Here is a 288,358-nt window from a genome sequence, read left to right on the forward strand (position 1 = left end):
GCATTTTGCTGTACAGGAGTCTGCGTTGTTGCGTTATCACTTGGCCATACGCTGCCCGTCTTCTGACATCATTTCATGTCGGCTGGTGCGGTTCGCGATGCCCATGAATCCCAGCCCCGCAGTGTCTTTACATTGTTAAAACACTGCGGGGCTGGGATTCATGGCCTGGCGCAGTACATATGTTCGCCTCTCACACTCGCGTCCTTACACCCGCTTCAGACTGTGCGGCGTCAGCTGATCCCTTATCGCATGCCACGGCCATGAAGCCGCACAGTCTGAAGAAGGCGGAAGGAGATGAGGGACAGGCGAACTTATGCACTGCTTATGCCCATCAATCACACCCTCGCAGTCCAAATAAATAAGACACCGAGGGGCGTTGTGTGGGTCAGGGCGGCCGCAGAGGCTCAGGCAGCCAAACAATGATGCCAGAAGACGGGCAGCGCTACCAAGGGGGTTGCAGCGTGTCATTACAAAGGAAAGTCACACCTCTAGGATGGTTAAATGGTCACACAGAGGACACATTTTAGACGTGTTTTCAGTTCCACATGTGCGAGGAGAATAAGTTTATGAGCCACCTTGCACACATGCAGCATTACTGCTGTACAAGGTGGCTGGAAAACATACAAACTCCTGGGGGAGGGGGGACAGGTTCCCTTCAATTTCAGTTCTTGTGTCTGCGTGGCTGTTGCAGGACACGTTGCCGGCTACACAGCAGGGGAACAGCTGGCGGTGCTGAACCCCACTGACACATTGGCTGGTGTTTTTCTCTGTGCAGCTAGCACATCTGGGCCCCAACTGGCGGTGTTAGAGCCCAGGGTCAGCAGGAGGAGGAGAGGGAGCAGAGTGTAGGCCGAAGCCTGCACTGGCGGCAGCTTTGGGTCTGTTGTGCCTGCGTGGCTGTTGCAGGACACGTTGCCGGCTGCACAGCAGGGGAACAGCTGGCGTTGCTGAACCCCATTGACACTTTGGCTGGTGTTTTTCTCTGTGCAGCTAGCACATCTGGGCCCCAACTGGCGGTGTTAGAGCCCAGGGTCAGCAGGAGGAGGAGAGGGAGCAGAGTGTAGGCCGAAGCCTGCACTGGAGCAAGTTGAAAGGGAACCTTTAACTCCCCCCCCCAGGCGTTTGTAGCTGAAAGAGCCATCGTGTACAGCACTAATGCTGGAAAAGGTAAACTTAGCTCTTTTAATTATGGTCCTTGCACATGCTGAACCTAACACTTATGAAAAGTGTCCCCTCCTACCGTGATACCGTCCGGTTGGTGGAACTTTCCTTTGTGATGTGACGCAGCACAGCTGTCATTCTTACCCCCTTGGCGCCGTGCGCCGCCTCCTCAGCGTTGTTTGAATCAGTCCCGGAGCCTGCGCTGTTAGGTTAGCCCTTGGCCATGCACACATTTTGCGCTGCCCGTCTTCTGACATCATTTGGTGTCAGACTGGCTGCGCCTGTGCGGCTGCCCTGGCCGAGATCCCGCCTCGCAGTGTCGTCTAATGTAATCCCACCGCGGGCCTGGGATCCATGGCCATGCACAGCGCATATCCTCGCCTCTCACTCCCCTCCCTACGGCTTCTTCAGACTGTGCGGTGTCACGGCCGTGGCATGCTATTAGGGATCAGCTGACACCGCACAGTCTGAAGAAGCCATAGGGAGATGAGTGAGAGGTGGAGGTTCAGATATGCTCTGCGCATGTCCATGGATCTCAGGCCCCCAGTGGGATTAAATCAGAAGACACTACGAGGCGGGATCTCGTCCAGCGCGGCCGCACAGGCGCAGCCAGCCTGACACCAAATGATGTCAGAAGACGGGCAGAGCAAAATGTGTGCATGGCCAAGGGCTAACCTAACAGCGCAGGCTCCGGGACTGATTCAAACAACGCTGAGGAGGCGGCGCACGGCGCCAAGGGGGTAAGAATGACGGCTGTGCTGCGTCACATCACAAAGGAAATTTCCATCTACCGGACGGTATCACGGTAGGAGGGGACACATTTCATAAGTGTTAGGTTCAGCATGTGCAAGGAGCACCACGAAAAGAGGCACTTTTTCCCTTTGCATCATTACTGCTGCACAAGGTGGCTCCTTCAGTAACAAATGCCTGGGGGGGGGGACAGGTTCCCTTAAATTTAACTTGTTGTGCCTGCGTGGCGGTCGCAGTACACGTTGCCGTATACACAGCAGGGGAACAGCTGGCGGTGCTGAACCCCACTAACACATTGGCGAGGTGTTTGGCTCTGTGCGGACAGCACTTCTGGACAGCAACTAGCGGTGTTGGAGCCCAGGGACAGGAGGATGAGGAGGAGGTGGAGGAGATAGGAGGGATTGCCACACACACAGCTGGGGAACAGCTGACGTTACTGAACCCCAATAACAGAGGAGGGACTGTTGGGACTGTGCGTACAGCACTACCAGGCAACAACTAGCGGTGTTGGAGCCCAGGGACAGGAGGAGGAGGAGGAGGTGGTGGAGGAGATAGGAGGGATTGCCACAGACACAGCAGGGGAACAGCTGACGTTACTAAACCCCAATAACAGAGGAGGGACTGTTGGGACTGTGCGTACAGCACTACCAGGCAACAACTAGCGGTGTTGGAGCCCAGGGACAGGAGGAGGAGGAGGAGGTGGTGGAGGAGATAGGAGGGATTGCCACACACACAGCAGGGGAACAGCTGACGTTACTGAACCCCAATAACAGAGGAGGGACTGTTGACTGTGCGTACAGCACTTCTGGACAGCAACTAGCGGTGTTGGAGCCCAGGGACAGGAGGAGGAGGAGGAGGTGGAGGAGATAGGAGGGATTGCCACACACACAGCAGGGGAACAGCTGACGTTACTGAACCCCAATAACAGAGGAGGGACTGTTGGGACTGTGCGTACAGCACTACCAGGCAACAACTAGCGGTGTTGGAGCCCAGGGACAGGAGGAGGAGGAGGAGGTGGTGGAGGAGATAGGAGGGATTGCCACACACACAGCTGGGGAACAGCTGACGTTACTGAACCCCAATAACAGAGGAGGGACTGTTGGGACTGTGCGTACAGCACTTCTGGACAGCAACTAGCGGTGTTGGAGCCCAGGGACAGGTGGAGGAGGAGGAGGTGGTGGAGGAGATAGGAGGGATTGCCACACACACAGCTGGGGAACAGCTGACATTACTGAACCCCAATAACAGAGGAGGGACTGTTGGGACTGTGCGTACAGCACTACCAGGCAACAACTAGCGGTGTTGGAGCCCAGGGACAGGAGGAGGAGGAGGAGGTGGTGGAGGAGATAGGAGGGATTGCCACACACACAGCAGGGGAACAGCTGACGTTACTGAACCCCAATAACAGAGGAGGGACTGTTGACTGTGCGTACAGCACTTCTGGACAGCAACTAGCGGTGTTGGAGCCCAGGGACAGGAGGAGGAGGAGGAGGTGGAGGAGATAGGAGGGATTGCCACACACACAGCAGGGGAACAGCTGACGTTACTGAACCCCAATAACAGAGGAGGGACTGTTGGGACTGTGCGTACAGCACTACCAGGCAACAACTAGCGGTGTTGGAGCCCAGGGACAGGAGGAGGAGGAGGAGGTGGTGGAGGAGATAGGAGGGATTGCCACACACACAGCTGGGGAACAGCTGACGTTACTGAACCCCAATAACAGAGGAGGGACTGTTGGGACTGTGCGTACAGCACTTCTCGACAGCAACTAGCGGTGTTGGAGCCCAGGGACAGGAGGAGGAGGAGGAGGTGGTGGAGGAGATAGGAGGGATTGCCACACACACAGCTGGGGAACAGCTGACGTTACTGAACCCCAATAACAGAGGAGGGACTTTTGGGACTGTGCGTACAGCACTACCAGGCAACAACTAGCGGTGTTGGAGCCCAGGGACAGGAGGAGGAGGAGGTGGTGGAGGAGATAGGAGGGATTGCCACACACACAGCAGGGGAACAGCTGACGTTACTGAACCCCAATAACAGAGGAGGGACTGTTGGGACTGTGCGTACAGCACTACCAGGCAACAACTAGCGGTGTTGGAGCCCAGGGACAGGAGGAGGAGGAGGAGGTGGTGGAGGAGATAGGAGGGATTGCCACACACACAGCTGGGGAACAGCTGACGTTACTGAACCCCAATAACAGAGGAGGGACTTTTGGGACTGTGCGTACAGCACTACCAGGCAACAACTAGCGGTGTTGGAGCCCAGGGACAGGAGGAGGAGGAGGAGGTGGTGGAGGAGATAGGAGGGATTGCCACACACACAGCAGGGGAACAGCTGACGTTACTGAACCCTAATAACAGAGGAGGGACTGTTGGGACTGTGCGTACAGCACTACCAGGCAACAACTAGCGGTGTTGGAGCCCAGGGACAGGAGGAGGAGGAGGAGGTGGTGGAGGAGATAGGAGGGATTGCCACACACACAGCAGGGGAACAGCTGACGTTACTGAACCCCAATAACAGAGGAGTGACTGTTGACTGTGCGTACAGCACTTCTGGACAGCAACTAGCGGTGTTGGAGCCCAGGGACAGGAGGAGGAGGAGGAGGTGGTGGTGGAGGAGATAGGAGGGATTGCCACACACACAGCTGGGGAACAGCTGACATTACTGAACCCCAATAACAGAGGAGTGACTGTTGACTGTGCGTACAGCACTTCTGGACAGCAACTAGCGGTGTTGGAGCCCAGGGACAGGAGGAGGAGGAGGAGGTGGAGGAGATAGGAGGGATTGCCACACACACAGCAGGGGAACAGCTGACGTTACTGAACCCCAATAACAGAGGAGGGACTGTTGACTGTGCGTACAGCACTTCTGGACAGCAACTAGCGGTGTTGGAGCCCAGGGACAGGAGGAGGAGGAGGAGGTGGTGGAGGAGATAGGAGGGATTGCCACACACACAGCTAGGGAACAGCTGACATTACTGAACCCCAATAACAGAGGAGTGACTGTTGACTGTGCGTACAGCACTTCTGGACAGCAACTAGCGGTGTTGGAGCCCAGGGACAGGAGGAGGAGGAGGAGGTGGAGGAGATAGGAGGGATTGCCACACACACAGCAGGGGAACAGCTGACGTTACTGAACCCCAATAACAGAGGAGGGACTGTTGGGACTGTGCGTACAGCACTACCAGGCAACAACTAGCGGTGTTGTAGCCCAGGGACAGCAGGAGAAGCAGAGGAACACAATGTAGGCCGAAGCCTGATTTGAGAAAGTCGAAAGGGAACCTTTAACCCCCCCCCCCCAAGGCGTTTGTAGCTGAAAGAGCCAGCTTGTGCAGCACAAAAGATGCAAAAGGAAAAGGTGGCTCTTTTCTTTATGCTCCTTGCAAACACAGAACTAAACACTTATAAAATGTGTCCCCTGAAACCGTGAGACCGTCCCGGAGGTGGGACTTTCCTTCGTAATATGACGCAGCACAGCTGTCATTCCTACCCCCTTGGCGCCGTGCCCCGGCTCCTCAGCGTTGTTTGAATCTGTCCCGGAGCCTGCGCTGTTATGTTATCCCTTGGCCAGGCACACTTACTGCTGCCCATCTTCTGACATCATTTGGTGTCAGGCTGGCTGCGCCTGTGCGGCCGCGCTGGACGAGATCCCGCCTCGCAGTGTCGTCTAATGTAATCCCACCGCGGGCCTGGGATTCGTGGCCATGCGCAGTGCATATCCTCACCTCTCACTCCCCTCCCTACGGCTTCTTCAGACTGTGCGGCGTCACGGCCGTGGCATGCTATTAGGGATCAGCTGACGGCGCACAGTCTGAAGAGGGCGTAGGGAGATGAGTGAGAGGCGGAGGTTCAGATATGCACTGCGCATGTCCATGGATCTCAGGCCCCCAGTGGGATGAAATCAGAAGACAATGCGAGGCGGGCTCTCGGCCAGCGCGGCCGCACAGGCGCAGCCAGCCTGACACCAATTGATGTCAGAAGATGGGCAGCGCTAAGTGTGCCTGGCCAAGGGATAACATAACAGCGCAGGCTCCGGGACAGATTCAAACAACGCTGAGGAGCCGGGGCACGGCGCCAAGGGGGTAGGAATGACAGCTGTGCTGCGTCATATTACGAAGGAAAGTCCCACCTCCGGGACGGTTTTACGGTATCAGTGGACACATTTTATAAGTGTTAAGTTCTGCGTGTGCAAGGAGCTAAACAAAAATAGCTACCTTTTCCTTGTGCACAAGGTGGCTCTTTCAGTAACAAACGCCTTGGGGGGGGGGACAGGTTCCCTTACATTTCAGTTGTTGTGTCAGCGTGGCGGTCGCAGGACACATTGCCGGCTACACAGCTGGGGATCAGCTGACGTTACTGAAACCCAATAACACTGGGTCGTATGTTTTGACTGTGCAGACGGCACTTCTGAGCCTCAACTGGCGGTGTTGGAGCCCAGGAATTTAAGTTCAGGTGGTAGAAAGATGAACACAACAGGAGACCTGGATAACATAGACAGTCACCTAATTATTTAATCAGGAAGAGGAGTGGCAAATTCCTGCGAGATCCAGGCCTTGTTCATTTTCAGGAAAGTAAGCCGGTCAACGTTATCGGAGGATAGTCGCATGCGACGGTCAGTTAGTACACCACCTGCAGCACTAAAGACGCATTCCGATAATACACTAGCCGCAGGGCAAGCCAGCACCTCCAATGCATACTGGCTTAGCTCTGGCCATGTATCCAGCTTTGAGACCCAAAACTTGAAAGGGCAAGAGCCGTCTGGGAGTACAGCAAGAGGGCAAGACATGTAGTCTGTCACCATCTGACGGAACCGTTGCCTCCTGCTGACTGGAGCCGTCTGTGATGGTGTTGACTTTTGTGGCGGGCACAGAAAACTGTGCCACAGTTGGGCCATACTGCTCTTGCCTTGGGCAGAGGCACTGCTTCTGCTCCCTCTTTGTGCAGAGCCTCCACCACTGCCTGGATGCACTGAGCTGCTTTGTAATGCACTAGCAGCACTTCTCTCACTTGGAATGGAGAAGATGATGGAATTCACCAGTGTGTCTTGGTACTCCCGCATTTTTCGCTCCCGGTTCAATGGTGTGATGAGGCTTTCTACGTTGTCCCGGTAGCGAGGATCGAGGAGGGTGAACACCCAATATTCAGACATGTTAAGAATGTGGGCGATGCGGCGGTCGTTTCTCAGGCACTGCAGCATGTAATCCACCATGTGCTGCAGACTGCCAACTGCCCAAGAAACGCTGTCCCCTGCTGGAGGCGTGATCTCTGCCCGCTTGTCATCACCCCACCCTCGCTGTACACACTGAGTACTGGACAATTGTGTAACTCCCTCCTCTGGACGGATGTCTTCCTCCTCCATTGACTCCTCATCCTCCTCACAAACTGTCCCCTGCCTACGCATTTGTGAGGAACCACGTGGCGCTGACTGTCCAGAAGATGATGGAAATGGTGAATCCTCATCCTCCACCTCTTCCACAACATCATCCCTTAGCGCTTGCAGTGATTTTTCAAGCAGGCAGATAAGGGGGACAGTCATGCTGACTAGTGCGTCATCTGCACTCGCCATCCGCGTGGAATAATCGAAGGGACGCAAAACCTGGCAGACGTCATTCATAGTGGCCCACTCTGTGGTTGTGAAGTCTGAACGGCGCGGAGTGCGACTTCTTTGCGCCTGATGCAGCTGGTACTCCATTACAGCTTGCTGCTGCTCACACAACCGCTCCAACATATGTAACATGGAATTCCACCTGGTAGGTAGGTCACATATGATGCGATGTTCCGGCAGGTGGTGTCGGCGCTGCAGAGCCGCAATGAGCGCTTTTGCCATGCTGGAACGCCGCAAGTGAGCACACTCTAGGCGGACCTTGTGCAGCAGTGCATCAAGATCCGGATAGTCCCTCAAAAAACTCTGCACAACCAAATTGAGCACATGTGCCAGACATGGGATGTGAGTGAGGTTGCCGAGGCCCAGAGCTGCCACCAGATTTCGGCCATTATCACACACTACCATGCCTGGCTGGAGATTCGCTGGCACAAACCACACATCGCTCTCCTGCTTGATGGCATTCCAGAGCTCCTGCGCTGTGTGGCTTCGATTCCCCAAAGAAATTAATTTCAAGACGGCCTGTTGACGTTTGGCCACGGCTGTGCTCATGTCGGTCGTAACAGGTAAACGTTCATCACGGGTCCATGTGGAGGTGGACTGTGACGGCTCCTGTAGCGATGATTCTGAGGAACTGGTGTAAGAGGAGGAGTCAATGCGTACAGAATGGATTCCTGCAATCCTTGGAGTGGGCAGGACACGTCCTGCGCCACTCGCACGATCTGTACCCGGCTCAACGACATTAACCCTATGGGCAGTGAGGGAAAGGTATCGCCCCTGTCCATGTTGACTGGTCCACGCATCGGTGGTGAGGTGGACCTTGCTACTGACGGCATTCAGTAGCGCGTGTTTTATGTGTCCCTCCACATGCTTGTGCAGGGCAGGGACGGCTTGCCTGCTGAAGTAAAAGCAGCTGGGCACATTGTACTGTGGGACTGCCAATGACATCAAGTCACGGAAGCTGTCAGTCTCCACCAGCCTGAATGACAGCATTTCCAGTGACAGAAGTTTGGCAATGCCTGCAGTCAGAGCCTGTGCTCGTGGGTGGTTTGACGAGAAAGGCCGCCTTTTCTCCCATGCCTGTACTACCGATGGCTGTACACTGGGCTGGGAGTGTGTGGATGACTGGGAACGTGGTGCTGCGGGTGGAATTACAGCGGGTCTCTGGATAACAGGGCCAGAGGTTCTTCCACGGCGATCCTGGGAGGAAGCCGAACCAGCTGCGTGTGAGCTGGAGGAAGAGGCAACACGAGCTGAAGAGGTGGTAGCTGCCGCTGTTGTTTGGCCTAGCTCTTCAGTGTGTTTTTCTAACTCCGCCGCGTGCCTGTTGCGCACATGTTTCCACATGTTGGAGGTATTGAGGTTGCTGACATTTCGACCTCTTTTTACTTTGTGATGACACACCTTGCATTTGACATAGCAAATGTCATCTGCAACTGTGTCAAAAAAGGACCAGGCACTGCAAGTCTTGGGAGCGCCCTTTTTGGCTTTTGGAAGAGACATACTCCTAATGGGTGCCAAAGCGGAGGCTGCAGGATCCGCAGTCTTCCCCCTCCCTCTCCCTCTTTGGGCCGTACGGGGAATCTCTTCCTCAGAGCTGCTCCCACCACCTTCCTGTCCCTCACGCCAAGATGGGTCAAGGACCTCATCATCTACACTACCCTCTGCCCCCAACTGCTCCTCCTGGGTAGTCTCAGCAGCAGAGCACGCACCAGAAAGTGGCACCTGAGTGTCATCATCAGCGGATGCGGCCTGCGATGTGGTGACTGGAAGCACTGGCCCACCCGCCTCTTCAGAGGAAGAGAGAAAAAGCTGTTGGGCATCACTGCACCCTGACTCTTCTTCCATTTCTCCAATGCTGCTTGGCTGGCCCCCTGTTTCCAAGCCAAGAGATTCAGAGAACAGAAGTAGAGACAGCTCCTGTCCTGGGCTCTCTGTCTGCCTGGGCAATTTGGCAGGTGGTGAAGAGACAGATGGCTGCTCTCCAGTGCTCTGTGTCTGAGAGGATGTGGCACTAATTGAAGTTGATGCATTAGCTGCCATCCATCCGACAACGGCTTCAATTTGTTCTTCACGCAGCAGCGGTGTACGGCGCTCTGCGACAAAGCTGCGCATGAAGGACTGTTCCCTGGTGAAAGTGGGTGCTGATGAGTCACCGGTGCCCGCAGTAGGCACAGAATCCCCACGTCCTCTCCCTGCTCCGCGCCCACGCCCACGTCCCTTACTCATTGCCTTCTTCATCTTGGTTGACTGATAAAGATAAGCAGAAAAGTACTAACGGCTTTGTGTGCTTATTCCTGAACAATTCCTAACAGGTATAAGAAACACTAATTTTCTAAAGTGTGGACTAGACTTTAATATGAGCTAATGTGGCCTACACAAATGTTAAGTGGTGTCACTGGTGTGTTTGGTGAACTTTATTATTTATTTATTTTTTGGGGACTGAACTGACAACAGAGAGAGCTGCAGTCACACGGAGACCGTGCAGACAGCCGTAAACGGCGCTGCAAGGCCCAAAAACCCTCCTCTACGTTATCCTATGTAGTGTTTTTCCACAAGTTAGCTGGAGACGGGTGGAAAGACACTAATAGGAATTTTTTGAAAGAATGTGCAGCAGCCTGCACTACTTAAAACAAAAGGAAAATTGATTTTACGGTATGACGCAGTGAAGAACCCTGAGCTGGAGACAACCAGGCTATGGCTGCTCACAGACTACAGGGCGAGCTGCAGTCACACGGAGACTGTGCAGACAGCCGTAAACGGCGCTGCAAGGCCCAAAAACCCTCCTCTACGTTATCCTATGTAGTGTTTTTCCACAAGTTAGCTGGAGACGGGTGGAAAGACACTAATAGGAATTTTTTGAAAAAATGTGCAGCAGCCTGCACTACTTAAAACAAAAGGAAAATTGATTTTACGGTATGACGCAGTGAAGAACCCTGAGCTGGAGACAACCAGGCTATGGCTGCTCACAGACTACAGGGCGAGCTGCAGTCACACGGAGACCGTGCAGACAGCCGTAAACGGCGCTGCAAGGCCCAAAAACCCTCCTCTACGTTATCCTATGTAGTGTTTTTCCACAAGTTAGCTGGAGACGGGTGGAAAGACACTAATAGGATTTTTTTGAAAAAATTAGCAGCAGACTACACTACTTGGAAAAAAAAAAAAAAAAGAACAGTATGAGGCAATGAACCACCCTCCCTGAACTGAATACAACCAGCTATGGATGGCCTATGTGGCTGCACTCAGACTAGAGAGTGGGCTGCACTCACACACACACACACACAGACCTTGCAGATCGCTGTGAAAACAGCGCTACAAGGCAAAAGCAAGGTGATTAGTAGGTGAACACAGCGGTTGCTAAATTAGCCTTGGAAAAGCACAAAGAAGCAAATCGCTATCTCTAAACTGGCCCTCAGTCAGCAAACAGCGTCCTGTCACTAACTGAATTCACAGCAGAGTGAGCGCAAAATGGCGCCAGCGACTTTTAAACTGCATCATGACATCATTTCAGCAGCCAATCACAGCCTTGCCAGTAGTTTCAGGCCCTCCATGCTGAACAGGATGTGCCCACACTTGGAATCAGTCTCATTGGCTGATTTCGTACAAAGTTGTGCAGTTTGAATCCTGGGAACTTCCGATTCCGGTATCCGATACGCGGCAAGTATCGGATCTCGGTATCGGAATTCCGATACCGCTAAGTATCGGCCGATACCCGATACTTGCGGTATCGGAATGCTCAACACTAGTGTTAACTAATAGCCATATTTTATTTACATCTGCTAAACTAGTTGCCAGAAAAATTCAATTTGAAAAAGAGAATATCCCCGTCTCAACGAGTTCGAACAATGCGATGCCCGTTAAACCAGGAGCTGCAGAGGTGCAATTCCCGGTTCATTCTTGTAAGTGTATATCTGGTCTGCTCTATACCGGATTTATGCAAATATTGTCACAGTGATTTCATGGATAACTGTCAGTTTACTTTTCAAATATAACGCAGGATCATGGATAACCTCCGTCGTGTAGCTTTTCCAATTTTACACCGGTTTCGCGGGTAACAGACACTTGTGTCTTTTCTTTTAGATACGCCGGATCTTCAACCACGAGTTTTGCAGCGGCGTAATTACGGATCGGCACAGAATCAACCGCAAAGAGCTGATGTGGCTGTGAGAACAACGCCTCTTTCGCCCATCTGTGTTGTGGATCGAGAGGAAAGCTACGCGGCACTCAAACACACCGGGTATCCATGCCCCAAGATCCCACATCAAAAATATAAGAATGTTTCAAGAGAGAGATCTGCGTCGCAGAACGTTAGCCCCTGCATAACTCAGGAAGTCAATAGCATAGTCAGCAGTCCACAAGTTACTCCTGAAACCAGAGAAATTACGCAGCTCGTCGCTGGTAAGAAGAGTAATAACCGTGGTAATATACGTGTGTGTCAAACTGTACAACCTGCAGATACTGCTCTTGCAGGATCTTCTAGCGCTTCTGGCACTGTATTACCTCTAAAGAAGCGATCAGTATCCCGCCGCCGTGTAAGTAAAAAACAGAAAGTTGCTGAACATTCGTCTTACACAGGTAGGCCTGTGTGGAATGATGAACATGTCAAAATGTTTATTGGCATGTCTTCTCAGTACGTCCATACCAAACTCGCACAGATCGAACTAAAATCTTTCTGTGACACGTATGAAAGGCTGATAAATGCATGTCCAACACCTGACATTATCGCCGAGCTATATGATTTTAAACTAAATCATGCCTGTGTACATACACCACCTGTGAATCTAAATAAATCTAAATCCACCTGACTAAGCTTGGTTGGCCATGGTTTGAAAAAATCCAGAAGATCGCAAGCAGCTAGAAGTGAGCGAAAATACAGTTTACAGCGCTATAACTACACAGTACCCCCAGAGGCTGTTACATGGTTCAGCTGCAGTTTTACACACCCAAGACAACCCTGGAAGTGTCAACACCAGTGCTGATCCAGATGCTCAGAGCAGTGGGCATCTTGAAACACATACTGAAAATGCACATGATGCAGACTGTAGGTAATGGTGTTTATGATAATGAAATGGCCGTAGATCGTTCAGACGTTTTACAGCATTTTTATCATCATCAAAGGACTCTCCGCAATTTCAACGGTCATATACATACGGATCATTTTAGATTTGTAAATTTGGAGCGTGTACAATCATTTGTAGAGGCCGTGAATATTGTTCATGACGGCATTCAGTCATTACTGGATAGAATCATCAGGGACATTGAACCTGGTGACTTTGTACAGTTAAGGCTTGAATGTGGCGATACTTTAGACCCTATTTTCGCTACAAAACAAACCCGGGAAGATTTTAATTCCGAATCTTTTTTAAATGCTGTTGCCCGCACACTTCAAAGTAACGTTGAATGTCTAGCATCCAATTCGTTAAAGCTAGTCGTCACCATCATTAAAAATAGCGGTGGTGTAAAAAAGGTGCATGAAATCTATAGCGACCAGTCGGATCATTAAACAAAAGAGGCGGTGGTTGTATGATTTTAACACATCAAAAACACAAACATTTTTATAGCGTGTTTTACAACAGCGTATGCTCGGTTAGGCTGGTTTCAAACTTGCGTTTTGATCTGCAGCGTTTTTAAAAAAAACGCATGTGGTGAAAAAACACATGTAAACGCATGCAAACGCTGCGTTATTTAGACGCATGCGTTTTTGCGCCAAAAAAAAAAAATGCGGGAAAACGCGGCGTTTTCCCGCGTTTACATGCATTTTTTCCCGCGTTTGCGTTTTTGAAACGCATGCTGAGAAGTGTGTGACAGCTGCCAATCATCAAAATCAACTAGAAAACACACTATTAATAGAATTAGCTAGGGTTAGGGTTAGGGATAGGGTTAGGATCCCTAGGGTTAGGGGTAGCTTTTTATTAGAATGTCCTGGTCACCAGGTCACTGATAAGCCACCCCCCACCATCAAGGTGATAAAGGGATCCAAACCCTAACCCTAACCCTACCCCTAACCCTAGGGATCCAAACCCTAACCCTAACCCTAACCCTACCCCTACCCCTAACCTTAGGGATCCAAACCCTAACCCTAACCCTACCCCTAACCCTAGGGATCCAAACCCTAACCCTACCCCTTACCCTAACCCTAGGGATCCAAACCCTAACCCTAACCCTACTCCTACCCCTAACCCTAACCCTAGGGATCCAAACCCTAACCCTAACCCTAACCCTAGGGATCCAAACCCTAACCCTAACCCTACCCCTACCCCTAACCCTAGGGATCCAAACCCTAACCCTAACCCTAACCCTACCCCTACCCCTAACCGTAGGGATCCAAACCCTAACCCTAACCCTACCCCTAACCCTAGGGATCCAAACCCTAACCCTACCCCTAACCCTAACCCTAGGGATCCAAACCCTAACCCTAACCCTACTCCTACCCCTAACCCTAACCGTAGGGATCCAAACCCTAACCCTAACCCTACCCCTAACCCTACCCCTAACCATAACCCTTGGGATCCTAACCCTAACCCTAGGGATCCAAACCCTAACCCTAACCCTACCCCTAACCCTACCCCTAACCCTAACCTTAACCATAACCCTTGGGATCCTAACCCTAACCCTAACCCTAGGGATCCTAACCCTAACCCTAAGGTTAACCCTAATAGGGTTAGGGTTAGGATCCCTAGGGTTAGGGTTAGGATCCCTAGGGTTACTAGGGATCCTAACCTTAGGGTTAGGGTTAGGTTTAGGGTTAGGATCCCTAGTAACCCTAGGGTTAGGGTTTTCTTGTTTTTTCTTGTGTTTAAGGTTAGGGTTAGGATTTTCTTGTTTTTTCTTGTGTTTAGGGTTAGGGTTAGGGTTTTCTTGATTTTTCTTGTGTTTTCTTGTGTTTTTCGGTAAAAACGCATGCGTTTTTAACGCAAGCAAACGCATGTGCTTAAAAACGCATGTGTTTACATAGACAGCAATGCATTTTTTTGCCACGAATAAACGCATGCGTTTTTTTTGCGGCAAAAAAACGCCACTAGAAATTACTACATGTTGCATTTCTGCAAATGAACGCACGCGTCAAAAAACGCATGCGTTGCCGAAAACGCGTCAAAACGCACGCTAAAAAACACATGCGTTTTTTAATGTTAAGTATAGGAAAAAAACGCATGCGTTTTTTAGCGCTAAAACGCTGCAGATCAAAACGCAAGTGTGAAACCAGCCTTAGAGCTCTATTTGCTGCTGGAGCGCCTGTAGGTGCTGTGGTTTTATCACGACACAGATTTAGTTATTTTTGTACAGAGAGATGGTGAGTAGCAGCCGCCTTTGGGCAATTACCTGGGGGAACTGATCAGTGAAATACCCGATGGTACACACATCACAGAATTTGTATCCGCGGGCCCCAAAACTTACGGATACAAACTCAACACCGGTAAAACTGTCTTAAAAGTTAAGGGGATAACACTAAATGTCGGTAACTCTCAATCTATTAATTTCAACAGCCTAAAAGATCTAGTTCTGGACTACCCGTGCAATTCTGACACAGATACACAGAAACGTATTGTCGTACAGCAGCCGTCCATTGTGAGAAATAAAAAGTACTGGGAGATTGAAACGGGGCCGTTACGCAAAACACAAAAGTGCGTTTATACAAAGCGGCGCCTAATTGACGCTTTCACAACCCTGCCTTTTGGGTATTAGCCGAGTATTGTGGTGGTGGATACACGCCTGCAACACCCATTCTCATGCATTCTAGCAGGGCCGTCTAATTCTGGAAAGAGCTATTTTGTAAAACAACTGCTGTACAATATTGAAACTAATTTTTCTCAGAAACCTGATAATATTGTTTGGTTTTATTCGTGTTGGCAAAAACTATATGATGGAATCTCTCTCTCTTTTCCCCACGCCAGATTTGTGGAGGGTCTGCCGAATACATTCGTAGATGACGAATTATTCCCGCCGGAGAAGGTGAATTTGGCTATTGTTGATGATCTCATGGAGAGTGCTAGTGAAAATTGTGAGATAGAAAAAGCCTTTACCAAGTATGTGCACCACAGAAATCTCAGCATTTTCTACCTGGTACAAAACATATTTTGTCAGGGTAAGAAAAGTCGTACGATAAATTTAAACACAAAGTACATGGTGCTTTTTAATAACCCCCGAGATAAATTGAAAATTTTAACTCTAGCTCGTCAGATGAACCCCAGAAAAACACGTTTTTTCCTACAAGCTTTTGAGGATGCCACGCGGGAGCCTTATGGGTATTTGCTTGTAGATTTGAGAGCTAATACCTCTGAGGATCTTCGCTTAAGGACCGGATTGTTTCCACCAGCGTTGCCTGCTGTCTATGTTCAAAAGAAAAACACTTCTAAAAAGTGAATTTTACCCAGGTATCAGACATTCTACGCTGTGTGCATTGTGCTGTAAAGATGTCTGAGAGACTACGGCGTAACTGGGCTCTCTTAAAAACTCTGGTGAAAGCAACCCCCGCTGTCCGAAAGTCTATTTTGCGCAATGCAAGCAATGATTTAATTACAGCCATAGGTGCGATTGCTTTAAACATCTTAAAAGGCAGGATTCCGCTGAAAGAGCGTCAAAAAGGCATATTAAAGAAGTGGCGTAAAGTTATAAGAACGCTGAGCGACAGATCTCAGCCCATAAAGAAAAAGAAGCGGCTACTAAAGCAGGCCGGCGGGTTTATCGGCCCTCTTTTAGGCTACTTTCACACTAGCGTTAACTGCAATACGTCGCAAATGCGTCGTTTTGCCGAAAATACGCATCCAGCAAAAGTTCTTGCTGGATACGTTTTTTCGTCATAGACTAACATTAGCGACGCATTTGCGACGCATTGCCAAACGTCGCATCCGTTTTGCGACGCTTGGGCGTGTGTTAGCGGACCGTCGGGAGAAAAAAACCTTACATGTAACGTTTTTTGCTCACGACGGTCCGCTTTTTCCGACCGCGCATGCGCGGCCGGAACTCCGCCCCCACCTCCCCGCACTTCCCCGCACCTCACAATGGGGTAGCGGATGCGTTGGAAAAATACATCCGCTGCCCCCGTTGTGCGGCGGAGACCACGCTAGCGTCGGGAACGTCGGCCCGACGCACAGCGATGGGTCTTTCCCGACGCTAGTGTGAAAGTAGCCTTAGCTTTTGCAATCCCTATAATAACAAGTCTGCTCGCAGGAAGATAATGGAGCATACAGAGAAAATGTATCTAGTCCCCAAACAGGAGCTAGACAAACTAAGACCCGCTGCTACAGTTAACATACGCGACAGCATTATTCGACGCCTTGATGGTGAAATTAGCGACATTTTACAACGTTGCGACATTCCCGATGATGTGAAAATTAAAATGTATAGCTCTGTGCTACAGCGCTACTTGGTACATACAAGGCACAGCTCAAAAGAAGTAACGGCTTTAAATCTCGTTAGCACTCCTTATCCTGGTCAGCAACAATTGGCAAATACCGACTCTGATAAAAATCAAGAGATCGCTGATATTGTCAGCCATATAAACCAAAGATATAAAAAGAATGCTGAATTTTTACTAAACAGGTTACTGCAGAATAGAAATGTTACAGCCTGGAATAATAAAGCTGAATTTATTTTCAAAGGATCCGTAATACCAGGGTCTAACTTACTGGATTTAGTACGTAGTACAACGCAGAGTCATGCTCTGACCGGCAGAAATTTACCGCCGGGTTGGGATTCATTTATGCAGGCTATGGCCGAACTAAATATACCGTCTACAGTTGTTGGTAACCCTATTACTAGGAAGCTTTTAGATGAGTTAAAAATTTCCAGCAGTGAGACACACGCTGTATCTACGCCGCAGAAGCTAGCTCCGACGCCACGTACAATTCAATCTTTACATTCCCCGTCATTAGGTATCACACGCGGAACTCTGCTACCTAAAAAAAGGTCTCTACCGATGCTACAAACCATGTGGCTCACGATGTAAAGAATGTACTGGATAAATGCTGTACATGGCTTGTAACACTATATTATTTATTTTGTAAAAAGTGTAATGATGTATGTTCATTGTACTTGTGATACTATTTATTTTGTAAGAAGTGAGTTGATGTATGATCATTGTACTATTTAATGTTTTTGCTTTTATACTCTGTAAGAATTTTTATAGTATTGAAATGTCTTTGAGATGTGTTTATTTTACAATAAAATCTTTCAAACTTTTACAATATCGTGTCTTTGTTTTTTTTATAATCGTATAAAACACACCGCTACACACTTGCGGGTGTTGTAATATGGTCACATACATAATGTGCCCAGTACTTGTCTTTGTTGATCTAAATGTCTGACCTGGACAGTTAGCTAGTTAAAAGATATTCAGGGCGACATCTGCTAGCAATTAGCTCTGTTGTGCTTTAGTATAGCTCTTGTCCCTGGCTTTCACATAACCGTCTGCACTATTCACTATATGTGTTCATTGATAATGAAACACATCTTACAGAATAATCCCAAACCAACTACATATAAAACGAAAAATCTAATATAAAATAAAACACAATGCCCTGATTACAGAGTAATCTCACAGCAGTTACATATAAAAATGAAAAATCTAATTAAAAACCAATACTGGGATAATAATCACTGTATCAAATTAGCATTAGCAAACTATATCAAAAGGGGAGAGCAGACACCCAGGGAACAGATGCTGACAGCTGGCAGCCAGGGAGGGGAGGGGTTACACACTCTTGATACACTTTGATAGGGGCGGGTCCACCTGTCAAATTGAGTTTGACGAAACCTCCCTATGCTCTACTACTCCTGTGTCTTTTTTTTGTGTTCAGTAATTTGGGGTTAATAATGGATAGGCGTCTTATAGACGCCTCTCCATTATTAACTGGGGTTAATGTCACCTTACAATGTCAAGGTGATGTTAACCCCTTATTACCCCATATCCCACCGCTACACGGGAGTGGGAAGAGAGAGGCTAAGCGCCAGATTTGGCGCATCTTAGAGATGCACCATTTCTGGGGCGGCTGCGGGCTGGCAGTTGTAGCCGGGGGGGGGGGGCAATATCCATGGCCCCTCTCTAGGCCATGAATATCAGCCCGCAGCTGTCTGCATAGCCTTTTCTGGCTATAAAATATAGGGGGACCCCACAACCTTTTTTTTCTGGGGTCCTCCTATTTTAATAGCCAGTAAGGCCACGCAGACAGCTGTGGGCTGATATTCATAGCCTGGGAAGATTAACCCCTTCCCTGGCTACAAATTAGCAGCCTGCAGTCGCTGGCTTTCCCTTTCTGGACATGAAAATTGGGCGGGAGCCTACGCCAATTTTTTTTGAGGGGTTAATAATGAATAGGCGTCTTTAAAGACGCCTCTCCATTATTAACTGGGGTTAACGTCACCTTAGGCTTCATATTTGCGTTGTTGGGCGCAGCGTCGGCGACGCATACCGACGCATGCGTCATGCGCCCCTATCTTTAACATTGGGGGCGCATGGACATGCGCCGGTATGCGTTGTACTGCGTTTTACGACGCATGCGTCATATAGACGCACAAGACAGGGCGCAGGGGATGCTACTTGTAGCGTTTTGCCTGCGCCGAAATTCCCGATCTGTAGGATCTTATGACAACGCATGTGTTGCAAAACGCTGCGTTGTGTACATGCGTTGTTGGTTGCGTCACGTCGCCGACGCTGTGCCCAACAACGCAAATGTGAACGTAGCCTTACAATGTCAAGGTGACGTTAACCCCTTATCGCGTAAATATTATTATTTTTTTTTTTAAAACTTTATCTCTTTATTTAGCTTTAAAAAAGCTGACAAATCAGCATAAAAACCGCATAAAAAACGCACTAAAAATGCACTAAAACCGCACTAAAACCGCACTAAAAAACTGCACCAAAACCACTGCAAAAAACGCATAAAAAACGCTTAAAAAACGCAGGAATTGTCAGCTGCGTTTTCTGCCAGAAGATGCAGATTTTGTGCAGATTTTGTGCAGAAAATTTTGCACCAAATCTGCATCGTGTGCACATACCCTTACACTCAGGTCACACTCAGCTCGTTCACACTCGCTAAGCTGAAGATTTAAAGATTTTTTTTTTCTTTTTTCCCTCAGCAGCAATCCACCTTGCTGTTCAATGCACTTCCAAAAAGGACTTGAGTCCCAAACAGCTGCCCCTTATAACCCCTTAATTATGAGCCCCCATCCTAAGTTAACCCCTTGTGAATATAGCTACTCCCAATTCAGCAACTCACACCAATTCACATAGGTATTTGTTAAAGGCTTTCCAAATACCTCTTCACTGAATCACAAGTCACACTTACCGCCGTTCACACTTACGCTCAGGTCACACTCAGCTCGTTCACACTCGCTAAGCTGAAGATTTAAAGATTTTTTTTTCCTTTTCCCCTCAGCAGCAATCCACCTTGCTGTTCAATGCACTTCCAAAAAAGGTGTATTTACAATAATGGTCCAGCCATCTTCAGGGGGTGTGGGATAGATGGAAGTAGTGAATAAGCTACACACACGCACTTACACATAAAATGACTTTGATTAGGGAACGTGATAGGCCGCTCTGAACAAATGTGTTTTGAGGGAGCGCCTAAAACTATGCAAATTGTGGATGGTCCTAATATCTTGGGGTAGAGCATTCCAGAGGATTGGCGCAGCACAGGAGAAGTCTTGGAATCGGGAGTGGGAGGTACGGATTAGTGCAGAGGTTAATCAAAAATAGTTTGCAGAGCTTGGAGATGGGCAAGCTTGAATGAGACAGTATAGCGAGGGGCAGCTTGTGGGGGACAGTATCGAGAAGAGGCAACTTGTGCAGGACAGAATGGAGAGGGGCAGCTTTTCAGGGACAGTATAAGGAAGGGTGGCTTATGAGGGACAGTATGGAAAGGGGGCAGCTTGCGAGAAACTGTATGGAGGCAGGCAGCTTGTGTGTGACAGTAAGTAGAGGATGCAGCTTCTGGGGCAGTTTGTAGAGAGGGTAGCTTGTGGAGGAAAGTATAAAGATGGTTGGCTTGTGGCGGACCATATGAATGGCAGCTTATGGGTGTCAGTATGGACAGGGGACAAGAGGTGGGAAACAGCATGGATGGATACCGAGAATGGGGGAAGTATGGAGATTGGTACAGCATGAGGGGAAAGCATGAAGTGAAATGGTGTGGTGATCACAGTTCATAAGGCAGTTTGAAGGTTATTGTTCATAAGAGGGACTGTGTGGCATTTAAAGTTCATAAGGGTAGAAAGTATGGAGGTTATAGTTCAGAGATGGGTATAGCTAATAAATGCACGCCATCTGAAAGTGTAACACCCCAGGTTCCTGGTTGTTACAGTTACATTTCCTCACAGGAAGAGTGATGTCATGCTTGGAAGCGAGGGAAGATCTTCTCTAGCAGGTACACACAAGCATACATGTTCACACTCCAGGCCAGAAGGGGGAGCTCTGATCCAGCTTATGGGTGGCTCCTCTATATATATATTGTGGTCTGGAGGGAAAGTCAGCCAGTCTGAGAGTTCCTGTCAGAGAAAGAGGAGAAGGAAGCAGAGGGGCCGTGCAGCAACGAGAAGTGCTGAAGCTCCTAGGGAAAGAGAAAGACGAACGTATTTGTAGAGAGCGTGTAAGAGAAGTGGAGCACAGGAGTAAGAACTGGGGAGGATGACTGTGACTGGGCTACCTCCCTATAGAGCGCAGACACCGGTAGCCAGAAGACCGAGGTTGTGAGGGACTCCAAGACTCACAGCAGAAACCGGCAGGACAGCTGGAATACACATCACTAGTGATGAGCCAGTGTACTCGTTGCTGGGGTTTTCCAGAGCACGCTCCGGTGACCTCCGAGTATTTTTGACTGCTCGGAGATTTAGTTTTCATTGTGGCAGCTGAATGATTTACAGCTACTAGCCAGGCTGAGTACATGTGGGGGTTTTCCTGGCTGCTGGGGAATCCCCACATGTAATCAAGCAGGCTAGTAGCTGTAAATCATTCAGCTGCCACGATGAAAACTAAATCTCCAAACAGTCATAAATACTCGGAGGTCACCCGAGCGTGCTCGGGAAAACCCGAGCAACGAGTACACTCGCTCATCACTACACATCACCTGTCCGCCCTGACACCTGGAGACACAGTGGTGCATAGAGCCCTGGTTGAGATAGAGACCCTATAAAAAGGCTCCAGCCACCTGTCATATGGGTTAGTGTCCCACCTTTAAAGAGGACAGAGAGAACAGTGAGGACCTTGCCAGAAGCCATAGGCAACAAGGGACTACACCACAGCGCTAGTAGGAAGGCTCCTAACTCCACCTGGTAGAGGAGACTCTGAACTCGCTTCCAAGCCGGCCAGATCTTGCCAGTACATGTTATCTGGTGCCCTGAACTGTGGCTGCCTGACATCTTCAGTAAACCAGGTACAAAGACTGCAAACCGGTGTCTTCTGTTTATTCTGGCACTACACCACTCTCGCCAATCACACCGGTAGCCCTGGGGACCTCGCTTCACCTGTGGGAAGTGTCACCATCTTTGCTGCAGTAACATCACCCCAGAGGACCCCTTTAAGCAGCGTTGGTCACAAATGACAAAGCACCACAGCTGGCATCACGAACTTTCACCACCTTACATATCCCATTAAAGACTGTTCCCCTTTTACTTGGGCGCCCAGGGCCACGGACCGGGTCGCCACCACCGTGACATCCCCTTTAAGCACCGGACCCGGTACCGAGTACCCCTAGGCCCTGGCGGGCGACTCAAAACCTATAGCTAGTAAAGTTGAACAGTCTTGCAGTTATAGATCTTAAGGGCAGACTGTGTTGTGGTTACATTTCACAAAGGGGCAGTCTGATAGTCATAGCTCTTAAGTGAGGATTGTGTGGAGGCCATAGTTCCTAAATGAGGACAGTATGGTGGTTATATAGGCCCCCTGGTGTTATTCCATCTGCAAGCTTTATCCATCCCAGTGGCTGATCAGCTGGCCGCGCAAGCGCAGTTCCTGTCATTATAAAAAAAAATGAGTTCCTCTACCCCTCAGCGTGCGCAAGGTATGTGAGACACTCCCTGCTCTCACAGAATGCTGGGAAGTGTGTGCAGTGATAGCAAGCACACTTCCCGTACTCACATATAGGTCTGACAGCTGGGTGAGATCATACTGCTTCACCTGCATGTTCTGTCAGAGCTGTGTGAGGGTGATTGTGTGGCTGAAGAAAAATATTATTTAAAAAAATGTATTTTAATACAGTGGATTTTTGATTGTTTCTAAAAATATGTTTATAGTTACACACATGGACAGAATCATTGGTACCCTTCTGTTAAACCCACAATGGTCACTGAAATAACTTGCAACTGACAAAAGTAATTTTAAATTTACTGAATATCAACTACCGTATTTTCCGGCGTATAAGACGACTGGGCGTATAAGACGACCCCCCAACTTTACCAGTTAAAATATAAAATCTTCTTAAAAGTCGGGGGTCTTCTTATACACCCTATGTCGTCTTATAGGGCCGGTGAATATGTGCCTTTTGGGGGGGGGAGGGAGTGATCCTGATGACGAGGGGGCGTCTCACAGGAAAGTGAGTATCCCCCATTACCTTATCGTAGCGGTGCAGCGTGGGGGTCTCAGTGCTGGGAGTGGCGGCGGCTGCTGTGTTCTGGTGCGGCGGCTGCTGTGCTCTGGTGCGGCGGCTCCTCTTCTGTGTGGGGCCTCTGTGCTGTGCGGTGGCGGTGGCGGTGGCGGTGGCGGCGGCATATCTTTATCCAGTTGGGGCTCCTCCGGCATCTCCTTAGCCCTGGAGGCCCCGCCGCAACTCCATGAGTGCAATGCAGCGGCCATTTTCCCGGAGGCAGCTCAATAGGTGCGATGCGGTGGCCTCCGGGAAAATGGCCGCTGCTCAGATTCAGATCTCGTCCCGAAATCTCGGGACACGAGATCTGAATCTGAGCAGCGGCCATTTTCCCGGAGGCCACCACATTGCACCGATGGAGTTGCGGCGGGGCCTCCAGGGCTAAGAAGATGCCGGAGGAGCCCCAACTGGATAAAGATACGCCGCTGCCGCCGCCACCTCACAGCACAGAGGCCCCACACAGAAGAGGAGCCGCCGCACCAGAACACAGCAGCTGCCGCCGCTCCCAGCACTGACACCCCCACGCTGCACCGCTAGGATAAGGTAATGGGGATTACTCACTTTCCTGTGAGACGCCCCCTCGTCATCAGGATCACTCCCCCTCCCCACCCACCATATACACCGGCGTACAAGTCGATTCCCGGCGTATAAGACGACCCCCGACTTTTAAGAAGATTTTCGGGGGTTAAAAAGTCGTCTTATACGCCGGAAAATACGGTAATGAAAATCAGACATTGCTTTTGAATTGTTGTTCAAAAGAAATAATACATTAAAAATACGTACGTCTGAGTATTTCTGCGTGTGGTTCTCATACTCGATAAATCTAGATGTTTTGATGAGTACGTATGGGTGTCCCCTAAAACATCAGGTGGAAGTACGCATGTGGGACTCAGAGTTCTAGGGTGATTGGTCCATATAGGGTGGTGGCCATTCTCAGCCCTATGACCTTCCAGTTGGGAGTTTCCCCCAGTGATGCATATCCATAACATTTCCACAGGTCATACTCAGAATTGTCGCTCCTCCGGAGCCTACATTATTGCCATCACTGTCGGTTGGTGTTTGACCTTGAGGACCATGTGACTACGGAGGTGAATGCTAGTGCTTTGATGTGTCCCAGCCGTATGTCATTTCCGGACACGTCCGGTCTTAAGGGTCCTGAGGCCCCTCGTAGAAAAGGAGGTACTGTCATGAATCAATAAGGGATTTGTAACAAATAGGAGCCAAATGTGGTTTATCCGTACTGCTGGTAGGCAATGAAGATCCAGATGGAAGTATAATAATAAAGGATTTTTTATTCCAGGTTTTTCAGTCAACACGTTTCAAAGTCATTTCAGACTTCTTCCTCAGGACACAAAACGTATATACAGACAGTGGAAGGTGAAAATATTTACACACATGGTTCAGCAAAAAAAGAGGTGCCAAAGAGAAACCTGACATGTCAAAGTTCTTTTTTATTATTTAAAAGACATGAAGAGAAAAAAGGTAAAGAAAGAATTTTTCCTTGATCAGACACTTCGACAGGTCCAGGTATGGAAGGAAGTGGATAGGCAGTCCCTATTATATAAACAACGCCTTCTTCACCACCCCTCTGTAACAATTAAAAGCAAGTAATTTTTAATTAAAACCAACAATCAAGAAAAAAATTTTTTTACAAAAAAATTGATGCCGATCTTATCATTAAAGCCACATGGACCTTGTGCATTTGTGCGTATTATCCATCAGGCCTCCATACGTAAAAGGGGCTTTTTTTAAATCCCCACCATGGTCTGGTGAAGACGCCAATTCTAACCCAAAAATGTGGGGTTTGACCCAAATTTTTCATTTTCACAAGGGTAACAGGAGCAAAAATGGACCATACAATTTGTTGCGGATTTTCTCCTGAGTACACAGATACCGCATATGTGGTTGAAAACTACTTTTGAGGCACAGTGAAAAGCTCAGAAAAGAAGCGCCATATTATAGGTCACACTTTGCTGGAATGGTTTGAGGATGCCATCTCACATTGACAGAGCCCCCTGAGCTGCCAAAACAGCAGAAACTCCCCATAAGTGAGATTTTACGATATTGGCGTACCTGTTATTATCTTTGGGTTTTCGGATGGATCGGGAGGTTTTTGCAGTACTTGATTGGGAGCGTTCCAAGAACCTGAAAGCATTACAGCGCTTTCTGGGTTTACTAATTTTCACCGGAAGTGTATTCAAAATTATTCAGTAATGGTGAAACCCCTTAGGCTGGGGTCACACATGCGTGTTTTACGGACGTAAGAGCGCAGAAACTACGTCCGTAAAACTCGCATTACATACGGCACAATTATTCTCAATGGGGCTGCTCCTATCAGCCGTATATTACGGATCTGTAATATACGGCTTTCTACGGCCGTACAAAATCGCAGCATGCTGCATTTGTCAGCGTATTGCGCAAAAAAATCGCCAATGAAAGTCTATGGGGGCGAGAAAAATACGGATTCCACACGGTCCAGCAGTGTGACTTGCGAGAAACACGCAGCGGTGTTAGTGAAAAGTCGGTAATTCAATTGCCGGCTTTTCATTTCTCCTGCACAAACCCGAAATGATATGAGACATGGTTTACATATAGTAAACCATCTCATATCCCCATTTTTTTGGCATATTCCACACTACTAATGTTAGTAGTGTGTATGTGCAAAATTTCAGCGCTGTAGCTGCTAAAATAAAGGGTTAAATGGCGGAAAAAATTGGCGTGGGCTCCCGCGCAATTTTCTCCGCCAGAGTGGTAAAGCCAGTGACTGACGGCAGATATTAATAGCCAGGAGAGGGTCCATGGTTATTGGCCCCCCGTGGCTAAAAACATCTGCCCCCAGCCACCCCAGAAAAGGCACATCTGGAAGATGCGCCTATTCTGGCACTTGGCCACTCTCTTCCCACTCCCTGTAGCGGTGGGATATGGGGTAATGAAGGGTTAATGCCACCTTGCTATTGTAAGGTGACATTAAGCCAGATTAATAATGGAGAGGCGTCTTCAATAATGTCACTCCCGTACTCCAAGGGAGGTCTGGGAGTTCCTAAAATTCATTTGTACCACGCAGCCGCTCTCTTAGAACCTCTTAAAATTTGGTGGGAGGGGAATTCCTCTCTCCAATGGTTTAATATTGAATCACAATTTGCACCTAAGGGCTCCCTCAGATTCCTTCTTGAACTCTGCCTGCTCCGTCCACCCAATTGGCCCCCCCTTCTTAAAACAATCGTTTCGGCTTCTAAAATTTGGGCAAAGTCGTGCCCTGTGCATTTCCCATTTTTATTTAATTATGTTTCTATTCGGGCTCTGGAGGGGGTGGTGGAAGGCCTGTCTCTTTCCACTTGGAAGGATTGCGGGATTGTCCGTATTATCGACCTTTATGATGGAGCTGATCTAAGGTCTTTCATAGACCTTTCGGCCCGGTATAATCTCCCTCCTAAGACCTTTTTTCAATATTTTCAGATTCGGAGTTTCTTGCTGCGCCCAAACTTGTTTAGAATACCCGCTTCTCCTCTGGGAGAGGAAACTCCGGTCCAGAGGTTTTTTAGACCTAATACTTGGGTATCCCATGGTATCTCAATTATTTACAAAGCGCTTCTTTCCCATGGCTTCTCAAATAGGCTCCCTTTTATGTACACTTGGGAGGCTGCTCTCTCGTTCGCTGCCCCTTGTGAGGACTGGAATTTGGCCATGCAGCACCCCTCCAATTTCTCTTCATGTCTTGGGCACCTTGAACAATCTAAAAAAATTCAACTCCTGTGGTACCTCACTCCTGCCAAATTAGCAAAATTTTACCCTACAACTTCCCCCCTGTGCTGGAGAAACTGTAATTTTAATGGCTCGCTTGCTCATGTGTGGTGGAGTTGCCCCCGTGTACAACCTTTTTGGGGCCAGGTTGAAGCTATTCTTTCGGAAGTAATCCGAAATCCTGTTTCCCTAACCGGTCCTTTGGCGCTACTAGGTATTTCACTGATAGACTTCCCTTCTCCCCTGCAACCCATTATATCCAACATCCTGGTTGCTGCTAGACTATGTATTGCAAAACACTGGAAATCCTCATCTGTCCCCTCCAAATCTGAGCTACTCGCTAAAATCAACCTTCACTTTAGCTATGAGTCAATTACCGCTGACAACCTCCCCAAAAGGAATAAAGTCCTTACATGGTGGGACCCTTGGGTCTCTTCCCCTTTTTTTTCATCCCCAGAACACCCTGCATCTACTGTCTCGCATTGATGGTGTTGCTGACTATGATACTCAGTATATTGCTCTTCTATGTTTTGATCTAATTTCATGTATAGATGACTTCTCATATGGTCGTGATATCTGTGTTGCAATCTCATCTCCCCCTTTTATTTTCCCTCCCCTGTTACCTGTATTTGTATTCTGCTTTTATTACTCAATAAAAATTTGAATGGTTAAAAAAAAAAAAATAATGGAGAGGCGTCAATTATGACACCTATCCATTATTAATCCAATTGTATGAAAGGGTTAAAAAACACACACACATGATTTAAAAGTATTTTAATGAAATAAACACAGCGGTTGTTTTAATAATTTATTGCTCTCTCAATCCATTTGCAGGCCCTCGCTTGGCAAAATAATAAACGCACAAGATACATACCTTCTGATGTCCGATCACGTCCCACGATGTAATCCATCTGAAGGGGTTAACTAATATTACAGGCACGAGCTGCAATAAACCACTCGCTCGTGATCGGACATCAGAAGGTATGTATCTTGTGCGTTTATTATTTTGCCAAGCGAGGGTGTTGCTGATGGATTGAGAGAGCAATAAATTATTAAAACAACCGCTGTTTATTTCATTAAAATACTTTTAAATCGTGTGTGTGTGTGTTTTTTAACCCTTTCATACAATTGGATTAATAATGGATAGGTGTCATAATTGACGCCTCTCCATTATTAATCTGGCTTAATGTCACCTTACAATAGCAAGGTGGCATTAACCCTTCATTACCCCATATCCCACCGCTACAGGGAGTGGGAAGAGAGTGGCCAAGTACCAGAATAGGCGCATCTTCCAGATGTGCCTTTTCTGGGGTGGCTGGGGCAGATGTTTTTAGCCACGGGGGGCCAATAACCATGGACCCTCTCCTGGCTATTAATATCTGCCCTCAGTCACTGGCTTTACCATTCTGGCGGAGAAAATTGCGCGGGAGCCCACGCCAATTTTTTCCGCCATTTAACCCTTTATTTTAGCAGCTACAGCGCCCACATTTTGCACATACACACTACTAACATTAGTAGTGTGAAATATGCAAAAAAAAGGGGATATGAGATGGTTTACTGTATGTAAACCATGTCTCATATCCTGTCGGGTTTGTGCAGGAGAAATGAAAAGCCGGCAATTGAATTACCGACTTTTCACAGATATCGCGCTGAATGAAATCTAAATACAGAATATATATATATATATGTGTCTCAATGACATATATATATATATATATATATATATATATATATATATATACTGTATATATGTTTTCCCGAACATTTGAGCACATAAATCCATTAGATGTCGGTTTTGCAAGCCTGCGAGAAAATCTCGCAGTACGGATGCCATACGGATTACATACGGAGGATGCCATGCGCAAAATACGCTGACACACCCTGACTACGGATCACTATTTTGGGAACATTTCTCCGTATTACGGCCGTAGTACGGACGTATAATACGTGGCGTATTGTCTTACGCCAAGTGTGACCCCAGCCTTACTGACATGACAAGGGATCTGATTTTTGTAAATGGTCAAATGCTGCTCTGCAGGCTTTTTTCCTTCTTAAAGAGTTGTTTTGCCACTGCACCTATACAACCCGATGTTTCTCAACCTTTTATAGTAGAAGTGGATGTGTCGGAGTTGGGGTTGCGTTGTCTCAGGGTCCATCCCCTGGTAAATTGCGTCCATGCGCCTTCTTTTCCAAAAAATTATCCTCAGCAGAAATTATAACGTGGGTAATAGGGAGCACACGGACCACAAGAACCTGTCATATCTTCAATCTGCTAAATGTCTCGACCCTAGACAAGTTAAGTGGTCTCTGTTCTTTACTAGGCTCAATTTTGTGATCACTTTCTGTCCAGGAGTTAAAAACACCAAGGCTGATGCATTGTCCTGGAGCTTCCCTGGTGGTGATGACCAGGAGAACCCTGCCCCAATTTTGCAAAAGGGGGTAGTCCTTTCGGCCTTGAACCCTGACCTGGAGAGAGGTGTTGGAGGCTCAGGCGGACGCTCCTGCCCTTCAGGCAGATTATTTGTACAATATAATTTGCACCATAAAGTTATTAGTTAACATCATAACTCGGTGCTTGCTGGTCATCCAGGTGGTAAGGCAACCGCGGACCTCCACTCTCGTTTTTGGTGGCCAGGGTTGTATCAGGTTGTGGTTATACAGGTGTCTGCTTGCAGTGTTTGCACATGTTCTAAAGGACTGCAAACTCATCCATCTGTTCCTCTTCTTTCACTACCCATTCCTAATAGACCATGGACACACCTGTTCATGGATTTTATTACTGACCTACCAGTATAGACAGGCAAGACACCGATTCTGGTGGTCATACATAGGTTCAGTAAAATGGTGCATTTCATCACATTATCGGCACTTGCTAAGACTATTGCTAAGGTTTTTATTAATAAGATGGTGAAGTTTCACAGGGTTCCCTACAATGTGGTCTCAGATCGTTTAAAAAAATTCATATTTAAAAAAAGAAAAAGTGTAAATGAAACTCACCTCTCCAAAACTTGAGAAAAATACTATTAAAAAAAAGCCATTTCTTTGGAATAGAAAGCTACTGCTCGCCTCGCGAAAAGTAAAAGTCAAGCCCTCACACAACTCCATTGACAGAAAAAAGTTATACCAGTCAAAATATGGTGACAAAATCCAAATTTGTGTACATTGAAGGTTCACCTAGTATATAAACATATATATGTTGCACCTTACATGTTTAATAGTTGTTTAATAGTAAGGAGTTAAGTATGAGGGCTTGTGTTTTGCAGAACTGTATATAAATTAATTACACACATATTATATATATATATATATATATATATATATATATATACACACACACATTTCTATATTTATTACACAAACACATGTATATGTAATTTATTTATACAGTTTGTCCTGCAGAAAACAGGCCCTCATACTTAACTCCTTATTATACATGTATGGTGCAAGTAAGTAGCGGGTGTATGGAGCAGACTCAAGGGGTGAACTTGCCCCATACCCGGCAGGAAATAGCTGTGTATCACAGCCAGGGCCTGCTTAATTGCTGTGGGCGGAGCTCCACCAGTGACTATTAACCTAAAAAATGTGAGTGTCGAACTCTGACTGCTGCAGTAACAGCATGCCGGCTTAGGGGCCCATCATTCAATGTGCCCATTGGAGCTCCAGTGACGCAAACTCAGCGTACTAATGGGATGACGCCAGTCTGTTGGAAGACCTCCGTGCCCGTCATTGTGAAGCTTCCTTGAAACCCAGCCTACAGTCGGCCTTCAAAACGAGACAGTGATTTTTACTATATACAGAAATACTGTGGCATTGCATTATATACTACAAGCGATCAGACGACTGCAAATTCAAGTCCCCAAAGAGAACTAATAAATACAGTAAAAAAAAAAATTAAAAAAAAAGTTTTAAAAAATGTGAAAAAAATATCCAGGTAAAAAATAAAAGCGAGCATTTTCATTGTCCTAGGATATAGACAGTATCCCACTTGACTATTGGAACATTTTATAAAAGCTCCTTTGATATAGTATTTTGGATACCTCTCAAAAAAAAAAAAAAAAAAAAAAAGTTGTTAAAGAGTACCTATCTGGTTTTTTGACTATCAATTCAATATTGTCAGGAAGGCCGACATCAATTTCAGTAAAACTTAAATTTCCCTTTCATCAACGAATCTAGATCAGTTTTTAGAACATTTTGCAAATTCTTTTTGTTCTTTCTTTGTGAAATATATGAATAAATTGACAACTGAATGCTATCAATACCCCTGACAATGGGGTGTTTCCCTTCACAGTCTGATACGGTTATCAGATGAACATGTCCCAGTTGGTGACACCCAGTTCTCAATTTATTCATACATTTTTAGAAAGTGTACTAGAGAATTAGCACAACGCTGAATTATAAGAAAGATGATCTCGACTTGTTTATTATTGTGAATATCTGTACTGTCCATGAAATAACATGTCAGGAGAGCCTTTTTTAAAGGGAACCTGTTAAAAACAATATTAACCTGCAGATATTTTGTTAATCTGCAGATTAATAGTGTTCTGAAGTCACTTGGCCGATGCACTGAAAGCCGGTCTACGGGGAGAAAATTAACTTTATTCCTCCTGGCAGCCTCTGGCTTTCAGTGATTGAGGCGTGGCTTCAGTCACCACTCAGTACATAGTGAATAGCGGCTGTAACCCCACCCCCAAGCACTGACTGACAGCTGGCTCTGTACTAATGCACTGCTGAACTAGCTGTTAGTCAGTGCTAGGGATGCGATTACAGCCGTCTCTCACTATGTACTGAGCTGTGACTGACGTCGAATGTCTATGACTGAAAGCCGGAAGCTGTCGGGAGGAATAAAGTTAATTTAGTTCCTGTTGCCAGGTTTCTAGTGTGGTGGTCAAATGGAATCAGAACACTATTAACCTGCAGATTAACCCCATATCTGCAGATTAATACGTTTTTTTTCACCATTGTCTAGCAATGTATCTTTATTATTAATATAAAAACCAAAAGACTGAAAAAAAACAAACAAACAAATCTTTAGACAGACTACAAAAGCACACAGTATATGAACTTTTAGATTTTATTTTTCTGTTTCCTTTTTTTTCATGGTATAAAATAAAATATGCTTTTTAATACATATATGCATCACACAATTTCAGAATTGCTGTTAGATATTCTGCTATACTTTACAACAGTGTTCATATTATTTTCAGTATCTTTCAAAAATATCCACTCAGCAGCCCATATGTGCCTACACAGGTACACATATACAAATCGCAACATTTAGTTGTGAGCAGGACGTTCCTGAAACACTATACAGAGTTTGTGCTGGTTGATGATCAGTGCAAGCTGCTTTATGGCACAATTCGACATACAAAATTATCTACCGATTGACCTATACTCACATGACTATTATAAAGAATGCACACCAGACAAGAGAGACTTTAGGCAAACTTAAGTCAGTGTGCTCATCATTTGACAGATTGCATCCGATGACAATGCTTATTGTAAAAAAAAAATAAAATAAAAAAAAGTGGGGAAGAGCTTTAGTTCGTGTTTATATGCTGTACAAGGGGGTGCGCTGCTTCTAATAAAATCTTGTAAAAAATGTATAAAAAAAAAAATAGATGTAAAGGACAGATACATGCAGTTTATACCAGATCTATCTGGTTAGGCCCTGTTCTATCGTGTTTTTCTCCCTTTGGATAGAATGTGTGCCAGGAAAACTCTAAGGCCGGGGTCACACTTGCGTGTATAATGCGAGAAACACACGCGAGTCTCTCGCATCAATTCCCGGCGGCACTCGGGACCAGAGTGTGCGGCTCCATGTATTTCTATGCAGCTGAATGCTCCGGTCCGAACCGCCAGTGCCAGGAATTGAGTTTCTCGCATTACACACGCAAGTGTGACCCCGGCCTAAATATACTAATGCTAAATGTGTCATTAGGCCACGAGCATAATGTTACAAAAAAAGAATAAAAAATGGGGAGAAGGGGAATATTCTTGGGCTACGCTATTCTATCCAGCAAGGTCGGGCAAAAAAAATATAAAAATGTTCTATGGGTAAGAGATGTTACTGTATGACATCTGTCAAAGGCCGAGACATTAGTTTTTTTTCCTTCTCGCCTTCCAAAAGCAATAACTTATTTTTCTATCACGGCGGTATGAGCTCTTTTTTTTTTTTTTTTTTCTGTGGGTGTTTTAGTTTTGAATGATAATTCATTTTGCCATATAAGATATTTAAAAACAATTCAAAATTGGGTGAAAGGAAGGAAAAAACAAAACCATAAACCACAATACCATTGTTTCTTTTTTAGGGTTGGGTTTTGTCTTTACAGCATTTACTTTGCGGCATAAGTGACATGGTACCTTTGTACTACAAGTCATCTGTTCCTTGTTACACTACTTCATAAAAACAAACAAACAAAAAAAAAACACTACCACCCTCCCACCTTGCTTCAGTTGCAAAATTTGTAGAGCCGTAACTATCACTTGGTTGATACACTAGTATTAGGGTATTTTCTTTGTGGGTTAAGCTGTATTTTAAATTGGCATTATTATGGGGTTCATGCAATTTTTTTTCTTTTTAAAAAGGTGACCTAAAAAAAAAAATAATTCTGCCATTTAGAATTTTTTATTTTCAATTTTAGCAGTCAGTCACTGTATGGATTAAAAGTAGAAATATTCTATTGGTGATGATTGCCACAGTTGGGCATCTGTCATATCTTCCATTTAATATGTCAGAGTTTTAACTGGCGTGTGTTCAACAACGGCAAAAAAAAAATGCATTGTGAACCTAACCTTACAAGTTTTGTTAAGAAAAAAGCTTAAACTTTTATTTCATTTTTTTTTTCACCAGTGTAAGCATCAGAATATGATAATTTTTTTTTTAAAAGCAGAAAAAAAAGCAGCAAGACGTACCAAGTAAATTTCTATGATGAGAAGAATAAAATGATAGCAGCATTCTAACATTTATACCAAGTTGCCGATATAAACTATGATAAAGGAAGACATCTCCAAAATGATAAAAATGGCAGCATGGATAAACCTTGCTTAAACAGAACATTTAAAGAACTGCCAGTGAGAGAGTCGCTTCCACATCGGAAAGTGAGTGCTGCCAAGTACATCGCATCTGCACATACCTACCTGGACATATGTATGATCAGAAGTAATCGTGCACACTTTTTGGCAGACGGGCACAGAAGGAACGTAAAAGTGAGCAGTGCTGGAGATACCCCCTTGAAGTGCTACATAACATTCTACAGAGACTATCCATTATTTCAACCACCCTCCCCTTGAAATGTTTTAGATATGTGAATTACGAAAAATTATTTGAGAAAGATTTTTTTAGGCACACAAAGGATGCTGTATGTATAGAAATGGAGTATAAAAATTGTCAGGGATGCAATCTTTAGAGACAGAACAACTGATATGCAACAACAAAACACATTGCTTTTATAGAAATTACACGTTTTTATTTTGCTTCTTTTAGCCGAGCAAATAAAAGATCAGCTAGCACGGAGCCTACTGCTGTACAGATTTCCTCTCCAATCACAATGGAAGGCTAAAAGAGGACGAGATGCAGAACACGGAAGGGCTAAAGCTTGAGTGTTGTGTGAATATTTCACTTGCAGTCTACTGGGGAGATATATGCTCCACATATAAACTCAGTGGCAAGAATTTTTAAATCAATGATGTCTATACTTTTAGTACTGGCCTTTCTCGCGGTCTCACATCTTTTAGGTTTCTGACTTCACCATCTCAAAGCGCTTCCAATATTGGCTCAAGGTCGTTATGGGCCCTATTCATTATTGCATTTGTTCTAGTTTTTTTCTTTATTTGCACCATATTCTTTCCATTTGCACTTTTTCCAAAAGCAATTTTTTGTTCGGCTGTTTTTGTTTTTTTTTAAGTTTTCCACTGTGTTTTAGTCTGGTTCCTCATTTGAGACTTTTTTGAAAAGTCACAAAAGTTGTCATAAATGTACTTTGGTTACTCCTGGAGTGATGTACACCAGATATATTGGTGCATTTATGTATGTATTCGTTATTTCAGCACTAAAAAGTAGTAAAAAAAGGTAAGAGACAAAAATGAATGTCATTTTTCAACTTTGAGCAAAATTTCTAAACAGCCTGCACAATTTTGAAGAATTTGGTGCAAAAGATGGCAGCAAAAACAAGACAATTAAATGAATTGGGGCCTAAGTGTTTAATTGCAAGATAGTTCCAAGACTGGATTCATGTGCGGAGCAGTAGTGTGTCATGTAGCCAAGAACGGAGCAGCAAAACCTTTATATTTATTGCGCTTCTTCGAGAAGTACAGCTAATGCACATAAAAATTTGCTTCACCTGCACTTGCTGTGGATCTGTGGCATTTTGCGATACACTACATGCACAATTTTATGACAAAGCACACTGCCGCAACATTGAACCCAACCGAATATAACCAGTTGACCCTTTTCTAAGGCTTTAAAGATGGTTTACATTTAAGATATTTATTTTATCTTGTAAAGTAGTAGCCTCACTGTTATAGCCTCTTACATATTCTCCATTATGGCAAACGGACATAATAAGGTGGTCCACTTGCTAAAGCAAAGTTCCAATGGCTCCTACTGTCTCAGGCGTAGTCCTATCAATATTCCAAGTACAATTTGTACTTTCTCTGTGAAGAGGCAATTTGCATATTCCAAGTACAGCAATTTATTAGAATAGTTGTAATAAGTTGCCACAGGGTAAAGGTAACTTAGTCCTGTGATACCAGTTATCTGAAACCAAACCTCCGTTGATCAACTGATTGTCTCTTTGCGCTGCAGCTGACCGGCTTTGTGAAATGAGACCACCCCTTGAAAGAAACCCAAACTTATAAGTGGCTTCACATCCATAAGATAATAATTAACTTGGGCAAAAAAATAGGAGCTTTAGCAAATTACTGGAAAAGCAAGCGCTATGTAAAGTACATAAACAGAATCTGGGTCCAAAGCTAAAAGTTTGCATAATTGTTTTACTAAGAATATTTAGACTGACAACGCAAAATATTAAGCAATCCACTACAGGCATAGATGGTAATCACTTCAGTATTTCTCAACTCCAGTCCTCAAGTTCCACCACTACTACCATACTAGAATTCTCTTTAAGGTGCTTAGGGTACTGGGAGTTATTAATGGTGGGAGGGGGTCGCCTGTCCTGGATCTGCATTGGAAAAACTTTTTGACAGTGAGGGTTATCAATGAGTGGAACAGGCTGCCACGAGAGGTGGTGACTTCTTCTTCAATGGAAGTCTTCAAACAGAGGCTGGACAGTCAGATGGTTTAATGAATCCTGCATGGAGCAGGGGGTTGGACACGATGACCCTGGCTGTCCCTTCCAACTGTAACATTCTATGATCTCCTGCACAAAGTAAAAAGCATCTGCAAAGTTGTCTTTTGCTCTAAAAGACCTGTACTTACTTCCAACCAATTGTATGGATGACTACGGTGTATGCAGGAACATGGAACATAGATTATAGCTCATCTCCACCCATTGTCAAGGATACCTAACAACAAGTAGGACTTTCTCCATTTTTTCCAAACACAAAACCTCTTCAAATAAAAACTAAAACTACTTTGAAAAAATATAGGCTTACCTACACCAATTACCGTAGATGTGCACGTTCCTAAAGAAAGTCTTGTAGAAAGTCAAGGAGATTACTATTCATTTAATGAGCACATGACTAAAGGAAACCGGTCACTAGCAAAAACACTGTGGGGCTGAAAATTATTTTTACTATTTTGCTTCACTAAAAATTTTTGCACCGTTTGGCTTTACAGACTCTTTGATGCCTTACACATTCTACTATGATGTGTTCTGTGGTCATCCATCACTGGAAAGTCAGAACGACCTTACTGATGGACTCTGAATAAAACATTCCGCCCTCACCAAACTGTGCACATTTTTTTTTTTTTAGGAAATCCAAATGCAGAACTGATTTCTAGCCAAAAAATACATGCATTTACGTAGTGGGGAAAAAAATTGTCTCCAAAAGGTGAAAACAGGGGCATGGCATAGAACAGGGAAGACGAAGCAGATTAGATGAAATTTTGGTTAAATAATTAAAGAGAACTTGACAGCTTCCCCCATGCCAGAAATTGTGGTTTAAATACCCTGCCTAACAGTCCTTCTATTATGACTGACAAACAAATATTTAGAAATCCTTTTTCTAAAGTCCAATTATAATATGCTAGGCCTTAGGCTAGTCAATGGGGCGCTAGTTTCTCTCTGCAGGTTATCAAGCCCTGTGGGAGTGATAACATGATTTGGAAGAGTCAGTGTCGTCGCCAGCTCCCTGCAAATATCTGGCATGCGGATTTTTTCACTCACATCAATGGGCCTTTTGTTCGTTGGCTCCTCTGTGTGCGTGAGTCGTCATCTGCTCTTCCGGCTATGTGCAGTGCACCTCTGAAGCCTAAAAATGTACACCCGCCTTCAGAGACGCAAAACAAGGCAGAAGAAAACTGGATGTACACGCAAGATTTATACAGAGCTGGCGATGACGCCCACAGGGGCGTGACAACATGTACAGGGAGAATACTAGTCTGTCTAAAGTAACGCCCCTATTTACTAGTCACAAGATTCATTTGTATAGGATAAATACTATTTCTAAAAATCTTGTATGTGTACAAAGTAATAAAGGGACTGCTAGACAGTGAATTTAAAAAGGAACATAGAACTGCTGGTGGTTTGGGGGGCATGCAGGACCTGTCAGGTTCCCTTTATGTTTAACTTGTAACTTATCAATGAAAATCATTGCCTTGCTATTCTTAGGAGTCACTGGGCAATTTGACGCAAAAATTAACAACCATCTCTGTACATATGCTTATACAGTAAAGGCTGTCAATCACAGATTAGGCCCACCCACTGGACTACTAGCCATACAAATAAGGATTTCATTTGAAAGCAGGGTGTACTGAGCATTTTATCACAAAACGTATCGCTCTGTTCAGCATATTCGGTTTTAAACTTGTTGTTGGCTAATCATATTTAAAGTGACAGGTTCCTCTTCAAGGAACAAATCATTAATCTATAATCCAGGCTCCTCCAGAAGAAGGACCAATGTGGCAAACTGCTTTCTTTAGATAATGCAGGGGAAAGTCCTAAAGCAAAAACTGAAAGAACAAAAACTACAAGGGGTCAATTATCAAAGTGCTTATAGAAGCACCTAACTAAAATATTATTTGTTACTGTATATATGTTAATTAGTGATGAGCGAATATACTCGTTACTCGTGATTTCTCGAGCACGCTCGGGGGTCCTCCGAGTATTTTTAGTGCCCGGAGATTTAGTTTTTCTTGCCGCAGCTGAATGATTTACATCTGCTAGCCAGCATAAGATAAGTACATGTAGGGATTCCCTAGCAACCAGGCAACCCCCACATGTACTTATGCTGGCTAACAGTTGTAAATCATTCAGCTGCGGCAAGAAAAACTAAATCTCCGAGCACTAAAAAATACTTGGAGGAACCTAGAGCGTGCTCGGGAAATCTCGAGTAACGAGTATATTCGCTCATCACTAGTGTTAATGTTCACACAGACCCTGGCTCCAATAACCAGCAAAAAAAAAAATGAAAGTAGATCTGGGGCAGCAGGCTGATAATCCCATATGCAGAGCACCACAAAAGTCTGGGTCTTCTCCCATTATAGCAGGGTAACTTATGGATGAGACGCTGTTAAGCAGGTGCACGATTTTGCTACTACTAGAGTGCTAACCTCCGTGACCAGGAAGGGCTATTAGGTGGTGTGAAATTGGGAGCAATTTCGGACTACTTTAATTGCAATAACCATTTCCTGAACTATACATGTTAATCCTTAGACCATTTTGTGTTGAGACGACTATTCAGCTCTTATATTTCCACATAACCCTAGATCTAGGCACGCAATTCTTTTCGATGATCACTCACGGATTTGTTTGTTGAACCAGTGTTTTGTGGTGTACAACCACCCCCAGGGGCAAGTCTTATGTTGCTGCTTCTTGGTTATTGGTGAATATTTTTAATACATGTCCAATACAGTGTAATGGTTTTAATATGATAGTTCTTTGGGAAAGTCCTTATCAGGCAACTCTGGTGTATTAATTATGCACAATTTGACATATAAAGACTGATATGTAAAAGCAGATCATTATCTTAAAGGTCATGTTATATTTCTGGTATATGTAATGTATCAACTATTACTTTTTACCAATAGGAGTGGGGGGGGGGGGGGCCTTAGTTGTGTGTAGCTGCAAATAGCGTATGGAGAGGTATGAAACAAATGGATGACTATTCCCGGTCTGGAAAAATCCCTGTGGACATAACAGGTGTTTGATGGTACAATGGAGAAAATACACACAACATAAGTCTTCTGTTCAATAGTAACACTATACAATTCCATTTTTATTTTATTTTTTTAATTTTTGACCAAAATGTTCCTCCATTTAGAGACCAGTAATCTATGTCACCGGTGTCTCGTTCATGGCAGATCCAATAACGACTTTTTGGGCACTTTTGAGAACTGGAGTTGAGAAAAAAAAAAAAGACACTTCTGAGAATGGATATGTGCATAACTAGTGAACTGCAGCAGTTTCATACGTATTCATAGAGCTTCATTAAAGCACAAAATGCAATGGTTTCTGAAGGCTTGGTGGCCAAGTAGCAGATTGACACACAAGTGTGACTACACTCGCCAGGAACAACCTCCCTTCTTTGGTACTCTACTACACTTTTTAATTAAACACAATAGGGAAATTAGCCAATGAAAATATGCTAATATATTTACAAATGTAAATTATAATACATAAAAAGCTACTTTTATTGGGTGTGAACTTTTCTCCTTAAAGTATTATGCACATCTTTATGTATATTTTTGCCAGACTTCTTTATACTCATTCAGAACCCTGCTTATTACAAAAATGTAGAATTCCACTCCCCTACCTCGCTTATCACTTACACTATACATATCAAGTAGACGTGGGTATATTTGATAATTTATACTAATTTTTTGAATATTAAAAAAAGCAACCTCACAAAAATAATACATTATGTACAGCTTTTATCTAGATATAAAAGGCTATGCAATTACTCCCATCCCAAATTATAATGCTCTGGTAGTGTAACCTACTATACGCATATATATATATATATATTTATTTAAATATAAGTAATAAGCCACATCTCACCATATCACCAATTTGACATACATTATATACAGCAAAATTATTACATCAAGATGATGATGCATTGATAAGTAGAAGGGCTTGTTATTTTCCACATTGTTGGTAAAGCGGGCGGCTTGTAATATTGCTGTAGCTTTGTGTGGTTTCCAGTAAGGTTATTTCTATAGGATTTCGCCTTAGTCAGAGGTTATATGATCAAACATAGGGTAGGATGCCGTATTGAAGGATGGCCATCACTCCAGCGCTAAAGAGACCAGCCACAGGTACCGTCACAAACCAGGCCAGGAAGATGTTCCTAAACAAGCGCCAGTCTACGGCTTTGCGTGATCGGATCCAGCCCACCGACACCACCGATCCAACCTTTTGTTTTATAGGACGTGGAAAGAAAAGAAAAGAAAATACTTACGATAATGATGTTAAGAACACAACAGATCTGCAAAGTTAATGTTGGTAGTACAATTACACTTTTTCTCAATGGATAGTTAAATAATTGCAGTTTGTTCTACAGCTTTATTACCAATGGGTATGCAAATAAAAATCAAATTCTGAAATAAGGTCATGTTCAGAGTCGATTAGGCTAATGATTTCGTGGGATGTTGAGAGCAGTGGTACTAACTAATAAATAGACTACAAGAAACATTTAAGAGTCATACTAAGCAAAGGTTAGATATTAGTAATGGAAAGGAGAAGAAGCAGTTATGGAATTAATTAGTGACCAGTGTGAAGCATCAATACAGCGATCTGAGGAGAACTACACATTTGATCACTGACTTCAGTAATATATTACATGACATGTAATAAGCATGCTCAGGAATTAAAGTGCTGGATTTCTGTAAAATGACTGTCGCTTGAGCAAAAAGAAAATAGACCATATGAAAAATCTGACTCTTTTCTAAGTGTTGCGTATGGCACATCATCTCTGCAGCCCAGTATTCCAAAACCAGTGGGATGAACATAACTGGGGGCTCAGAGAGAAAGAAAACTATGTGACAGTTCGACATGCTAAACAATAACAAAATACAATTTCCTAAAAGGTCAGGAAATGCCTTGAAATTGGCATGTTCTCCCAAATAACTATTAACTGTGTATAACCTCAAGGTCCTTGATACTAAAGCTTTATCATTCATAAAAAATGTTACTTCATGTTCTTCACTTGCCAACAGGATTTTAGGAATCTAAATAAAAAGTAAATATAACAGTCATTGTAAAGATTTTATTAAAGCTGGTCAGATCCATTTATTTCCTAGAGTAAGTCACAGAGTGCCTGGTTATCCCAAGTCAGGTGCAAAGGCTCGTTAAAAGGGGCAATACTGACTTTTAGGATTGCTACATCTAATAGGTGGCCCTAGAGTTCTAGTTCTTCTTTTCTAAAGAGGATACTTGCATATTTAAATTCCCAGAAAAGCATTGCATGGCCTATAAGTCTCCTTATACTGGCTTGACACTTCATAAAAGAGAAATGTTTCCCATGTTTAACCCATTTGAGGGCTGTCACAAAGGCAAATCAGATCTCCTGCTTTGCACTGATGAGGAGCAAACACCACGAAACATGTGTCTGAAAATGGAGTGTCTGGGTTGGCTTCTTGACCCAAGTCATGTGGCAAGGCTTGTTAATAGTCTATATTGACTTTCAGGATTGCTTTATGTAATAGCTGGCGCTAGAGTTCAAATCCTCTTCCACTTGGAAGAGGATATTTGCATAGGTTAATTTATGAAACAAACCCTTTTTAACAGTTATGCGGAATAATTCTAAATATTAATTTGGTATGTATTTTAGTGTCTATGTATAATGCAGTGTGGGTGAAATTTTACATATTATATTCCAGGTTTGAGCAAGCAACATCAATGTAACAAAACTGAAGTCAAAGACAATGTGACTATTGTACCATATTCGGATTGTGGCACATAAAGACATTTTCTATTGTACCACTGCAAACCCAATACCTTGCAATGAGTAGAGCTTATGGGTATACCAACATTAGAGGCTAATAATACAGTTAGCCCAGACATTACTTCAACGCAAAATCCACTGTGGGGAAAAAAAAACAACAGAAGACAGTTTGAAGGGTGAAAAACTTGCATGCAACCACGAGCCGTGCACAGAGGAGAGTGGATGGTAGACGGCGGGATAGGATGAGGCTTTGTGAGTGACTTGCTTTAGATCAATTTTTAGTGGCACCAGTGGATCTATCTTTAGAAGGCATAAGGCACCAAGAATTATTCAGACCTGTTATTTTTATATACTGTATATCAACAACTGTAAAATATAGCGGCTCACAAGGTTCTCGGATCGGAGTTTTCCTAATGGGAACTATGGGAAAAGAATAATTTCCCATGTATAGTAGTAATGTCTTTAATAGACACATAACGTATTCTCTGTGCCAGTAAACATTGATCTTAACCAAAAAGGTAAAGCAAATGGATAGCCTTGACTACCCCAAATGCAGTCACATGCAAAGGGCATACCTTGCAGTGTGTGGTACTGATAGGGAGTCCAATATTGGAAGCTACCACAACTGTGAACGCCGAAGCCAACTCAATAGTGAATCCACTGCGGGAAGTATAAGAAAACACTTGATAATCACAATTGTTATACGGTCGCCCAACGTGCAGGGCAACGCGGAAATTCTTACCAGAAAGCCTTCATTGTCTGCTTCACTTAGATGACAGCATGCAATCATATGATTCATGAAAGATAAGACTTAGACACATCTACTGTATGCTCCTCACTTACAAGGGAAAAAACAATGGAAGGTTACATTCACACACGAGTGTGACACGTCCTGATGAGATCCAGTTTTAAAGTTTAAAAAAGGGATCAGTGTCTCCACTCTGACATTCAACGCAGATTCTCATCTGTTTTGTGGATCAAACTACACCATTTAAGTCTATGGAGATCCGTATTAAATCGGATGAAACATTTAACACAGACTTTGTACTTAAAGGTTTCCATTTGTGTTTCAACCATCCATTGTTAAGAGTCAACGGATAAAAAACAGAAGCAATATGGAAGACACGTAAAAAAAAAAAAGGCTGTTTTACACAAATGTGTTAATGTAGCCCAAGACTGTCAAATAAGTCTTGAAATCTCAGCTCAGTCAAATTCTTAGGACTAAAATCTTAAATATGGCATACTCTGGAAAAAAATCTAAAGAAAATCTTTCATAACAACTTACTTCAATATTGAGTTCTATGAGAAAATGTTGTTTTACTTTTTAGTTCAAATTATACTTGTGCATGTAGAAAGTATGAAAATAGTTTGGGAAATCTCTGACAGCAAGTTACCGTAATATATCTAAAGGGGAGGAGGAAGGAAGGGATCCGTCATGACCATCCGATGTTAAAATCCAATTGATTCACAAGCCATTAAACACAAGGATCTAAGTAAACATATTAAAACCTACGTTTGCTTCGATCCTTGTTTTAATGACTTAATGAATAAATTGATTTCAACGTTGAAGGATTATGCTGGATCCCTCCCTTCCTCCTCTCTTCGGCTGCACCTCCACTACAGAAGCGATGCCCTCCACGTGTATCTCCATTTAAAATAACTAAAGTGACCATGTAGTGGAGACACTTAAGTTTCATCTAGAAATCTGAAGGTTTTCATAGTAATATGGTATGTATAAATGGGCCTCCACTCTTCCATATGTTCTTCTTGTTAACCTACATATAAGCTTAGTTTCATTTTTATGTTTTTACAATTTTATAGAAGCACTAAAGCAATATAGACAATTGGTTGCAAAGTGCGCATAGCCTTTAATAGTGACAGTCGGTGCCCCCCTTACGGAGTCCGATAAATCAGTTTTCCACTTTGCATAGGACTGTAATCCTCCAAGCCACTATACTCCTACACTGGGCAGTAAGAAATCAGTTATCTGTGATCCCAAACAGAAGTGATTAGAACTTGGGGCCAAATCAAAACCAAACAGTTTGCACCTGATTTCAGCAAACATTGTATAACTTTTGTCATTGCATTTTTTAAAGGGATTATCCTGCACCTTTTCATTTTTTTACTCATGGGCCTAAGAACTTACAAGCAAGGAAGCGGCTAACTATCTGCCTGTTGTGCCTGATGCTGCTTTCTGCTGACACAGAGTGGTCACATGCTACTCCTGCTGGTGATTCAGCAGCTTCCAGTGAGGTCACTTCAACAGAGCAGCTGCTTCTCTTTCGCTCTGCTCATGGAACATGACTACTGATGTCATGCTGATTGACAGCCTGCTCCGCATTGCATTATTGCTGAGAGCCGGTTGTCAATCAGCATGTCGATGGTCATGCTCCGTCGATAGAGCAATCAGGAAGAGGAAGAGCTGTTCTGTAGGCATGAAGCAGCTGAATCACTGGCCACAGCAGTCTGTGATAGATCTGAACTGGCACTAGGCAAAACAGGCAGATAGTTAGTAACTACCTACCTGTCCATTCTTAACCCCATGAGAAAATTTTTTTAAATCAATCATGGATAACCCCCTTTAATTGTGGCACGGCAGACGATAGATGATTCAAAGTCATTAAGAAGCTCCTGGTTCTTAATGTATTCAGTTCAATTTCAATCAGTGGATTCTTCTTCAAGACTGGCATACAAAACCCCAGTCATGATGAACTGGCCCCTTAATGTTTTTGGAGGCTCAAGGTTTCACTTGTGTTATGGCTTTTATCAAAGGTTAGAGGTGGCCCAGATGTAGGCAAAATTCTACAGTATTGAAATATCTGACACTACCAGATTATTGTTGATACAACTTTGTGGTATTGGGGCTATAACAGTTTGGGGTCTGCTTCTATGGGACATTTGCCCGAATCCAGTCCTGAAAATAAACCACTGCATGTGGTTTCCAATACGGTTGAGTTATTCCCATTTCTCAGGAGATAACGCATACTGGTGATTTACATTTCTGCACCATATCCTAAACCCAGTACACATCTTTGCCATAGCATCCCAATGGATGGTGAAAAACCCCTACAACTTTAATTTATCTTGGAGTGCGGAGAAAAGTCTGATACAATCAAGCCTCCTTACTTGTTCTCTTCACCTTGCTCATTGGCAACTCTGCCTTTATATTTGTAGCCGTGACTAATTTGAATCCGGCTACTACAGACAAGCATCCTGACAACCCCACTTAGGCTAGTTGCTTTGGATAGTCTGGGAAAAGACAACATCTGAAAAATGAAAGCTGGATTGTCCCTGTGCTGTGATAACAGAAGGAGAAGAAAGCTTTGACAGTAGTCACATCCTGCCATTTCTCATGTTTTGTAGGGTTAGTTAGATCTTTCTAAAAAAATAAAACTATGGTTAAGTACCTCTTTAAAGGGGTTTTCCTTATAATGAACATTAATTAGATGGGCAGTAAATGTTGGTGCTGGTCTGACCAGCAGACCCCTCACCGATTTACAGATGGGACAAGGTTTCTGATCCCAGTGTATAGTTGGCCGTGAGTTAGATGGCTCATCAGTGAATTCTACGAAAGCTTTGAACTGGGGTCTAGGCCATTTTCTGAATCTAATTGATATGACATACGGTAAATGTTCAATGTGGAAAAACCTCTTTAACGTGCAGCTACGTGAAATGTGAACTGCTAGAAATGGAAGGAGGAAAAATTAGCCACTACTAAATTTTAGTGCAAAAACTATAGATCACACTTTGAATGTATTCTTTCCACAAACGTTATAGCCAAATGACATTCTAAATATTTACTATATACATTCTTAATTCATTAAAAAGGGGTTTTGCAAGATTGACATTTTTTTTCTCCTTCAAAATCACTCACTGGGTTTAAATAAACTAAGCATTACTTACCCTCCCCTGCTCCAGCTCTCCACCACAGCCTCCAGTGATATTTTTACAGGCTGCAGCGGTGATGTCATGACTATAGTGCACATCACCACTGCAGCCAGTCCCTGGGCTCAGCAGGGAGAAGAGTCGGCGTGGAAAAGGGGAGAAGTAATGCTCAGTTTATTCAGTGAGATCTTTTGGATGAAAAAACATATAATTGGAAAACCCCCTTAAATATAAATTTAGTTAATTTATTTTTACAAATCTAACATCTTGATTACAATATGGGTTAGTACTAATCAATGTGATTCAAGAATACTTATCAATCACATTACCTGGATGGGGTAATTGGGGTCAGGTCTTTTCCCATTGTCTGGATCACTCGTCGACCCCACACCCAGAGGCCAGCACAGATACCCACACCTCCATACAAAAGCAACCACACTGGCGTCGAAGCATCTTGCATTACTCCTCCTTGCTGGTAAATCAACCACAGAGCAACCAGAGGACCAATGGCATTGCTGCGAGAGGGAAAGAAATCAATGTAGAAGAATGCAGACTGACACACAGGGAACATGTCACTATAGTCATCCTGCCCAAACCACAAGCAGCACAAATTAGAGCTCGGCTGGCGATTGCAGACACGTTAATCTGAATGCAGAGAAAACTATTTGAAAAGCCAACCGGGGACTATAGGGAGAGACCGGACTAGATCGGGCACAGTCCCCAAGCCAGTTCCTTTTCAACACTGTTGATTAACAGGTCTCTCCCTATGCAGACACATAGGGAGATACTGGCCAATCAACTGGAGTGGGGCAGGCAAAGGGGGCTGGCTTTTTAAATGGTTTTCTCTGATTTGAAGGCTCCGATTTGTGCCCAAAATGGTTCGGGCTGCATAAATCTAATGACAGGTTCCCTTTAAAATAATAAAAAAAATAATTAAAAAAAACACAGGAAATTACATGGGAACCATTAAAAAGGAAATGTCTGGAATTTGTAACCTTTTTGTACAGAATGTATAAAATCTACAGCCCTCCAGGCCATTCCGTGCAGCCCTCAGAAGGAGGAATAGTTATTGTGCACTGTCAAGGGAAAATTCCAGTTTTATCTACTCCCCACAAACAAAAACCAAAAAAAAACAAAAAAAAAAAAACCCGCTTAATCACTATATAATGAGATTTCTAATATACTTTGTGTATTAATCCTACACCGTTTTCAAAATCTGTTTGCGTCATTCAAAGTTTAAACCAAGAGGCTGAAAACCTATGCACAGCGACTGCACACATTCCTGTCCTGATAGGATGTATCTATAAAGCTATATTGTAACAAGGTGTTAGTCTAGACTCCAGGTCGGATTGCCTAGATTAGATACAGTACTATTATATACACTACTCAGCTGTGAGCAGAAGTGGGAGCACAGCTCTGGAGGCGTGCACACAGCCCTGGATGTAACAGGAGCCCTCATTAACGGACAGCATTTTTGTAGATAAATGATAATCAGTATGGATCTGATTTGTTATACACAACCTAGGAACATCCTTTGCAAACTTTCTCTCTGCAGCCAATTGGCAAAAGTCTAATGGGCAAGAGAGGACTAGGACAAACTATCTGGTCATGAAAAATGATTATAAAACAGTGAAGAATGGTGTAGAATAACTAAAGAAATTAGGTTCCCCCTTACTGATGTCCCACTGCTTATCTGTTTGGCTGCAGCGGTCACAGGCCTGGGTCAGAGACATTAGTGCTTGGGCAGGGAGTAGAGGCTGGAGCAGCAGGGGATGGTCTATGGTTTCTTTTCACCATTGTAAATGGTTTTTACATTTTTTTCCTGGTTGGATAACCTAATGTTCCAGTTGTTATTCTATATAGGATATATAAATAGAGTGACGGGTATGGCATGTGGGCTTCGTGACAGTAATATTCACTTTGTAAACCTGACCTACATATAATAGTGTAAGAAAATGAAAAAGGATACATAGCCTGCCCATTATAGTTAAAACGTTGATCATGTGGCATCCCTGATAAAGCTGGGCCTATTGGAGACAAAGTGCTGCGCTGCCACTGTCTGGGACAAACCAATAAACAAATGATGTATTCTTTACTGGCCAGATTCCCACATCAGTGTTTCGTGTCTCGAGGACAGACAGCCCCGTACAACAACTCAATGTGCCTAAGAGGTTGTCTAGTGCAGGACAGGAGGAGACCACAAAGTCCGTACTTGGACCTCAAATGTATGAAATAGGCCTGTCACAACACAACATCATGGTACACCCTGATCAAAGAAATGGGAACCCAATATTAATCAGAAATATAAGCGAGACACCTGACATCAACCCTTTTAACTTGCTCAAATATCTCTTACGTACTTGTGGCCTCCATTGGCTCATTTACCTGACATCATTCCCTCCGTGAGCAAATGATCCAAAGCATGCAGTCAAAATCTGGAGAAAGTGGAAAAGTAAGTGGACTTCGGACTTGTCTTTCTCTTCTTTGTCCTCTTCCATAGAGTCATCCTGCGGGGGACTGGGATCCGCTAGCTCGGTGGCAAGCTTCATCTCTACGCCACCCTCTTCTGCCTCAATCTCCGCTTCTGCCACCGCATTGCAGTAGCTGGAGTAGCTGTCGTACCGTATGCGTTTCTTGGAGTAGGCCACGGTATCGCCCACTAACTTTTCGCTGTCCTCTGGAGTTGCGGTGTCGGCGGCTTTGAACATGGTGTGCACCGGCATGCCGCAGATAGCAGCGGTATAGCACGTGTAGCTGTTATTGCGTCTCAGCACCCTGTAGTTGTTTTCATGTGGGCGATCATCGGTCACTCTATCTAGGTGGATTTTGTGCAACAAGTCCTTGTACAGCCCAGAGTCCTTGTGTACTGTATGATACACATGAACATCACTTTTCATGTTGTGGCCCTCGAAGCTAAATGTACCATTTGAAAGTGGAGATCTAATGGAGCCATTTGTCATTGACGCAGCTCTTCCTATAAAAACAATCCACAAAAGCTGTAAGTCAAAGCTTCCAAAAAAAGCAAAAAAAAAAATACATACAGAATTTTTTTTTTTTTTTTTTTTTAAGGGAATCTGTCAGCAGGTTTTTTCCACCTAATCTGAGGGCAGTATAATGTAGAGGCTGAGACCTTGATTCCAGTGATGTGTGCCTTCTGTGGTTTTGATAAAATCACTGTTTTAGAAGAAGAATATCACAAGATGACTAGTAAACCTGCTGCCATGTTCATGAGCTCTGGATAACCCCGCCCACACCACTAACGACTTTCTTTGTAAACTGTGCATAGGCAGAAAGCTGCTAGTCAGTATTGTGGGCGGAGTTATACAGAGCTCAGCAAGCATAATAAAGCTACAGCAAGCAGTCCAGAAAGTGATACACCACTGGAATCAGGGACTGCTCCCAGATGGGGAAACAAAAACCCGATGAGAGTCCCTTTAACAATTTAATGTTAAAGCACATTGGTATATAAAGAATTAAACTGATCAGAGTGATTTATATCATTTTAATCTTTAAGATGATTTAGGGGGACTTTAAGACATGTTCAAACATATCTATGTGGCTGCAGATTGATTAAGCAACATGGAGAAAAGTCAGCTTTGAGTAAATGAGCTGGCAGGCACCCATACTGACTGACAGGCACGGTACGTCAGCGAGCCTGTTGTCACCGCATGCGTGTCGGAAGGGAAATTACACAAAACATCAGTCCAGAACAGCGACCTGTCAAACAGTGCAGCTGGCAATCAGGCCAAGGAGAAGGTGCTAATCGGGGTTTAGTTAGGAGAGCGGAGTACTTTCAAGGACCGGTAGCGCACTTTGGTCAATTTTGTAAATGACCAAATAAGCCGGCAAGATTCCAAAGCGGATTATCTCTGCCTACTATATCAATCTGTGCCCAGTCTGTAGATGGCTTAGTAGGTATAAATAATCTTTCAGGCTCCCACTGATATAAAGAAAGGTGAAAAATAAAAATGGGTAGAGAAGGAGGCGTTTAAATTTGGATGCATAATATATGTGTTACCTGTTTTCTAAGGTACTTTCCAAGCAGTATGGTAACAATTGAGGGGGATGTCCAGTCCAAATTGATAGGTCGGCAGTCACTCTGTGCGACTGCAGTGTCATGAATCCCCCCAGAGCATGCACTGCGGGGATTCACAGATATCTGAGCGGGGATCAGAGGGTATGTATGAGCTATACATACTCCCGGCCAGGGAAGTCTAGTGGGCGTGGCCTCGCTCCATACACTTGTATAGAGGCCGCTCCCCATCTAGTGACGCGGCTTCAAGTGGGCGTGGCCTCACTCCATACAAGTGTATGAAAGAGGCCACGCCCACCGGCCAGGAGTATGTATAACTCATACATATGCTCCGGTCCCGGGTCAGAAACCAGTGAATCCCCGCAGAGCACAGCGAGTCTACATCACACAGAGTGACTGCAGACTTATCGCTTGGACCGGACAACCCTTTCCAAAGAATAGTGTTGAAATATTAAATGCTGATTGTTAATTAAAAAAAGGCCTAGTCATTCCACAAATATTGGCTTCTCAGATCAACGGATTTTGATAATGACAATGTCTGCTTGTTGCTGTACTGTCTCTGTACTTTACTACATGAGCAGAATTAACTCAGGATGGATTACATCTTTACAAATTCATTCAATCTATTCATTAGCACATTTTGCTGCTCAATTAAAATAAAATGTGCCTTTATAAAACGTAAAGAGTGAATGAATCCGTTCGATTAAATTGTATATAAGCAGTATGGAGAAAAACCCTACCAAAATAAAAGCTATACTTGTACCCATTTTTCTATTTTTAAATAGAGTAATAATCAAGAAGAAGAATAACCATATACCATATGGTATCCTTGTGCTTCCATTTGCTACAGACTCCGATCCAACTGCAGCTTCAGTAGTAGCGCTCGTTAGAGGCACCTCGCTTTCATCATTCCCCTTAGCACCAGGCAACTCTTTAAAGACAGCATTATCCTCATCTTGAATTTTATCAAGGCTTTCCTCCGATATCCGAGACATTGCTTCTTTCTTTAATCGACCTACAAAAACATCAAAAAGGAAAAGCCTTCATCTTGCGGAAACTTTCGTACATACCAATGACACTAGTCATAAATTTTGCTTATAAGGATAGGGACAGAAAAATCCACCATTACGAATATGCTATGTAATATGGCTGGGTTAATAAAATCGGCACCAGATTTGGGGATACACATGCTCCTCCTCGTGATCATATTGCTAAATCAGTCCATACACATTAAATGCCTGTCGTTCGGTCTGGGAACCATTCATGGCCGGTTCTCCCATATACAGGAGCACTCATTTGGCTGTGCGCTACTGTGTCCTCGATGAGAGAGCCGTCACCAAACATGTCTAGTGGCTCATCTCTGGGAGAACCAAGCGATCAGCAGTTAGAAATTAGACATGCACAATTAACATCTCCCCCAACAATCAGTTGCCCAGGGCCTCCATACACATTAGATCTTTGGCTGAGCCCAACAAAATCGGGGGTGCAGCCAACATTAGTTTAAGGGGTATGGGGGTCTTAAAAATAGTTTGACAACACCTTGCAATGGAAGTGTGCACTATGAGTCAGACAAGCTTCCTGAGCAGATGTCATATGTACATAGGAACATAGGACACTAGTTATCTGATGGTGGCCAAGAGTGTCTTTTTGGTCTGAGTCACGCCAATATACAGTTGAAGCCAGAAGTTTACATACACTATATAAAAAGACACTCATGCATATTTTTCTCAATATCTGACATGACATCAGATATAAACCTTTCCCGTTTTAGGTCAATTAGGATTACCATAATTCTTAACATTTGCCAAATGCCAGAATAATGAGAGACAATGTTTTAAGCATTTTTATTACTTACTGCAAAGTCGAAAATTTATATACACTAATATTACTATGCCTTTAAACAATTCTGGACTGTCCATATGATGATGTCATCTGTTTGGAAGCTTCTGATAGTTTTTTGGCAACATCTGAGTTAATTAGAGACACACCTGTGGAGGTATTTTAATGTACACCTGAAACACACTGCTTATTTGTGTAGCATTATGGGAAAGTCTAAAGAAATTAGCCTCATTCATCTATACAAACAATTATATGCAAGTACAAACAAGATGAGAATGTCCAGCCATCATACTGCTCAGGACGGAGATGGGTTTTGTGTCCCAGAAATTAATGTGCTTTGGTCCGACATGTGCAACCCAAGGACAAAAGCAAAAGACCTTGTGAAGATGATGGTGGATGCTGGTATGATTGTGTCAAAATCCACAGTGAAACGAGTACTGTATCAACATGGGCTGAAAGGCCGCTCTGCCAGGAAGAAGCCATTACTCCAAAAGAAACATAGAAAAGCCAGATTAATGTTTGCAATGCACACAGGAGCAAAGTCTTTACATTTTTGGAGACAAGTTCTGTGGTCTGATGAAACTCAAATTGAACTTTTTGGGCATAATGACCATTGTTATGTTTGGAGGAAAACGGGAGAAGCTTGGAAGCCTAAGAGCAACATCCCAAATGTGAAACTGTGATGGCAGCATCAGGTTGTGGGGTTTTTCTGCAGGAGGGACTGGTGCACTTCACAAAATAGATGGCATCATGAAAAAAGAAGATTATGTGGCAATACTGAAGCAACATAAGACATCAGCCAGGAAGTTAAAGCTTGGGCAAAAATGGGTCTTCGAAATGGACAATGACCGAAAGTATACTGCCAAAATCGTAAAGTGGCTTAAGGATAAGTCAAAGTCAATGTTTTGGAGTGGCCATCACAAAGCCCTGATCTCAATCCATGTGGAAATTTATTGGTAAAGCTGAAAAGTTACACCAGTTTTGTCAGGACGAATGGGCCCAAATTTCGACCAAATATTGTGAGAAGCGTGTGGCAGGATATCCCATATGTTTGACTCCAGTCATTCAGTTTAAGGGCAATGGTACCAAATACCAATGAAATGTATGCAAACTTTTGACTTTGCAGTAAGGTTTAAAAATGTCTTAAACCATTCTCTCTAATTATTCTGGCATTTGGCAAATAAGAATTATGGTATTCCTAATTGACCTAAAATGGGAAAGGTTTACCGTATATACACTTGAGTATAAGTTGACCCGAGTATAAGCAGAGGCACCTAGTTTTGCCACGAAAACTGGGAAAAAATATTGACTCAAGTATAAGCCAGGTATGCATTATCCCCTCATCCCCATCCTGGTATGCATGGCTCCTTATCCTATCCTTGTATGCATGGTTCTTATAATAAAAAAAATTCTACTTACCTTCCCTGCGCGCCCTCGCTGAATCTCGTTCCGGCACCTCTTCCAACCGATCACATGTCCCCGCTCATTAACGTAATGAATATTCATTCCACACCTAAGGGAGTGGAGAGGGTTGAATAGTCATTGCCTTAATGAGCGGGGGACACGTGATCGTTCGGCTGGAAGTCTGGCACCGGAAGGAAATGCAGCGAGGGAGCACAGGGAAGGTAAGTAGGATGTGTGCTGGAAGCCAGCGGCTGCAACTGTGCCCGCTGCTAAAAAGAAATGCCAGCACAGTAAATATTAATTTCTCTTTAGCAGCGGGCACAGTTACAGCCGCAGCCACCGGCTCCTTCCTCTGTGACCCGCTGCTCCCCCTCCGTCTTTCAGGGACAATGACTCATGTATAAGCCGAATGTGCTGAAAAACTATCCTTATACATGAGTATATACGGTATTCCGATTTCATGTCAGATATTGAGAAAAACATGCATATGTGTCTTTTTATATAGTGTATGTAAACATCTGATTTCAACTGTACATTAGCATACCTCACTGGTACACCATAACATGTTCGGGTCTTCAAGAAAATATAGTGCATGGATAATTTTTTTTAAAATAGGAACCTATGGGTATAATGCAGGGTCATCCTTTGGAGGTATACATAGGGAAATCCTAAAGTATACCTAATTGACAATGCAAAATGCAGCATGGAAGCAACTTGGTTTTCTTAAGATGTGGGATTTGCTAAAGTAAAATATACAGTGTTTTTTCAGAGCTTATTTAAGTACTTATGCTCACAATGGATACCGAGGAATTCTGGAATTTGAGGTGTAGACATTTATATACAGAAATAATATTTCTAATATTTTCTGTAAAAACACAACCAAGAAAAAAGAAAAACATACTTGCTATTTTCTTTCTCATCCATGGGCAAACAAAAAACCACACTAACAAAGCAAATAAAATGGCAACGCCTATTGATAATAATGCGGTGGCCCACACAGGAAAGGTCTGAAGTCCTAGCACTGAAGATGGAGAAAAAGAAAATGTAAATATTAAAATGATTGCGGCCAGATTGATTGAACACAGTGTACCTTCTGCATACATTTCTATACACATTAGAAGTAGACAGAACAAAAAAAACAAAACATTTGTTAATTATAGTAAGGCGATAAGACTATGAGAACTTCAAATCTTCTAGAAAAAAAAAAATATAATATGAATTAAAAAATAAGCCTATGGATTAGAATGCTTTATCGAATATGTCCTCTGATTCAAGGCTGGACAAAACCTGGTGGGTAGGATCATTCAGCCTCTGCCAAATATATGGAGCTAGAGGCTGGAAGTAGTCTTACTGTCCTAATCAGACAGTGTCATGATACTTAATAGCATTACTTAAATGTGCAGCCGGTACTTACATGGGGCACCAGTGTATAAAATGGAAAATACATTAATGGCAATGGTAGCAGCATAAAATATTGGTAGTGCCCGTAGTCCATTGGGAACTGGATCCTCCTGCAAGACCAAAAACAGAATTTTCTTACTGTGTGATATAATTACGGTAATCAAGGGCACACAAAGTAAATAGGAGTAGGAAGTGAAACATTGGGTGAACCTTATCATACACGTCCAATTAAATGGCAGTTATATTTTATATGACACACTACAACACCAAAAGGTGCCCATACATAATGTTACATTATGGCAGTAAGGTGCCGCCAAGCCGAAATGGTGCAGCAAGGCACAGATGAATTAATACGGCTTTGTACAGGGAAAGCATAAAGTTTCAATGTGTATAATGGTATACGTTGTGAGGCTGAAAACAGTGTTTTGCTTGACTAAGGAACACACTATCACCTGACTACCTATGAGCTCCCTAATATTAGATATTTGTAGATTGCTACAAGGCTGATGGAAATAAAAGCCCGTGCCCTAAAAGCCCGTGCCCTAAAAGCCCGTGCCCTAAAAGCCCGTGCCCTAAAAGCCCGTGCCCTAAAAGCCCGTGCCCTAAAAGCCCGTGCCCTAAAAGCCCGTGCCCTCATTTTGATTACAATATGGCAGAATAAGGTCCTATTACAGACTATGGTCCTGATTCATCATTGCCATTTTCCCTGTTTTCTGGAGTAATTAGCTCCTTTTTAGCGGCTTTAGTATGTGCGCCATGTGCTCCAAGTTTTGTGCCACTTTTTAAGTTGTCTTTATTTCAGTATTTATGATTTGTATAAAATAACTCTTAACCCAGATGTTTTAGGCAAATTCATGAAATGCAACTTGACAAATGCCAAACCTTTTAGTTGCATCTTACTCCAGTCCTTACCTGGAGAAAGGAGTCATGCAAAATTTCCAATTTGCTATATTTTCAAACAAACCTGCAAGTTTTTAAAAGATTTGCAACTTTTGGGTGCTGAAAAGTCCCAAAACCGATTAAAGACCAAAATTAAGAGCATATTTTATTTTGCACGAAGTTTATGAAGCACGTGGTACCATGTTGAAGAAATTTGGGCAAAAAAGGTCAGTGTATAAAGAAAGAAAAAAAACAAAAACAAAAAACAGAAAAAAGACTCAAGAAATGGCAAACAATGAGTCGGATCCATTGAGTATGACTGGCATAATTTTGGCTGATATATTCAAAATGTTGCAGAATATACAATGCTGTAAAGATTGGAAATTTCACCATGCACCATGTAAACCATTCCCGTTTTGTAACTTTGCCACAGCTTAGATTTACGTTTGGCCACAGTGTAAGAACTCCAGACTATCGCACATGTGTGGGCTAGTAGGGTAGGACATCCCATATAATCACCACAGATATGGAGTTCGCTTTGGACGGCCTCTACAAACGACCCCACATAGACAGACGCACACAATTATCTGAAATGACTGCATTCTGCCACCATTTCAGATGCCGCATGTTTAATGGTCACCATGCCAGAACCCAACGGATTTCAAGTCAAAAAGACACAGGGGATCTTGCAATGTTTTATGGCTACTGATCAGGCGACAAAGCAAGTGTGAACACAGTCTGTATTCATGTGCAGTCAGTAAAGAAACAGTAACCCTAGAAATGAATGAACGAAAACATGACCACATGGTTCATCATTCTGCAGGATCTTCTGCATGATCCTGGGACAATCAATCTTGTAGGACATGGATGTTAATCTCCTGCTCAGCTCTCCCATTTGTGAACAGTAAACTGATGAAATGTCAGAAACCAGCAAAACTGTAAATGCAGTTGTGTGCTCCAATTTAGGCTGTAACAAAATCAGTACGCAACTTTTTATGGAGATTAATTCTATTTATAAAGTGTAAAATGCATCAACATCCATTTGAAGGGCAAAAAATTAGATCTGGGTGGTCAAAAATGTAAATTACTTTATTTCTGGAGGCCAATAGATTCAGCCCGCACAATAAAGCACAAATATGGAACAATGAAATAGTTTACATGACATTACAAAATGGGGCAAACCGCAGAAACAAAAAATATTTAGTATTTCTACCATAACCTACATTGAAAAAAAATGGGATTTATATATGTCATTGTTTGATATTTTAAATATAATCCTGACAAAATACAAAATATACCAACACATTAAAAATGCAATATGGTATTCTGTACAACACAACCTAGTAACAATTATGTAAATGGATCAATCACCAGATTTTACAATGCAAAGTTCATACCTTATTATATAGATTTTAGATCTGATGAGACTGAAGTATACCTTTGAAAATATTTACCAGAATAGTAGAATTATTCCTACTGAAAGGTTTCCTGCAAGATAAGATGAGCTAGACTCATCCAATGACCACTTTAATATCAGCCATGAAAAAGCTTTCATTGCTATTGAGGCATGGATGCTCAATGTAAGTAAATCAAACACATCAGGTCTAAGACACCTATTTAACAGCATATGCAGGTTATACTGCAAAATACAGTGACAGATGAATTTACTGTCTGTTACACCCCTCCTGCATTTGCTGCCAGAGCAAAGGAAAAATCTAAGCCCTCTATTTTATTTTTCAATCCTATACAATCCCCTGCTGCCCAACATACCTTTACGAAATAAACAACAACAACAACAACAACAACAAAAAAACGCCTGCAATTGCCCCATATGGTATGGTCATGGGCAACAATCTGGCCATCCGGTGGGTATTTCCAGACCATGCTTGGTGCCCAGTCTCTGACATCACCTGTGTCATCCATGCCTCCTCTGAAATGTTGTGAGAAGCTCCAAAGACTACCTGGGCCAAATAAACTACAGTACGGCACTTAATTCCTTCCAACATGTGCTGGATACAGACTACAGTGCAAAACATTTAAGGTACCTTCACACGAAGCGACGCTGCAGCGATAGCGACAACGATGCCGATCGCTGCAGCGTCGCTGTTTGGTCGCTGGAGAGCTGTCACACAGACCGCTCTCCAGCGACCAACGATGCCGAGGTCCCCGGGTAACCAGGGTAAACATCGGGTTGCTAAGCGCAGGGCCGCGCTTAGTAACCCGATGTTTACCCTGGTTACCAGCGTAAAATTAAAAATAAACACTACATGCTCACCTGCGCGTCCCCCGGCGTCCGCTTCCTGTACTGTGTGAGCGCCGGCCCTAACAGCTGTGCTGTACTTTCACTTTACGGCGCTCAGTCAGAGCAGGAAGCGGACGGCAGGGGACGCGCAGGTGAGTGTTGTAGTGTTTGTTATTTTTACTTTTACGCTGGTAACCAGGGTAAACATCGGGTTACTAAGCGCGGCCCTGCGCTTAGTAACCAGATATTTACCCTGGTTACCAGCGTAAAACATCGCTGGTATCGTTGCTTTTGGTGTCAAACCTGACGATACACGCCGGTCTGACGACCAAATAAAGTTCTGAACTTTATTCAACGACCAGCGAATATCACAGCAGGATCCAGATCGCTGCTGCGTGTCAAACACAACGATATCGCTAGCGAGGACGCTGCAACGTCACGGATCGTTGTCGTTCTCGTTGTAAAGTCGTTTCGTGTGAAGGTACCTTAAGTCTCCACAAAAGACCACCACAGTGCATTACATAGTACCTCTCTAAAAGGGCCAAGTAAACACCAAAGAGCAGCAAAACTTACCCTCTTAAAAGCTCTAAATATCACAACATTTCATATGGGAAGCAGCAAAACATCACAGTGCAGCACAAAATACCTACAAAAAAGCACTAAAATATCACACTGAAGCACAAAATGCCTCCTAACAAGAACTCAAGTGTTAATTACTAGAATTGAGAGAACATTTGTTTGTTAAGCAATCCCCGGAAACGTTGTGGATGTCTGAAAGCCACAAATCATGGAGCCGCAGGCACTCGAACATATTATTCAAGCACGCCCAAGATTCTTGGATAACACGTTATCTGATATTGACGAGAGAGTGAGCTCAAGTACCTAACTAGAATCAACAAAAAACAAAGTGTAGCACAACATACCTCCACAAAAGCATTACACATATACCTCAGTGCAGTATAAAACCCTACCCAGAAGTGCCAAATACCAAGTTGTAGCACTAAATGCCTCCCCATAAGCCTTAAACACCTACAATGCAGCACCACAAGCATCAGCATTATCCCTCTTCCCACCCAAAAGCAGCAGTGTCAGACTCTCCACTTCCAACTCTGCTCCTCTGGCGGCAGCATTATCCCCCTTTCTCTAGCAACAGCATTGGCCCACTTTCTACCCTTCTGCAACTGGCAACAAATTGTGGTAAAATTTCCAACCCTCCGCGGCAGCAACTGGCCCCTTCCCACACCTGCGGCGGCACGGTCCCCATTCCCGCCCCTGCGCCGGCACTGTCCCCCTTCCCACATTAGCGGTGGCACTGTCCCCCTTCCCACACCTGCCGCGGCACTGACCCCCTTCCCACAGCTGCGGCGGCACTGTCCCCCTTCCCACACCTGCCGCGGCACTGTCCCCCTTCCCACACCTGCCGCGGCACTGACCCCCTTCCCACACCTGCGGCGGCACGGTCCCCCTTCCCACACCTGCGGCGGCACGGTCCCCCTTCCCACACCTGCGGCGGCACGGTCCCCCTTCCCACACCTGCGGCGGCACGGTCCCCCTTCCCACACCTGCGGCGGCACGGTCCCCCTTCCCACACCTGCGGCGGCACGGTCCCCCTTCCCACACCTGCGGCGGCACGGTCCCCCTTCCCACACCTGCGGCGGCACGGTCCCCCTTCCCACACCTGCGGCGGCACGGTCCCCCTTCCCACACCTGCGGCGGCACGGTCCCCCTTCCCACACCTGCCGCGGCACTGACCCCCTTCCCACACCTGCGGCGGCACGGTCCCCCTTCCCACACCTGCGGCGGCACGGTCCCCCTTCCCACACCTGCGGCGGCACGGTCCCCCTTCCCACACCTGCGGCGGCACGGTCCCCCTTCCCACACCTGCGGCGGCACGGTCCCCCTTCCCACACCTGCGGCGGCACGGTCCCCCTTCCCACACCTGCGGCGGCACGGTCCCCCTTCCCACACCTGCGATTCATCGTATTTCAGGTGATCTCTTGCATTAGAATTTTAAGTCCAAAATGAACCAAACGGGATTAGAGAAAACATACAAGGGAAAGAGCTACAACTTCATCCATGTTTTGTGTGTCTCACTTTTTTTGTCACGAGAATTAAATTAGTAAATATTCTGTGCCACTGCATTGTGTTGGTTAGAAAAATTACGCACTGCAGTGGTTTGGGGACATTTTTATACTAGTCTTAGTATGTTCCTTACACTGTCTCACCATCACATAAATACAATGATGGTCAGAAACCTTCTGCTGGAGCCTAGGTACTCCATTTTAGTCAATATTCATTAGCACATTGCATTTCTTTTATGTCAACATCCTACTCTTTATTTACTACATCTGCAGGGATGCGACCTGTTGATTTACCTTATTCAAGATGAAAAATTTAATCAACATAAAGAGACCACCAGACATCAGACCGGAGAGCAGTGGTGAAATGAACCAAGAGGCAACTGCAATGAAGAAATAAAAGCAGGGAGATTAGAAGAGGTTTTCTACCAAAATACATGAGACACAATATAAAGACACCTTGGAAAATAAAATCACTAAAAGCATCCGCCGGATATTCTCAAGGGTAAGCCGTTCACTCACGTCGATATGGTTAGCTAGATGCACACATGCATTCTAATGAATATTGCTATGCAGCTCACACCACCCTGTGCTTTACTGCATGCGCTGAAAGACCTTGTAGACAAAGCTCAGAAATGCACCTTTAAATGGAAAGATCATTATCATTGTGAAATATCGGCAAAAGATATATGTTTTACGTGTTAATAGATACAGGCTCCTCTGCACATTATGCCTTGCTATGATCACAGCATTAAAAGGGAATCTCTCACCAGCTTTTACTAACCCATCTGAGGGCAGATTAGTGTAGAGAGACACCCCTCAACTCCAGCAAAATATTACTTACCTGGCTGCTTGCTGTCATTTTTATGAAGTCAGAGTTTTTTGGTGGAGTCGGTATATAATGGACCGACTCCTAAAATATATAATACATTGGGTACAGTAGCACAATACAGGATGTGTTGTAAAAGTTTTCCTAAGAATTTGGGAAAGCTATGAAATGTCCTATAAGTGTCTGTTCTGTTCCTGATCTAAGGATCTTGGCTTTTAGTTGAGATGAATCTGTGCTGAACTTTATGCACATGCTCAGTAGTGACCAGTGCTGGGGGGTCCGGAGTAGGGGAAATTGAGGAATCGGAGGTTTGGCTTACCAACTACACAGCCCTGTCTGTAAGTTAATGAAACCTAAACTTGTTCTAGGTAAATAATTTTACAACATTTTAAATTTTTTTTTAGAATTTTCAGATTTCCTTTATGCTTCAAATTCCTACCACTTTCAGGACACTAGTTTGATGACAGTGTCTAGTATCACTTCTGTTTACATACTAAGGGCGGGTGCAGACTGACAGTAAACAGATACCCTCTATATAGCAAAGAATAGAAACAAAAGATATTAGACAGCGTTACAACTTTTCATTGTTTCTGCGATCACTGACTACAGCATGCAATTTGTGTCAAATGAGAGCGAGTTGGTCTAAACTGCACTTCATCTCATGCTTAGATAGCTAATCTGCCTTGCCCCTAATGTGTCAGTAGCATATATATGCATATATATATATATATATATATATATATATATATATATATATACATACATACATATATACATACACATATATATATATATATATACATATATACATATATATATATATATATATATATATATATATATATATATACACACATATACATACACATATACATACACACATATATATTATATATGTATAGATATAGATATAGAGAGAGAGAGAGATATTCATAAAAGCTCGACCTGCACAACATATCATTTTCTGATGTATCGCTTCCCTTTAGAAATACATTTAGTAATGGGCACAATTCAGTTATGACAACCCCTATAACAAGTCACAAGGTGGGTGACAGGCCAAAATCAATCAAGCACGGGTTGTGAAGGAGTTACTGTTGGCGGAAATCTTTCTCAGAAGTGTTCTTCACATAGGTTCACCCTACAAAGTCCCATCCAAGTTACTACATCTCATTTTTGCAAATAGAAGAGTACAACAGGAATCTGGACCAAAAACGATTGTTGAGAGCAAAACTATAAAAAAAAAAAAAAAAAAAAAAAAAAAAAGTGGGGCCAACTGATTAAACCTACCCACGTAAATCAGGACTTGCAAGGAACAGAAAGGACTCATGCAAAATCGTTCATTTTATCAAAAATGGAAGATTGCTCTGCCAAATCTCTTAACTTTCAAGTAGAATGGATTCCAAGATAGTTTGGAACCTTAATGAACTTATTAAATAGGAAATGAACATTCCCAACCGAACAGTCCAGAAATAAGGCAGGTAATACAATCCTCCTTAAAGGGAACCTGTCACCTGAATTTGGCGGGACCAGTTTTGGGTCATATGGGCGGGGTTTTTGAGTGTTTGATTCACCCTTTCCTTACCCGCTGGCTGCATGCTGGCCGCAATATTGAATTGAAGTTCATTCTCTGTCCTCTGCAATCTTGCCTTACACAGGCGTGTACTCCGGAGGACAGAGAATGAACTTCAATTCAATATTGCGGCCAGCATGCAGCCAGCGGGTAAGGAAAGGGTGAATCAAACACCCGAAAACCCCGCCCATATGACCCAAAACTGGTCCCGCCAAATTCAGGTGACAGGTTCCCTTTAAGAGCTCTGAAAGCCTTCAAAGTTTATTTCATTATAGAGGAAAGCTAGAGAAATCAGAGAACTCAAAAACGGCTGCATTTTTACATCAATTAACATTTAGAATGGGACATGAAAAAGAAATTGAACTTTAACTAGCGGTCCCACGATTACATTAGACATAAAACACAGGAAGAATTAGTGAGGAACATATTCAGTATTAGACAAGAAACACGGAAATGCTGAATCCATAAAAGTCTATTTCTGCCAGCATTCTGTAAAACAGAAATACCACAGATTAGGTTTTGAAAAAAATCTTACTTCTTTAAGTAATGGAATTCACTAGTGACTAATCTCACAAAATAGACAAAAGTAAAGGGTGCAAATAAAACGCTAAGAATTAAGTGCAATAAAATGAGCTGCCCATAGATGGTCACTTTAAAGCCATATATAGCAGCAAGGTAAATGTATGGTTCAATAGTTATAAGGATTTATTAAAGGTTAAATTTTAAAACACCGTAGGGTATCTCGACCCCATCGGTCCACAAAAAGGACAAAAACAAAAAAATAACAACACACCAAAAGTGAATTACACCATAAAAGTTCCAAACACAATTCCTTCTTTTAAAAAAAATTGAAGGAATAGGTAATACGTACCACAATACCACACGTTTGTACACTATATAGATGACCTCTAGGTTCAATCACCTCACAGTTTGAAGGTCATAAACGATACCTAAATTAGTAGTTATTGAGTGAATAATAGAACGATCTCACCCAGCGTTGCTGTTTTCATAAGGAGTTCGTAGGGCACCAGATGTCTGAATCCCAGGGGAGGATTATTCATATCCATACAATACCCTGCTTAAGACAGACTCGGACCCTGATTAGTTCATCCCCAAAGATGTGGCTCCCGACGCGTTTCCTCGGCTCTATTCATCAGGGGAGGCAAGCCTTTAGTATGAGGAAGTGGGCCGTTAGAGGAGTAATGGACACCGCACATTTATTCCCCGTAGCATTTAAAAAAAAAGGCTTGCCTCCCCTGATGAATAGAGCCGAGGAAACGCGTCAGGAGCCACATCTTTGGGGATGAACTAATCAGGGTCCGAGTCTGTCTTAAGCAGGGTATTGTATGGATATGAATAATCCTCCCCTGGGATTCACAGACATCTGGTGCCCTACGAACTCCTTATGAAAACAAAAATGTATATCTATATAAAAACCAGTAGCGCTTGTACCTTCATACACCTGCAGCAAATAGTGTCACGGTCACACCCATCCGTTGCTTAAAATAATAAAATATAAAAAGGAAAAAGACTATCTGCGCTGGATTGGAATGTCCCCTACAATATAAGAAAAGATCCTAAGGACTGATACTGAAACAATATATAAAACCTCCTGATAGGAAATACGAAGAACTGCATGCACATTAAAACTAATCAGTCATATAAAATATGAAAATGTATATTGGTATATAAAAAAAAAAGTGTGTCTATATCTACCTGCTGGGATTTCTTATGAGGATAAAGTGATCCGTGGTTGAATGGAAAGCCAATGGAATCACAGCTGCATGTAATCTTTCTGTGTTCACAAATCAGTTGCCGCTAGTAATACAGACTCCTATTGGGAGCCAGGCACTTACTTCTCCCGCGGGCAAAGAACTCCAAAGAGTGCCGTGTTTTGTCTCCGAAGTAGCGTATTGCAGGAACTGCCCCGGCCGGTGGCAGAGAAAAATCCTGTGCTCGTACTTCCTTGGAGACCGGTCAGTGTTGCTCCGGCTTAGCCGCCCGGTACTCTGCCGCAGCAGGACCTAGTGTGACGTCACAGTCACGTGAAATCTCACGTGACGGGCTACAGAAAGAGAATAGGACCAAATCCTACGCGTTTCGGAGCAAAAAACGAGCTCCTTCATCAGGGATGGTCCTTCCCAAGTTGTATGGATCTATATAGCCTACCGCAATCACATGACCGTAATTTAAGAGTTAAAGGCAAAGAGTTCTGTATCGCTATTGAGGCCCTTCGGGATTAAGGAATCAAACATAAAAATCATCTTTGTTTCTTCTCTAGACATTTTCTTGATAAAATCTCCACCTCTTCGACCTTTATGTACCAATTTAAGACCAGTAATAACGGTACCAGATATTGACCCTCCATGATGCGTCAGAAAATGTTTAGAAAGGGGATGCCCTTCAAATTTTTTATTTATATTGCTGATATGTTCACTAATTCTGATCTTCAGGGCCCGTTTAGTTCTACCAATGTAGATTTTGTCACACGGGCATCTAATAGAATAGATGATGCCCGTGGTGTTACAGGATATAAAGTTCTCAATCTTCCAATCAGTATTTCCCTTTTTGCATGTAAATTGTTTTTTCGTTTTGAGTAGTTTGCAAGACTTACATTTTTGACAGGGAAAGAAACCTTGAGGTTTTTGAGAACACCGTCTATCAGTGGAAATAAGATGTGGGACTGTAGGGGCTATTCTGTTTCCAAGATTTTGTGCTTTTTTGTAAATAAAAAGTGGCTGTTCAGGAAGTTTTTTGCCAATCACCTTGTCTTCTTTCAGAATGTCCCAATGTCTCTGCACAATCTTTCTAAAAAGATGTGCATTTGCATTATATCTGGTAATGATAGGGACACTCTTCAGTAGTACTTGATTATCACGTTTTTCTTTACTTTGAAAGAGACTGGATCTAGATAGTTTCTCAACCTGATTTTTTGCCATAGCTAAAGAGCTGTGTGAATAGCCTTTCTTGACAAATTTATCAGTCAAAACTTCCACCTCCTGGATGAAGTCCTGTGGTCGGGAACAATTTCTATGTGCCCGAATCATCTGGCTTTTGGGAACATTCAGGAGCCAATGGGGAAGATGACAACTGTCTAGAGAAATGTAGTTATTCCTATCAGTAGGTTTATGGAATGTTCTCGTGTTAACCTTCCCCTCTTCAATAAAAATATTCAAATCCAAAAAATCAATTGAAACTGTACTGGTGGTGCCCGTAAATTTTAAAAAATATGAATTTTTATTTAAATTACTAATAAAATTTGACAAAGACTCAGGCCCACCAGACCATATAAAAACAATGTCATCAATAAATCTATGCCAGAGTACCAGGTTCGCTCTCAAGGAGGGATCATTAAAGATGGTATCATGTTCCCATTTGCCAACGTACAAGTTGGCATAACTTGGAGCGAACCTGGTACCCATAGCAGTACCCCATTGCTGGGAATAGTAGTGCGTTTTAAATTTAAAATAGTTATGAGTAAGAATAAAATGCATGCAGTCCAAAATGAACAGAATTTGGCTTCTGGGAAGTATACCCTGTTTGTCCAGGAAAAATTCAGCTGCTTCACACCCTTTTTCATGCTGGATAACAGTATAGAGGGAAGTGATATCCAATGTTCCTAGAATGAAATGATCCTTCCATTCAACATTTTCTATGATTCTCAGAATGTGCGTACTGTCCTTTAAATGCGATGGAAGTTCAGGGACTAGTTTTTGTAGATGGCAATCTACATATTTTGATAGATTGGCTGTCAAACAGCCTACACCCGATATTATGGGTCTACCGGGGGGATTATCAGAATTTTTGTGGATTTTAGGGAGATAATAAAAATGCGCCATCTGCGGATGATTTATATTAATAAAATCATACTCCCTTTTGGTGATAATACCTTGGTCCCACCCTTTTTTGATTAGGTCCTTCATTTCTGAAATAAAGGTATTGGATGGATCTGTGGATAGAAGTTTATAAGTGTGTTGATCTCCCAATATTCTCAAACACTCCTTTGTATAATCTTCAGTGTCGAGGATAACAATACTACCACCTTTATCCGCCGGTCTAATAGTAATATCTTTATTAGTTTGAATTTGTATAATGGCCCTTTGTTCCGCATATGTTAAATTATTCCTGAATTTGGAACACCTTTTATCAGGAATTTTTCTGATGTCCCGGATCACATTCTTTTGGAATGCTTCAAATGACTCAGAGTATTCCTGAACAGGATTAAAATTAGATTTGACTCTCAGTGTGGTATGTATGAATGGATCATTTTGTGGGGAATGACAGACAACTGGGTTTTTTAAAAAATGTTTTTTTACAGCCAGTTGTCTCATGAATAATTTAATCCCAATAAAAGCCTGAAACTTATCTAGTTTAATGCTGGGTGCATATTTCAATCCTTTGTTTAATAAAGAAATTTCCTTTTGATCTAACGTATGACTGCTCAGATTAAATATTTTTTGTTGTGGTGAGCTCTCCTCTAACTTTTTTTCATTGTTTTGTTTCCTCTTTTTTTGGGCAAATTTCCCGCCCCTACAACCCCTTTTCCTGGTCTTTTTGGACCTACCTGAAAAAAAGGATGATGTCTATGTGTGTTCTTCTGTGTCAATTGTTCGTTGGAATGAGTCTGTCCTATAGATTTCTCTGTCCTTTTCAGGGTTTTCTTTGGGGCTTTTTTAGGGGGTTGTACACAAAAAGAGTGGTTACTTTCCTGGAGTAAGTTCCCCCCACTAGTGGCAAGGGAATCTGCTTCATTCTCTAGAACTTGGAATCTGTTCTGGAATGCATGTAATGAGATTGGGGTATATATCGAAATATCATGAGTGGAGGGCCAAGATTCTGCTGAGATTGTACTTACTTCCAATAAATTGGAAGAAATTTGATGTCCTCTCTCTTCCCCCTCATCCATAGGATGTATAGAAAGTTGATTGTTTCTGATAGAGCCATTTGATGTTTCATCCAATGTTATGAATTGATTGACATCTATACAATTTTGCTGTTTATCTCTATATATAGAATTTTGATTAGAATTATCACTCATGTGGTTCTGGGGGGAAGGTTTAGACGGGGGATACGTACCCCAATTGGGAACCATATCCCTACCAAATTTTAATTGCTTTTTCTCCAAAATCTCTTTTTCTTTTGCTAAAATGCGAATCCTGATGCTCTTTGATAGTTTAATAATATCAGGATGCTGTTCAAAAGGTCTTATCTCATCAAATAATCTCAAGATATTCTTTTTGAGTCCTGTTAGGTGTTGTTTCCTTTTTTCAATAATAAAGGAAACTGTCTTAATTGAAAATTCTTTGAACATCGCCTCCCATTCCTTTACCGTATCCGGGTCACCAATATCGCCCGAAATTGATTTGTATACTTTCAGGCCTTTGGGTATGCACTGAAAGGACAGATATCTTTCTAAAGTAGCAATTTCCCAAAGGTCCCGCATTTCTTTAATTAAATGATGTTCAAGTTTTTTCAAGGTTTCTATTGCCATGGTGGCATCTTCATACACAGATATTTCTTGGGTCCCTCCATTAGATTGATTGAAGAATTTTTGTATAGTGAGAATTCTTTTGTTCCTATCTGAGCAGAGATCTTTCATATTTAGGGGTGGTGTACAGCTGCTTGCTGGAAGGGGTGAGACAATGGTAAATAAAAATGTATATCTATATAAAAACCAGTAGCGCTTGTACCTTCATACACCTGCAGCAAATAGTGTCACGGTCACACCCATCCGTTGCTTAAAATAATAAAATATTAAATATATTTCCTTATGAAAACAGCAACGCTGGGTGAGATCGTTCTATTATTCACTCAATAACCACTAATTTAGGTATCGTTTATGACCTTCAAACTGTGAGGTGATTGAACCTAGAGGTCATCTATATAGTGTACAAACGTGTGGTATTGTGATACGTATTACCTATTCCTTCAATTTTTTAAAAGAAGGAATTGTGTTTGGAACTTTTATGGTGTAATTCACTTTTGGTGTGTTGTTATTTTTTTGTTTGTTTGTCCTTTTTGTGGACCGATGGGGTCTAGATACCCTACGGTGTTTTATAAGGATTTATTAAAGGTTAAATTTTAACAATTGAACCATACATTTACCTTGCTGCTATATATCTATTTTTGATTGGTAAATAATTTACTTTGATCACTTTAAAGCCATAACTATCGCTATAGAAGGCTGTAAAAAAAAGTCTGAAACCTTTAGAAATTTGTGATTTTTTTTTTTTATTGGAATTTTTGAGCATACAGTATATTTATGTATTTTATAACATAATAAAATAAAAAATGTTATGTAGCAAAACTCCATAGTACATGCCATATTCGGAGCATGCCATGTTGTAGTAAGGTCACCCCCAGCTGCAAAGCGTTATCAAGCAAAATGCACTGTGCGCAAAGATATTCATTCATTCTAATAGAATTATCAGCAAACATCTGGCATCAATGAATCAGCATTGCTAAACCAAATAATAATAATAACAATAATAATAATAATAATAATAAAAAAAAAAAAAACACGGAGGAAAAACACAAGCAGTGTATGCATCTAGTCTGGGGTATGTGCACACAAAGCGCCCCACAACATGCCTGAAAGAGCTCAATAAACAAAGGGAATGAACATGTGCCCTGCAATGTCAAATAAAAACCTTGCTATGTACATCCGTTTAGTCTTTTCATCACCTGTCAACAGCTTCAGGTTTACAAAGATGTAAAGAAATTTAAAAGTAACGACCAGACCATTCTTCAGGCGAGAAAAACGACCTAAAAGACGACGCTTCATGAGGAACTCTGCCGGCTTTTGTCTGAAATATCTTCCTGTAGCAAAGCCCTGTGGGTACGCCGGTGTTAAAAAGCGGCTGTGTGCACATGCCCTTATGTGAGAACGCACAACCTTTCTGTGAGAAAATGACTTGCTGTTATCAAACATATTCATGACAATTAATATGGCAATTTAGATCCACATAACGTCTTTGCTACATGGCTACACCAAAAAAAACAAAAAAACAAAACAAGCTCAAGACATGGAACCTGTAATTTTAATTCCTTTTAAAGTGGATCTGTCAGAATATTTCACATTACAACCAAACAAAATTGAATAGATCTCTTGTTTCTGATGGACGTACCTCGAGAACACAATGGAAGAAAAACTGCGTCCAAATTTTGGTGAAAACTTCAAACCTCCATTTATTCAGCCATAGTTGAATCTATGGCAGAATAAATGGAGGTTTGAAGTTTTCACCTAAATTTGGACGCAGTCTCTTTCTTTATTGAATTTTTTCCAAGTGGACCCCTTGGAGCTTCTGAGATGGTGAGTCCACCTTTGGGCCTGTGTGCCCTGTGTAATTGTCCAACCACCTTTGGGCCTGTGTGCCCTTAGCAATTGTCCAACCACCTTTGGCCTGTGTGCCCTTTGTAATTGTCCAACCACCTTTGGCCAGTGTGCCCTTTGTAATTGTCCAACCACCTTTGGCCTGTGTGCCCATGTAATTGTCCAACCACCTTTGGGCCTGTGTGCCCTTTGTAATTGTCCAACCACCTTTGGCCTGTGTGCCCTTTGTAATTGTCCAACCACCTTTGGCCTGTGTGCCCATGTAATTGTCCAACCACCTTTGGCCTGTGTGCCCATGTAATTGTCCAACCACCTTTGGCCTGTGTGCCCATGTAATTGTCCAACCACCTTTGGGCCTGTGTGCCCTTTGTAATTGTCCAACCACCTTTGGCCTGTGTGCCCTTTGTAATTGTCCAACCACCTTTGGCCTGTGTGCCCATGTAATTGTCCAACCACCTTTGGCCTGTGTGCCCATGTAATTGTCCAACCACCTTTGGCCTGTGTGCCCATGTAATTGTCCAACCACCTTTGGCCTGTGTGCCCATGTAATTGTCCAACCACCTTTGGCCTGTGTGCCCATGTAATTGTCCAACCACCTTTGGCCTGTGTGCCCATGTAATTGTCCAACCACCTTTGGGCCTGTGTGCCCATGTATTTGTCCAACCACCTTTGGCCTGTGTGCCCATGTAATTGTCCAACCACCTTTGGGCCTGTGTGCCCATGTAATTGTCCAACCACCTTTGGGCCTGTGTGCCCGTTGTAATTGTCCAACATTGTGTGCTGCGAGCCACCTTATTTTTTTACTTTGAGAAATGATCCAAGAATGCCTGTATAATCCTTTTTGAAAGTTTAGACTCGATCACAGACCAACCAGCTTGAATGGCAGCTTTTATGTGTCCCTCATACTGCTCAGTACAAGCTGTAGTTATCTATCATGTTGGGATGGCAGATATAGAAAATGCTTATTACTTTTCAATGTAAATACAGCAGCTTCATGAGATACAAAATCTATTTACTAATATTTGCAGTTTGCACTGAGAAATCTGCCGACAGTTCCGCTTTAAGTATAGTAAGAAACTATGTCATGCTGTTCTTTCGAAAAGCAACATGCACACCATCTTGAACAGTACTTAAAGACCTGAAAGTATTTCTTACCTGCAATTTGAGAAATATGTAGTTTTGTGTTTTTAAAGGGAAACTATTTTTTAAAACATTGGAAACATTGGCCCCCTTCCATTATATGTTTTTAGAAAAAAAAAAAAAAAAAAAGTCTACTATATTTTGACCAGATATTTCTAGGAACGTTTTCCACATACCCTCACTCATAAAAGGAAATGTCAATTACCAATCTTGACAAGCTGCATCCACTGTACACTGTGTGAACCGATAGCAACAAGAGAGAAGCCAATGGTTGCTCCCACTATACAATGCGTCCCGGAGATTGGAAGCTTCAGGAATGATGCGATCAACTGCCACACAGCCGAACCTGCCAAGAGAACGATACGGTTACATGTGTGCATACACGGTAGGGTTAAGATCACAAACATGAGATATCACAAGCCTTCAGTCTTTCAGATGATTCTTTCTTGACCCAATCTGGTTACTGCTCTTTAGCCTTTACAGAAACTACCCTTACTAAAGACTAACGATCTACTAACAGCTAAACCTACTGGCTCTGACTCCTTTCTGATTGCCCTGGATCTCTGCTGTATTTCACATCCAACACCACCAACTCTTCCTCACTATGCTTCGCTCTATCTGGGTTCTCCTCCTACCTCCCAGAACTTTCCTTCAGTAGACCTTAGGCTGGCTCTTCTCCTACCTTTTTCCCTTACTGTTGTGATTCCTCAGGGTCCAGTCCAAGGAGCTGCTTTTCTCTATAGACCACCGTAATTGTTTAAATGGAAGAGGCTGCAAGAAGACAATTAAGTTCTATTCTCCCAGCAGCCCCTTGCTTCCAATCAGGGCAGCGCAGAGAGCTGCAACAGTCACACACTGTAATCATACCCCTGCGGCTTGTCTGACAGCCAGCACTGCACCCTGTACGGGGGGCAAGCCATCAAACACCGTGCCAGGGAGTGGTAACAGCTTGGTAACCATCAGTACCATGAGCAGCCCCAGTAGCTGGAAGCCAGTGACTGCAAGGAGAATCTGTACAACTTCATTCTCCCGTCCTGCACTCACTCTTCCATTTAGACTGCCATACATGCTTAGAAGTGCGTTTACCTGCAGATTATCAGAATAGCCATAGATTTATGGTTCCCTTTAGCTGACATCTGCGTAAGCATTTTGCCAAAACAGCCATACTCTTTGTTGATATAGGCAGTTCGTAATATAAAAGGAATCGGTCAGCAGTTTTTTTGCTACCTCATCTGAGAGCAGGTTAATTAGGAAGAGACCCCAATTCCAACAATGTATCACTTACTAGCTGCAGCAGCTGTGATAGAGTTTTTAGATGTAGCAGAGCTTAGAAAGAGGACCCCACCCACATCATAGCTTTATATTGTATATTGACAGTGAGCTGCTTATCAGAGGAGGTAGTGTGTTGGGACCAGGAAGCACATGAGCTGTAGTCCTCTATTGTTAATATCTTGCTTAAAAAAAAGAAAAAGAAAAAAAAAAAAAACAGCAGACAGAGTAATAAGCGACATCCCTGAAATCTGTGTATCAGCACCTACCTCATGCTACCTCAGATTAGCCTAGCCTGCTGACGGATTTAAACTAAACTTAAAGGGAACCTGCCACCACTTTTTTGGGATATCATGTTAAAATATCATTCGATTCAGTGTTACCTATGCATTACAACAGTACTTTTGATACCCCTTGACTCCCCACCTTTGATCAATAAATACCGTTTATATTCCTCAAGCAGTGTATGTAAATCTGCCGGCTGCGAAGGGCACGGCTTATTGTTAGTTTCCACCACCACTCCTCGGCTTGTGAATATCACAGATCGCGTAGCGTTACTGCATGTGCGCAATCAAATGGGCTTTTGCGCATGCGCAGTATGCTTTGCCGCAATACTTCAAGGCCGTAGAACATAATGGCGTATGTGCAATAATGATTTTATGCTTTTCCCATTATTGGGCAAAGCATACTGCACACGTGCAAAAGACCATTTTCAATGCGCACAAGCGATAACAGTACGCGATCGCAGGAATTACCCGAAAGAAATGAGTAGAGCAAGACAGGAGGGGGGGTTCGAGAGACGGACAATAAGCCCTGCCCATCGGACTGAGCAGATTTACATATACCGTGGGAGGACTATAAACAGTATTTATTGATCAAAGGTGGAGGTGTCAAAAAAGTACTGTTATAATGCATAGGTAACACTGAATTGAGTGATATTTTTACATAACATGCCAAAAAAGTGGTGACAGATTCTCTTTAAGAGTTCAGCCACTTTCTCATGTTAGTGCAGCGTTCTTCACGAACGAAGCAGCATTTCGGTCCATAAAATGGCAGCAGTAGAGAAGCATGTAAGCAGCCTCCTCCCTTCCAGAAAAGCAGGTGGAGGAGATTGATGAACCGGTCTGGTCCCGTGCTCCTCCACCAGCAGCCACTACATGTACAGACATGTGCAATCTGTGAGGTTATCTGCCCTTTATTGTTCAATGACGCTAGACCAATCTCTTGTGGACCAGCAGCTACCAGACAACAGTTTTATACACAGATAGATTTTATTCAGAAGATCGTGGTCAGTCATTGGTCGCTAGATATTAAAATTCATCTGACGAAAGAATGATTGGGTTGAAATTGGCCATTTTGATCAATGCTAGACTAGCCTCCCAAAGCACCACCAATAACTTACAAAGGCCAATTAATGCATTAGAAGAAAGTCCTTAATGTAAACTTTTAATGCATCACTATTCATATGCTAATCAGCTGAACTAGTCCAGCCTTAGATACTGTAATTATGTCCGCTCGGTTTCTGACTGTCCCAGTCATCTCATATAGGCCTGTAATCACGGTCCCCTCGCCGTAATTAACATCTTTCTCACAGTACCGTTCATCTATTATTCGTAACGAGCAGGACACTGGGCACATGTACTAGATTTCGTGCAGCTAAGAGATGACGGGTACAATGAGGAAGGTGGCAATCACAGCGGGACGCGATTACACAACCCAACGGTTCAACTAGACACAGCTAATTGACAACTAGAAAGGATTGTTACAACCTCCAACATCTGTATTGCCTTTGTCCTTACATAGTAGTGTATTTATTAATGCACAAGAAAAAACATAACCATTAGTGTCAGTAACACTTTCTCCTATGACTTTGCCAATACCCTTACAAAGTCCAAGCTAATTAGCACATGAGGAGAGCGACAAAGAAGACGATTTTTGCCCAAGTATGACCGTTTACCTGGGATACCAAGTCATTTCTTAGAATGCAGGAATTGGCTTAGTAATGTAATTGTGGTGGTGTGGGAGACCTAGTAAGCTCTTAGGCCATGCTCACACACACGTTGCGTGCATGCTGATACAGTTCAGTGCAAAAAATAAAAATCTGACTATTTCATTAGGTTTTGGCACAAAAAAAAAAAAAAAAAAGCAAAACCTGACACTTGAGTTTTTTCATCACCCATTAGTTTCAATGGATGAAAAACACTGAAAAAAAAAAACAACGCTGAAAGAAGTGACATGCTTTATTCTGAAAAACACAAGATTTTCCACAAAATACTGAGGGAAAAAAAAAAAAAACTGTGCATGAGATTTCTGAAATCTTCTAGACATACAGTGAAGGCAATAATTACCGTATGTGATCCCTTGCTGATTTTGTAAGTTTGCTCACTGACAAATACATGAACAGTCTATAATTTTAAGGGTAGGTTAATTTTAATATTGAGAGATAGAATATAAAAAATAAAATCCAGAAATTCACATTGTATAAGTTATATAAATTTATTTGCATTTTGCAGTGAGAAATAAGTATTTGATCCCTCTGGCAAATAAGACTTATACTTGGTAGCAAAACCCTTGTTGGCAAGCCCAGCAGTCAGACGATTTTTGTAGTTTATGATGAGGTTTGCGCACATGTCAGGAGGAATTTTGGTTCATTCCTCTTTGCAGATCATCTCTAAATCATCTACTATATAATTGTCTAAGGGTCACCTCCGTCTTTCTGTCTGTCTGTGTCTGTAACGGAAATCCCAAGTCGGTGATTGGTCACGGCAAAACAGCCACGACTAATCAGCGACGGGCACAGTCCGGCGGCAAAATGGCTGCTCCTTACTCCCCGCAGTCAGTGCCCGCTCCATACTACCCTCCAGTCAGCGCTCACACAGGGTTAATGGCAGCGTTAACGGACCGCATTATGCCACGGTGTAATGCACTCTGTTAACGCTGCTATTAACCCTGTGTGACCAACTTTTTACTATTGATGCTGCCTATGCAGCATCGATAGTAAAAAGATCTACACTGTGTTCCAAGTTATTATGCAAATTGGATTTAAGTGTCAAAACGATTTAATTGTTTCGTTTTTCAAATAAACTCATGGCTGGCATTGTGTCTCAGGGCTCAATGGATCACTGAAATCAATCTTAAACACATGTGATATTTAGTTTTCCAGGTGATTCTAATTAAAGGATTTCAAACTACTTAAAAATGATGTTCCACATTATTAAGCAGGCCACAGTTTTCAAGTAACATGAGAAAGAAAAAGGATCTCTCTGCTGCCGAAAAGCATCAAATAGTGCAATGCCCTGGTCAAGGGATGAAAACATTAGATATTTCTTGAAAATTTAAGCGTGATCATCTTACTGTTAAGAGATTTGTGGCTGAATCTGAGCACAGTCGTGTTCGTGTTGATAAAGGCATAATGAGGAAGGTTTCTGCCAGGCAAGTTCATTGGATAAAGAGAGCAGCAGCTATAAAGCCATTACAAACCAGCAAACAGATATTTGAAGCCGCTGATGCCTCTGGAGTCCCTCGAACCTCAAGGTGTAGGATCCTTCAAAGGCTTGCTGTGGTGCATAAACCTACTATTCGGCCACCCCTAAACAGTGTTCACAAGCAGAAACGATTGCAGCGGGCCCAGACATACATGAAGACTAATTTTCAAACAGTCTTGTTTACTGATGAGTGTCCAGCAACCCTGGATGGTCCAGATGCATGGAGTAGTAGATGTTTGGTGGATGGCCACCATGTCCCAACAAGGCTGCAACGTCAGCAAGGATGTGGAGGAGTCATGTTTTGGTCCGGAATCTTGGGGAAACAGCTGGTAGGGCCCTTTAAAGTTCCTGAAGATGTGAAAATGATCTCTGCAAAGTATATAGAGTTTCTGACGAACAACTTTCTTCCATGGTATAAAAAGCAGAAACGTGCCTTGAGGAGCAAAATCATCTTCTTGCATGACAATGCACCATCTCATGCTGCAAAGAATACCTCTGGGTCATTGGCTGACATGGGCATGAAAAGAGATAAACTCATGGTGTGGCCACCATCTTCCCCTGACCTCAACCCTACAGAGAACCTTTGGAGGATCATCAAGCAAAAGATCTATGAGGGTGGGAGGCTGTTCACATCAAAACAGCAGCTCTGGGAGGCAAAGAAATACAAGCAGAAACTCTCCAAAAACTCACAAGTTCAATGGATGCAAGAATTGTGAAGGTGATATCAAAGAAGGCTCCTATGCTACATGTAACTTGGCCTGTTAGGAGGTTCTGGAGTTAAATAGCTTTTTTGTTCAGTGAATGTGACCTCTTAATGCTGCAAATTCCACAAATGAGACTTTTCAGTTCTTTACATCAAATGTTTAGAAATTCTACTGTGCCTAATAATTTGGAACAGTGCATTTTAAGTTTTTATTCATTTTGGAGATTATACTGTTATCATTGGGAGGTTTCTTCAATAAAATTCGATGTATAATCTAACGGGTGATGACTTTTATTAGACTGACTCATTTGGACCGACCATTTAGGAAAATCCGAGAAAAATATCATTTGCATAATAATTTGGAACATAGTGTAATGCTAAAAAGAATAAAAAAAAATAAAAAATCATTATATACTCCCCTTCCGGATCCAGCCCAGGCCTTTCCCGCTCCTCTCCGGTGAGCGGTCCATGCATTGCGGTCTCGAGAGATGATGACGTAGCGGTCTTGTGAGACCGCACGTTAACATCTCGCGAGACCGCAATGCACTCTTGGGAGCGACGGGCACAGTCTGGCCGCTCCCTACTCCCCTGCAGTCAGTGCCCCCTCCATACTACCCCCCCAGTCAGCGCCCGCAGCCCACATAGCGTTGTAGCAATCCGTTAAACCGACTGCGTTACACCGCGGCATAAAGCGGTGTAGAGCAGTCTGTTAACGCTGCTATTAACCCTATGTGACGAACTAGTTAAAAATTAAAAAAAAGATAAATCATGATATTCTCACCTTCTGTCCCCTCCGCAGCAGCTTTTCCTGCAGCTTGCGATGCTCCGGTCCCACCGCTTCGCTGATTGGTCGCATCCAGCCGGCGCGAGCAATCAGCGACATTGGCGTGGGATTTAAATCACGCTTCGCTGATTGCTCGCCCCCTGCTGGCGCGACCAATCAGCAACATTGGCTTGGTCGCGCCCAGCCGGCCCAAGCGCCCAGCCAGCGCGACCAATCAGCGCGGGATTTAAAATCCGATTCGCTGATTGGTCGCGCCCAGCTGGGCGCGACCAATCAGCGACATTGGCACGGGATCTAATGTTAAAAATAATTAAAAATCATTATATACTCACCTTCCGGATCCAGCCCAGGCCTTTCCCACTCCTCGCGACACTCTGGTGACCGGTCCATGTATTGCGGTCTCGCGGGATGATGATGTAGCGGTCTCGCGAGACCACTACGTCATCATCTCGCGAGACCGAAATGTACTCCTGGGACCGGAGCGTCGCGAGGAGCATCGGTAAACACCTCGGCTGGATCGGGGGGCCGACGAAGGGTGAGTATATAACCATTTTTTATTTTAATTCTTTTTTTTTTAACAGATATGGTGCCCACATTGCTATATACTATGTGGGCTGTGCTATATACTACGTGGGCTGTGCTATATACTACGTGGGCTGTGGTATATTTCTCTGCTGTATCTGTGCATCATGAATCGTGGAATCGTGGTATGTGTTAAAGAGGGGGCCCACTAAGACTCTTTCGTCAGGGGCCCTCAAAAACCTGGAGCCGGCCCTGGCTTCACTGATTGGTCACGCCCGGCTGCGAACAATCAGCGACAGTCGCAGTCCACCCGCAAATTGGCACGGAATTTGAACCACGCTTTGCTATAATTGGTCGCGGCCAGCCGAATCCTGTGTATAAATTGCATTATTCTGAAAACTTCATAAATAAACTACATACATATTCTAGAATACTGATGCGTTAGAATCGGGCCACCATCTAATTAATAATAATTTTATTTCTATAGCGCCAGCATATTCCGCAGCACTTTACATTTTAACCCCTTAAGCCCCGAGGGTGGTTTGCACGTTCATGACCGGGCCAATTTTTACAATTCTGACCACTGTCCCTTTATGAGGTTATAACTCTGGAACGCTTCAACAGATCTTAGGCTACGTTCACATTAGCGTTGTGCGACGCAGCGTCGGGCGCAGCTGCGGCGACGCATGCGTCATGCGCCCCTATATTTAACATGGGGGCGCATGGACATGCGTTGCACTTGCGTTTTGTGACGCATGCGTCACTGCGGCGCATGCGTCAGGGCGCAGAAAGTTGCATTTTTTGTGCGTCCAAAATCAAGCAACTAAAGGACGCATGCGTCACAAAACAATGCGTTTTGCATGCGTTGTGCGTTGCGTCGCCGACGCAACGCACAACAACGCAAATGTGAACGTAGCCTTAGCGATTCTGACATTGTTTTCTTGTGACATATTGTACTTCATGATAGTGGTAAAATTTCTTCGATATAACTTGCGTTTATTTGTGAAAAAAATGGAAATTTGGCAAAAATTTTGAAAATTTCGCAATTTTCCAACTTTGAATTTTTATGCCCTTAAATCACAGAGATATGTCACACAAAATACTTAATAAGTAACATTTCCCACATGTCTACTTTACATCAGCACAATTTTGGAACCAAATTTTTTTTTTTTGTTAGGGAGTTTTAAGGGTTAAAAGTTGACCAGAAATTTCTCATTTTTACAACACCATTTTTTTGAAGGGACCACATCTCATTTGAAGTCATTTTGAGGGGTCTATATGATAGAAAATACCCAAGTGTGACACCATTCTAAAAACTGCACCCCTCAAGGTGCTCAAAACCACATTCAAGAAGTTTATTAACCCTTCAGGTGTTTCACAGGAATTTTTGGCAAGTTTAAATAAAAATCAACATTTAACTTTTTTTCACACAAAATTTATTTCAGCTCCAATTTGTATAATTTTATCAAGGGTAACAGGAGAAAATGGACCCCAAAAGTTGTTGTACAATTTGTCCTGAGTACGCCGATACCCATATGTCGGGGTAAACTACTGTTTGGGTGCACGGCAGAGCTCGGAAGGGAAGGAGCGCCATTTTACTTTTCAATGCAAAATTGACTGGAATTGAGATGGGACGCCATGTTGCGTTTGGAGAGCCCCTGATGTGCCTAAACATTGAAACCCCCCACAAGTGACACCATTTTGGAAAGTGGACCCCCTAAGGAACTTATCTAGATGTGTGGTGAGCACTTTGACCCAACAAGTGCTTCACAGAAGTTTATAATGCAGAGCCGTAAAAATAAGAAATCATTTTTTCACAAAAATGATCTTTTCGCCCCCAATTTTTTATTTTGCCAAGGGTAAGAGAAGAAAATAGACCACAAACGTTTTTGTGCAATTTGTCCTGAGTACGCTGATACCCCATATGTGGGGGTAAACCACTGTTTGGGCGCATGGCAGAGCTCGGAAGGGAAGGAGCGCCATTTGGAATGCAGACTTAGATAGATTGGTCTGCAGGCGTCACCTTGCATTTGCAGAGCCCCTGATGTACCCAAACAGTAGAAACCCCCAAACAAGTGACCCCATATTGGAAACTAGACCTCCCAAGGAACTTATCTAGATGTGTTGTGAGAACTTTGAACCCCCAAGTGTTTCACTAGTTTACAACGCAGAGCCGTGAAAATAAAAAATCCTTTTTTTCCCACAAAAATGATTTTTAGCCCCCCAAATTTTTATTTTCCCAAGGATAACAAGAGAACTTGGACCCCAAAAGTCGTTGTCCAATTTATCCCGAGTACGCTGATACCCCATATGTTGGGGTAAACCCCTGTTTGGGCGCACGGGAGAGCTCGGAAGGGAAGGAGCACTGTTTTAGTTTTTCAACGCAGAATTGGCTGGAATTGAGATCGGACGCCATGTCGCGTTTGGAGAGCCCCTGATGTGCCTGAACAGAGGAAACCCCCCAATTCTACCTGAAACCCTAATCCAAACACACCCCTAACCCTAATCCCAACGGTAACCCTAACCACACCCCTAACTCTAATCCCAACCGTAAATGTAATCCAAACCCTAACCCTAACTTTAGCCCTAACCCTAACTTTAGTCCCAACCCTAATGGGAAAATGGAAATAAATACATTTTTTTAATTTTATTATTTTTCCCTAACTAAGGGGGTTTGATTTACTTTTATAGCGTTTTTTATAGCGGATTTTTATGATTGGCAGCTGTCACACACTAAAAGATGCTTTTTATAGCAAAAAAGTTTTTGCGTCTCCACATTTTGAGACCTATAATTTTTCCATATTTTGGTCCACAGAGTCATGTGAGGTCTTGTTTTTTGCGGGACGAGTTGACGTTTTTATTGGTAACATTTTCAGACACGTTACAGTTTTTGATCGCTTTTTATTCCGATTTTTGTGAGGCAGAATGACCAAAAACCAGCTATTCATGAATTTCTTTTGGAGGAGGCGTTTATACCGTTCCACGTTTGGTAAAATTGATAAAGCAGTTTTATTCGTCGGATCAGTACGATTACAGCGATATCTCATTTATATCATTTTCTTATGTTTTGGCGCTTTTATACGATAAAAGCTATTTTATAGAAAAAAATATTTTGGCATCGCATTATTCTGAGGACTATAACTTTTTTTATTTTTTTGCTTATGATGCTGTATGGTGGCTCGTTTTTTGTGGGACAAGATGACGTTTTCAGCGGTACCATGGTTATTTATATCTGTCTTTTTGATCGCGTGTTATTCCACTTTTTGCTCGGCGGTATGAATAAAGCGTTGTTTTTTGCCTCTTTTTTTTTTTTTTTTTCTTACTGTGTTCACTGAAGGGGTTAACTAGTGGGACAGTTTTATAGGTTGGGTCGTTATGGACACGGCAATATTAAATATGTGTACTTTTGTTTTTTTATTATTTAGATAAAGAAATGTATTTATGGGAATAATATATTTTTTTTTTCTTTATTTAGTAATTTTTTTTTTTACTGTTTTACTTTGTCCCAGGGGGGGACATCACAGATCGCTGATCTGACAGTTTGCACAGCACTCTGTCAGACCAGCAATCTGACTTACAGCGCTGCAGGCTTACCAGCACCTGCTCTGGACCCCGAAGTAGTCCCTGCAGGAACCGGATGCAGCCCCACGGCCATTTTGGATCCGGGGCCTGCAGGGATTGGAGGTAAGAGACGCTCAGAGCAACGCGATCACATCGCGTTGCTCTGGGGATCTCAGGGAAGCCCGCAGGGAGCCTCCTCCCTGCGCGATGCTTCCCTATGCCGCCGGAACACTGCGATCATGTTTGATCGCAGTGTGCCGGGGGTTAATGTGCCGGGGGCGGTCCTTGACCGCTCCTGGCACATAGTGCCGGATGTCAGCTGCGATAGTCAGCTGACACCCGGCCGCGATCGGCCGCGCTCCCCCCGTGAGCGCGGCCGATCGCATATGACGTACTATCCCGTGGGAATTAAGGCCCACCCCACCTCGACGGGATAGTACGTCATATGGGATTAAGGGGTTAAATCATTAAGATTTTGAGGCTGTCTCTTAGCAAGCTTCAACTCCCTCCATAAGTTTTCCATGGGATTAAGGACTGGAGACTGGCTAGGCCCCTCCTTGTCCTTAATGTGCTTCTTTTTGAGCCACTCCTTTGTTGCCTTGGCTGTAGGTTTTGGGTCTTTTTCTTGCTGGAAGACCCAGCCATGACCCATTTTAATGTCCCGGTGGAGGGAAGGAGGTTGTCACTCAGGATTTTACGGTACATGTGTGGCATCTCACAAAGTGGCCCTTTCTATGGGATACCAGATATGTAGTGTGTTTTCATATAAATGCTGTGACTGTTTATGTGGCCGCTGTATTTTAAAGGGAACCTATCACCCCGTTTTTTAAAGATTAGATAAAAATAGTGTGAAATAGGGGCAGAGCTGGGCTTTACATTACTGCCTTTTTGGTGCCTTTACACCCCCGTTAGGCTGCCGAAATACCTTTGTGAAGTGGCCGTTTTGTCCTGTCACTCAAGTTGGTCAGGTCGGATGGGCGTGGTTACAGCGCTGTTTCTCCCCCAGATCAGGCTCATCATTACGTTGGTGGCGTAGTGGTGTGCGCATGTCCAAAGAGAAGATCCACTGCCCAGGAGATTCAAAACAGCGCGGTCTTCGCTATTCGCCGTTTACCGGTGGGCGCGGCCATCTTTCCTGTGGCCACGCGTGCGCAGATGGAGATCGCGGCGGCCATTTTCCTGAAGCCCCGGGCAGCAGAGCGCTCCATCTGCGCACGCGCGGCCACAGGAAAGATGGCCGCGCCCACCGGTAAACGGCGAATAGCGAAGACCGCGCTGTTTTGAATCTCCTGGGCAGTGGATCTTCTCTTTGGACATGCGCACACCACTACGCCACCAACGTAATGATGAGCCTGATCTGGGGGAGAAACAGCGCTGTAACCACGCCCATCCGACCTGACCAAACTTGAGTGACAGGACAAAACGGCCACTTCACAAAGGTATTTCGGCAGCCTAACGGGGGTGTAAAGGCACCAAAAAGGCAGTAATGTAAAGCCCAGCTCTGCCCCTATTTCACACTATTTTTATCTAATTTTTAAAAAACGGGGTGATAGGTTCCCTTTAAATACATTGTGAGACCTGCTGACAGGAAGCACAAAAAGAGTTAATCTCACAGGCTTGATCAGGTGACCCAGCACTGTTTGAATATGCAGAAGGTTCTGGAAAAATGCCTCAGGGCATTCAGCCAATGACTGCAGCTCTACAGTCACAGAAGGGGGAGGAGCCAAGTCCTGGAGGATAGTTTTATTTTGAAGTCGCGGTTGGTGGTCAGACATCTTGAGAACAGGAAGCCATTTTGTAGGTGAAGGAATTACCTACATTCTCCCTGCCTGCTTTGCTTAAAAAGGGGACTGACATGATAAGGGGAGTTAATAGTTTTCATATGAGTAAGACTACCATTGCACCTCTAGGGTGAAGAATTACCTCAAGGCAGAAACAGAGCACAGTGTCGAAGAAGAAATATTCAGACTTAATAAAACCAGAGGTTACCAAGATCTGCCTGTCTGCAGGTACACAGCAATCATCAACCGTGAGTGTAATCCTGTACCTCAGTTTCCCGCTGTTTGTAAATAATAATTTGCCCCATTACCTTCAGTAAAAAGACTTCTGTTTTAAATTCTTACGCCTGCTTCATTACTGGGGCTCAAATGCACCCACTACCATCATCTTCTGCCTAGAGGCAGTTACTGTGCAAACATTGTATTGTGGAGTTTCCTGTGTGTGTAATTTGAGAAGGAAAGACTTCTCCTGACAGAAAGCTTGGCCATCGTAAGATACATCATACCCTGTCAGGAGTACCACTCTCAGCCATACACATGAGAATGCCAAACATGCGTCCATCCATTCTCCCATTGATGCGATGAAGTAGTCCTGTGCCCTTAGCAGAGAAACACCCCAAAACAATGTTTCCACCTCCATGCTTGACAGTGGGGACGGTGTTCTTTGGGTCATAGGCAGCATTTCTCTTCTATCAAACACGGCGAGCTGAGTTAATGCCAAAAAGCTTAATTTTTGTCTCAGCAGACCACAGCACCTTCTCTCAATCACTCACAGAATCATCCAGGTGTTCATTGGCAAACTTCATTTAGATGGGTCTGCACATGTGCCTTCAAGAGCAGGGGGATCTTGCGGGCGCTGCAGGATTTTAAACCTTTACGGCGTAATGTGTTACCAATGGTTTTCTTGGTGACTATGGTCACAGCTACATTGAGATCATTAACAAGTTCCCCCTGTGTAGTTTTAGGTTGATCTCTCACCTTCCTCATGATCAAGGATACCCCACGAGGTGAGATTTTGCATGGTGCCCCAGATCGATGTCGACAGTCATTTTGTATTTCTTCCATTTTCTTACTATTGCACCAACAGTCGTCTCCTTCTCACCCAGCATCTTACTTATGGTTTTGCAGCCCATTCCAGCTTTGTGCAGGTCTATGATCTTGTCCCTGACATGCTTATAGAGCTCTTTGGTCTTGCCCATGTTGTAGAGGTTAGAGTCTGACTGATTAATTGAGTCTGTGGACAGGAGTCTTTTTAGAAGGCCGGGGACACACTTGCGAGTGTGATGCGAGAAACTTGTGCAAATCTCTCGCATCCATACCCGGCACTGCCGGCGGCACTAGGGACCGGAGTGTGCGGCTGCATAGAAATACATGCAGCTGCATGCTCCGGTCCTGAGCGCCGACGGCATTGCCGGGTACTGCTGCCCGAGTTTCTCGCATCACACTAGCAAGTGTGACCCAGGCCTAAAGGTGACTATGTAAGACAGCTGTCTTTAATGCAGGTAACGAGTTGATTAGTATCATCTAACTGGTCTGTAGGAGCCAGAACTCTTAATGGTTGGTAGGGGATCAAATACTTATTTTTCACTGCAAAATGCAAAAAAAATTATTTAATTTATACAATGTGATTTTCTGGATTTTATTTTTGATATTCTCTCTCTCAATGTTAAAATTAACCTACCCTTAAAATTATAGACTGTTCATGTCTTTGTCAGTGGGCAAACTTTGAAAATCAGCAAGGGATCAAATAATAATTTCCTTCACTGCAGCTGCTACTGCAAAATGCAGCTAACATTAGTATAAAGAATGCTGGGGGAAAAAAATGCACCAAAAAGGCATATGTGTGAACATACCCTTACACATTTGTCTCAAATGCCCCATTCAAGTGAGTGTCTGAAAGACTGCAGATGTTCATTCATATGGTCATATGGAGCGCCCCCACGTTAAGGGCAATGGGGTACTCGGTACCGGGTCCCTCTGTCTCGGTTCTGGGAATGTCACGGTGGCCCGACCCGGTCCGTGGCCCTTCTGAGGGGCGTCCAATTAAAGGTGAAGTTTGTCTGGTGTTCGTGACACCACCTGTGGCATTCGGTCAGAGTGACCGACGCTGCTAGGGGTCCGCTGGGGTGATGGAATGGCAGCTAGATGGTATACCTTCCCACAGGTGAAGTATGTCCCCAGGGCTTCCCTGATGTGTAGGTAGTGATGGTGGACGTTGTAAGGTGCAATGAATAACGAGGACACAAAGGTTGCAGTCTCTCTACCTTTTACTGAAGACTTCAGCGTCCACAGTCCAGAGTACCGTTCACAGGGCAGGCAGAATCCGGCCGGTCCAAAGGCATATCCAGAGTTCCCTTTGCAGGTGGAAATCAGTAGCCTTCCTACTAGCGCCTGTGTGTTGTAGTACCTCCCTGCTGAGCACCACGGGATAGTCCTCACAACTTTCGTGGATGTTTCTGATTCTCTCTGTCCCCCAGATGGTATGGATAGGGCAACCCATATGACGGGGTAGGCCTGGAGCTTATTTATAGGGACCCTAGAGACGCCCCTCTCCCACAATTTGCCTCCGTGTCTTCTTAGGTATTAAGGTCGGGCAGCCAACTTGGAATTGACTGTAGAAAAGCCGCGGAGACACCATCACGTGTTTCTCAACGCAAGCAATGAATATCCAGGTCTTTCACCGGGAAGAAACAACCACGGGAAGGGCAGCATCCAATAAAGGAAAACCACCTATGCCAAAACATGGTATCCATCCACAGACAGCTGTTTCGGGGTATTTGCCCCTCATCAGTGTGGAGTAGGAAACTGGCTATTAGGAGCAGTGCCTAGTGAAAAGTCTATAAACATAAGGATGAATGACCTCGGGGAGATCAAAACATCCAACACCGCGGAGACACCATCACGTGTTTCTCAACGCAGTGATCCAGATCACTGCCCCATCCCTAAAGGGAAATATGCAAATGCATGTAGAAAAGCCGCGGAGACACCATCACGTGTTTCTCAACGCAAGCAATGAATAGCCAGGTCTTTTACCGGGAAGGAACAACCACGGGAAGGGCAGCATCCAATAAAGGAAAACCACCTATGCCAAAACATGGTATCCATCCACAGACAGCTGTTTGACCTAGTGAAAAGGCTATAAACATAAGGATGAATGACCTCTGGGAAATATGCAAATGCATTCTACATGAATGCAACCCTAACTTTAGCCCTAACCCTAACTTTAGCCCTAGCCCTAACCCTAATTGGAAAATAGAAATACACACTTTTTTTATTTTATATTTTTTTCCTAACTAAGAGGGTGATAAGGGGGGGGGGTCATTTACAATTTTGTTTTATTTTGATCACTGTGATAGGATCTGACAGTGACCTAAATAAAACAAGAGGAAGAATCTTCCTCTGCCGGCCGGCACATCACGGCGAGCACACTGCGCATGCGCCCGCCATTTTCTTCCAGGAGGAAGAAGCCGGCGGCCAGGAGGGGACGGAGGAGGACCCAGGGACACCGGTAAGTATGATGGGGTCCCCAAATCCCCCTATTTCTCTGTTCTCTGATGTGCGATCACATCAGAGGACAAAGAATGACACGCCGTTATTTACCGGCAATCACAAAACAGTGGTCGGTAAAAACCGACCCAGAAAGATCTTCAAGGGTTCCCGGAAAAAGATGGCGGCGCCCATCGGGAGCCACGAGGAGCATCAGGGGAGACTGGTGAGTATCGGGGGGCTATCGGGGACCCCATCTCTCTGTCCTCTGATGTGCGATCACATCGGAGGACAGAGAAATTAAGTGGGAAATCGCGTTTTTTGCGGCCGTCGGTAAACGGTTATTTACCGGCGATCGCAACCCGGGGGTAGGTAAAAACCGACCCGAATCATGGTCTCTAGGGTCTCGGCTACACCCGGCAACCGAGACCCCAGAGAAATTCCGTCTCTGGGGGCCGCTATACACTTTCCACACGCCGTTAACGGCGCTGTGGTTTAAGTACCCTTAACTGCCCCCGTTAAAAGGCGTATCGGCGGTCGTTAAGGGGTTTAAAACATTTATCCCTCTACACATTTTTCACCTCTAGGTTCATTCAACTTAGCAACATGTCTCCTGAAAGCTGTCGGCCAAAACTCCCACTTTTTTTTTTTTTCTGTAAAATTTTCCATAGTGACAGCTTTCTGTATTTTTTAGCACATTCAATTCTAACTAATACATTTTTTTCCCTGCTTTAATCTCCGTACTTTCAAACATTAAGGAAGGCTTGACTTTGAAGCTGGGGCAAACATGATGGAAAACAACAGACTAGCTTTAAACAAAAAAAGAAAAAAAAAAGGAAACCCAAGGCAAAAATGTAAACTTAACAGACTCAAATGTTTTTTTCAGGAGGTTATGGAAATGGACAATATTTATATATTCCTAATACAATCAGTTTCATCAAACATATTGTCATTTTTATTATACGTAATGCTAGCAGCTGGGACATGATTGTGACAATGTGTTTCTAGAATTACATTTGCATTTTTTTTTTAAACTAGGTGACGTTTAAAGGTGTTGTACAGAATAAAAGAATGGTTGCTTTCCTCTATAAATGTTATACCTGCCAATGACTTGTGTCTGGTGTTGAAGCTCGGTACTACTGAAATGAAAGTAGAACACCAGTTTTCTCTGAAGGAGGGTAGGGTGCAACATCCATTTCAGTTATTATTAAGGTAGGTAATGTACTACGAAATTGTGTATATTGTACACAAGACTCCTATCACAGTTATTGATGATGATGACACAGCTGTCACACTCTTATAGTGCAGAGGATAACAATGAACTCTTTTTAATAGTATAATTATATTCTGTTAGATTATTTAGAATAATATAGGGGAGAATAATCAAACTGTTACCACAGCATGAAGAGATGGTGCAGACTCCAGATGCATCTGCCCAGTATCATATGGGCATCATGGGACTGAGAGAACACAGGAATAAAATGAAAGAAAATCTGGAGATTAAGAACCAGGCTGATGAGAAGCGAAGCTCAAGAGCCTGAATTGCAGGGAAGTGCATTATGCATACAAAAAGCACAGAATGTGATAATATCAGGTGAGTAGTGCAGAAAGTTTTCCTACTGGATTGCATTTTAATGGCTTTAGTCTGAAATGCCACATACATCCAGTGGACAGGTGTGGTGCTGTTTATCTAACCGACACCAATCAAGTTAAAGCCTTAAGGTACCGTTACACTAAACGATTTACCAACGATCACGACCAGCGATACGACCTGGCCGTGATCGTTGGTAAGTCGTTGTGTGGTCGCTGGAGAGCTGTCACATAGACAGCTCTCCAGCGACCAACGATGCCGAAGTCCCAGGGTAACCAGGGTAAACATCGGGTTACTAAGCGCAGGGCCGCGCTTAGTAACCCGATGTTTACCCTGGTTATCATTGTAAATGTAAAGAAAAAAAAAACAAAAAACAGTACATACTTACATTCCGGTGTCTGTCACGTCCCTCGCCCTCAGCTTCCCGCACTGACTGTGTCAGTGCCAGCCGTAAAGCACAGCACAGCGGTGACATCACCGTTGTGCTCTGCTTTTACTTTACGGCCGGCGCTCACAGTCAGTGCGGGAAGCTGAGGGCGAGGGACGTGACAGACATCAGAATGTAAGTATGTACTGTTTCTTTTTTTTTTACATTTACAATGGTAACCAGGGTAAACATCGGGTTACTAAGCGCGGCCCTGCGCTTAGTAACCTGAGGTTTACCCTGGTTACTAGCGAACACATCGCTGGATCGGTGTCACACACACTGATCCAGCGATGACAGCGGGTGATCCAATGACGAAATAAAGTTCTGGACTTCTAGCTCCGACCAGCGATGTCACAGCAGGATCCTGATCGCTGCTGCGTGTCAAACACAACGAGATCGCTATCCAGGACGCTGCAACGTCACGGATCGTCGTCATTCTCACTGCAAAGTCGCTTAGTGTGACGGTACCCTTAGTTTTAGTGAAAACATACTTTGAAAAGCTAAGCATCAGCTGATTAGTTGAAGGCCGGTCCCTGACGGCTTCTACCTGCGATGATCCCTTTATTTGACAAGTCTCTTCCTACTGTTTCAGAGTAACACACAAGCACAAACAACTGTAGCAGAATTGCCAGATTCATTCTGCCTGTGGTTTGGGTTGCATCTATCAGATGACAGGTTTCCTTTAATATATGTAAAGGGTAGATTTCCTGCGATTTACATAGTATGTACATAGCGAAATGAGTAATCTTCCTGTGAGGCTGACATGTGAGAAAAGAAGGCATTACAAAATCCTTTTAAAAAAGGGAACCTGTCAAGAAATTGTCTCCTCACCCGGGACACCCCCCACTTACCACACTTCTTGGAATACACGTATCATTAATACCTAGCAGCTTAGGCTACTTTCACACTTCCGTCGGTACGGGGCGGTCACAAACCGTCGGCCCGACGGACGTTGTGCTAAATTTAGCCCATTGTGATAAGCGGGGAGGAGGGGGCGGAGTTCCAGCCGCGCATGCGCGGTCGAAAATGGCTGATGCGTCGCACAAAAAAAAAGTTACATGGAACGTTTTTTTGTGCGTCGCGTCCGCCAAAACATGACGGATCCGTCGCACAACGGATGCGACGTGTGCCCATCCGTCGCTAATACAAGTCTATGGGCAAAAAATGCATCCTGCAAGCACATTTGCAGGATCTGTTTTTTGCCCATAACGACGGATTGCAACGGAGGACAAAAGACGGAAGTGTGAAAGTAGCCTTATGGGCAATCTGCACACATCTTCAGCCCCCCCATCTCCACCCTCTCCTGTCCAGACTTAGCATAGTCATACTTCAATAATACACTGAAGAATGCCCTAGATGAAGCAGCACCTTCTACACGCAGAAAGACCCGACACAGACAACGGCAGCCCTGGTACACTATGCAAACATGCTTTCTTCAGCACTTCTCAAGGAGAAAATCTCTCTTAGCAGAAGACTTCATCCACTATAAGTTCATGCTCAAAACCTATAACTCTGCCCTTCATCTGGCCAAACAATCGTACTTTACCACCCTCATCACCTCACTATCTAACAACCCAAAACGACTTTTAGAAACATTAAACTCCCTCCTGAAACCTAAAGTACAGGCCCCCATCACCAACCTCAGCGGTGAGGATCTGGCCACTTATTTCCTAGAAAAAAAAAAAAAATCAACCACATCCATCAGGATATCTCAGCCCAATCTCCTCAGTGCCTGGATCCCCTTCCCTGCCGCACCTCAAGCTCACTAGACATCTTTGAGCCTGTTTCAGAAGTTTCCAAGCTCCTCGCTTCAGCTCTGCCTACAACCTGCAACAGTGACCCCATTCCTTCACATCTCCTGCAGTCTCTCTCACCACTCACCTGACTAAAATATTTAACCTCTCTTCTTTCTTCAGGTATCTTTCCCTCATTTAAACATGCCATCATAACCCCTTTACTTAAAAAGCCATCTCTGGACCAGAACTGCACTGCTAGCTACAGACCTGTCTCTAACCTTTCCTTCATCTCTAAACTCCTGGAACGCTTGGTCCACTCCCGTCTAATCCGCTATCTCTCGGATAACTCTTGACCCCTAACAATCTGGTTTCCGCTCTTTACACTCCACTGAAACTGCCCTCACTAAAGTCTCTAATGACCTAATAACAGCTAAATCCAAAGGTTATTGCTCCCTGCTGATTCTCCTGGGTCTCTCTGACGCATTTGACACTGTGGATCACCAGCTCCTCCTCACTATGCTCCGCTCTACAGGCCTCAAGGACACAGCCCTCTCCTGGTTCTCCTCCTACCTCTCTGACCGCTCCTTCACTGTATCTTTTGCCGGCTCCTCTTCCTCTCCTCGTCCCCTTACTATTGGGGTTCCGCAGGGCTCAGTCCTAGGCCCCCTCCTCTTCCCTCAATACACTGGCCCTATTGGAAAAACAATCAGCAGATTTGGGTTCCAGAATCATCTCTATGCTGATGACACCCAATTATACACTTCTTCCCCTGACATCACCCCTACCCTAATTCAAAATACCAAGGATTGTCTGTCTGCTGTCTCTAACATCATGTCCTCCCTCTATCTGAAACTAAATCTCTCCAAAACGGACCTTCTTGTGTTTCTCCCCCTCTACTATCCTCACTCTACCTAGCATCGAAATAACCCTGGAGTGTTCAACCATAACTCCCAAGCAGCATGCCCGCTGTCTTGGGGTCATATTCAACACCGGACTTTCCTTTACTCCCTATATCTGATCACTCACTCGCGCTTGTCACCTGCATCTTAAAAACATCTCCAGAATCCGACCTTTTCTCACCGTTGAAACTGCTAAGACTCTTACTGTCGCTCTTATTCATTCCCGTCTGGACTACTGCAACTCTCTTCTGATCGGTCTCCCTCTTACCAAACTTTCTCCTCTCCAATCCATAATAAATGCGGCAGCCAGGGTCATATTTCTGTCTAGCCGCTTTACTGATGCTTCCATCTTCTGCCAGTCATTACACTGGGTACCCATTCACTACAGGGTTCAGTATAAACTCATCTCTCTCACCCACAAAGCTCTCCACAGTTCTGCACCGCCTTACATCTCCTCTCTCATCTCTGTCTATCACCCTACACGTGCCCTCCGTTCTACAAATGACCTAAGACTAACATCCCCCGTAATCCGAACCTCGCACCTCCGTCTCCAAGACTTCTCTCGTGCTGTGCCAGCTCTCTGGAATGCACTTCCCCAGACGAGCAGACTGATACCTAGCCCCAACCTATTCAAGTGTGCTTTGAAAACCCATCTCTTCAAACAAGCCTACCACATCAACTACTCAGTAAACTAACTTTGCCCTGTTCCCTCCTTCCAAATATTACTCTGAATCTGCACCCTACTATTCATCTGTCTCCACCCCCTCCATGCACACGATAACTACACTTGATACTTGACTATTGCACTTAAACACACGGGCTGATGACCGGATCATGCAGCTGTATATGAAAATCCCTATTTATTATAATTGCCAGACCTGGAATAAGCACTTTTCACCTATTGTGCCCCCCCCATTTCCTTGTAGATTGTAAGCTTGCGAGCAGGGACCTCACTCCTAATGTCACTGTTTAAATTGTCTTAACTTGTATTGAATTTATTGTCTGTACATGTCCCCGGTTAATTGTAAAGTGCTGTGGAATATGTTGGCACTATATAAATAAAAACTATATTATTATTATGAAATGTATTCTGCCAAAACCATGAGCAGAATTAATTGCAGACTGGATGCACAGTTGCAGCCAAGTATATCTGTTTCGCTACAACGTTTTCGGAGGAAATATACTTTGAAGATTTGGCTGGGGACCATAGTCCTAGACAAGAGTAGTCCTGCTCCGCCCTTGGCCTCCTCTTCCCAGTGCAGTTGCAATGACTGACAGGTCTCTCCCAGTGCACACATGGGAGTGATCTGTGAAACACCTGCAGCGGAGCTGGGAAGAGCCGGATCTTCAAAGAATATTTTCTCTGAAAGGTCAGAGCCCTTTCCTGAGAATAATAGGGGCACGATTGTGATAAGTTCTAAGAACTAATTCACGCTGCCCATGATTGGTTCTCTATAATTCAGTATAGTTTGGAATCGACTCATTGGGCATGTGGATGTCTCACTGATAGTGTTGAGCATTCCGATACCGCAAGTATCGGGTATCGGCCGATACTTGCGGTATTGGAATTCCGATACCGAGATCCGATACTTTTGTGGTATCGGGAATCGGAAGTTCCCAGTGTATGGTTCCCAGGGTCTGAAGGAGAGGAAACTCTCCTTCAGGCCCTGGGATCCATATCCATGTAAAAAATAAAGAATTAAAATAAAAAATATTGATATACTCACCTCTCCGGAGGCCCCTGGACATCACCGCTGGTAACCGGCAGCCTGCTTTGCTTAAAATGAGCGCGTTCAGCACCTTCCATGACGTCACGGCTTCTGATTGGTCGCGTGCCGCTCATGTGACCGCCACACGACCAATCACAAGCCGTGACGTAATTCTGTGATTGGTCGCGTGGCGGTCACATGAGCTGCACGCAACCAATCAGAAGCCGTGACGTCATGGAAGGCCCTAAACGCGCTCATTTTAAGCAAAGAAGGCAGCCGGTTACCAGCGGTGATGTCCAGGGGCCTCCGGAGAGGTGAGTATATCAATATTTTTTATTTTAATTCTTTATTTTACACAGTAATATGGATCCCAGGGCCTGAAGGAGAGTTTCCTCTCCTTCAGACCCTGGGAACCATCAGGATACCTTCCGATACTTGGTGTCCCATTGACTTGTATTGGTATCGGGTATCGGTATTGGCGATATCCGATACTTTTCGGGTATCGGCCGATACTATCCGATACCGATACTTTCAAGTATCGGACGGTATCGCTCAACACTACTCACTGACTGCACACAAGTTTCGGGTGCAGAAGAGACCATATAGTTTCAGCCCATCAAAAGGTTTAGTGGCCAGAGTAAAAATTGCGAGGTTTCAGTAATTTTTTTTTTTCCTCCCACTGACATGGAAAATAGTAATAAAGAATTCTAAAAAAGAAAATATTTAACAAAAAATAAACTTGATTTAGAGCATTTTCCATGCTGAGAAGAAAAGTCTACAGTGTCTGTATGACTGTGGAATTGTAGCAATGTGTGACTTGTACGCTGTCAGAATTCCCCTGCACTCCCCAGGGAGATCATGTCATGTGTCAATTAGACTCTTGTGCGTCGGTCAATGTTCTATTGAGAGATTAGCCAGCACTTGACCACAACTATGCAAATCTCATACTCGGGGTCACGTGCCTGCCCACTCGCACGGGGAACACAGCAGAATCGTGACAGTGTGCTTATCATAGCCAGAAACTGCAGACTTATCTTCTCAGCCCAGTAAACCACCTTTAAAAGAATGGCTTCTTTTCTGATTTTAAAGCAGTATTAAGCCCTTAATGACAGCCAATACGTCTTTTAACTGACCTGAGATATAGGAGAATAGCCTCCCCATACAGTTGACGATCCAGCAGCTGTCGGCTGTACACCATAGGCTGCTTTCACACTAGCGTCGGTACGGGGCCGTGGCGCTGTGTCGGCCCGAAGTACCGACGCATACTGTGAAAAAAAATGCCCGACGTGGGCAGTCTTAGGACGCTTCCGCTGCCCCATTGCAAGGTCAGGGGAGGAGGGGGCAGAGTTTCGACAGCGCATGCGCGGTCGAAAATGGCGGTCTCGTCGCACAAAAAAAGTTACATGTAAAGTTTTTTGTGGCGGTGGTCCGCCATAGCACGACGGTTGCGACGTGTGGCACTGCGTCGCAATGCGTCGCTAATAAAAGTCTATGGAGAAAAAACGCATCCTGCGGGCAACTTTGCAGGATGCATTTTTTCTCCACGACGCATTGCGACGTGCAGTGCCCGACGCTAGTGTGAAAGTAGCCATAGCTGACAACTTGCTGAATTGGCCACGATCAGTGTTTGCACAGTCCAAATCTGTTTAACCCCTTAGATGCTGCAGTCAACAGTGACTACATCATATAAATGGTTAACAGAGTGTGGGGGCTTCCTCTTTATTCCAATTGATGACCTCAGATCATGATTTCATGGTCCTGGTGTTTGCTATGGCAATTCATGACCAAATAGCGGCCTTAGAGTCTGACGGCTGTTGTAACCTGTTCAGAAGTTAGCGGCATTTAGGTGATAAAAATACACATTTTCATTTCTGTCATGCCACTTTGCATAAATTCCTGAAAATCACCTGAAGGGTTAATAAACTACCTGACTGCAGTTTTCAATATGTCAGGTGCTGTTTTTAAAATGGTATAACTTTTGGGGGTTTCCCAATTTATGGGTCCACTAAAGGCACTTCAAACATGGGTAGGTCCCTAAAAAAATACATTTTGTAAATGTCCATGAAGAATTACTGTTACATTTTTAAACCTCATAAAATACAAACAAAATAAAAGAACATTTTATAAATGGTGCTGATGCAAAGCAGACATGTGGTAAATGTTATTCATTAATGTTTTGTTGCGGTATGACTATCTGGATTAAAGGGATAATCAAAGTTTGAAAATTGCTAATGTTTTAACATTTTTCTCAAATTTCTGATATTTTTTATAAATAAACACAAAACATATCGACCTAAATTAACCATTATCATAAAGTATAATGTGTCACAAAAAAACAATCTCAAAATCACTGGGATTTGTTAAAGTATTCAAGAGTTATTAACACAAAGTGACACTGGTCAGATTTCAAAAATTTGGCTCCATCACTAACTGGTTAAAACTTCCCGAGGAGGTCAGTGAAACCTGGCTAAAGACTCAAGATCGTACGGGTGCCCTCAGGCCTCATCTTGCATTTGAAAAATTACATCTTGGCAGACAAGCCGATCTTATTTTATACAGAAATTCTCGATTCACAGTTATTGGAGAAATGTCAAACAATCCATTGCTTCCTGTACACTACATACAACCCACTGGCACTAGCAGAGCACTTATTAGGCTATTTGCCCACGTTGCAGAAATGCTGCAGAAATGTCCACAGCATTTCCGCAACTCCCTGCTGCGGGTAAAACGCATGAGGAATTCGCATGCGTTTTGCAAGCATTTTTAGCCATCAGGGGCCATCAGAATGTAAGCATATCACTACGGTATTTATTTATGTTTTTTTTTTTTTTTTACAGGAATATTGTACCCAGGGGCCTGACGGAGAGTCCCCTCTCCTCCAGACCCTCCGCACATGAAGCGCTCACTTTACGCATGGTGGGCATAGCCACAGGAGTAGAGTGAGCGATTCAATGCAATCCTATGGCAGCGGAATCACCGCAATTCCGCAGAAATAATGAACATGCTGTGGATTTTACTGCTATGCGATTCCGCAGCATGGGCACAGCAACTGCGGAATCCCATAGGATTGCATGGGAATGCGTTTTTAAGTGTTTTTTAAGCATTTCCGCTGTGGCAAAAAACGCTTTTTTTTATGCGTTTCCGCCGCAACGTGGGCACAAAACTTTTTTACATTTACTGCTGATATTTTAATACAGTGCAGTATTTCAATAAGGATTCCAGTACATATTGGGAACTGGATTACTCCCATCAGAATTACCATCATATATAATGAAAGCAATAGAAAAGCACATTTCATTGATAAGAAACCCAAACTACTTACCGACCATAGCGCTAACCTCTCCCGCCATCAGTAAATTCACAGAGTTGTTATAGAGGTTTACATCAACGATACCCTTCCGGATGGTTTCCCCAACTTTAGCGCCAAGCAAGACCGAACCAGTTGTTTCAAAAATCGAAGCCAATATGCAGGCCTGCCGTAAGGTCACCACTCCAGAACCCACCGCTGTGCCAAACGAATTGGCCACATCATTTGCACCAACAGAAAAAGCCAAGACGAAAGCTATGATGAAGCCCAATATAACCATCCACAGATACTCATCAAGGACCATTTTGACGGTTTCTTTTCCTTTCTTGGATAAGGTCAAAAAAAGAGGGAAACAAATATTGGGAGGAAAACTAAAGGGTAGGCTCCAGACTATGGAAACCTGTGGAGCAGAGCTGTGGAAACGGGGAGCGGCTCTGGCTGGAAATTGCTAGATAGTGTTCAAGTGAATGAACAAACTGCTAACTGAGGGTTTTACAAGTACGGTCTATAAAGTTCCTCTGGGTGAGCTCAGTCAACAGTGAAACACATTCCATATTTTTCTCCCAAATGAGTTTTCTTTATTTTCCTGTGTCCTAAAAAAAACAAAAAGTTAAAAAGTAGTAGACATAACAATATGATCTTTGGCAGAAACAAAAAGGAAACATGGGAGGAGAAATTAAATCGGCTAGCTGGATCCTAGCTTCAGCATGTGACATTTCACCGGTAACACACAAAGGAGTAAGATTATTCTAAGACCTTACAGGCTTTGTTACATAAGCATGTCTGAAATTCAGCACTTCCCGGCTGATCCACAAGCTGCGGAATAGGACAGTCCAGGGGGATTACTACAGCGAAAGTCCTAAGTGTCCTGGAACAACAAACCTATACATACACATTAACCGCTCCCGAGGAACATGGCGATCACTCAGCTTCTGCTTGGCTCTAAGTATACATTGCAGCACTCAGACGTGAAAAGGTTCATTGAGGGGTGAACCTGACACTCTGCTGCTACTGTGCATTATGTTACAGCTCACCTACTAGATTTACGGTAGCCTGCAATGCATAGAATTTGCAATTTAAAGCATCAATGTCACGCGAGAAAGACATCTTAAACAAGGTCATCTGTAGGACGCACAGAAAGGGTTAATCCTCTGGTGGGCGTTAAGAGCTAGCACAACTGTCCTTTTCAGCTGGTTGCCCGCCATGGAATAAAGAACTCCCTGAGCTTTTCCAGTAGACAGGGGTCAATGTCCCCCCATTGGTGGTGCGCTACACCCCAAGATGACAAATGTGGAACACTTATTACAGTATAACGTCTAGCGTAAGAGGGTTGCAAGTCCAAAGTAGAGGACGAACTTGCACTAAGGGTAAAGAGGTTGTCCAGTCTTCGCTTGATGCCTTCTCCCAAGTATAGGTCATCAATATCACATTGGTGGGGATCCGTTACCTGGCGCACTCACCGATAGGTTAGTTTCAGCTCTCGTAAAAGCCAGAACAGCATAGCTCTGCTCACTTTATAGTGGTCGTTCCCTGGTCCTACAGCTCGGCTCCTATGGAGGAAAATAGAAGCGGAGCTGCAGTCTCCGGAACGGAGACGAATAGAGCAGTGCTGTTCTGGCTCCATTCACCAGTTACATCTGGTCGAAGCTGATCTGTGAAGGTGCCACTTGTAGGACCCCAGGAATCTGACATCGGGGCCCTATGCTCCAAATCGCTTTACAGGGACTGTCAGCACAGAATGACTGCTCAAACCAAGTACAGGCGCTCGGTGCTTCGCGGAGGGGCCAATCTCCACCCCCACTTCTGTGATTGACAGCTCTGGTTTCATAGGGCCAGAGAATGGTGAAGACAAATGGAAACCAAGCAGGTGGGAAGGTGTATATAAACGATTGTCCCCGCCGTGATGTACCAAGTCCTTGTAAAGAATGTACATTAGACATTCTTTGCTCACGTGGCAGATTTAAAGGGAACCTGTCACCAGAAAAAAAACAAAAAATCAACAACACTACAGACCTGCAGATATGGGGTTAATCTGCAGGTTAATAGCAGTACTATAGCACTTAGCCGAAAGCTGCAGGGAGAAAATGAATTTTATTCCCCCCAGCAGGGTTCGGTTCCAGTCAACGGGGAATGGGGGGGCAGCGCCGGCTCCTGCTCCATAATAAAGTGAGCGATTACTTGATAGCTAATCACTCTTTTTCTTTGCAAATGCATGCCCAAAGCACTGTGTACATTGGACAGGAGACAAACAATTAAAGTGGTTACTGTCGTTTTAAGTTTTACTTCAGAAATAAATAGTACACATGATAATAAGCCACTTTGTAATATATCTTATCAGAGCAATCTGCTTCTTTCTCTGGTAAAATTGATCAGTCATTGTCAAAAGTCTCCATTTGGAGGTAAAATCTGTATTCAGTGAGGACAGACTTTCCCATTACGGAGACAAAACCTCATGAGTAGTGGCTCCCATCTTAAAAAAACAAACAAAAAAAAACAAAACAGATTTCTCTGATAAGATATATTACAAAGTTGCTTATTTTCATTTGTACTATTGATTTATGGAATAAAAATTAAAGTGAGGGTTACTTTGTAAAGGGACTCTGTCAGCAGATTTTCTTATGTAATCTAACAGTAGCATGACGTAGGGGCTGAGACCCTGATTCCTGCAATATGTCACAAACAGACTCATGTTCCTTCAATAAATTCAGCGTTTCATCATCAGGAGATTATCACTACAGGACTAGTTATCTTGTGCCTTCTAGTCAACTGCTCTGTATAAACCCGCCCCCACAGATTAGCAGCTTTCTGACAGTGTACACAGAACGCAGCCAATCAGTGCTGTGGGCGGGGTTAGACAGAGCTCAGGATTCTCAGCAGGGCTAGATCTACAGCAATTGTATCAAAGTGACAGCAAACAGCCCAGCAAGAATCACAACACTGGAATCAAGGTTTTAGCCCCTGCATCATGCTGCTCTCAGATTACAAGGCAAAAACCTGGTGATAGATTCCCTTTAATTGTCACCACATCCCAGAAAGACAACAATATAATTGTAGCAGCTTCGTTATGCTGCTGGAGTGTCAGTCGGTTAGAGTAATGGCAGCTTGCAATATTACTGAAAAATGCACCTCCTGCCCCTATACCATGCCCCAGGCTTTTGGAGGAGACCCTATATCGCATCTCACACCTTGTAGCTTGTCTTTTTCTCTGAATCGCACTGTGTGCTACTTTCTGTCATTGGAGCTCAACTACTTTTTATATTTTTATTTGATCAATTGAAGACATAACAAAAATGCAGAAAAGTCATTGATACACAGGCGCAGGGGACACCGTTGGTGCGATAGCATCAGATCTGCCAGAGCTGTTATGTCCGTCATCAGCTCCGGTTATTCACGGCGTCATACTCCATTAGATGGCGAGTGCACCTGACAAAGCGCCATTTATAACGTGTGCCGTAATCGGAACAATAGGATCATCGTGTAGAACACATCCAAGCTTTCCTTCTCTATCATCACCAGATTAGCTGCTACGCTATAGGTTTGGAGTAGGCATTACAGTTTCTCCTATGTAGAGGTTATTCCATGGATTTTACTCAATGGATGGATGTCCACTGTCAGCTTCATTCACTCCTGGGTCCCCATCACATTAATAGGCTTTATATGCGGCCCCTTGACTCCATCTAATGTTCTGTACCCCCTTGTTTTCAGTGGTGAGGCGGTCATACACAGGATATCACCCTCCATTACCAATTCTGCAGCACACAGGGCTAATGTTAGTGGCTTTTGGGGGTCTCCTGCCCAGTGCCCCGCCGCTCTCTGTACACCCAAAACTCCCGGCTGCACAGGTAGTATAGGACAAACCATCTTAGCAGAACAGTTTGTACAGACACCAGGGGAGCACCCACAGCACAGTGCGTTTTCTTTGCCTTTCCCCCTCCCCCGGGAAACACAGATTTTGCACACAACCTGTGGATAGCCTGCATCAAAAGCCACATCTTAGGGGCTTGTTCTGGATTTTAACATCCCCATTCAAATTAATCTGCACGGTCTTTCCGCAGAGTGAAATCCGGATGGATTTTTTGCACACCACGTGGAGGAGATTGTGTTATATCCACTTTGCTGCAACTAGAACACACTAGGGATTTTTCACCAAGAAAATCCACAGAGTATTTGCCACACATGAACATCCAATTAGAATGAAAGAAACAGGCTGTAAAGAAAGCACCTCGTCCAGGAATAGCTTACCTGCTCCTATTTATACTGCTAGTCACATGCCCCCCATAAGTAGCCAAAGGCTGTCACTGCCATATACGGGGCCACCAGATGCTCCACACAGCTGGCAGCCCCCATACACTATCATGGACCAGTCACAGGGCCCCTTCCCCCATAAGCTGAGAAGAAGACCGTATCAGGGAGCGGTGCTGCCACCTGCTGGCTGTATTAATAACGTCTGCCGAGAATGACAGAAGCCTGCATGTCTGCTCCTGAGCAGAAAGAAGTAGGAAGCTGGAGGGTCGCAGAAGGTGGGCGTGCAGACCACTTCCCAACTGCCACCATGCTGACAGCTTATCATGTGACCTCATTTCCTTTTCTGAACCCTGTACTCCACTAACAGCAGAAGCATCATGAAGAGTAGTCCTTTATTCTGAAATGTATAAACCACCATACCGACAGAGAAAATACCACAAAATATATATATACAAACACATAAACATACACTCAGATTATAAATGCAAATACATAACACACACTAATCTCCTGTGCCCAAGCCGTCCACGTGGCTACCTAACAGAAGGCTATGAAGCCATACAGGGCAGCGGAATAAAGGCCAGCAGGCACGTGGCACTACACACGGCACACAGCACTCTGTCCAGCAGGCATGTGGCACTATACACAGCACTCTGTCCAGCAGGCATGTGGCACTATACATGGCACACAGCACTCTATCCAGCAGGCATGTGGCACTATACATGGCATTCAGCACTCTATCCAGCAGGCATGTGGCACTACACACGGCACTCTGTCCAGCAGGCATGTGGCACTATACATGGCAGACAGCACTCTATCCAGCAGGCATGTGGCACTACACATGGCACACAGCACTCTATCCAGCAGGCTTGTGGCACTATACATGGCATACAGCACTCTGTCCAGCAGGCATGTGGCACTATACATGGCACACAGCACTCTGTCCAGCAGGCATGTGGCACTATACATGGCACACAGCACTCTGTCCAGCAGGCATGTGGCACTATACATGGCACACAGCACTCTATCCAGCAGGCTTGTGGCACTATACATGGCATCCAGCACTCTATCCAGCAGGCATGTGGCACTATACACAGCACTCTGACCAGCAGGCATGTGGCACTACACATGGCAGACAGCACTCTATCCAGCAGGCTTGTGGCACTATACATGGCATACAGCACTCTATCCAGCAGGCATGTGGCACTATACATGGCACACAGCACTCTGTCCAGCAGGCATGTGGCACTATACATGGCACACAGCACCCTGTCCAGCAGGCATGTGGCACTATACATGGCACACAGCACTCTATCCAGCAGGCTTGTGGCACTATACATGGCATCCAGCACTCTATCCAGCAGGCATGTGGCCCTATACACAGCACTCTGTCCAGCAGGCATGTGGCACTATACATGGCACACAGCACTCTATCCAGCAGGCATGTGGCACTATACACAGCACTCTGTCCAGCAGGCATGTGGCACTATACATGGCATACAGCACTCTGTCCAGCAGGCATGTGGCACTATACATGGCACTCAGCACTCTATCCAGCAGGCATGTGGCACTATACATGGCACTCAGCACTCTGTCCAGCAGGCATGTGGCACTACACATGGCACACAGCACTCTGTCCAGCAGGCATGTGGCACTACACATGGCACACAGCACTCTGTCCAGCAGGCATGTGGCACTATACACAGCACTCTGTCCAGGTGGCATGTGGCACTACACATGGCACACAGCACTCTGTCCAGCAGGCATGTGGCACTATACATGGCACACAGCACTCTGTCCAGCAGACATGTGGCACTATACATGGCACACAGCACTCTATCCAGCAGGCATGTGGCACTATACATGGCACACAGCACTCTATCCAGCAGGCATGTGGCACTATATATGGCACACAGCACTCTGTCCAGCAGGCATGTGGCACTATACATGGCACACAGCACTCTATCCAGCAGGCATGTGGCACTATATATGGCACACAGCACTCTGTCCAGCAGGCATGTGGCACTATACATGGCACACAGCACTCTGTCCAGCAGACATGTGGCACTATACATGGCACACAGCACTCTGTCCAGCAGGCATGTGGCACTATACATGGCACACAGCACTCTGTCCAGCAGACATGTGGCACTATACATGGCACACAGCACTCTGTCCAGCAGACATGTGACACTATACATGGCACACAGCACTCTGTCCAGCAGACATGTGGCACTATACATGGCACACAGCACTCTGTCCAGCAGACATGTGACACTATACATGGCACACAGCACTCTGTCCAGCAGACATGTGACACTATACATGGCACACAGCACTCTGTCCAGCAGGCATGTGACACTATACATGGCACACAGCACTCTATCCAGCAGGCATGTGGCACTATACATGGCACACAGCACTCTATCCAGCAGGCATGTGGCACTATACATGGCACACAGCACTCTGTCCAGCAGACATGTGGCACTATACATGGCACACAGCACTCTGTCCAGCAGGCATGTGGCACTATACATGGCACACAGCACTCTGTCCAGCAGACATGTGGCACTATACATGGCACACAGCACTCTGTCCAGCAGACATGTGACACTATACATGGCACACAGCACTCTGTCCAGCAGACATGTGGCACTATACATGGCACACAGCACTCTGTCCAGCAGACATGTGGCACTATACATGGCACACAGCACTCTGTCCAGCAGACATGTGACACTATACATGGCACACAGCACTCTGTTCAGGCAGGACTTGTCATTCCTTGTGCTCCCTCCTCACAGAGCTTGGTCCCCTCCATTTCCTGTGCCCGTCCTTCTCGTCCCCCACACGATAGGCGCTGTACGTCTTCCTCGTATCGCCACAATACAAAGGGTGGGAACGGTGCAGAGGAGACGGAGCTCTTGTGTAATCCCAGGTGCCGCCGTCAGCCACCATGCCCCGTACACCAGTAACATCACAGCTCTTCTCCATTCACGGCTGCGGCGCCGGTCACTCACCTGATCAATGGGACGGAGCGCAGCACTCGTCTCCCGTGAAGAAGCTGCCGATTGCAGTGCACTCAGACACTGGAGAGGGGCTGAGCCCTGCCATTGGTCCGCCCGGCGTGGATGACGTCAGCGCGCTGCACCGCTCTGTGAGTGGCGTCATGCACGCACGGTCCTAGTGCCCTCCACAGTCTGCAGCTCGACATCTATTCGTATTCTGCATTCGGTGGAGAGAGGCGCGAACAGGAGGAGGGTGTCTCGTCGCCAATTGTAGAGGAGCACACGGCATGAGAACGGAAAAGTATAGCGCTAGCGCTGACTGTAGACTTCCTATGTCACATGTGTGCTACAGTACAATGGGCCCATACAGTGCTCTATACAGTATAATGCGCTCCACATAGTGCTCCATATACTATATAATACCACGAAATAGTGCTCCATGCAGTATAATGGCGTCACATAGATCTCCATAAAGTATAATGCACCCCACTTATTGCTGCATACAGTATAAAGGGACGGGCTCCACATAGTGTATCATCTATATATATAATTAATTGTCTAAGGGTTTTTCTGTCTGTCTGTCTGTCCCGTTTATTCATTCGCTGATTGGTCGAGGCCGCCTGGGCCTCGACCAATCAGCGACGGGCACAGTATCGATGTAGAAATCCCGCGTCTCTGATTGGTTGAGGCTGCCAGGCCTCGACCAGTCAGCGACGGGCACAGTATCGACGTAGATGTCATAATGGTTGCCATGGCGGCGATGATGTCAAAAAGGTTGCCTCGACCAATCAGCGACGGGCACAGTCGGAATCATCATTGTCCATATACTACGGGGACATGCATATTCTAGAATACCCGATGCGTTAGAATCGGGCCACAATCTAGTACTGTATAATGGGCACAAAATAGTGCTCCGTACAGTATAATGGCTTCACATAAAGCTCCATACAGTATAATGCACCTAACATAGTGCTCCATACAGTATAATGGCCTAACATAGATCTCCATAAAGTATAATGCACCCCACAAATTGCTGCATACAGTATAAAGGGACGGGCTCCACATAGTGCGTCATACTATATAATGGGCACAAAATAGTGCTCCGTACAGTATAATGGCCTCACATAGAGCTCCATACAGTATAATACACCTAACATAGTGCTCCATACAGTATAATGGCCTAACATAGATCTCCATAAAGTATAATGCACCCCACATATTGCTGCATACAGTATAAAGGGCTCCATACAGCAGAGGTGTAAAACTGCATTCCTCGAGGGCCACCAACAGGTCATGTTTTCAGGATTTCCTTGTATTGCACAGGTGATAATTTAATCACCTGCACAGAATGATTCCAGCACCTTGTGGAATGCTAAGGAAATCCTGAAAACATGACCTGTTGGCGGCCCTCGAGGAATGCAGTTTGACACCTCTGCCATACAGTATAAAGGGACGGGCTCCACATAGTGCGTCATCTATATATATAATTGTCTAAGGGTTTTTCTGTCTGTCTGTCTGTCCCGTTTATTCATTCGCTGATTGGTCGAGGCCGCCTGGGCCTCGACCAATCAGCGACGGGCACAGTATCGACGTAGATGTCATAATGGTTGCCATGGCGACGATGATGTCAAAAAGGTTGCCTCGACCAATCAGCGACGGGCACAGTCGGAATCATCATTGTCCATATACTACGGGGACATGCATATTCTAGAATACCCGATGCGTTAGAATCAGGCCACAATCTAGTACTATATAATGGGCACAAAATAGTGCTCCGTACAGTATAATGGCCTCACATAGAGCTCCATACAGTATAATACACCTAACATAGTGCTCCATACAGTGTAATAGGCCCACATATTGCTCCATACAGTATAAAGGGCTTCTTAGCGTATAAAGGGCTGCACATAGTGCTCCATATATTATAATGGGCACCAAATAGTGCTCCATACAGTATAATACACCCCACATAGTACTCCATACAGTATAAAGGGCCCCACATAGTGCTCCATACAGTATAATGTGCCCCACATAGTGCTCCATACAGTAGAAAGGGCCTCACATAGTGTTCCATACAGTATAATGTCCCCTCATAGTGCTCCATACAGTATAATGCTCCCCACATAGTGATCCATACAGAATAATGGGCCCCACATAGTGCTCCACTCAGTATAATGGGACCCACATAGTGCTCCATACAGTAGAAAGGGCCTCACATAGTGTTCCATACAGTATAATGTCCCCTCATAGTGCTCCATACAGTATAATGCTCCCCTTATAGTGCTCCATACAGTATAATGTGCTCCACATAGTGCTGCATACAGTATAATGGGACTCACACTTTCCAAAATAACGATATTTGGCTGCACTGGTTTGAGGGTGCCATGTCACATTGATTTTGCCTCTGAGGTCCCAGAACAGCAGAGCCTCCATAAGTAACCCCATTTTACAAACTACATCTCTCAATGAATTGATCTACAGGTTCAGTGATCATATTAATGTAAGGTTCAAGCAGGAAAGTGGGATGCAGTAATGCGCGGCAGGCAGAGCAAGGGTTAACAGGTTTATTTACAGGGGAAACACTCCACGCAGGAAGGTAAAGGGTTAAACAATGTAAATTGCAAAACTGAAGTACGACTGTACAAATAATGACCATATGGTAGCAAGGGTTACAGGAAGTCCAAACACTGCATCTCCTGCTGCGTACTCTATAGCGCCAGCAACGGCGGGCGCGGTGTCCTTACTTATGGGGTTCAGCACACAACAATACCCCGTCTTCTGGTGACAGTGGTCGGTCTCCGGTACCTTCCACTGCCTGTAGTCCAATTCTGTGGTGGCTAACAAACGGTGAGGGCCACAGTCCTGTACGAGCCCAGCGTGGCTCTGCTAACGTATGCTGTAAAGGTTAGGTCACAAGTGTCTGGGCCGATATTCACTAGCACAGTCGGGATGTAAATAATGGTCACGCTCGCAGTCTCCTTCAGGCGGCACACGTATGATACTCACAATCCTGAAGCGACTGGCACCTGACTTTATGACCTGACTTTATGACGGTCACTGGGCACACACTGCCCGTCTCTCTCTCTCTTTGGTTCCCGCTGTCGACGGCGGGCAACAGCGGTTGCTGGTCTGTGTGGCACTGGTGCTCCCTAGACGGAACACTCCTCTCTTTGGCTGCTGCAGCACCGTCTTGGCTCTGCTCTGCTGGCACCGCTCGACTCTGCTCTGCATGGCTCTGCTCCACAGGCGACGGGGGCTCCTTCTATATGGCCCGTTGCCACACCGGTACCCTCTGGAGGAGGAAGCAGGGTGTGCCACTCACCGTTCTGCGCGCTGCGCCAGACTGTCCAGCTTCGCGCGCTTTTTCCGCTTATCCTTCCAACGCTGCACGCCCTTTTCAGGTTCTTCCCGCCCTCCTGAGACAGCAGGAAACTCCGTCCCACTAGAGTTTCCCCCAGGCTTCAGGGGAAGCTTTTTTACGAGAACAGAGGATGCAGCCCTTTTAGTTCCGGACCCGGCTGCAGGTTCCTGTGGTCCGGTCAACCTCCTTACATTAAAGCCACAAATGCGTCACAGAATTTTATGTAATTGAGAAGTGAAGAAAAAAATAATTACTTTTTACCTCCAAAATTTAGTTTTAACCCCAGATTTTACATTTTCACACTAGGAAATGGGTAAAAATGGCATCAAAATATGTCCCACAATTTCTACTGAATTTGGAAATACCCCATATGTGGCTGTACAGTACTGCTTAGCCATACTGCGAGACTCGGGAGGTACAGAGCGCTATTTTCCTCCTGGAGCGCAGATTTTGCTAGAACAGTTTGCGGAATCCATATGCAAATCCACTAAGTGCTAGAAGAGTATAATCTCCCCTCAAGTAACCCCATTAATACCTCTTTGAGAATCTATCTACAAGTGTAGTGACGATTTTGACTCCATGGGTATTTTCCAGAAACGAAGCAGTGGATGTTGCTGAGTGAAAATTGAAAATTGCCATTGTAGTGCCCATCACATTGCAGTCACCACTATGTTTTCAACGTTGTCACCAGTACCTTGCTACATAAATGCCAAACAGGTGGAAGCTAAATGCAGTTCAGGTACACTGGGGCTCAGAAGGGAGGAGGTCATTTGCTGAATTTCTTTTTGGGGCCAAGGAGCCATAGCGCTTTTAACCGAACGTTTATACTACCAGTAACGTGGAAGTCCCCTATATTTCCGATAACTGATGATGGAGCTGATCGGGGACTTGCTTTTTTTGTGGATTGAGTTGAAGCTTTTGTTGGGAACATTTTATATAACATTTGGGATCACACTTATCCAGTGCTCTACGCTGAGCACTTTCATCAGGGTTTACATCTAAATCTCCAAGTGACGTGATTCAGGTGAAACCCCTGAGGGATCCATTCACTATAATGCGGCAGCAGAGTTACTCTGGACTCGGTCTGGCCTGTGTTCAGCAATGTCCTGCTTTCAAAGGTGTGCAAAGCCATGGCAGACTTCACTTTTATGCACGCCTAAAAAGATGGACACCGCCAGGTAGGCAGCCAGGCATCCACAGTGCCTCCATCTGCTCATTATAGGGAATCTTCTGTTGGGGTTTTCATATAAGCCATGTGTTTCAGAGATTTACACGGGAACCCCTGTGTAAGAACGCAGTGCAGAGCGCAATTTGAATGTTAGCCGAGCCTTACTGCGATCTTTGGGAGGCAGAATTAACAAATCAACAGCAGATGAAGAATTTTATTTTATTTGTGCTGATGGTACCAGAGGCAGCTCCCTTCCTCTGCTATGCTCTGTGATGTCGCTGTCATTATTGACAGCGGCATCACAGGGGTTAAACGCCCACGATTGGTGACAGCACCAACTATGGCTGTTTCTGCAGTGTCAACTTTCATATAGAGCTGACACCTACATTTGAATGCCGCAGCGATCAGCGTGAGCCCTTGCGATCATGGCGCCGTACTTATACTTCCCTTTGTGGAAATGCATCTCCCGCAGAGCTGTATATATACGGCGCATGTTGGTAAGTGGTTATTTGTTCCCTGACTAGCATTTGTCTCTATGCCTTTCACTCACCCTGTAGTGGGTGAGCACATCAGGCGATAGTAGTATTATTAGTGAAACTAGATGGTGGCCTGATTCTAACGCATCGGGTATTCTAGAAGATGCATGTTCATGTAGTATATAGCACAGCCACGTAGTATATTGCCCAGCCACGTAGTATATTGCCCAGCCACGTAGTATATTGCCCAGTGACGTATATTGCCCAGCCACGTAGTATATTGCCCAGTGACGTAGTATATTGCCCAGCCACGCAGTATATTGCCCAGTCACGTAGTATATTGCCCAGTCACGTAGTATATTGCCCAGTCACATAGTAAATAGCACAGCCCATGTAGTATATAGCACAGCCCACATAGTATATTGCCCAGCCCATGTAGTATACAGCAGAGTCACGCAGTATATTGCACAGCCACGTAGTATATTGCCCAGCCACGTAGTATATTGCCCAGCCACGTAGTATATTGCCCAGTCATGTAGTATATTGGGACCAGATCATGCAGCTTTATATGAAAATCCCTATTTATTATAATTGCCAGACCTGAAATAACAAGCACTTTTCACCTATTGTGTCCCCCCATTTCCTTGTACACTCACTGGCCACTTTATTAGGTACACCTGTCCAACTTCTTGTTAACACTTAATTTCTAATCAGCCAATCACATGGCGGCAACTCAGTGCATTTAGGCATGTAGACATGGTCAAGACAATCTCCTGCAGTTCAAACCGAGCATCAGTATGGGGAAGAAAGGTGATTTGAGTGCCTTTGAACGTGGCATGGTTGTTGGTGCCAGAAGGGCTGGTCTGAGTATTTCAGAAACTGCTGATCTACTGGGATTTTCACGCACAACCATCTCTAGGGTTTACAGAGAATGGTCCGAAAAAGAAAAAAAATCCAGTGAGCGGCAGTTCTGTGGGCGGAAATGCCTTGTTGATGCCAGAGGTCAGAGGAGAATGGGCAGACTGGTTCGAGCTGATAGAAAGGCAACAGTGACTCAAATCGCCACCCGTTACAACCAAGGTAGGCCTAAGAGCATCTCTGAACGCACAGTGCGTCGAACTTTGAGGCAGATGGGCTACAGCAGCAGAAGACCACACCGGGTACCACTCCTTTCAGCTAAGAACAGGAAACTGAGGCTACAATTTGTACAAGCTCATCGAAATTGGACAGTAGAAGATTGGAAAAACGTTGCTTGGTCTGATGAGTCTCGATTTCTGCTGCGACATTCGGATGGTAGGGTCAGAATTTGGCGTAAACAACATGAAAGCATGGATCCATCCTCCTGCCTTGTATGGAGCATCTTTGGGATGTGCAGCCGACAAATCTGCGGCAACTGTGTGATGCCATCATGTCAATATGGACCAAAATCTCTGAGGAATGCTTCCAGCACCTTGTTGAATCTATGCCACGAAGAATTGAGGCAGTTCTGAAGGCAAAAGGGGGTCCAACCCGTTACTAGCATGGTGTACCTAATAAAGTGGCCGGTGAGTGTAGATTGTAAGCTTGCGAGCAGGGATCTCACTCCTAATGTCACTGTTTAAATTGTCTTAACTTGTACTGAATTTATTGTCTGTACATGTCCCCGCTTAATTGTAAAGTGCTGCGGAATATGTTGGCGCTATATAAATAAAAATTATTATTATTATTATTATATTGCCCAGTCACGTAGTATATAGCACAGCCCATGTAGTATATAGCACAGCCCAAGTAGTATATTGCCCAGCCCATGTACGCAAGATATAGCAGCCACGTAGTATGTAACATTGCCCACGCAGTATATAGCAGCCACGTAATATATAGCACAGCCCACGCAGTACACAGCCCACATAGTATATAACACTGCCTATGTAGTATGTAGCAGCCACGCGGTATCTAACAGCCCACGTAGTATACAGCAGTGTGGGCACCATATCTGTTGTGAAATCCGCTCTTGGGCTCCCTCCGGTGGTTGTAAGTGGCACTTTTGTGAGTTCTGCTCTTGGGCTCCCTCCGGTGGATTTAAGTGGAACTGCTGCTCCTTGGATTTAGCAGTCAGCAGCTGCTTCCACTGATCGTTTATTCTGGCTCTGCTATTTATCCTGGCTCTATCCTTCAGCCATTGCCAGTTGTCAATGGTTCCTGCTTGGATTCACATCTCTGCTTGGATTTCCCTGATATTCTGACCAGTTCAGCTAAGATAAGTCCTAGCTTTGTTCTTTGCAGTCCACTTGTTGTGGACTTAATCTTTCTGCACTTTCTATGTTTTTTCCAGTCCAGCTTGCCACTATGGATTTATTCAGTTAAGCTGGAAGCTCTGGGAAGCAGATTTACCCTCCACACCTTTAGTCAGGTGTGGAGATTTTCGTAAACTCGGTGGTGGATTTTTCTAGTTTTTATACTGACCGCACAGTATTCTGTCCTGTTCTATCTATCTAGCTAGACTGGCCTCCTTTGCTGCACCCTGTTTTCATTCTGTGTGTGTCATTTCCCTCTCCACTCACAGTCAATATTTGTGGGGGGCTGTCCTATCCTTTGGGGATTTTCTCTGAGGCAAGATAGCTTTCCTGTTTCTATCTTTAGGGGCAGTTAGTCCTCCAGCTGTGAAGAGGTGTCTAGGGAGTGACAGGAACATCCCACGGCTACTTCTAGTGTTGTGTTAAGCTCAGGAACTGCGGTCAGTACAGGTACCACCTCCTCCAGAGCACGTCCCATGTTGCTCCTAAACCACCAGATCATAACAGTACAACTGGCCAAAAATGAATTAAATGCATCTCAAAAGAAGGAAAAAAAGGAAAATTTTGAGCAATGTTTTTTTCTGCAGTCTGTTTTGTCTTTTTTTTCCTCTTAATCTTTGGGTGGTTCAGGATTTTGGCGCTGGCATGGATGTTCAGGGTTTGTTTTCTCGTGTGGATCAACTTGCTGCAAGAGTACAGAGTATCCAAAATTATGTTGTCCAGACTCCGGCTTTAGAGCCTAAAATTCCTACTCCTGATTTGTTTTTTGGGGACAGATCCAAGTTTCTGAACTTTAAAAATAACTGCAAATTGTTTTTTGCTTTGAAACCCCGTTCCTCTGGTGATCCCATTCAGCAGGTTAAAATCGTCATCTCTCTGCTGCGTGGTGACCCTCAGGACTGGGCATTCTCCCTTGAATCAGGGGATCCGGCATTGCTTAATGTAGACGCATTTTTTCAAGCGCTCGGATTATTGTATGACGAACCTAATTCTGTGGATCATGCAGAAAAAACCTTGTTGGCCCTATGTCAGGGTCAGGAAGCGGCAGAATTATACTGCCAGAAATTTAGAAAATGGTCTGTGCTCACTAAATGGAATGAGGATGCTCTGGCCGCAATTTTCAGAAAGGGTCTTTCTGAAGCCCTGAAAGATGTTATGGTGGGGTTCCCCACGCCTGCTGGTTTGAGCGAATCTATGTCTCTAGCCATTCAGATTGATCGGCTCCTGCGCGAGCGCAAAGTTGTGCACCATATGGCTGTGTACTCTGAGCGGAGTCCTGAGCCTATGCAATGTGATAGGATTTTGACTAGAGCAGAACGGCAGGGATTCAGACGTCAGAATGGGCTGTGTTTTTACTGTGGTGATTCTGCTCATGTTATTTCTGATTGCCCTAAGCGTACTAAGAGGGTTGCTAGGTCTGTTACCAACAGTACCGTACAGCATAAATTTCTCTTATCTGTGACCCTGATTTGCTCATTATCGTCCTTTTCTGTCATGGCATTTGTGGATTCAGGCACTGCCCTGAACTTAATGGACTTGGAATTCGCCAGGCGCTGTGGTTTTTCCTTGCAGCCTTTGCAGAGCCCTATTCCATTGAGGGGGATTGATGCTACACCGTTGGCCAAGAATAAACCTCAGTATTGGACTCAGCTGACCATGTGCATGGCTCCAGCACATCAGGAAGATTGCTGTTTTCTGGTGTTGCATAACTTGCATGATGTTGTTGTACTAGGTTTTCCATGGTTACAGGAACATAATCCGGTGCTGGATTGGAAATCTATGTCTGTGACTAGTTGGGGTTGTCAAGGGGTACATTGTGACGTTCCTTTGATGTCAATTTCCTCTTCCCCCTCTTCTGAAGTCCCTGAGTTTTTGTCGGATTTCCAGGATGTATTTGATGAGCACAAGTCCAGTTCCCTTCCTCCACATAGGGACTGTGATTGTGCTATTAACTTGATTCCTGGCTGTAAGTTCCCTAAGGGCCGACTTTTCAATCTGTCTGTGCCAGAGCATGCCGCTATGCGGAGTTATGTCAAGGAATCTTTGGAGAAGGGGCATATTCGGCCGTCTTCGTCACCATTGGGAGCGGAATTCTTTTTTGTTGCCAAGAAGGATGGCTCCTTGAGACCCTGTATTGATTATCGCCTTCTTAAAAAGATCACGGTCAAATTCCAATACCCTTTACCTTTGCTTTCTGATTTGTTTGCTCGGATTAAGGGGCTGGTTGGTTTACTAAGATTGACCTTCGAGGGGCATATAATCTTGTTCGTATTAAACAGGGTGATGAATGGAAAACTGCATTTAATACGCCCGAAGGCCATTTTGAATACCTTGTGATGCCTTTCGGGCTTTCTAATGCTCCTTCTGTATTTCAGTCCTTCATGCATGATATTTTCCGCAATTATCTTGATAAATTCATGATTGTGTATTTGGATGATATTTTGATTTTTTCCGATGATTGGGAGTCTCATGTGAAGCAGGTCAGGATGGTATTCCAGATCCTTCGTGATAATGCTTTATTTGTGAAGGGGTCTAAGTGCCTATTTGGAGTTCAGAAGGTCTCTTTTTTGGGTTTTATTTTTTCTCCCTCGTCTATAGAAATGGATCCTGTTAAGGTCCAAGCCATTCATGACTGGATTCAACCCACATCGGTGAAGAGCCTTCAGAAATTTTTGGGCTTTGCTAATTTTTATCGCCGTTTCATTGCCAACTTTTCCAGTGTGGTTAAGCCCCTGACCGATTTGACGAAGAAAGGCGCTGATGTGACGAATTGGCCCTCTGCGGCTGTTGAGGCCTTTCAGGAGCTTAAACGCCGATTTACTTCTGCCCCTGTGTTGCGTCAGCCGGATGTTTCTCTTCCTTTTCAGGTTGAGGTTGACGCTTCTGAGATTGGGGCAGGGGCTGTTTTGTCTCAGAGGAATTCTGATGGTTCTTTGATGAAACCGTGTGCTTTTTTTTCCAGAAAGTTTTCACCTGCGGAGCGTAATTATGACGTTGGTAATCGGGAGTTGTTGGCTATGAAGTGGGCATTTGAGTAGTGGCGACATTGGCTTGAGGGAGCCAAGCACCGCGTTGTGGTCTTGACCGATCATAAGAATCTGATTTACCTCGAGTCGGCCAAGCGGCTGAACCCTAGACAGGCTCGATGGTCCCTGTTTTTCTCCCGTTTTGATTTTGTGGTCTCGTATCTTCCGGGATCTAAGAATGTTAAGGCTGATGCCCTCTCTAGGAGTTTTTTACCTGATTCTCCTGGAGTTCTTGAGCCGGTTGGCATTCTTAAAGAAGGGGTAATTCTTTCTGCCATCTCCCCTGATTTGCGGCGGGTGCTTCAGGAATTTCAGGCTGATAAACCTGACCACTGTCCTGTGGGGAAGCTGTTTGTTCCTGATAGATGGACTAGTAAGGTAATTTCTGAGGTTCATTGTTCAGTGTTGGCTGGTCATCCTGGGATTTTTGGTACCAGAGATTTGGTTGCCAGGTCCTTTTGGTGGCCTTCCTTGTCGCGGGATGTGCGTTCTTTTGTGCAGTCATGTGGGACTTGTGCCCGGGCCAAGAATTGCTGTTCCCGCGCTAGTGGGTTGCTTTTGCCTTTGCCGGTCCCTGAGAGGCCCTGGACGCATATTTCCATGGATTTTATTTCGGATCTTCCTGTTTCCCAGAAGATGTCTGTTATCTGGGTGGTTTGTGACCGGTTCTCTAAAATGGTCCATTTGGTACCTTTGCCTAAATTGCCTTCCTCCTCTAATTTGGTTCCATTGTTTTTTCAGCATGTGGTTCGTTTGCATGGCATTCCGGAGAATATTGTGTCTGACAGAGGTTCCCAGTTCGTTTCTAGGTTTTGGCGGGCCTTTTGTGCTAGGATGGGCATTGATTTGTCTTTTTCTTTGGCGTTCCATCCTCAGACAAATGGCCAAACTGAGCGAACTAATCAGACCTTGGAAACCTATTTGAGATGCTTTGTGTCTGCTGATCAGGATGATTGGGTGGCTTTCTTGCCGTTGGCCGAGTTTGCCCTTAATAATCGGGCTAGTTCGGCTACTTTGGTTTCGCCTTTCTTTTGTAATTTTGGTTTTCATCCTCGTTTTTCTTCGGGGCAGGTTGAGCCTTCTGATTGTCCTGGTGTGGATTCTGTGGTGGACAGATTACAGCAGATTTGGACTCATGTGGTAGACAATTTGACGTTGTCTCAGGAAAAGGCTCAACGTTTTGCTAACCGCCGTCCGTGTGTTGGTCCCCGGCTTCGGGTGGGGAATTTAGTCTGGTTATCTTCTCGTCATGTTCCTATGAAGGTTTCTTCCCCTAAGTTCAAACCTCGGTTTATTGGTCCTTATAAGATTTCTGAGATTATCAATCCGGTATCTTTTCGTTTGGCCCTTCCAGCCTCTTTTGCCATCCATAATGTTTTCCATAGATCTTTGTTGCGGAGATATGTGGTGCCCGTTGTTCCCTCTGTTGATCCTCCTGCCCCGGTGTTGGTTGATGGGGAGTTGGAATATGTGGTGGAGAAAATTTTGGATTCTCGTTTTTCGAGGCGGAGGCTTCAGTATCTTGTCAAGTGGAAGGGTTATGGCCAGGAGGATAATTCTTGGGTTGTTGCCTCCGATGTCCATGCCGCCGATTTGGTTCGTGCCTTTCACTTGGCTCGTCCTGATCGGCCTGGGGGCTCTGGTGAGGGGTCGGTGACCCCTCAAGGGGGGGGTACTGTTGTGAATTCCGCTCTTGGGCTCCCTCCGGTGGTTGTAAGTGGCACTTTTGTGAGTTCTGCTCTTGGGCTCCCTCCGGTGGATTTAAGTGGAACTGCTGCTCCTTTGATTTAGCAGTCAGCAGCTGCTTCCACTGATCGTTTATTCTGGCTCTTCTATTTATCCTGGCTCTATCCTTCAGCCATTGCCAGTTGTCAATGGTTCCTGCTTGGATTCACATCTCTGCTTGGATTTCCCTGATATTCTGACCAGTTCAGCTAAGATAAGTCCTAGCTTTGTTCTTTGCAGTCCACTTGTTGTGGACTTAATCTTTCTGCACTTTCTATGTTTTTTCCAGTCCAGCTTGCCACTATGGATTTATTCAGTTAAGCTGGAAGCTTGGGAAGCAGATTTACCCTCCACACCTTTAGTCAGGTGTGGAGATTTTCGTAAACTCGGTGGTGGATTTTTCTAGTTTTTATACTGACCGCACAGTATTCTGTCCTGTTCTATCTATCTAGCTAGACTGGCCTCCTTTGCTGCACCCTGTTTTCATTCTGTGTGTGTCATTTCCCTCTCCACTCACAGTCAATATTTGTGGGGGGCTGTCCTATCCTTTGGGGATTTTCTCTGAGGCAAGATAGCTTTCCTGTTTCTATCTTTAGGGGCAGTTAGTCCTCCGGCTGTGAAGAGGTGTCTAGGGAGTGACAGGAACATCCCACGGCTACTTCTAGTGTTGTGTTAAGCTCAGGAACTGCGGTCAGTACAGGTACCACCTCCTCCAGAGCACGTCCCATGTTGCTCCTAAACCACCAGATCATAACACATATCCCTGTTAATAAAATAATTAAAATAAAAAATAGTTATATACTCACCCCTGGGATCCTCCGAAGCTCCGCTGAGCCGCTCGCGCCGGCCGCCATCTTCCGTTCCCAGGATGCATTGCGAAATTATTCGCAATGCATCGCCGGGAACGGAAGATGACGGCCGGCGCGAGTGGCTCGGCAGACAACGGAGGGTGAGTATAGCAGGTTTGGTTTTTTTTATTATTTTTAACATTACATTTTTTTACTATTGATGCCGCATAGGCAGCATCAATAGTAAAAAGTTGGGGACACACAGTGTTAATAGCAGTGGTTACTGAGTGCGTTACCCGCGGCATAACGCGGTCCGTTACCGCCGGCATTAACCCTGTGTGAGCAGAGGGGAGTATGCGGGCGCCGGGCACTGACTGCGGGGAGTCATTTTCTTCCGGACTGTGCGTGTCGCTGATTGGTCATGGCTGTTTTGCTGCGACCAATCAGCGTCTTGGATTTCCATGACAGACAGAGGCCGCGACCAATGAATATCCGTGACAGACAGACAGAAGGACAGACAGACAGAAAGATGGAAGTGACCCTTAGACAATTATATAGTAGATGGTCATGTATTTGATCCTTTGCGCTTGTGTTTTTTAGTCGGCTTCTCTTTCTGCCGCGCCACAGGAGACTCACCTTATTTCTCTGGGTGTTTGGGTTCTGCTATCCTGGCTGCAGCCTGTCTAGTTTAAGACTGATGTTTTCATTTATCTGCCTATCACCTGTTGGGTGCAGCTTTATATTCTGTCCCACTGCTGGTGTTAGATTCATTTTGATTTTTTGACATTCTATTGATGTTTGGAGCCAGTCTGTGAGATTCCAGCTAAGGCTTTTGGCTTTTCTGCTGCTTTGGTATACTTTGCATCTAGCTTCTGTTTATCTTTAGGAAGTAGTAGGTATATTTGTTAACAGTACTTTCTTTATTCTTTGTTTGGTATTTAGTTATTACTTTACTCACTTTGGTATCTTTCCTTTGTTTAGCACACTTCTCCTCTTATAGGCAATTCACACTCTGCTCTGCCCTTCGGTACTTTAGGAGAAACGTAAAGCAATTCGACGGCCGGAAAATTAGATCCGAGTTGCCATCTTCTAGTCTTTGGTTAGGGCTATCTCTGCACTCGCAGGCACCACTAGTGACTGCAGAGTCAGGATATCTAGTCTGTACAGGAACAGGCAGGGTAAGTTGCTGGTTTTTAGTGTATAACCTATTTTCCTGTGTGAGTTGCTACACAGGCATAACAATTAGTCTAAATGGCACAAGAGTCAACAAAGGTCAGATCCAGGTGAAACCACCAGGATTGTAGATCTGTCCAAATTTCAGTGGTTCTCCTTTGCAGAATCACTTTCTGATTCATTCAGTAAAACGTTTCTTTATACCTTTTGTATTGTGCTGTTTTACTCTTTGTGTATGGCCTTTTTATTAAATAATTTTTGTATTTTGTAAGCACTTTGCACTAATATGTTACTGAGGGTAGGCATATCACTGGCAATAAGAAGTATAGTGTGGATGCGTGGACTGGTTTTGTGGAGCGCTTAGCTCATTGTTATCCTATTGCAATAGGTGAGTTGAGTTAATGTGAGAGGCAGAGTAATTCATTACAGTCACATCTATGTCGCATATGTAATGAGTGGTCAATTTTTATGTCATGTGCGGATGGTGTATTCTTTCTCCAACCAAAGAATTTGCTATTTACATTATTTAGTAAGGCTAGTTTCACACATCATTTTTTTGTTTTCAGGCCAAATCCGGCTAATTTTGAAAAAAACAGATCCGACGTAAATTGTGAAAAACTGATGCGCCAGTTCCGTTTTTTAGCTGGATCCGGTGTTCTTCAATGCGCATGGATTCTTTTTTGACTTCCTGGTTCCGGGGACGAGAGAGAGACAGAGAGAGAGAGATAGACTTTTCCATGCCTGATTTGTATGGAAAATGCTTTGAAAACCGGATCCGGGCGCCGGATCATTGCTTCACAGCTCCGTTTCATGTGTTTTTGGCCGATTCCGTCACTGTGTAGTTTTGTCCGTCGGACAAAAAAACGTTGCAGTGGACCTTTTCTCTGTCCGCCGGAAACGACTATTTGGACGGATCCGGAAAAAACAGATGAAACGTGTGGCCATCAGGCACAATCCGGCGCTAATACAACTCTATGGGAAAAAAACGGATCCGGCGTAAAAAAAAAACATCCGTTTTTTCCCAAAAATTGCCAGAATGTGCCTGAATCTAAAAGCCTGATGTGTGAAAGTAGCCTAAACTGTCATGATTCTCAATGGCGAGAGAACATAGCCCAGCATATATGAGAACTAGCTCTTGGAAGATGGAAACTATACTGACCATGAACTAAACCTGCCGCACAACTAGAAGTGGCCGGGTAGCATGCCTACGTTTTTTTTTATCCCTAGATGCCCAGCGCCAGCCGGAGAACTACCTAATCCTAGCAGAGGAAAAGACAGTCCTGGCTCACCTCTAGAGAAATTTTCCCAAAAGGCAGACAGAGGCCCCCACATATATTGGCGGTGATTTTAGATGAAATGACAAACGTAGTATGAAAATAGGTTTAGCAAAAATCGAGGTCCGCTTACTAGATAGCAAGAAGACAGAAAGGGCACTTTCATGGTCAGCAGAAAACCCTATCAAAACACCATCCAGAAATTACTTTAAGACTCTAGCATTAACTCATAACACCAGAGTGGCAATTTCCGCTCACAAGAGCTTTCCAGACACAGTAACGAAACAGCAGCTGTGAACAGGAACAAAATGCAAAAACACACAAGGACAAAAGTCCAACTTAGCTGGGAGTTGTCTAGTAGCAGGAACATGCACAGAAAGGCTTCTGATTACATTGTTGACCGGCATGAAACTGACAGAGGAGCAAGGTTATATAGCGACTCCCACATCCTGATAGGAGCAGGTGAACAGAGGGGATGATGCACACAAGTACAATTCCACAAGTGGCCACCGGGGGAGCCCAGAATCCAATTTCACAACAGTACCCCCCCCTCAAGGAGGGGGCACCGAACCCTCACCAGAACCACCAGGGCGATCAGGATGAGCCCTATGAAAGGCACGGACAAGATCGGAGGCATGAACATCAGAGGCAGTGACCCAAGAATTATCCTCCTGACCGTATCCCTTCCATTTGACCAGATACTGGAGTTTCCGTCTGGAAACACGAGAGTCCAAGATCTTTTCCACAACGTACTCCAACTCACCCTCAACCAACACCGGAGCAGGAGGCACAACGGAAGGCACAGCCGGTACCTCATACCTGCGCAACAATGACCGATGAAAAACATTATGAATCGAAAAGGATGCAGGGAGGTCCAAACGGAAGGACACAGGGTTAAGAATCTCCAATATCTTGTACGGGCCGATGAACCGAGGCTTAAACTTAGGAGAAGAAACCCTCATAGGGACAAAACGAGAAGACAACCACACCAAGTCCCCAACACAAAGCCGAGGACCAACACGACGACGGCGGTTGGCAAAAAGCTGAGTCTTCTCCTGGGACAACTTCAAATTGTCCACCACCTGCCCCCAAATCTGATGCAACCTCTCCACCACAGCATCCACTCCAGGACAATCCGAAGATTCCACTTGACCGGAGGAAAATCGAGGATGAAACCCCGAATTACAGAAAAACGGGGACACCAAGGTGGCAGAGCTGGCCCGATTATTGAGGGCGAACTCCGCCAAAGGCAAAAAAGCAACCCAATCATCCTGATCCGCAGACACAAAACACCTCAAATATGTCTCCAAGGTCTGATTAGTCCGCTCGGTCTGGCCATTAGTCTGAGGATGGAAAGCAGACGAAAAAGACAAATCTATGCCCATCCTAGCACAGAATGCCCGCCAAAATCTAGACACGAATTGGGTCCCTCTGTCAGAAACGATATTCTTCGGAATACCATGCAAACGAACAACATTTTGAAAAAACAGAGGAACCAACTCGGAAGAAGAAGGCAACTTAGGCAAGGGAACCAGATGGACCATCTTAGAGAAACGGTCACACACCACCCAGATGACAGACATCTTATGAGAAACAGGCAGATCCGAAATAAAATCCATCGAGATGTGCGTCCAAGGCCTCTTCGGGATAGGCAAGGGTAACAACAATCCACTAGCCCGAGAACAACAAGGCTTAGCCCGAGCACAAACGTCACAAGACTGCACAAAGCCTCGCACATCTCGTGACAGGGAAGGCCACCAGAAGGACCTTGCCACCAAATCCCTGGTACCAAAGATTCCAGGATGACCTGCCAACGCAGAAGAATGAACCTCAGAGATGACTCTACTGGTCCAATCATCAGGAACAAACAGTCTACCAGGTGGGCAACGATCAGGTCTATCCGCCTGAAACTCCTGCAAGGCCCGCCGCAGGTCTGGAGAAACGGCAGACAATATCACTCCATCTTTAAGGATACCTGTGGGCTCAGAATTACCAGGGGAGTCAGGCTCAAAACTCCTAGAAAGGGCATCCGCCTTAACATTCTTAGAACCCGGTAGGTAAGACACCACAAAATTAAACCGAGAGAAAAACAACGACCAGCGCGCCTGTCTAGGATTCAGGCGCCTGGCAGACTCAAGGTAAATTAAATTTTTGTGGTCAGTCAATACCACCACCTGATGTCTGGCCCCCTCAAGCCAGTGACGCCACTCCTCAAAAGCCCACTTCATGGCCAAAAGCTCCCGATTCCCAATATCATAATTCCGCTCGGCGGGCGAAAATTTACGGGAAAAAAAAGCACAAGGTCTCATCACGGAGCAGTCGGAACTTCTCTGCGACAACACCGCCCCAGCTCCGATTTCAGAAGCGTCGACCTCAACCTGAAAAGGAAGAGCAACATCAGGCTGACGCAACACTGGGGCGGAAGAAAAGCGGCGCTTGAGCTCCCGAAAGGCCTCCACAGCATCAGGGGACCAATCAGCAACATCAGCACCCTTCTTAGTCAAATCAGTCAATGGTTTTACAACATCAGAAAAACCAGCAATAAATCGACGATAAAAGTTAGCAAAGCCCAAAAATTTCTGAAGACTCTTAAGAGAAGAGGGTTGCGTCCAATCACCAATAGCCTGAACCTTGACAGGATCCATCTCGATGGAAGAGGGGGAAAAAATGTATCCCAAGAAGGAAATCTTTTGAACCCCAAAAACACACTTAGAACCCTTCACACACAAGGAATTAGACCGCAAAACCTGAAAAACCCTCCTGACCTGCTGGACATGAGAGTCCCAGTCATCCGAAAAAATCAGAATATCATCCAGATACACAATCATAAATTTGTCCAAATAATCGCGGAAAATGTCATGCATAAAGGACTGGAAGACTGAAGGGGCATTTGAAAGACCAAAAGGCATCACCAAATACTCAAAATGGCCCTCGGGCGTATTAAATGCGGTTTTCCACTCATCCCCCTGCTTGATTCGCACCAAATTATACGCCCCACGGAGATCAATCTTAGAGAACCACTTGGCCCCCTTTATACGAGCAAACAAATCAGTAAGCAGTGGTAACGGATATTGATATTTAACCGTGATTTTATTCAAAAGTCGATAATCAATACACGGCCTCAAAGAGCCGTCTTTCTTAGACACAAAGAAAAAACCGGCTCCTAAGGGAGATGACGAAGGACGAATATGTCCCTTTTCCAAGGACTCCTTTATATATTCTCGCATAGCCGCGTGTTCAGGCACAGACAGATTAAATAAACGACCCTTAGGGTATTTACTACCCGGGATCAAGTCTATGGCACAATCGCACTCCCGGTGCGGAGGTAGTGAACCAACCTTGGGTTCTTCAAAAACGTCACGAAAGTCAGACAAGAATTCAGGAATCTCAGAGGGAATAGATGATGAAATGGAAACCAAAGGTACGTCCCCATGAGTTCCTTTACATCCCCAGCTTAACACAGACATAGCTCTCCAGTCGAGGACTGGGTTATGAGATTGCAGCCATGGCAATCCCAGCACCAAAACATCATGTAGATTATACAGCACCAGAAAGCGAATAACCTCCTGGTGATCCGGATTAACACGCATAGTCACTTGTGTCCAGTATTGTGGTTTATTACTAGCCAATGGGGTGGAGTCAATCCCTTTCAGAGGTATCGGAGCCTCCAATGGCTCCAAATCATACCCACAGCGTTTGGCAAAGGACCAATCCATAAGACTCAAAGCAGCGCCAGAGTCGACATAGGCGTCCGCGGTAATAGATGACAAAGAACAAATCAGGGTCACAGATAGAATAAACTTAGACTGTAAAGTGCTAATTGAAACAGACTTGTCAGGCTTCTTAGTACGCTTAAAGCATGCTGATATAACATGAGTTGAATCACCACAATAGAAGCACAACCCATTTTTTCGTCTAAAATTCTGCCGCTCGCTTCTGGACAGAATTCTATCACATTGCATATTTTCTGGCGTTTTCTCAGTAGACACCGCCAAATGGTGCACAGGTTTGCGCTCCCGCAGACGCCTATCGATCTGAATAGCCATCGTCATGGACTCATTCAGACTCGCAGGCACAGGGAACCCCACCATAACATCCTTAATGGCATCAGAGAGACCTTCTCTGAAAATCGCCGCCAGGGCGCACTCATTCCACTGAGTAAGCACAGACCATTTGCGGAATTTTTGGCAGTATATTTCAGCTTCATCTTGCCCCTGAGACAAGGACATCAAGGCCTTTTCCGCCTGAAGCTCTAAATGAGGTTCCTCATAAAGCAACCCCAAGGCCAGAAAAAACGCATCCACATTGAGCAACGCAGGATCCCCTGGTGCCAATGCAAAAGCCCAGTCTTGAGGGTCGCCCCGGAGCAAGGAGATTACAATCCTGACCTGCTGTGCAGGGTCTCCGGCAGAGCGAGACTTCAGGGACAAAAACAATTTGCAATTATTTTTAAAATTTTGAAAGTGAGATCTATTCCCCGAGAAGAATTCAGGCAAAGGAATTCTAGGCTCAGACATAGGTGCATGAACAACAAAATCTTGCAAATTTTGTACCTTTGTGGCGAGATTATTCAAACCTGTAGCTACACTCTGAAGATCCATTTGAAACAGGTGAACACAGAGCCATTCAAGGATAAGAAGGAGAGAAAGAGAGGAAGGCTGCAGTATAGGCAGACTAGCAAGTGATTCAATTAAGAGCACACTCAGAACTAGAGGAAAAAAAAAAAAAAAAAATTGTAGCAGACTTCTTTTTTCTCTCCTTTCTCAGCCAGTAATTTAACCCTTTTTTTTGGCCGGTCAAACTGTCATGATTCTCAATGGCGAGAGAACATAGCCCAGCATATATGAGAACTAGCTCTTGGAAGATGGAAACTATACTGACCATGAACTAAACCTGCCGCACAACTAGAAGTGGCCGGGTAGCATGCCTACGTTTTTTTTTATCCCTAGATGCCCAGCGCCAGCCGGAGAACTACCTAATCCTAGCAGAGGAAAAGACAGTCCTGGCTCACCTCTAGAGAAATTTTCCCAAAAGGCAGACAGAGGCCCCCACATATATTGGCGGTGATTTTAGATGAAATGACAAACGTAGTATGAAAATAGGTTTAGCAAAAATCGAGGTCCGCTTACTAGATAGCAAGAAGACAGAAAGGGCACTTTCATGGTCAGCAGAAAACCCTATCAAAACACCATCCAGAAATTACTTTAAGACTCTAGCATTAACTCATAACACCAGAGTGGCAATTTCCGCTCACAAGAGCTTTCCAGACACAGTAACGAAACAGCAGCTGTGAACAGGAACAAAATGCAAAAACACACAAGGACAAAAGTCCAACTTAGCTGGGAGTTGTCTAGTAGCAGGAACATGCACAGAAAGGCTTCTGATTACATTGTTGACCGGCATGAAACTGACAGAGGAGCAAGGTTATATAGCGACTCCCAATTCCTGATAGGAGCAGGTGAACAGAGGGGATGATGCACACAAGTACAATTCCACAAGTGGCCACCGGGGGAGCCCAGAATCCAATTTCACAACACTAAACTGAATGTTGTTATTCAAAGATACTTACTAAATTCATGCCATCATATGGCTGTGCCAACAAAAATAAATACAAATTGTGGCTCTTGGAAAATGTAGAGGCAAAACAAAAGTGAGAAAAAAATATTGTCAAAAGTGTTTTTCTACTGCAATACATTTATTACCTCTCCAGATCACTATGGATGCAACAGTTTAGACCACCAAAAAGCCCAAGAACTGAGATCCCAAAGTTTTCTGTGTTAATAGAGCAGTAGTGTGACATCCCATGTACAGTCTATGGCACTATAAAGACAAAAGTATTAGGACACACTTCATAATTACATAATGCAGATTTTAATTCAGTCATACTACCATACTGTATAAAATCCAGCCCCTAGTCCTACAGTCTGCCTTTAAAAAAAGTGGTGAAATATTATTTTATGAAGAGATCATTGAGTTTGAGCCTGGTAGGGTAATAGAATGCCTCTTTTGTAAAATGTCAGTTGGTAAAATTTCTTCCCTCCTAAATATTCCACAGTCCGCTGTGAATTTTTACACATTACACATCTGGGTCATTGAATGATTACACATCTGGGTCATTGAATGCATAGAAATTGCCAAAGTTCTATTGATTCAATAACCGCAGAGTTCAAAACCTGCTCCTCTTTATAGACCAATATCTAAATGCAAGCCTTACATCACCAAGCACAATGCAAAGCTTTGGATAAAGTAGTGTTAGAGGGGTTTTCCAGGAATACAATTTTGATGACTTATCATCTTTAATATCAGATTGGTGGGAAGTCCGACACTTGACACCGCCACCAATTAGCTTTAATTAGCTCCAGCGATGGCTGGAAGGAAACATTGAACTGTAATTAACATCTAAACTCTCTTTAATGTGTCGCAGTAGTAGATCCGGAGTGCCCGGCTGCAGAAGTAACCTCATTTTGATGACCAGATATTTCAATCAAGGAAATTCTGAAACAAATCCAAAATGGACAAATACCCTTATAATTATTACCTGGTAGTACCTATTATTCAGATTAGTGAATAATTTCTACAACCTGTGATAGAAAAGCTCTTCTATTCTCAACGTATTTGTAAAGGAAAATTCTTATTCCAATAAAAGTGGGCTGAAGCAAAATTGCTTGCTTTCTGTATTAAAGGCTACAGATAACTAGTGACAAGTGCACTAAATAAGAATGCAGGTTCTGGGTAAATTAATGTCTTACTAGAAACCTATGACAAAACGTTTTTCCACCAGCCATCTATATTTGTCCTAACATCATTCATTCATCCTTTACGCTTCTATTTCAGCGCTGGAGCTGTAGCTTATTTCAGTAGACGAGGACTGAAATTAGAATTTGACTGATTAAAATAAATAGAGGATGCCAAGCATTTTTTTCTTTTTTGGCAGATAGTGGCATGTGTTTGATAGCAGCTATCTCAGACAAGAACTTCAATTCGTACGGTAATTACAGATTCATAGTGAACATTTAACAAGGCATTGTATTCAGCTTTCCAGTAACTACATAGAAGGCTTTCCTATTTCTCATCCACTTATACTGCTGTCTGTAATTTCTAGTATAATTAACAACTGTACAAATGCAAAGATGCAGAACATGTAATGGAAGATATTAATATGACTGCTGCATTTGGGAATTCATCTTTGTGCTACCTCATTAAAGGGATGGTCCGAAACTAAAATTTATTTCAATCCCAAATGCCTATCTATTTAATTTAATCTGCTTTCTAATATACTTAAATTAAAAATCCCCTATCATTTCTTCACTACTCTACTGTATTTATTTATTTTTACTACTTCCTCTTTGATAATGATTTGTTTGAGAATCTCAGTGCATGCTGGGATAGTTAAAAGAGTAATCATCAGGGGGCAGTGGCTGCGGTCACTGCCACAGCCTCTGTCCTCTCCCTCAAACAAAGCATCATCAGTGACATCCGTTTCACGGGCTGGACTCGTCCCTGCTCTACTGAGCATGGCTCATTTGTAAATTGTCATGTATGCTCAGTAGATACTTGTCTCGCTCACTGGCTCTCATCACAGTTAACGAGCTTTCAAGAGCAGGGCCGGATTTAGACAAAGAGGGGCCCTGGGCAAAAGTTTAAAGTGGGGCCCCAAATGCTCACATATTGCCCCATAACACAGAAACTTTTCTGTTGTATTTACATGCGCTGAGTTCAGGCCATTAAACGAGCGTGATCGACAATATTGAAGTTGTTCGACAATGGTTTCCCAGCCTCTTTACTCCGGCTGAAGAAGAATGATAGGTACAGATAGACATGTAGTGTAATGCACTGACCATGGTCCTTGACAGAGTATAATGCAGCCCCCCTCAGAGTATACCGCAGCCCCCTCACTATACTGCAGCCCCCCCAGTATACTGCAACCCCCCCTCATAGTATGATGCAGCCCCCCTCCGTATAAAGCAGCCCCCCTCAGAGTATACTGCAGCCCCTTCAGTATACTGCACCCCCAGAGTATACTGCAGCTCCCTCACAGTATACTGCAACCCCCTTCATAGTATAATGCAGCCCCACACACAGTATAATGTAGCCAACTAATAGAGCATAATGCAGCCCCCTCAGAGTATAATGCAGCCCCCTCAGAGTGCAATGCAGTCCCTTCAGAGTATAATGCAGCCTTCCTCATAGAGTATATTGCAGCCACCCTCATAGAGTATAATGCAGGCCCCCAGCGTATAATGCAGCCCTCCTCCGAATATAATGCAGACCCCTCAGAGTATAATGCAACCCCTCATCAGAGTTTAATACAGCCCCCCTCATAGAGTATAATGCAGCCCCACACACAGTATAATGTAGCCCCCTCATAGAGCATAATGCAGCCCTCCCCGTAGAGTATAATGCAGCCCCACTCAGAGTATAATGCAGCCCCCCTCATAGAGTATAATGCAGCCCCACACACAGTATAATGCAGCGCCCTCATAGAGTATAATGTCCCTTCATAGAGCATAATGCAGCCCCCTCAGAGTATAATGCAGCCCCCCGCACACAATATAATGCATCCCCCACACACAGTATAATGCAGCCCCCCACAAACTGTATAATGCAGCCCCTCCACACATACAGCATAATTCAGCCCCCCACACAGTATAGTGCAGCCCCCTCACACAAAGTATAATGCAGCTCCCCCACACAGTATAATGCAGACCCCCCACTTACACAATATAATGCAGCCCCCACACACGCACAGTATAATGCAGGCCCCCCACACATGCACAGTATAATGCAGCCCCCCACACAGTATAATGCAGACCCCCCACATACACAGTATAATGCAGCCCCCACACACGCACAGTATAATGCAGGCCCCCCACACATTCACAGTATAATGCAGCCCCCACCACACAGTATAATGCAGCCCCCCAGACACACAGTATAATGCAGCCCTACACACAGTATAATGTACCCCCCACACACAGCATAATGCAGCCCCCCCCATCACACCACACACAGTATAATGCAGCTCCCACCACACACACAGTATAATGCAGGCCCCACACAAAGTATAATGCAGCCTCCACACACAATATAATGCATCCCCCACAAACAGTATTGTGCAGCCCCCACACACAGTATAATGCAGCCCCCCCACACACACACACACAGTATAATGCAGACCTCACTACACACAGTATAATACAGGCCCCACACACACAGTATAATGCAGCCTCCACACACAATATAATGCAGCTCCCACAAACAGTATCGTGCAGCCCACACACAGTATAATCCAGCCCCCCCACACACAGTATAATGCATCCCCCACCGCACACACAGTATAATACAGGCTCCACACACACAGTATAAGGAAGCCCCCCACACACACAGTATAATGCAGCCCCCACCTACAGTATAATGCAACCCCCTCACACAGTATAATTTAGCCCCCCACATACACAGTATAGTGCAGTCCCCCCACACACAGTATAATGCAGCCCCCCTCAGAGTATACCACAGCCCCCTCACTATACTGCAACCCCCCAGTATACTGCAACCCCCCTCATAGTATGATGCAGCCCCCCTCCGTATAAAGCAGCCCCCCTCAGAGTATACTGCAGCCCCCACCACACAGTATAATGCAGCCCCCCAGACACACAGTATAATGCAGCCCCACACACAGTATAATGTACCCCCCACACACAGTATAATGCAGCCCCCCACTCACACCACACACAGTATAATGCAGCTCCCACCACACACACAGTATAATGCAGGCCCCACACACACAGTATAATGCAGCCTCCACACACAATATAATGCAGCCCCCACAAACAGTATCGTGCAGCCCCCACACACAGTATAATGCAGCCCCCCACAAACACACAGTATAATGCAGACCTCACTACACACAGTATAATACAGGCCCCACACACACAGTATAATGCAGCCTCCACACACAATATAATGCAGCCCCCACAAATAGTATTGTGCAGCCCACACACAGTATAATGCAGCCCCCCACACACACAGTATAATGCAGCCCCCACCACACACACAGTATAATGCAGGCTCCACACACAGTATAAGGAAGCCCCCCACACACAGTATAATGCAGCCCCCACCTACAGTATAATGCAACCCCCACACACAGTATAATTTAGCCCCCCACATACACAGTATAGTGCAGTCCCCCCACACACAGTATAATGCAACACCCACAAATAGAGTATAGTTAAACAACGAATCTCAAAAGTAAACACATAGTGGACAAATACTAGCCAACAATAGAAATACTAAGGGGTGATAGTGAGATAAGTATCATCACCACATGTGTGTATGTAGGATAAATAAAGAAAACCCATTGGTGAGACTATAAATATACAAAAGAAGAGACCAAAAAACGAATGCAACAGTCTATAGTGAAAAATATATAGCTTTAATAATTACATAACAATTAAAATTTGGATGGGGTTGGAAGGAATATCCAAATGGAAAACGGACGTAATATCCAGGAACAATTTCATGCTATAATTTGAATGGATATGAATAGAACTGATAAGAATGCAATTACAGTAGTCAGGCAAATGAGAATGCAGTAAAAAACAAAATAAATATGAGCATAAAGGGCATAAGTGCATAATAGTAACAAGTTGGATCAAATGCTTAGATGGAAGATTGTAAACAGGTAGTATAGCAATGTGATTTAAAAAGTACACCACACCTTGGACGTACCCAGGGACATTTGCATTTCTCTTATATGCGGTTTCCATACACCACTTGGTGAGAAATTGATACAATTATCAGCATATACATGCACTATACTCTGATATCTATTGTATGCACACCCACTTTACTCAGTCTCTACCTTTACTTACCTGTGGTGTACTATATAAATAGGTACATCTTGCTATACTACCTGTTTACAATCTTCCATCTAGGCATTTGATCCAACTTGTTACTATTATGCACTTTATGCTCATATTAACAATTATTTTGATTGCATTCTCCTTTGCCTGACTACTGTAAGTGCATTCTTAACAGTTCTATGCATATCCATTCAAATTATAGCATGTAATTGTTCTTGGAAATTACGTCCGCTTTTCATCTGGTTATTCCTTCCAACTCTATCCAGATTTTAATTGTTATGTAATTAATAAAGCTAAACCTGTTTCACTATAGACTCTTGCATTCGGTTTTTGTTCTCTTTTTTGTATAAACGTAGTATAGTGCAGCCCCACACACATTATAATGCAGCACTCCAACGTACAGTATAGTGCAGCCCCCACACACAGTATGATGCAGCCCCCACTCACAGTATAATGCAGCCCCCCACACACACAGTATAGTACTGCTCCCCCACACACAGTATTGTCATGATTCTCAATGGCGAGAGAACATAGCCCAGCATATATGAGAACTAGCTCTTGGAAGATGGAAACTATACTGACCATGAACTAAACCTGCCGCACAACTAGAAGTGGCCGGGTAGCATGCCTACGTTTTTTATCCCTAGATGAAAAGACAAACGTAGTATGAAAATAGGTTTAGCAAAAATCGAGGTCCGCTTACTAGATAGCAAGAAGACAGAAAGGGCACTTTCATGGTCAGCAGAAAACCCTATCAAAACACCATCCAGAAATTACTTTAAGACTCTAGCATTAACTCATAACACCAGAGTGGCAATTTCCGCTCACAAGAGCTTTCCAGACACAGTAACGAAACAGCAGCTGTGAACAGGAACAAAATGCAAAAACACACAAGGACAAAAGTCCAACTTAGCTGGGAGTTGTCTAGTAGCAGGAACATGCACAGAAAGGCTTCTGATTACATTGTTGACCGGCATGAAACTGACAGAGGAGCAAGGTTATATAGCGACTCCCACATCCTGATAGGAGCAGGTGAACAGAGGGGATGATGCACACAAGTACAATTCCACAAGTGGCCACCGGGGGAGCCCAGAATCCAATTTCACAACAGTACCCCCCCCTCAAGGAGGGGGCACCGAACCCTCACCAGAACCACCAGGGCGATCAGGATGAGCCCTATGAAAGGCACGGACAAGATCGGAGGCATGAACATCAGAGGCAGTGACCCAAGAATTATCCTCCTGACCGTATCCCTTCCATTTGACCAGATACTGGAGTTTCCGTCTGGAAACACGAGAGTCCAAGATCTTTTCCACAACGTACTCCAACTCACCCTCAACCAACACCGGAGCAGGAGGCTCAACGGAAGGCACAGCCGGTACCTCATACCTGCGCAACAATGACCGATGAAAAACATTATGAATCGAAAAGGATGCAGGGAGGTCCAAACGGAAGGACACAGGGTTAAGAATCTCCAATATCTTGTACGGGCCGATGAACCGAGGCTTAAACTTAGGAGAAGAAACCCTCATAGGGACAAAACGAGAAGACAACCACACCAAGTCCCCAACACAAAGCCGAGGACCAACACGACGACGGCGGTTGGCAAAAAGCTGAGTCTTCTCCTGGGACAACTTCAAATTGTCCACCACCTGCCCCCAAATCTGATGCAACCTCTCCACCACAGCATCCACTCCAGGACAATCCGAAGATTCCACTTGACCGGAGGAAAATCGAGGATGAAACCCCGAATTACAGAAAAACGGGGACACCAAGGTGGCAGAGCTGGCCCGATTATTGAGGGCGAACTCCGCCAAAGGCAAAAAAGCAACCCAATCATCCTGATCCGCAGACACAAAACACCTCAAATATGTCTCCAAGGTCTGATTAGTCCGCTCGGTCTGGCCATTAGTCTGAGGATGGAAAGCAGACGAAAAAGACAAATCTATGCCCATCCTAGCACAGAATGCCCGCCAAAATCTAGACACGAATTGGGTCCCTCTGTCAGAAACGATATTCTCCGGAATACCATGCAAACGAACAACATTTTGAAAAAACAGAGGAACCAACTCGGAAGAAGAAGGCAACTTAGGCAAGGGAACCAGATGGACCATCTTAGAGAAACGGTCACACACCACCCAGATGTCAGACATCTTATGAGAAACAGGCAGATCCGAAATAAAATCCATCGAGATGTGCGTCCAAGGCCTCTTCGGGATAGGCAAGGGTAACAACAATCCACTAGCCCGAGAACAACAAGGCTTGGCCCGAGCACAAACGTCACAAGACTGCACAAAGCCTCGCACATCTCGTGACAGGGAAGGCCACCAGAAGGACCTTGCCACCAAATCCCTGGTACCAAAGATTCCAGGATGACCTGCCAACGCAGAAGAATGAACCTCAGAGATGACTCTACTGGTCCAATCATCAGGAACAAACAGTCTACCAGGTGGGCAACGATCAGGTCTATCCGCCTGAAACTCCTGCAAGGCCCGCCGCAGGTCTGGAGAAACGGCAGACAATATCACTCCATCTTTAAGGATACCTGTGGGCTCAGAATTACCAGGGGAGTCAGGCTCAAAACTCCTAGAAAGGGCATCCGCCTTAACATTCTTAGAACCCGGTAGGTAAGACACCACAAAATTAAACCGAGAGAAAAACAACGACCAGCGCGCCTGTCTAGGATTCAGGCGCCTGGCAGACTCAAGGTAAATTAAATTTTTGTGGTCAGTCAATACCACCACCTGATGTCTGGCCCCCTCAAGCCAGTGACGCCACTCCTCAAAAGCCCACTTCATGGCCAAAAGCTCCCGATTCCCAATATCATAATTCCGCTCGGCGGGCGAAAATTTACGGGAAAAAAAAGCACAAGGTCTCATCACGGAGCAGTCGGAACTTCTCTGCGACAACACCGCCCCAGCTCCGATTTCAGAAGCGTCGACCTCAACCTGAAAAGGAAGAGCAACATCAGGCTGACGCAACACTGGGGCGGAAGAAAAGCGGCGCTTGAGCTCCCGAAAGGCCTCCACAGCATCAGGGGACCAATCAGCAACATCAGCACCCTTCTTAGTCAAATCAGTCAATGGTTTTACAACATCAGAAAAACCAGCAATAAATCGACGATAAAAGTTAGCAAAGCCCAAAAATTTCTGAAGACTCTTAAGAGAAGAGGGTTGCGTCCAATCACCAATGGCCTGAACCTTGACAGGATCCATCTCGATGGAAGAGGGGGAAAAAATGTATCCCAAGAAGGAAATCTTTTGAACCCCAAAAACACACTTAGAACCCTTCACACACAAGGAATTAGACCGCAAAACCTGAAAAACCCTCCTGACCTGCTGGACATGAGAGTCCCAGTCATCCGAAAAAATCAGAATATCATCCAGATACACAATCATAAATTTGTCCAAATAATCGCGGAAAATGTCATGCATAAAGGACTGGAAGACTGAAGGGGCATTTGAAAGACCAAAAGGCATCACCAAATACTCAAAATGGCCCTCGGGCGTATTAAATGCGGTTTTCCACTCATCCCCCTGCTTGATTCGCACTGTTGTGAATTTGCTTTTTGCTCCCTCTAGTGGTTACTAGTTTTTTGACTCTGGTTTTTCTGTCATTCCTTTTATCCGCACCTGGGTCGTTAGTTAGGGGTGTTGCTATATAAGCTCCCTAGACCTTCAGTTCTATGCCTGGCAACGTAGTTATCAGAGCTAGTCTGCTGTGCTCTTGTCTACTGATCCTGGTTCCAGTTATATCAGCTAAGTCTGCCTTTTGCTTTTTGCTATTTGTTTTGGTTTTGTATTTTTGTCCAGCTTGTTCCAAATCTATATCCTGACCTTTGCTGGAAGCTCTAGGGGGCTGGTGTTCTCCCCCCGGACCGTTAGACGGTTCGGGGGTTCTTGAATTTCCAGTGTGGATTTTGATAGGGTTTTTGTTGACCATATAAGTTACCTTTCTTTATTCTGCTATCAGTAAGCGGGCCTCTCTGTGCTAAACCTGGTTCATTTCTGTGTTTGTCATTTCCTCTTACCTCACCGTTATTATTTGTGGGGGGCTTCTATCCAGCTTTGGGGTCCCCTTCTCTGGAGGCAAGAAAGGTCTTTTGTTTTCCTCTACTAGGGGTAGCTAGATTCTCCGGCTGGAGCGTGTCATCTAGAATCAACGTAGGAATGATCCCCGGCTACTTCTAGTGTTGGCGTTAGGAGTAGATATATGGTCAACCCAGTTACCACTGCCCTATGAGCTGGATTTTTGTATTCTGCAGACTTCCACGTACCTCTGAGACCCTCGCCATTGGGGTCATAACAGTTTGCCAGGCCAGTATTAAATGTTTAATGCGTTGCAGAAGAGGGATTATAAGAAAGAAGATTCTGAGTTTTTTTTTTTTTTTTCTTTCTTCTTCCCCTTTACCTCAGAGTGGCTATGCTTGCTGCAGACATGAATGTCCAGACCTTGATTACAAGTGTGGACCAGCTGGCTACTCGTGTGCAGGGCATACAAGACTATGTTATCAGAAATCCTAGGTCAGAACCTAAAATACCGATTCCTGAACTGTTTTCCGGAGACAGGTTTAAGTTTAGGAATTTTGTGAATAATTGTAAATTGTTTTTGTCCCTGAGACCCTGTTCATCTGGAGACTCTGCTCAGCAAGTAAAAATAGTTATTTCGTTCTTACGGGGCGACCCTCAGGATTGGGCTTTTTCGCTGGCGCCAGGAGATCCGGCATTGGCTGATATTGATGCGTTTTTTCTGGCGCTCGGTTTACTTTATGAGGAACCCAATCTTGAGATTCAGGCAGAAAAGGCCTTGCTGGCTATGTCTCAGGGGCAGGACGAGGCTGAAGTGTATTGCCAAAAATTTCGGAAATGGTCCGTGCTGACACATTGGAACGAGTGTGCACTGGCCGCTAATTTTAGAAATGGCCTATCTGAAGCCATTAAGAATGTTATGGTGGGTTTTCCCATTCCCACAGGTCTCAATGATACTATGGCACTGGCTATTCAAATTGACCGGCGGTTGCGGGAGCGCAAAACCGCAAATTCCCTCATGGTGTTGTCTGAACAGACACCTAATTCGGTGCAATGTGATAGAAAAACCGCAAATTCCCTCATGGTGTTGTCTGAACAGACACCTGATTTAATGCAATGTGATAGAATCCTGACTAGAAATGAGCGGAAAATTCATAGACGCCGGAATGGCTTGTGCTACTACTGTGGTGATTCTACACATGTTATCTCAGCATGCTCTAAACGTATAGCTAAGGTTGTTAGTCCTGTCACCGTTGGTAATTTGCAACCTAAATTTATTCTGTCTGTAACTTTGATTTGCTCACTGTCGTCTTATCCTGTCATGGCGTTTGTAGATTCAGGTGCTGCCCTGAGTCTTATGGATCTGTCATTTGCTAAGCACTGTGGTTTTACTCTTGAACCATTAGAAAATCCTATTCCTCTTAGGGGTATTGATGCTACGCCATTGGCAGCAAATAAACCGCAGTATTGGACACAGGTTATCATGTGCATGACTCCTGAACACCGCGAGGTGATACGTTTCCTGGTTTTACATAAAATGCATGATTTGGTTGTTTTAGGGCTGCCATGGTTACAGACCCATAATCCAGTCCTGGACTGGAAGGCTATGTCAGTCTCAAGTTGGGGCTGTCGTGGTATTCATGGGGATTCCCTGCCTGTGTCTATTGCTTCTTCTACGCCTTCGGAAGTTCCGGAGTATTTGTCTGATTATCAGGATGTCTTCAGTGAGTCTGAGTCCAGTGCACTGCCTCCTCATAGGGACTGTGACTGTGCTATAGATTTGATCCCAGGCAGTAAGTTTCCTAAGGGAAGACTGTTTAATCTGTCGGTACCTGAACATACCGCTATGCGTTCATATATCAAGGAGTCTCTGGAGAAAGGACATATTCGTCCGTCTTCTTCCCCCCTTGGTGCGGGATTCTTTTTTGTGGCAAAAAAGGACGGATCTTTGAGACCTTGTATTGATTATCGGCTTTTAAATAAGATCACTGTCAAATTTCAGTATCCTTTACCGCTGTTGTCTGACTTGTTTGCCCGGATTAAAGGTGCCAAGTGGTTCACCAAGATAGACCTTCGTGGTGCGTACAACCTTGTGCGCATTAAGCAAGGTTATGAATGGAAAACCGCATTCAATACGCCCGAAGGTCATTTTGAGTACTTGGTGATGCCTTTTGGGCTCTCCAATGCGCCTTCAGTTTTTCAGTCCTTTATGCATGACATTTTCCGGAAGTATCTGGATAAATTTTTGATTGTTTATCTGGATGATATTTTGGTTTTTTCTGATGATTGGGATTCGCATGTGGAGCAGGTCAGGTTGGTCTTTAAAATTTTGCGTGAAAATTCTTTGTTTGTCAAGGGCTCAAAGTGTCTCTTTGGTGTACAGAAGGTTCCCTTTTTGGGGTTCATTTTTTCCCCTTCTGCTGTGGAGATGGACCCAGTCAAGGTCCGAGCTATTCTTGATTGGACTCAGCCCTCGTCGGTTAAGAGTCTTCAGAAGTTCTTGGGTTTCGCTAACTTCTACCGTCGTTTTATCGCTAATTTTTCTAGCATTGTGAAACCGTTGACGGATATGACCAAGAAGGGCTCCGATGTAGCTAACTGGGCTCCTGCTGCCGTGGAGGCTTTCCAGGAGTTGAAGCGCCGGTTTACTTCGGCGCCTGTTTTGTGCCAGCCCGATGTCTCACTTCCCTTTCAGGTTGAGGTGGATGCTTCAGAGATTGGAGCAGGGGCCGTTTTGTCGCAGAGAGGCCCTGGTTGCTCTGTTATGAAACCTTGTGCCTTTTTCTCCAGGAAGTTTTCGCCTGCCGAGCGAAATTATGATGTGGGCAATCGGGAGTTGTTGGCCATGAAATGGGCATTTGAGGAGTGGCGTCATTGGCTCGAGGGTGCTAAGCATCGTGTGGTGGTCTTGACTGATCACAAAAATCTGATGTATCTCGAGTCTGCTAAACGCCTTAATCCGAGACAAGCCCGCTGGTCATTGTTTTTCTCCCGCTTTGATTTTGTTGTCTCGTATTTACCAGGTTCAAAGAATGTGAAGGCCGATGCTCTTTCTAGGAGCTTTGTGCCTGATGCTCCTGGAGTCGCTGATCCTGTTGGTATTCTTAAAGATGGAGTTATCTTGTCAGCTATTTCTCCGGATCTGCGACGTGTGTTGCAGAGATTTCAGGCTGATAGGCCTGAGTCTTGTCCACCTGACAGACTGTTTGTCCCGGATAAATGGACCAGCAGAGTCATTTCCGAGGTTCATTCCTCGGTGTTGGCAGGTCACCCGGGAATTTTTGGCACCAGAGATCTGGTGGCCAGGTCCTTTTGGTGGCCTTCCTTGTCAAGGGATGTGCGGTCATTTGTGCAGTCCTGTGGGACTTGTGCTCGAGCTAAGCCTTGCTGTTCTCGTGCCAGCGGTTTGCTCTTGCCCTTGCCTGTCCCGAAGAGACCTTGGACACATATCTCCATGGATTTCATTTCTGATCTTCCGCTATCTCAGGGCATGTCCGTTATCTGGGTGATATGTGATCGCTTCTCCAAGATGGTCCATTTGGTTCCTTTGCCTAAGCTGCCTTCCTCTTCCGATCTGGTTCCTGTGTTTTTCCAGAACGTGGTTCGTTTGCACGGCATCCCTGAGAATATTGTGTCAGACAGAGGATCCCAGTTCGTTTCTAGGTTCTGGCGATCCTTTTGTAGTAGGATGGGCATTGATTTGTCGTTTTCGTCTGCTTTCCATCCTCAGACTAATGGACAGACGGAGCGAACCAATCAGACTTTGGAGGCTTATTTGAGGTGTTTTGTCTCTGCTGATCAGGACGATTGAGTGACATTCTTGCCGTTGGCTGAGTTTGCCCTTAATAATCGGGCTAGTTCCGCCACCTTGGTTTCGCCTTTTTTCTGCAACTCTGGTTTCCATCCTCGCTTTTCTTCGGGTCATGTGGAGCCTTCTGACTGTCCTGGGGTGGATTCTGTGGTAGATAGGTTGCAGCGGATCTGGAATCATGTGGTGGACAACTTGAAGTTGTCACAGGAGAGGGCTCAGCGCTTTGCCAACCGCCGCCGCGGTGTGGGTCCCCGACTACGCGTTGGGGATTTGGTATGGCTTTCTTCCCGCTTTGTTCCTATGAAGGTCTCCTCCCAAATTTAAACCTTGTTTTATTGGGCCTTACAAGATATTGGAAATCCTTAATCCTGTATCTTTTCGTCTGGATCTTCCTGTGTCGTTTGCTATTCACAATGTATTTCATAGGTCCTTGTTGCGGCGGTACATTGTGCCTGTAGTTCCTTCTGCTGAGCCTCCTGCTCCGGTGTTGGTTGAGGGCGAGTTGGAGTACGTGGTGGAGAAGATCTTGGATTCTCGCCTCTCCAGGCGGAGGCTTCAGTACCTGGTCAAGTGGAAGGGCTATGGTCAGGAGGATAATTCCTGGGTGGTCGCCTCTGATGTTCATGCGGCCGATTTAGTTCGTGCCTTTCATGCCGCTCATCCTGATCGCCCTGGTGGTCGTGGTGAGGGTTCGGTGACCCCTCACTAAGGGGGGGGTACTGTTGTGAATTTGCTTTTTGCTCCCTCTAGTGGTTACTAGTTTTTTGACTCTGGTTTTTCTGTCATTCCTTTTATCCGCACCTGGGTCGTTAGTTAGGGGTGTTGCTATATAAGCTCCCTAGACCTTCAGTTCTATGCCTGGCAACGTAGTTATCAGAGCTAGTCTGCTGTGCTCTTGTCTACTGATCCTGGTTCCAGTTATATCAGCTAAGTCTGCCTTTTGCTTTTTGCTATTTGTTTTGGTTTTGTATTTTTGTCCAGCTTGTTCCAAATCTATATCCTGACCTTTGCTGGAAGCTCTAGGGGGCTGGTGTTCTCCCCCCGGACCGTTAGACGGTTCGGGGGTTCTTGAATTTCCAGTGTGGATTTTGATAGGGTTTTTGTTGACCATATAAGTTACCTTTCTTTATTCTGCTATCAGTAAGCGGGCCTCTCTGTGCTAAACCTGGTTCATTTCTGTGTTTGTCATTTCCTCTTACCTCACCGTTATTATTTGTGGGGGGCTTCTATCCAGCTTTGGGGTCCCCTTCTCTGGAGGCAAGAAAGGTCTTTTGTTTTCCTCTACTAGGGGTAGCTAGATTCTCCGGCTGGAGCGTGTCATCTAGAATCAACGTAGGAATGATCCCCGGCTACTTCTAGTGTTGGCGTTAGGAGTAGATATATGGTCAACCCAGTTACCACTGCCCTATGAGCTGGATTTTTGTATTCTGCAGACTTCCACGTACCTCTGAGACCCTCGCCATTGGGGTCATAACATCGCACCAAATTATACGCCCCACGGAGATCAATCTTAGAGAACCACTTGGCCCCCTTTATACGAGCAAACAAATCAGTAAGCAGTGGTAACGGATATTGATATTTAACCGTGATTTTATTCAAAAGTCGATAATCAATACACGGCCTCAAAGAGCCGTCTTTCTTAGACACAAAGAAAAAACCGGCTCCTAAGGGAGATGACGAAGGACGAATATGTCCCTTTTCCAAGGACTCCTTTATATATTCTCGCATAGCCGCGTGTTCAGGCACAGACAGATTAAATAAACGACCCTTAGGGTATTTACTACCCGGGATCAAGTCTATGGCACAATCGCACTCCCGGTGCGGAGGTAGTGAACCAACCTTGGGTTCTTCAAAAACGTCACGAAAGTCAGACAAGAATTCAGGAATCTCAGAGGGAATAGATGATGAAATGGAAACCAAAGGTACGTCCCCATGAGTTCCTTTACATCCCCAGCTTAACACAGACATAGCTCTCCAGTCGAGGACTGGGTTATGAGATTGCAGCCATGGCAATCCCAGCACCAAAACATCATGTAGATTATACAGCACCAGAAAGCGAATAACCTCCTGGTGATCCGGATTAACACGCATAGTCACTTGTGTCCAGTATTGTGGTTTATTACTAGCCAATGGGGTGGAGTCAATCCCTTTCAGAGGTATCGGAGCCTCCAATGGCTCCAAATCATACCCACAGCGTTTGGCAAAGGACCAATCCATAAGACTCAAAGCAGCGCCAGAGTCGACATAGGCGTCCGCGGTAATAGATGACAAAGAACAAATCAGGGTCACAGATAGAATAAACTTAGACTGTAAAGTGCTAATTGAAACAGACTTGTCAGGCTTCTTAGTACGCTTAAAGCATGCTGATATAACATGAGTTGAATCACCACAATAGAAGCACAACCCATTTTTTCGTCTAAAATTCTGCCGCTCGCTTCTGGACAGAATTCTATCACATTGCATATTTTCTGGCGTTTTCTTAGTAGACACCGCCAAATGGTGCACAGGTTTGCGCTCCCGCAGACGCCTATCGATCTGAATAGCCATCGTCATGGACTCATTCAGACTCGCAGGCACAGGGAACCCCACCATAACATCCTTAATGGCATCAGAGAGACCTTCTCTGAAAATCGCCGCCAGGGCGCACTCATTCCACTGAGTAAGCACAGACCATTTGCGGAATTTTTGGCAGTATATTTCAGCTTCATCTTGCCCCTGAGACAAGGACATCAAGGCCTTTTCCGCCTGAAGCTCTAAATGAGGTTCCTCATAAAGCAACCCCAAGGCCAGAAAAAACGCATCCACATTGAGCAACGCAGGATCCCCTGGTGCCAATGCAAAAGCCCAGTCTTGAGGGTCGCCCCGGAGCAAGGAGATTACAATCCTGACCTGCTGTGCAGGGTCTCCGGCAGAGCGAGACTTCAGGGACAAAAACAATTTGCAATTATTTTTAAAATTTTGAAAGTGAGATCTATTCCCCGAGAAGAATTCAGGCAAAGGAATTCTAGGCTCAGACATAGGTGCATGAACAACAAAATCTTGCAAATTTTGTACCTTTGTGGCGAGATTATTCAAACCTGTAGCTACACTCTGAAGATCCATTTGAAACAGGTGAACACAGAGCCATTCAAGGATAAGAAGGAGAGAAAGAGAGGAAGGCTGCAGTATAGGCAGACTAGCAAGTGATTCAATTAAGAGCACACTCAGAACTAGAGGAAAAAAAAAAAAAAAAATTGTAGCAGACTTCTTTTTTCTCTCCTTTCTCAGCCAGTAATTTAACCCTTTTTTTTGGGCCGGTCAAACTGTCATGATTCTCAATGGCGAGAGAACATAGCCCAGCATATATGAGAACTAGCTCTTGGAAGATGGAAACTATACTGACCATGAACTAAACCTGCCGCACAACTAGAAGTGGCCGGGTAGCATGCCTACGTTTTTTATCCCTAGATGAAAAGACAAACGTAGTATGAAAATAGGTTTAGCAAAAATCGAGGTCCGCTTACTAGATAGCAAGAAGACAGAAAGGGCACTTTCATGGTCAGCAGAAAACCCTATCAAAACACCATCCAGAAATTACTTTAAGACTCTAGCATTAACTCATAACACCAGAGTGGCAATTTCCGCTCACAAGAGCTTTCCAGACACAGTAACGAAACAGCAGCTGTGAACAGGAACAAAATGCAAAAACACACAAGGACAAAAGTCCAACTTAGCTGGGAGTTGTCTAGTAGCAGGAACATGCACAGAAAGGCTTCTGATTACATTGTTGACCGGCATGAAACTGACAGAGGAGCAAGGTTATATAGCGACTCCCACATCCTGATAGGAGCAGGTGAACAGAGGGGATGATGCACACAAGTACAATTCCACAAGTGGCCACCGGGGGAGCCCAGAATCCAATTTCACAACACAGTATAATGCAGCCTCCCCACATACACAGTATAATGCAGCCCACACACACACAGTATAGTGCAGCCCCCCCACTCACAGTATAATCCAGCCCCTCACACACACAGTTTAGTGCAGCTACCCCACGCTCAGTATAATGCAGCCACCCCACGCTCAGTATAATGCAGCCTCCACATGCACTGTTGTGAATTCTGTTCTCGAACTCCCTCCGGTTGTTATGAATGGTTCTTCGGTGAGTTCTGTCCATGGACTCCCTCTGGTGGCTGTGAGTGGAGCTGCTGGCTCTGAGGTTCCTTCCTCAGCTGACCTTGTTTAGTTCTAGGCTGCTGCTCTATTTAACTCCACTTAGATCGTTACTTGATGCCAGCTGTCAATGTTCTAGTACTGGTTCAGTTCTCTCTTGGATCTTTCAGATGACCTGTCTACTCCAGCAAAAGCTAAGTCCCTGCTAGCTTATTTGTTTACCACTGTTTTTCTTGTCCAGCTTGCTATCATGATTTTGCCCGGCTAGCTGGAAGCTCTGGGATGCAGAGTGGCACCTCCACGCCGTGAGTCGGTGCGGGGGTCTCTTTTGCACACTCTGCGTGGTTTTTTGGTAGTTTTTTATGCTGACCGCAAAGATACCTTTTCTATCCTCAGTCTGTTTATTAAGTCTGGCCTCCTTTGCTGAAACCTATTTCATTCCTGTGTTTGTGACTTCCATCTTAACTCACAGTCAATATTTGTGGGGGGCTGCTTATTTCTTTGGGGAATTTCTCTGAGGCAAGTTAGGCTTTATTTTCTATCTTTAGGGGTAGTTAGCTCTTAGGCTGTGAAGAGGCGTCTAGGCAGAGTCAGGTACGCTCCACGGCTATTTCTAGTTGTTTGTGATAGGATTAGGGGTTGCGGTCAGCAGAGCTCCCACTTCCCAGAGCTTGTCCTGTATTACTAGTTTGCTCATCAGGTCATTCCTAGTGCTCCTAACCACCAGGTCATCATATCAATGCACACACAGTATAGTGCAGCCCCCCACACAGAATAATGCAGCCCCCAATCACAGTATAATGCAGCCCCTTCCCCACACACACACCATAATGCATACACACACAATACTTATCTCTCCTCGTTTTCCTGCTGCCCTGGCTTCTGCAGCATGTCTCATCATGCTGGCACTTGCTGAGTCAGAGGGGGAGTGATGGGAGACTGAGTGTCATCTGCCGCTTTCTCCTCCATCACTGCTTTCAACTGTATTGGCATCTAGGATGCCGATATGTTGAATGCAGCTGCGACGGGGGAGGGGGGCGGGGTCGGGCCCCTTTTAGTCACGGCCCCATAGCGGACGCCACAGTCCGGGGTCCCCTAGAGGAGTGGGAGCCCTAGGCAGCTGCCTGCCCATAATGCTGGCACTGATCAAGAGTGCACGTTGTAAGATGTCACTTGAAAGAAAGGCACTTGTCTCTGCTTTTCCTGCATGCCATGTTTTCTTCTTACAACACACACTGACAGTGCCCTCTTGCCAGCTCATTATTTCTGATCAGAGTTGGATAGCTGATGATGCTTCGTTTCAGGGAGGAGGCAGAGGCTGCGGCAGTGACACCAGCCTCTGTCCCCTGCTGAAGCCTTGTTTGACTATCAGCATGCACTGGGATTTGCAAACAAAGCGTTATCAAAGAAGAAATAACTAAAAAAATAAATCAGATATAGTAAAGGGTGAATGGGTATCAACTTTTCCATTAAAGTATATTAGAAAAGAGATTAAATTATGATATTATATAGCATATAGGATTTAAATAAATGTTAGTTTCAAGCAACGCCTTTAACACTTTTTAGGACCAAGTGTTTTCTTACATATTAAAAGGCATACCAGTCTCTTTAGTGACAAGAAAAAAATTGCGCCACTCTGCCTGCGTTATTGAGATTCTCTGATGTGAAGCCACCATCTGGGAAAGAGCCAAGATTTTGTTTCATTGGAAGGCTCCCTTTCTTGCCAATTATGGCACACAAGTACAGCACTTCTTTGTGCATTTTTGATGCTGAACTTCAGATAACCCAGCAGAAGTCTTGAAGTACAAGCAGGTTGTAGTATTCTGCAATGCTATTTATACTGTCTGTTCAGAAGTGCCCTGATTGCTGCCGCCACTCATCTCAATTTAGGCAAAAGGTCACAGTTCAGCTGAGCATTTGAAGGTCTGCCAATGTCTTTTTTAATAGCTCATGAAGTTCTATTTTAACTACAGAATGTGACGGTCAAGAGCCAAGGAATACATAAAGATCTAAGGGTATAAAAGATTGCTCTAGGATTTATAGCATTGTCTCTAATGAAAATGAAATGTCCTTCAGCTTACTCAATTTCTTGATGCCACAGATCGAGGGGGGGGGGGGGTTGTTTTAATTGTGGTTCTAGAGGTGATTCCATCAATTGTTGTTTCTTTTTAACTTTTTATCTGAGTTCTCAGATGTGCTTCCTATTAGAGCACATGCTTTAATCTGATCTCCTATCAGTTGTATAGGTGTCCGTTAGGTCAAAGAGAAGGGATTATATTACTAATACCATAGTAGCCAACAGACAGGCCAGCTCCAGGTTTTCATGGGCCTCCGGTGAAAGTCTCAGTGGGCCCCTTAAACACATACCACAATTCACGATGCACAGATACGGCAGAGAAATATAGGTATAGTGCAATGCCAAATATTTCACTTACTTCTTACATTGCATGAGTGATATCTATAGCTCAGAAACCGGACAGTATAGTGCTCCATATAGTATAATGGACCCCATATTATGTTCCATACAGAATAATGGACCCCATATATTGCTTCACACAGAATACTGGACCCCATATAATGCTCCATACAGTATATTGAGCCCCATATAATGCTCTAAACAGTATGATGTGCCCCATATAGTACTCCATACAGTGTAAAGGACTCCATATGATGCTCCAAACAGTTTAATGAACCTCATATAGTGCTCCATACAGTATAATGGACCCCCTATAATGCTCCAAACAGAATAATGGACTCCTTATATTGCTCCATATAATTAGCACCATATAGGCTATGTACATAATGGGCCCCATATAATGCTCCATACAGTATATGATGTGCCTCATATATTGCTCCATACATAATGAGCCCAATATAATGCTCCATACAGTATATGATGGGCTCCATAAAATGCTGCAGTATAGGATGGGCCCTTTAAAATGCTCCAGTATATTATCGGCCTCATATATTGCCTCATATGTAATGGGATCCATATAAATCTCCAGTATATGATGGGCCCCCTATAATGCTCTACACAGAATGGGCCCCATATATTGCTCCATATATTATTGGCCCCATAAGATGCTTCAGTATATGATAAGCACCATAATATGCTCCAGTATATGATGATTCTCATATGATGCTCCAGTATATTATGGGCCCCATATGATGTACCACTATATGATGGTCCCATATGATGCTCTAGTATATGATGGGCCCCATATGATGCTCCAGTATTTGATGGGCCCATATGATGCTCCAGTATATGATGGCTCCATATGATGCTCCAGTATATGATGGTCCCATATGATGCTACAGTATATCATGAGCCCCATATGATGCTCAAGAATATGATGGCTCTATATGATGCTTCATATATAATGGGCCCCATATGATGCTCCATATATGATTGGCCCCATATGATTCTCCAAGATATGATGGGCCCCATATGATGCTCTGGTATATGATGGGCCCCATATGATGCTCCAAATATAATGAGCCCCATATGATGCTCCATATATAATGGACCCCATATGTTGCTCCATATATAATGGGCCCCATATGATGCTCCATATATAATGAGCCCCATATGATGCTCTACACTATATAATGGGCCTCATATGATGCTCCATATATAACGGGCCCCATATAATGCTTCAAACATTAAAAAATTAAATTAAATGCTCACTTCTCCTCGCAGCCCTGCTCTGCTCTGGACTCCTCAGTGTTGCCATCTTCCAGCTTTCTGCACTGACTGTTGAGGCAGAGGGTGCACAGACATGACGTCATCACGCCCTCTGACCTGAAACGTCAGAGTCAGAAGACGCCACAGGCCAGGAAAGTGGAAAGGTAAGTATTGCAAGTTCTGGGGCCTTGAGCAAACGGGGGAGGCCCAATCGCGGGTGCTGTCACTGGGCTGCCATAGCGCGCCAGTGTCCCCAATGGTGAGTGCAATCCCCCACCCGCTCAGTGTCCCGTCACTTGCCAGGATGCGCCTGGTGCTGATGCCAGCTCTGATATTTACCTCCAACCAACTAATGTTTTTGGTTATATACAGTCACTCTCCCCATAGTCAGTTTACTGAAGCGCAGTCAATAGAAATAGATTTCTGGCCTGCTTGTCAGGAAAAGAGCAGATCCTTTGCAATGTCATGACAGTACTCCTCAGAACCCTCCTGCAATTAATTAAAATGAACCTGTCAGCAGGATTGTGCTGAGTAACCTACAGACACTGTCAGGTTGGCGTCATTATACTTTTTAAAATTATATCTTGGTTGATTAAATTCGTCTTGTGGTTGTTGTTTATTTTCAGTTTTGAGTTAATGATATTCTCATGCTCCGAGACAGCCTGTGGGGGTCTTCATGTGGTGCTCTGCTTACATATTCATCTGTATGGCTTATGACAGGTCACTGATCCATAGTCTAAATAAACGTGGCACTCAAAAATTTTGAAAAAAAGAAAATATAGTTCATCTATTATGCATCCAGACAATAATAGTTGAACGTTTTCGGTCCACACTTGGACCTTCTTCAGAACAAACTATTTCAGTGGTGTGGATATCACCTCAACTTTAGTGTCTCAGAGGGACATAAATGGTGCCTGGGTCCAATGCGCAGCGACGCAGATTGCAGCCAACAGAAGCGCTGACTCCTCTAAACCAAGCACACAGTGTATTACCTGGGCGACCAACTGTCGCACTACGTGGACTCACAGTCCCCATATGCATTGGACCCAGGCACCATTTATCATTATCTACTCAGTAGTATTTAACGCGTTCCGAAAGATGCTACTGCGCAGGCGCCACCACCATTTTGGCAGAGAAAAAAAAATAGGTTCCATCAAGATGAAACAACAAACACAAGACGGATTTCAACAACCCAGGTATCATTTTAATCAGTATAATGGTGCCAACCTGACAGTGTCTGTAGGTTACTCAGCACAATCCTTCTGACAGGTTCCCTTTAAGTTTGGACTATATTGTCAAGAGGGGAAAGGAGACTGATTCTTTTCATTCAATCTGAAATGTAAAGTAACCTGATTCAAAAGAAGATATGGAGCAGCTCCTGAGAGATACAATTTGCAGAGGAATTTCTTAAGCATAATACAGAGTGACACATTGGAGAGGCTGAGGAATAGCTGGGGGGACAGGTGGATTAGGATAGGATTGGAGGTGCGAGACAGTGTTAAAATGGAGGCCACAAAACAGGAGGTTGCAGTAGTCGAGGCGAGGTGGGAGATGATGAGTACATGGACTAGGATTTTTGCAGATTCTTGATTAAGGAATGCACGGATCTGGGAAATATTTTTGAGTTGGAGTCGGCAGGAATTGGAAAGGGCTTATAAAGGTGGTTTGAAGGAAAGGTCAGAGTCCAGGGTTATCCTGAGACAACGAGCTTGCGGTACTGAGGAGAGTGAGCAGCCATTTACTTTAATGGATAGGCTTGTTGTGGGGGTTGAATGAGGTAGAGGAAGGATGATAAATTCTGATTTGTCAATATTAAGTTTAAGAAGTCTAGCAGAGAAGAAGGATGAAATAGCGGACAGACATTGCGGGCTTCTGGTTAGTAGGGAGGTGATATCGGCTCCAGAGAGGTAGGTCTGTGTGTCATCAGCATAGAGGTGATACTGAAAACCATGAGACTCTATGGCCGAAGGTGTACCATGAGACTCAGGCCGAAGGTGTAAATGGAGAAGAGCAGTGGCCCTAGGACTGAACCTTGCGGGACACTGACAGATGGGATCAAGTTGAGGAGGTGGTGTGTGAGTGGGAGATGCTGACTGTCTGGTCTGTTAGGTATAATGATATCAAAGATACAGCCAAGAAATCAGAGAATCTGCAGTAATAGGGAATGGTCCACTGTGTCAAAAGCAGATGACATATCCAGAGGAAGGAGGACAGAGTAGTGTCATTTGACTTTGGCGGTTAGTAAGTCATTGGTGACTTTATTCAGGGCAGTTTCAGTGGAGTGATGCGGTTGGAAGCCAGATTGTAAGCAGTCAAACAGGGAGCATGAGGACAGTTCAAGATGAACGTGTTCTTCCAGTAGTTTTAAGGCATAGGGAAGAAGTAATTAGGGGTGATAGCTAAACAAAGAGGATGAGTCAAGGGAGAGCTTTTTGAGGATGAGTGTGATTGAAGCATGAGGGGAAAACACCAGTTGTTAGTGACAGGTTGAAGAGATGCATTAGTGTTGGGATAAAAACTGTGGTGAGGTTTGGGATGAGGTGGACGGGATCGAGTTGAGTGCACAGGTGGTGAGATGTGATCTTGAGAGTAGAGCAGAAATTTGATCTTCTGTAATGGTGGAAAAGCTATTAATATTACCCTCTCGACTACAGAAGAAACACATCCCTGTGTTGCAGCAAACCGCAAGAAAGGAGAGGCCCACCCTAACTGCATTGGTTCATCAGGGCATGCAGGAGACCTTTTTGCTTTTGGAAGTACAACTGGGGGTGGAGTCATCACTGGTCTTTCCCTCTGGCATCTATCAATATGTATGGCAAGGGCCATGTCAGCTTCTAGCAACTCAGAAGTTTCATAGAGCACCAGTCCGTCTTTTAATCTGTCAGACAGACGCTGACAAAAATGGCTTCTCATGGCAGGATCATTCCATCTGGTGTCTGCAGCTCATCTATGGAATTCTGAGCAAAACTCAACGGGCCTGCCTCCTTACTGGAGCTTACCTAACTTGAACTCAGCAAGGGAAACTTGGCCAGGGTCATCGTAAATGAGGCTTAGAGCCCCCCAAAAATATCAACTGACTGGAGCGACTGGGAGTCAGACGGAAGTAATACAACCCAGGATTGAGGGTCTCACTGTGAGAGGAAGATAACAATCCCTACCCGTTGATCCTCACTCAAAGGTGATGATGGGCAAAGCTTAAAATAGAGCTTGCAAGTCAAAAAGCAATAAACTTATCACATCCCCCATGAAACTTATCCGGGATGGCCATTTTGGGTTCAGGTTCCTCATGGATGACTCCTAGACAATGCTCTGCTGTTGTTGTAGCAAAACCCTAGATCGCAGGTCTGTCAGCTCAAGAGACAGACTCTGCATATGTTTTGCCAGGGCCTTGATGAGATCCATGTTAAGATCCAGAAAAAATGTGGGCCGGGTATAATGTCACGCTGGGGGCGTGAGGACACCCAGTGTGCGGCGCAACATGAGGGGAACACAAGAGAAGATGTACAAGTAAGACCCTGGTGACATGGAGCAGGTGGAAGGGTCACCTCCTAACATAAACCTGAGTCTGATACCTGCACTCCCTACTGTCCCTTGACGGGTCCTTTCCCTGTGTGGAATCACGTGCCTAAGCCCTCACTGGCCCTGAACTTACACTGTCTGGTGTGTAGGCCAGTGAGACACTAGCCCCACTACTGCAAAAAGACAACACGAGGAAGGTACGACAAACATTGGAAAAAGACACAACAAATAACACCCCTCTACTTCACCAAGAGGAAACTTCACTGCTGCAAAAGGAAGAAGGAATGAAGCTAGCAGTGGGTTTATATATTGGAAGGGAGTGGTCACAAGGTGCTGTAGCTGAGAACTCAAACTCCCCGTTTACAGCCAGAAGAGAAAAGGTCCTTAATCCTTTCAGCACCAAATTAAAGTAAATCCACTCCAATTCAAGGTAAGTGATAGACAGATCTTAAAGAGGGCGTGCAATCTATTAAATGTTATGACTTTCTGATCCCAGATCCTCCAGAAGTCACATCAGGACTTGACACACCCGTGACATAACTGCATCGTGGTTACACAGGGTACTGCAGATTCACCTCTATTCATTCAAATAGAGGCGAATGTGCAGTACCTGACCATGGCCACTATAGAGTTAATGTAGCTGTGCCATTCATCCACATCCTGACACCAAAAAAAATCACTGAAAAACCAAATAAGCCATTAAACATGAAAGCTGACAAGAGCGTGTGACAGATAGGGAAATGCTATTTGGACACCCATTATTTTTCTTTTCATGTCTTCCTGGCGAATAAACTCCACTATCCCCATTCCATCCTTGTATACATCATAATAACAGACATCTACAGCTTTTCTCATATGATCTTTAAGATCCTGCCAACTCCCTTGAGACGAGGACACTGTTCAATTCGCCAGGATGGGGGTATGTTCTTCTCTCGGGGTCCTCTATATTCATCCCCTGATCCCCATTTTGACCTTGGAAACTGCACATGTAACCATTGAGAACCGAACATGTATCCATTGTGTCCAACCACAGTGTCCTCCACATTCCGCAGATCGTGGAAGCTGATGAAGGTGAACAGTGTGGCGCTGTTACCCCCGCGATTCTTCGGTTCGATGGTACGGATCTGCCCATACCGATGGAACAACTCTTCAAGCTCCTTCTCTCTTACATTAGTTGGTAAATTTCTCATGTAAATGTGCCCATCCTTAGAGCGCTGATCCTCAGTCATGGGGATGGTCACTTGGCAACCTGGTAAATGGTGTTCTGGGGGGACAATATCTGTGCTGACAAGGGTGATGGAAGACTCAGTGTCCCGAAGTTCCTGGGCCTCCTCCGTGATGTAATTTACCTCCCCCAAGAGACGTTCCTTCTTGGTAACAGACATTGTATTTTGTGTATTACTCATCACTGGCGGAGGGTTTGCCGGCATGTTGAAATCACTCTGTTCCCTCTCAGCTGATGCAGTGGGAACTGGTCTTTGGCTTCAGATTAAAAAATTGTCCAGCAGCACACCAAGCCTGCTCTTAAGTTGTTTCCCAGCAATACAGTACATCTACCGGTATGTCCACACTACTCCTAAATACACCATTCCATGACTTTGACCCCAGTCTAAATGTAATCGTGCCCTCCGATTGTAAAGAGATTCTCTTCTGGCTACGTTGACTAACATGCAGCTGGCAGGGATTATACATTGGTCCGGTACCAGATGTTCTTTGATCAATGTAACTGAGAGTCCAGAGTCACAGAACCCTGCAGCTTTCATGTACTCTACCCAGACCGGCTGAAGATGCTGGTTCATGGTCACTGAGGTGTCCCATCTAGTCCGGGACACTTGTCCTTGTACCACATATGCCTCTTCGGTCAGGGTGGTGAGATCCTCCCTCCCCCAGCATTCCAGCCCCATTGCAGCACAGTGTTTACCGGTTGAAAACGTGAATGATGTGGGCTAGAACATTCCTGGCATTCCCTCGCAAAGAGACCCATGTGTCCACAGTTATGTTAGTTTAACCCCTTTCACCCCGACATAGGCCGTACTTGGGGGCTTGGGAAACCTCCCCCTCTTTGTGAAGTCCAAAATCCCCACAGTTCCTCCTCTCATCGGACCATTTGTCTCACTAGCCTCCCTGTATGACCCTGTTCCCGATTCACTGGGGCTGTCACTTCATGTAGCCCTGGTCAATTGGCAGAGCAATCATTAGCCAGTCTTGCAGCCACATCCAGACTAAGTGATTTTCTATCTGTCACTAATTATTTTAAGTCACCTGGGAGCTTGGACATGAATTAATCCAGCATAAATATATCCAAGATATGTTCTGCTTCCTGAGCCCCCAGCCCTTCTTCTATCCACCGATGCATGCCATACGTAATGTGTTGTCAAACTCCCAATACATGTGTGTACTGGGCTTAGTCTCCCAAAAGTCAGCTTATGCTCCTCCATACAATAGATACCTCGACCATAGCACATATATCCACCTCCAGCTTGCAACAACATATAGTACAGTCCCAACCGAACATCTTTGTGAGTTCAGTGATGGGCAGTAGAGCAAATCTGTATTCCACCAGATAGAGCCATGCTTCCTTGGGTTGATCCTGTAGAATGTCTCTGTAGATCGAGGAAGCCCCCTTTTATATATTCGACAGTTCTCATTCAGGACATTCTCCCACAGTATTGGGGAAAGTTAGGGGGAGGTGATCCCTCATTGTTCGATTGTTCAGTTAACATGCATCTTTGTCTTTCAAGGTCTGTAGACTAGTAAACCGCAGGGAGATGATGCAATGCGTAATCAGCAGGTATTCCACATATTAACATACAACAAGAGTCAACATACAGGCTCATATGAACAATGACCCATGTCCTTTGCCCTAATAAATTAAGGAACAGTGCACAACAAAGGTCAACTTACAGACTCATATGAGACAATGACTCATGTGCAATGACCTACTGAACAATACTTCTGGCATTATTTATTTATTTTACTCATTTATATAGCGCAATTAATTACCACAGCGCATTACAAACATTGTTGGCACTGTACCCAAAGGCGCTCACAATATAGAATCCCTATCAGTATGTCTTTGGAATGTGGGAGGAAACCAGATTACCCGGAGGAAGCCCACACAAACACAGGGAGAACATACAAACTCCTTGCTAATTAAGAATAAACGCTGTGTCGTCATACTAACTTATTCTAAAAATTTGCCTGAAATGATAGGTGGCTTTTAAATGAATAATTGGGATTGAAATGGTAAAAGTGTACAAAGGTTTTGATATAAAGAAATTAAAATTATTTTAATGAGCTTTCAGTCAACCGATAGGTAAATGAGATGAAAGTCATAACACCTTAAACAATATTTTTTTAAAATATAACAGTATAATATGAAATTTGTCCTTTGACATTAGCTTTTTATTATGAAGAATCTTTAAAACCCAGTAAAAAAAGTTTTGATGGAAAAGTAGGCAGAAATTTAATTTAAGCACATGACAAAGTGTTGTGGATACACAAAAAGAGCTGTCCATAAAAGCCCTTCAGTGTCTACTTTGTTGATCATGAAAGAAAAAGCAATTAGCTGGTTCATGTGACTGGTTAAAGTTATGTAATACATTGTTATTCTGCTTTGTTAGGACTGAGCGCTGGGACACTAGGATTAATAGCTCATTATGAGCTTTAGCAGTTAACTGCAGATTGCTTTCCAAATAAAAATATAACTTTTTTTTCCCCAAAAAGAAAAATGTATATTGATTACTTATCATCAATGCGGGGCTGCCATTTTTATTTAATAAAAGTGTGGACAACCGCAAACTGGTGATTTTACTCAATATAAATTAGTGTCAGAAGTGTTGATAAGAGCCCTTAATGCCCCTCAAAAGGACTCGACTTCGGTAGAACGGTAACATCATTACAGTGGTTTCCATTTGTCAATAGTTTGGTAAAGTTTGTGTCAGTGCTGGATCAGTGGAAACAGCGAGATCTTACTTTTTAAGGCTGGGGTCACTCCAGCGTATAGTCTCTCATCCGAGAGAATAGGGTCAGTTATGTAAATCACACTCTGATCGCATTCACATTAGAATGTGATCTGATTTTCACAGATGAGGTGAAGATGGAGAAAATAATTCTCTTTTTTTTATTGTCAGTCCGTGAAAATTGAGTGCAGTCCGATGCTTTCCATGGATTCATTGACTTGCATGGTCGAGTGCGATCCAGTAATTAGAGCAAACTCTGGCAAGCTGCGATTTTTTTTCCTCAGGCCGGCTCTGTACAAGACAAAAATCGGACACATGCACAGCCCCATAGAATAACATTGGTCCGAGTGCGATCAGTCGGATCGCACATAGACCGAAATTAATGTTGTCTGTACCTGCCCTCCCTGCGAGAGGGACTTCGGAGGGATATGGAATCTCACAATGCATGCAAGGATCCCACAACCTAGATGTTCTGGCCTGACTTTTTTTTTTACATAGATGGGGCCTTTCAGTGGGGTGGGGGTCATTAGGGGCAATTGTGAGCACTTGTGACACTAGTTTAACTTACTTTTCATGAAACCACCAGTCTGAGTTGTATACTGCTTTATGAAAACAAAAGGGTAGCTCTAGATTAGTGACTGTTACTCTTTAATATCCTCAATTGTAATATGTATTGGAAGTAATTGCTGGAATAGAAATATCTTTAGCACATTAAATGTTAGGAATATTCTTACTGCAAGTGTACTCTGTTTGCAAAAATATATGATGACGGGAGATGTTCAAAAATGTGATGTTACATTTCTGTTAGATCACGCAAAACAGTAATTTTTCAGTTGAAATACATTTCTTTGAAAAAAGATATTCTACTGTATATCTAGAATCCATGATTGCGGTTACATACTAAAACTGGAGCTACTCGGGCTCCTTGAGCCACGGCAGACTTTCAGCAGTTAAGATAGTTGCTACAGTTCATTATTGAATGTGAATATGTTACAAACCCATTTAAGCTTGCTGCTAAGGGTATTAAAGTCTGAGGAACTGTATAAAATGGATGAAACATGGAAGACATACTCTGTATTTCATTAGTTTTTTATTGATCCATTGTCAAGAAACAATGGATAAAAAAGTTCAGTCTACCTATTTTAGTTTTAAGAAAAATGGACGAGAAACGGACACGGCATAGATGCCACACAGATTAAAAATGGTTCACTAATATAAAAATTGACACGGATATTCAAATGTAGCCAAAATCTGATATAACATGCAGCAAACTGGAGCTTGCTGTAAATGCAAAATTCGACCCTCAAATTCACTAATTTTTTTTTTACACTGCAAATGATGGTTTATTTTTGTTTTTTTTTAAACTCCTGCAAACATTTTGTAAAATTAATGTAAGGCCCTTCTCATACGACCATGATTCATGCACAAGTAGTTCCATGTTTTGGGTGGATAGAACATGTACTTTCCCCAATATGGTCCATGGATTTTTCTGGATGTAATCCTAAATTATTTTTCTTCTTATTATTTATTTCTATAGCACCATTTATTCCATGGTGCCGTACATGTGAAGTGTTACATCAAAATACAAATATCACTTACAGTAGACAAACTAACAATGACACACTGGTACAGAGGGAAGAAGACCCTACAGGATAAATGACTAATTAGTGAAATTATATAAATTTCATATTGCCATATTCTTATGACCCACACAATAAAGTTAACACTTTATTTGTGCAGCACATTGAATAGCTTAAAATTTCAAAATAAAAAAAACTGTGGCAGAATGGCTATGTTGTTTATATTCCTTCCCATAAAAAGTTAATAGAAGTTTGTAAATAAGTGCTATTGCAGTGACTTGATCCAGTTTACATACCTTCGCAAAGCACTATACTATCCACTCCCAGGCTTCGGCGGATGTGAATCTGGGCAGAAGAATTCTGCAGGCAGCGGTGGCGCACATTTAGGCAGTTGTTGCATGAAGCCTAAGCCTTTGTGTTGTTTTCCCTCCCAGGGACTGCTTTGGGACATCCCATGGTTTGTGTCCCCCAATGAGGCAGAGGAGAAACAGGGATTTTTGTGTACTCACCATAAAATCCTTTTCTTCGAGCCAATCATTGGGGGACACAACACCCACCCTGTTAGCCTATTGGCTTATATGGTTTTTGCCTATTTTTTTAATTTGACATGTTGTACTCTTCTATGTTGTTACTATTTGTTCCTACTGCTTTTGCACCGAACTGGTTCTCTGGGAGCCAGCATGAGGGTGTATACTGCAGAGGAGGAGCTAACTTTTTTGTGTTAACTTAGTGTCAGCCTCCTAGTGTCTCTGACTATCTTGAGCATGCACAGTGTGTGTTTGAGGACGTCTTCATATCAATGGCCCTGTATGTGCGCATAGCGCATTCAACTGGCTATGGGGAAGGTTTTGTATTGTAATCTTGAGCATACTTAGTGCGACTCTAAACAGGAAATGGTTTCCTCACCACATGTGCTCAGTTAGGTATTTAAAGGAGGGGTTTGTCATGGTTAAGGTGCAGCCTCATCTTATGGACAACTCTCCACTGCCATGCTATCATGAATCTCTCCTGATGAAACTGTCCATGGGAGAAACGCGCCAAGAGTCTGTTGATCTCATCTGAGAAGTTATACCTTTATGGTCTTCAGCCGCCTTTATGTAGCACCACATCTAGACAGATAAGTACAGCTGTATCAATAGGACACTTGTGTCCTTACCTGTTACCTGACATTATCTTCATCTTGCATTAGTGAATGTGGTACTTTGCCGTACAATTATATTTGCTGATATATTTATCTATGATTGTGGGAGCTTGTTGTTCCATGTTAGCACCATGTGTGGTTTCTTTTTAAGTTATCCTCTGTTCATCATATTGGTTTGGGGATGATGGCATAAAATATGGGCATGGTGTTGCAGTAGTACCTAGATACCAGTAGTCTTTATCGCTTAATATCAGTGCATTTTGTATATGTGAGTTTTTGCTATGAGTGGCTAAGCTTGTTTGGGCTATCTCCTTTTCCTACATTTATATACATTTATATTTTTGTTGCATGTCTTACATGTTTAATATTTGCTTACACCTAAGACTATTTCAGTATTCATTATACAGTACATATAGGCCATCTGGCCCTGTTTCTGACATGCCTTATAGGATGAAGTAGGAGAGAAGGGATAGCCGTCGGACGAGCGGGGGCGCCATTCTCAATTTTCTTAGGGTGCCAACCTCCACATCTATGTAGGCGCCCAGATAGCTTTGTATCTAGGGTCAGATCACTCACTTCTGCACATCGTCTGAGTATGAGTGATGCTATGTTTGAGCACAAGTTTATCACTTTTCTGTCCACACAAGAGACATTGATTTTGGTGCTAGCTTTTTTGTTTATTGTCTTTGTGAGGTACCTGGATGGGCTTATCTCTCTGTGTTTTGTATCTTATAAGCAGAGGTAGTTATTTCTTTAGAGCCCGTTGCATTGAGTCATTTCTGTTGAGGGGTATCTAGACTTTTGTGTTTTGTTTTATTATACTTATATAAGGTTATATTTTAAACAGGGTTTTTTCTAGTAAGCTGTAAGTGCTAAACATACCAAAGTAATGCCACTGAGATACAACTCATCCTGAAAAAAAAACTTTTCATACGACTATGTTACAAAAAAAAATAGTTATGGTTCCTGGAATGCAACAATAGAAAAGTTAAAAAAAAATTGGTCTGGCATATTTAACCTATCACCCTTTTTACCCCCCAAAAAAGTGTACATAGAGTTTGGACTTTATTTGACTAGTGTGTGAAAGGCTAAAATGACTGTTACAGCGCTCATAGAAAGTGGTTAATGAGTACTGAATTATTGATCCACCAAACACTGTTCAGGTCAACCTGATCCTTTTTAGCTAGCTACCACCTAATAACTAGAGCTTTCTAAAGCTTGTACATTTTGGGGATTTCTCTGGAATATATGCATTATAAGTTAAGATGACAGAAAACGGGATATACAGTGGGGAAAATAAGTATTTGATATTCTGCCAATTTTGCCACCTACAAAGAATGGAGAGGTCTGTAATTTTTATCGTGGTTACACTTCTACTGTGAGACAGAATATAAAAATAGAAAAAAAAAATCACATTGTATGATTTTTACATAAATACTGTAAATTGCATTTTATTGCATGAAATAAGTATTTGATCACCTACCAACCAGCAAGAATTCTGGATTTCACAGACCTGTTGGTTTTTTGTTAAAGTGAACCTGTCAGAAAGATTTTGCTAAGTAAACTACAGGCATAGTCAGGTTGATGCTGTTACACTGATTAAAATGATACCTGCTGTGAAGAAATCTCCTTGTGGTTCTTGTGTAATCAGTGTTAGAAGTTTTCAGTTAATGATATGCCCATTTTGCCAGGCAGGACTGTAGGCAGAGTAGGCTATTATTCAGAGAAACCAAGGAAAGACCTGCCCACAGGCCGCCCCGAAGCACAAACATGTTCCTCCTCATAGAAACAGAGAGACACACAGAGAGATAGACAGATACACAGAGAGAGATAGAGAGACAGACACACAGAGACAGACAGACACACAGAGACAGACTGAAACACAGAGACAGACAGAGACAGACATAGAGAGACAGACACACACACACATAGAGACAGACAGGTAGAGACAGACAAACAGGTAGAGAGAGACAAACAGGCAGAGAGGGACAGACAGATGGAGAGACAGACAGACAGATAGACAGAGACAGACACATAGAGACAGACAGAGAGAGACAGACAAAGAAAGAGATTGTCAGGACTCTGAACATTTTTTATTACCTTTTTGTGCATTACTGCCCTTTTCCAAGATGGCGTCTTTGGTCTCATGTGCACTGTGTCTTCCTGCTATAAAACTCCACCCCAGCCTTCAGTCTGTGCTAGAGTATTCTGCCTTGCATCCAGCTCCTGACCTCTGGTGACTCCCTGGCTATATACCTGCTCCTGTGAACCTGTGGGGTTATCCTGCTACTCTGCTCTGAGTTCCTGCTGCATACACCAATTCCAGTAATCCTCCTTCATCTGCTGCTCGTGTTTGCTTCCATCTGCATTTGCTGGACATGTAAGCTGTTTCTGCTCTGCAAGAACCTGAGACTATTACCCAGACCTCCCTGCTTGAGATAAGATATTTGAACTGCCTTATAAGCATATCTATCTGTGTTGTGGACTAAGCAAGGACTTATTTGTGTCAGGTATCCTCAAGAATAATTGTGCTTCACAGACTTTCTGCGTGATTGCATTTTCTTCTGAAGTTTCCTATAGACTGCTGAGCTGCATTTGATATTTGCACCAAGTGTTGTGGACTTGAGTTTCTCTCTGCACCTGTTTGAATCACCGTGTGATAATATAGACTTTACCACTTATAAAACTGTGTCCTGTAGTTGTCTTGTTCCATGCAAAGAGTCTCCTGAGTTATACCCTATAATTATTACAGGATACTCTAGCCTAAAAAAAAGGAGACTGCTGGAACAATGACTGCAGAAAGCAGACTAGAGCAGGTGTTTTCCATAATTAGATCACTGCAGAAAGATGTGGAAGGTCTGCAAAAGAAGTTTGGAAGCTTTGAACTCAATCAACAAGTGTTTGGACAGACTTTGCAGGACTTAAGCACCCACATGGCATCCCAGGAAAACAAACTTGCTGGCATAGAGTCCCAGTATGGATGGGCTTTTCAGGACATAAGCACGCAAATAGCTGCACAAGCAACTTTTCCTTCTGGGCAACCGCCACCAGCTAGCCCACCTAAGTTGCCCCCATTCAGATTTAATGGTGATCGCGACAAATTTCGTGGCTTTGTGAATCAATGTATGCTATATTTTGATGTGCATGCTGACCGTTTTCCTAATGATAGATCCAAAGTATTGTGTGTAATAATGCTGCTGACCGCACGAGCGCTCGCCTGGGCGAATCCGATGATTGAGTCTCGTGACCCACAGTTAAATAACTTGGATGATTTCTTGGCCACTATGGCATTAATGTTTGATGATCCTAATCACCGTGCAACCGCTGAATCTGCTTTATTGTCTTTACGCCAGGCTAAACGTTCTGTTATTGAGTATGCTACTGAATTCAGGAGATTAGCGGTAGATACCAATTGGGACAGTTATGCACAATTGCCTATTTTTAAAAGGGGTCTGTCTAGTATTGTAAAAGATGAACTAGCTCGCTCTGAGTCACCACAAGAGCTAGAGACATTTATAAAGCATTGTGTGCGCATTGACATTCGCCTTACTGAGCGTAGGCAGGAGAAGTTTGCTGCATATAACCGTATTTCTAACTTTTCCCTTCCTTCCAAAGAGCCTGCAGGTAAAACCTCTCGGGAGGTGGAGGAGGTGCCCATGCAAATTCATTCCGTTCAGAGGCGCGAGATCAATGAGCGCCGGGAGCATCGCCTTCGTGAAAGTCTATGTTTCTACTGCGGCCAGTCTGACCACTTCTTGATCAATTGTCCTAAGTGTCCTAGACGGCCTAACAAGGTGCTAGCAGCAGTAGGGGAGTATGACAACTGTGATGATGAATCTGACATCTCTGAATGTAGCCTGCCTTTAAACGCTGTATTCCATTCACTTTCTATGACTTCACCCCCCAAGGAGCTTAAAGAAAAGAACTCTCACTGTTCTCTCCCTATTAAGATCCTGTGTTCAGGACAGTGGATTTCCAGTGCAGCTATGATTGACTCTGGTGCAGGTGGCAATTTCATGGATATCGCATTTGCCAAGGAACATGGTATTGAAATTCAGCAAAGAGCCTCTCCAATTACCATGGAAACTGGATGGGTCACCTTTAATTTCTGGGCCTGTGGATCAGGAGACCGTACCCCTTGAAATTTTGTTGGAGCCTAATCATCAGGAGCAACTTTCTTTCTTGCTAATTTCTTCTCATTTTCCTGTGATTTTAGGCATTCCTTGGTTGCGTTCTCAGAACCCAATTATCAACTGGGAGACCAAGGAGATTATCTTTCTAACAAGGAGCAACTCAGTGTTAACAGAAGCTGTCCCTGAGTCCACGGCTACAGAACCACATGTACAGGTATTTTCTTTACCTGCAGCATATAAAGAGTTCTCTGACATCTGTGACAAGAAAAATGCATATCAGCTTCCTCCACACAGGCATTATGACTGTTCCATTGAGTTGCTTCCTGGGGCAGCTATTCCTTTTGATAACGTATACCCTTTGGCGGCACTTGAGCTTCAAGCCTTAAAGGAGTATATTGATGAAAATCTGGCCAAAGGCTTCATACGTCCTTCTTCCTCACCAGCAGGGGCACCTATCTTTTTTGTAAAGAAGAAGGATGGGACCCTGAGACCCTGTGTTGACTATCGGGAACTCAATAAGGTAACCGTACAAACCCGTTACCCTTTACCTCTGATTCCCGAATTACTGGAAAGAGTCCACCATGCTAAGGTGTTCTCTAAACTGGATCTTCGTGGGGCTTATAATTTGGTGCGTATTTGTCCAGGGGATGAGTGGAAGACAGCATTCAGATGCTGGTATGGACACTTTGAATCTCTTGTGATACGCTTTGGGCTTAGTAACGCCCCTGCAACATTTCAACACCTTGCTAATGATATTTTCAGAGATTTGTTGGACCAGTTTGTAGTGATTTATTTGGACGATATACTAATCTTTTCTGACTCTCTACAGGAACATGAAGAACATGTCAGAACTGTTTTAAGACGTCTGAAAGAGAACCATCTGTATGTTTAGCCGGAGAAATGCGAGTTCCATCGTTCTGAGATACAGTTCTTAGGTTATATCATCTCTCCCCAGGGGCTGAACATGGAATCTGGTAAGATTCAGGCTATCCTTGACTGGCCGGTACCCAAGAACGTTAAGGTGGTCCAACGTTTTATTGGTTTTGCAAATTTCTACAGACGCTTCATTCGAAATTTTTCTGATATTGTCCGTCCCATTACTTCCTTGACAAAGAAGGAAAAGCCCTTTAAGTGGTCATCACAGGCTCAAGAAGCTTTTGATCGGCTTAAGATCTGTTTCACATTAGCACCGCTGTTGATACACCCAGATCCAACACTTTCTTTCATTGTGGAGGTGGACGCTTCTGATAATGCTTTGGGGGCTATTCTCTCCCAAAGAACTGGAGAGAAGGGTCTGCTACATCCTTGTGCTTTCTTTTCCCGTAGACTAACCTCAGCAGAGAAGAATTACGACATGGGAGACAAGGAATTGCTGGCTATTATTGCGGCTTTCAAAGAATGGAGGCATCATCTGCAAGGAGCTGCACAACAAATCATAGTGCTAACTGACCATCACAATTTAGAGTTCCTTAAATCTGCTAGATGTCTTTCTCCTCGTCAGGCTCTTTGGAACTTATTTTTAAATCAATTTAACTTTGTTATCTCGTATCGTCCAGGTTCTCGTAATGGGAAGGCTGATGCTTTATCCCGAATCCATGCTGCGGATTCCGTGCCTGGAGCCCCATCCAAGACCATTCTATCTGATGCCAATTTCATCGGAGTTATCCTGTTATGACCCCAGTGGACAGGGTCTCAGAGGAACGTGTAAGTCTGCAAGATACAAAAATCCAGCTCATAGGGCTGTGGTAACTGGGTTGACCAAATAGCTACTCCTAACGCCAACACTAGAAGTAGCCGGGGATCATGCCTACGGTGATCGCTAGATGACTCGCGCCAGCCGGAGAATCTAACTACCCCTAGGAGAAGAAAACAAAGACCTCTCTTGCCTCCAGAGAAAGGGACCCCAAAGCAAGATACAAGCCCCCCACAAATAATAACGGTGAGGTAAGAGGAAATGACAAACACAGAAATGAACCAGGTTCAGCAAAGAGAGGCCAGCTTACTAATAGCAGAATATAGCAAGATAACTTATCTGGTCAACAAAAACCCTATAAAAATCCACGCTGGAGATTCAAGAACCCCCGAACCGTCTAACGGTCCGGGGGGAGAACACCAGCCCCCTAGAGCTTCCAGCAAAGGTCAGGATACAGATAGGAACAAGCTGGACAAAAATACCAAACAAAACAAAAGCAAAAAGCAAAGAAGCAGACTTAGCTTGAAAAACAGGAACCAGGATCAGAGGACAAGAGCACAACAGATTAGCTCTGATTTCAACGATGCCAGGCATTGAACTGAAGGTCCAGGGAGCTTATATAGCAACGCCCCTGAACTAACGGCCCAGGTGAGGATATAGGAAAAGACAGACGCTCCAGAGTCAAATCACTAATGACCACTAGAGGGAGCAAAAAGCAAAATCACAACAGTACCCCCCCCTTAGTGAGGGGTCACCGAACCCTCACCACGACCACCAGGGCGATCAGGATGAGCGGCGTGAAAGGCACGAACTAAATCGGCCGCATGAACATCAGAGGCGACCACCCAGAAATTATCTTCCTGACCATAGCCCTTCCACTTGACCAGGTACTGAAGCCTCCGCCTGGAGAGACGAGAATCCAAGATCTTCTCCACCACGTACTCCAACTCGCCCTCAACCAACACCAGAGCAGGAGGCTCAGCAGAAGGAACCACAGGCACAACGTACCGCCGCAACAAGGACCTATGAAACACGTTGTGGATAGCAAACGACACAGGAAGATCCAGGCGAAAGGATACAGGATTAAGAATTTCCAATATCTTGTAAGGACCAATAAAACGAGGTTTAAATTTGGGAGAGGAAACCTTCATAGGAACAAAGCGGGAAGAAAGCCACACCAAATCCCCAACACGTAGTCGGGGACCCACACCGCGGCGGCGGTTGGCAAAGCGCTGAGCCCTCTCCTGTGACAACTTCAAGTTGTCCACCACAAGATTCCAGATCCGCTGCAACCTATCCACCACAGAATCCACCCCAGGGCAGTCAGAAGGTTCCACATGACCCGAAGAAAAACGAGGGTGGAAACCAGAGTTGCAGAAAAACGTCGAAACCAAGGTGGCGGAACTAGCCCGATTATTAAGGGCAAACTCAGCTAACGGCAAGAAGGTCACCCAATCGTCCTGATCAGCAGAGACAAAACACCTCAAATAAGCCTCCAAAGTCTGATTAGTTCGCTCCGTCTGTCCATTAGTCTGAGGATGGAAAGCAGACGAAAACGACAAGTCAATGCCCATCCTACTACAAAAGGATCGCCAGAATCTGGAAACGAACTGGGATCCTCTGTCTGACACAATATTCTCAGGGATGCCGTGCAAACGAACCACGTTCTGGAAAAACACAGGAACCAGATCGGAAGAGGAAGGCAGTTTAGGCAAAGGAACCAAATGGACCATCTTGGAGAAGCGATCACATATCACCCAGATAACAGACATGCCCTGAGACACCGGAAGATCAGAAATGAAATCCATGGAGATATGTGTCCAAGGTCTCTTAGGGACAGGCAAGGGCAAGAGCAACCCGCTGGCACGAGAACAGCAAGGCTTAGCTCGAGCACAAGTCCCACAGGACTGTACAAATGACCGCACATCCCTAGACAAGGAAGGCCACCAAAAGGATCTGGCCACCAGATCTCTGGTGCCAAAAATTCCTGGGTGACCTGCCAACACCGAGGAATGAACCTCGGAAATGACTCTGCTGGTCCACTTATCAGGCACAAACAGTCTGTTAGGTGGACAAGAATCAGGCCTATCAGCCTGAAATCTCTGCAACACACGTCGCAGATCTGGAGAAATAGCTGACAAGATAATACCATCCTTAAGAATACCAACAGGTTCAGCGACTCCAGGAGCATCAGGCACAAAGCTCCTGGAAAGAGCATCGGCCTTCACATTCTTTGAACCTGGTAAATACGAGACAACAAAGTCAAAACGGGAGAAAAACAATGACCAGCGGGCCTGTCTAGGATTCAGGCGTTTAGCAGACTCGAGATACATCAGATTTTTGTGATCAGTCAAGACCACCACACGATGCTTAGCACCCTCGAGCCAATGACGCCACTCCTCAAATGCCCATTTCATGGCCAACAACTCCCGATTGCCCACATCATAATTTCGCTCCGCAGGCGAAAACTTCCTAGAGAAAAAGGCGCAAGGTCTCATAACAGAGCAACCAGGGCCTCTCTGCGACAAAACGGCCCCTGCTCCAATTTCTGAAGCATCCACCTCAACTTGAAAGGGAAGCGAGACATCAGGCTGGCACAAAACAGGCGCCGAAGTAAACCGACGTTTCAACTCCTGGAAAGCCTCCACGGCAGCAGGAGCCCAATTAACCACATCGGAGCCCTTCTTGGTCATATCCGTCAAAGGTTTCACAATGCTAGAAAAGTTAGCGATAAAACGACGGTAGAAGTTAGCGAAACCCAAGAACTTCTGAAGACTCTTAACTGACGAGGGCTGAGTCCAATCAAGAATAGCTCGGACCTTGACTGGGTCCATCTCCACAGCAGAAGGGGAAAAAATGAACCCCAAAAAGGGAACCTTCTGTACACCAAAAAGACACTTTGAACCCTTGACAAACAAAGAATTTTCACGCAAAATTTTAAAGACCATCCTGACCTGCTCCACATGCGAGTCCCAATTATCAGAAAAAAACAGAATATCATCCAGATAAACGATCAGAAATTTATCCAGATAGTTCCGGAAAATGTCATGCATAAAGGACTGAAAAACTGAAGGGGCATTAGAGAGCCCAAAAGGCATCACCAAGTACTCAAAATGACCTTCGGGCGTATTGAATGCGGTTTTCCATTCATCCCCTTGCTTAATGCGCACAAGGTTGTACGCACCACGAAGGTCTATCTTGGTAAACCACTTGGCACCTTTAATCCGGGCAAACAAGTCAGACAACAGCGGCAAAGGATACTGAAATTTGACAGTGATCTTATTTAAAAGCCGATAGTCAATACAAGGCCTCAAAGATCCGTCCTTTTTAGCCACAAAAAAGAATCCCGCACCAAGAGGGGAAGAAGACGGACGGATGTGTCCTTTCTCCAGAGACTCCTTGATATATGAACGCATAGCGGTATGTTCAGGTATCGACAGATTAAACAGTCTTCCCTTAGGAAATTTACTGCCTGGAATCAAATCTATTGCACAGTCACATTCCCTATGAGGAGGCAGTGCACTGGACTTAGACTCGCTAAAGACATCCTGATAATCAGACAAGTACTCCGGAACTTCCGAAGGCGTAGAAGAAGCAATAGACACAGGCAGGGAATCCTCATGAATACCACGACAGCCCCAACTAGACACTGACATAGCCTTCCAGTCAAGGACTGGATTATGGGTCTGTAACCATGGCAGCCCCAAAACAACCAAATCATGCATTTTATGTAGAACGAGAAAACGTATCACCTCGCGGTGTTCAGGAGTCATGCACATGGTAACCTGTGTCCAATACTGCGGCTTATTTTCTGCCAATGGCGTAGCATCAATACCCCTAAGAGGGATAGGATTTTCTAATGGTTCAAGAATAAAACCACAGCGCTTAGCAAATGAGAGATCCATAAGACTCAGGGCAGCACCTGAATCTACAAACGCCATGACAGGATAAGATGACAGTGAGCAAATCAAAGTTACAGACAGAATAAACTTAGGATGCAAATTACCAACGGTGACAGGACTAACAACCTTAGATATACGTTTAGAGCATGCTGAGATAACATGTGTAGAATCACCACAGTAGTAGCACAAGCCATTCCGGCGTCTATGAATTTTCCTCTCATTTCTAGTCAGGATTCTATCACATTGCATCAAATCAGGTGTCCGTTCAGACAACACCATGAGGGAATTTGCGGTTTTTCTATCACATTGCATCACATCAGGTGTCTGTTCAGACAACAACATGAGGGAATTTGCGGTTTTGCGCTCCCGCAACCGCCGGTCAATTTGAATAGCCAGGGACATGGTATCATTCAGACCTGTGGGAATGGGAAAACCCACCATAACATTCTTAATGGCCTCAGAAAGGCCATTTCTAAAATTAGCGGCCAGTGCACACTCGTTCCAATGTGTCAGCACGGACCATTTCCGAAATTTTTGGCAATACACCTCAGCCTCGTCCTGGCCCTGAGACATAGCCAGCAAGGCTTTCTCTGCCTGAATCTCAAGATTGGGTTCCTCATAAAGTAAACCGAGCGCCAGAAAAAACGCATCAATATCAGCCAATGCCGGATCTCCTGGCGCCAACGAAAAAGCCCAATCCTGAGGGTCACCCCGTAAGAATGAAATAACAATTTTTACTTGTTGAGCAGAGTCTCCAGACGAACAAGGTTTCAGGGACAAAAATAATTTACAATTATTCCTGAAATTCCTAAACTTAAATCGGTCTCCTGAAAACAGTTCAGGAATCGGAATCTTGGGTTCAGACCTAGGATTTCTGGTAACATAATCTTGTATACCCTGCACACGAGCGGCAAGCTGGTCCACACTTGTAATCAAGGTCTGGACATTCATGTCTGCAGCAATCACAAGCCACTCTGAGGTAAAGGGGAAAAGAAAGAAAAAAAAAAAAATGAGAGAGGGAAAAAAAAAACTCAAAATTTTCTTTCTTATAATCCCACTTCTGCAATGCATTAAACATTTAATACTGGCCTGGCATACTGTTATGACCCCAGTGGACAGGGTCTCAGAGGAACGTGTAAGTCTGCAAGATACAAAAATCCAGCTCATAGGGCTGTGGTAACTGGGTTGACCAAATAGCTACTCCTAACGCCAACACTAGAAGTAGCCGGGGATCATGCCTACGGTGATCGCTAGATGACTCGCGCCAGCCGGAGAATCTAACTACCCCTAGGAGAAGAAAACAAAGACCTCTCTTGCCTCCAGAGAAAGGGACCCCAAAGCAAGATACAAGCCCCCCACAAATAATAACGGTGAGGTAAGAGGAAATGACAAACACAGAAATGAACCAGGTTCAGCAAAGAGAGGCCAGCTTACTAATAGCAGAATATAGCAAGATAACTTATCTGGTCAACAAAAACCCTATAAAAATCCACGCTGGAGATTCAAGAACCCCCGAACCATCTAACGGTCCGGGGGGAGAACACCAGCCCCCTAGAGCTTCCAGCAAAGGTCAGGATACAGATAGGAACAAGCTGGACAAAAATACCAAACAAAACAAAAGCAAAAAGCAAAGAAGCAGACTTAGCTTGAAAAACAGGAACCAGGATCAGAGGACAAGAGCACAACAGATTAGCTCTGATTTCAACGATGCCAGGCATTGAACTGAAGGTCCAGGGAGCTTATATAGCAACGCCCCTGAACTAACGGCCCAGGTGAGGATATAGGAAAAGACAGACGCTCCAGAGTCAAATCACTAATGACCACTAGAGGGAGCAAAAAGCAAAATCACAACATATCCACAATCAGGACTTGTGGAAGGAGTGCAGGGAGGCCTATGACGGTGATGTATTTCTAGCCAACCCACCTGTGGATATTAATCTTGTCTTTAAGGGTGGCATGTGGTTCAGAGATCGACGTATCTACGTCCCTGAGGTCGTCCGTCTGCAGATCCTCAAGTTGGTACATGACTCCAAGTTGGCTGGTCACAGGGGGGTACAGAAGACACAAGAGTTCCTGAGATGATTCTTCTGGTGGCCAACTTGCCTGAAGGATACCAAGGACTATGTTCTCTCTTGCAAGGTATGTGCTCGTTACAAGACTCCTCATGTGGCACCTACGGGTCTTCTACAACCATTACCTGTTCCGTCCCGCCCTTGGGGGTCTATATCAATGGACTTTATTGTGGAGCTGCCTACATCGGGGGGCATGAATACACTCATGATGGTAGTTGATCGCCTGACTAAAGCTGCTCATTTTGTTCCGTGCACCGCCCTCCCCTCAGCTAAAGATACAGTGAACTTGGTTATACAGAATGTATTTCGGTTGCATGGGGTTCCGGATGAGATCATCTCTGACGTGGAGTACAGTTCACTTCAAGATTCTGGAAGGGGTTTTGCTCTGCACTCAATATTAATGTCTGTCTCTCTTCCGCTTACCATCCCCAGACAAATGGTCAGACTGAGCGTACCAACCAGACGCTGGAACAATATCTAAGATGCTATGTCAGCCATCTCCAGGATGATTGGTTGGAGTTGCTGCCGTTAGCCGAATTTTCATATAACAATTCTTAGAGCGCCTCCACTAAATTTACACCTTTCTTTGCCAATCTGGGTTATCATCCGTGTATCTTACCTAGGTCTCCAATTAATTCTCTGGTTCCGGCAGTGGAGGAAAGGCTGACTGCGATGAGGCAAAATCTGAAGGTTCTGAAGGAATCCCTGACCACAGCTCAAGAATGTTATAAGAGATCGGCTGATAGATTCCGTAAACCTGCACCCATGTTCAAGGTAGGAGATTCCGTGTGGTTAGCAACTAAGAATCTGAAGTTAAACGTTCCTTCACAAAAACTTGGACAGAAATTCATTGGCCCTTTCAAGATCAACGGTATTGTGAGCTCTGTGGCCTGCCGGCTGAAGCTGCCTAGGACTATGAAGGTACACCCAGTTTTTCATCTATGTTTACTAAAGCCTGTATCTCCTAATACCTTCCAGGGACGTGTTGTGCCACCTACGCAGCCTGTGGTTATTGATGGGCAAGAACAATTTGTGGTGGAGGAAATTGTTGATTCCAGGATTCGTAGGAATCGGCTCCAATATCTGATAAGATGGCAGGGATATCCCCCTGAGGAAGACTCTTGGGAAAATGTGGAAAACATCAATGCCCAAGATTACTCGTTTTCATCAGAGATTCCCTGAGAAACCAGATCCAGGATTGTCCTGAGGCCGCTTCTAAGGAGGGAGTAATGTCAGGACTCTGAACATTTTTTATTACCTTTTTGTGCTTTACTGCCCTTTTCCAAGATGGCGTCTTTGGTCTCATGGGCACTGTGTCTTCCTGCTATAAAACTCCACCCCAGCCTTCAGTCTGTGCTAGAGTATTCTGCCTTGCATCCAGCTCCTGACCTCCATCTGCATTTGCTGGACATGTAAGCTGTTTCTGCTCTGCAAGAACCTGAGACTATTACCCAGACCTCCCTGGTTGAGCTAAGATATTATTTGAACTGCCTTATAAGCATATCTATCTGTGTTGTGGACTAAGCAAGGACTTATTCGTGTCAGGTATCATCAAGAATAATTGTGCTTCATAGACTTTCTGCGTGATTGCATTTTCCTCTGAAGTTATTTGCACCAAGTGTTGTGGACTTGAGTTTCTCTCTGCACCTGTTTGAATCACCGTGTGATAATATAGACTTTACCACTTATAAAACTGTGTCCTGTAGTTGTCTTGTTCCACGCAAAGAGTCTCCTGAGTTATCCCCTATAATTATTACAGAGATGCTGTAAAGGGCGCTGATATACTCTGTGCTGCTGTGGCGGGGGTCATTGACATACTCTACTGCTGTGGCAGGGTCTCTGGATGGGCTGGGTACGTTTGAGTGGTTGATGTATAAGAGAGAGCAACACAGTCTGTCTCTTTCTCTCTGTCTATGATTACAAAAATGTTTGTGCTTCGGGGCGGCCTGTGCATGGTCCTCATCATAGAGAGAGAAAAAGACTGCCCTTATCTCTCTCTCTTATACATCAACACTCATATGTACACAGCCTCCTACAGAGACCCTGCCACAAAAGCACAGAGTATGTCACTGACCCCCACCACAGCAGCAGAGTATGTCAGCAACCCCGTAACAGCATCTCCCTGTTTGTCTCTGTCTATCTCCCTATGTCTCTATCTGTTTCTCTGTCTCGCTCTGTCTGTTGCTGCCTGTCTTTCTGTGTCAGTCCTGTACAGGAAGCAAGAGGAGATGACAGCCACAGTGTACAGGGTGCAGGAATTAGGTGAGTATGAGCCTTTTTTATATTTTGACTATGAATGGGGGACAAATAGGGGACATAAGAGGGGCTGTCAATGAGGGACATAGGAGCTGCTGGCTATGGGGGACATATGAGGGGCTGGCTATGGGTGACATAAGAGGCTGGATGTGGGTGATACAATAGGCTGGATTTGGGGACATAAGAGCCTGGAAGTGGGGGAAAAATGAGGGACTGGCTGTGGGGAACATATGAGTGGTTGGTTCTGGGGGACTATAAAATGGGCTGACTGTAGGGGATATAAGTTGTGCTGGCTGTGGGTACATACGAGCGGCTGTCTGTAGGAGATATCATAAAAGGGGCTATGGAGGACATCATTTTATATCAGAGACTGTGAGGGACATTAAACTGGAAGCTGTAGGGGACTCTATACCTGGGCTGAGGGGGACATCATACTATATTGGATATGTGGAGGCATCATTTTATATGGGGCTGTGTATATGGGGCTGTGGGGGATAATCATACTTTATAGGGGGTTGTGAGGGAAATCTTACTATACATTAGGGGCTGTGGTGGACATCAGTGGCGTAACTACAAAGTTATGGGCCCTGGTGCGAACTTCCAAATGTGGCCCCCCCTGCAGCCCTGCCATACAACTCAATGTAACCCCCATAGAATACAACACAGCCCCCCTCATAGTATAATGCAGCCCCTCCATACAGGGGCAGTGAGAAAGACACAAGCAAATGGTGACGAAGGGGCAGGGGAGAGGGCACAAGGGGGCTAGGGGAGACAGGCACAAGGGTAACATAGGGGGGCTAGGGAGCAAGGAAGACAGGCACAAGGGGACACATGGGGGCTAGGAGGCAGGGGAGAAGGTTACAAGGGAACTAGTGGGCAAGGGAGACTGACACAAGGGGACAAGGGAGACTGACACAAGGGGACTAGTGGGCAAGGGAGCCTGACACAAGGGACACACGGGGACAAGTGGGCAAGGGAGACTGACACAAGGGGCACACGGGGACTAGTGGACAAGGGATACAAGCACAAGGGAACACAGGGACAAGTGGGAAAGGGAGACTGACACACAGGGACTAGTGGGCAAGGGAGACTGACACAAGCACAAGGGGACAAAGGAGACAGGCACATGGGGACACACACTACGATATCACACACACACACTACAGATATCACACACACACACTACAGATATCACACACACACATACTACAGACGTCACACACACACACACACACACACACACTACAGATATCAGACACACACACCAAATACCAGCTCATATACACAACTCACAATCTCCTCTCTGGTACAGGGGTGGCTGATGTAAACCGGCTGCAGCTCCTCAGCTTCTCCTGACTAAAGCGGCTCTGTCCCGCACCTCCCCCCTGCTCTCACCTTCTGTACCGGGGCTGCAGAGCAGAAGCTGACAGTCTCACCATGATGACTGGAGCTGCTTCCTGTCTCTCACGTGCCCCGGCTGCCCCTCCCCCTAGATACGCCTCGGACTGTTGCCGTGCAGGAGGAATCTCCTGCACTGCAACATGGTATTGGGTGCCTCTGACCTGCCGTGCCCCTGACCTGCCGGGCCCGGTCGCACTGGCGCGGTAGTTACGCCCCTGGTAGACATCATAGTGTATATTAAAGGCATGTTGTGGATTTCACACTGTATGGATGGCTGTGGTCACCATCATACCGTGTAGGTGAACAATGTGAGGGGGGATGCAGTTTTGAGAGGACAATGTGGCGGGCAGTATGAGAGCATAGTGTGAAAAGGGGCACAGGATGGATCTGTAGAGTCTAGCTGTGGATGTGAAAAGTCATCATGGTGTTTCAATCAGAGAAGAGATCATCCATAGGGTACCTGGATGTAAATGTTTACATGTTGATACTGACTACGTCTCATCGGTGCTCTGGTTCCTGTATGGTCCGCAGTCTGATAAAGACTGATGACAACACCTCCCAGCATCGCCTTACAATTGTTAAGGACATACTGTGAGTCCTAGGTTCATGAGATACAAATGTATATGGGCCTAACTTAGAAGGATTCAGCTTGTCAGTGTTTAATCACGTGATATCATAGACCTAATGGAAAAAGGAAGAATTAACTAGACAGGAAGGAAAAATGAGCAATTTTTAAGTACACAGTGCAATGTAATATGATGACTGCAATATATTAAGTAAATAAAAACTTTGATGGGAAGAGTGTTCCTTTAAAAACAATCATACATATTTTGTATCCCTTTTTCTATAATGGGGTTTGTTTAGTTTCCATTAGGGCATCTGACAAATGATGGACGATTTAATTGAAACCAAATGGCCCCACTCCCTGTTGAGTCTCACCCCTATAGTATATATCTTTCTTTTACTTTTGAGGGTGTTTTTTGGTGAAACAGGGGGGCACTTTAGATGTCATTTTACCTTAATCTCTGACCAGTTCCTTGACTTTGGTGTTAAAGGTTCATCGGGGTGGGTTGGGGGGGACCCCGTCAGCTTCAACTGCCTCGGGCACCAAAATACCTCGTCAGGGCACTGATTAGCACTGTAAACCATGTTTTCAAAGGTGCTCTTGCCTTATAATGAATAACCTTTAGATGTATCTTTCCTTAACTTAATATGTTTAAACCATACATATTCCAAGATAGGCTACAGTGGCATGTAATGGTTTGGGCACCCATGGTCATAATTACTGTTATTGTGAACAGTTAAGCAAGTTAAAGATAAAACGATCTCTAAAAGGTTTAAAGTTAAAGATCAAACATTTCCTTTGTATTTTAGGATATATATATATATATATATATAAAACTGAAGTTGACATGAGGATGGCTTCTACAAATAGATAATAATCCTAAACACACATCAATATCCCCAATAGACTACCTCAAAAGGCGCAAGCTGAAGGTTTTACAATGGCCCTCTCAGTCCCCTGTTCTGAACATCATTGAAAATCTGTGGTTAGGCCTCAAAATAGCAATGCAGGCAAAACGACCCAGGAATCTCACAGAACTGGAAGAACTTTCCATGGACGAATGGATGAAAATCCCTCAAACAAGAATTGAAAGACTCTTGGTTGGCTACAAAAAGCATTTACAAGCTGTGATACTTGCAAAAGGGGGTGCTACTGGGTACTAACCATATATATATATGTAACCATGAGCCACCAAATAAACCTGTAGCTGAGGGTGTATAACCCTCCCTGGACACCCCGAACGGGTCCAATGCGAAGGATAACTCCAAATAGATTTAAACCAAAAAGCAAGGAGTATAAAAATCCAGATCATCATATTAAAACCAAGAACAAATTTTTATTAGATAAATTGCACAATAACAAATTCTAAAATAATGGTATATACATATCATAACCAGTATATATTAATACAGAGGTGCCAAAAAAGGAGACCTAACGGTAGCCAGGTTAAATGCACGCTACATAATACATCCCAGACATGAGTGATAATGCAAGGGTAGAGAAATGGCATCAGCTAGGACATTACAACAGGCAATGCATAGTGCACAATATACCGTGCCCATATGGAGCACAAGGTCCACAGCCCACCATTACAACATAATAATTGCACGCTTACCCATAGTCAGTTCCAAGGGGAGTAGTCTGCACTTCACCCGGCGGCCCCGGACGCGCGTTTCGCGGTATAGCTTTATCAACAGGGTTCACCCATTCCTCTGTCTCCCAGGCTTATATCCACCACACACCGGAAGTGTGGTCGGTAATCGGCGCATGCGCACTGGCGCACCGCACCGGCAACAACTGAAGGCCGTCACTGCAGGGCGCACATAGGGCGGAAAACCGCCGTGTGACGTCATGTAATGTGCGCCCGGCATCTACAGACGGTGATCAGAGGGAACCGGTAAGGGGAGCGTCCAGTGCGCATGCGCACACACCAGCGGCCATTTCTAAGGAGCCCAATGAGCGCGGCCATGTTTGTAGGGACATGAAGAATTAGAAGATAATAGACTAAAGTAAAATAACTGTGAAGTAATAAAATAGCATGCGGTTTAGTGGCCATTAGTGCAGGGCATAGTGACCGCAATCATAAGTATAAAACCCCACTCTAAAAGTAGAGAACTACAAAGATGTTAAATATTACTAACAACGTGACGACTAATATAATGTATTAGCAACAAAGTGAACATACATGTAAAAACTCTATAGACCCTACACGTCATGTCAATTACATGAATAACAAAATAGAAGAACACATTGTGAAATGTATTAAAGTGCAGCTTTAAAGGGATGAGAATTTTCCTAAAATCTTCAAAATTCCATACAGGACCATCAAACAACACGGCCGGCGCTGTTGAAAGACATCAGGGCTCATGGTCGTTGTATATAATAATAATGATATAAAAACTAAAAAACACAAAAGACAAAAGAACAAGTTAAAATGAGTATGGGGACAAACACAATCATATACAAGAGGGCAGAGAACATATGCCCAACCTATGTCAGATCGAGACAATCCGCACAATCCGTGAATGTAAGTGGATTGCCACCCTTGACACCATGGCCCCGAGAGGGCTTAATGAACAACTTAGTTTTGTTCCCTTCTTGTGATGTGATGGGTCCACTGTAGTCTTTCCCCTCCTTTCGTCCGCCTTGTGCGGATTGTCTCGATCTGACATAGGTTGGGCATATGTTCTCTGCCCTCTTGTATATGATTGTGTTTGTCCCCATACTCATTTTAACTTGTTCTTTTGTCTTTTGTGTTTTTTAGTTTTTATATCATTATTATTATATACAACGACCATGAGCCCTGATGTCTTTCAACAGCGCCGGCCGTGTTGTTTGATGGTCCTGTATGGAATTTTGAAGATTTTAGGAAAATTCTCATCCCTTTAAAGCTGCACTTTAATACATTTCACAATGTGTTCTTCTATTCTGTTATTCATGTAATTGACATGACGTGTAGGGTCTATAGAGTTTTTACATGTATGTTCACTTTGTTGCTAATACATTATATTAGTCGTCACGTTGTTAGTAATATTTAACATCTTTGTAGTTCTCTACTTTTAGAGTGGGGTTTTATACTTATGATTGCGGTCACTATGCCCTGCACTAATGGCCACTAAACCGCATGCTATTTTATTACTTCACAGTTATTTTACTTTAGTCTATTATCTTCTTATTCTTCATGTCCCTACAAACATGGCCGTGCTCATTGGGCTCCTTAGAAATGGCCGCTGGTGTGTGCGCATGCGCACTGGACGCTCCCCTTACCGGTTCCCTCTGATGACCGTCTGTAGATGCCGGGCGCACATTACATGACGTCACACGGCGGTTTTCCGCCCTATGTGCGCCCTGCAGTGACGGCCTTCAGTTGTTGCCGGTGCGGTGCGCCAGTGCGCATGCGCCGATTACCGACCACACTTCCGGTGTGTGGTGGATATAAGCCTGGGAGACAGAGGAATGGGTGAACCCTGTTGATAAAGCTATACCGCGAAACGCGCGTCCGGGGCCGCCGGGTGAAGTGCAGACTACTCCCCTTGGAACTGACTATGGGTAAGCGTGCAATTATTATGTTGTAATGGTGGGCTGTGGACCTTGTGCTCCATATGGGCACGGTATATTGTGCACTATGCATTGCCTGTTGTAATGTCCTAGCTGATGCCATTTCTCTACCCTTGCGTTATCACTTATGTCTGGGATGTATTATGTAGCGTGCATTTAACCTGGCTACCGTTAGGTCTCCTTTTTTGGCACCTCTGTATTAATATATACTGGTTATGATATGTATATACCATTATTTTAGAATTTGTTATTGTGCAATTTATCTAATAAAAATTTGTTCTTGGTTTTAATATGATGGTCTGGATTTTTATACTCCTTGCTTTTTGGTTTATGGGTACTAACCATGCAGGATGCCCAAACCTTTGCATCGGCCAATTTTACTTTTTGTATTTTTTAAAATGTAAAAGGTTTAAAATATATTTCATTTTTTGCCTAAATTGCAAAGGAAATGAGTCATCTTTAACTATAGACCTTTTAGAGACCATTTCATCTTCAACTTGCTTAACTGTTCATACTAACAGTAATTTTGACCAGGGGTGCACAAACTTTTACATGCCACTGAAAATGCATCAAGAAGGTAGAATATTGTTACCATGACACACTGTATAACTTAATGCAATTTAAAAGGGTCACAGGTGGGCAGTGCACATCTATACCATAATGCTTGCAAATAAGAAGTAGTATGGATATAATTCTAAATGAATAAATGTGATAATTTTGTACCACTACTTCTTGAAATGTACTTTCAATCATTTCCCCCCCGGATTCTAAATAGTATAGTAATGCCAAGACTTCACGAAGTAAACAGAAAACCATTATTTCTTGATACAAATAACATTCTGTAAATAATTTAAAGCCCTGTAATCTATGCCTGTCAACAGCAATTAAGTTAATCTCTAGACTAAAGTGAAAAAAAGATTTGGCAAACAGGCAACAAAAGCCATGACCGTCCCAAAATGATAAATGTGACACTGCGCACTGCTTGATTGCAGTCGTTGCAAGGGTGGCCCAACCAGTTATTAGGTTTAGTGGGCAAATACTTTTTCACCCAGGGCCCTGTAGGTTCCAATTTCTTTATCCCTTAATAATAAAGACCTTAATAAAAACTGCATTTTGTTTTTGTGTTATTTTTGTCTAATTTGTTTGGTCATCTGAAACATTTAAGTGTGACAAACATGCAAAAGAATAGGAAATTAGGAAGGGGCAAACACATTTTCACACAATTGTATCTCTATGAGGCTGTCGAGTTTGTGCCACTTGGTTCATGACACACAAATGTGTGAATTCTGCCCAAAGATCATTACTTATACTGAACACAGCTGTATTTAACTCTGCTGAGTGCAGCTAACTATGCACAGGGTTTTCAGCCTCTGGATGCAACAATGCTATTATTCACTGTCAGCAAAATAATAGATTAGTAGAATTGTTGAGGAACTGAAAAATATATCAGAAAGTTGTATAACTTTACTTTTATATTGTATCTAAACCTTGTTTATATAAAATCAGTAATCTGCTTTAAATTGGTTGTCTGCAAGTTGGACAATCCCTTCGTACATGCCAGAGTCAACAAAGAAAAATAAGAAAAACTTAGACTTACCAGCACTGTTCCAGCAATGTCGGCGCTCATGTCATTATGTCATGTACAGACCAAAAGTTTGGACTCACCTTCTCATTTAAAGATTTTTCTGTCTTTTCATGATTATGAAAATTGTACATTCACACTGAAGGCATCAAAACTATGAATTAACACATGTGGAATTATATACTTAACAAAAAGTGTGAAACAACTGAAATTATGTCTTATATTCTAGGTTCTTAAAAGTAGCCACCTTTTGCTTTTGATGACTGCTTTGCACACTCTTGGCATTCTCTTGATGAGCTTCAAGAGGTAGTCACCGGGAATGGTTTTCAATTCACAGGTGTGCCCTGTCAGGTTTAATAAGTGGGATTTCTTGCCTTATAAATGGGGTTGGGACCATCAGTTGTGTTGTGCAGAAGTCTGGTGGATACACAGCTGATAGTCCTACTGAATAGACTGTTACAATTTGTATTATGGCAAGAAAAAAGCAGCTAAGTAAAGAAAAACGAGTGGCCATCATTACTTTAAGAAAGGAAGGTCAGTCAGTCCGAAAAAATTGGGAAAACATTGAAAGTGTCCCCAAGAGCAGTGGCAAAAACCAACAAGCGCTACAAAGAAACTGGCTCACTTGAGGACCGCCCTAGGAATGGAAGACCAAGAGTCACCTCTGCTTCTGAGGATAAGTTTATCCGAGTCACCAGCCTCAGAAATCGCAGGTTAACAGCAGTTCAGATTAGAGACCAGGTCAATGCCACACAGAGTTCTAGCAGCAGACACATCTCTACAACAACTGTTAAGAGGAGACTTTGTGCAGCAGGCCTTCATGGTAAAATAGCTGCTAGAAAACCACTGCTAAGGACAGGCAACAAGCAGAAGAGACTTGTTTGGGCTAAAGAACACAAGGAATGGACATTAGGACATTAGACCAGTGGAAATATGTGCTTTGGTCTGATGAGTCCAAATTTGAGATCTTTGGTTCCAACCACCGTGTCTTTGTGTGACGCAGAAAAGGTGAACGGATGGACTCTACATGCCTGGTTCCCACCGTGAAGCATGGAGGAGGTGTGATGATGTGGGGGTGCTTTGCTGGTGACACTGTTGGGGATTTATTCAAAATCAAAGGCATACTGAACCAGCATGGCTACCACAGCATCTTGCAGTGGCATGCTATTACATCCGGTTTGCGTTTAGTTGGACCATCATTTATTTTTTAACAGGACAGTGACCCCAAACACACCACCAGGCTGTGTAAGGGCTATTTGACCAAGAAGGAGAGTGATGGGGTGCTACGCCAGATGACCTGGCCTCCACAGTCACCAGACCTGAATGGTTTGGGGTGAACTGGACCGCAGAGTGAAGGCAAAAGGGCCAACAAGTGCTAAGCATCTCTGGGAACTCCTTCAAGATTGTTGGAAGACCATTCCCGCCGGTGACTATCTCTTGAAGCTCATCAAGAGAATGCCAAGAGTGTGCAAAGGAGTCATGAAAGCAAAAGGTGGCTACTTTGAAGAACCTAGAATATAAGACATAATTTCAGTTGCTTCACACTTTTTTGTTAAATATATAATTCCACATGTGTTAATTCAAAGTTTTGATGCCTTCAGTGTGAATGTTCAAGTTTCATAGTCATGAACATACAGAAAAATCTTTAAATGAGAAGGTGTGTCCAAACTTTTGGTCTGTACTGAATGTGCTTTAGCCAATCAGGTTAACAGTTTCACAAGGGACAAGGTAGCCATGCCCATTAGATCAATATGGCAAAACTTTACAATTTTGTGTATAAGGTTTTCCAAAATTTCCCGTGAAATGAAATGTTAGGGAATTTCAACATTTACGATTCTCTCCAGTAGCGTAGCTACTGGGGGGGGGGCAGAGGGGGCCATCACCCCGGGCCCCGCGCTCTGAGGAGCCCCACCCAGAACTACGCTACTGTAACTGTATCAGCATGTGCAGCACGCTGATACAGTTACATTCTGCAGCACAGCAGGGAGAATCGATCTCCGTGCTCTGCCACCCGGCCGCTATGGGGCCCCTGAGCAGGTGAGGCGGCCTGATGCGAGCAGTTTGCCCCAGCCCATCATCGAAGTTTCAGCTGCATCGGCTACATGCCGATACAGCTGACTGCAATGTTGAGAGAAGGAGCATCACCCCCCTGTCATCATCTGACATCACCGACACTGACAGCGAGTGTGATGATGTCACAACCCGGCGCCCGCAGTCCGGAGATGTGTGGGCACTCAGAGCAGTGGAGGAACCAGGAGGAAGAGACGTGAGTATTTATTTTTATGGGGGTGCATTATACTACAAAGTCTGCCTATTAGGGCTGCCTTATACCAGAGGGACTGCCAATGGGGGCTGCCTTATACTACAAAGTCTGCCTATGGGGTGCTGCCTTATACTACAGGGTCTGCCCATGGGGTGCTGCCTTATACTAGAGGGTCTGCCTTTGTAGGGTTTCCTTATACTACAGAGTCTGCCTAGGGGGGCTGCCTTATACTATAGAGTCTGCCTATGGGGGGCTGCCTTATACTACAGAGTCTGCCTATGGGGGGCTTCCTTATACTACAGAGTCTGCCTATAGGGGTGTTATGACCTGGTGGTTAAGAGGCCACACCGATATGACCTGGTGGCTAAAACGCAACATGGGACGAGCTCTGAGGAGGTGGTATCTCTACTGACTGCAATCCCTAATCCTAACAACAACACTAGTAATAGCCGTGGGATGTTCCTGACTCTCCCTAGACACCTCTTCACAGCCTAAGAATTAACTACCCCTAAAGAAGGAAATAGAAAGCTATCTTGCCTCAGAGAAAACCCCAAAAGGAAAGATAGCCCCCCACAAATATTGGCTGTGAGTGGAGAGGGAAATGACATGCACAGAAATGAAATCAGTTTTCAGCAAAGGAGGCCAATACTAAACTTGATAGACAGAGAGAAAAGGATACTGTGCGGTCAGTATTAAAAACTAAAAAAATCCACGCAGAGTTTACAAAAAATGAACTCCACACCGACTCACGGTGTGGAGGGGCAAATCTGCTTCCCAGAGCTTCCAGCTAGCCTGAATATGACATAGTGACAAGCTGGACAAAAAGAGTCATATTTGCAAAGCAATAATGTCCAAAGCAAATGGACGAACAAGAACTAGCAGAACTTATCTTTTGCTGACAAGGACAGGCCATATGAGAAATCCAAGGAGAGAACCAAATCCAACCTAAGACATTGACAGCTGGCATGAACTAAAGCCCAGAGCAGGTTTAAATAACAAACCCAGGCAAGGCGATCAGTGATGGCAGCTGCTACAGCTACCTAACGGAGCAGCAGTTCCACTCGAAACCACCAGAGGGAGCCCAAGGGCAGAACTCACAAAAATACCATTAGCAACCACAGGAGGGAGCTCCAGAACGGAATTCACAACAGTACCCCCCCTTGAGGAGGGGTCACCGAACCCTCACCAGAGCTCCCAGGCCGATCAGGATGAGCCAAATGGAAAGCACGAACCAAATCGGCAGCATGAACATCAGAGGCAACAATCCAAGAATTATCCTCCTGGCCATAACCCTTCCACTTGACCAGATACTGAAGCTTCCGTCTCGAAAAACGAGAATCCAAAATCTTCTCCACCACATATTCCAATTCCCCCTCAACCAACACCGGAGCAGGAGGATCAACGGAGGGAACCATAGGTACCACATATCTCCGCAACAAGGATCTATGGAACACATTATGAATGGAAAAAGAAGCTGGAAGGGCCAAACGAAAAGAAACCGGATTGATAATTTCAGAAATCTTATAAGGCCCAATAAAGCGAGGCTTGAACTTAGGGGAAGAAACCTTCATAGGAACATGACGAGAAGACAACCAGACCAAATCCCCCACACGAAGCCGGGGACCAACACACCGACGACGGTTAGCAAAACGTTGAGCCTTTTCCTGAGACAACGTCAAATTGTCCACCACATGAGTCCAAATTTGCTGCAACCTGTCCACCACAGAATCCACACCAGGACAGTCAGAAGGCTCATGCTGCCCTGAAGAAAAACGAGGATGAAAACCAAAGTTACAAAAAAAAGGCGAAACCAAGGTAGCAGAACTAGCCCGATTATTAAGGGCAAACTCGGCCAACAGCAAAAAGGTCACCCAATCATCCTGATCAGCAGACACGAAGCATCTCAAATAGGTTTCCAAGGTCTGATTGGTTCGCTCCGTTTGGCCATTTGTCTGAGGATGGAATGCTGAAGAAAAAGACAAATCAATGCCCATTCTAACACAAAAGGACCGCCAAAACCTAGAAACGAACTGGGAACCTCTGTCAGACACAATATTCTCCGGAATACCATGCAAACCGACCACATGCTGAAAAAATAATGGAACCAAATCAGAGGAGGAAGGCAACTTAGGCAACGGTACCAAATGGACCATCTTAGAAAACCGGTCACAAACCACCCAGATGACAGACATCTTCTGAGAAACAGGAAGATCAGAAATAAAATCCATGGAAATATGCGTCCAGGGCCTCTCAGGAATAGGCAAAGGCAAAAGCAACCCACTGGCATGGGAACAGCAAGGCTTAGCCCGAGCACAGGTCCCACAGGACTGCACAAACGAACGCACATCCCGTGACAAGGAAGGCCACCAAAAGGACCTAGCCACCAAATCTCTGGTACCGAAAATCCCAGGGTGACCAGCCAACACCGAACAATGAACCTCAGAAATTACCCTGCTAGTCCATCTATCAGGAACAAACAGTTTCCCCACTGGACAGCGGTCAGGTTTATCAGCCTGAAACTCCTGAAGTACCCGCCGCAAATCAGGGGAGATGGCAGAAGGAATCACCCCCTCCTTGAGAATCCCAGCTGGCTCAAGAACTCCCGGAGAATCAGGCAAAAAACTTCTAGAAAGGGCATCAGCCTTCACATTCTTAGATCCCGGAATATACGAGACCACAAAATCAAAACGGGAGAAAAACAGAGACCACCGAGCTTGTCTAGGATTCAACCGCTTAGCAGACTCGAGGTAAATCAAATTTTTATGATCAGTCAAGACCACCACGCGATGCTTGGCTCCCTCAAGCCAATGTCGCCACTCCTCAAATGCCCACTTCATAGCCAACAACTCCCGATTGCCGACATCATAATTACGCTCAGCAGGCGAAAACTTTCTGGAGAAGAAAGCACATGGTTTCATCAAAGAGCCATCAGAATTTCTCTGAGACAAAACGGCCCCTGCCACAATCTCAGAAGCATCAACCTCAACCTGAAAAGGGAGAGAAACATCTGGCTGACGCAACACAGGGGCAGAAGTAAAACGGCGTTTAAGCTCCTGAAAGGCCTCAACAGCGGCAGAGGACCAATTCATCACATCAGCGCCTTTCTTCGTCAAATCGGTCAGAGGCTTCACCACACTAGAAAAATTAGCAATAAAGCGGCGATAAAAATTAGCAAAGCCCAAAAATTTTTGAAGGCTCTTTACAGATGTGGGTTGAGTCCAATCATGAATGGCCTGGACTTTAACAGGGTCCATTTCAATAGCCGAGGGAGAAAAAATGAAACTCAAAAAAGAAACTTTCTGAACTCCAAAGAGGCACTTAGACCCTTTCACAAACAACGCATTAGCACGAAGGACCTGAAATACCATCCTAACCTGCTTCACATGAGACTCCCAATCATCAGAAAAAACCAAAATATCATCCAAATACACAATCATGAATTTATCCAGATAATTCCGGAAGATATCATGCATAAAGGACTGAAATACCGATGGAGCATTAGAGAGCCCGAATGGCATCACAAGATATTCAAAATGGCCTTCGGGCATATTAAATGCTGTTTTCCATTCATCACCTTGTTTAATACGCACGAGATTATACGCCCCTCGAAGGTCGATTTTAGTAAACCAACTGGCACCCTTAATCCGAGCAAACAAATCAGAAAGCAAAGGTAAAGGGTATTGGAATTTGACCGTGATCTTATTAAGAAGGCGATAATCAATACAGGGTCTCAAGGAACCATCCTTCTTGGCAACAAAAAAAAATCTCGCTCCCAAAGGTGACGAAGATGGGCGAATATGCCCCTTCTCCAAGGACTCCTTTACATAACTCCGCATAGCGGCATGCTCTGGCATAGACAGATTGAAAAGTCGGCCCTTAGGGAACTTTGTCATGATCCTTAGTGGTTGAGGATCACAAATTACTCCAGCTAAGTAACATACATAGGACAAGCTCTAGGGAGGTGGCAAACTGGACTGACCGCAAATCTGAACCTATCGAAACACACTAGAAGTAGCCGGTGAACGTGCCTAAAAATCCTAGACGTCTCGAGCCAGCCTGAGAAACTAACTACCCCTAGAGAGAAAGAAAAGACCTCTCTTGCCTCCAGAGAAATAATCCCCAAAGATATAGAAGCCCCCAACATATAATAACGGTGAGGTAAGAGGAAGGCACATACACAGGGGTAAAAACAGATTTAGCAAATGAGGCCCACTAATACTAGATAGCAGAAAATAGTAAAGGGGTCTGTGCGGTCAGTAAAAAACCCTTACAAAATATCCACACTGAGATTTCAAGAACCCCCACACCAACTAACGGTGTGGGGGAGAAACTCAGTCCCCTAGAGCAACCAGCAAGCGAGGAAATCACATTTTAGCGAGCTGGACTAAAAACATAATAAATGCTGATAATCAAAAAATGATCAAACAAAAACTTAGCTTGTCCTGGAGAGACTGGGAGCAAGGTAGTCACAAGGAATCTGAAGAGCACTGAATACATTGAGAGCAGGCAAGGAACTGAGTATCCAGGTGAGCTAAATAGGAAACCAACCAAGGATAACGAACCAGCTGATGCTGCCAACCTGCAGAAAGACAACACTACACAGTACCGCTTGTGACCACTAGAGGGAGCCCAAAAACAGAGTTCACAACAGAACTTACAGCCAGGAATCAAATTAATGGCACAATCGCAGTCCCTATGAGGAGGCAGGGAACTGGACTTGGGCTCATCAAATATATCCTGGAAATCTGACAAAAACTCAGGAACTTCAGAAGAAGGGGACGAGGAAATGGACATCAAAGGAATATCACTATGTATCCCCTGACAACCCCAACCAGTTACAGACATAGATCTCCAATCCAGCACTGCATTATGTACCTGTAACCATGGAAAACCCAACAAAACAACATCATGCAAATTATGCAACACCAAAAAGCGAATATTTTCCTGATGTGCTGGAGCCATGTACATGGTCAACTGTGTCCAGTACTGGGGTTTATTCTTGGCCAATGGCGTAGCATCAATCCCCCTTAACGGAATAGGGCTCCGCAAAGGCTCCAAGGAAAAACCACAGCGCTTGGCAAATTCTAAGTCCATTAAGTTCAGGGCAGCGCCAGAATCCACAAATGCCATAACAGAAAAGGACGACAATGAGCAAATCAGGGTAACAGACAAAAGAAATTTAGGCTGTACAGTACTAATGGTAACAGACCTAGGGACCCTCTTAGTACGCTTAGGGCAATCAGAAATAGCATGAGCAGAATCACCACAGTAAAAACACAGACCATTCTGACGTCTGAATTTCTGCCTTTCTGCTCTAGTCAAAATCCTATCACATTGCATAGGCTCAGGACTCTGCTCAGAGGACACTGCCATATGGTGCACAACCTTGCGCTCGCGCAGGCGCCGATCAATCTGAATGGTCAAAGACATTGACTCATTCAGACCAGCAGGCGTGGGAAACCCCACCATAACATCTTTAAGGGCTTCAGAAAGACCCTTTCTGAAAATCGCTGCCAGGGCATACTCATTCCATTTTGTGAGCACAGACCACTTTCTAAATTTCTGGCAGTATACTTCTGCTGCTTCCTGGCCCTGACACAGAGCCAGCAAAGTCTTTTCTGCCTGATCCACAGAATTAGGCTCATCATACAGCAATCCGAGCGCTTGAAAAAATGCGTCAATATTGAGCAATGCAGGATTTCCTGGCTCAAGGGAGAATGCCCAGTCCTGCGGGTCGCCACGCAGCAAAGAAATAACAATCTTCACCTGCTGAATGGGGTCACCAGAGGAACGGGGTCTCAGAGCAAAAAACAATCTGCAATTATTTTTAAAATTCAAAAATTTAGATCTATCCCCAGAAAATAAATCAGGAATAGGAATTCTAGGCTCTAATACCGGAGTCTGGACAACATAATCTTGGATACTCTGTACCCTTGCAGCGAGTTGATCCACGCGCAAGGACAGACCCTGAACCTCCATATCAGCACCAAAATCCTGAACCACCCAGAGATTAAGGGGGAAAAAAAGACAAAACAAGCTACAAAGGAAAAAAAATGACTCAGAACTTTCTTTTCCCTCTTTTGAGATGCATTTAACACACTGTGGGCCAGCTGCACTGTTATGACCTGGTGGTAAAGAGGCCACACCGATATGACCTGGTGGCTAAAACGCAACATGGGACGAGCTCTGAGGAGGTGGTATCTCTACTGACCGCAATCCCTAATCCTAACAACAACACTAGTAATAGCCGTGGGATGTTCCTGACTCTCCCTAGACACCTCTTCACAGGCTAAGAATTAACTACCCCTAAAGAAAAATCTTTAAATGAGAAGGTGTGTCCAAACTTTTGGTCTGTACTGTATGTGCTTTAGCCAATCAGGTTAACAGTTTCACAAGGGACAAGGTAGCCATGCCCATTAGATCAATATGGCAAAACTTTACAATTTTGTGTATAAGGTTTTCCAAAATTTCCCGTGAAATGAAATGTTAAGGAATTTCAACATTTACGATTCTCTCCAGTAGCGTAGCTACTGGGGGGGGGGGGCAGAGGGGGCCATCACCCCGGGCCCCGTGCTCTGAGGAGCCCCACCCAGAACTACGCTACTGTAACTGTATCAGCATGTGCAGCACGCTGATACAGTTACATTCTGCAGCACAGCAGGGAGAATCGATCTCCGTGCTCTGCCACCCGGCCGCTATGGGGCCCCTGAGCAGGTGAGGAGGCCCGATGCCAGCAGTTTGCCCCAGCCCATCATCGAAGTTTCAGCTGCATCGGCTACATGCCGATACAGCTGACTGCAATGTTGAGAGAAGGAGCACTACGCTCCTCCCATCACCCCCTGTCATCATCTGACATCACCGACGCCGACACTGACAGCGAGTGTGATGATGTCACTACCCGGCGCCCGCAGTCCGGAGATGTGTGGGCGCTCAGAGCAGTGGAGGAACCAGGAGGAAGAGACGTGAGTATTTATTTTTATGGGGGTGCATTATACTACAAAGTCTGCCTATTAGGGCTGCCTTATACCAGAGGGACTGCCAATGGGGGCTGCCTTATACTACAAAGTCTGCCTATGGGGTGCTGCCTTATACTACAGGGTCTGCCCATGGGGTGCTGCCTTATACTACAGGGTCTGCCCATGGGGTGCTGCCTTATACTAGAGGGTCTGCCTTTGGAGGGTTTCCTTATACTACAGAGTCTGCCTAGGGGGGCTGCCTTATACTATAGAGTCTGCCTATGGGGGGCTGCCTTATACTACAGAGTCTGCCTATGGGGGGCTTCCTTATACTACAGAGTCTGCCTATAGGGGTGTTATGACCTGGTGGTTAAGAGGCCACACCGATATGACCTGGTGGCTAAAACGCAACATGGGACGAGCTCTGAGGAGGTGGTATCTCTACTGAGCGCAATCCCTAATCCTAACAACAACACTAGTAATAGCCGTGGGATGTTCCTGACTCTCCCTAGACACCTCTTCACAGCCTAAGAATTAACTACCCCTAAAGAAAGAAATAGAAAGCTATCTTGCCTCAGAGAAAACCCCAAAAGGAAAGATAGCCCCCCACAAATATTGGCTGTGAGTGGAGAGGGAAATGACATACACAGAAATGAAATCAGTTTTCAGCAAAGGAGGCCAATACTAAACTTGATAGACAGAGAGAAAAGGATACTGTGCGGTCAGTATTAAAAACTACAAAAATCCACGCAGAGTTTACAAAAAATGAACTCCACACCGACTCACGGTGTGGAGGGGCAAATCTGCTTCCCAGAGCTTCCAGCTAGCCTGAATATGACATAGTGACAAGCTGGACAAAAAGAGTCATATTTGCAAAGCAATAATGTCCAAAGCAAATGGACGAACAAGAACTAGCAGAACTTATCTTTTGCTGACAAGGACAGGCCATATGAGAAATCCAAGGAGAGAACCAAATCCAACCTAAGACATTGACAGCTGGCATGAACTAAAGCCCAGAGCAGGTTTAAATAACAAACCCAGGCAAGGCGATCAGTGATGGCAGCTGCTACAGCTACCTAACGGAGCAGCAGTTCCACTCGAAACCACCAGAGGGAGCCCAAGGGCAGAACTCACAAAAATACCATTAGCAACCACAGGTGGGAGCTCCAGAACGGAATTCACAACATAGGGGCTGCCTTATGCTATAGAGTCTGCCTATGTGGGCTGCCTTATGCTATAGAGTCTACCTATGGGGGTCCATTATACAATATAGAGTAGGCCTATGGGGAGTGCATTATACTATATGGAGTCCAATGGGGGTGCATTATACTATATTGAGAACTATCTGGAGCATTATACTATGTGGAGGCTTTCTAGGGGGCCATCATACAGTGTGAAGATTACAGTGAGGGGATCATCATACAGTGTTGGAGCCATCAAACAGTTTGGGGGCTACTAAGGGGTCAGTATACTGTGTGGGTGGTACTATACAGTGAGGGGGCATTATACTGTGTATAAGAGAGCATCATACTGTGTATAGGGGAGCTGTACAAGGGGAGACTCAGGACATTATTAAATGTAAAGTAGGCACTTTACAACGATTCCATCAGAAAGAACGTCATTGGTAAGTCATTTTCTGTAACTGTGCAGTAATGTCTTATATGTTCTGTAGGACTGGTATTTACCACTGACCATATGGCGGTAATATCCATGTTTGTCTTTGTATAGAGATTATTTTCAGCAGCAGCGCGGTCATCTGCTGAGGTTCTCCTCCACTATTAGGGTGCGTCACCCAGTTGTAATCAAGGTTACCTGGTTAGGGGCCCACTCAGAAGTTTCGCCTCCTTCACTGAACCAAAACCTTAGCTACGCCTCTGATTATCTCCCAGGAGACATAAACGGTCACCAGAAATGTAAGGCAAGGGCTCAGTCTGTCTTCCCATTCAGAATATTTTCATTCAGGACATGACTGTGTATTTAGGGTGTAGGGGGGTTCAGGAGCAATAACTTAGACTAGCAAATCTAAATGTAAAGTGTGTGACCTTCACATTAGACTAATAATCAGATTTCAGGATCTACTATATACAGTATTTTAGATAGATAAATTGACATTAGCGACTGACAGCTAGACGTAAGGTTTATGAAAAATTTCCTTCTACAACTTATCTTTTATGTACAGTATTCTTCAAAGCGTGTTCAACCGAATGGTGTCTTATTAAAATCTGCACTGCTATTTCAGACAAGATAATGAAGATCCTAAATAATCACAGCAGATCCCACACTTGTGTGTCTGTATATTTCCAGATGTCAAATCAGATTAAAAAAGCAAATCCAACAGTACAGTTAGAAGATGTGACTGCTTAGAAGAGTAAAGGTACCTTCACACGAAGCGACGCTGCAGCGATAGCGACAACGATGCCGATCGCTGCAGCGTCGCTGTTTGATCGCTGGGGAGCTGTCACACAGACCGCTCTCCAGCGACCAACGATGCCGAGGTCCCCGGGTAACCAGGGTAAACATCGGGTTGCTAAGCGCAGGGCCGCGCTTAGTAACCCGATGTTTACCCTGGTTACCAGCGTAAAAGTAAAAAAAACAAACAGTACATACTCACCTGCGCGTCCCCCAGCGTCTGCTTCCTGACACTGACTGAGCTCCGGCCCTAACAGCACAGCGGTGACGTCACCGCTGTGCTTTCACTTTCACTTTAGGGCCGGCGCTCAGTAAGTGTCAGGAAGCAGACGCTGGGGGACGCGCAGGTGAGTATGTACTGTTTGTTTTTTTTACTTTTACGCTGGTAACCAGGGTAAACATCGGGTTACTAAGCGCGGCCCTGGTTACCAGTGTAAAACATCGCTGGTATCGTTGCTTTTGCTTTCAAACACAACGATACACGGCGATCGGACGACCAAATAAAGTTCTGGACTTTATTCAGCGACCAGCGACATCACAGCAGGATCCTGATCGCTGCTGCGTGTCAAACTAAACGATATCGCTAGCGAGGACGCTGCAACGTCACGGATCGCTAGCGATATCGTTACAAAGTCGTTTCGTGTGAAGGTACCTTTACAATGAGGAGTGAGTAGAGTGTTTACTTTAGCTGGGCGCACTAACTTTACATAAATACAATTATAATTAATCATTGTAATTTTTGATCTTTGCCATGTTGCTACTGCAGTACAGTGAACAGCTATAAAATGTAATCTTAAGGCGTCATTCAGACATTTGGGAGTCATGCACATGTTCTGTCTGTTTTTCACTCATAGAGCATGTACCCACTATAGTCTATTGGGCTGTTCACATGTCCATGTTTCTTTATGAACCGTTTGTCTGCAAAAAAATCACAAATGCATGTCTGCTTTTGAACCAAGTTATGGATAAAAATTACCCATACAAGCCTGTGTGTCTAAGAAAATCATGGATCAAAATTAAATTACCCATAAAAGTCTGTGGCTACCTGAAAATCATGGACGGCCATTGTCATACCATTGAATACCATTGTAATATACTGTATAAGAGAAGCTTTGTAATTTATTTTTTCATACGTGAAAGTCAATGATGAAACACTGGTGGTGAAAACTGACACTGAGCAAACACTGATGATACTTTGATCCAAAACAATAATGACGGACGTCGAAATGAGGCCTAAACTGAATCATTGAGGGGAATTTTGCTCTCCTATCTATGAATGATTTACTGGGAGAAAAGACATTGTAGATGTACATAGTGCTGGGCTTGGGAAGCAATGAGTGCCTTCTCGGTGCTTGTCATAGTTTGATTGATGGATCTCTTTTGCATACAGGGAGAGATCAGTCAATAAAGCCAGGCCTGTGGATTTCATTACATACAAGTCACAGAAAAATTTACATTGTGTGCTTAATATGCACGATTTAGGGAAAGAAACATTGAATGTAACTATGCCAGTGGATGACATGATAGGTCACCAATGAATACTGGGAAGACATCATTAGCTCGTGGTCAGTAGTGCTTTATTATAATATTAGCACATTATGACTCATACCGCCTGTTTCTTTAAGGATCCTCTTTAGAAGTAGTCACATTTTATTTGTGTCACAATGTGATCAAATGGTGGGATACTTTAAATATAGGCACAATTTGTTTCCTATGAAAATACTAGTGGGTAGTTAGATAGCAGATTAATCGCAAAAGGTAAGTGGGTCAACTTTTTTTTTTCCCTTACGAGTTTGAACAGTAGGAATCATCGCAGTGGATGCTGTTCAAGGAGTTTTCCCATGAACAAAGTACATTGTAATTAATAGATCTTGGGATAAAAAAAGTTTCACAATTGGATGTGTTTAAATAAAAAGTCCCTGTGTTGAGATAATCTTATAAATGTGCCCCTGCTGTGTTCTGTGTAATGGCTGTGTCTGACCGTGCAGGGACATGGTCTGATCACACCACAGCTCCTGGGTAGGGGAGGAAGCAAAAAAGTATACAGACAGGACAGCAGGGGATCACAGCTGATTCTTTCTTTCAGATAAAACATTGCTTAATAACAGGCAGTGAAATGTTTGTCACACAAAAAGAATCAGCTGTGATCCCTTGCTGTAATGTCTGTACACTCTTTTGCTTCCTCCCGTGCCCAAGAGCTGTGGTATGATCAGACCATGTCCCTGTACGGTCAGACACGGCCATTACACAGTACACAGCAGGGGAACATTTATAAGATTATCTCAGTACAGGAACATTTTTTACTTAACCAATTGTGAAACTTTTTTAAATTTCAAGACCTATTGATTAAAATGTTGGTGGGAAAACCCCTTTAATATCACTGGCAGATATTATTTTGGTAGAGGAATCCCTTACATAACTAGTCCTATATACACTTTTATTTAGGATCTATTTTTGTTAAACTACAAAGTGCTTACCCTACAGCGTCATCTCCTTAAAGGGCTTAGCTCACCTTCGATTTTGGGGGTGACAGGTTCCCTTTAAAACAATATTATTTTTCACTCTTATGCATAATGCGATTTTAAAAGTTCTTGGTATCTTTTGGGGAACCTCTAGTTGAGAAATACTACCCCATTACGTAATCATTGCTCTCTTTGTAAGTTGAAGCGTTCTAATAATATGTTCACAGGGTGTCCTGCAAATCCTCTAGATCAGCAGATACAGGCATAAAACATCCTGTGCCTGCTGATAGGTTAAAAAGGCCGACACTTGAACTTTTCCTGCTATTTTCATTAGAATATTTGCATTTTTAGTAATTTTATAGAGTATATAATTATTTTTATGTTTTTTTGAACTGTTTACCATTATCAAGTATGGGGCAGATTCTATGTTAATTATGCACAGTATTTGAACATGTAAGGGTGGTGGTGGTGTCTCGTTATAAGGGTAGAAGGGTAATCCTTCAAGTACTGGGTCATTTTATGTTATCTGCACTTTGAGTTTTTCCATCCCCTCTGCCAAGAATTATAACGTGTTTATTTTTTTATCAATATAGCCATATGAGGTCATTTTAGTGGGATGAGTTAAAGCTTTGAATAACACGTAAAAAACAGGGAGAAAAATCCATGTGTGGTGAAATGGTGTAAAAAAAAAAACAACAACTCACCTCAATTCCACTCTGGGTTTTGTTTTTAAGATGTTCATTATGCTGTAAAAATTGCATGACAAAATTATTCTGGTCAATATGACTATGACGATACCAAAGATAAGATTCTAAAAAAAATCAAATCTTCATAAAAGAATGTATAAAAATTCAATTTTGTTTTATCACCATTTTCAGAGAGCCATAACATAACATTCTTTTGTTAATGTAGTTTTTTCTGCTACCATTTTGGGGTACTAACAATTTTTTGATTGCTTTTTATTGAATTTTTGTGGGGCGGTAAAATAACCAAAAAAAGTTAATTCTGGCGCTTTTAATTAACTATCCACATTTTTTGTACATTTTGGTATTCACCTTATCCGACAAACATTTTTATATTTTATTAGCTTGGGCAATTACCGTCTCGTCAATACCAGTTATCTTAATCTTTTAATTTTTTTAAATTTTACTATTTGCATTTAGAGAAAAGATGGGTAATTTACACTTTTACATTTTGTTATGGGTTTCTATTATTATTTTTTTAATGTTTTAGACCCTTTTAATTAGTCCCCTAAAGTTAGTTGAACTTGTGATCTCTTGTTCAATTCACTGCAATACTGCAGTATTGTGTTGTGTTATGAAATTGACAATTTCTGAGTTATATTATGGCAGACACTATGTTGGATGCCTTTTATATGACATTTTCAGACTTGACGTCGGTATTTAGGGGGTTAAATGGATGAAATTGAAGAGATTATTCACTGTCTGGTGCCGGCTATGTAACATCCGGAACCCTTGTTGTACAATGGGCTCAGTTCTCGAGCTTGATCTATACAATGTTGGCATACAGCTGCCGTATATGTATAGCGGCCATCGCCAAAGGGGTTAAAGGCTATGTTCTCAGCATGAAATTATATACCTGGTCTTACTATTTAGGATATATTATTTATGTTACTTATTGTATATCTGTTTATGTTATTACATGCTTTAACTTCTTAAAGGGCTTATGTCTTAAGTATCGTAATTTATAACACAGACGTTTTTAAAGATTTAACTAAATCAAACTCTTGTCAAAATCCAATTAGCAACTGAAAATATGTCCATCGCTTCCATATATTTCGATAAGGGCAACAATTTCTCATTATACAATTTAGATACATTCTCGAATAGACACAAGTGACATAAATGTGTTTTTTTTTAAAGTTGGTCATCTCACACCTATCATCTTGGGTTAGCTCAAGCCAAAAGGAAAAGTATGGAAGGATATTTATGTATTTACTCAACTAAGAGCTCATTTCCAAGTCCCTTACATGAAAGGGCTGGTAAAAATTAGTTTGGGTTAACATGCATATTTGGTCTAGCTGCTAAAGCAACGGAAATATTCCAGCACACTGGTTAATATAGCCTAAAAAGGATGTATTATCCTGTTAGCGAGCTGTGATCAAGGATACTGTTCAGATTGTAAGAAAAAAAAATGGAATTATGCATTGGTTCTTCCAAACAAATCTGTACACATTCTTAACAGGAGTCATAGGGCAGGTAATAAGCCAGGAGAAATGTTTATTTCTTGCTATATAAAGACAGCTGAATACAAATGTACAGGCGGAAAGATAATCTAGGCAAATTCTAAAGCTATGACGAGCTTTCTCTTTCCAATACATCCTGTCCTTATTTGTACAGAGATGTAAGAATACATTGTCATGGTCTGATTGCGATTAAAAGGCAAGGAACAAACATTGCATAACACAAATTAATTGTAATCATTTCTCCCAGCTACAGAAGTTGTAGGGTGGAAGAGGTAACGTGATTCAGTCTACTATTGAAACTGACGATACCTTTTTTTAAAACATATGTAATGTAAAGAATTACCACTATCCATGACCGGTAACATGGGTGCCCAGGATAAATCTTGCATTTGTGGTCAATGTGCAAACAACAGATGTGATTACCTGTATGCCACTTATGCGAAAGACTGCTGCTGGGATGGCTGCAATGTCACACTGGTTCTTACTGGTTGCACTTCTAAAGCAGCTGCTATAATTCCATGCTAAGGCATCCCAGAAGAGCACCATAAATAACATAATCGTATGGGGGTGGGACCTGTAGGCAGATCATTTTGACAGTGTTCCTGAACTTGTCTACCAGAAAAAAAAACTTTCTCTACACCCTTTATTGTCAATCAAGGGCATAATATTTCCTCACTGTTAGAGTACAAAGAAGCAACTGCAGACCTACATAGGTAATATGGTAGGGTTCTTTGTAATTAGCTAACCTAATTAACTACTAATAAAATACTTAAGCTGGACATTTCCTGGTGTTGTACAAACCGCGCATCGACAAATGAATTAAAAAAATTGCAAAAAATATCTAGTTTGTATTTGAGAAATGTCCTTTTGGGATAAGGACATTTTTGATTGTATATTGCAAACCTTGAAGGGGTTGTCTGGTCTAAAATGATAAGTCTGCAGTCATTCTGTGTGACTGGAGACTTATGAAAATCCCCAGCACAGGCACTGTGCGCTGCAAGGATTCTCCGGTTTCTGAGCCAGGAACAGTGGTGATTAGTGTTGAGCGATACCGTCCGATACTTGAAAGTATCGGTATCGGAAAGTATCGGCCGATACCGGCAAAGTATCGGATCCAATCCGATACCGATACCCGATACCAATACAAGTCAATGGGACTCAAGTATCGGACGGTATTCCTGATGGTTCCCAGGGTCTGAAGGAGAGGAAACTCTCCTTCAGGCCCTGGGATCCATATTAATGTGTAAAAGAAAGAATTAAAATAAAAAATATTGCTATACTCACCTCTCCGACGCAGCCTGGACCTCACCGAGGGAACCGGCAGCGTTGTTTGCTTAAAATTTGCGCTTTTCCTTCCTTACGTGAAGTCCCGGCTTGTGATTGGTCGCGTGCCGCCCATGTGGCCGCGACGCGACCAATCACAGCAAGCCGTGACGTAATTTTAGGTCCTTCAGGATTTTAAAATTACGTTCTGGCTTGTGATTGGTCGCGTCGCGGTCACATGGGCGACGCGACCAATCACAAGCCGTGACGTCACGGGAGGCAGGACACGTGCGCATTTTAAAATGCGCGCGTGTCCAGCCTCCCGTGACGTCACGGCTTGTGATTGGTCGCGTCGCCCATGTGACCGCGACGCGACCAATCACAAGCCAGAACGTAATTTTAAAATCCTGAAGGACCTAAAATTACGTCACGGCTTGCTGTGATTGGTCGCGTCGCGGCCACATGGGCGGCACGCGACCAATCACAAGCCGGGACTTCACGTAAGGAAGGAAAAGCGCGAATTTTAAGCAAACAACGCTGCCGGTTCCCTCGCTGAGGTCCAGGCTGCGTCGGAGAGGTGAGTATAGCAATATTTTTTAATTTTAATTCTCTCTTTTACACATTTTTACATTAATGTTGTTTCGATACCGATACCCGATACCACAAAAGTATCGGATCTCGGTATCGGAATTCCGATACCCGCAAGTATCGGCCGATACCCGATACTTGCGGTATCGGAATGCTCAACACTAGTGGTGATGTATATGTTATGCATATTACCGGCCACTAGACGGCTGTGTCTCAAAACGGGCACAGCCTCTCTCAATACAAGTGTATGAAGCAAGGCTGCGCCCACTAGTCGGGTTTTGGCCAGGAGTATGCATAACGCATACGGTATGATCCCGGCTCAGAAACCAGCGAATCCTCACATCATACAGTGTGCGCTGGGGGGATTCATAAGTCTGCAGTCACACTATCTATTATAAACAGTTTCTTTTTACATGTTGGTTCTGTTATGATATGGAAAAATGTTCTGTTTTTTGTTCATTCTTTTAGAGCTTTAGTGTGTAGACTGGGACAGAATCAACAGAGGCTAGGAAAATCAAAGCTCTATTGCATGGCTGAACACCTTGATAAAATAAGATAGCAGTTTTGTACATACAGATAAGGCTATGTATCCTTCCTGTTGCTTACTGCTTTAATAAAGGAGATACACATCCATTCCTGATGCACCATGTCACCATAAACATATAAAAGTTGCCCGACCCCAATGATTTGCAGAAACCCGACAACTAATATGTATTCTGGTGTTCCAGAAGATGTTGGAAGAAAGAATTATCAATGTTTTGTCACTGCAAAAGATAAGCCATTTCTAGAGCAGGCTTCACCAAGCATGCATGAGTCTGGAGGAGTCGTATCAACAGCACTTTAATAATCTATGACAGTTTATGACAACTGACTCCCTTACATTTCAGTTTTGCACACAATAAATGAAGTATGAGTAAACAATGAAAACAGTTTAAGAAAAGAATAACCACATTATTTTATTTCTACAGACTTAAAGGAGTTTTTCCCATTTTCATAAATGGGTATTGTCAGATGGTGCTTGTAAATACAAGAAATTTAAAAATTTACTGCTTGTTAAAATTTTCAGCCATTTTGAGATATTAACACTAGAGATGAGCGAACTTGTTTGTAAAACAAACATAGCTCATTGAGATACCTTGTCATGGGGTTACTGTGACAGTGTGAAGCCAGAAGACCGCAGCGTCTGATTGCCACTACTCCGGCACTCAGAAAAAGGTCTTCTCCTTCATTTTAAATGTGATTATTTCTTACGGCACAAAGGGGTTAATCGGCCATGTTGGAAATCCCTGTGTTCACTGCTGAGCTCCATTAGCTTGTCAGAGCAAGGAAACACACATGGGGATTAGTCTTTTTGGCACCTTCTTATGGATGTGGCCCTTGGTGGTCTTGTTTTCTCTTCTGACCAGGGTACAAAGCCACAATAGTGGCAGAAACAAGAGACACAGGTACAGGCTAGGGTACAAAGTCCCTCTGGGTGGCTGACACAAGAGAAATAGCAAGACAGGACCTGGCACCTCAGCAGCAAGACACTAACTGACGAAGTAAGTTGCTCAGACATCCTCCAATGGGCGGGGATGCCTTAAGTACCTGAGGCCTCTTGACAATAGGGTGGGGACACCTTAAGAAGATGCACACTGACTCAATAAGAGCCAGAGAGTGCCGGCGCTGCCCCCCTATGCACACAGCCAGGAAGTATGCAGAGAGCAGGCAGGAGACAAGAGGCACCCAGCATGGAGCCAGCAGAAGACAGAACTCACAGCATAGCCCGGAGTAGTGAGTAAGATGGTGTGTAATGCAGGTAGGGGATGGGAGGCCATGTAGTGATGCAGGCATAGTTGTTACAGGTGCACAGTAGCGCCCCCTCTCCCCTGGGTAGGGGAAGAGAACAGACAGAGCTAACTCAGAAGATAAGGCAAGGGCACAGGCACATCTTCACCATCTAAAGTATCTCAGGGAGCAGGGCAAGCTAAGGCGCCCCCTAATGTTAGGGACAGGGAAGGAGCCCCTGGTCCCGGGTCACCCGACAGTTGAGCCGTGACATTCCTGTTTGGATTCCTGAGCATTTTCCCACAAAATTCTGGCACAGTTTGGTAAATTATTGCGGGCTGGTGGGGTGTGTGTGACATGTTTGATGAGGTGTGGCGGTGGGGAGAGGTCAGAGGATCGGAGAACTGTTATTCTTTTTTTTAATAACTTAATGTGTCAAGATTCCAGCAGCTAATCAGGGTGCAGAAACCATCCACAATGTCCAGACACAAGAGATTCTGTAATTGGCTGCAGAAGTCACATGTCCCTCTCCACATAAAAAGTGGACATGTTTTGGTGGTGCCATTTTTTCCGTGTAACATAGCAGCACAATCATCATGCCCTAGTTTGGGAATCTCGCTGTTCTAAAATGCAGACTAGTGGGTCTCTCCAACCACTGGCTGTCCCATCAACCGCATCTGCTGCTTCTTCCTCTTCTGACACTGCGGCAAGTGTTGTCACACAGGTCTCCATCTGCAGAACCTCCAATACTTTACCCCCTGCAGTTGAAGTGAGTGAGAGCCCGTCAGCTGTTACGGAAGTGGAGATGCGTGCTGTTTTTGTTTCACCGAGCACACCACATCTTTCTCAATCCATTATATTATCTCTGCCTCCACCCTCTCTCAGCACAGCACCCAGCCCTAGGTCCCACGCCTGTGGTCACGTAAAAAATGTTTCATCCTAAACATGCCAAAGCTAAGAGTTTGAACTCCATCATCTCCAATTTGTTGGCTACGAAAATGCTGCCTGGTAGATATAGATGGTTTTTGAAAGCTGATGGCCATCACAGTTCCCTAGTGCCAGTTGCTCAGTCGACATTACTTCTCCTTGAAAGCTGTACCTGCGCTACACCAGCATGTTGCACACAACATTACCATTCCTTGAAAAAATCTGTGTCTGCCAGGGTACATTTCACCACTGACACCTGGCGAACAAACATTGCCAAGGGTATCACTTCTTGCTGACTGGACACTAGGTGAGTCTGGTGGCAGGTGGGCAAGGGCTGCTCGACAAGTCTTGAAATCCCCAAGGCTTGCAGGTCAAACCTCTGTATCTAACACTTCCTCCTCTGCTTCTGCCTCCTCCTCTTCCTCTAGGGCCTCCACCTGCGCCCTCAACCTCTCCCTTAATGAGACATGCGTTCCAACAGTGAAGAGAGATTTCCTCCCACCTCTGTACTGCACAGTCAATGCTCATCGCAATGAGGCAGTGTTTAAATTATTCTGCATTGGAGATCGCAGTCACAGAGCTCAAGAGTTGTGGACAGCCATCCGAGCCAAGTTTGAGCAATGCCTGTCTCCATTGAAGATGGAGCCAGGGAAGGGCATGTGTGTTCATGGTGCAAACGTAGTGGTGGCTTGATGTTGGGGCAACCTCACACAAATGCCTTGCATGGCTCACATCCTCAACTTGGTTGTACAGAAATTTCTCCACCACTATCCCAGCCTGAATGCGCTTCAAAAATCACAGTCACTGTGTGATAACTTCTGTTCTTCGCACACCGCAGGTCATTGACTTGCATTGCTACAGAGGTCTTTCGGCCTACCAGTTAACCGTTTGATATGCGATGTGCCAACACGGTGGAATTCCACTCTGCACATGTTGCAGCGACTGTGGTAGCAGCAATGAGCCCTGCTGCAGTATGTCCTTTTGCAAAGCCTGGACCAACGCAGTACGGACATGGTGCAAATCACGCTTGCGGAGTGGACAGATGAAGAACCTCTGCACCCTTCTGCACAGTTTAGAAATGGCTACTAAGATGGTTAGCACTGATGGTACTGTCATCAGCATCACTATTCTGTTCATCTACGTGCTGGAACATACTTTGAATAGTCTGCAGTAGGACGTATTGGTCACAGAGGATGAGGTCGAAGCAGAGGACGGTGCGGAAGGGATAACAATATCTCTAAGTTCTCCACTGTCATCACACAGGCGAGTGCCATGGGAGGGTGGATTACAGCAATTGAGGGGTGCTCATGGTTTCAGACATGGTACCAGACATAGTAACATAGTAATATAGTTATAGTTATAGTATTAAGGTTGAAGGAAGACTTTAAGTCCAACCCATAGCCCAACCTAACATGCCCTAACATGTTGATCCTGAGGAATGCAAAAAAAAACCATGCGGCAAACACTGAGCTCCACATTGGGGAAAAAAATTCCTTCCCGACTCCACATACGGCAATCAGACTAGTTCCCTGGATCAACGCCCTATCGAGGAATCTAGTATATATAACCTGTAACATTATACTTTTCAAGAAAGGTATCCAGTCCCCTCTTAAATTTAAGTAATAAATCACTCATTACAACATCATACGGCAGAGAGTTCCATAGTCTCACTGCTGTTACAGTAAAGAATCCGCGTCTGTTATTATGCTTAAACCTTCTTTCTTCCAGACGTAGAGGATGCCCCCTTGTACCTGTCTCAGGTCTATGATTAAAAAAATCATCAGAAAGGTCTTTGTACTGTCCCCTCATATATTTATACATTAAAATAAGATCACCCCTTAGCCTTCATTTTTCCAAACTAAATAGCCCCAAGTGTAATAACCTATCTTGGTATTGCAGACCCCCCAATCCTCTAATAACCTTGGTCGCTCTTCTCTGTACACAGATATGTAGCACAGGTATGTCTTTTTTATACACTGGATACCAGAACTGTACACTGTATTCTGAGTGTGGTCGAACTAGTGACTTGTATAGAGGCAAAATTGTGTTCTCCTCATGAGCATCTATTCCTCTTTTAATGCATCCCATTATTTTATTTGCCTTTGTAGCAGCTGCCTGACACTGGCCACTAAATGTGAGTTTGTTATCCACCCATACACCCAGATCTTTTTCATTGATGGTTTTGCCCAGAGTTTTAGAATTAAGCACATAGTTATACATCTTATTACTTCTACTCAAGTGCATGACCTTACATTTATCCCCATTAAAGCTCATTTGCCATTTATCAGCCCAAGCTTCTAGTTTACATAAATCATCCTGTAATATAAAATTGTCATCCTCTGTATTGATTACCCTGCAGAGTTTAGTGTCATCTGCAAATATTGAAATTCCGCTCTGTATGCCCCCTACAAAGTCATTAATATGTTAAAAAGAAGAGGGCCCAATACTGACCCCTGTGGTACCCCAAGATTGCCTTGCGCAGGTGTGTACTATGGAGGACAGAGAATGAACTTCAATCCAATATTGCAGCCAGCATGCAGCCAGCGGGTAAGGAAAGGGTGAATCAAACACCCGAAAACCCCGCCCATATGGCTGAAAATTGTTCCATCCAAATTCAGGTGACAGAGTCCCTTTAAGCATACTGGCTTTTTCCTCATCCACCATTTCACCCAGACTATTTTAAAGGGGGGCAACACTATCATTTTTTAGTTTCTTACTATTTACATACAGTACCAGCAAAAAAAATCTTTACAAGACTGACAAATAGCAAAACCGGCTGAGCTGCACATAGCAACCAATCAGAGGGCAGCTTTCGCTTTACCAGAGAAGTGAAAACTGAGCGTTGATTGGTTGATATTTGCAACAAAACCAGCTTTAATATTAGACAGTTTTTTATTATCTCCCCCATTGTGTACACTTGTAAAAAGTGAAATTATGATGTGGATTTTATATGTAAAGTTTTTTTTTCCTGCACAAATGTAAAGATTTTTTTTGCCGGCACTGTAGTTAAAGAATATTTTGGGATTATTTTTACTCTCTCTGGCAATGAGTCTCTCTTTTTTACATTTTTTGCTGCCTTGATTCACAAACTGTTATTGAAGCTACGGAAGTGGAAGAACAAATGGAAGAGGAAGAAGTGATGGCCACGCAACAGTCTTGAGATGAATAGGATAATAATCCCCCTTCTGTTGTCTGTGGTTGGCAGGAGGGGATGGAGGAAGCTAGCTTGAGTGTTACTCTGCCACCAACACACCATGTACTTGGATCTCATAGAAGCACCTGACACATGAATGCCTTCTTGCTGCATATTCTGCAACATGATTGTTAGGATTAGAGATAGTGCTGAATACTGGGTTTTCATTGTTAGATTCACAGTACAAAAGTAAATTTTGCCAGATGCTTCCCCCCGGAAAGGGACACACGCATGACAGAGTATCAAAACACACTTGTAGACAATCTGAAGAGTGATTTACCCCAAGTCAGCAGTGATGCACATATTGTGCATTACAGTTATAGACTTCCCTGGCAACGTTGAGTCATCAATGCAAAAACATTAACAGCAGCAGTTTAAGTGGCAGAATTTCTGTGAGTCGTTCCACACATTTTTTAGACCAGCCAGTGCACTAGCATAACAGAGTCTGACCGTTGTGAACGACTGGAGAGGATGGTGCAGGACTTTCTCGATCTCAACATCAATGCCATGGGGGGGAATTTGGACCCTTTTGCACTTTGATCTTCAAAAAGGGAAGAGTGGCCTGAGCTTGCCTGTTACACCCTCGTAGGTTGTGTCACGCCCAGCAGCCAGTGTTCTCGCAGAACTTGTCTTCAGCGCGTCTGGTGATGTCTTGACGGATAATCTCATCTGGCTGTCCCCTGAAAGTGTAGACCACCTAACTTTCATCAAGTTAAAGCAAGTCATGGATCTCCAATGACTTTTGCACCCCTGTTGCACACTGTCCAAACTAGGCAATGGTGTAATTTTTAGTGTGCTGCATTTATCTTGCGTTATTGCAGTCTGTGACACCTTTGTTGTGGCTTCTGTGCCTGCTGTTGCTACTGCTGGTGATGTTACAAACATTTTTTTTAAAGGTTGCCTGTAGTGGAAGGGGTGTCAGAGCCTCACTATAGTTTTTCTACTCTAGAGAAATTTATGCCACTTTAGTGGTGTGTGGCAATAATGTTTTGAAATGTGGAGACTCCAAGTTGGGTCTTCATCTGGTGGGTTGCCTGTATTGGAAGGGGTGTCAAAGCCCCATTATACTATTTATACTCTGGGGAAATTGATACCTATTTAGTGATGAGTGACAATAATTTTTGGAAATGTTTGGACTCCTAATTGGGTCTCCTTCATGTGTGTTGCATGTAGCAGTAGGGCTCCCAGACTGGCAGGCCTGAACTTACTTTCAGTCAACTACCTGTGTTTCTATCCTTAAATATTTCTACCAATAGTAGTCTAGGAAGCTGATATTTGTGCCACCTGATTGTGGCTGTCAAAAAGTAGTTTGAGCCATTGCATGAGGTATCAGGACTCCTAGCAAAGCAGGCTTACACCAGTCCCTCATGCACCCCATCTTAATTTCAATTTAAATTCAAACCTCTAAATGCTGGCCCAGACCCTGATACATCATGCATAGCTCATGGCTGACTGCTGCTGTGCGATTCTAAATTTTTTACTGCAGGTGAATTGATCAGTCAAATACCTGTGTTACTATCCTTAAAGTTTTGTAACATTAGTGGTCTACCAAGCTGATATTTGTGCCACCTGAGTGTGGCTGAGCAAAAAAAAAGTTTGAGCTATTGCACTAGGTATCAGGGCTCCAAGAAATACAGGCTTACACCAGTCCCTCAGCCACCTGATCTTAATTTAAACTTATATTCAAAGCTCTAAATGCTGGCCCAGACCCGATACTTCATGCATGGCTCATGGCTGACTGCTGCTGTGCCATTCTAAAATTTCTACTGTAGGGGAATTGATGCTACTTTTCCTGGTGCCTGACACCTAATTTTTTTTTAATATTTGGACTCCAGGTTGGGTCTTGTTCATGCGTGTTGCCTGAATTTGGAAGGTCTCTCAAAGCACCAGGCCTATGTCTGTCACTCATCCGCCTGTTACTGATCAATGTTTAAGCTAGAAATGCTGGTCCAAGCCCTGTCCCAAGTCATGTCCTATGCATCCATACTGTACATTTATACTATTTGTACTGGATCAATTAATGCCACTTTTCCTTGTGTCTGCCCCTAAATTGAGCTGTTTTGGCAGTTTTTTGCCCCCCCCCTGAAGGTGTTGGTTTTGCCTCCCATTGAATTCAGTGGGGTCCGGATGTGTTTGATGAACCGTTAGATGAACATTTTCAGTGAACATCGAGACGTTCGTTAAACCAATCTGAACTGAACCTTGAAAGGCCCGCTCGTATCTAATTAACACTTTTTTTTTCAAGCTCATTGACTTGGAGACTGACCAGGGCTGCTAAGAAGCAGAACATGTGCAATGCTTACAAGATCTTTTCTATTGAACTTAACTGACCAGGATTGCTAAAACACACTGCTACCACTTAATCCAGGCCAATTTCTGCATAGTGCTAACAAGCTAGACATTAGCGTTGGTCGGTCTGCTAGGCAACAAGTTGTAAACAATAAGAAACGTATTTCTATGTCAAGAACAGTTGCAAATTTTAATAGGCTGTAAATTGGAAAGGTTCACTGCTTATATCCTTAGAAACAGTGTACTACAATATCCATCTATAAAGATGGGAATAACCCTTTAGTGACATTAAAATCAAAAGTACAAGACATGTTGTTGACGTTTATAGAAAAATAGCAATTAGATCAAAGATGCAAACAAACAAAATTTTTAAGGAACATTCTTGGGCTTTATTCAAATGTGCTTTGGAGGCTCCTTAAGAGTCCATTGTCTTCATCGAAACATATATTGCTGCATGCAGCTCTTTTTTTCCCAATATAACATATGACATCGCCTGACAGCTTCCATTATAAGTCAGGCACTGCCCATGTTAGCTGTGTGATGGATCTGGAACTACATTGTTTATCACATATGTGAACCTGAGTCTTACTAAAACATTTATGCATGTCTAATGCTTGTAGTTGAGAACCTTGACACCCTAGTGTGAAGACAATGTTATTTTTACATCTTTATTTTTGGAAGGCTTGGGAATTAGAATTCGGCAAGAGGTCAACAGCAAAATCCTTTACAGCATTTGAGGCTATTGCTAAAACAGCACTGTATGAGCTACAGTAGCTGCAAAGCCTAGTAGTAACAGAATAGGTAGCATGCCTGTAAGGGTATGTTTCCTCGGTCAGGAATGGCTCAGTATTTGCTAAGGATTTAATGCAGGTAAAATCTGCATCTGAGGTCACTGGCAGGTCACCTGCGTTTTTTGATGCGTATTTTCATACGTTTTTTTCATGCGGATTTGTATGTGTTTTGTAAGCTAAATAAAGATATATGAAAAAAAAAAATTTTGTTTTGTAATTTCCTTGTCCAATTTCTTCTTTTACATACTCCATTGAAGAATAATGTTTACACACACACAGATAGATAGATAGATAGATAGATAGATAGATAGATTGATAGATAGATAGATAGATAGATAATAGATAGATCTACAGTGGGGCAAAAAAGTATTTAGTCAGTCAGCAATAGTGCAAGTTCCACCACTTAAAAAGATGAGAGGCGTCTGTAATTTACATCATAGGTAGACCTCAACTATGGGAGACAAACTGAGAAAAAAAATCCAGAAAATCACATTGTCTGCTTTTTTATCATTTTATTTGCATATTATGGTGGAAAATAAGTATTTGGTCAGAAACAAAATTTCATCTCAATACTTTGTAATATATCCTTTGTTGGCAATGACAGAGGTCAAACGTTTTCTGTAAGTCTTCACAAGGTTGCCACACACTGTTGTTGGTATGTTGGCCCATTCCTCCATGCAGATCTCCTCTAGAGCAGTGATGTTTTTGGCTTTTCGCTTGGCAACACGGACTTTCAACTCCCTCCAAAGGTTTTCTATAGGGTTGAGATCTGGAGACTGGCTAGGCCACTCCAGGACCTTGAAATGCTTCTTACGAAGCCACTCCTTCGTTGCTCTGGCGGTGTGCTTTGGATCATTGTCATGTTGAAAGACCCAGCCACGTTTCATCTTCAATGCCCTTGCTGATGGAAGGAGGTTTTCACTCAAAATCTCACGATACATGGCCCCATTCATTCTTTCATGTACCCGGATCAGTCGTCCTGGCCCCTTTGCAGAGAAACAGCCCCAAAGCATGATGTTTCCACCACCATGCTTTACAGTAGGTATGGTGTTTGATGGATGCAACTCAGTATTCTTTTTCCTCCAAACACGACAAGTTGTGTTTCTACCAAACAGTTCCAGTTTGGTTTCATCAGACCATAGGACATTCTCCCAAAACTCCTCTGGATCATCCAAATGCTCTCTAGCAAACTTCAGACAGGCCCGGACATGTACTGGCTTAAGCAGTGGGACACGTCTGGCACTGCAGGATCTGAGTCCATGGTGGCGTAGTGTGTTACTTATGGTAGGCCTTGTTACATTGGTCCCAGCTCTCTGCAGTTCATTCACTAGGTCCCCCCGCGTGGTTCTGGGATTTTTGCTCACCGTTCTTGTGATCATTCTGACCCCACGGGGTGGGATTTTGCGTGGAGCCCCAGATCGAGGGAGATTATCAGTGGTCTTGAATGTCTTCCATTTTCTAATTATTGCTCCCACTGTTGATTTCTTCACTCCAAGCTGGTTGGCTATTGCAGATTCAGTCTTCCCAGCCTGGTGCAGGGCTACAATTTTGTTTCTGGTGTCCTTTGACAGTTCTTTGGTCTTCACCATAGTGGAGTTTGGAGTCAGACTGTTTGAGGGTGTGCACAGGTGTCTTTTTATACTGATAACAAGTTTAAACAGGTGCCATTACTACAGGTAATGAGTGGAGGAAAGAGGAGACTCTTAAAGAAGAAGTTACAGGTCTGTGAGAGCCAGAAATCTTGATTGTTTGTTTCTGACCAAATACTTATTTTACACCATAATATGCAAATAAAATGATAAAAAAACAGACAATGTGATTTTCTGGATTTTTTTTTCTCAGTTTGTCTCCCATAGTTGAGGTCTACCTATGATGTAAATTACAGACGCCTCTCATCTTTTTAAGTGGTGGAACTTGCACTATTGCTGACTGACTAAATACTTTTTTGCCCCACTGTATCTAGCTAGCTATAGCTATATCTATCTATCTATAGATCTATCTATCTATCTATCATCTATCTATCTATAGATCTATCTATCTATAGATCTATCACACTTGCAAGAAACTCGCATGAGTCTCGCAACTCAATACCCGGCACTGCCGCCGGCACTCAGGAAAGGTGCTTAGTATCTCTCTTTTCCCACTGCCCTGTAGCGGTGGCATATGGGGTAATAAGGGGTTAATGTCACCTTTGTAAGGTGACATTAAGACAGCTTAGTAATGGAGAGGTGTCAATAAGATAACTGTTCATTACTAATCCTATAGTTTGTAAAGGGTGAAATAAACACACACACATGTATAATAAAGTATTTTAATGAGCTAAAACACTACACATTTTTCCCATTTTATTATACTGGTCATCCATGCGATGCCCTCGATCTCTTGAAAATAAAGAAAAATAATAAACTAACACAAATACTTCCTGTTCCAATGTAGTCCTTAATAACGAGTGTCCCGAGTCCAGCTCTGCTACATCTGGATGCCTGACATCCAGACATAGCAGAGCTTGTAGATGACCACTGGAGATCTCCGGCGATCACCTACACTCTAGTTCTCGCGGTCAGCTTACCATGAGAACTAGCCTAGGGTGCCCTGAGATAACCCCCAGTCACGTGCACGGCAGTTCTTGTGGGAAGCTAAGTTATCACGAGAACTGCAGTGGACGTGGACTTCCGGCGGTGTGACAGGTAAGACCTTATTTAAAATAGTAGACATGCGTAGTAAGCTGCGTTTTCTCAGTTATTACGCATGTGACTAATCTTTAGATGCAGCTTTACCGCATCTAATGATAGTCTATGGGAAAATTTACGCTGCAGGGACGGATCATCTCCGCATGGTAAATAGACATGCTGGGGTCTGTAAAGATGCGCCACATGTCAGGATACGCAGGTCTGCCACCTGCATCTCTGAACGCATAGTGGAGATGGATTTTCATGAAATCCTCTCCACTATGCTGTAATATCTGGATGCTGCCGGTTTGACGCTGTGAATGTGCGCAGCGTCAAACTGACTGTGGAAACACAGCCTCACAGTAGGTAAGCCATTGTATGAGAACTGGTTAAAATTCATCCCATTTATTTTGAATGGGAGTGGCCACTTTGTCAAACGTTTTCTGAACCAGTTTGTTAAAACATAAGTACCGTATATACTCGAGTATAAGCCGACCCGAGTATAAGCCGACCCCCCTAATTTTGCCACAAAAAACTGGGAAAACTTATTGACTCGAGTATAAGCCTAGGGTGAAAAATGCAGCAGGTACCGGTGAATTTCAAAATTAAAAATAGATACTCCATACCATTCATTATGGCCCCATAGATGCTCCACATAAAGCTGTGCCACATATAATGCTCTGCACCGTTCATTATGGCCCCATAGATGCTCCACATAAAGCTGTGCCATATATACAATGCTCTGCACCATTGCCCCATAGACACTCCACATAAAGCTGTGCCATATATACAATGCTCTGCACCGTTGCCCCATAGCTGTGCCATATATATAATGCTCTGCACCGTTGCCCCATAGCTGTGCCATATATATAATGCTCTGCACCGTTGCCCCATAGCTGTGCCATATAGTGCTCTGCACCATTGCCCCATAGCTGTGCCATATAGTGCTCTGCACCGTTGCCCCATAGCTGTGCCATATATATAATGCTCTGCACCATTGTCCCATAGCTGTGCCATATAGTGCTCTGCACCGTTGCCCCATAGCTGTGCCATATAGTGCTCTGCACCATTGCCCCATAGCTGTGCCATATAGTGCTCTGCACCATTGCCCCATAGCTGTGCCATATAGTGCTCTGCACCATTGCCCCATAGCTGTGCCATATATATAATGCTCTGCACCATTGTCCCATAGCTGTGCCATATAGTGCTCTGCACCGTTGCCCCATAGCTGTGCCATATAGTGCTCTGCACCATTGCCCCATAGCTGTGCCATATAGTGCTCTGCACCATTGCCCCATAGCTGTGCCATATAGTGCTCTGCACCATTGCCCCATAGCTGTGCCATATAGTGCTCTGCACCGTCCATTATTGCCCCATAGCTGTGCCATATAGTGCTCTGCACCGTTGCCCCATAGCTGTGCCATATATATAATGCTCTGCACCGTTCAAATCTCCGGGCCCGGATGGGATACACCCCCGAGTACTGCAGGAACTAAGTACAGTCATTGATAGACCATTATTTTTAATCTTTAAAGACTCCATAATAACAGGGTCTGTACCACAGGACTGGCGTATAGCAAATGTGGTGCCAATATTCAAAAAAGGGGCAAAAACTGAACTCGGTAATTATAGGCCAGTAAGCTTAACCTCTACTGTGGGTAAAATCCTGGAGGGCATTCTAAGGGATGCTACACTGGAGTATCTGAAGAGGAATAACCTCATGACCCAGTATCAGCACGGGTTTACTAGGGACCGTTCATGTCAGACTAATTTGATCAGCTTCTATGAAGAGGTAAGTTCCGGACTGGACCAAGGGAACCCAGTGGACGTAGTATATATGGACTTTTCCAAAGCTTTTGATACGGTGCCACACAAAAGGTTGTTACATAAAATGAGAGTAATGGGGATAGGGGAAAATATGTGTAAGTGGGTTGAGAGCTGGCTCAGGGATAGGAAACAAAGGGTGGTTATTAATGGAGCACACTCAGACTGGGTCACGGTTAGCAGTGGGGTACCACAGGGGTCAGTATTGGGCCCTCTTCTTTTTAACATATTTATTAATGACCTTGTAGGGGGCATTCAGAGTAGAATTTCAATATTTGCAGATGACACTAAACTCTGCAGGGTAATCAATACAGGGGAGGACAATTTTATATTACAGGATGATTTATGTAAACTAGAAGCTTGGGCTGATAAATGGCAAATGAGCTTTAATGGGGATAAATGTAAGGTCATGCACTTGGGTAGAAGTAATAAGATGTATAACTATGTGCTTAATTCTAAAACTCTGGGCAAAACCGTCAATGAAAAAGACCTGGGTGTATGGGTGGATGACAAACTCATATTCAGTGGCCAGTGTCAGGCAGCTGCTACAAAGGTAAATAAAATAATGGGATGTATTAAAAGAGGCATAGATGCTCATGAGGAGAACATAATTTTACCTCTATACAAGTCACTAGTTCGACCACACTTAGAATACTGTGCACAGTTCTGGTCTCCGGTGTATAAGAAAGACATAGCTGAACTGGAGCGGGTGCAGAGAAGAGCGATCAAGGTTATTAGAGGACTGGGGGGTCTGCAATACCAAGATAGGTTATTACACTTGGGGCTATTTAGTTTGGAAAAACGAAGACTAAGGGGTGATCTTATTTTAATGTATAAATATATGAGGGGACAGTACAAAGACCTTTCTGATGATCTTTTTAATCATAGACCTGAGACAGGGACAAGGGGGCATCCTCTACGTCTAGAGGAAAGAAGGTTTAAGCATAATAACAGACGCGGATTCTTTACTGTAAGAGCAGTGAGACTATGGAACTCTCTGCCATATGATGTTGTAATGAGTGATTCATTAATTAAATTTAAGAGGGGACTGGATACCTTTCTGGAAAAGTATAATGTTACAGGGTATATACACTAGATTCCTTGATAGGGCGTTGATCCAGGGAACTAGTCTGATTGCCGTATGTGGAGTCGGGAAGGAATTTTTTTCCCCAATGTGGAGCTTACTCTTTGCCACATGGGGTTTTTTTGCCTTCCCCTGGATCAACATGTTAGGGCATGTTAGGTTAGGCTATGGGTTGAACTAGATGGACTTACAGTCTTCCTTCAACCTTAATAACTATGTAACTATGTTGTCCCATAGCTGTGCCATATAGTGCTCTGCACCGTTGCCCCATAGCTGTGCCATATAGTGCTCTGCACCGTTGCCCCATAGCTGTGCCATATAGTGCTCTGCACCATTGCCCCATAGCTGTGCCATATAGTGCTCTGCACCATTGCCCCATAGCTGTGCCATATAGTGCTCTGCACCGTCCATTATTGCCCCATAGCTGTGCCATATAGTGCTCTGCACCGTTGCCCCATAGCTGTGCCATATAGTGCTCTGCACCATTGCCCCATAGCTGTGCCATATAGTGCTCTGCACCGTTGCCCCATAGCTGTGCCATATAGTGCTCTGCACCGTTGCCCCATAGCTGTGCCATATAGTGCTCTGCACCGTCCATTATTGCCCCATAGCTGCTGCTGCTGCAATAAAAAAAAAACAAAACACATACTCACCTGTCTTGCTTGCAGCTCCTCGGCGCCATCTTCCCGGCGTCTCTCTGCACTGACTGATCAGGCAGAGGGCGGCGCGCACACTATAGGCGTCATCGCGCCCTCTGCCTGAACAGTCAGAGCGGAGAGACGCCGGGAAGATGGCGCGACACCCGGCGTGTGGAACGAGGACAGGTGAATATGTCATACTTACCTGCTCCCGGCGTCCCGCTCCTTCCCCCGGACAGCTGGTCTTCGGTGCCGCAGCCTCTTCCTCTGTCAGCGGTCACCGGCACCGCTTCATTAGAGAAATGAATAGGCGGCTCCGCCCCTATGGGAGGTGGAGCAGCCTATTCATTTCTCTAATGAGCGGTCCCACGTGACCGCTCAGGGGAAGAGCTGCGGCACCGAAGACAGTGTGACGGGCAGGGGGAGCGCCAGGATCGCCGGGACTAGGTGAGCATATGACAGTGCTCACCCGCCGACCCCACCACCGATCATGACTCGAGTATAAGCCGAGAGGGGCACTTTCAGCCCAAAAATTTGGGCTGAAAATCTCGGCTTATACTCGAGTATATACGGTAATTAAGATCTGAGCTGTATAGTATTCTTGGAATTGGCGAAGTCAAAACATGTTCTAACTCTTGCCTCCAGTGTTTATGTGTTCTCATACAGACACTGTTTATAACAAATAAAAATAGCTGTTTGTGTTGCTTTTTCTGGAAGTTTTCTCCTTTTTAGCCATGATAAAGCCCATGTGTCACATACATATTGGTGCCTGCCTTTTCTGTCTTTCATTCAGTCGCTGGGCGTTACTGCTCTCTCGTTGCGGGCGATAAATTGCAACAGCTCTAGTTCTGTTTCCTTATAAATGTATTGTTCTTATTTCTTTATTGGTATGTTTTTAAAGTGATATATGCAGTGCGCTTAGTATTTATATATTTGTTATACTACTTATTCTTAGCAATTTCTTGAAATTACTAAACATTTGTCAGCTATATCTGATATATATGCATATAAAAAAAAATTGAAGTATCATATGGTCATAAATATTCAGACCCTTTGTTCAGACACTCATATTTAAGTCACATGCTGTCCATTTCCTTGTGATCCTCCTTGAGATGGTTCTACTCCTTTATTGGAGTCCAGCTGTGCTTAATTAAACTGATGGACTTGATTTGGAAAGGCACATACCTGTCTATATAAGACCTCACAGCTCACAGTGCATGTCAGACCAAATGAGAATCATGAGGGCAAAGGAACTGGCCAAGGAGCTCAGAGACAGAATTGTGGCAAGGCACAGATCTGGTCAAGGCTACAACAGAATTTCTGCAGTACTCAAGGTTCCTAAGAGCACAGTGGCCTTCATAATCCTTAAATGGAAGAAGTTTGGGACCACCAGAAGTCTTCCCAGACCTGCGCGTCCAGCCAAACTGAGCAATCGTGGGAGAAGAGCCTTGGTGAGAGTGGTAAAGAAGAACCCCAAGATCATTGTGGCTGAGCTCCAGAGATGCAGTAGGAAGATGGGAAAAAGTTCCACAAAGTCAACTCTCACTGCAGGCATCCACCAGTCAGGCCTTTATGGCAGAGTGGCCCGGCAGAAGCTTCTCCTCAGTGCAAGACATATGAAAGCCCGCATAAAGTTTTCTAAAAAACACATGAAGAACTCCCAGACTATGAGAAATAAGATTCTTTGGTCTGATGAGACAAACATAGACATTTTTGGTGATAATTTTAAGCGGTATGTGTTTAGAAAATCAGGCCCTGCTCATCACCTGCCTAATAAAACCCCAACAGTGATACATGGTGGTGGCAGCATCATGCTATGGGGTGTTTTTCAGCTGCAGGGACAGTATGACTGGTTGCTATTGAAGGAAACATGAATGAGGCCAAGTACAGAGATATCCTGGATGAAAACCTCTTCCAGAGTGCTCTGGGCCTCAGACATGGCCTTGGTCTATGTTTTATATGTTCACCCTTCACTGCAATTCCTTGCTGGTTTTACAGTACCTCTAGTTGGACTTGGGTTTAAGAGCTCCAGCTCTTCAACTAAGGGGTTTACCTGGCTTGGTAAACACAAGTTGAACAACTGCAGTGAGTATATTTGTTTTCCTTCCCAGTTCCTATTCCTTTCACCTCCATTTTGGCTCTCCTTAGCTTTCCCTCTCTACGATATATTAATGTGTTTTAATTTTCTCACTCAAGGTTTTTGTATCTTCCTGCACACTTTCCTCTCCTCTTATTGGCAGTGTGTTGTGACCTCCCCTCTAGTTCCTCAGGTTGTAAGTAAAGCCTCTCAATGACCCCTTCGGGAGTAAGGTCCAAGGTGGTGTTTCTGAGTTGTGTAGATAGGGTATTTCTTGTCTGTACAGGGACCCGTTGGGTGCGGGTTTGGTGTCTCCCTGTAGTAGGTCTTCCCTTTTTCCATTACCCGTGAGTATGTGTTATGTTCATGACAGATAGAGTACAAGTTTGTGTTTATATTTCTCTATTTTTCTTTTAAAATCAGAGTCCAAACTGACTATGAAGTATTTATTCCTGTCTTTGGTGTCTGAAGTACAATTATTATTATACAAGAAGCCATGCTTTGTACCAGCCTTGCTTTACTAAATTGATAGAGTGGCGTAAGGCCATGTGCACACGTTCAGTATTTTTCGCGTTTTTTTCGCGTTTTTTCGCTATAAAAACGTGATAAAAACGCGAAAAAAACGCTAACATATGCCTCCCATTATTTTCAGTGTATTCCGCATTTTTTGTGCAAATGTAGCCTTTTTTTCCGCGAAAAAATCGCATCGCGGAAAAAAAAGCAACATGTTCATTAAAATGCGGAATTGCAGGGGATTCCGCACACCTAGGGGTCCATTGATCTGCTTACTTCCCGCACGGGGCTGTGCCCACGATGCGGGAAGTAAGCAGATTATGTGCGGTTGGTACCCAGGGTGGAGGAGAGGAGACTCTCCTCCACGCACTGGGCACCATATAATTGGTAAAAAAATAAGAATTAAAATAAAAAATAGTCCTATACTCACCCTCTGATGGCCCCCGAAGTGTTCCCGCCTCTGTGCTGCACGCTGGCTTCGGTTTCTGTAGCTGGTGTGCGGTGAAGGACCTTGCCGAATGACGTCACTGTCCTGTGATTGGCCGAGACCGCTCACGTGACCGTGACGTCATGGAAGGCCCTGCGCGCACACACCATCTATACGGAACGGACGCCGGTGAGGAGATCTGATGTCTGCGGGTGAGTATAAGCATTTTTTTTATTTTTTTTATTATTTTTAAATGTTCTATCTTTTACTATAGATGCTGCAAAAGCAGCATCTATAGTAACAAGTTGGTCACACTTGTCAAACGCTATGTTTGACAAGTGTGACCAACTTGTCAGTCAGTTTTCCAAGCGATGCTACAGATCGCTTGGAAAACTTTAGCATTCTGCAAGCTAATTACGCTTGCAGAATGCTAAAAAAACGCAAAAAAACCGGAAAAAAAACGCAAAAAAAAAAATGCGGATTTCTTGCAGAAAATTTCCGGTTTTCTTCAGGAAACGTGTGCACATACCCTAACTATTTTACTCAGATACCAGGGTAAGGATCTTTCCTTTACCTCTTGTGACATATTTACCCATGATTGCTCCTGTGCTGATCAATATGTGCTTGTGGCTTCCTTTTTAACTATTTCCCCAATGTATCAGTGCAATGCAGTTATTGCATTGGTTATTCCACCCTTTGTATAATTATAGGATTGATCTTTTGTGTGCTGACCCCAGCATGTTTCTGATTGTTCCTCTAGTAAACCACTGGATGCCACTTTGAATTGCCCCTTGGACTGCATAACCTGTCTATATGCCTGTTATAACTTGCGGAACTCGGCTACCAATGACTACAATGTGATGCTAATTTTGTATTTCTATTCATTTTTCTCATTTTGACCTGACTCTTTTATACAGTCATGGCCAAAAGTGTTGGCAACTGAGGCAGGCTAACAATGCAACTATTTTTTCATTCCTTATGTCCATGGTCTTACAATAATTGCAGGTAGATAGTCACAGTGCAATGTCCACAGTTCACAATATCCCTTCCTGGGCAGCTATTTCCACTACCCTGTACCAGACGATATCTATTGTCTTGGATATCACTGTCCAAGTTTTGATTGGCCCACAGCTTTTGTATCTCCCACCAGTAAAGTCTGTAGTCACAGACCATGCTCCTCCAGATGACGAATATCATGACCGTAGCATGTGTATCCAACTCCAGCCAGCAACAACCCATTCATTTCCTCGTTAGTAGCCTGGATACCCCAGGCCACCCCTATGGAATTGAGCCCATCCATCAGGAAACACCCCCCAAAGCTAACTGTGCATTGATGGAGGTATTTTCCTCAGGCTGAATCTACCACTGCATGTGAGACCCCTGAGGTGACCGCTCCACTGGGTTTACTATCCCCATCCACACAATGGGACTAGTAACTGGGAGAAAAAGGGCTTTAGGCCCCTGAGATACTAATGAGAGTAATGAAATTGTTCCAGAAAATGAAGCATTTCTTCCAAAAAATTATTGCAATTACACATTTTGTTATACACATATACACATGTTAATTTCCTTTGTGTGTATTGGACAGCACAAAAAAAAGGAAAAAAGGCAAATTTGACATACTTTCATGCAAATCCCCAAAAAAGGTCCAAGCAAAATTGTTGGCATCTTTCCAAAATTGTGGATAAACATATTTGCTTCAATCCCATAATGTTCATTCAAACTCACCTGTGGCAAGTAACAGATGGGGGAGATATGAAAAACACTCCTGAAACTGAAACCAGATTAAAAGGGGAAAATTTGACTTAATATTTGCATTGTATGTCTGTGTGTGCCAAACTACCATAAGCACGGAGAAGAGAAAGAGGAGAAGAGAACTGTCTGAGTACTTGAGAACCAAAATTGTTGAAAAATATCAAAAATATCAAGGTTACAAGTCCATTTCCAGAGATCTTGATGTTCTTTGTCCATGGTGCGCAACATAATCAAGAAGTTTACAACCTATGGCACTTCAGCTAATCTGCCTGGACATGGACGGTAGAGAAAAATTGATGAAAGATTGCAACACAGAATAGTCCGGATGGTGGATAAGCAGACACAATCAAGTTCCAAAGAAATTAAAGCTGTCCTGCAGGCTCAGGGTGCATCAGTGTCAGCATGAACTATCCATCTACATTTGAATTAAATTAGACCAATGTGCCCTAAAGTTACCTCACAGGTAAATCAGGCTTTTCAGAAGGTTTTGCACCAGGTTTTAGGTCTTTACGCCATAGAGTTCTTTAGCCAATCAAACAAAAACAGGACACAAATGCAAATATGAATTCACGGGCAAATGACTGCATCCACCTGTCCCAAATTTGGCATACTGTTAAAGGGAACCTGACAGGTCCCCAATGCATACCACCTCACCACCATTAGACTATTTGTTGCTAAATACCCTGCCTAATCAGCCCTCTATAGTGTTTAATACCTAGACCCATGTTTAAGAAAAGGCTTTATAAATTTAGCATTTTATATGCTAATTGGGCCTTTTACTAGTCAATATGGCATTTTTTTATCCCAGGGTAGTCGGCCCCTGTGGGCATGATAACATCATTTGCAGGAGCCAATGTCATAGCTAGCTTTCAGAAAAACTTGCCCATACGAGCAACTTTCTTCACCTGCATCATTGCTTCTCTGAAGCTAGGTGTACACTTCACAACACACAGTGAAAAAACTGAAGTTGGGGACTGGTATTACCCTATCAAGATGGCTGTGCTGGTGGCTACCTGACAGTGGGAGTTGGCGCCCTAGGGGGAAGCGTTGTGGCGCCCCCACTCCTCGTCGTCTTACCCTATGATCCTGATAGACCCTACCAATATATAAGGGTTCCCCTACCCACACAATGCAGATGTCTAAAGGTGCCCCTGGACGGCTAGACAGAGATAAGCCTACACATAGGGAATACTAAGCCCCAACGACGTGAATTAAAATGTATGAGTACATGTAGTGGACTTATGATGGCAAATTGTGAGATACTGTTCCCAGAAAGATCAAAATTCACCTGGGAAGCTACACCCAGCACCTATTAATATGTCACAGCCTGCAGGGCATTAAGATAAGTCCTACACAGGGATCAATACCCATTCATAGTGCCACAGTGAGTCCTAGAAGGTGCTATGACGATAGGCACATAAATAGTATGCTGTAACATGAGAGTGAATAGATTTGGGCAGCGCACACTGTCCCACGAGGAGCAACTTGTTGTAGATTATACTTAATCATTTAAAGTGACCTGGTGCATATGAATGTTGTAGACCATATTTGCTTATACCAGCAGTACTTAATTATACGAAGACAGCCTATAAACAGTATTAGAGACCGTGCATGTCAGTCTTCTATAGGGCCCACTGCCCGACAGGACATTCGGTGCCACGATTGTCACACTGCAGCTGTTGGATATCACACGCTGTCCCTGCAGGGCACGTGATTAAGAATGATGTAACATCAATTTAAAGTGTCATAGTGCGATGTATTGCCATGGCCCGGTAAGCAGCTATAAAGCACTTAATCGTGCAGCTTGTACTCATCACTCTCTAGGTGCCGCGCCGTCTGCCACTTAGCAAAGTCCGCCTCGACGCGTTTCGCCCCTCTGGCTCATCAGGAGGCCCAATCCTAGTGTCATGTATCTCGATGATGAAAAGATAGGAGTAAATTCTGATGTGCCTTGCCTTAATTTATCAAATTGGACGCCGGCAAACTTCCGCGTGCGGGTACATCCGGTTGAAGACCCGGAAGTTGTCAGGTGGCGAAAATCCCCACCCCGCATGCGCTCAGTGGAACGCACGAGGTGAGTCGCAGCTTGCGTGTCACCTGCTATCTCTATGGCGGTGCATGCTCTGCGCCTGCGTGGAAGTCTACACTAATTACATCACACTCAGTGCGCGGCCTAAGTTTCTACAATAGCCATGAAGATGATAGACATAAATCTCAGAGCATTCATAAATATGTCACTGGCCAATATGATACGAGAATATCAGGTAATTATATGTTCCTATGTTAGCAACCGGCGTACATAGAAAATTAAGGAATAAATAATGAATAATAGATATGGGGCATACCGATCTATGCCTGTTGCCCCCAAAAGAAGGGGGGGTATCAAAAAAGACGGGGCATGGAGACAATTCAGTTCATTTAGTCACATAAACATGTCTAGTTATTAGAATTAAGTCAATCCTAGTTTACTTTTGGGCCCATTTGGGCCCGCAGAGGCCCTACCAAGCCTTGAGTATTCAAATAACAGCAAAAGGGGGGTTTCTGAAGGGCAGGTGTCTAATTGTAACTCCAGGAGGAGCCAAGGACGGGCTAAATGTATTGGAATTATATCATCTGGGGGTTCAAAGAAAGCAAGTAAAGGACTGTTGCTCATTAATCCCTTTAGGGGTCACCGAGTCCAGTCTAAAAATCCATTCACATTCCCTTTGGAGCACAGTTCTATCAAAGTTACCCCCTCTGGGGTTGGGTTTTACTACTTCAATCACAGAGAAATTTACATCAAATGGATTTGCTGGATGTTGTGCTCTCATGTGCCTAGCTAGAGGGGTGTCTCTATTATGCCTTATATCACCTATATGATCCCCAACTCTTCTGCGGAACTCTCTAACCGTCTTCCCTATGTAATCTTTAGGGCATGGACAAGAGGCCAAATATACCACCCCTGTTGACTTACAATTTGAGAAGTCACGCTGGAAAAACTTTTTCCCACTTGAAGAACTTGTGAAGAATTTGTTCGGTCTCATGTATTTACATAATTGGCAACCGCCACACCTGAAGAAACCACATGTCTTTCTCTGTAGCCAATTGGGACTCGCCTTTGGTCTCATGTAATGGCTGTGTACCAGTGAGTCCCTAAGGGACCTACCTCTCCTGAAGGTGATATCAGGATGAGTCCCCAACAAGTCCGTGAGTTCTGGGTCCATCTTAAGTATATCCCAGTGTTTGTTAATAACATCTCTGACCTTGTTATGTTGGGAGTCAAAGGTACCTATGATCCTGATTTTATTCTCCTCAATTTTGGACACATTTTTATGCAGCAGTTGTTGTCTGTCTGAGCTTATAGCATTATTATATGCTGATTTCAAGATGTGGGAGGGATAGTTTTTCTCACTGAACCTGTTGAACATATCAACCGCCTGGCTATGGAACATTTTCATGTCGGAGCAATTTCTCCTCAGTCTAAGGAATTGGCCCTTGGGAATGCCTTTTTTGAGGGGGGCTGGATGGTGGCTATGCCAATTGAGTAGACCGTTAGTACTTGTTGGTTTTCGATAAATACTCGTTGACAAACCCCCATCTGGGGTTTTACTAATCATGACATCTACATTGACGATGTTTTTGTCATATGGGTAGGTACGGAGGTCCAGTTCAATAGGTTCATTGAGGAACTTAATGTTAACAACATCAGTCTAAAATTCACTTCAGAGATTCAGTCGGAGGAACTGGCCTTTCTAGATGTCATGATTAGTAAAACCCCAGATGGGGGTTTGTCAACGAGTATTTATCGAAAACCAACAAGTACTAACGGTCTACTCAATTGGCATAGCCACCATCCAGCCCCCCTCAAAAAAGGCATTCCCAAGGGCCAATTCCTTAGACTGAGGAGAAATTGCTCCGACATGAAAATGTTCCATAGCCAGGCGGTTGATATGTTCAACAGGTTCAGTGAGAAAAACTATCCCTCCCACATCTTGAAATCAGCATATAATAATGCTATAAGCTCAGACAGACAACAACTGCTGCATAAAAATGTGTCCAAAATTGAGGAGAATAAAATCAGGATCATAGGTACCTTTGACTCCCAACATAACAAGGTCAGAGATGTTATTAACAAACACTGGGATATACTTAAGATGGACCCAGAACTCACGGACTTGTTGGGGACTCATCCTGATATCACCTTCAGGAGAGGTAGGTCCCTTAGGGACTCACTGGTACACAGCCATTACATGAGACCAAAGGCGAGTCCCAATTGGCTACAGAGAAAGACATGTGGTTTCTTCAGGTGTGGCGGTTGCCAATTATGTAAATACATGAGACCGAACAAATTCTTCACAAGTTCTTCAAGTGGGAAAAAGTTTTTCCAGCGTGACTTCTCAAATTGTAAGTCAACAGGGGTGGTATATTTGGCCTCTTGTCCATGCCCTAAAGATTACATAGGGAAGACGGTTAGAGAGTTCCGCAGAAGAGTTGGGGATCATATAGGTGATATAAGGCATAATAGAGACACCCCTCTAGCTAGGCACATGAGAGCACAACATCCAGCAAATCCATTTGATGTAAATTTCTCTGTGATTGAAGTAGTAAAACCCAACCCCAGAGGGGGTAACTTTGATAGAACTGTGCTCCAAAGGGAATGTGAATGGATTTTTAGACTGGACTCGGTGATTCCTAAAGGGATTAATGAGCAACAGTCCTTTACTTGCTTTCTTTGAACCCCCAGATGATATAATTCCAATACATTTAGCCCGTCCTTGGCTCCTCCTGGAGTTACAATTAGACACCTGCCCTTCAGAAACCCCCCTTTTGCTGTTATTTGAATACTCAAGGCTTGGTAGGGCCTCTGCGGGCCCAAATGGGCCCAAAAGTAAACTAGGATTGACTTAATTCTAATAACTAGACATGTTTATGTGACTAAATGAACTGAATTGTCTCCATGCCCCGTCTTTTTTGATACCCCCCCTTCTTTTGGGGGCAACAGGCATAGATCGGTATGCCCCATATCTATTATTCATTATTTATTCCTTAATTTTCTATGTACGCCGGTTGCTAACATAGGAACATATAATTACCTGATATTCTCGTATCATATTGGCCAGTGACATATTTATGAATGCTCTGAGATTTATGTCTATCATCTTCATGGCTATTGTAGAAACTTAGGCCGCGCACTGAGTGTGATGTAATTAGTGTAGACTTCCACGCAGGCGCAGAGCATGCACCGCCATAGAGATAGCAGGTGACACGCAAGCTGCGACTCACCTCGTGCGTTCCACTGAGCGCATGCGGGGTGGGGATTTTCGCCACCTGACAACTTCCGGGTCTTCAACCGGATGTACCCGCACGCGGAAGTTTGCCGGCGTCCAATTTGATAAATTAAGGCAAGGCACATCAGAATTTACTCCTATCTTTTCATCATCGAGATACATGACACTAGGATCGGGCCTCCTGATGAGCCAGAGGGGCGAAACGTGTCGAGGCGGACTTTGCTAAGTGGCAGACGGCGCGGCACCTAGAGAGTGATGAGTACAAGCTGCACGATTAAGTGCTTTATAGCTGCTTACCGGGCCATGGCAATACATCGCACTATGACACTTTAAATTGATGTTACATCATTCTTAATCACGTGCCCTGCAGGGACAGCGTGTGATATCCAACAGCTGCAGTGTGACAATCGTGGCACCGAATGTCCTGTCGGGCAGTGGGCCCTATAGAAGACTGACATGCACGGTCTCTAATACTGTTTATAGGCTGTCTTCGTATAATTAAGTACTGCTGGTATAAGCAAATATGGTCTACAACATTCATATGCACCAGGTCACTTTAAATGATTAAGTATAATCTACAACAAGTTGCTCCTCGTGGGACAGTGTGCGCTGCCCAAATCTATTCACTCTCATGTTACAGCATACTATTTATGTGCCTATCGTCATAGCACCTTCTAGGACTCACTGTGGCACTATGAATGGGTATTGATCCCTGTGTAGGACTTATCTTAATGCCCTGCAGGCTGTGACATATTAATAGGTGCTGGGTGTAGCTTCCCAGGTGAATTTTGATCTTTCTGGGAACAGTATCTCACAATTTGCCATCATAAGTCCACTACATGTACTCATACATTTTAATTCACGTCGTTGGGGCTTAGTATTCCCTATGTGTAGGCTTATCTCTGTCTAGCCGTCCAGGGGCACCTTTAGACATCTGCATTGTGTGGGTAGGGGAACCCTTATATATTGGTAGGGTCTATCAGGATCATAGGGTAAGACGACGAGGAGTGGGGGCGCCACAACGCTTCCCCCTAGGGCGCCAACCCCCACTGTCAGGTAGCCACCAGCACAGCCATCTTGATAGGGTAATACCAGTCCCCAACTTCAGTTTTTTCACTGTGTGTTGTGGTTTTTCTTTTTTCTTTGGTGTAGCCACAGGTTAGGTGGCATTTTAACGATTCATCAATAAACATATTGGGTTTTATATGATTTTCTGCATGAGCTACCCCAATTTTTCAATTAATAAATTTTGAAATTAGGTGTACACTTCCCGGCATGTCCTAAAGTGAGGAAGACACTTCCATTCAGGCACAATATGCTTCTAAAACCGGTAAGCATACACCGAGCGTCAGAAGAGCAATGAAGTGAGACAAGAGCTTTGCAGAGAGCTGGCAATGACAACTACTGCAAATCATGTTATCACTAGGGAAGAGCAACCACTAAAGTGCTTGGATGCTCATTATTAAAACCAAGCTATTCCAAATGCTCGGATGCTCATTTCAAGTAACAAGTATAATGGAAGTCAATGGGAAATCTGAGCATATTTCCGGCATATCCTACAAGGAGGTCTGGGGGTGGGGGGCAGTGAAAATGTTGAAATGGATGGAAATAGAACAGCAGGAGAAAGACCCCTGGAAGCATCTCTGACTCCCAGGTTGTGGTGAGAACAATGGTGTCACACTATTACTAGACTTTTAGAACTGACAAAAAATCAAAGAGAAATTGGAGTTTACAGAAAATAAAATGTTAAGAACGTGTAATGACTGTGTAATGACTTGTAAATAAGGCAAAATTTAAAAATGGATTTAAAAGAAATAATTTAAGTAAACCAAAATTAAAATTTTTATTAAAAAAAATGAAATTTCAGTGAAATTTATGACGGAAGCAAGAATTGCCAAAAATTTGATGGAAGAGGGACTCAGATACACCCTGTATTGGACATAAAGGAGGACCTCATACACATTCTGTTCAAATTCTCATGCATTGGTACTCCTAGACTCTAGAAATTTTAGGTGCAAAGCCTACCAAAAATTTCAAGCAGGGCCAACCATACACCTGTGAAGGCACCAACTGGAGTTCCTCATTAAAATATTAAGAAAGTGTAGTTCTGGAACTCTACACTTATAAAGGCTCTGCACCCATTGCAAAGCCAGAAAAAAATTCTAAGGAGGGTCATCCATATGCCCTTGAAGGCACCAATTAGGGGGCTTCATAAAAATTAAGAAAGTGTAGTTTGTTACTTCTATATTCATCAAGGCTGTGCATACAGTGCAAAGCCAGAAAAAAAAATTGTAAGGAGGGTCATCCATACACCCTCAAAGGTGTGAGGATACCAAGGTAGAAAGTGTGGACCCACTAGACCGTGACGACGATCACCCCACAGACGAGCTGATAGATAGACCTCCCCTATACAGGGAGAGTTAGGGGCAGGACCGTGAGGGACTATCGCCATGGAAGCTGGAGGGACCAAGGCATGAAAAAGGGGAGAAGAGAACGGTGAGTCAGGACCGTGAGGAGTAGAAGAGAAACTAAGACTGGCGGGAATGGAAGAGACAAAGGACAGACAAAGTTCCACAGGGACTCAGGACTGTAGAGACACAGGGACCGCTGGGAGACAGGGACTACAGGAGCACAGGGGAGACTGTTATGACCTGGTGGTTAAGAGGCCACACTGATATGACCTGGTGGCTAAAACGTAACATGGGACGAGCTCTGAGAAGGTGGTATCTCTACTGACCACAATCCCTAATCCTAACAACAACACTAGTAATAGCCGTGGGATGTTCCTGACTCTCCCTAGACACCTCTTCACAGCCTAAGAATTAACTACCCCTAAAGAAGGAAATAGAAAGCTATCTTGCCTCAGAGAAAACCCCAAAAGGAAAGATAGCCCCCCACAAATATTGGCTGTGAGTGGAGAGGGAAATGACATACACAGAAATGAAATCAGTTTTCAGCAAAGGGAGGCCAATACTAAACTTGATAGACAGAGAGAAAAGGATACTGTGCGGTCAGTATTAAAAACTACAAAAATCCACGCAGAGTTTACAAAAAATGAACTCCACACCGACTCACGGTGTGGAGGGGCAAATCTGCTTCCCAGAGCTTCCAGCTAGCCTGAATATGACATAGTGACAAGCTGGACAAAAAGAGACATATTTGCAAAGCAATAATGTCCAAAGCAAATGGACGAACAAGAACTAGCAGAACTTATCTTTTGCTGACAAGGACAGGCCATATGAGAAATCCAAGGAGAGAACCAAATCCAACCTAAGACATTGACAGCTGGCATGAACCAAAGCCCAGAGCAGGCCCAAATAACAAACCCAGGCAAGGCGATCAGTGATGGCAGCTGCTACAGCTACCTAACGGAGCAGCAGTTCCACTCGAAACCACCAGAGGGAGCCCAAGGGCAGAACCCACAAAAATACCATTAGCAACCACAGGAGGGAGCTCCAGAATGGAATTCACAACAGTACCCCCCCCTTGAGGAGGGGTCACCGAACCCTCACCAGAGCTCCCAGGCCGATCAGGACGAGCCAAATGGTAAGCACGAACCAAATCGGCAGCATGAACATCGGAGGCAACAACCCAAGAATTATCCTCCTGGCCATAACTCTTCCACTTGACCAGATACTGAAGCTTCCGTCTCGAAAACCGAGAATCCAAAATCTTCTCCACCACATATTCCAATTCCCCCTCAACCAACACCGGAGCAGGAGGATCAACGGAGGGAACCATAGGTACCACATATCTCCGCAACAAGGATCTATGGAACACATTATGAATGGAAAAAGAAGCTGGAAGGGCCAAACGAAAAGACACCGGATTGATAATTTCAGAAATCTTATAAGGCCCAATAAAGCGAGGCTTGAACTTAGGGGAAGAAACCTTCATAGGAACATGACGAGAAGACAACCAGACCAAATCCCCCACACGAAGCCGGGGACCAACACACCGACGACGGTTAGCAAAACATTGAGCCTTTTCCTGAGACAACGTCAAATTGTCCACCACATGAGTCCAAATTTGCTGCAACCTGTCCACCACAGAATCCACACCAGGACAGTCAGAAGGCTCAAGCTGCCCTGAAGAAAAACGAGGATGAAAACCAAAGTTACAAAAAAAAGGCGAAACCAAGGTAGCAGAACTAGCCCGATTATTAAGGGCAAACTCGGCCAACGGCAAAAAGGTCACCCAATCATCTTGATCAGCAGACACGAAGCATCTCAAATAGGTTTCCAAGGTCTGATTGGTTCGCTCCGTTTGGCCATTTGTCTGAGGATGGAATGCTGAAGAAAAAGACAAATCAATGCCCATTCTAGCACAAAAGGACCGCCAAAACCTAGAAACGAACTGGGAACCTCTGTCAGACACAATATTCTCCGGAATACCATGCAAACGGACCACATGCTGAAAAAAATAATGGAACCAAATCAGAGGAGGAAGGCAACTTAGGCAACGGTACCAAATGGACTATCTTAGAAAACCGGTCACAAACCATCCAGATGACAGACATCTTCTGAGAAACAGGAAGATCAGAAATAAAATCCATGGAAATTTGCGTCCAGGGCCTCTCAGGAATAGGCAAAGGCAAAAGCAACCCACTGGCACGGGAACAGCAAGGCTTAGCCCGAGCACAGGTCCCACAGGACTGCACAAACGAACGCACATCCCGCGACAAGGAAGGCCACCAAAAGGACCTAGCCACCAAATCTCTGGTACCAAAAATCCCAGGGTGACCAGCCAACACCGAACAATGAACCTCAGAAATTACCCTGCTAGTCCATCTATCAGGAACAAACAGTTTCCCCACTGGACAGCGGTCAGGTTTATCAGCCTGAAACTCCTGAAGTACCCACCGCAAATCAGGGGAGATGGCAGAAAGAATCACCCGCTCCTTGAGAATCCCAGCCGGCTCAAGAACTCCCGGAGAATCAGGCAAAAAACTCCTAGAAAGGGCATCAGCCTTCACATTCTTAGATCCCGGAATATACGAGACCACAAAATCAAAACGGGAGAAAAACAGAGACCACTGAGCTTGTCTAGGATTCAACCGCTTAGCAGACTTGAGGTAAATCAAATTTTTATGATCAGTCAAGACCACCACGCGATGCTTGGCTCCCTCAAGCCAATGTCGCCACTCCTCAAATGCCCACTTCATAGCCAACAACTCCCGATTGCCGACATCATAATTACGCTCAGCAGGCGAAAACTTTCTGGAGAAGAAAGCACATGGTTTCATCAAAGAGCCATCAGAATTTCTCTGAGACAAAACGGCCCCTGCCCCAATCTCAGAAGCATCAACCTCAACCTGAAAAGGGAGAGAAACATCTGGCTGACGCAACACAGGGGCAGAAGTAAAACGGCGTTTAAGCTCCTGAAAGGCCTCAACAGCTGCAGAAGACCAATTCATCACATCAGCGCCTTTCTTCGTCAAATCGGTCAGAGGCTTCACCACACTAGAAAAATTAGCAATAAAGCGGCGATAAAAATTAGCAAAGCCCAAAAATTTTTGAAGGCTCTTTACAGATGTGGGTTGAGTCCAATCATGAATGGCCTGGACTTTAACAGGGTCCATTTCAATAGCCGAGGGAGAAAAAATGAAACCCAAAAAAGAAACTTTCTGAACTCCAAAGAGACACTTAGAGCCTTTCACAAACAACGCATTAGCACGAAGGACCTGAAATACCATCCTAACCTGCTTCACATGAGACTCCCAATCATCGGAAAAAAACAAAATATCATCCAAATACACAATCATGAATTTATCCAGATAATTCCGGAAGATATCATGCATAAAGGACTGAAATACCGATGGAGCATTAGAGAGCCCGAATGGCATCACAAGATATTCAAAATGGCCTTCGGGCGTATTAAATGCTGTTTTCCATTCATCACCTTGTTTAATACGCACGAGATTATACGCCCCTCGAAGGTCGATTTTAGTAAACCAACTGGCACCCTTAATCCGAGCAAACAAATCAGAAAGCAAAGGTAAAGGGTACTGGAATTTGACCGTGATCTTATTGAGAAGGCGATAATCTATACAGGGTCTCAAGGAACCATCCTTCTTGGCAACAAAAAAAAATCCCGCTCCCAATGGTGACGAAGACGGGTGAATATGCCCCTTCTCCAAGGACTCCTTTACATAACTCCGCATAGCGGCATGCTCTGGCACAGACAGATTGAAAAGTCGGCCCTTAGGGATCTTACAGCCAGGAATCAAATTAATGGCACAATCACAGTCCCTATGAGGAGGCAGGGAACTGGACTTGGGCTCATCAAATATATCCTGGAAATCCGACAAAAACTCAGGAACATCAGAAGAAGGGGACGAGGAAATGGACATCAAAGGAATATCACTATGTATCCCCTGACAACCCCAACCAGTTACAGACATAGATCTCCAGTCCAGCACTGGGTTATGTACCTGTAACCATGGAAAACCCAGTCAACAACATCATGCAAATTATGCAACACCAAAAAGCGAATATTTTCCTGATGTGCGGGAGCCATGTACATGGTCAACTGTGTCCAGTACTGGGGTTTATTCTTGGCTAATGGCGTAGCATCAATCCCCCTTAAGGGAATAGGACTCCGCAAAGGCTCCAAGGAAAAACCACAGCGCTTGGCAAATTCTAAGTCCATTAAGTTCAGGGCAGCGCCAGAATCCACAAATGCCATAACAGAAAAGGACGACAATGAGCAAATCAGAGTAACAGACAAGAGAAATTTAGGCTGTACAGTACTAATGGTAACAGACCTAGGGACCCTCTTAGTACGCTTAGGGCAATCAGAGATAGCATGGGCAGAATCACCACAGTAAAAACACAGGCCATTCTGACGTCTGAATTTCTGCCTTTCTGCTCTAGTCAAAATCCTATCACATTGCATAGGCTCAGGACTCTGCTCAGAGGACACTGCCATATGGTGCACAACCTTGCGCTCGCGCAGGCGCCGATCAATCTGAATAGCCAAAGACATTGACTCATTCAGACCAGCAGGCGTGGGAAACCCCACCATAACATCCTTAAGGGCTTCAGAAAGACCCTTTCTGAAAATCGCTGCCAGGGCATACTCATTCCATTTTGTGAGCACAGACCACTTTCTAAATTTCTGGCAGTATACTTCTGCTGCTTCCTGACCCTGACACAGAGCCAGCAAAGTTTTTTCTGCCTGATCCACAGAATTAGGCTCGTCATACAGCAATCCGAGCGCTTGAAAAAATGCGTCAATATTGAGCAATGCAGGATTTCCTGGCTCAAGGGAGAATGCCCAGTCCTGCGGGTCGCCACACAGCAAAGAAATAACAATCTTCACCTGCTGAATGGGGTCACCAGAGGAACGGGGTCTCAGAGCAAAAAACAATCTGCAATTATTTTTAAAATTCAAAAATTTAGATCTATCCCCAGAAAATAAATCAGGAATAGGAATTCTAGGCTCTAATACCGGAGTCTGGACAACATAATCTTGGATACTCTGTACCCTTGCAGCGAGTTGATCCATGCGCAAGGACAGACCCTGAACCTCCATATCAGCACCAAAATCCTGAACCGCCCAGAGATTAAGGGGAAAAAAAAGACAACAGAAGCTACAAAGGAAAAAAAAATGACTCAGAACTTTCTTTTCCCTCTTTTGAGATGCATTTAACACATTGTGGGCCAGCTGTACTGTTATGACCTGGTGGTTAAGAGGCCACACCGATATGACCTGGTGGCTAAAACACAACATGGGACGAGCTCTGAGAAGGTGGTATCTCTACTGACTGCAATCCCTAATCCTAACAACAACACTAGTAATAGCCGTGGGATGTTCCTGACTCTCCCTAGACACCTCTTCACAGCCTAAGAATTAACTACCCCTAAAGAAGGAAATAGAAAGCTATCTTGCCTCAGAGAAAACCCCAAAAGGAAAGATAGCCCCCACAAATATTGGCTGTGAGTGGAGAGGGAAATGACATACACAGAAATGAAATCAGTTTTCAGCAAAGGGAGGCCAATACTAAACTTGATAGACAGAGAGAAAAGGATACTGTGCGGTCAGTATTTCAAAACTACAAAAATCCATGCAGAGTTTACAAAAAATGAACTCCACACCGACTCACGGTGTGGAGGGGCAAATCTGCTTCCCAGAGCTTCCAGCTAGCCTGAATATGACATAGTGACAAGCTGGACAAAAAGAGACATATTTGCAAAGCAATAATGTCCAAAGCAAATGGACGAACAAGAACTAGCAGAACTTATCTTTTGCTGACAAGGACAGGCCATATGAGAAATCCAAGGAGAGAACCAAATCCAACCTAAGACATTGACAGCTGGCATGAACCAAAGCCCAGACCAGGCTCAAATAACAAACCCAGGCAAGGCGATCAGTGATGGCAGCTGCTACAGCTACCTAACGGAGCAGCAGTTCCACTCGAAACCACCAGAGGGAGCCCAAGGGCAGAACCCACAAAAATACCATTAGCAACCACAGGAGGGAGCTCCAGAACTGAATTCACAACAGGAGACACAGGGACCGCAGGGAGGCAGGGACTGCAGAAGCACAGGGATTGTGGGAGCACAGAAACTGAAGAGCGACGGGGACTGCAGGGACACAAGGAACTGCAGAGCGACAGGGACTGCGGGAACACAGGAACTGCAGAGCGACAGGGATTGCGGGAACACAAGAACTGCAGAGCGACAGGGACTGCGGGAACACAGGAACTGCCAGGACTGATGAGTACTGTGAGGTTCTCCGGAGAGAAAGCAGAGCACGGAATCAGAGAACAGCAGATGCACTGAACACACGTGCGGCCAGGAGCACTTGAGAGACACAAGTGATCATCAGGCACAGGGGTGAGATGCAGACAGGATGAAATAGAAATGCTGCGCCTTACTTCTGGGGGAAGAGGGTCCTCCAGGACGATAGAGAGGACTGGACAGAAGGAGCCAGAAGAGGTTAGAGGTGCGCGCAGAAGAGAACCTGACGTGCGAGCGCACCCGACAACCAGCAGAGGTCGGGAGCGAGCGCTGGAGAGAGGACGCTGCAGGAGAGCCGCGCCGGGATGCCGGGGACAGGTAAGTATAAGCGGGTGCAGAAGGCGGCAGAGGAGGCGGCGTGACCGGCGGCAGAGGAGGCAGCGTGACAAAAGGCACAAACTGGAGGGCCTCATAAAAATTGAAGAAAGTGTAGTTGTGGTACTTCTACACTCATAAAAGCTGTGCACACAGTGCAAAGCCAGAAAAAAATTCTAAATAGGGTCATTCATACAACCTTAAAGGCATCAACTGGAGGGCCTCATAAATAATTAAGAAAATGTATCAGCATTTTCTGTTGACATGCGAAAGTGCCTGCCTCTCATGATCCTCCAGCTGCACTGAAAACCTGCTCACACAAGATGATATCGACAGGGCAGCACAACTCCTCCTAGGCATAGACGGACGGCTCAGTCCAGGTGTTCAGCTTTGAGACCCAATACTTGAAAGTCACAGAGGAATTAGCGAGTACGCTGGTTTCGGCGTCCAGGTATTGCTAGACCATCTTTAAAAACTTTTCACTAATTGTCAAAAATACCCTGTCATCAGAGATTAAATGATGGAAGGGTGTCAGGAAATTGGCCCAGCCGTTTGACAGTGTACCCCTACCTCTGCTGTACCTGGTTTGTATCTCCCTCACCTCTCCTCCTTGGTTGGGCAAGCAAGATACTGTTATCTGATGGGACTTTTTTCAGCATATTTTCCACATTAGCCTTCTGGTATAGCACTATTTTAGTAGACCTTTCCGCCTCTTGAAGAAGAGATACAAGGTTCTGTTTTTATCATGAGTTTAGCAGGGTGACCAACCAGTACTCTTCTTTTCCCAAGATGAATATAATGTGAGGGTCACAGGAAAGACAGCGCCACATAAAGTTGGCCATATGTGCCAAGGTCCCTGCAGCCAATACTTCCTTGTCTCCACCATGATAATGACTCTCCAGCTCTTCCTCCTCCCTCTGTTCCTCCTCATTCTTCTCAGCCCATCCACATAGGACAGAAGGGACGAACCTTGTGTGGGTAGTAACCTCTGTTGCGCTAGCAACCAGCTCCTTTTCCTCCTTCTCCTCAGGACCCACCTCCTCATTGTTACCCAATCTGCGCTGAGCAGATGAGACGAGGCTTTGCTGGGTAGTATCTCCCTGTCTCCTGTATTCCTCTATCTCCACCTCATGCAAATCTTCATGTTTAATTCATAGCAGAGACTGTTTAAGTAAGTATAGAAGTTGAATAGTTGTGCTGATTATGGTGTCATTACCGCTCACCATCTTTGTGGAGTCCTTAAAGTCTTGGAGAACCTCATAAATGTCAGATATCCATGCCCACTCCTCAGTTGTTATGTGCGAAGGCTGACAAGAATACCAACAGGCGACTTGGAGCTGGAATTCCACTGGCCTTTGCTGCTCACAAAGCCTTGCCAGCATGTGCAGTGTAGAGTTTCAGTGCATGGTCACGTCGCACACCATTCGGTGAGCTGGCATTTGCATGAGTTGGTGGGAGCTCTTGACAACTTGCGGAAATGGCTGCTGATGCGGCTACCTTGATCAGAAGCTTTGGCAAATCTGAGTATGTTTTCAGAAACCACTGAACTACCAATTTGAGCAAGTGGGCCAAGCATGGAATGTATGTGAACTTGCCATGTTTCACAGCCAACAGCAGGCTATGGCAATTATCACATATGACCTTGCCCGGTTGTAGGTTCAGTAGAGAGAGCCACAAATCTATCTTGTCTGTTATCAATTTCAATAACTCTGCAGCGGTGTGCAGTTTATCTCCTATACAAATTATCTGCAGCAGAGCCTGTTGCCGCTTTGCTGAGGCAGTGCTTCTGGCTGGTGTGGATCATTTGCTCTTGTTCTGAGATAGCAGATCGGTGATGGAGGATGAGAAGGAGCAGAGACTGGTGCAAGAACTCATGTAGGTGTGGAGGAAACCCTGATAGAAGCAGGGCCAGCAATCCTCGGCATCGGTAGCACATGTGCTGTGACAGGGTGGGACTCTTCCCCAGTCTCCATGTAACACCCCAGGTAACTGGTTGTTACAGAGGCATTGCTTTCCTCATGGGGATAGTGATGTCATGCTTGGAAGTGTGGGAGGATCCCTTTATCAGGTATTCAGCACACACAATGCTGTTCTGACTCCAGGCCAGAAGTGGGAGCTCTGAACCCGGTTTCAGGGGAGCTTCCCTAGATAATATATATTCTGGTCTGGAGGAGTTAGTTAGTCTGTGAGAGGAGTCTGGAGGAGTCAGTCTGTCAGAGGAACAGAGGAGAAAGGAAGCAGACAGAAAGAATCTGAGAGGAAAGCTGGGGATGTGCAGCCACGTGAGGTCCTGCAACTCCTGGAAGGAACGAGAACAGAGCAGTCTGTAGAAGACTGAGAGTGAAAGAGGAGCGCAGGAGAGTAAAGAGCTGGAGGGAAGCTGCGACTGAGCTTCCTCCACGCTGAAGCGCAGAATTCCGGTAGCCGGAAGACCGAGGTTATGGGGGTAAATCTATGCCCCATGACAGGAACTGGCAGACATCTAGATTTCAAGTCACCTGTCCACCATTAAAGCCCGAGGACACAGTAGCAGGTAGAGTCATCTGAGAGACCCTGTAAAAAGGCTTGAGTTACCTGTCGTGCTGGTAGTATCCTACCAACCTGGGGGACAGAGAAAACATGAGGACCTTGTGAGAGGCCTAAGGCAGCAAGGGACTACAACACAGCACTAGCAGGAAGGCTTCCAACCCCACCTGGCTAGGAGGATTCCTGAGTCACTTCCAAGCTGGCCGGAGCACACTAGCACCAATGATCTGGACCCTGGACTGTGGCTGCCTTGCATCAGTAAACCAGGTAAAGAGACTGCAACCCCATGTCCTCCTTTATTTCCAGCACCACACCATCCTTACCAAGCACATTGGGAGCCCTGGGGACCCAGCTTCACCTGTGGGAAGCCATACCATCCCTGCTGCCATAACATCACCCAGAGGACCCCTTTAAGCAGCGTCGGTCACCCCTGACTGAGTACCACAGGTGTCGTCACAAACTTTTACTATTTCACAAACCCCTTTAAAGACTGTCCCTTTTACTTGGACGCCCAGGGCCACGGACTGGGTCGCCACCGCCATAACACATCCCTTTAAGTACCGGACCAGGTACCGAGTTCACCATGGCCCTGGCGGGCGTTCCAACCACATTTTGCTATCAGGGAAATGTAGTGTCCTTAAGTAAACAATTGCAGTAAGTGCATTGGTAAGGGCTTGGGTGATGTTCCTGGACACGGAACCAGAAACCGGAATGCGAAAACGGAAAAAATTGTGGTGGCTGTGTACCCAAGGATGGCTGCTAACATGAGTTGGCCAAGATCCTCCATGTCTACAAGCCTGAACGTCAACATTTCCACATTAAGCAGCCTGGAAATGTGCCCACTTAGCATTTAGGCCTGTGCATGGGTGGCTGGAACTTTCTTTTTTATTCCAAGGCCTGGGGTAGGGATAGCTGAACGCTGTGCTGGGACAAGGATTTGGAAGTGACTGATAATGGTGCCTCAGAATGTGGTAGGACTGGTGCATGGCGGAAAGCATCTGTGCCAGTGTCATGGACAGTGTATTGTAAAGCACCTAGCACAGGAGAAGAGGCAGTGGTGTCAGCTGCTGGTAACAATTTTGGACCCAGGCTTTTGGCCCATCGAGTCGGGGGCTTAGATGAGATGTTCCTGATCATGTTGGTGGTGGTTAGGCTCTTAGTGGTCAGGACCCTGGTGACCTTGGCATGGCACAGGTTGCAAATGACCAGAATTTTCTTTAAAAAAGTCCCAGACTGGGGAACACCTAACTCTTTGATGGAGAAATTGTCAGTGCTCTGCAGAACAGTTGCCCACCTTTTCCCTCCGGTATCCCCTCTGCCTCTTCCTGCCGTTTCGGTGATGTCAATCTCTTCCCCTCAGCACTGCTGGTTTTGCTCTGCATGCCAGCTTCCCAGGTTGGGTCAGTGACTTCTTCATCCACCACTTCGTTTTCCACCACCGCACCGAGGTCCTCCTGACATGGTGACTTAACAACAACTTGACTTATCGGCAACTGTGTCTCATCATCATCTACCTCCTTAGACAAAATTTGCTATTCTCCATTGTCATCTTCTTGTGACCGTGGCTGCACTAGGTTTTGTGCATCATTAAACAGCATCTATTCCTGTCCCTTTTGGAACATGCAGCGTCAAAGGCCACAATCAAGAAATGATGATGTAAAGTGTGGGATCACTCACTAGTCCCCTGGGACTCTACATGGTGAGAGATAGGACGATCAAGGTGAGGATTAAGTGATCCAAACTCTTGTGAGGTGAGACTGGACCACATGGAAAACTGGGTGGCTGGCAAGAATGCTGGAAGCATTATGTGCTATTCAATCGACCACCTGTTTGCAGAAGTCGTGTCCCATGCCTCCCTGAAGAGTCGGACAGGTAGCTATGTGTCGTGGATGGGCATGTTGCTCGTGCTGCAGCAACAGGGCAGTGGTACCTCCCCCATGTCCTCGGCATCTGCATGCACTACCATCAGCACTTCCACTTCCTGTCCCTTACCACAGGCCTTACGCATTTTGTAATTGCTAGGTCTCTGGAAACCAAGTTTCCTTGATTAATTGAAACTAATATTTTTTAATAAAAAAATATATTGGTCACCTGTATCATGCCAAACGGTTTTTAAAGACTTCAAACCACCGTAATTTCACACAAAGCATGTAAAACTGTATAAATGACAATAGTCAATTTTTGGAACAAAAAATATCATCAAGTGTAGCAGGTCAAGTGGTTTTTAAAAATTTCACACCACTGTAATTTCACACAAAAGCACTTTAAACCGCATGAATGACAACAGATCAGTTCCAAGAACTGGTGGAAAAGGATTTGATTTTTTTGGACAAAATCTCCAATTTAAAATACAATAATTTCACCCTTCAAAAATCTGAAGACATCTGCACATTAAGAAATAATGAAGATCTGTTGATATGTCCAGTAGACAAAGGAGGAGCATTGGTATTGATAAATGCCGGCCTCTTCCATCAACATGGACCTATTGAACAATCCCAATATGTACACCAAACTGGTGTTGGATCTCACAGGGGACTTTCAGAAGGAACTCTAAGCATGAGAGCTATTGACACTAGAATGTGTGATTACCTATATGTAGGTATCCGGATTATGCTTATATAACATGCCTTACCCGAAAATTCATAAACAGGTTTTTCCTCTTCCTTTCAAACCCATTATATCTGGTATTGGATCTATGAATGAAAAATTGGGAACATGGGTTGACCATTATTTGCAACCCCTTGGTGGTCAACATTCCAGGTTACATCCGAGAAATGAAAGCCCTTGTCTCCAATTTTTCCCAATTCACATGGACAAAGAAATACATATGGTTACGTTGTGATGTCATATGTTTATATCCCAGTATACCACATAGTATAGCCAGCAAATGCCTCACCTCTTTCTTTAACAAATATAGCACTTATACCAGAGATTCAAGACATTCTTATCATGTCAGTCACATTTTTATTGAAACAAAATTTATTTTCCTTTGGAACAGGGTGTCAGCATGGGTGGGAAATCCTCACGCTCCCTTGTTAGCATAGTTGCGGGGATCTGGGATTAAACATACATCTTCAGTGAAAATAATCCATTTATGGGAGACATACATGGATGGATGGGTCGTTACATTGACGACCTCTTACTCGTTTGGAAGGGCAAACAGGAGACAGTCACAGATTTTGTTTCTTTCATTAATGACAATCCATTTAACCTAAAATTTACATCTTGCTTTGTTGATTACACAATTAATTTTTGGGACGTTTCCCTATACGGTAACACTTCCACTGGAAATTTTACAGAAACACCCTTCTGTAAACCTAATGACTGTAATACCATCATTTAAGCGAAATCGTGCCATCCTATGCACATTATTAATAATATTCCCAAAGGAGAATTTATACAAACCAAAAGGAACTGTTCACAATCAGAGGACTTTATTAAGAAAGCTGAGAGAGTAAAGTATAGATTATCAAACAGAGGATACAAAATTCTGCATTAAAACAGATATCCAAGATGGATAGAACATTTTTATTAAACAGCAAGGGCTCTCATGGTACAGTTACACGTTATACAAAAGATAAAAAAAATTCAAGGGGAAAAAAACGTTATTATTTCATTTTCCACACAGTTTAGCCCACAGTAATAAACTTTATTTTTATATAGCTCTAACATATTCTGCAGCGCTTTACAGTTTGCACACATTATCATCACTGTCCCCAATGGGGCTCACAATCTAAATTCCCTATCAGTATGTCTTTGGAATGTGGGAGGAAAACGGAGAACCCGGAGGAAACCCACGCAAACACTGAGAGAACATACAAACTCTTTGCAGATGTTGTCCATGGTGGGGCTTGAACCCAGGACTCCAGCGCTGCAAGGCTGCTGTGCTATCCACTGAGCCACTGTGCACAGTACCAAAACATCATAAAAATCATAACAAACATTACCTATTCTCCAGCAAGATCCAAAGTTATCTTTGAAGATACTGATATTACATATGTGACAAAAAAGACACCAACTCTTGCTATCTCCAAGTTTATTTAAACAGAATTCCCTTGACTAACACATGGCTATCATTGAAACATTTTTAAGTGCAGTAGCAATAAATGTATTTCTTATGAACATGTGCTCAAATCTAACAACTTTACACCTTTTTTCCATTGGACACTCATATTCTATTAAACATTTCATGAATTGCAATGCAACAGGGTGATTTATCTTATAAGCGAATGCAAAAAGAAGATGTGGCACTCACCCCAATTTACTGCTGAGTTAATATTCTTTATTCATCATAAAATGAGACAAACACCATTCGGAGAGGCGGCTGGGATCGGGTAGTGGTGCGGGAAGGAAGGAAGAGGACGACGGCCGTTTTGCGCCGATGCGCTTCCACGGGTCCAGGTCCTGGACCCGTGGAAGCGCATCGGCGCGAAACGGCCGTCGTCCTCTTCCTTCCTTCCCGCACCACTACCCGATCCCAGCCGCCTCTCCGAATGGTGTTTGTCTCATTTTATGATGAATAAAGAATATTAACTCAGCAGTAAATTGGGGTGAGTGCCACATCTTCTTTTTGCATTCGATGGACATTACTCGTTTTTCTTTGTTGAGCACCCCCGCCTAATACTGCAATCATACTTGCCATACGAGTCCGAATAGAATCCAGCGTTTTTTCTAAGAGTTTGTATAACACAGCCTAGTGCCGTCCGCACATCTTAAAACTTTGTGATTTATCTTATAGATTGCACACAATGCTGCATATAATATGTTGTTGCATCATAGGACCTTTGAAAAAACACATTAGAAAACACATGTCCTAAGCAATCAGCACAACAGCCATAAACATCTTCCCAGTCTCACGCCATTTCTCTCAATGTCACAAAGGTGATTTTTCTACTTTTAGCCATTGAAAAAGTGATTAAACCTAACCAGGGGGGCGGGCAATTACTGAAGAATAGCTTTGAGCTGAGAATCCTTATGGATTTTTAATTTAAATACTAGGACCCCTGCTGACTTAAATGTCACTCAGGACATGACATAATATTACAGTATTAAAAAATACATATTTGATTCTCTTCATAGCCATTAACATATTTCACAGCTCTTTTTCTTTGCAAAGTCTCCTGTCGATTTTTTCTAAATATCTTCTTTGGTTCTAATGAGATTCATTTACTTGCTTCATTCTTATTGGTCTTTCACCAACATTAAGTATAGTATTGTATTTAAGGTTGAAGGAAGACTTTAAGTCCATCTACTTCAACCAATAGCCTAACATGTTGATCCTGAGTAAGGCAAAAAAAACATGCGGCAAACACTAAGCTCCACATTGGGGAAAAAAATTCCTTCCTGACTCCACATACGGCAATCAGACTAGTTCCCTGGATCAACACCCTATCAAGGAATCTAGTGTATATAACTTGCAATATTATACTTTTCAAGAAAGGCATCTAGTCCCCTCTTAAATTTTGGTAGTGAATCACTCATTACAACATCATACGGCAGAGAGTTCCATAGTCTCACTGCTCTCACAGTAAACAATCCACGTCTGTTATTATGCTTAAACCTTCTTTCCTCCAGACGTAGAGGATGCCCCCTTGTCCCCGTCTCAGGTCTAAGAGTACAAAGATCATCAGAAAGGTCTTTGTACTGTCCCCTCATATATTTATACGTTAAAATAAGATCACCCCTTAGCCTTCGTTTTTCAAAACTAAATAGCCCCAAGTGTAATAACCTATCTTGGTATTGCAGACCCCCCAGTCCTCTAATAACCTTGGTCGCTCTTCTCTGCACCCGCTCTAGTTCAGCTATGTCTTTCTTATACACCGGAGACCAGAACTGTGTACAGTATTCTAAGTGTGGTCGAACTAATGACTTGTATAGAGGCAAAATTTTGTTCTCCTCATGAGCATGTATGCCTGTTCTAATGCATCGCATGTGCTTTTATGTGTCATATATATAACTGTGGCCTCAGTATAGACATATTAACCATGATTAAGGCTTTCATTAGCTGAAACGCATATGTTTGCCACTATGCTGCTGGACTATGTGTACACTTCTCCTGAATAGTCAGTTTTTGGGACAAAATATTTTGTCAACTGTAGCAGGCCAGGCAGTTTTTAAAAGTTTCAAACCACCGTAATTTTACACAAAGCCCGTTAAACTGTATGGATGACAATATAGTCAATTTTTTCACCCAAAAAATGCGGTCACCTGCAGCAGCTACAAGTGCTTCTCACTAAATTAGAAAAGTGAAACTCATATTATATAGAGTCATTACAAACAGAGTGATCAATTTCAAGTGTTTATTTCTGTTAGTGTTGATGATTATGGCTTACAGCCAATGAAAACCCAAAAGTCATTATCTCAGTAAATTAGAGAAAATATAATATACCATATATTTCGGATTATAAGACGCACTTTTGTTCCCCCAAATTTTGGGGGAAAGTGGGGGGTGCCTCTTATAGTCCGAATCTGTGTGCTGTGCTGTAGAGGAGGGGGCAGCTCTGGAGTGGTGTCAGGGGGCTGGAGTGGGCTGGCTGGGGGCTGCAGAGACAGCAGGAGGTTCTGTGCTCCCGCTCATTAGCCTCATGTAATATTCACTGCACCTGCTGTCCATCACCTCAGTGCTGAAGCCGCACCGAGTTGCTTGACAGGGGAGCAGTGCATATTACATGTGCCTGCACTCCCCTCCTACCATCATGAATATGCCCCCCTGCAGGCACACACATACCCCCCCAGTCACTACATGCCCCCCTGCAGGCACACACATAGCCCCCCTGGAGGCATGCACATGATAAAATAACAAACACTTAACTCACCTTCTGATGATGGCTCCATGCTCCCATCTCTCCCGTGGCTCTTCCTGTGTCTGTGCTGACATCTGATCATGTGATCGGCACAGCACAGTGATATCATCACTGTGTGCCCAGGTCACATGATCTGATGCCTGGGAAACAGGAAGTGCAACCGAGGAGCTGGGAGCATGGAGCTATCATCAGAAGGTGAGTTAAGAGTTTGTTATTTTATCATGTGTGTGCCTGCAGGGGGGCATGTAGTGACTGGGGGGGCCATGTGCATGCCTGCAGGGGGCATGTAGTGACTGCGGGCGCCATGTGTGTGCCATATAGAGAGAGGGGGCCCATGTGCGTGCCAGCAGTGGGGCATATAGAGAGGGGGGCCATGTGCCTGCCAGCAGGGGGGCTTTTAATGAAGGGGGCCATATCAAGGATGAGATGGGGCAGTGTGCCAGCAGCACAGGGGGGCAGTGTGCCAGCAGCACAGGGGGGCAATGTGCCAGCACAGGGGGGCCATATGCCAGGATAGGGGTTATATAGATACCAGGATGAGGGACATATATATGATTTGTAAGACGGACACTGGCATTATAAGACAGACCCCCATTTAACATAAAATTATTTTTTTCTATTTTTCTTCCCCAAATGTGGGGTGTGCTTTTTATAATCAGGTGAGTCTTATAAAGCGAAAAATATGGTATGAGTTTCACTTTTTTTATTGAAGAACTGAAATAAATTAACTTTTGATGATATTCTAATTTTGTGAGAAACACTTGTATATATTTAGCAAAGGACTGCAAAGCCTTTAGCCCTGCCTAGAGGCTGAATACACTGTCTCTACTCCAGCAGTGGTCCCTAGGTTAAATGCAGAATGTATTGCATAGAACAGAAAAAGAGCAAAATTGGCTCTCAGAAAGACTTTTAGTATAATGGTTCAGCATCAGCACGAGTAACACCACTAGTGGACTCTGATTAATGGAACTGTGCACACCCAGGCCAGGCCACTTCTCTCTCCCTCCAATCACAACTGTCCCTGAGTGTGCAATGGCATCAGTGAGCTGAGTGTGGCAGCGCCAGTCCTTTTATAATTTCTGATGAGGTAATGCGGCCAGACAATCAAAGTAATGCCACTACCAAGATGACTATGGCATTACAGGGACTGGCAAGCAATTCCTGCATGTTAATTTGCTGTATATCAGGCACCAAATATGCAGGGTGGGGATTTGAGCATTAAATCCAAGCACCCAGATGTTCAAGTGAAATCCGAGTATCACCGACCACATTCGCTCATCGCTAGTTATCGTGCCCATAGAGGTGTAATAACATGCTTTGAGGGCCTACTAGTCTTGGAAAAACATCGCCCCATGGACTAGTCAAAGGCCTAATCAGCATATGAAGCGCAAAGTTTATAAAGCCTTTTTTAAACATGGGTTTAGGTGTTAAATACTACACAGGGCTGCTTAGGCAGGGTATTTAGCAACAAATATTCTAATGCTGGAGGGTTGGAGGGCATGGGGGACCTGTCAGGTTCCATTTGAATCAGACACTTCTGAAAGTTTTAGACTAGGTTTTGGTTGTCTTGTGCCTACACTGGGTTTCTGCTATCTAGAATTTACCATTCTTGAGATATTCATCCACAAAAATAGAACACCAACAGAAATATTGACTGCCAAACACCTGTTCCAATAAGCCCAAAATTTGCCACTTTTGCACCAGGTTTCAGTTCTTAAAAACCTACCGTTCTCGACAAATTCTCTAAAAATAGTAATTAAAAAATATTCTCAAAATATTTGGCAAAAATTGAATACAAAAGCAAACATAAAGTGCCAAATGACTAGACAATTTGACATCAAATCTAGCATATAAGTAAATCAGGGTCTTTGGACAGTTTTACTTCAGGTTTCAGCTCCCTAGGATCTACTACCCTTGATACATTCACAGAAAACATTATACTGAAGAAAAGATAAATTTTCGGATAAATCACTACACCAAACTGCCGTTATCTTGGCACATACAATTGGGTCCAGAAACTTTTGGACAGTTACCAAATCTTAGTGATTTGGGCTTTGTATGCCACTGCTTTTTTTATTTAAAATGAAACGACTGAGATGCAATTGAAGTGTAGAATTTCAGGTTTAATTAAAGGGATTGAACAAAAATATCCAGTGAAACATTTAGGAATTGCAACCATTTTTCTACAATGCTACCTCATTTCAGGGCATCAAGGTAATTGACAAATTTTCCATAAATAAAATGTTCATATTTAATAGTGCAAATTGCCTCTGCTGAAAAAAAGAGGACTTAACTCTATAGCGCCACCTATTGGAAGTAGCGATCCTACAAGTCACAATCAACCCTTTAACGAGTCGTGCAATATGACTTAGGATAAAAGCCAAATCAGTATCTCAATTCGCAGACACGGTGTTTTGGGCTGTTGGCCCTCGTCAGTGCGAAGCATGAGAACTGATTTGGCTAGGTGAGAGGCTCTGGAGTGGGGTCTAAGGGGTAACGTTTCTCCTTATGGAGAGTGACATACCAGCTGGCTTGTCAAGGTAAAGAGGGTTATTCGCCGTGCAATGCTCCTCTGGGAATTTAAATATGCAAATTGCCTCTGCTGAAAACCCCACTCCAGAGCCTCTCACCTAGCCAAATCAGTTCTCATGCTTCGCACTGACGAGGGCCAACAGCCCGAAACACCGTGTCTGCGAATTGAGATACTGATTTGGCTTTTATCCTAAGTCATATTGCACGACTCGTTAAAGGGTTGATTGTGACTTGTAGGATCGCTACTTCCAATAGGTGGCGCTATAGAGTTAAGTCCTCTTTTTTTCAGCAGAGGCAATTTGCATATTTAAATTCCCAGAGGAGCATTGCACGGCGAATAAGCCTCCTTACCTTGACAAGCCAGCTGGTATGTCACTCTCCATAAGGAGAAACGTTACCCCTTAGACCCCACTCCATATTTAATAGACAATCCTTTGAAGGCAATGACTGCCAGAAGTCTGCTAGCCATGGACATCACCAAATGCTGGATTTCTCCTTTGTGATGTTTTGCCAGACCTTTACTGCAGCTGACTTCAGTTGTTGCTTGTTTTTTGAAATGCATGTCTGATAGGGTTGAGATCTGGTGACTGACTCAGCCATTGCACAATATTCCACTTCTTTGCCTTAAAAAACTCCTGGTTGCCTTCTCAGTATGTTTTGGGTCATTGTCCTTCTTTACTGTGAAGCACTGTCCAATCAACGTTGATGCATTTGGTTTAATCTTAGCAGAAAGTATAGACCTGGACACTTCAGAATTCATCTGACTGCTTCTGTCTTCAGTCACATCATCAATAAACAGTGGATGTGGTGTGCTTTAGAACATGAGCTGTTTGGTCCAAGCCTTCTCCATACTTTCTTCTTCCCATAATTCAGGTACAGGGTGTTCTTAGTTTCATCTGTTCAAAAAATGCTTTTCCAAAACTGGGCTGGCTGTTGTGAACTATACTTTTTGGCTCCCTCTTGTGGTCACTAGTGATTTGGCACTTGGATTGTCTTTTACCAGGTTGGTGCTCACCTGCTTCGTTAGGCCTGGGGTGTTGCTATTTAAACTTCCTGGATTCTCAGTCCTGTGCCTGGCATCATTGTAATCAGTTCACTTCTGTTTGCTCCTGTCTTCAGGTCCTGGTTCTTTGCAAGATAAGCTAAGTCCTGCTTTCGTACACTTGATCATTTGCATTGTTCATATTTTTTGTCCAGCTTGTACAATATGTGATTCCTGTTATTGCTGGAAGCTCTAGGGGGGCTGATATTCTCCCCCCACACCGTCAGTCGGTTTGGGGGTTCTTGGATATTCAGCGTGGATATTTTGCAGGGTTTTTTGGTGACCATATAAGTCTTCTTACTATATTCTGCTATTAGTCAGTGGGCCTCTCTTTGCTAAATCTAGTTCATTCTTACGTTTGTCTTTTCTTCTTACCTCACCGTTATTATTTGTTGGGGGCTTGTATTACTTTGGGGTCTTTTCTCTGGAGGCAAGAGAGGTCTTATTTTCCCTGATAGGGGTAGTTAGTTCTCCGGCTGGCGTGAGACGTCTAGGATCAACGTAGGCACGTTCCCCGGCTGCTGTTAGTGTTTGCGCTAGGATCAGGTATATGGTCAGCCTAGTTACCACTTCCCTATGAGCTGGTATTTATGTTTTGCAGACTTTGCTGTAATCTTTGAGGTCCCCTGCCATTGGGATCATAACAGTATGCCAGGCCTATAAATAGTTAATGCATTGCTGAAGTGGGATTAAAGAAAAGAAGTTCTGAGTTTTTTTTTTGTTTGTTTTTTCTTCCTCCCCTTTATCTCTGAGTGGCTTGAAGCTTTGCTGCAGACATGAATGTTCAGACCTTGATTACTAGTGTGGATCAGCTTGCTACACGTGTGCAGGGCATTCAGGATTTTGTTGTTAGCAGTCCTATGTCAGAGCCTAAGATACCTATTCCTGAGCTGTTCTCTGGAGATCGATTTAAATTTAGGAATTTTAGGAATAATTGTAAATTGTTTCTATCTTTGAAACCTCGTTCGTCTGGAGATTCAGCTCAGCAAGTTAAAATTATTATCTCCTTCTTGCGTGGCGACCCTCAGGATTGGGCTTTCTCGTTAGCGCCAGGAGATCCTACATTGGCGGATGTTGATGCGTTTTTTCTGGCGCTCGGATTGCTTTATGAGGAGCCTAATCTTGAAATTCAGGCAGAAAAAGCTCTACTGGCCATCTCTCAGGGCCAGGATGAAGCTGAGGTGTACTGCCAAAAATTTCGGAAATGGTCCGTGCTTACTCGATGGAATGAATGTGCTCTGGCCGCAAATTTCAGAAATGGCCTTTCTGAAGCCATTAAGAATGTGATGGTGGGTTTTACAATTCCTACAAGTCTGAATGATTCTATGGCGCTGGCTATTCAGATTGATCGGCGTTTGCGGGAGCGCAAATCCGCTAAACCTCTGGCGGTGTTGTCTGAACAGACACCTGTCTCAATGCAATGCGATAGAATCCTGACTAGAACCGAACGACAAAATCATAGACGTCAGAATGGGCTGTGTTTTTACTGTGGTGATTCTACACATGTTATATCAGCATGCTCTAAACGCCTAACCAAGGTTGTCAGTCCTGTCACCATTGGTAATTTGCAGCCTAAATTTATTTTGTCTGTGACTTTAATTTGTTCATTGTCTTCCTACCCTGTTATGGCATTTGTGGATTCAGGTGCTGCCCTGAGTCTTATGGACTTGTCGTTTGCCAAGCGCTGCGGTTTTGTCCTGGAGCCTTTAAAGGTTCCGATTCCTCTCAGAGGAATTGATGCTACGCCACTGGCAGAAAATAAACCGCAGTATTGGACACAAGTGACCATGTGCATGACTCCTGAACATCGGGAGGTGATTCGTTTTCTTGTTCTGCATTAAATGAATGATTTGGTCGTTTTAGGTCTGCCATGGTTACAGACCCATAATCCTGTTTTGGATTGGAAGGCTATGTCTGTCTCAAGTTGGGGTTGTCAGGGAATTCATTGCGATTCTCCGCCGGTGTCTATTGCTACTTCTACTCCTTCAGAAGTTCCTGAGTATTTGTGTGACTATCAGGATGTATTCAGTGAGTCCAGGTCCAGTGCTCTTCCTCCTCATAGGGACTGTGACTGCGCTATAGATTTGAATCCTGGCAGTAAATTTCCTAAGGGACGATTATTTAATTTGTCTGTACCCGAGCATGCCGCGATGCGTTCTTATGTCAAGGAGTCTTTGGAGAAGGGGCATATTCGTCCATCCTCTTCCCCTCTCGGTGCGGGATTCTTTTTTGTAGCCAAGAAAGACGGGTCTTTGAGACCTTGTATAGACTATCGGCTTCTGAATAAAATCACTGTTAAGTTTCAGTATCCGTTGCCGCTATTGTCAGACTAGTTTGCTCGGATTAAGGGCGCCAAGTGGTTCACCAAGATAGATCTTCGTGGTGCGTACAACCTTGTGCGCATTAGGCAGGGAGATGAATGGAAAACTGCATTCAATACGCCCGAAGGTCATTTTGAATACTTGGTGATGCCCTTTGGGCTCTCTAATGCCCCTTCAGTGTTTCAGTCCTTTATGCATGATATCTTCCGGAAGTATCTGGATAAATTTTTGATTGTGTATCTTGATGATATTCTAGTTTTCTCGGATGATTGGGATTCTCATGTGAAGCAGGTCAGGATGGTGTTTCAGGTTTTGCGTGATAACGCTTTGTTTGTGAAGGGCTCAAAGTGTCTCTTTGGAGTGCAGAAGGTTTCCTTTTTGGGTTTTATTTTCTCCCCTTCTGCCGTGGAGATGGACCCAGTCAAGGTCCGAGCTATTCATGATTGGTCTCAGCCCACGTCTGTTAAGAGTCTTCAGAAGTTCTTGGGGTTCGCTAATTTCTACCGTCGCTTTATCGCTAATTTTTCTAGCGTTGTTAAACCTTTGACGGATATGACCAAGAAAGGTTCTGATGTGGCTAATTGGGCTCCTGCAGCCGTGGAGGCCTTCCAGGAGCTGAAGCGCCGGTTTACTTCGGCGCCTGTTTTGTGCCAGCCTGATGTCTCACTTCCCTTTCAGGTTGAAGTGGATGCTTCTGAGATCGGTGCTGGGGCTGTTTTGTCGCAGAGAGGCTCTGGTTGTTCTGTGATGAGACCATGTGCCTTTTTCTCTAGGAAGTTTTCGCCTGCTGAGCGGAACTATGATGTTGGTAATCGGGAGTTGTTGGCCATGAAGTGGGCATTTGAGGAGTGGCGTCATTGGCTCGAGGGTGCTAAGCATCGTGTGGTGGTCTTGACTGATCACAAAAATCTGATGTATCTCGAGTCTGCTAAGCGCCTGAATCCTAGACAGGCTCGTTGGTCATTGTTTTTCTCTCGTTTTGACTTTGTGGTCTCATACCTGCCTGGTTCGAAGAATGTTAAGGCTGATGCTCTATCTAGGAGCTTTGTGCCTGACTCTCCTGGAGTCTCAGAGCCAGCTGGTATTCTTAAAGAGGGAGTGATCGTGTTGGCCATATCTCCGGATTTGCGACGTGTGTTGCAGAGATTTCAGGCTGGTAGACCTGACTCGTGTCCACCCGACAGACTGTTTGTTCCTGATAAATGGACCAGCAGAGTCATTTCCGAGGTTCATTCCTCGGTGTTGGCAGGGCATCCGGGAATTTTTGGTACCCGAGATTTGGTGGCTAGGTCCTTTTGGTGGCCTTCCTTGTCACGGGATGTGCGGTCATTTGTGCAGTCCTGTGGGACTTGTGCTCGGGCTAAGCCTTGTTGTTCTCGTGCTAACGGGTTGCTTTTGCCCTTGCCCGTCCCGAAGAGGCCTTGGACGCACATTTCCATGGATTTCATTTCTGATCTTCCGGTGTCTCGGGGAATGTTTGTCATCTGGGTGGTGTGTGATCGTTTTTCCAAGATGGTCCATTTGGTACCCTTGCCTAAGTTGCCTTCCTCTTCCGATCTGGTTCCTTTGTTTTTTCAGAATTTGGTTCGTTTACACGGCATTCCGGAGAATATCGTGTCCGACAGAGGATCCCAGTTTGTGTCCAGATTCTGGCGATCTTTTTGTGCTAAGATGGGCATTGATTTGTCGTTTTCATCTGCCTTCCATCCTCAGACTAATGGTCAAACGGAGCGAACTAATCAGACACTGGAGGCTTATTTGAGATGTTTTGTTTCTGCGGACCAGGATGATTGGGTGACCTTCTTGCCATTGGCGGAGTTTGCCCTTAATAATCGGGCTAGTTCCGCTACTTTGGTTTCGCCATTCTTCTGCAACTCTGGTTTTCATCCTCGTTTCTCCTCGGGTCATGTTGAGTCTTCTGACTGTCCTGGGGTGGATTCCGTGGTGGATAGGTTGCAGCGGATTTGGAATCATGTGGTGGACAACTTGAAGTTGTCACAGGAGAAGGCTCAGCGTTTTGCCAACCGCCGCCGCGGTGTGGGCCCCCGACTTCGTGTTGGGGATTTGGTTTGGTTGTCTTCTCGGTATGTCCCTCTGAAGGTTTCCTCTCCTAAGTTTAAGCCTCGCTTTATTGGTCCTTATAAAATTTTGGAAGTTCTTAACCCGGTTTCTTTTCGTTTGGATCTTCCGGTGTCGTTTGCCATTCACAACGTGTTCCATAGGTCTTTGTTACGGTGGTACATTGTGCCTGTGGTTCCTGCTGTTGAGCCTCCTGCTCCGGTGTTGGTTGAGGGCGAGTTGGAGTACGTGGTGGAGAAGATCTTGGATTCTCGTCTCTCTAGACGGAGGCTCCAGTATTTTGTCAAATGGAAGGGCTATGGTCAGGAGGATAATTCCTGGGTGGCCGCCTCTGATGTTCATGCGGCCGATTTGGTTCGTGCCTTCCACGCTGCTCATCCTGGTCGCCCTGGTGGTCGTGGTGAGGGTTCGGTGACCCCTCCTTAAAGGGGGGGTACTGTTGTGAACTATACTTTTTGGCTCCCTCTTGTGGTCACTAGTGATTTGGCACTTGGATTGTCTTTTACCAGGTTGGTGCTCACCTGCTTCGTTAGGCCTGGGGTGTTGCTATTTAAACTTCCTGGATTCTCAGTCCTGTGCCTGGCATCGTTGTAATCAGTTCACTTCTGTTTGCTCCTGTCTTCAGGTCCTGGTTCTTTGCAAGATAAGCTAAGTCCTGCTTTCGTACACTTGATCATTTGCATTGTTCATATTTTTTGTCCAGCTTGTACAATATGTGATTCCTGTTATTGCTGGAAGCTCTAGGGGGGCTGATATTCTCCCCCCACACCGTCAGTCGGTTTGGGGGTTCTTGGATATTCAGCGTGGATATTTTGCAGGGTTTTTTGGTGACCATATAAGTCTTCTTACTATATTCTGCTATTAGTCAGTGGGCCTCTCTTTGCTAAATCTAGTTCATTCTTACGTTTGTCTTTTCTTCTTACCTCACCGTTATTATTTGTTGGGGGCTTGTATTACTTTGGGGTCTTTTCTCTGGAGGCAAGAGAGGTCTTATTTTCCCTGATAGGGGTAGTTAGTTCTCCGGCTGGCGTGAGACGTCTAGGATCAACGTAGGCACGTTCCCCGGCTGCTGTTAGTGTTTGCGCTAGGATCAGGTATATGGTCAGCCTAGTTACCACTTCCCTATGAGCTGGTATTTATGTTTTGCAGACTTTGCTGTAATCTTTGAGGTCCCCTGCCATTGGGATCATAACAGCTGGCCACTTTAGATGTTTTTTTTTTTTTGCAAAACCTAATCTGTCCTTTCTAATTTAAAAGCTGATTAATTGTTTGCACCTTGTTGTGAAACCTCTGTATTTGTTCTCATGAGATCTTCTCTTCCTGGTATACTTAGATACTGAAACACATTCTTCCTGTCATGGTTCAGTTAGGGTATTCAATCTGCTGAGCTGCTTCTGTATGGTCAGTTCTCCTGTCTGCTGAGCCTTTTCTTCCCAGTCCAAATGCATCTGATAGTTCAAATTGACGTTATTATCCCATGTTGGTTTCCTCCTCTAAAGGTGTTTTCCATTTTCCCATTTTGGTCTTCCCTATCACATTCTTGGTTGGGTTTTATATGTTCAACCCTCACTGCACTTCCTTGCTGGCTATACCTCTAGGTGGACTTAGGTTTAGAAGTGCCAGCCCTTCAGCTAAGTGGTTTACCTTGCATGGTAAACACCAGTTGAATTCTTGCAGTTAGCCTATTTGTTTTCCTTCCCATTTACTCTTGCTTTCTCCTATTTAGGTTTCGGTGAAGTTTAACTTGTTCAGTTTAATTTCTGTCTTTCCTTAGCTTTGCCTCTCTACCTTATTGGAACATGTTTTTATTTTCTAACCCTGGGTTTTTTATCTTCCTGCACACTTTCCTCTCCTCTTATTGGCAGTATGTTGCTGCCTCCTCTCTTGTTCCTCAGGAGGTACGAGAAACCCATCGATGGACTGTTAAAGAGCAATTTCAGAGGTTGTGTTTTAGAGTTGTACTACTAGGGTCTTTCTAGTCTGTACAGAGACAATTTGGGTGTGGGAGTGATGTCTCTCTTAAGCAGGTCTTCCCTTAACTCTTCCGTTATCCGTGAGTGCATGTGTGTTATGTTCATAACAATATAGCCAGCCCTTAGAGTGTTCTGGGGTGTCAGCATGGATCCAGTGAACAACTTGGCTGCACAATTACAAACCTTATCCAACAACAGCTCACATGTTCAGGTGTCCCAAATGACTCGTACCAACAGAGCAGAGAGCATCATGGTTGAACCCTAGGTAAATTCACTGGAGTGCTTCGATGGGGACAGAAATAAGCTTTCCACATTTTTTTGCCTTGGATAAACTAAACTTTCTCCTATGTCCTGTCTCATCTGGATCCGAAAGTCAACAAGTGGGATTGTTTTGTCTTTGAGTCTTGGAGATCCACAGACACCTACTGTATTCTCACCCATCCCTTGTAGATTGTGAGCCTTCGCGGGCAGGGTCCTCTCTCCTCCTGTACCAGTTATGACTTGTATTGTTTAAGATTATTGTACTTGTTTTTATTATGTATACCCCTCCTCACATGTAAAGCGCCATGGAATAAATGGCGCTATAACAATAAATAATAATAATAATAATAATAATAATAATAATGGGCATTTTCTTTGCCTGAGGACTCCACAGTGTTAACCTCTGTTGATTTTTCTTGACTCTTTATTTATGTCGAGCCGGACAAGGTCGCAGTGGCTGAATCCAAGATCCGTAAGTTAATTCAGGGAGGCTGTAGAGCTGAGGACTACTGTTCTGAGTCTAGACTACGGACAGTAGAGACCTCCTGGACCGCCTTGGCTTTTCGGAGTTACTGTAGTTCTATCAGCGACTTTCAGATCAGATTAAAGACATGCTGGTCTACAGTCCTTGTCTGCAGTCCCTGGAGGAAGCTATGACACTTTTTTTTTAGATAGACGAATGACAGATATAGACACATGTAAAGACGTTTCAGTGGCATCTTCCTCGCTATTAGTTGAAATTGGTGCTTGCAGAGATCCTAGAAGGGGTACAGAACCCGAAGCATCAGCTCATTTTTGTCTATACTGTGGTCATTCAGGTCACGTAGTAATTCAATGTTTCAAATATAATAATGAATTTCTGTAAAAAAAGAAGGAAGAGACTCTAAATGTAAAGATATAGAGTCCAAGAGTTTGAGATAGTTTCCCGAGATTCCAGTAAGAAAAAAAACCTGATGCTTGTATGAGAGACAAAGTTTGGTTTCAAATTTACACCTGCATTTGTGGCTTCAGACTCTGCCTTGAATCTAATTGATCATGATTTCGCTGTAGACTGTGGCTATTATTTCTCCTCTCTTGACCTTCCTATTCAAGCTTCGGCAATTGATAACTCTCCTCTTTCAGAAAGTCACCTTACTATGAAGGTCGAGAATGTATGTATGAAGGTAGAAGTATTACATACTGAATTCATTTCATTCATGGTTTTTCCTTCTCTTCCTGCCAAATTAGTGTAAGGACTGCCATGTACAGATAAACACAATTCAGTAATCAATTGGGAGACTCAAGAAATTAGATCATGGGTTGACTCTTGTTTTTCCTGATGTCGGTCAAGATCTTTGGCTTCCTTGAGGACTCACCTTACAAAATTCATTTAGGACTTCTTTGATGTTTTTTCTGAGGCTGAGTATGATTTTCTTCTCCTGCATAGGTCATATGCTTCGGTAACGACTTCATACCAGGAGCTGAAATGCCTAAAACTCGTTTGTTCAGCCTTACTCTTCCGGGGAGGGAGGTCTTGAAAAAATATATTCAAAATAGTCCGGCTAAGGCTCATATACGGTCATCCACCTCTTCAGTAACTTTGTTTTTTTTGCTTTAAAAAAGATGTAAGGTTGCACTCGTGCATGGATTTCAGAGAGATTTATAAAATTATGGTTTGCAATCCTTTCCCTTTCTTACACCAGCACTCCTCCCATTTGGTACAGGTGATTTCAAATTAGCAAGAGACTGCAAAGAAAAGGGTCTAGCCCATTTTTGCTCTCACTGGAGAGCTCGAAAAAAGTGAGTTTCAATGCTCCTTTTATTTGGTGTGGGTGCTATGTGGCAGCCATTATTGCTGTGGTTTTGTACTGGTGGGGCAGCACGGTCTGGAGTCATGGTGACTCAGTCTTGCAGCTTGGGCGCTGTTAGGCACCAGGCCATCCGCCCTGCCAGTGCATTGTTGCTGCGGCGGTGGTCAGTGCATGGCTCCGCTCAGTTAGGGCAATAGGGACCACTAAGAGGTTCGCCGTGAAGTGGCCGTGGGCTTCATACAGTCTGATCAGAATGTTAAAATAAGAACCTCATGTTCAGTTACATATATATTTTTGCATAGTGGCATTAGATCAATGTATGATTTTTGGAGGTGCGAGTCATGCTCTTTTTTTTGGTGCTTTTTAATCAACTTTCTGGAGCTTAAACTTGACTTGAGAGGGGCTGACTTTAGGTGGGTGATTAGTTATGCACACTGAAGTTTTCTACTATTTTGTTCTATTGTTTGCTTCACAGTAAAAAAGAAAAACAAATATTCAAAAGTTGTAGGCATGTTCATGAACTGATGCAAACCCTCAAAAAACAGTGGAATTCCGGGTTGTGAGGTAGCAAAACATAAAAAATGGCAAGGGGATACATACTTTCACAAGCTACTGTAGACCCCCATAAAGTCATTTCAAACATGAAGTGCTGCTTAAAAGTGTAGGTTTTGAACATTTTATTGAAAAAAATAAAACATTGCTGCTAAACTTTTAGCCCTTCTAACTTCATAACAAAAAAAAGTTGTTAAAAAATGATGGTGATATAAAGTAGACATTGTGGTAGTGTTACTTATTAACTAGTTTTTGTGGTATGATTATTCAGTTCAAAGCCAGAAAAATTCAAAGTTTGAAAATTGTGAAATTTTCTAGATATTTGTCAAATTTTCTATATTTTCATAAGTAAGCAAATCACATCTACCTATATTTATGACTTTCATGAAATATCATGTGACAAATATACCTGTAAGGAAATAGAGTACCTGTCTTAAAATAACATGTACACATACCCTTACAATTAGGAATAGAGTGATGAGGGAGAAGTGAGTGACATCATCAGCCTCAACATACCCACTGGAAAGACTGCTGATACAGTATCTATGATTGCCCACATGGGAAACTATGACAACATTCATCACCACAAGTACTGTTTTGAATGCACCAATGGCTTTTGATGCTATTTTATTCTTAAAATCAAAGAACTTTAAGTCTTAAAGGGACTCTGCCACCTGAATTTGGAGGGAACAATTTTCAGTCATATGGGTGGGGTTTTCGGGTGTTTGATTCACCCTTTCCTTACCCGCTGGCTGCATGCTGGCTGCAATATTGGATTGAAGTTCATTCTCTGTCCTCCATAGTACACACCTGCATAAGGCAAGATTGCTGCTCTAACAATGTGTCATCAGCAGAAAATGCAGAATCTCTGGCTGGAGTAGTTTATCACCATTGATCCGGCAAAGATCGGCGGCATTAGAACAGGCCGGTAATTAGCAACTACATACCTGTTAGTTCAAAGGCCCATAGTAAAAAAAATGTGTCCCCAATGACCCTATTAAAAGGGAACCTGTCAACACAATTTCACATATTCAAGTAGTGGTATGGCTAGATGATTTTCTTACAATACAAATGATACCTTTTTGTAGAGATCCAAAGTGCCAGTACTCTAACATTATTCTGCAGGATAAGATGTCTAGTGAACTGAATGGAGATACGCTTGGCTGTTTCTATAACAAACCATCTTCCTGAAAGCTACTGCCATTGGTTACTAGAATGGGAATTTGGGGACCCCGATTTTTTTAAAGGGAACATGTCAGGCCCCCTATGCCGTCCAGCCAAGCAGCAGTCAAAGTCACCTATGTATGAGAAAATACCCTGCCTAGTCAGCCCTGTTCAATGTTATTGAGTAAAAACAAGGTATAAAAAAAGCATTTATATCCCCGTTTCCTATGCTAATAAGGGCTTTGACTAATCGATGGGGCGTTAGTTGTCCCAGACTAGTCAGACCTCTATCTATATTATCACACCCTTGTGGGTGTGATAACATAGTTTGCACAAGTGGTGTCATCGCTAAAGAAAAGTAAAAAAAAAAAAAGTTCGGGTTCGAGTACCAGAACATTACCCAGACCTGAACTCGGACCACACTCACTTGAATGGGGGGCTTGAAGATCCGGTTTTTGCTATGCTGTTATGTGCATGACAGTATGGCAAACACTGCTTCAGATTGGCAGTAAAACCATTCCTGCCAATTAGACAGCTGCTGGTTCCCACATTGTCAAATGACAGCATGAGCCCGCACTTGTAATCAGAGGTAAAAAGTTTACCTCCAGTCACTGACGTCAGCTGATGGGACTACTTCTCCCTTCAGCCGACGCCTGAGAGCAGGCAGCGGTTGGTGGGAGTATTCATCAGCCAATGCCTGTGCTTTAAATAAATGTATTTTTCATAACCAGCCTGTCAAAACTGATAGCTGCGAGCTTCAACCTTCAGCTATCAGCTTTGGCAATGTTGATTATCAAGAATAGAGGGCTCTCCAAACTTGTTCTTTCAATTATTTAAATAAATACTAAAAAAAAACGGCATGGGGTCAACCCCATTTTTGACAACCAGCCTTGCTAAAGCAGACAGCTGGGGGCTGGTATTCTCAGACTGGTAAGGGGCCATGGATTTCGATCCCCAGCCTAAAAATAGTAGCCCTCAACTGCACAGAATATAGTTATAAAATTATATTGCAAATAAACATGCAGCAAGAATAAAGTCCTTTATTTTAAATAAAAAAAACACACTTTTACTTTTTTTATTTGAGAGAGTCTCAGAGTAGAATGCAGCCTCAGTGACTGGTGGTAACCTACATGATTTCATTGCTAGTCACTGAGGCTGAGCTCACAGCAGCTCATTCTCCAGTGGTTTTCAGCCTGGGTGGTGGCATCTTAGCACCACCCAGGTTGAAAGCTGTTTATCCCCAGACATGGATTATAGTTTGGGACCTAACAATGGACAGATAAGGGATATGGTTGTTTTTTATTTTTGTTTTATTACAGGAGACAAGGACTTCAATTGAATTGGCATTAGGTGATTATAACTGTGTTTGTTATTTTTAAATAAAAAAGGAAAAGTGTGGTTTTTATTTCAAATTAAATTTATACTGGCCATGTGCTTTTTTACAATATAACTAGGATTAGACTGTTACAGACACCTCTCCATTACTAAGCCGTGGGCTTGATGTCACCGGACAATACAAAGGTGACTTCAACCATACAAATATGAATCCCACTCGCCACTGCCACAGGGCAAGTGGGAAGAACCACGCAAAGCACCAAAATTGGAACATCTAAAAGATGCTCCTTTTCTGGGTGGCTGCAGGCTGCTATTTTTAGGCTGGGGGTGCCAATATCCATGGTACTTACCAGCCTGAGAATACCAGCCCGCAGCTATCTGATTTAGCAAGGCTGGTTGTCAAAAATGAGGGGTCAAAAATGTGAAAAAACCCACGCCATTTTTTAAAATTATAAAATAATTAAAAAAACAGAGTGGGGACCCCTATATTATTGATAACCAATCTTGATAAAGCTGACAGCTGAGGGCTGCAGCACACAGCTGTCAGTTTTGCCTGACTGGTTATCAAGAACACAGGGGAACCCACTCCATTTTTTTAAAAATTATTTATGTGGAACACAGGTGACGAATACTCCAGTCAGCTGCCATTTGTTCTCGCTCCTCCATCAGCCGACACCAGTGACCGGAGGTAAACTTTTTACCTCCGATCACAACTGCGGGTTCACGCTGTCATCTGACACTGTGTGGGAACCGCGGCTGTCTGACCGATGGTAATGATTTTCCCGCTGATAAGAGGCAGTGCTTCGCCTAACTTTACTTTTTGAGATCGCACATCTCTAGTCATCGCCGCTCACACAGATCTCGAATATGCGTGCCGCTATTTCCTGCATGAGCGGCGATGACCCCACATGGGAGTGATAACATGGAGAGAGGGCTAACACCCCATTAACTACTCAAAGCCCTCATTACCATAGGAAACAGGGACATTAAAATGTTGTTTTTTTACCTTGTTTTCACTCAATAACATTATGCAGGGCTGGTTGGGCAGGGAATTTGCTCATTCATAGTTGAATGCTGCTGGGTTGGAGGACATGGGGGACCTGACATGTTTCCTTTAATAGATGGGGTCCCAAATATGGCCATCTTTAGGGACAGGATATAAACAATCCAGTTTGCTGGCCCTGTAACTCAGAGAGGTGGTGCTCAAGCAAGAAAACTCCTTAAGCTCCTTGTTCCAGAGTAGAGTGCTTATGAAGCGAAAGCTAAATGTGCAGCTTATCAGTTACATCTGCACAGTCGTCTGTGCCTGCCCTGCATTCTTTTGTATGCAACATATTTACATAAGCATATAGTAGCCTGAGGCTGTAAATTGAGCTGGATATGTTTTTTGTACAGTGACCTGCGTATCTGGATGTGTCGGAAGCCTCTCATTGCATGCACCGATTGTTGTTTAAAAATGCTATATGAATTTTAACCCAAAGATTTAATTTGGCATAAATGCAAAAAGCACCAATACACAGAATGTGCAAGCTGTAAGAACACTAAAATATAGTAAGGTGTACTTTTTTCATATTATATGTCCTATGTTGTACTAATAGGAACTAAAGAATGTTCTTCAGTGCTTTCCTTTTAAATAAAGAAGAAAATATTATTTGTTACCATGGTTTTCTATACAGATTATCTGAGTCACCTACTACAGACTGTTCAGGAAAGTCTATTCTGCCTTCAGGCATTCCCACACCCTTTTGGAACGTACCTTAACTACCAGTAATTCTATGATGTTCTCTCCACATGTGGGTAATGCATGCAGAGAGCAGAACTGAGTCACAGGTCACCAGATCATGAAAGGCAAAGTTTTCACTACAAAAAAATATCAACAGGTTAAGCATTCCAATCTTTTAAGAACAACTGTAACCAGATTTTTCTACTTTTTCAAGTTATGTAGTTTTTTCATATATTGGTTTTATTCTCATAATTTATACTAATTCTTTTAACCCCTTAAGCCCCGAGGGTGGTTTGCACGTTAATGACCAGGCCAATTTTTACAATTCTGACCACTGTCCCTTTATGAGGTTATAACTCTGGAACGCTTCAACGGATCTTGGCGATTCTCACATTGTTTTCTCGTGACATATTGTACTTCATGTTAGTGGTAAAATTTCTTTGATATAACTTGCGTTTATTTGTGAAAAAAACGAATATTTGGCGAAAATTTGGAAAATTTCGCAATTTTCCAACTTTGAATTTTTATGCCCTTAAATCACAGACATATGTCACACAAAATACTTAATAAATAACATTTTCCACATGTCTACTTTACATCAGCACAATTTTGGAACCAAAATTTTTTTTTGTGACGGAGTTATAAGGGTTAAAAGTTGACCAGCAATTTCTCATTTTTACAACACCATTTTTTTTTAGGGACCACATCTCATTTGAAGTCATTTTGACGGGTCTATATGATAGAAAATACCCAAGTGTGACACCATTCTAAAATCTGCACCCCTCAAGGTACTCAAAACCACTTTCAAGAAGTTTATTAACCCTTCAGGTGTTTCACAGGAATTTTTGGAATGTTTAAATAAAAATGAACATTTAACTTTTTTTCACACAAAATTTATTTCAGCTCCAATTTGTTTTATTTTACCAAGGGTAACAGGAGAAAATAGACCCCAAAAGTTGTTGTACAATTTGTCCTGAGTACGCTGATACCCCATATGTGGGGGTAAACCACAGTTTGGGCGCATGGCAGAGCTTGGAAGCAAAGGAGCGCCATTTGACTTTTCAATGCAAAATTGACTGGAATTGAGATGGGACGCCATGTTGCATTTGGAGAGCCCCTGATGTGCCTAAACATTGAAACCCCTAACAAGTGACACCATTTTGGAAAGTAGACCCCCTAAGGAACTTATCTAGATGTGTGGTGAGCACTTTGACCCAACAAGTGCTTTACAGAAGTTTATAATGCAGAGCCGTAAAAATAAAAAATCATATTTTTTCACAAAAATGATCTTTTCACCCCCAATTTTTTATTTTCCCAAGGGTGAGAGAAGAAATTGGACCCCAAAACTTGTTGTGCAATTTGTCCTGAGTACGCTGATACCCCATATGTGGGTGTAAACCATTGTTTGGGCGCAGGGCAGAGCTCGGAAGGGAAGGAGCGCCATTTGACTTTTCAATGCAAAATTGACTGGAATTGAGATGGGACGCCATGTTGCATTTAGAGAGCCCTTGATGTGCCTAAACATTGAAACCCCTAACAAGTGACACCATTTTGGAAAGTAGACCCCCTAAGGAACTTATCTAGATGTGTGGTGAGCACTTTGACCCAACAAGTGCTTTACAGAAGTTTATAATGCAGAGCCGTAAAAATAAAAAATCATATTTTTTCACAAAAATGATCTTTTCACCCCCAATTTTTTATTTTCCCAAGGGTAAGAGAAGAAATTGGACCCCAAAAATTGTTGTGCAATTTGTCCTGAGTACACTGATACCCCATATGTGGGTGTAAACCATTGTTTGGGCGCAGGGCAGAGCTCAGAAGGGAAGGAGCGCCATTTGACTTTTCAATGCAAAATTGACTGGAATTGAGATGGGACGCCATGTTGCGTTTGGAGAGCCCCTAATGTGCCTAAACATTGAAACCCCCCACAAGTGACACCATTTTGGAAAGTAGACCCCTTAAGGAACTTATCTAGATGTGTGTTGAGCACTTTGACCCAACAAGTGCTTCACAGAAGTTTATAATGCAGAGCCGTAAAAATAAAAAATCATATTTTTTCACAAAAATGATCTTTTCACCCCCAATTTTTTATTTTCCCAAGGGTGAGAGAAGAAATTGGACCCCAAAAATTGTTGTGCAATTTGTCCTGAGTACGCTGATACCCTATATGTGGGGGTAAACCATTGTTTGGGCGCAGGGCAGAGCTCGGAAGGGAAGGAGCGCCATTTGACTTTTCAATGCAAAATTGACTGGAATTGAGATGGGACGCCATGTTGCATTTAGAGAGCCCTTGATGTGCCTAAACATTGAAACCCCTAACAAGTGACACCATTTTGGAAAGTAGACCCCCTAAGGAACTTATCTAGATGTGTGGTGAGCACTTTGACCCAACAAGTGCTTTACAGAAGTTTATAATGCAGAGCCGTAAAAATAAAAAATCATATTTTTTCACAAAAATGATCTTTTCACTGCCAATTTTTTATTTTCCCAAGGGTAAGAGAAAAAATTGGACCCCAAAAATTGTTGTGCAATTTGTCCTGAGTACACTGATACCCCATATGTGGGTGTAAACCATTGTTTGGGCGCAGGGCAGAGCTCAGAAGGGAAGAAGCGCTATTTTACTTTTCAATGCAAAATTGACTGGAATTGAGATGGGACGCCATGTTGCGTTTGGAGAGCCCCTGATGTGCCTAAACATTAAACCCCCCCACAAGTGACACCATTTTGGAAAGTAGACCCCCTAAGGAACTTATCTAGATGTGTTTTGAGAGCTTTGAACCCCCAAGTGTTTCACTACAGTTTATAACGCAGAGCCGTGAAAATAAAAATTATTTTTTTTTTTCACAAAAATGATTTTTTAGCCCCCAGTTTTGTATTTTCACAAGGGTATCAGGATAAATTGGACCCCAAAAGTTGTTGTCCAATTTGTCTGGAGTACGCTGATACCCCATTTGTGGGGGGGGACCACTGTTTGGGCGCATGACAGAGCTCGGAAGGGAAGGAGCGCCATTTGGAATGCAGACTTAAATGGATTGGTCTGCAGGCGTCACGTTGCATTTGCAGAGCCCCTGATGTACCCAAACAGTACAAACCCCCCACAAGTGACCCCATATTGGAAACTAGACCCCCCAAGGAACTTATCTAGATGTGTTGTGAGAACTTTGAACCCCCAAGTGTTTCACTACAGTTTATAACGCAGAGCCGTGAAAATAATTTTTTTTTTTTTTCACAAAAATGAAATTTAGCCCCCAGTTTTGTATTTTCACAAGGGTATCAGGATAAATTGGACCCTAAAAGTTGTTGTCCAATTTGTCCTGAGTACGCTGATACCCCCTATGTGGGGGGGAACCACTGTTTGGGCGCATGACAGAGCTCGGAAGGGAAGGAGCGCCATTTGGAATGCAGACTTAAATGGATTGGTCTGCAGGCGTCACGTTGCATTTGCAGAGCCCCTGATGTACCCAAACAGTACAAACCCCCCACAAGTGACCCCATATTGGAAACTAGACCCCCCAAGGAACTTATCTAGATGTGTTGTGAGAACTTTGAACCCTCAAGTGTTTCACTACAGTTTATAACGCAGAGCCGTGAAAATATATATTTTTTTTTTTTCACAAAAATGAAATTTAGCCCCCAGTTTTGTATTTTCACAAGGGTATCAGGATAAATTGGACCCTAAAAGTTGTTGTCCAATTTGTCCTGAGTACGCTGATACCCCCTATGTGGGGGGGAACCACTGTTTGGGCGCATGACAGAGCTCGGAAGGGAAGGAGCGCCATTTGGAATGCAGACTTAAATGGATTGGTCTGCAGGCGTCACGTTGCATTTGCAGAGCCCCTGATGTACCCAAACAGTACAAACCCCCCACAAGTGACCCCATATTGGAAACTAGACCTCCCAAGGAACTTATCTAGATGTGTTGTGAGAACTTTGAACCCCCAAGTGTTTCACTACAGTTTACAACGCAGAGCCGTGAAAATAAAACATATATTTTTTCCCACAAAAATGATTTTTAGCCCCCCAAATTTTTATTTTCCCAAGGATAACAAGAGAACTTGGACCCCAGAAGTTGTTGTTCAATTTGTCCCTAGTACGCTGATACCCCATATGTTGGGGTAAACCCCTTTTTGGACGCACGGGAGAGCTCGGAAGGGAAGGAGCACTGTTTTACTTTTTCAACGCAGAATTGGCTGGAATTGAGATTGGACGCCATGTCGCGTTTGGAGAGCCCCTGATGTGCCTGAACAGTGGAAACTCCCCAATTCTACCTGAAACCCTACCCCTAACCTCACCCCTAACCGTTTACTGAACATTTTCTGACAGTCATAAGTGCCACGTATATAAGTGCCACGTATATAAGTGCCACGTATTTAAGAGCCACGTATTTAAGAGCCACGTATTTAAGTGCCACGTATTTCAGTGCCATGTATTTCAGTGCCACGTATTTCAGGCACTGAAAAATACGTGGCACGTAAATACTTCAGTGCCACGATATTTCAGTGCCACGATATTTCAGTGCCACGTATTTCAGTGCCACGTATTTCAGGCACTGAAAAATACGTGGCACGTAAATACGTGGCACTGAAATACGTGGCACTGAAATACGTGGCACTTAAATACGTGGCACTTAAATACGTGGCACTTAAATGCGTGGCACTTAAATACGTGGCACTTATATACGTGGCCACTGAAATATCGTGGCACTTATATACGTATATACGTATATAAACGTATATTTCAGTGCCACGTATTTCAGTGCCACGTATTTCAGGTTAGGGGTAGGGTTAGGGGTAGGGTTAGGGTTTTTTGTTTTTTTCTTGTTTTCTTGTGTTTTTCTATAAAAACGCATGCGTTTTACCGCGTTTACATGCATTTTTTCACACATGCGGTTTTTTAAAAAAACGCATGCAGATAAAAACGCAAGTGTGAAACCAGACTAAAAGACGCTTTTTATAGCAAAAAAGTTTTTGCGTCTCCACATTTTGAGACCTATAATTTTTTGACATTTTGGTCCACAGAGTCATGTGAGGTCTTGTTTTTTGCGGGACGAGTTGCCGTTTTTATTGTTAACATTTTCGGACACGTGACCATTTTTTATCACTTTTTATTCCGATTTTTGTGAGGCAGAATAACCAAAAACCAGCTATTCATGAATTTCTTTTGGGAGAGGCGTTTATACCGTTCTGCGCTTGGTAAAATTGATAAAGCAGTTTTATTCTTCGGGTCAGTACGATTACAGCGATACCTCATTTATATCATTTTTTTATGTTTTGACGCTTTTATACGATAAAAACTATTTTATAGAAAAAATAATTATTTTGGCATCGCTTTATTCTGAGGACTATAACTTTTTTATTTTTTTGCTGATGATGCTGTATGGCGGCTCGTTTTTTGCGGGACAAGATGACGTTTTCAGCGGTAACATGGTTATTTATATCTGTCTTTTTGATCGCGTGTTATTCCACTTTTTGTTCGGCGGTATGGTAATAAAGCGTTGTTTTTTGCCTCGTTTTTTTTTTTTTTTTTTTTTTTACGGTGTTTACTGAAGGGGTTAACTAGTGGGCCAGTTTTATAGGTTGGGTCGTTACGGACGCGGCGATACTAAATATGTGTACTTTTATTGTTTTTGTTTGTTTTTTTTAGATAAAGAAATGTATTTATGGGAATAATATTTTTTTTTTTATTATTATTTATTTAGGAATTTTTTTTTTTTTTTTTTTACACATGTGGAAATTTTTTTTTTTACTTTTTTACTTTGTCCCAGGGGGGGACATCACAGATCGCAGATCTGATAGTGTGCACAGCACTCTATCAGATCCGCGATCATACTTTCATCGGAGCAGGCTGCAGCTTTCATCTGCAGCCTGCTCCGACCCGGAAGTGCTCCCTGCAGGACCCGGATACAGCCCCTCGGCCATTTTGGATCCGGGGCCTGCAGGGAGAAGACGTTCGGTACGAGGTGAGTACATCACCTTGTACCGATCGTCTCAGGGAAGCACGCAGGGAGCCCCCTCCCTGCGCGATGCTTCCCTGTACCGCCGGTACACCGCGATCATGTTTGATCGCGGTGTGCCGGGGGTTAATGTGCCGGGGGCGGTCCGTGACCGCTCCTGGCACATAGTGCCGGATGTCAGCTGCGATATGCAGCCGACACCCGGCCGCGATCGGCCGCGCTCCCCCCGTGAGCGCGGCCGATCGCGTATGACGTGCTATCCCGTCACCGGGAATTAAGGCCCACCCCACCTCGACGGTATAGTACGTCATACGGGCTTAAGGGGTTAAGGAGCATACCGTATTTTTCGGACGCACCCAGGTTTTAGAGGTGGAAAATAGGGGAAAAAATATGTGGTAAATTTTAATAAAATGCATTAAAAGAGGCATAGATGCTCATGATAAGAACATAGTTTTGCCTCTACACAAGTCACTAGTGCAACCACAATTAGATAATGTGTACAATTTATAGCTGAACTAGAGCAGGTGCAGAGAAGATCGACCAACGTTGTTAACCATCTGTCTGGCGCACCTCTGGCACTCCCGAGTTCAGGCACAGGGCGTCTGACAGCTATATGTTATAAAACCACATATAATATCTAATGATCTCATTTTTAGGACTCTTAAAAGTAATCAGTGACCTTCATAGTGATGTATTAACCCTCAACTGGTGAGGTGGGGTTTTTGTCACGCAACTGGTGAGGTGGGGTTTCCTATACCCCAGTGTATTTTTACAGAAAATGCAAAGATCACGTTTGTTTTAATCGTTTTCTTATTGGCGATTGATTACACATGAGTATAACAAATTTTTGACACCGACAAGTATCGGAAAATGTAATACTTTGATAAAAATAAAGAAGTTTTCAAATTTAAAAATGTGTAAAAAGAATTACATGAGTTGTGATGTGGGGTTCAGCAAGGCCAAGACAGCACTTAGCGACAGCTAGCTCTGTTATGCGTGGCCAGAAGAGAGAGGCCTTGACGACATCCTGTTGACAAGTAAATGGATGGAAGCTAGTGAGACACATATCCTCATACCAGCATTTTTCAATGAATGGCAGCCGAACAAAAGTTCTCACCAGTTGAGGGTTAAGGGAACAGGTGCCAGGACAGATTATGAAACTTTTGTGGTGGATGTCTATTAGTTTATGGCCATGCTGCGGCATAACCACATGACCATTAATAATGGAAGTCTGCAATCATTTGCAAACTGAGCTTAGGTGAACCGAGCCTAAGCATACCAGAAATCCAAGCCATAACAGGTGATTTTGCATTAAGGCACTATTAATATGTTTTTTTTCTCCTTAAAAATCTATTATGGCAGTGTTCCAAAACACATCCAGGAGCAGATGACGATTCCTTTCAATTTTAACCTCTGATAGTTACAGAAAAGATTAAGCAACCAGTTTACCAAGTAGACGGGTGCTAAAAGAAACCTATTCTCCAGAAAGGTCGGGGATTTCAGAAGTTTGACTCCCCACCTTTAAAATACTAATTTTATATATTTGGATCCAGTAGGATGAAACACATTACCGTATTTTTCGCTCTATAAGACGCACCTGATTATAAGACGCACCCCCAAATTTGGTGAAGAAAAAGAGAAAAAAATAATTTTTTATGTTAAATGGGGGTCTGTCTTATAATGCCAGTGTCCGTCTTACAAATCATATGTCCCTCATCTTGGTATCTATATAACCCCCATCCTTGTGCTGGCACATGCCCCCTGTGCTGCTGTCAGGCACATGCCCCCCTGGTCACTATATGCCCCCCCTGTGCTGCTGGCAGACACATGCCCCCCCGGTCACAATATGCCCCCTTGTGCTGGCAGGGACATGCCCCCCTGTGCTGCTGGCAGACACATGCCCACACCTGTGCTGCTGGCAGACACATGCCCCCTGTGCTGCTGGCAGTCACATGCCCCCCTGTGCTGCTGGCAGACACATGCCCACACCTGTGCTGCTGGCAGACACATGCCCCCCTGCTGTTGGCAGACCCATGCCCACACCTGTGCTGCTGGCAGACACATGCCCCCCTGTGCTGCTGGCAGACACATGCCCACACCTGTACTGCTGGCAGACACATGCCCCCTGTGCTGCTGGCAGGCACATGCCCACACCTGTGCTGCTGGCAGACACATGCTCCCCCTGTGCTGCTGGCAGACACATGCCCACACCTGTACTGCTGGCAGACACATGCCCACACCTGTGCTGCTGGCAGGCACATGATAAAATAACAAACACTTAACTCACCTTTCCCTGATGGCTCCATGCTCACAGCTCCTCGGTTGTGCTTCCTGTTTCCCAGGCATCGGATCATGTGACCTGGGCACACAGTGATGTCATCACTGTGCTGTGCCGATCACATGATCGGATGTCAGCACAGACACAGGAAGCAACCGAGGAGCTGTGAGCACGGAGCCATCAGGGGAAGGTGAGTTAAGTGTTTGTTATTTTATCATGTGCCTGCCAGCAGCACAGGGGGGGAAGCATGTGCCTGCCAGCAGCACAGGGGTGGGCATAAAAGAGTGACCGGGGGCCATATCCATGATGGGAGGGGGGGAGATGCAGGCACAGGTAATATTCGCTGCTCCCCTGTGAATCAACTCGGCACAGGTTCAGCACCGAGGTGATGGACAGCAGGTGCAGTGAATATTACATGAGGCTAATGAGCGGGAGCACAGAACCTCCTGCTGTCTCAGCAGCCCACAGGCAGCCCACCCCAGCCCCCTGACACCACTCCAGAGCCGCCCCCCTCCTCTACAGCACAGCACACAGATTCGGATTATAAGACGCCCCCCCCCCCCAATTTCCCTCAAAATTTGAGGGAACACAAGTGCGTCTTATAATCCGAAAAATACGGTATGTGGTGCTGCACTACTGGGGTAAATCGATTTTTCAACAATGATTATGATAATAAGGTTTATATATTCACAATGCATTTCAAAGCCATACAGGTGTCTTTATCCAGTGAAGAAACAAATGACTTATTTTTTCACTTGATAAAGATGCTGGTACGGCTCTGAAACATGCTGTGAATAAAAAACCCTATTATCATCATGATCATTATTGAAGAATCAACGTACTCCATCAGTTCTTAACCACCTTACATGTTTCATCCAACTGGATCCAATATTTCCTGGAGGAGATCCACCAGCCAGGGGGCTGCAGCTGTTTTCCTTCATGCCTACATGGACTTTGGCCTGTCACACCTCCACCAGGTGAGCACTTACACTCTCCCTCCATAGCTCATCACCCTATTGTGCGCTCTGTTCCCCACTTCTAGATTTTTTAATTTTATAACTTTAGCATATACGATAAATGTCTTCTGGGGAAAAAAAAATTCTGTTAAAAAAATTGCATCATTGACCGTTTTAACACACCAGGGAGTCAAAGGGGTAAAGTTTCTCTTTAGGAGACAGCCAAGCTGGCCTAGAAAAACTTTCAGGCCATGCAATGCTCTTTAAGGCTACGTTCACATTTGCGGCCAGCGCCGCAGCGTCGGGCGCCGCAGCGGCGCCGCATGCGTCATGCGCCCCTATATTTAACATGGGGGCGCATGGACATGCGGCGCACTTGCGTTTTGCGCCGCATGCGTCGCTGCGGCGCCCGCGTCGGGGCGCAGAGGACGCAGCAAGTTGCATTTTTGCTGCGTCCAAATTCAATGAAAAAAACGACGCATGCGGCGCAAAACGCAGCGTTGTGCATGCGTTTTGCTGCGTTTTTGTTTGCGTTGTGCGCTGCGGCGCCGACGCTGCGGCGCACAACGCAAATGTGAACGTAGCCTAAAATGTATGCAAAAAAGTATGCAAATACACAGAGAAAGGGAACAGGGTCTCTTATTCTATGTGTTGAGGCTAGCAATCCTAGAAGTCAATATTAACATTTTAAAGGGTCTCGCTATGTAACTTTGCATATCTTTTTCAAAGGAGCATTGCATTGCCTTTAAGCTTCGTTACACCAACTTGGCAGTTCCCTTAAAGCACCACTCCAGCGTTTTTTTTTTTCATTGCACCACTGGAGTGATGCTTTAAATGTAATTCAAAGCACAGACTTAGAAAAAGACACAGAAACAATGTTTGAAACTCGTGGCTTGAAGATCACCATTAAATCCTTGCTATCATTTTTTTAATTTTTGAAGAATAAAGTTTTTTGCATTTATGAAGCTGAATTCACCCTTTCTTTGGATATCTTTACATGTGGCCACACGTTTCCATGCTTCCATATGCCATCAGCCATTCAGGTGAGCTGGTTTATTTCTTTCCCTGTAATGTAATATCCCAGCCATGTGTCTCATCCTTTTCCAGCATCTCTCCCTTTGGTCTCTGGTGAAAAGTGACCTGCCGGCTGCTCCAGTGTTTCACTGAACGTGCCGGAGGTCGCTTTTCAATACATATCTACAAGAGCCTTGTTCTGGCTCTCATAGACTTAAATGAGTTCTTAGGATGTAACCTCTGACGTCCGGCCAGTCAGAAGTTACGGGCACAAGATGGCGCTACAGGACTGGAGCGGCGACGGTAAAAGGTGAAGGAAAGTATAAGAGGGCTTACATTTAAACTGCCACTCCAGTGATGAAAATAATAACGCTGGCGTGGTACATTAAGGAGAAATTTCACCTGATTTATTTCAGTGACTCATAATGGACTATACATTTTGCACATCTTTAGACACTAGTCTCTTTTTACCACCTCTTGTTTGGCTTACTTCAGACCCATTTTGCTGTGCAATTTTTGCTACAATTTGGTGAATCCCTTTTTCAATTGTACAGAAAAAGATATCTAAAAACACTTTAAGTGCATAGTATTTGTGTTTGACTAGTAAATATTTCCCATTTTTTGGCAGATATGATAGTGGTTCAGAAACTGTGGGTGGTACAGGTCCTCAGCTTATATCTTTTGTAGTTGCTCCTGTGGAAGGGTTTATGGCTTTTTCTCCTCTTCTGAAAATGAGATGTTACTAAAAGCACCTGCTCCAAGTGCAGCCTCCTGTTCTACAGCTATGATTAGAGGAAACTCTCATTCCAGGTCTAGCATTGTGATTCAAAGGAGGTTTCCCTGTTCTGTTCAGGTCACTAGTAGGATCACAGTCTGGGAGACATATCTGCAGTTAGCCCTGGAAACCTAAAAAGCACCCCATGCTGTCTGTGCTATAGGCTTACTAGTAGAACATAATGTGATTCCTTAACCCGTTAAACCCCAGAGCTTTTGTTGGTTTTGCATTTCGTTTTTCGCTCTTCTTCTTCCCAGAGCCCACATCAAAGGGAGGGAGACTGACACTGGCATACTATTTTGCCCGTTGTCGGTAAGGGATTAAAGGGAACCTGTCACCAGGTTTGTCCCATACGAGGTAAGGCCAGTACCTGTAAGCCCTGATGTACAGCATTCTAATATGCTGTATATATCCTGAAAACCAGCCTGCAAGACAAGAAAAACACCTTTTTTACTCATCTACGTGGTGATCAGGTCCGATTGGCGTCGTTGTCTTGGACTGGTGCCTCCACTCTTCTTGTGATGTCGTCCTCCTTCTGTGCTTTGTGTGGATGACGTGACCTATCTCATCCACAAAGTGTCCCTGGAATTGCATTTCTGAGCAGGTATATTTCTCTGCTTTGACCAGGGCATAGTAAAGTACTGCAGCGCACATGCGCCGGGGCTCTTTGACCTTTCCCGGCACATTCGCACTGCAGTAGTCGATAGGGCAGACAGAAGTTCGGTACTTTGTCTGTCATTCCTGCACAGAAAGTTTGACCCACTCAACCTGCATTGGCTCATTGGCTGGTGGTGCAACTTGCGGTAGCCAAGGGAACTGAAAGTTTGGAGCCAGTCTGTGTAGTCTTCTGGCACAAGGAGACTACAAAGCTTGTTCCAGAACTCGCTCATGAAAGAAGAGATCTATCCTAGTGGCCAGGTATATAAGGGCATATTGCCATGATTGTAGATTTCTGCCTGACAATTCATCCTTGATACGACTGGACAGACCGTGCCAGAAAGTCATTATCAGGGTTTCTTCGTATGAAAGCGTAAGGCATACTGGGCCATGGTGTCCATGTACTGCCTTAGAGAGAAAAGGGATGAACCAGTTGAGGAAATGTGGACTAGAACCTTGAGTACTGCTTGGAACATCTCCAGGAACCTCCCAAAATCGCGGCTCTCAGGACCATCATGCTCCCAAATGGGATTTACCAAAGCCATGGCTTGTCCAGACAGCAGAGAGACTATGAACACTATCTTGGTCTGGTCCAAAGAAAAAAGATGATCTTGGAGTGTGAAGTGGATGTGACACTGATTATTGAGGCCATGGCTCTCCTTGGGGTTTCCATCATAGTGAGATTGAAGTGGAAGCTGGAGCTCAGCAGTTCCATCAGAAACTGAGGTAGTTCCATTATGGAGGCTGACAGTCTTGAGGAGGATTAGCCAGATGTGGTAGAGCTGGGTAGCAGTGCAAACATTGCAGTGGACAGACACTGCAGCTGGGTTGCCATCACATTGATAGCCTGCATTATCTAGGCCTGACACTTACATTGAGAGCACACTTCCACAAACAGTGCTTGCACATTTGACTTGGGATCTCTGGGTCCTGATTTCTCAGCAGAATCTATGACCTGAATGTACTGTAATGCTGATGGGTGTGGACCCATTGTGCCACTGGCCATGCTTACCCTGTAGAGGGTAATTAAGTGACTACCTGGTATTCACTTGAGCCTCTGAGGGTGAGGATAAGTTGGCCGCAGGTAGTCATCAGGTACCACTTCAGGGCAGCCCTGGGTCTGCAGCAGGTGACCGGAAGGTCAGAGGCATGTATACAAGGTACAGGGGAACGAAGGCAAAGCCATGGTCAAACAATCCAAAATCAGGACAGGCAGCACAGGTTCAATATACACAGTCGAGTTCTGGAGCTCAGAAATTAGGATAAATGGTAAACGAGCTAGATCAATAACAGGAGAGGCAGAGCAAAACATGCACAAGCAGGAACTAGAGACAAGTTATTAGGAAGCTACGTTCAGTCAAGGAGTGGTGGGAGGAGCTGTCTAATAAACTCCCTGCAGCCTAGGGATTGGCTAGGGAAACCAAACTGCAGGACACAAGGGGTTAAGTTCATGCAAAGTCTGGCAATGCCTCACTATTACTAGATGGAGACTAACCAGCAGTAGTAGGATGCAGCAGAGATGGAAATGCTGCAAGAAGCAGCTCAGAGAGATGACCTGAGACTGGGAGGAGTAGAGTGGTGACCGCAGTGAGTGGGGCGGTGCTTACTACCCGTGTTAGTCACTGGCGTGACACTGAGTTAAATACACTGTCTGTAAGACATCAGTTCCTAATCTTGTGAATATTCTCACATATTTTTCCAAATCTACTGAAGGGTAAACCACTTTATAAAACTTTTAGGAAAGTGGAAAGTGCTCACTAAATATTTGCTTTTCGTCTCCTGGGGAATGCAGACTGTGCTACTGTACTATTGTTGTTCTATACTTCTATTCTTTGTTTAAGCATTCATATTATGTTTTGAAATCCCTTAAAATATAGATTATGGTATTACCTGAACCTTTTTTGTATAAATAAACCTTTTCATGACATTCAGCACAAAAAGATTCAGTATTTATTGGGTTACTTCAAGTCAGTGCCTAGGAAACCTGTAAACTCTGCCACTAGAGGCTTTAAATAGTATGTCAGACTGTAGGAAACCACAACACCCTCTTTTGTACTTACACATAGTTAAAGGCACTGTGAATAATGTGGTACAGGACAAAGAAAATCCTGTGTTGCTCATGTTATGACAACATGGAGTTTACAATGTTTATGAAAAAAAATCTATGCAGCAGTAGGTTTACTCATTGTTATACTCTCACTGGTTGTCTTTTCTGTTGTCAATAACAGTCACTAGTTCCCAAATTATGTGTTACTAGTCGGATATCGGCTCAAAATGTGACTAACATTTGGTTAAATAACATTTTATAGATTTGCACTTTCAGAATATCCAGATTAATTGTTTAGGTTTCAGGACAATGCCTCTTTAAGAGATGTTTTCAATACAACCCAAATTTTTAATTAGAATTGTTAACCAGTCTAAGCTAAATATTGGAATATAAGCTACAGTCTATATATAAGCTACAGTCTAAGCTGTATTGGAATTAGGAGTAGGCCTGTTAAAAAAAGATAAGGTGAATTAACAAAGTGCTTACAAGCAGAAACCTGTTGGTCGGAGAACTTCATTCACCTCTACTGGGTCATTTTCAAGGCGATTCACTAGAGACTTTATGACAAAACTGCATTAGTGGAGAAAGTACGTCATAATGATGAGTATATCTCAGGAGCATGTTCCAACAAAGCAAAAATGTAAGAATAAATTTGCCTGCTGCACTTAATTCAATGTATTTTCTATTGTGACCTTGTAGAGAACGGTTTTATTTTTCATTTTTGAGTGTCATCACTTGTCTGGAATAATAACTTTATTTCCAGAGATACTGAAAATTTATAATTTTCTTCTGTACCAAAACATGTTCCAATTATTATACAGTATATGGCTTAATACTCTAAAGCAGAGGTGGGAAACCTCCAGCCCACGGAGTCCCCAGTGCTCGGGCGGCAGCCGTATCCTGCCGGCCCTTTAACTCCCAAGTGCATGGCACGCAGCGTTCATTATAGAACGCTGCCTGCCCTGCACATGAAAAATGAAGTTGTCTGGGTGGGCGGGGTTAGCACCGTGGTGGACGGAGTTACCACTTAATGCTCTCCTGTCCCGAAAGAGGAGCTGCTGCTGAATCCAGAGCGATCTCTGTACTGGCAGCTCTGTGCTTTTCTACTGGTGATATGTGCCCTCTGTGATCTATGTGCTCCCCTGCTATGTGCCCCCTATGATCTCTGTACCCTCCAACTATGTGCCCCCTCCATGATCTCTGTGCCCCATAGCTATATGTCCCCCGGTGATCCCTGTTCCCCCCAGCTATGTGCCTCCTGTGATTTCTATGCCCCCCCAGCTATATGCTCCCCTGTGATCTCTGTGCTCCCCAGCAATATGCCCCCCTGTGATCTGTGTCCTTCAGCTATGTGCCCCCCTGTGATCTGTGCCACCCCCAGCTAAATGCCCCTGTGATCTGTGCCCCCCAGCTATATGCCCCCTGTGATCTGTGCCCCCCAGTTATTTGCACCCTGTGATATTTGTGCTCCCATGTGATCTCTGTGCCCCCTGTGATCTCTGTTTCCTCCAGCTATGTGCCCCTCATTGATCTATGAGCCCCCCACCCCAGTGATCTATGTACCTCCCCGGTGATGCCTGTACCCCCAGTGCTGTATCTCCCCCCTCCCCCAGTTCTGTATATCCCCCTATGCAGGGCCGGACTGGCTATCGGGCATTTCTGGCAAATGCCAGAAGGGCCGGTCCTTGTAATGGGCCGCTAGACATATCGCTCCCTCCGCGTTGTCAGTGGGCGTTCCAGAGTTCACTTCAGCACCAGCACGCCAGGCGGCATTTGCTTTCCTTGCGCACTTGATCGCGCCGTACTAGAAAGGAGGAAGTGGGCGGTCTGATATCCTGATCACTAGCGCTGCAGTGAGGTAACATAGAAACAGGATGGGGGCCACGCTGTGCTGTGCTGCTCCGGCCATGCCTCCCACTGCAGCTTGTGATCTGGACATCAGACCGCCCACTTCTTCCTGTCTAGTGAGGCGGCAGGGCATGTGGGGGTGCAAATATTTTTCTATACACTGATTTTTTTTTTTTGCTGCGCTGGATTCAGCCATTCAAAAAAGGGGCATGCCATGCTGGAGAAGAACACTGGCCAATGAGCATCAGATTGATAGAAGAGCTGATTGGCCAGTGCTCCTGTCCCCCTGCACTGGGCGCCTCTGCGGGAGAGAGCCTGCACTCAAGCTGCAAGGTCAGCCATATCTACCTGTGTGTGCTCCGAGGGACAGATAGAGAAGCAGCTCAATTCCCCACCGTCACATCTTCTCCTGCTCTGGTCCACAGCCCCGACAGAGAAGGAGAGAGCGGGGGAGGTGCTGGGAAAGTGCTTGCTGTGAGCAGAAGGAGCTGCACATGTATATCAGCCTCTGCTGCAGCACAGAGGAGTAAAGGTACCATCACATTAAGCGACGCTGCAGCGGTATAGACAACGAGCCGATCGCTGCAGCGTCGCTGTTTAGGTCGCTAGGAGACGTCAGACACCGGCAACAGCAGAACGATGCAGGAGCGATCCAGTGATGTACTTATCGTTCTCGCTGGTTGTTCGCTCCAGTTCGCTCCATGAAGAAACATTGCAGGCATCGTTGCTTTTGCTGTCAAACACGACGATACACGCCGATCTAACGACCAAATAAAGTTCTGGACTTCTAGCTCCGACCAGCAATATCACAGCGGGATCCAGATCGCTGCTGCGTGTCAAACACAACGAGATCGCTATCCAGGACGCTGCAACGTTACGGATCGTTGTCGTTCTCGTTGGAAAGTTGTTTAGTGTGAAGGTACCTTAAGTGTGTGTGTGTGTTATCTGTAGTGTGTATGTGTTACATGTGTTTGTGTTACATGTGTGTGAGGTATTTGTAGTGTGTGTGTGTCACATGTGTGTGAGGTATCTGTAGTGTGTGTGTGTCACATGTGTGTGAGGTATCTGTAGTGTGTGTGTGTCACATGTGTATGAGGTATCTGTAGTGTGTGTTACATGTGTGGTATCTGTAGTGTGTATGTTACATGTGTGTGAGGTATCTGTAGTGTGTGTTACATGTGTGTGATTAGTGCTGTATTTTTTAGCATATTCTGCAGTGTGATAATAGTCTGCAGGCCATCTGTGTTGAACTGATATCTATTCCCCCTATGGCGACTGCAGGTTACATATGTAAAGTGGTATAACACATTTGATTGGTGTAACAAATAAAGCAAAAAAGTCGGCACAACCTGTCAGTGCTTTACGATTTGATTCTACGACACTCGTATGTGGGCTGGTGAATTTTTATTTGTGTCAGGGCTGCTTTTTGGTCCCAGTCCGGCCCTGCCCCCACGGCTGTATGTGCCCCCAAGTGATGTTTATATTCCCCAGTGCTGCATTTGCCCCAAAAGTGCTGTATATCCCCCCAAGTACTGTATATCCCCCCACCTGTGATATATGTAGCCCCCAGTGATGTATGTGACCCCACCAGTAATGTATATTCCCCCCAGGGACATATATACCCCCAGTGCTGTCTTTACTTCCTAGTGATGTATATAGCCCCTGTAAGATTGCACTTACTTGAGGGTTGGGAAATACTCGCTTGGCAGCGTATTAACACACAAGACCGTATTTTCTTCTAAAAGTTCAACTGGGTTTATTACTCCATAAACCCCAGTGGCAGAAAACACATAACAACAATCTTCATAGCATGGCAAAACAAAGTAACAATGTTCACAGCGTGACTGTTCCATCAGGACTGTGACCATACACTCTTGATCGAGTCCAATATTCAGGCTCACTCTGGAGCCAAACACACTGTCTGGTATTACTTGCTTGTCAGCGTTTCGGGCTTTCCACTGGCAGTACCATACGGGACCTGTTACTGGCTCTGCAGATCCCTGTCCTCACCTCGTGCTGTTCAAGGATCCGGTCCTACTCCCAGGACCTCCCAACACCCAGGTTACTCAGGGTCACACAGGTGGCCTGTTCGGGTACTATTCAGGACGTCCATCCCCGGCTTGGACCGTCCAATACCCAGGCCACCAGTAGCCAAGACCCACAACGTGCTCTTCAGGGCTTAGCACACCCAACACCGAGGTATCTACCAGGACCTTGCACATGGATCATTCAGGTCCCCTCACTCAGACCACACAGGAACATGTGACCCACACCCTGGTCACATTATATACCTTAACCACTCCCCTAGGTGGGAGTGTGTGTGTGTGGCTAGTTTGTCCCGCCCATCTCACATAACTAGCCCTGCCAGCCTCCCATTATAAACATACCAAATACTTGTGGGACTATAGGTCCCAGAACCAACTTATTTCAGGCTGACAGCACAGAGTATCCTCCTCTGCGACACACATATCGGCCATTCACAATACTGCCGGACTTTATCACATCACCACAGTCATGCCTGCGATTGCCATGCATTCCTATGGCCTCAATACGCCTCCATGCGTATACTGGGGAGTCCATGCAGCGCCCCCTACCTGTTACAGGGGTCACTGCATCACATATTTCCCCCTCTGTTCAAACTTGTGGGGTTGAACATTTGTGTTAACCCAAGGGCCTCGAGACCGGGTACCCAAGTCACCTTGCCCTACCAGTCGAGAGGGCCCTCTCAGTCGGGTTTGGGCATCATGGTCAATCTGGCATTGTAATTCCCTTGCACCCATATGACCTGTCTGGACTGACTCTTTGTCAACACGTTCGCTACCGGGTCTCCCACCTAAGTCACTCAGCCCTGAGCTAACTGAGACGACACTACTTTTATCTCTTTCATCAGGCCTCTTTCTGTAACCTCTCTGCTGGCCATTTCTTCCATGGTCTTTATGTCCACTGTTAGCTTCATCTTGAGGACCTTCAGCCCTTAACGAACCTCTTCGCCTCTCTGTCCCATAAGATGATGCTGGTGGCCATCTGTTTCTCATTTTCTGCAGCTCTTTATTGATCTGCTCCCTCTCATGTCTTAGCTGCCCAATTTCTTTTAAGTACGCCACGCGATACCCCAGGAGCATCCGGATATTCTCTCCCATTCTCACCCACATCCTGGGCCTCGTCATCAGCCGGAATCCTCAGTCTCTTCACACCGGATTTATTCACTATCTCCTGCATCACTCTCCCAAGTCTTCCGACGATTTTCCCCACCAAACTTCCAGGTACCAGGATGACTTCTTCCACAAAGCCTAGCCGATTTTGAGCTTCTCTCGCAAGCTCCAGACGTCGAGCAGCTTCCTAATTTCTCAACAGGATCATCTGTTTCGTGTGCAGACATTGTAGGTGCATATCCCTCAGGATAGCCACCCGCTTCACTGTGACTTCCTTAGTCGACAGTATCACCAACTGTTCTGTCTCTGGTGCCCAGTGCACACTACATGCTTCCACTGCCTTTTTAAAAGCCTCATGCGCACCCTCACTGGCACATGCACCCCGCACGTCCTCGGATGTCTTCACCACGCACTTGAAGAACGAGGTCTCATTTTCTTCACGGACAGATGGCTCCTGGTTTACCTCCGAAACTTCCATCAAGACATCTGTCACGACCGGGTGACTGTCTTGTTCTGCCTTTAGCGTGAGCTCTTCCTCAGTTTTACACTTCTCAACATCCTTTGCCAAGATGGGCATCGGCAGCTCCACCTTGTTATCACTCGGGGATGGCTGCTGTACGTCTCTGACCTGTAACTTCTTCTCTGGCAGAAGACCTCTTGCTGCCTCTCGGAGCACTACCACATTTTCGCCTAAGGCCTTATTCGCACTGTGCCATGCTGTCAGGTGACCTATGAGCTCAGAGACGTCCTTCTCCAGCTCATCCAACCTGTGCTCCGCCATTTGTCTCAGGGCCTTTTCTTGTTCAACATGCCCTTTTAGTGTTTTTAGTTCGGCCTGTAAATCTGCCACTTTTTCCTTCTCACGAAATAATCCTTTAGCGAGTTCCTGGAACCCCTGTGCTTCCTTCGCTACAAGCCAGGCCTTGACTGCTGAGAGCTCGGACTCCAGGTAACGCACCTGATCAAGCTGCGCGAATTTGGCGACTTCCATACTCCCCACCTTCAAACTTTCCTTTGCCAGCTGTTGACAGACCTTTTCACTCTCTTTTTCCAAGCTTTGTACGTGTGCCTCTACCTTGCAAAAGCTGTCGGCTTGCTCTTTCCACGTGCACATTTCCTTGGTCAGCTTGTCAGCTTTATCCTCTAGTTGTCGGGTGATAGCAGTCGAATTGGACAGCTTCTCCTGCAGGCTCTCTATTTTATTTTGGAGTTGTTCTCGAACTGCGATACCAATATTGGTGAAGTCCAATATTCAGGCTCACTCTGGAGCCAAACACACAGTCTGGTATTACCTGCTTGTCAGCGTTGCAGGCTTTCCACTGGCAGTACCACACAGGACTGTGCCTGTTACTGGCTCTGTAGATCCCTGTCCTCACCCCGTGCTGTTCAAGGATCCGGTCCTACTCCCAGGACCTCCCAACACCCAGGTTACTCAGGGTCACACAGGTGGCCTGTCCGGGTACTGTTCAGGACGTCCATCCCCGGCTGGGACTGTCCAATACCCATGCCACCAGTAGCCAAGACCCACAACATGCTCTTCAGGGCTTAGCACACCCAACACCGAGGTATCTACCAGGACCTTGCACATGGATCATTCAGGTCCTCTCACTCAGACCACACAGGAACATGTGACCCACACCCTGGTCACATTATATACCTTAACCACTCCCCTATGTGAGTATGTGTGTGTGGCTAGTTTATCCCCCCATCTCACATAACTAGCCCTGCCAGCCTCCCATTATAAACATACCAAATACTTGTGGGACAATAGGTCCCGGAACCAACTTATTTCAGGCTGACAGCACATAGTATCCTCCTCTTTGACACACATATCGGCCACTCACAATACTGCCGGACTTTATCACATCACCACAGTCATGCCTGCGATTACCATGCATTCCTATGGCCTCAATACACATCTGTGCGTATACTGGGGAGACCATGCAGCGCCCCCTACCTGTTACAGGGGTCACTGCATCACACCCCTCAGTGATGAATATGTCCCAGCATCTCCTGTGATGTCTATGCCCTCCTGTAATTTATATGACCCCAGGATCTCCTGTGATGTATATATAGCAGTCTCAATGTTTCCTATGTTATGTATGTACAGCAGTCCCAGCTTCTTCAATGTGATGTATATACAGCAGTCCCAGCGTTTCCTGTGTGATGTATATACACCTGTCCCAGCGTCTCCTATGTGATGTATATACAGCAGTTCCAGCATATCCTGTGTAATGTATATGCAGCAGTCCCAGTGTCTCCTGTGTGATGTATGTACAGCAGTCCCTGTGTGTCCTATGTGATGCATATACAACAGTCCCTGTATCTCCTATGTGATGTATATACAGCAGTCCCAGCATCTCCTGTGATGTACATACAGCAGTCCCTGCATCTCCTGTGTGATGTATATAAAGCAGTCCCTGTGTGTCCTATGTGATGTATATACAACAGTCCCTGTGTCTCCTATGTGATGTATATACAGCTGTCTCAGCGTCCTCTATGTGATATAGATACAGCAGTCTCAGCGTCTCCTGTGTGATGTATATACAGCTGTCCCAGCATCTCCTATGTGGTGTATATACAGATGTCTCAGCGTCTGATGTATATACAGTAGTCCCAGCGTCTCCTATGTGATGTATATGATTTACAAAACTTATTGTGACAAAGAGTTGACTGCTCTCCTGGCCAACACAAACCTGGAAAAGCAGCTGTGAGAAGCAACATGATCAGTATCACCTAACATCACAGCTGCACCAAAGAGAAGCAGCTCCAGCCGTCACATTAAGGGTGAGTTACCGTAATTAATTGTTTGACTAAATATACCGGGGTGATTTTCAAGGTGATTATTTTTGTGTGGCCCCCTAATGATGGTAGAAATTTCCAAATGGCCCCCGGCTGGAAAGAGGTTCCCCACCCCTGCTCTAAAGCTACATAATAGGAATCTGAATAGATGTTTCTGCCAAAGGTTAGAATTTTGTTAGTGAAATGGTGGAAAGCAGCATCATTTCTTCTGGTTATGCTATAATAACTGAGATTGGAATACCCCTATAAGTTAATTACTACTCATTTCCTGACACTCTGGTGGCTCTCACTGTAAAGGCAATTACAATCACATATTTGCTAAATGAATTTATTCTATCATTAAAAAATTTGTACAAAAACAGGCAAATGCTTTTTCAAGATTGTACTTGTACTTGAGGTTCTTTTTTTCCATGGCCTTAAACTTTATCTGATTGAAACAAACCATATGACTGTCTTTTTTTAAGTGAATGTATTAATAGATAAGCAAAATGATGTAACCTACTCTCACATCTCATTTAACCCTGCGTTATCAGTATGACACCAAGTCAACTTTTGACCATAACAAATGTCATGTGTAAAAGCAACCAACATGTGGTGATGTTAATCAACCAGAAATGTTACTTTAAGCAATACAATTTATATTCTGTGAGCTTCCCTGGACGTAAGTACTTTGGCTCCTGCCATATTATAATATTATAAAAGAGCACACAAGCTCACAGATCTCACCACTGTCACAATAAATAATTTGACAATACATGTATTTCTGCATCATACCTATAGGCGTGACATGATTTACAACCTGCTGTTGGTAACATAAAACATGTAGATGATTATTTGTAAAGTTTGCACATACTGACCTGTACTTGTGTCTGTGTCTCTAATGAGCAGCTCTCACAAATTTATCAGGTGGTGGGCTGTTCATTCTAATCCCTTCCTTTTTCCCTCTAGTGTGTGAAGAAGTCACATTGTGTAACAGGACTTCTATGCATATGCTTTCCTGAGTACTTAAAGGGAACCTGTCACCTGAATTTGTCCAGACCATTTTTGGGTCATATGGGTGGGGTTTTCGGGTGTCTGATTCACCCTTTCCTTACCCGCTGGCTGCATGCTGACCGCAATATTGGATTGAAGTTCATTCTCTGTCCTCCGGAGTAAACGCCAGCGCAAGGTCATATAGTTAACTACAGTACTGAAGAAGATAAAAGTACTAGGCTGTGAATAATGCAAAGGTTCAATTGAGAGGCGAGAGAGAGAGATAGGAGAGGTGCTAACAGCACTGCCAGACTCGGTGTGATTAATCAATAATATGGTGGAGCTGGCATCTGCCCTGCTACATTTTTAACTAGAATTACAATTTTTTTTCCATATTCATAATGCACTAAAAGCAGAAGCAAGACAGCACAATAGTTTTTACAGAAAAAAAGCTGTATGCAGTGTCAGGCAGTGATGGTGTGCTTGCTTCTCATATTGACATTAACAGTGCGCTCTGAACAATTATTTAATGCCACAAATTGGCTAATGTAAAATGCACCTTAACTTTTCTTAAGCGTCATGAATGCATTTTATTTATTTCTTATTTACTATTATTTATTATTATGGCGCTATTTATCCCATGGCACTTTACATTTACATTTGAGGAGGGGTATACATAATAAAATATAGGTACAATAATCTTAATCAATACTAGTCGCGACTGGTACAGGAGGAAAGACGACCCTGCCCGCGAGGGCTCACAATATACAAGGGATGAGTGAGGATACAGGTGAGGGCAGAGCTGGTTATGTAGCAGTTTGGTGGATTGGTGGTTACTGCAGATTGTAGGCTTGTCGTAAGAGGTAGGTCTTCAGGTTCCTTTTGAAGGTTTCCACAGTAGGCAAGAGTCTGATATGTTGGGGTAGAGAGTTCCAGAGGAGGGGGGATGCACGAGAGAAATCTTGCATGTGATTGTTAGAAGAATAGATAAGAGGGGAGTCAACAAGGAGATCTTGTGAGGATCGTTGCATTCTGGTAGGTACCGGGAGACGTTGTCACAGATGTATGGAGGAAAGAGGTTGTGGATGGCTTTGTATACGATGGTTAGGGTTTTGAACTGGAGTCTCTAGGTAATGGGGAGACAGTGAAGGGATTGACAGAGAGGAGAGGTCAGAGAGGCCCAGCGCTTGCACACTGCAGTACTTTACTCTGCCCTCAACGATGAAGAAGCAGGAGGGAGGCGTCACAAGGAGATGGGCGGCACTGGACCCAGACCTGTGACACCCATCAGACCGGACCGCCCTCCGGGTGCGTATAATATAACTTATTTTTCTTCACTTACAGGTCAGACCGGGGGCTTATTTACAGCATTTTAGAATGCTGTAGATAAGCCCTAAAAGGCAGTGACCGCATCTTATAGTGGCAAAATCTGCTGACAGGTTCCCTTTAGAGTGCTTGCAATAGTAAATTTGCCCAGGGAATAATAGTAAAGTCACGTATTTCTCAGACCACCATGTACTTTCCTTGGTGTACAGCTCTTGCTTCCTACACAAACTTGACCATGGCCCTATCTAACTAACTATCATAAAGTTCTCCACTACCTTCCTACCTAGTCCCTCCCACTCTGGGCTAGTCTCGAATATATTAACTCTTGCTTTACACTAATGTCACTATACAACTACTGTCAATTACCTTAACCTGCCTATGTTATGTGCTAAACCCTATACTATGTCTTATCCTGCGCTATCCTATGCTGAACACTACTACAATATACATTATCTTATTGCACTCTATATTACAATGCATTGCAATTCACATAATATCACATAACTACATAATATATATAAAAAAGCAGGACATAGTTTACACTACAAAACCAAGCAATTGGTGTCTTCAGAGGTAGGAACGCAATAATACAATCCACCAGCCATACAGGTGGACCCAACTCTGCTGCCTCCAATGGTCATGACAGTTACACAACTGACTGATCAGTGCAGGACGAGGCAACTCCACAATATTGTGGCAACTCCACAATAACAAAAGGAAATACTAGCTGCCATCACCAATCATTTATACAGGTTGATTGGACACGCGTTACAGGTAGCATTTTACAGAGCTGTTTACAGAGCAAGAGGAATACAGGTATTAAATTGTATATATTTAATCCAGAAAGGTAGGCAGGGTTTATAAAAAATATATTAAAAAAAATGTTACAAAATGGGAACAAAACAATTCACGTCAAGGGAAATGGTATACATTTACACCAAACACAGCGGCATCGGTAAAAATGTAAGAATATCGGGCTCTCTATAGATCGTAGGCTACGTTCACATTTGCGGCTAGCGCCGCAGCGTCGGGCGCCGCAGCGGCGCCGCATGCATCATGCGCCCCTATATTTAACATGGGGGCACATGGACATGCGGTGCACTTGCTTTTTGCGCCGCATGCGTCCCTGCGGCGCCCGCGTCGGGGCGCAGAGGACGCAGCAAGTTGCATTTTTGCTGCGTCCAAAATCAATGGAAAAAAGGACGCATGCGGCGCAAAAAGCAGCGTTGTGCATGTGTTCACATTTGCGCTGTGCGTTGCGGCGGCGACGCTGCGGCGCACACCGCAAATGTGAACGTAGCCTAATATTGATGGGACATACATCTTCAATTTCAGGACTAATCATTGGAAGAAGATGGACATTTTTTAATAACTGTAACCCCTGCCTATAAGCCCCAAGTCAATAGTGGCCGGATCTCTGACAACAGCCATGTCATGTTTGTTGCCTGGGTAATGGTAAAATCCTGATAAAAAATATGGCAACAATCTCAAACGTCTGCGATCATGAGGAGGAAAGATATTGTTAATGTTGGGAATTTCATAAAATCTTGATGAAGGGCTGAGATCATCACACAACCTGGCTTACAACAGGAAGGGGTGTAACTCAGGTGCAGGTAAAAGGTCAAGGCAAATTAAGATCTGTGTTCAATGCTGAGGAACAAACATATCAGGCTTGTTCCCGTTAAACAGATGTTTTCAATTGGATTGCTTCAATCTGTTACTTGAGCCATCTCCATGTCTAGCTTAGTAAGTTCTCTGTTAATCCATTTTTATTTCATGCAATTATATATGCTGTATTGCTTTGTTTCCTTTGTAAAATCGTTTGTATATATTTCGTAAACATTGCCTATTGTTCTGGATTAAATATAAAATGTAATAGTTTTGTATCTTGTTCTGTAAACCGCACCTTCTAGCTATAAGCTAACACAGTGTTCCCCAACTCCGGTCCTCAAGAGCCACCAACAGGTCATGTTTTCAGGATTTCCTTAGCATTGCCCAAGTGATAATTGCATCACCTGCACAGGCAGGAATTCCATCACCTGTGAAATACTAAGGAAATCCTGAAAACATGACCTGTTAGTGGATCTTGGGGACTGGAGTTGGGGAACTGTTGTGAATCCGCTTTTGGGCTCCCCTGGTGGTTGCTGGTGGTACTGATGACTTGTGTGTGCTTTGCGGTCTCAGTTCACCTGCTCCCATCAGTGTTTGGGAGTTTCCTATTTAGCCTTGCTCTCCAGTCATTTCCTTGCCGGTCATCATTGTAACCAGAGCCTTCGGTTGCATGTTCCTGCTACTAGTCTGCTGATCAGCTAAGTGGACTTTTGTCCTTTTGTTTTTGTATCTTTGTCCAGTTTGCAGTTTTGTTATTCTCTGTAGCTGGAAGCTCTTGTGGGCTGAAATTGCCACTCCTGTGTCATGAGTTGACACAGGAGTCTTAAAGTAATTTCAGGATGGTTTTTTTTTTAAAGGGTTTTCAGTTGACCGTGAAGTCCTCTTTTGTATCCTTCTGCTATCTAGTAAGTGGACCTCTCTTTGCTAAATCTACTTTCATACTGTGTATGTAGTTTCCTCTGAACTCACCGTTATTATATGTGGGGGGCTTCTATCATCTTTGGGGTATTTCACTAGAGGTAAGCCAGGTCTGTTTCTTCCTCTTCCAGGAGTAGTTAGTCCTCCGGCTGGCGCGTGGCATCTAGGAATAATCGTAGGTATGCTCCCTGGCTGCTATTAGTTGTGTGGTAGATTTAGCTCACGGTCAGCTCGAGATTCCATCACCCAGAGCTCGTCCGTTATTTTTGTGTTTTGACGTTCCCCTGCCATTGGGAACCATGACAGTATGACCGGCCATGTGTTAAAGTTATTGGCAGAAGAAAGGAGAGAAAAAGAAGTCTGCAGATTTTTTTTTTTTTTCTCCCCTATGCTTGCTCCATAGTTGGATCAGTTGTATTTCAGCTCTAATTACAGCCTTTGCCTTTCTCTCCTTCTAATTCTTGAATGGCTCTGATCTCACCTGTTTAAAGATGGATCCTCAGAGTTTGGCTGCAGGTTTAAATAATCTTGCTACTAAGGTTCAAAATTTACAAGATTTTGTTATACATACTCCTATGTCTGAACCTAAAATTCCTACACCAGAGGTGTTTTCCGGAGATAGATCTCGGTTTCTGAATTTCAAATATAATTGTAAATTATTCCTTTCTCTCAGACCTCACTCCTCTGGAGATCCTGTCCAGCAGGTTAAGATTGTAATTTCTTTGCTGCGAGGTGACCCTCAAAATTGGGCATTTTCATTGACACCAGGGGATCCTGCGTTGCTCAATGTGGATGCGTTTTTTCTGGCTTTAGGGTTGCTTTATGAGGAACCTAATTTGGAGATTCAAGCTGAAAAAGCTTTGATAGCCCTATCTCAAGGGCAAGATGAAGCTGAGATATACTGCCAAAAATTTCGTAGATGGTCTGTGCTTACTCAGTGGAATGAGTGCGCCCTAGCGGCAAATTTCAGAGAGGGCCTCTCTGATGCCGTTAAAGATGTTATGGTCGGGTTCCCTGCGCCTACAGGTCTGAATGAGTCCATGACAATGGCTATTCAGATTGCTCGGCGTTTGCGGGAGCGCAAGCCTGTGCACCATTTGGCGGTATCTTCTGAAAAGATGCCAGAGAATATGCAATGTGACAGAACTCTGTCCAGAAGCGAGCGGCAGAATTATAGGCGTAAAAATGGGTTATGCTTCTATTGTGGTGATTCTGCTCATGTTATATCAGCATGCTCTAAACGCACAAAGAAGGTTGACAAGTCTATTTCAATTGGCACTTTACAGTCTAAATTTATTCTGTCTGTAACCTTGATTTGTTCATTATCAGTTATTACCGTGGATGCCTATGTGGACTCTGGCGCCGCCCTGAGTCTTATGGATTGGTCCTTTGCCAGGCGCTGTGGGTTTGATTTAGAGCCTCTGGAAGTCCCTATACCTCTGAAGGGTATTGATTCTACACCTTTGGCTTGTAATAAACCACAGTTCTGGACGCAAGTGACTATGCGTATGACTCCAGACCATCAGGAGGTGATTCGCTTCCTTGTGTTGTACAATTTACATGATGTTTTAGTGCTTGGATTACCATGGTTACAATCTCATAACCCAGTCCTTGACTGGAAAACAATGTCTGTGATAAGCTGGGGATGTCGGGGGGCTCATGGGGATGTACCTTTGGTTTCCATTTCGTCATCTACTCCCTCTGAGATTCCGGCATTTTTGTCTGATTATCGTGATGTTTTTGAGGAGCCTAAAATTGGTTCACTCCCTCCCCACAGAGATTGTGATTGCGCCATAGATCTGATTCCTGGCAGTAAATTTCCAAAGGGTCGTTTGTTTAATTTATCTGTACCTGAACATACTGCTATGCGAGAGTATATCAAGGAGTCCCTGGAAAAGGGACATATTCGTCCTTCTTCATCTCCTTTAGGAGCCGGTTTTTTCTTTGTGTCTAAAAAAGATGGCTCTCTGAGGCCTTGTATTGATTATCGACTCCTGAATAAAATTACAGTCAAATATCAGTATCCGTTGCCCTTGCTGACTGATTTGTTTGCTCGCATAAGGGGGGCTAAGTGGTTCTCTAAGATTGATCTTCGTGGGGCGTATAATTTAGTGCGAATTAAGCAGGGGGATGAGTGGAAAACCGCATTTAATACACCTGAGGGCCATTTTGAGTATTTAGTAATGCCTTTCGGCCTTTCTAATGCACCTTCAGTCTTTCAGTCCTTTATGCATCATATTTTCCGTGAATATTTGGATAAATTTATAATTGTGTATTTGGATGATATTTTGATTTTTTCTGATGACTGGGAGTCTCATGTTCAACAGGTCAGGAGGGTTTTTCAGGTTTTGCGGGCTAGTTCTTTGTGTGTAAAGGGTTCAAAGTGTGTTTTTGGGGTTCAAAAAATTTCTTTTTTGGGGTACATTTTTTCCCCTTCTTCTATTGAGATGGACCCTGTCAAGGTTCGGGCTATTTGTGACTGGGCGCAGCCTACTTCTCGTAAGAGTCTTCAGAAATTCTTGGGCTTTGCTAATTTTTATCGTCGATTTATAACTGGGTTTTCTGGCGTTGCTAAGCCTTTGACTGATTTGACTAAAAGGGGTGCTGATGTTGCCGATTGGTCCCCTGCTGCTGTGGAGGCCTTTCGGGAGCTTAAGCGCTGCTTTTCGTCTGCCCCTGTGTTGCGCCAGCCTGATGTTTCTCTTCCCTTTCAGGTTGAGGTCGATGCTTCCGAGATCGGAGCAGGGGCGGTTTTATCGCAGAAAAGTTCCGACTGCTCTGTGATGAGTAGTGTTGAGCGATACCGTCCGATACTTGAAAGTATCGGTATCGGAAAGTATCGGCCGATACCGGCAAAGTATCGGATCCAATCCGATACCGATACCCGATACCAATACAAGTCTATGGGACTCAGGTATCGGACGGTATTCCTGATGGTTCCCAGGGTCTGAAGGAGAGGAAACTCTCCTTCAGGCCCTGGGAACCATATTAATGTGTAAAAGAAAGAATTAAAATAAAAAATATCGCTATACTCACCTGTCCGACGCAGCCGGGACCTCAGCGAGGGAACCGGCAGCGTTGTTTGTTTAAAATTCGCGCTTTTACTTGGTTACGTGAGGTCCCGGCTTGTGATTGGTCAGGGCGGCCATGTTGCCGGGACGCGGACCAATCACAGCAAGCCGTGACGAAATTACGTCACGGCTTGCTGTGATTGGTCCGCGTCCCGGCAACATGGCCGCCATTAACCAATCACAAGCCGTGACGTCACGGGAGGCTGGACATGCGCGTATTTTGAAAAGCGCGCGTGTCCAGCCTCCAGTGACGTCCCGGCTTGTGATTGGTTAATGGCGGCCATGTTGCCGGGACGTCACTGGAGGCTGGACACGCGCGCTTTTCAAAATACGCGCATGTCCAGCCTCCCGTGACGTCACGGCTTGTGATTGGTTAATGGCGGCCATGTTGCCGGGACGCGGACCAATCACAGCAAGCCGTGACGTAATTTCGTCACGGCTTGCTGTGATTGGTCCGCGTCCCGGCAACATGGCCGCCCTGACCAATCACAAGCCGGGACTTCACGTAACCAAGTAAAAGCGCGAAATTTAAACAAACAACGATGCCGGTTCCCTCGCTGAGGTCCCGGCTGCGTCGGACAGGTGAGTATAGCGATATTTTTTATTTTAATTCTCTTTTTTACACATTATTACATTAATGTTGTTGCGATACCCGATACCACAAAAGTATCGGATCTCGGTATCGGAAATTCCGATACAGCAAGTATCGGCCGATACCCGATACTTGCAGTATCGGAATGCTCAACACTAGTGATGAGACCTTGTGCGTTCTTTTCTCGAAAATTTTCGGCCGCCGAGCGGAACTATGATGTTGGTAATCGGGAGCTTTTGGCCATGAAGTGGGCGTTTGAGGAGTGGCATCATTGGCTTGAGGGTGCCAGACATCAGGTGGTGGTTTTGACTGATCACAAGAATCTGATTTATCTAGAGTCGGCCAGGCGCCTGAATCCTAGACAGGCACGCTGGTCGTTGTTTTTCTCTCGGTTTAATTTTGTGGTCTCATACCTACCGGGTTCTAAAAATGTGAAGGCAGATGCTCTTTCTAGGAGTTTTGAGCCTGACTCTCCTGGGGATTCTGAACCTGCTGGTATCCTTAAGGATGGGGTGGTTTTGTCTGCTGTCTCCCCAGACCTGCGACGTGCTTTGCAAGAATTTCAGGCGGATAGACCTGATCGTTGTCCGCCTGGTAGACTGTTTGTTCCTGATGATTGGACCAGTAGAGTCATCTCGGAAGTTCATTCTTCTACGCTGGCAGGCCATCCTGGAATTTTTGGTACCAGAGATTTGGTGGCTAGGTCCTTCTGGTGGCCTTCCCTGTCTCGAGATGTGCGTGTTTTTGTGCAGTCTTGTGATGTTTGTGCTCGGGCTTAGCCTTGTTGTTCTAGGGCTAGTGGGTTATTGTTGCCCTTGCCTATCCCGAAGAGGCCTTGGACGCACATCTCTATGGACTTTATTTCTGATCTCCCTGTTTCTCAGAAAATGTCTGTCATCTGGGTGGTGTGTGACCGTTTTTCTAAAATGGTTCATTTGGTACCTTTGCCTAAGTTGCCTTCCTCATCTGAATTGGTCCCTCTTTTTTTTCAAAATGTGGTTCGCTTGCATGGTATTCCGGAAAACATCGTTTCTGACAGGGGAACCCAGTTTGTGTCTAGACTTTGGCGGGCATTCTGTGCCAGGTTGGGCATTGATTTGTCTTTTTCGTCTGCATTCCATCCTCAGACTAATGGCCAGATGGAGCGAACTAATCAAACTTTTGAGACTTATTTGAGGTGTTTTGTGTCTGCGGATCAGGATGACTGGGTCGCCTTTTTGCCGTTGGCAGAATTTGCTCTTAATAATCAGGCTAGTTCTGCCACTTTGGTTTCCCCTTTCTTTTGCAATTCAGGGTTTCACCCTCGTTTTTCATCTGGTCAGGTGGAATCTTCGGATTGTCCGGGAGTGGATGCTGTGGTGGATCGGTTGCATCGGATTTGGGGACAAGTGGTGGACAATTTGAAGTTGTCCCAGGAGAGGACTCAGCAGTTTGCTAACCGCCGTCGTCGTGTTGGTCCTCGCCTTCGTGTTGGGGACTTGGTGTGGTTGTCTTCCCGTTTTGTCCCTATGAGGGTTTCTTCTCCTAAGTTTAAGCCTCGGTTCATCGGTCCTTATAGGATTTTGGAGATTCTTAACCCTGTGTCCTTTCGTTTGGACCTCCCGGCATCTTTCGCTATCCATAATGTATTCCATCGGTCGTTGTTGCGGAGGTATGAGGTACCGGTGGTTCCTTCTACTGAACCTCCTGCTCCTGTGCTGGTTGAGGGTGAATTGGAGTACGTTGTAGAGAAGATCCTGGACTCCCGTATTTCCAGACGGAGACTTCAATATCTGGTTAAATGGAAGGGCTATGGTCAAGAAGATAATTCTTGGGTAACTGCCTCTGATGTTCATGCCTCGGATTTGGTTCGTGCCTTTCATAGGGCTCATCCAGATCGCCCTGGTGGTTCTCGTGAGGGTTCGGTGCCCCCTCCTTAAGGGGGGGTACTGTTGTGAATCCGCTTTTGGGCTCCCCTGGTGGTTGCTGGTGGTACTGATGACTTGTGTGTGCTTTGCGGTCTCAGTTCACCTGCTCCCATCAGTGTTTGGGAGTTTCCTATTTAGCCTTGCTCTCCAGTCATTTCCTTGCCGGTCATCATTGTAACCAGAGCCTTCGGTTGCATGTTCCTGCTACTAGTCTGCTGATCAGCTAAGTGGACTTTTGTCCTTTTGTTTTTGTATCTTTGTCCTGTTTGCAGTTTTGTTATTCTCTGTAGCTGGAAGCTCTTGTGGGCTGAAATTGCCACTCCTGTGTCATGAGTTGACACAGGAGTCTTAAAGTAATTTCAGGATGGTTTTTTTTTAAAGGGTTTTCAGTTGACCGTGAAGTCCTCTTTTGTATCCTTCTGCTATCTAGTAAGTGGACCTCTCTTTGCTAAATCTACTTTCATACTGTGTATGTAGTTTCCTCTGAACTCACCGTTATTATATGTGGGGGGCTTCTATCATCTTTGGGGTATTTCACTAGAGGTAAGCCAGGTCTGTTTCTTCCTCTTCCAGGAGTAGTTAGTCCTCCGGCTGGCGCGTGGCATCTAGGGATAATCGTAGGTATGCTCCCTGGCTGCTATTAGTTGTGTGGTAGATTTAGCTCACGGTCAGCTCGAGATTCCATCACCCAGAGCTTGTCCGTTATTTTTGTGTTTTGACGTTCCCCTGCCATTGGGAACCATGACAGGGAACACTGCACTAACAGAACTAGGCTGTATAAAAATTACTGGTGGTGGTGGTGAGTAGTTCTTGGGTTATCATGGAGCTACAAAAAAAATTCCCATGGGTGGTATATACAAAAATACCACCCATGGGAATTAGATTTGTATATACCATACACTCACTGTTAGTTTCCCAATAACAGTCCTTAGTGTAAACAGCCGCAGCCTCATCCGTTAATCGTCTATCAATTGTGTAATTGTCCTGACATAGCTTATGACTTCAGACAGTCAGAACTACTGTCACAAGATGGCGCTGTGGGATCTGAGCGGTGTCGGTAAGATGTGAAGCCCGCCAGAAGGTGAGTATATGACTGGGGACAGAGGGATTACATTTAAAACGCCACTCTGGCGCTGAAAAAAATAAACGCTTGAGTGGTGATTATCAACACGTACTATAAGTGTCATGATCTACACTTGATTTTGAGTCCTGTCTTCCCTTTTCCCGGTCTGATCATGTCAGGGGTTAACTTTTCTCAGCCTCAGTCTGGTTTCAGGTTTGCTATTTAGCCCCACTGTGTCTTGCAGATCATGTCAGTTATAGTCTCTGCCTAGTGCTGCTGTAGCTGACTCTGATTGCTCCGATTTGTCCTGCTGCGTTTGCTGTCTGAACCCGTGTTTCTGTTTTCCCATGTTCCCGTCTTGACTCAGTGTTTCCCTTTAGTGTGCAGACTCCCTGGTTTGACTTGGCGTGTATCCTGACCTGTTTCTCTCCTTTGTCTTTTGGCTTATCCTCTCCTGACTGCTACTGACCCCCTGGCTTGTCTCTGACTGCGAGTTTGCTTATTCCTTTGGTACTGTGCTACAGTCTAGGATTTGACCCAGCTTGTTTTGACTATTCTGCTGCCACCTTTGGTAGCCTCACTGTTGCACTGCAGGTAAGCTGTTTAGGTGCAGAGCTGCTTCCTCTCTACTGCCATCTAGTGAAGCCTGCACTTACCTGCAGCATGACATTATAACTGACCA

General features: G+C 44.3%; 1 protein-coding gene across 5 annotated transcripts; it reads right to left on the reverse strand.

The window, feature by feature from the left end:
* Positions 1 to 34,714: 34,714 nt before the first annotated feature.
* On the reverse strand, positions 34,715 to 192,946 carry SLC20A2 (solute carrier family 20 member 2). Of its 5 annotated transcripts, none has more exons than XM_077274443.1 (11): positions 192,926 to 192,946; positions 95,800 to 96,377; positions 70,733 to 70,873; positions 59,953 to 60,038; positions 54,470 to 54,566; positions 53,957 to 54,076; positions 50,630 to 50,827; positions 48,165 to 48,753; positions 46,109 to 46,294; positions 42,470 to 42,554; positions 34,715 to 40,363 (listed from the first exon to the last, which is right to left on the reverse strand). In XM_077274443.1, exons 2-11 carry the CDS (start codon positions 96,086 to 96,088, stop codon positions 40,199 to 40,201), a joined length of 1,956 nt encoding a protein of 651 aa, XP_077130558.1. In that variant the 5' UTR covers positions 96,089 to 96,377; positions 192,926 to 192,946; the 3' UTR covers positions 34,715 to 40,198. The 5 variants fall into 5 exon arrangements, with proteins under 5 accessions (XP_077130558.1, XP_077130569.1, XP_077130543.1 ...); XM_077274454.1 differs by lacking the exons at positions 42,470 to 42,554; positions 192,926 to 192,946 and adding exons at positions 41,948 to 42,032; positions 103,050 to 103,203; XM_077274428.1 differs by lacking the exon at positions 192,926 to 192,946 and adding an exon at positions 103,050 to 103,193.
* Between the last annotated feature and the right edge of the window lie 95,412 nt (positions 192,947 to 288,358).

The sequence above is a fragment of the Ranitomeya variabilis genome, chromosome 1 (assembly GCF_051348905.1).
Source record: "Ranitomeya variabilis isolate aRanVar5 chromosome 1, aRanVar5.hap1, whole genome shotgun sequence".
Lineage (NCBI taxonomy): Eukaryota > Metazoa > Chordata > Amphibia > Anura > Dendrobatidae > Ranitomeya > Ranitomeya variabilis.

Bases quoted from the DNA above. Each gene is read 5' to 3' on its own strand.
- SLC20A2 (XM_077274443.1), bottom strand. From the start codon at position 96,088: ATGGTCCTTGATGAGTATCTGTGGATGGTTATATTGGGCTTCATCATA. The intron at 48,754-50,629 runs GTATATGGTTAT...TTGTTTTTATAG, and splicing joins AAGCACAAGGATACCATATG to GAAGAGCTGCGTCAATGACA. The intron at 42,555-46,108 runs GTAATGTGATTG...TACTTCCCGCAG, and splicing joins ACCCCAATTACCCCATCCAG to TGGATTCACTATTGAGTTGG.